We start from the raw sequence: 288,358 nt of genomic DNA on the forward strand, positions 1-288,358 counted from the left end.
CAACCACAACCACAACCACAACCATCTTCCTTTGCGCTAGGTATGACACCAACCAGCGGAGAGTTTTCCCCCTGATTCCCATTGACCTCAGTTTTGCTAGGGCTCCTTGAAGCCATACTCAGTCAAATGCTGCCTTGATGTCGAGGGCGGTCACTCTCACCTCACCTCTTGAGTTTAGCTCTTTTGTCCATGGTTGAACCAAGGCTGTAATGAGTTCAGGAGCTGAGTGGCCCTGGTGGAACCCAAACTGAGCGTCACTGAGCAGGTTACTGCGAAGCAAGTGCTGCTTGATGGCACTTGATGACACCTTCCATCACTTTACTGATGATTGAGAGTAGACTGATGGGGCGGTAATTGGCCAGGTTGGACTTGTCCTGCTTTTTGTGTACAGGACATACCTGGGCATTTTTCCACATTGCCGGGTAGATGCCAGTGTTGTAGCTGTACTGGAACAGCTTGGCTAGGGGCGCGGCAAATTCTGGAGCGTAGGTCTTCAGTACTATTGCCGGAATAATGTCAGGTCCCATAGCCTTTGCAGTACCCAGTGCCTTCAGTCGTTTCTTGATATCACGCGGAGTGAATCAAATTGGCTGAAGTCTGGCATTTGTGATGCTGGTGACTTCAGGAGGGGGCCGAGATTGATCATCAAATCGGCACTTCTGGCTGAAGATTATTGCAAATGCTTCTGCCTTTCGCACTGATATGCTGGACTCCCCCATCATTGAGGATGGGAATATTTGTGGAGCCACCTCCTCCTGTTAGTTGTTTAATTGTTCACCACCATTCACGGCTGGATGTGGTAGGACTGCAGAGCTTAGATCTGATCCATTGTTTATGGGATCGCTTATCTCTGTCTATCGCATGCTGCTTATGCAGTTTGGCACACAAGTAGTCCTGGGTTGTAGCTTCACCAGGTTGATACCTCACTTTGAGGTATGCCTGGTGCTGCTCCTGACATGCCCTCCTGCACTGGTCATTGAACCAGGGTTTGTCTCCTGGCTTGATGGTAATGGTAGAGTAGGGGATATGCCGGGCCATGAGGTTACAGATTGTGGCTGAGGACAACTCTGCTGCTGCTGATGGCCCACAGTGCCTCATGGATGCCCAGTTTCACATTACTAGATCTGTTCAAAATCTATCCCATTAGAATTAGAACATTACAGCGCAGTACAGGCCCTTCGGCCCTCGATGTTGCGCCGACCTGTGAAACCATCTGACCTACACTATTCCATTTTCATCCATATGTCTATCCAATGACCACTTAAATGCCCTTAAAGTTGGCGAGTCTACTACTGTTGCAGGCAGGGCGTTCCACGCCCCTACTACTCTCTGAGTAAAGAAACTACCTCGAACATCTGTCCTATATCTATCACCCCTCAACTTAAAGCTATGTCCCCTCGTGTTTGCCATCACCATCCGAGGAAAAAGACTCTCACTATCCACCCTATCTAACCCTCTGATTATCTTATATGTCTCTATTAAGTCACCTCTCCTCCTCCTTCTCTCCAACGAAAACAACCTCAAATCCCTCAGCCTTTCCTCGTAAGACCTTCCCTCTATACCAGGCAATATCCTAGTAAATCTCCTCTGCACCCTTTCCAAAGCTTCCACATCCTTCCTATAATGCGGTGACCAGAACTGCACGCAATACTCCAGGTGCGGTCTCACCAGAGTTTTGTACAGCTGCAGCATGACCTCATGGCTCCGAAACTCGATCCTCCTACTAATAAAAGCTAACACACCATATGCCGCCTTAACAGCCCTATTAACCTGGGTGGCAACTTTCAGGGATTTATGTACCTGGATACCAAGATCTCTCTGCTCATGTACACTACCAAGAATCTTCCCATTACCCAGTACTCTGCATTCCTGTTACTCCTTCCAAAGTGAATCACCTCTCACTTTTCCGCATTAAACTCCATTTGCCATCTCTCAGCCCAGCTCTGCAGCCTATCTATGTCCCTCTGTAACCTACAACATCCTTCGGCACTATCCACAACTCCACTGACCTTCGTGTCATCCGCAAATTTACTAACCCATCCTTCTACACCCTCTTCCAGGTCATTTATAAAAATGACAAACAGCAGTGGCCCCAAAACAGATCCTTGCGGTACACCACTAATACCTAAACTCCAGGATGAACATTTGCCATCAACCACCACCCTCTGTCTTCTTTCAGCTAGCCAATTTCTGATCCAAAGCTCTAAATCACCTTCAACCCCATACTTCCGTATTTTCTGCAATAGCCTACCGTGGGGAACCTTATCAAACGCCTTACTGAAATCCATATACACCACATCCACTGCTTTACCCTCATCCACCTGTTTGGTCACCTTCTCGAAAAACTCAATAAGGTTTGTGAGGCACGACCTACCCTTCACAAAACCGTGCTGACTATCGCTAATGAACTTATTCTTTTCAAGATGATTATAAATCCTGTCTCTTATAACCTTTTCCAACATTTTACCCACAACCGAAGTAAGGCTCACAGGTCTATAATTACCAGGTCTGTCTCTACTCTCCTTCTTGAACAAGGGGACAACATTTGCTATCCTCCAGTCTTCCGGCACTATTCCTGTCGACAATGACGACATAAAGATCAAGGACAAAGGCTCTGCAATCTCCTCCCTGGCTTCCCAGAGAATCCTAGGATAAATCCCATCTGGCCCAGGGGACTTATCTATTTTCACACTTTCCAAAATGGCTAACACCTCCTCCTTGTGAACCTCAATCCCATCTAGCCTAGTAGTCTGAATCTCAGTATTCTCCTCGACAACATTTTCTTTCTGTACTGTAAATACTGACGAAAAATATTCATTTAACGCTTCCCCTATCTCCTCTGATTCCACACACAACTTCCCACTACTATCCTTGATTGGCCCTAATCTAACTCTAGTCATTCTTTTATTCCTGATATACCTATAGAAAGCCTTAGGGTTTTCTTTGATCCTATCCGCCAATGACTTCTCGTGTCCTCTCCTTGCTCTTCTTACCTCTCCCTTTAGATCCTTCCTGGCTAGCTTGTAACTCTCAAGCGCCCTAACTGAGCCTTCACGTCTCATCCTAACATAAGCCGCCTTCTTCTTCTTGACAAGCGCTTCAACTTCTTTAGTAAACCACGGCTCCCTCACTCGACAACTTCCTCCCTGCCTGACAGGTACATACTTATCAAGGACACGCAGTAGCTGCTCCTTGAATAAGCTCCACATTTCGATTGTGCCCATCACCTGCAGTTTCCTTCCCCATCCTACACATCCTAAATCTTGCCTAATCGCATCATAATTTCCTTTCCCCCAGCTATAATTCTTGCCCTGTGGTATATACCTGTCCCTGCCCATGGCTAAGGTAAACCTAACCGAATTGTGATCACTATCACCAAAGTGCTCACCTACATCTAAATCTAACACCTGGCCGGGTTTATTACCCAGTACCAAATCCAATGTGGCATCGCCCCTGGTTGGCCTGTCTACATACTGTGTCAGAAAACCCTCCTGCACACACTGGACAAAAACTGACCCATCTAAAGTACTCGAACTATGGTATTTCCAGTCAATATTTGGAAAGTTAAAGTCCCCCATAACAACTACCCTGTTACTCTCGCCCCTGTCGAGAATCATGTTCACTATCCTTTCCTCTACATCTCTGGAACTATTCGGAGGTCTAAAGAAGACTCCCAACAGGGTGACCTCTCCTCTCCTGTTTCTAACCTCGGCCCATACTACCTCAGTAGATGAGTCCTCAAACGTCCTTTCTGCCGCTGTAATACACTCCTTGATTAACAACGCCACAATAAGCACAGTGGTAGTGCCACACAACACGATGGAGGGTATCCTCAATGTGAAGGCGGGATTTCGTCTCCACAAGGACTGTGCGGTCATTTCTACCAATACTACTGTTATGGACAGATGCATCTGCAACAGGCAGATTGGTGAGGACGAGGTCAAGTATGTTTTTCCCTCTTGTTGGTTCCCTCACCACCTGCCACATACCAGTCTAGCAGCTATGTCCTTTAGGACTCTGCCAGCTCGGTCAGTAGTGGTGCTACCGAGCCACTCTTGGTGATGGACATTGAAGTCCCCCACCCAGAGTAAATTTTGCGCCCTTGCCACTCTCAGTGCTTCCTCCATGTGGTGTTCAACGTGGAGGAGTACTGACTCATCAGCTGAGGGAGGGCGGTAGGTGGTAATCAGTAGGAGGTTTCCTTGTGCCTATTTGACCTGATGCCAGGAGACTTCATGGGGTCCAGAGACGATGTTGAGGACTCCCAGGGCAACTGCCTCCCGACCGTATACCGCTGTGCCGCCACCTCTGCTGGGTCTGTCCTGCCAGTGGGACAGGACATACCCGGGGATGGTGATGACAGTGTCTGGGACATTGAAAGATATGATTCCGTGAATATGACTATATCAGGCTGTTGCTTCACTAGTCTGTGGGACAGCTCTCCCGACTTTGGCACAAGCCCCCAGATGTTAGTAAGGAGGACTTTGTAGGGTCGACAGGGCTGGGTTTGTGGGTAGAACACAGAAACATAGAAAAATAGGAGCATGAGTAGGCCATTCGGCCCTTCGAGCCTGCTCCGCTATTCAATACGATCATGGCTGATCATCCAAACTCAGTACCCAGTTCCCCCTTTCTCCCCATAATCCTTTGATCCTTTTAGCCCTAAGAACTATATCTAACTCTTTCTTGAATATATTTAATGATTTGGCCTCAACTGCTTTCTGTGGTAGAGAAGACCACAGGTTCACCACTCTCTGGGTGAAGAAATCTCTCCTCATCTCAGTCCTAAAAGGCTTACCCTTTATCCTTAGACTGTGACCCCTGGTCCTGGAGTCCCCCGCCATCGGGAACATCCTTCCTGCATCTAGTCTGTCCAGTCCTGTTTGAATTTTGTAGGTTTCTATGAGATCCCCTCTCATTCTTCTAAACCCTAGTGAATACAAGCCGTATCGACACAATCTCTCTTCATGCGTCAGTCCTGCCATCCCAGAAATCAGTCTGGTGAACCTTTGCTGCACTTCCTCTATAGCAAAAACATCCTTCCTTAGATAAGGAGACCAAAGCTCTATGACTCTATGACAATACTCAGGTGTGGTCTCACCAAAGCCTTGTATAATTGCAGCAAGACATCCTTGCTCCTGTACTCGAATCCTCTCACTATGAAGGCCAACATACCATTTGCCTTCTTAACTACCTGCTGCACCTGCATGCTTGCTTTCAGCGACTGGTGCACAAGGGCACCCAGGTCTCGCTGCACCTCCCCCTTTCCCAATCTATCGCCATTCAGATAATCTGCCTTATGTTTTTGCCACCAAAGTGGATAACCTCACATTTATCCACATTATACTGCATCTGCCATGCATTTGCCCACTCATTCAACCTGTTCAAATCACACTGGAGCTTCTCTGCATCTTCCTCACAGCTCATACTCCCACCCAGCTTTGTGTCATCTGCAAACTTGGATCTATTACATTTAATTCATTCATCTATATCAACGTCATAAACTCGTACAGCATAGAAATAGCCCCTTCAGCCCACCGTGTCCGTGCCAACTAATATATAATAATCTATACTAATCCCATCTGCCTGCATTAATTCCATATCCCTCTATGCTTTGCTCATTCATGTACCTGTCCAGATGCCTCTTAAATGTCGCTACTGTTCCTGCCTCCACCACCTCCTCAGGCAGCTCATTCCAGATACCCACTATTCTTTGTGTGAAAAATTTACCCCTTTGATCTCCTTTAAACCTCCTCCCTCTCACCTTAAATCTATGCCCTCTAGTTTTAGTCACCCCTACCCTGGGAAACAGACTCTGGCTATCTACCCTATCTATGCCTCTCATAATTTTATATACCTCTAACATGTCCCCTCTCAGCCTGCTTTGTTCCAGGGAAAACAGACCCAGCCTATCCAATCTCTCTTTATAACTCAAGCCCTCCAAACCAGGCAACATCCTTGTGAATCTTTTCTGCACCCTCTCTCGCTTAATCACATCTTTCCTGTAGTACAGCAACCAGAACTGCACACGGTACTCCAAATGCGGCCTAACCAACGTCATGTACAACTGTAACATGACGTCCCAACTCTTGCACTCAGTGCCTCAGCCGATGAAGGCAAGCATGCCATACGCCTTCTTCACCACCGTGTCTACCTGTGTTTCCACTTTCAGGGAACTATGTACTTGCACCCCAAGATCTCTCTGCTCAACAACACTCCCCAGGGCCCTGCCATTCACTGTATATGTCCTGTCCTGGTTTAACTTCCCAAAATGCATCACTTTGCCTGTGTTAAATTCCATTTTCCACTCCCTTGCCCACTTTCCCAGTTGATCTATATCCTGTTGTAACCTTACGCAACCTTCTTCACTGTCCACTATACCACCAATTTTGGTGTCATCTGCAAACTTACTAATCATGCCCCCCACATTCACATCCAAGTCATTAATATATATGACAAACAACAGAGGGCCCAGCACCAATCCTTGCGGCACACCACTGGTCACCGGCCTCCAATCGGAAAAACAACCCTCCACTACCACCCTCTGCCTCCTATCACCAAGCCAATTTTGTATCCAATTTGCTAGCTCACCCTGGATCCCATGTGTTTGAACCTTCTGGACCAGCCTACCATGCGGGACCTTGTCAAAGGCCTTGCTAAAGTCCATGCAGACAACGTCCATCGCCCTGCCCTCGTCAATCCTTTTGGTCACTTCCTCGAAAAACTAAATCAAATTCATGATACATGATTTCCCAAGCACAAAGCCATGCTGACTATCCCTAATCAGACCATGCCTTTCCAAATGCATATAAATCCTGTCTCTCAGAATCCCTTCCAATAACTTTCCCACCACTGATGAAAGGCTCACCGGCCTCTAGTTCCCTGGCTTATCCCTGCTGCCTTTCTTAAATAAAGGCACAACATTAGCAATCCTCCAGTCTTCCGGTACCTCACCCGTGGCCATCGATGATACAAAAATCTCTGCAAAGGCCCCAGCAATCTCCTCCCTTGCTTCCCATAGCATCCTAGGATAAACCTGATCAGGCCCTGGGGATTTATCCACCTCAATGCACTTCAAAACCTCCAACACCTCCTCCTTTGTAATGTTGATATGCTCCAGGATATAGCTGTTCCCTCCCTTGAACTCACTAGCTTCCATGACCTTCTCCATGGTAAATACAGACGAGAAGTATTCATTTAAGACCTATCCCATTTCCTGTGGCTCCACACATAGATTACCACACTGATCCTTAAGGGGACCTACTCTCTCCCTAGCTACCCTTTTACTCTTAATATACTTAGAGAATTTTTTAGGATTCTCCTTAATCTTATCTGCCAGGGAAATCTCATGGCCCCTTTTCGCCCTCCTAATTTCCTTCTTAAGTGTAGTCCTACATCCCCTATACTCCTCGAGGGACTCGCTTGATCCCAGCTGCATATACCTGACATATGCCTCCTTATTTGTCCTGACCAGACCCTCAATATCCCTTGTCAACCGAGGTTCCTAAACTTGCCAGCCTTGCCCCTCCATCTAACAGGAACAGGAATGACCCTGAACTCTTCCTATCTCACTTTTAAAAGCCTCCCTATGCCAGACGTCCCTTTACCTGTAAACAGCCTCTCCCATTCAACTTTTGAGAGTTCCTGTCTGATACCATCGAAATTAGCCTTCCCCCAATTTAGGACTTCAACCTGAGGACCAGTCCTATCCTTTTCCATAACTACCTTGAAGCTAATAGTGTTATGCTGACTGGTCCCAAAGTTCTCCCCCACTGACACATCAACCACCTCCCCAGCCTCATTTCCTAAGAGGAGGTCGAGTAGGGCCTTCCGGGAGCGGAGCGGAGAGGAGCTCGTCCTCCCCTGCTGTGCAGCAGAGCCCTCCGTGGTGCCACGAGCTTGGCTGTTGCTGCTTTCCCCTGGGAGGTCAACCCCCCCCAACAATATCCAAAGCGGTATATCTGTTTGAGAGGGGGAAAGCCACAGGGGACTCCTGCATTACCTCTAGTAGGGCCATCCACATACTGCATCAGAAAACTATCCTGGACACACTTAACAAATTCTTCCCCATCTGATCCCTTAGCACTAAGGCAGTCCCAGTCAATATTAGGGAAGTTAAAATCACCTACTATTACAACCCTATAATTGTTACACCTATCTGTGATTTCCTTACATATGTGCTCCTCCAATTCCCTCTGACTATTGGGGGGCCTATAGTATAATCCCATCAAAGTGATCACCCCTTTCTTATTTCTAAGTTCTACCCATATGACCTTGCTGGACATTCCCCCCGGGATATCCTCTCTAAGTACTGCTGTGATGTCCTCCCTAATCAATAGTGCAACTCTCCCTTCTCTCTTACCTCCACCTCTGTCACGCCGGAAGGATTGGTACCCCGGAACATTGAGCTGCCAGTCCTACCCATCCCTCAACCACATTTCTGTAATAGCTATAATATCACAATCCCATGTGCCGATTCATGCTCTGAGTTCATCTGCCTTACCTGTAAGGCTTCTTTCATTAAAGTAAATGCAGTTTAGCCTACCAGAGTTCCACACTCCCTGTCCTGCCCCTGCCCAGCCTGCCTACTGGACTTGCCTGCTTTAACCTCTACATTTGCCTCAACAATCTCATCGGAGAGACTACTACTTTGGGTCCCACCCCCCTGCAAGACTAGTACTACCCTCCCAAGTAGTACTAGCAAACCTCCCCGCAAGGATATTGGTCCCCTTCCAGTTTAGATGCAACCCGTCCCTCTTGTACAGGTCACCTCTGCACCAGAAGAGATCCCAATGACCCAAGTAGCTGAAGCCCTCCCGCCTACACCAGCTCTTCAGCCACGCATTCATTTGCCTTATCCTCCTATTCCTACCCTCACTAGCACGTGGCACAGGGAGTAATCCTGAGATTACAACCCTGGAGGTCCTGCTTTTTAACCTTCTGCCTAATTCCCTGCATTCACTTTGCAGGACCTCATCTCTCTTCCTGCCTATGTCATTAGTACCAATATGGACCATGACATCTGGCTGCTCACCCTCCCCTTTCAGAATGTCCTGCAGCCGCCGCGAGACATCCTTGACCCTAGCACCAGGGAGGCAACATACCATCCTGGAGTCTCATTTGCGGCCACAGAAACACCTATCTGCAGCCCTTACGATAGAATCCCCTATCACGAGAGCTCTTCCAACCCTTTTCCTCCCCTGTTGTGCAGCAGAGCCCTTCGTGGTGCCACGAAATTGGCTGTTGCTGCTTTCCCCGGGAGGTCATCCCCCCCAACAGTATCCAAAGTGGTTTGAGAGGGGGATGGCCACAGGGGACTCCTGCACTACCTGCCTGTGCCTACTACTCCGTCTGGTGGTCACCCATCTCTTTTCTGCCTGTGCAGCCATTACCTGCGGTGTGACCACCTCACTAAACTATCTACGACGTCCTCGGCATCGCAGATTCTCCACAGTGAATCCACCCGCAGCTCCAGCTCTGTAATGCGGGTAGTCAGTAGCTGCAGATGGATACACTTCCTGCACACATGGTCGTCAGGGACACTGGAAGCATCCCTGATTTCCCACATAGCGCAGGAGGAGCATATCACGGGGCCGAGCTCTCCTGCCATGACTTACCCTTAGATTAATTAGCTACTCCCTGAATTAAAAATACTAATACACTTGGGGCCTTCTTCTACCCACTCGAATCTAAAGTTCTTAAAGAAAAAGCTTTAGTAGTACTCACCTTTATCACCAGAGGTTTTTTTTCAACAAAAAAAAACTTTCCCCTTATCTTTTTTACGATATTTAAATGCACTCACAGCTGCTACTCACCCAACCAATCACCTTGCAGCTCTCCTCTGACGTCCCTGTTGGCTTTTTTTCATTTTTTTTTCAAAGCCCTGGCACGCTGGAAGAGCTCCTCTCTGTTTCGCTCCCGGAAGGTAAGATAATATAGATTGTGAATAGCTGAGGTGCTAGCACTGATACCTGCGGTACCCCATTAGTCACTGCCTGCCACCGGAAAAAGACCCGTTTATTCCTACTCTTTGTTTCCTGTCTTGGCAACCAGTTCTCTATCCATGTCAGTACCTTACCCCCAGTTCCATGTGCTTTAATTTTGCATGCTAATCTCTTATGTGGGACCTTATCAAAAGCCTTCTGAAAGTCCAAAAACACCACATCCACTGGTTCTCCATTATGTATTCTACTAGTTACTTATCTATTCTGCTAGTTTAGAATCATGTTGTTATGGGAAAAATGGTGAAAGACAGTGTGTCTGCTGTAGCAACAATAGCTGAGGTGGCTTTTGAGACCAAACAGGATGTCTGATGACTGCTCCTCTGCATTTCCATTCAGACAGACTCAGAGTAACAATAACTGATAGACTTGCAGGCCTCATTGGGATGGAAATGTAAATAAACTTATACAGAGGCCATTCATAACTGGAATGTTGATAGGGAATTAAACATTCCCCATTGTGTGACAATTACTTAAGCCATCAAACCATCTATAGAAACAATATATGGAAGGTGAGGTCATACCTGACCAATCAAATCCCTATGGGATCTGGGTGTCCTAGTGCATGAATCGCAAAAGGTTAGAATGCAGGTACACACGTAATGAGGAAAGTTAATAGAATGCTATCATTTATCACGAGGGGAATTGAATATGGTTTCAGCCATACAAGGCATTGGTGAGATCACATCTGAGTACTGTGTGCAGTACTGGTCTCCTTATTTATGGAAGGATGTAAATGTGTTGAAGGCAGTACAGAGAAGGTTTACTAGACTCATACCTGGAATGGGCGGGGTGTTTTATGAGGAAAGGTTGGACAGACTAGGCTTGTATTTGCTGGAATAAAAGCAAAATACTGCGGATGCTGGAAATCTGAAACAAAAACAAGAAATGCTGGAATCACTCAGCAGGTCTGGCAGCATCTGTGGAAAGAGAAGCAGAGTTAACGTTTCGGGTCAGCGACCCTTCTTCGGAACTGACAAATATTAGAAAAGTCACAGATTATAAACAAGTGAGGTGGGGGTTGGGCAAGAGATAACAAAGGAGAAGGTGCAGATTGGACCAGGCCACATAGCTGACCAAAAGGTCACGGAGCAAAGGCAAACAATATGTTAATGGTGTGTTGAAAGACAAAGCATTAGTACAGATTAGGTGTGAATATACTGAATATTGAACAGCAGCAAGTGCAAACCTGAAGAAAAACAACCTGAAAAAAACAGTGGGTAAGCAAACTGAACAAACTAAGATGAAATGAAATAAATGCAAAAAAAGATTGTAAAAAATGTAAAAAGGAATGTAAAAAAAAGGAAGAAAAAATAACTAAAAATGACTAAAAATGAAAGTAAAGTGGGGGGCTGTCATGCTCTGAAATTATTGAACTCAATGTTCAGTCCGGCAGGCTGTAGTGTGCCTAATCGGTAGATGAGATGCTGTTCCTCGAGCTTGCGTTGATGTTCACTGGAACACTGCAGCAATCCCAGGAGAGAGATGTGAGCATGAGAGCAGGGGGGAGTGTTGAAATGCTGCCTTTGCTCCGTGACCTTTTGGTCAGCTATGTGGCCTGGTCCAATCTGCACCTTCTCCTTTGTTATCTCTTGCCCCACCCCCACCTCACTTGTTTATAATCTGTGACTTTTCTAATATTTGTCAGCTCCGAAGAAGGGTCGCTGACCCGAAACGTTAACTCTGCTTCTCTTTCCACAGATGCTGCCAGACCTGCTGAGTGATTCCAGCATTTCTTGTTTTTGTATTTGCCGGAGTTTAGAAGAGTAAGAGGTGACTTGATTGAAACATATAAGATCCTGAGGGTTCTTGACAGGGTGGATGTGGAAAGGAGGTTTCCCCTTGTGGGAGATATAGAACTAGGGGTCACCCATTTAAGACAGAGATGAGGAGAAAGTTTTTCTGTAAGAGGGTCGTGAGTCTTTGGAATTCTCTTCCTCAAAAGGCGGTGGAAGCAGAGTCTTTGAATATTTTTAAGGCAGAGGTAGATAGATTCTTGATAAGCAAGGGGTGGAAGGTTATCGGGGGTGGGTGGAAATGTGGAGTAATCAGTTCAGCCATGAACTTATTGAATGGCGGAGCAGGCTTGAAGGGCCGAGTGGCCTACTCCTCCTAATTCGTATGTTCTTATCAAAAGGGTTAAGTTGAAATCTGTCCTAATATGGAAAGAAGAAACCCATGGAGGGGGATAAACGAAGGGTGCGGAGAGATATCGGCACGCATCATAGAGAGGAAAGAAGATAGACTTCAATCAAGAGACGAGTGCCGCAGTCAATCAGAAGTCGAGGACCTGTTCCACAGTGAAGCGGACTGCTTACCAATGCCTTTTGTTAAGTATCATGTTCCGTACACATTGTGATAAACTTAATAAATTCTGTGAAGCCTGTGAAAACACACTCATACCCAATGTGGTTTGTAGTTAGTTTGAACTGAAATCCCTCTGAGATCAGCTTTCCCAACATAGTCTGTAATTGCAATTAGCCTAAGTCTTACAATTAAATTAAAGCAAACCCCAAATCTTATGATAGCACTGTTGACGACACCTTCCATCACTTTGCTGATGATCAAGAGCAGACCGATGAGGTGGTAACTGGCTGGATTGGATTTGTCCTGATTTTTGTGGATAGAACATACCTGGGCAATTTTGCACATTGTCGGGTAAATGCCAGTGTTGTAGCTGTACAGGAACAGCGTGGCTAGGGGCATGGCAAGTTCTAGACCACAAGTTATCAGAGTGAGTGAGTGAGTGAGAGGGGAGGCAGGAATGAGACTGACTGGATTGCTCTGCAGAGAGACAGCATGGACTCAATAGGTTGAATGGCCTCCTGTGCTGTAATGACTATGATGTGAGTTTAATGAAACTCTAAATCCAGCTCACCCCCTTCACCCCCCACCCCCTCGCACCATCTTCCCCTCGCACCCCCTTCCCCTGCACTCCCTCCCCTACCCCCCCGCAGCCCCCTTCCCAGCTCCCCTCGCACCCCCTTCCCTCCACCCTTCCCCCCACCTCCTCCCACTGGCATCCACCTATCCCTGAGCAGCGGCCCTAACAACCCCACTGCCTTGTGGGCGTCTCAGGAGAGACCAAGGCTAAGGGAGTCAACCCTAACAAATAATCCGGAGTGGAACCCCGTAGGCGGTCATGTGTCACCTTTGGCATGTTTCCGGCTGTTCCTGCAGCCATACCGGTTCCAAACGTTGTGCTCTGCACTCCTTTGGACCCCACCAGGAAGGCTAAGAGGGGGGTTTTGATGCTTGGGCAACTCACAACCTCCATACATCCGCCCAGGCATGCGCCATGGAGAGGTCACTGCATAATCGCCTCACAGCGACCAAAACAACACGGAAGGCAGCAGTTACGGGTTATAAGTCCAGCTCAATTGGCGTCGAGATTGGGCGCCACGGGTTGCCTTTGTCGGTGGGAGAGGTCATCGCATCTCACTGGACAGTTACATCGCGCCTCAAAACGGGCAGCCCCCGGTCAGTAAGGTTCTGTCCCGCCACAGTCCACCTGCTTCAATGGGTGCTTGGAGCTCAGGGTCATTGCCTGAAAAGTTGACTGCAACACCACACCAAACAGCACGACAAAAAAAGAAAAGAAGGTACCAGCCCTTCGTTTTGCAAGCTGGAACGTCAGAGCGGTGTGTCCTGGCCGGTCGGAAGACCTTACACAAATCAATGACTTTCGGAAGACCGCCATCATTAACAACAAGCTCAGTAGACTCAATGTGGACATTGCAGCAGTTCAGGAGACACGCCTCCCTGCGAGCGGAACTCTCAGAGAGCAAGACTACACCTTCTTATGGCAGGGCAGGGATCCTGAAGAACCAAGACAGCATGGAGTGGGCTTCGCCATCAGAAACTCTTTGCTCAGCATGATAGAGCCACCATCAAGTGGCTCGGAACGCATACTGTCCATCCGACTGCTCACCGCCTCTGGTCCAGTACACCTACTCAGCATCTATGCTCCAACGCTCTGCTCCCCACTTGAAGTTAAAGACCAGTTCTACGAGGAACTCCATAATATCATTAGTAGCATCCCCAATACCGAACACCTATTCCTGCTGAGAGACTTTAATGCCAGGGTTGGGGCCGACCATGACTCATGGCCCTCCTACCTTGGGCGCTATGGCATTGGAAGGATGAATGAGAATGGACAGAGACTGCTTGAGTTGTGTACCTATCATAACCTCTGCATCACCAACTCGTTCTTTCATACGAAACCCTGTCACCAGGTTTCATGGAGGCACCTAAGATCACGTCATTGGCACCAGCTGGAACTCATCGTCACAAGGTGAGCCTCTTTAAACAGCATTCAAATCACACGCAGCTTCCGCAGTGCGGACTGCGACACCGACCACTCCCTGGTGTGCAACAAGGTTAAGACACAAACCAAAGAAGTTGCATCATTCCAAGCAGAAGGGCCGCCTGCACATCAACACGAGCAGAATTTCTTATCCACAGCTGTTACATAAGTTTCTAAATTCACTTGAAAAAGCCTTTCAAAATACTCCTACAGGGGATGCTGAGACCAAGTGGGCCCACATCAGAGACGCAATCTGTGACTCAGCAGTGACCACCTACAGCAAACGTGTGAAGCAGAATGCAGACTGCTTTCAATCTCACTTTGAAGAGCTGGAACCTGTCATAGCCGCTAAACGCATTGCACTGTTGAACTACAAGAAAGCCCCCAGCGAGTTAACATCCGTGGCACTTAAAGCAGCCAGAAGCGCTGCACAAAGAACAGCCAGGCGCTGTGCAAATGACTACTGGAAACACCTATGCAGTCATATTCAGCTGGCCTCCGACACCGGAAATATCAGAGGAATGTATGATGGCATTAAGAGAGCTTTTGGGCCAACCATCAAGAAGATCGCCTCCCCCCACCCCTCAAATCTAAATCAGGGGACACAATCACTGACCTGCGCAAGCAAATGGACCACTGGGTGGAGCACTACCTAGAACTATACTCCAGGGAAAATGTTGTCACTGAGACCACCCTCAATGCAGCCCAGTCTCTGCCAGTCATGGATGAGCTGGACGTACAGCCAACAAAATCGGAACTCAGTGATGCCATTGATTCTCTAGCCAGCGGAAAAGCCCCTGGGAAGGACGGCATTACCCCTGAAATAATCAAGAGTGCCAAGCCTGCTATACTTTCAGCTCTGCATGATCTGCTTTGCCTGTGCTGGGATGAGGGAGCAGTACCACAGGACATGCGCGATGCCAATATCATCACCCTCTATAAGAACAAGGGTGACCGCGGTGACTGCAACAACTACCGTGGAATCTCCCTGCTCAGCATAGTGGGGAAAGTCTTCGCTCGAGTCGCTTTAAACAGGCTCCTGAAACTGGCTGAGCGTGTCTACCCTGAGGCACAGTGTGGCTTTCGAGCAGAGAGATCCACCATTGACATGCTGTTCTCCCTTCGCTAGCTACAGGAGAAATGCCGGGAACAACAGATGCCCCTCTACATTGCTTTCATTGATATAACCAAAGCCTTTGACCTCGTCAGCAGACGTGGTCTCTTCAGACTACTGGAAAAGATCGGATGTCCACCAAAGCTACTAAGTATCATCACCTCATTCCATGACGATATGAAAGGCACAATTCAGCATAGCGGCACCTCATCAGACCCCTTTCCTATCCTGGGCTGTGTTCTCGCACCTACACTGTTTGGGATCTTTTTTTTTAGATTAGAACATTACAGCGCAGTACAGGCCCTTTGGCCCTCGATGTTGCGCCGACCTGTGAAACCATCTGACCTACACTATTCCCTTTTCATCCATATGTCTATCCAATGACCACTTAAATGCCCTTAAAGTTGGCGAGTCTACTACTGTTGCAGGCAGGGCGTTCCACGCCCCTACTACTCTCTGAGTAAAGAAACTACCTCTGACATCTGTCCTATATCTATCACCCCTCAACTTAAAGCTATGTCCCCTCGTGTTTGCCATCACCATCCGAGGAAAAAGACTCTCACTATCCACCCTATCTAACCATCTGATTATCTTATATGTCTCTATTAATCTTCTTTTCCCTGCTGCTCTCACATGTGTTCAAGTCTTCAGAAGAAGGAATTTTCCTCCACATAAGATCAGATGGCAGGTTGTTCAACCTTGCCTGTCTAAGAGCGAAGACCAAAGTATGGAAAGTCCTCATCAGGGAACTCCTCTTTGCTGACGATGCTGCATTAACATCCCACACTGAAGAGTGTCTGCAGAGACTCATCGACAGGATTGCGGCTGCCTGCACCGAATTTGGCCTAACCATCAGCCTCAAGAAAATGAACATCATGGGACAGGACGTCAGAAATGCTCCATCCATCAATATCGGCGACCACGCTCTGGAAGTGGTTCAAGAGTTCACCTACCTAGGCTCAACTATCACCAGTAACCTGTCTCTCGATGCAGAAATCAATAAGCACATGGGAAAGGCTTCCACTGCTATGTCCAGACTGGCCAAGAGAGTGTGGGACAACGTATATCAGCCAAGAGCAACGTCTCAATTCATTCCATCTTCGCTGCCTCCGGAGAATCCTTGGCATCAGGTGGCAGGACCGTATCTCCAACACAGAAGTCCTCGAGGCGGCCAACATCCCCAGCATATACACCCTACTGAGCCAGCTTGAGATGGCTTGGCCATGTGACCCGCTTGGAAGATGGCAGGATCCCAAGGACACATTGTACAGCGAGTTCGTCACTGGTATCAGACCCACCGGCCGTCTATGTCTCCGCTTTAAAGATGTCTGCAAATGTGACATGAAGTCCTGTGACATTGATCACAAGTCATGGGAGTCAGTTGTCCGTGATCGCCAGAGCTGGCGAGCAGCCATAAAGGCGGGGCTAAAGTGTGGCGAGTCGAAGAGACTTAGCAGTTGGCAGGAAAAAAGACAGAAGCGCAAGGGGAGAGCCAACTGTGTAACAGCCCCAACAACCAATTTTATCTGCCGAACCTGTGGAAGAGTCTGTCACTCTAGAATTGGCCTTTATAGCCACTCCAGGCGCTGCTTCACAATCCACTGACCACCTCCAGGCGCTTACCCATTGTCTCTCGAGACAAGGAGGCCAAAGAAGAAGAAGAGGTGAAAGAATATAAAGCTTGATATCAATGTTTGCCAACACCACACCAAGTTAGGTGGCAGAGTAAATAATGTAGATGGGAGTAGAAAGTTGCAAAAGAACATTGCTAAATTAAATGAATGGGTAAAACTGTGGCAATTGGAGTTCAACTTGGTGAAGTTTGAGGTAAGGTTGATAGATCAGAGAATTTTCTCAACGGTAAGGTACAGAGGGATCTGGGTGTCCTGGTACATGAATCACAAAAGGTTGGTATGCAGATGCAGCAAGTGATTAGGAAGGCAAATGGAATTTATTTAGAGATACAGCACTGAAACAGGCCCTTCAGCCACCGAGTATGTGCCAACCAACAACCACCCATTCATACTAATCCTACATTACATATTCCCTACCACATCCCCACCATTCTCCTACCACCTACCTACACTAAGGGCAATTTACAATGGCCAATTTATCTATCAACCTGCAAGTCTTTGGCTGTGGGAGGAAATCAGAGCACCTGGCAGAAACCCACACAGTCACAGGGGGAACTTGCAAACTCCGCACAGGCAGTACCCAGAAGTGAACCCAGGTCGCTGGAGCTGTGAGGCTGCAGTGCTAGCCACTGCACCACTGTGCCACCTAAATGTTGTTGTTTATTGTTAGGGGAATGGAATATAAAAGTAGGGATGTTTTGCTACAGTTGTATAGGGTATTGGTGAGACCATATCTGGAATACTATGTACAGTTTTGGGCTCCTTATTTGAGAAAGGATATAAATGCGTTTGAAGCAGTGCAAGAAAGTTCACTCGACTGATACCTGGGAGGGGTGGGGGGTGGGAGCGGTTATCTTATGAGGAAAGGTTGGACAGGTTGGGTCTGTATCCATTGGAGTTTAGAAGAATGAGAGGTGGTCTTATTGTAACATGTAATATCCTGAGGGGACTTGACAAGGTGGATGCTGAAAGGATGTTTCCCCTTGTGGGAGAGACTAGAACTAGGGGCACAGTTTAAAAGTACGGGGTCGCCCATTTAAGATGGAGATGAGGAGAAATTTTTTCTCTGAGGGTTGTGAGTCTGTGGAATTCTCTTCCCCCGAGAGCAGTGGAGGCAGGGTCATTGAATATTTTTAAGACAGAGGGAGATAAATTCTTGACTAACAAGGGAGTCAAAGGGTATTGGGGTAGGCAGGAAAGTGGAGTTGAGGCCACAATCAGATCAGCGGGCCATGAGGTTACAGATTGTGGTTGAGTACAATTCTGCTGCTGCAGATGGCCCACAGCGCCTCATCATAACCCAGTTTTGATCTGTAAGTTTTAAATCTATCCCATTTAGTATAGTGGTAATGACACACAACACAATGGAGGATGCCCTCAGTGTGAAGATGGGACTTCGTCTCCGCAAAGGCCATATGATAGTCACTCCTACCAATACTGTCATGGATAGATGCACCAGTGACAGGTAGATTGGTGAGGACAAGGTCAAGCAGGTTTTTTCTCTGTGATGGTTCTCCCACCACCTGCCGCAGGCCCAGTTATGTTCTTCAGGACTCTGGCAGCAGTGGTGCTACCAAGCCACTCTTGGAGATGAATATTGAAGTTACCCACCCAGAGTATGTTCTGTGCCCTTGCTACCCTCAGTGCTTCTTTCAAGTGGTCTTTAACATGGAGGAGCACTGATTTTTCAGTTCAGGGAGAGCATTAGGTTGGAGTCAACAGGAGGTTTCCTTATCCATGAGTTGCTGCCTTTTTCTTGCCCTATATTGCCTCTGGAGAATCTGTCCTGGCAGTGGAACAGGGATGTTACTGGAGGAGTCTGAAATGTTAGCTGAGAGGTATGATTCTGTGAGTATGGCTATGTCAGGCCAGTGCTTGACTAGTGTGTGGGGCATCTTTCCCAATTTTGTTATGTGAGGAGCACTTTGCAATGCTGACTGGGCTCGATGTGGCTTTGCCTTGTCCGAATCCAATGCCTAGCATTGCTGGGTGTACCATCTTGTTTTGTTCTTACTGTCCTTTTATTTAGCAGTTTGATGCAACTGAGTGGCTTGCCAGGGCATATCAAGGGCCATTTAGCAGTCATGTAGGCCATGTTGCTGTGGGTCTGGAGTGGAAAGCTGTGATCCCTAAAGTGAAGCCGCTGGGTTTTACAGCAATCTGGTTGTTTCTTGGTCACCATTAAGGATACAAGCTTCATTCCAAATTTATTTAATTCATCAAACTGAAATTCCCCAACTGAAGTGATGGAATTTGAACTCACATCTCTGGTTATTAGTCCAAGCCTGTGATTGATTACTAGTGCAGTAACATGTACTCGATACTACCATATTCATTGATGCATTAAATGTTCTGTTTGTGTACCTGGCACATACTTTCAGCTGAGCTCATGTGTTAAGACCTGTAGTGGGGCCAAAACACACAACCTTGTAATCTGAAAGATGAAGCAATACCAACTGAGTCAAGATGCCAACTCATCAAAGAAAAACATCTTATCCCTGGATATCTTCAGAAAGCAGATTCACTCCTGGTGTGTGTGAATATAAAGGCAGCAAACTCTCCAAGTCCGCAATCAGAGCTTTTCTACTCCAACTGTCTGAGCTTGACTCTGAGGAACATTGTGGAAGATGATGAAAGCACTGCTATTGATTCTTGGGGTCCGAGTGCTAGGTCTGCCAATTGTTGCTGCATATAAGATCCTTGGTTCTTTCACAGGTACACGTCTGAAATTTTCTCCAATCTCTCAGCAGCTCATGTTTAGACAGTTTTATTTTTTAAACTATTTTGTTCACTCTTTGATCATCATAGTTTTCTTGGTTGACTGAAGATGATTGTGAGATTGTATGAAAGACTGAAGAATTTAATCTGAACCAGTTCCATGTGTAAATACCTCAATTGTTTCCATTCCTATTTGAGTGGGTAGAGGTAACGGTGGGTGTTGTGTGCTGTTCAAAACAGACCAGCAATAAAATTACAATTTACTAGCTGGTGTGGAGATGATGGTTCTCAGACAGAGCAATGAGCTGGTTTGGAGACTTGAGAATTGGTGTCAGAACCCAGGTACTATAGTGCAAAAAACTCACAGTTGCTGCTTCCAATCACTGTTACCTGGTGCAAAGTGTGAGAGTGCGGGCTGTTGGGAGGACAGAATCAGGAACTCCTTGAGTTCCTTTCCTTCTACACGCATTGTTCAATCTCACAGATGAAGAATGATGAATTGGGAGCAATACTGGAGGTGGCTGTGGAATTGGTCCCCAGTCATGAGACAGTTTTTCATAACAAGAGAGGCATGAATAGGATCAAGAGTGTTTCAAACAGGTTTATTAAATTTGACTAATACTGTAGCCTTCATAGAGATGGGGATGTGGGAGCACTGAGTAACTGGAGGAAGCAAGCGGTACAATGTTCAAATTGTCAGCTGCTGGCTGTCAGTTGGGAGTTGAGTGAACATGTTGCAGGTTGATGCCACTCCAGTACATGCAAGACCAGCAGTGGTGGAGTGCTGCACTGTTGGAGGTATCATGTTTTGATGAAACAGTAAACGGAGACACTGTCTGCATGTTCACAGGGCAGGAAACCTCTGGGTGACATTATTTGAAGAGCTGGGAATTCTCCTGGTTTCTTGGAGCAACATCATTCTCTCAACCAACAGGACCAGAAACTCCCCATCCTGTCAAATCACATTTACTGATTGTGGGGCTTTGCTGTGAGCAAACAAGTTGCCATGTTTCCTATAAAACATTGTCCACACTTCAGAAACAACCCATTTCCTGTGAAATGCTTTGGATCTTTCTGATGACAGAAAAGGTTCCAAATCAATGTCAGCTCTTTCTTGCCTTTGTCTCTAGTCTCAGGAAGCATGTCTGGTGGGTCCCAAACTGAGGACAAAGAGAGAGTCTGTGCATCTTATAGAGTCAGAGAGTCATTACAGCACAGAAAGAGGCCATTTGGCCCATCGAGCCCTTCCCGATCACTCTTTCCCCCACTCTATCCCTGTCGCTCAGCAAGTTTATTTCCCTCAAGTGCCCATCCGATTTCATTTTGAAATCATTGATCATCTCTGCTTCCATCAGCCTTGTAGGTAGCGAGTTCCAGGTCATTACCACTCACTGCGTAAAAATGCTTTTTCTCACATTCTCCCTGCCACTCTTGCCCAAAACCTTAAATCAGTGTTCCATAGTCCTTGTGCCATCAGCTTTTCTTTGTCTACCTTATCTAAGCCTGTCATAATCTTGCATACCTCTATCAGATTTCCTCTCAACCTCTTTTGTTTCAAGAACAACAACCCCAGCTTTTCCAACCTAACAATGTAGCTAAATTCCCTCATCCTTGGAACCATTCTGGAAATCTCCTCTGCATCCTCTTAAGGACCCTCACATTCTTCCGAAAGCTGACCAGAACTGGATGCAGCACTTTAGTTGTTGCCCGCCCTAACAGCCCCACTGCCTTGTGGGCGTCTCGGGAGAGACCAAGGCTAAGGGAGTAAACCCTAACAGATAATCCGGAGTGGAACCCCGTAGGCGGTCATGTGTCACCTTTGGCATGTTTCCGGCAGTTCCTGCAGCCATACCGGTGCCAAACGTCGTGTCCTGCACTCCTTTGGACCCCACCAGAAAGGCCGAGAGGGGGGTTTTGACGATTGGGCAACTCTCAACCTCCATAAATTCACCCAGGCATGTGCCATGGAGAGGTCACTCCATAGTTGCCTCACAGTGACTGAAACAACACGGAAGGCAGCAGTTACGAGTTATAAGTCCAGATAAATTGGCGTAGGAAGAGCCTGTCACTCTAGAATTGGCCTTTATAGCCACTCCAGGTGTTGCTTCACAAACCACTGACCACCTCCAGGCGCTTATCCATTGTCTCTCGAGATAAGGAGGCCAAAGAAGAAGAACCAGAGCTTTATAAAAGTTCAGCATAACTTCCCTGTTATTGTACTCAATACCTCTATTTATGAAGCCCAAGACTCCATATGCTTTGCTAACTACTCTCTATGACCTGCAACCTTTGAATATCTGTGCACATGAACCCTCTGTCCCTGCACACTCTTTAGAACTGTACCATTGAGTCTATATTCCCCCTCCGTAACACTTCTGCCAAAATGCATCACCTCACATTTCTCTATATTAAAATCCATCTGCCACTTGTTTGCCTATTTTGTCAGCCTATCTATGTTGCAGTTGATTGATATCATCCTCACTGTTTGCTACTCCTCCAAGTTTGGTGTCTTTGGCAAATATTGAAATTTTACCCTGTACTCCAATATCCAAGTCATTTATATATATCAAACAAAGCAGAGGTCCTGGCACTGACCCTTGGGGAACACCACTGATTACCATTCTCCAGTCTGAAAAATAGCCATTTACCACGACTTGCTGCTTTATGTCCTTAAGCCAATTTTTATCCAAGCTGACACTGACCATCCTATTCCATGAGCCTCAATTTTGATAACCAGACTTTTATGTGGTACTTTGTCAAACGCTTTTTTAAAATCCATATAGACAACATCCACTGCATTCCCTTCATCAACCTTCTCTGTGACATCATGAAAAATGCTATTAGATTAGTCAAGTGTGATCTGCCTTTTACAAATCTGTGCTGGCTATCCTTAATTAACTCAAACTTCTCCAAGTGCCTGATGATTTTTTCCCCTGATTATTGTTTCTGAATCCTTGTCCGCCACTGATTTTAAATGGACTGACCTGTAGTTACTAGTTACACTCGTTCTTGAACAAGGGTGTCACATTTGCCGGGTCGCAGGGTAGGCAAACAGAGTATAGTTTTATTAAGCACAAAATAGTGATGGTTAATGTTTGGTGCAGAGTTAGTCGCAGTAACACTGACAGACTCAGCTTCATGTCTTCTCCTTGTTCTCCTCCCTCAATCATTCTTCACTTTGGAATTCAGAATTCCTGGACCTCTGCACCTGGCCGGGAATGGTGTGTCGTCAGGGCTACTGTAACCCAGAAGAGGAATATTTCCCACTACACTGCTACCATGGTTTGGAATGCTGCAGACTGAGCACTGGAAAATCCACTAGTGACGGAGTCCCACCAGCCCACACCGCCAACTTTCCCACTCAATGAAACCTTTGTTCACTGGAAACAGGTTTTGCTTGATTGTTAATGTCCGTAACTGCTGACCCTGTATTGCTGCTGTCTGAATAAGGGCTGTACTCAGAAATAAAACTTACTGCATTGATCACAGTTTCATATTAGTGTCTTGTTTCCCTTTAAGATCAGCATGTCTGAGGACAAAGCATATGGGGTGGAATGAGGCAGGAAGACACCTGGGAATCCCAGGAAATGGGAAGAGGAGTTCACTGCAGGGAATCTCTGAAAGTGCAGAAAAATACATTCAGAGAGGGATTGTGGTAAGTCAGGGATCCCAAAATGTCAGGACTCCAACTGTTCTGGGTTCAATCTAAGTCACAAAAGTTTTTGGGCAGACACACCTGAAGATAGCATACTTTACATCAGGCACATTAGATGTTTCATGCAGTGCAGAGGGAAGTTTACTCTGTATCAAACCCATTTTTCTTTTTTTAAAAACTCTGTATCTAACCCCAATTTTTTTTCCTCCAAGGTGGCCTTTTACCCCAGGCCCCATTTATATATTTTATGTCGAGGGGGCCTTTATTCCTCAGGCCCCCTTTACATACATATTTTTAAAATAACTTTATTAAAAACAGATAAGTAAACCAAAAACTCAAATTAAAATGCCATTCTCGGCGTCGACAACGCACACTCCCAGCGGTGCCCACCGGTTGTGGATGGCCTCAAGTGTACCGGCGGACAACGCATGCTCCTTCTCCAGGGACACCCGGGCGCGAATGTAACCGCGGAAGAAGGGCAGGAAATTAGGGAGGACAGACACCCCCAACAACGGCCTGCAGCCTGGGCCTGTGAATTGTCACCTTGAAGATCCTCCTCCTGGCCCACGCCCCTCCGCACCAGGTGCCCAAAGATCAGGAGAGTGGGACTGAAGTGCAGCCAAAACATGAGGAACAGCCCCTTCAAATACTCTAACAGGGGCTGCAACCCCGCACACTCCATATATACATGGAACACGGACTTGTCCAGGCCGCAGAAATTACGGGCGGCTGGGAGTCCGTGAACCTACTTAAAAGTCTATTGCACGGGTCTGCTCTGTGCAACACCCTCCACCCCAGATCCCGATGTAAAGGGGGAGGACTCTTGCGTAGAGAGACCTCCTTCGGGGTTTCCCCTCACCGCCAGATGGCAACGCGGAACGCCAGGGCGTGTCCGGCCGGCTGACGAGGGCGAGGAAGTGAAGAGTGTGCAGGAGCAGCCCGTACAGGAAACCTCTCCACACTGATTGAAATGGCACAGAGGGTACTTCCGAAAGGCGGCTCAGGTTGTGCGGGACCGGCTCCCGAGGAGGGTTTCGGGGCCTGGGTCCGATGAGCAGTTCCGGCCGAGCTGACCTCCGCTCGGCCGGGAGCGGTCTGCTGTCCCGTGCCCCCTCACCACCCGCAGTGAGAGGCGTCCCGGGGGCTTCAGCTACTCCTCCGCCCGCCGGTCTGTCCCTGGAGTCAGCCGCCCAGACAGCCGCGTTTTTTTTCTTGAGGGCAGCACGGACGGACTGGATGATCAGCGCCAGACTCGACCAATGGCCGAGGGCCAGCTGAGCTTTATCGCGGCAACCCCTGCATGCCGCAAGGAAATCCCAGAGTTCCGCCGTGGGGATGAGAGGAGACTCAGTGGGAGGCACGAGGGACTCCACCACCTCACTGGCGATAGAATCAAGATCTTCCTCCGTGCCCCACACTGAGCCCCCATCCTCCTCCGGGTCGTCACCGCCAGCGGCCGACACACCCACCACAAACTGTGGGGCGGACGTCCCGGCCACACCAGCTGGTCACGTCTCCGTCACGATCCCACCCCCAGGATCGATGGCGGAGGAGTCGTCTCTGGGTTCTCGGATGGAACTGGAGCCTGTGGATACCAGCAGTCCAGGACCACCCCCCATCTCCGTCCCCAGACCAATGAGTGGTCCAGGGGAGATGGGAGTGCCTGGCTCCGGAAATCCAGCCAGAGCCAGGACTGGAGGTGGAGAGAGGAGGCCATCTCCAGCTCCGCCAGCACCCACAGACCCAGCAGATGGGACAAAATTTTCAATTGCAACCGGGTCGGGTGTTGCCTGGTTGGTGGTAGACCCTTTGGGGCCTCACCCTCCCCTCCACTCAGGGCATCTGACCCAATGGCAGTGACAGAATGGGCGGCGCCTCCAGGCTCCCCCACCAGAAGCAGGGCCCCACTTACTCCTTCAGGAGGGGCTGCATGTAGAGGGGCCTCCCCTCCATCCTGAGGAATAGGGAGCTCCTGCCAAGACTTTCCAGCCTTAATGATGGTGGCGGTAGGGGAAACCTGGGGACCTGAAACAGGAGACAGCTCCCCTCCAACAGATGGGCCCTGCACCTCAGGGCCCTGTGTTACCTCTGTGGAGGGGTGCCGTCTCATTTTCCCAGTTGGGCGCGGAGGCTCAGAGACCTCCATGCCATCAGAGGCTTCCGCCTCCGCACTTTTTTTTTTAGTCACCCTGGGCCTGAGTCCAGCCCTGGGGCAAGTGGGCTCCCCAAGATCGGGCCTTGGGCTGAGCTCAGGCTCGGGTTGGGTCAATGTGTCCAGGGGACGCGTCTCTTGATGTTTATTTTTCCTCCGCGCCTTCCTTCCACCTGGACGGACAGTCCCCACTCCGCCGGAAGCCGTGAAAATCACAGCCTCCGGAACCGACTGAACGATGTCTGGTGGAGGTGTGTTGCGGGGGGGGGGGGGGGTGGTGGGAGGAGGTGCAGCGGTGCCACCCTGGGCTGCCGAGGTGGAGTTGGCAGTCGGGAGGTTGGGGCAGTTCTTACAAGCATGCCCCACCCCCTTGCAGACATGGCACTGCGCCCCGTCCAAGGTCCAGAAGACGCGGTAGGCCGTCCCCTGGAACTCTACATTGATATAGCCCTCTGTGACCTCCTCCTGCGCCAGCTGCATGAATAGCTGGCGGCAGAAGGAGTATACATGCCGGAGGCTATTCTCCCGAAGACCGAGCAGGACTGGGGTGAGCCCCGTCTTTACTTCCCCTAGATGGTGCAGGTGGGGAAGAGGAGCTCACCAGGAATGAAGGGCGTGACATTAGATAAAATGACCCGGTGCGCAGTGGCCTCCAGGGGGTCCACTGGCAGAAAGGGCGGCACAGTGGCGCAGTGGTTAGCACCGCAGCCTCACAGCTCCAGGGACCCGGGTTCGATTCCGGGTACTGCCTGTGTGGAGTTTGCAAGTTCTCCCTGTGTCTGCGTGGGTTTTCTCCGGGTGCTCCGGTTTCCTCCCACAAGCCAAAAGACTTGCAGGTTGATAGGTAAATTGGCCATTATAAATTGTCACTAGTATAGGTAGGGAAATATAGGGACAGGTGGGGATGTTTGGTAGGAATATGGGATTAGTGTAGGATTAGTATAAATGGGTGGTTGATGTTCGGCACAGACTCGGTGGGCCGAAGGGCCTGTTTCAGTGCTGTATCTCTAATCTAATCTAAAAAAAAGGTCCCGCCCACGGTGAGCCCCTTGTTCAGGGCCAGGGACACCGCCTTCCCGTACATTTTTGAAGCAGCAACAATGGCCGAAGGGTCAACAACCTCGGCCATTGCCTTTACGCATACCTCTATTGACATATTTGGGTGGACGTAGCTCTTGACCCCATGCTTCGATGTTATTAGTGGAAACGGTGACGAGGCAACAGGTGCAGCTACAGCAGCCGCAGCAGCATATGTGCGGGAAGGCCCTCCCACCGGCGAAGAGGGGCTTACCTTGGGGTCGCAGAGCTACGCCCAACCTCAAGAAACAAAGCACATGACAGTTTTCTGTTTAACACAAGCAATATGATGGGGGGGGTGGGGGATGGGGAGGATGGGAGTACAGGAGGACAGGGCTGAAAAGGAGAGGAGAGGATAGGTGGCCGAGTGATGGAAGGGAGAGAAGGGCTGCGAGGATGTTACAGTTCAATTGGTGGTTGGAGCACCTTGCTGCAGAGTCTACAGTTCAGTCTTCCAGTTAGGGGAGGGTTCTTCGCCCGGGTCGGCAGGAGCCTCCCTTTTCTGCTGTTGTATAAAGATTGACAAAGCACATGACAGCCAGACATCTCCAGCCATCCCGAGACACACAGTTGGGGGTGGGGAGGGAGCCCCTTTTGTGCAGGATGTAAGATAAACACAAGAGCAAATACGGGGGCTCCCTATAGAATTTGGCAGCCCCACCCCTGGATCTTCCGGTGCCTCCTCCCTCCCCCAACAATCTAAGCAACAAACAGTTCTTTAGTGCTCCAACACGCACCTCTCCAAAATGACTTCTTAGTCTTAAAAAAGTGCAAAGGTTCCACAGTAAATGCAGCTCTCTCCACAGTGCAGTCACCTCTTTCCAGTTACTCCACTCAGCTGTCTCTTCTCCAGTTACTCCACTCAGCTGTCTCCTCTCCAGTTACTCCACAGTTGTCTCCTCTCCAGTTACTCCACTCAGCTGTCTCCTCTCCAGTTACTCCACAGTTGTCTCCTCTCCAGTTACTACACTCAGCTGTCTCCTCTCCAGTTACTCCACAGTTGTCTCCTCTCCAGTTACTCCACTCAGCTGTCTCCTCTCCAGTTACTCCACGCAGCTGTCTCCTCTCCAGTTACTCCACAGTTGTCTCCTCTCCAGTTACTCCACTCAGCTGTCTCCTCTCCAGTTACTCCACTCAGCTGTCTCCTCTCCAGTTACTCCACAGCTGTCTCCTCTCCAGTTACTCCACTCAGCTGTCTCCTCTCCAGTTACTCCACTCAGCTGTCTCCACTCCAGTTACTCCACGCAGCTGTCTCCTCTCCAGTTACTGCACAGCTGTCTCCTCTCCAGTTACTCCACAGCTGTCTCCTCTCCAGTTACTCCACTCAGCTGTCTCCTCTCCAGTTACTCCACAGTTGTCTCCTCTCCAGTTACTCCACTCAGCTGTCTCATCTCCAGTTACTCCACTCAGCTGTCTCCTCTCCAGTTACTCCACTCAGCTGTCTCCTCTCCAGTTACTGCACAGCTGTCTCCTCTCCAGTTACTCCACTCAGCTGTCTCCTCTCCAGTTACTCCACAGTTGTCTCCTCTCCAGTTACTCCACTCAGCTGTCTCCTCTCCAGTTACTCCACAGCTGTCTCCTCTCCAGTTACTGCACAGCTGTCTCCTCTCCAGTTACTCCACAGCTGTCTCCTCTCCAGTTACTCCACTCAGCTGTCTCCTCTCCAGTTACTCCACTCAGCTGTCTCCTCTCCAGTTACTCCACAGCTGTCTCCACTCCAGTTACTCCACAGCTGTCTCCTCTCCAGTTACTCCACAGCTGTCTCCTCTCCAGTTACTCCACAGCTGTCTCCTCTCCAGTTACTGCACAGCTGTCTCCTCTCCAGTTACTCCACAGCTGTCTCCTCTCCAGTTACTCCACAGCTGTCTCCTCTCCAGTTACTGCACAGCTGTCTCCTCTCCAGTTACTCCACAGCTGTCTCCTCGCCAGTTACTGCACTCAGCTGTCTCCTCTCCAGTTACTCCACAGCTGTCTCCTCTCCAGTTACTCCACAGTTGTCTCCTCTCCAGTTACTGCACTCAGCTGTCTCCTCTCCAGTTACTGCACTCAGCTGTCTCCTCTCCAGTTACTCCACAGCTGTCTCCTCTCCAGTTACTCCACAGTTGTCTCCTCTCCAGTTACTCCACTCAGCTGTCTCCTCTCCAGTTACTCCACTCAGCTGTCTCCTCTCCAGTTACTCCACAGTTGTCTCCTCTCCAGTTACTCCACTCAGCAGTCTCCTCTCCAGTTACTCCACAGTTGTCTCCTCTCCAGTTACTCCACTCAGCTGTCTCCTCTCCAGTTACTCCACTCAGCTGTCTCCTCTCCAGTTACTCCACAGCTGTCTCCTCTCCAGTTACTCCACTCAGCTGTCTCCTCTCCAGTTACTCCACTCAGCTGTCTCCTCTCCAGTTACTCCACTCAGCTGTCTCCACTCCAGTTACTCCACAGCTGTCTCCTCTCCAGTTACTCCACAGCTGTCTCCTCTCCAGTTACTCCACTCAGCTGTCTCCTCTCCAGTTACTCCACAGCTGTCTCCTCTCCAGTTACTCCACTCAGCTGTCTCCTCTTCAGTTACTCCACTCAGCTGTCTCCTCTCCAGTTACTCCACTCAGCTGTCTCCTCTCCAGTTACTCCACTCAGCTGTCTCCTCTCCAGTTACTCCACAACTGTCTCCTCTCCAGTTACTCCACAGTTGTCTCCTCTCCAGTTACTCCACTCAGCTGTCTCCTCTCCAGTTACTCCACAGCTGTCTCCTCTCCAGTTACTCCACAGTTGTCTCCTCTCCAGTTACTCCACTCAGCTGTCTCCTCTCCAGTTACTCCACTCAGCTGTCTCCTCTCCAGTTACTCCACAGTTGTCTCCTCTCCAGTTACTCCACTCAGCTGCCTCCTCTCCAGTTACTCCACTCAGCAGTCTCCTCTCCAGTTACTCCACTCAGCTGTCTCCTCTCCAGTTACTCCACAGCTGTCACCTCTCCAGTTACTCCACTCAGCTGTCTCCTCTCCAGTTACTCCACAGTTGTCTCCTCTCCAGTTACTCCACTCAGCTGTCTCCTGCCAGTTACTCCACAGCTGACTCCTCTCCAGTTACTGCACAGCTGTCTCCTCTCCAGTTACTCCACAGCTGTCTCCTCTCCAGTTACTCCACTCAGCTGTCTCCTCTCCAGTTACTCCACAGTTGTCTCCTCTCCAGTTACTCCACTCAGCTGTCTCCTCTCCAGTTACTCCACTCAGCTGTCTCCTCTCCAGTTACTCCACTCAGCTGTCTCCTCTCCAGTTACTGCACAGCGGTCTCCTCTCCAGTTACTCCACTCAGCTGTCTCCTCTCTAGTTACTCCACAGCTGTCTCCTCTCCAGTTACTGCACAGCTGTCTCCTCTCCAGAGACTCCACAGCTGTCTCCTCTCCAGTTACTGCACTCAGCTGTCTCCTCTCCAGTTACTCCACAGCTGTCTCCTCTCCAGTTACTGCACAGCTGTCTCCTCTCCAGTTACTCCACTCAGCTGTCTCCTCTCCAGTTACTCCACAGTTGTCTCCTCTCCAGTTACTCCACTCAGCTGTCTCCTCTCCAGTTACTCCACAGCTGTCTCCTCTCCAGTTACTGCACAGCTGTCTCCTCTCCAGTTACTGCACAACTGTCTCCTCTCCAGTTACTCCACAGCTGTCTCCTCTCCAGTTACTCCACTCAGCTGTCTCCTCTCCAGTTACTCCACAGCTGTCTCCTCTCCAGTTACTGCACAGCTGTCTCCTCTCCAGTTACTGCACAACTGTCTCCTCTCCAGTTACTCCACAGCTGTCTCCTCTCCAGTTACTCCACTCAGCTGTCTCCTCTCCAGTTACTGCACAGCTGTCTCCTCTCCAGTTACTCCACAGCTGTCTCCTCTCCAGTTACTCCACTCAGCTGTCTCCTCTCCAGTTACTCCACTCAGCTGTCTCCTCTCCAGTTACTCCACAGCTGTCTCCTCTCCAGTTACTCCACAGCTGTCTCCTCTCCAGTTACTCCACAGCTGTCTCCTCTCCAGTTACTGCACAGCTGTCTCCTCTCCAGTTACTCCACAGCTGTCTCCTCTCCAGTTACTGCACAGCTGTCTCCTCTCCAGTTACTCCACAGCTGTCTCCTCTCCAGTTACTGCGCAGCTGTCTCCTCTCCAGTTACTCCACAGCTGTCTCCTCTCCAGTTACTGCACTCAGCTGTCTCCTCTCCAGTTACTCCACAGCTGTCTCCTCTCCAGTTACTGCACTCAGCTGTCTCCTCTCCAGTTACTCCACAGCTGTCTCCTCTCTAGTTACTCCACAGTTGTCTCCTCTCCAGTTACTCCACTCAGCTGTCTCCTCTCCAGTTACTCCACGCAGCTGTCTCCTCTCCAGTTACTCCACTCAGCAGTCTCCTCTCCAGTTACTCCACTCAGCAATCTCCTCTCCAGTTACTCCACTCAGCTGTCTCCTCTCCAGTTACTCCACGCAGCTGTCTCCTCTCCAGTTACTCCACTCAGCAGTCTCCTCTCCAGTTACTCCACTCAGCAATCTCCTCTCCAGTTACTCCACTCAGCTGTCTCCACTCCAGTTACTCCACAGCTGTCTCCTCTCCAGTTACTCCACAGCTGTCTCCTCTCCAGTTACTCCACTCAGCTGTCTCCTCTCCAGTTACTCCACTCAGCTGTCTCCTCTCCAGTTACTCCACAACTGCCTCCTCTCCAGTTACTCCACAGTTGTCTCCTCTCCAGTTACTCCACAGTTGTCTCCTCTCCAGTTACTCCACTCAGCTGTCTCCTCTCCAGTTACTCCACAGCTGTCTCCTCTCCAGTTACTCCACAGTTGTCTCCTCTCCAGTTACTCCACTCAGCTGTCTCCTCTCCAGTTACTCCACTCAGCAGTCTCCTCTCCAGTTACTCCACAGTTGTCTCCTCTCCAGTTACTCCACTCAGCTGTCTCCTCTCCAGTTACTCCACTCAGCTGTCTCCTCTCCAGTTACTCCACGCAGCTGTCTCCTCTCCAGTTACTCCACTCAGCAGTCTCCTCTCCAGTTACTCCACTCAGCAATCTCCTCTCCAGTTACTCCACTCAGCTGTCTCCACTCCAGTTACTCCACAGCTGTCTCCTCTCCAGTTACTCCACAGCTGTCTCCTCTCCAGTTACTCCACTCAGCTGTCTCCTCTTCAGTTACTCCACTCAGCTGTCTCCTCTCCAGTTACTCCACAACTGCCTCCTCTCCAGTTACTCCACAGTTGTCTCCTCTCCAGTTACTCCACAGTTGTCTCCTCTCCAGTTACTCCACTCAGCTGTCTCCTCTCCAGTTACTCCACAGTTGTCTCCTCTCCAGTTACTCCACTCAGCTGTCTCCTCTCCAGTTACTCCACTCAGCAGTCTCCTCTCCAGTTACTCCACAGTTGTCTCCTCTCCAGTTACTCCACTCAGCTGTCTCCTCTCCAGTTACTCCACTCAGCTGTCTCCTCTCCAGTTACTCCACAGCTGTCTCCTCTCCAGTTACTCCACTCAGATGTCTCCTCTCCAGTTACTCCACTCAGCTGTCTCCTCTCCAGTTACTCCACTCAGCTGTCTCCACTCCAGTTACTCCACAGCTGTCTCCTCTCCAGTTACTCCACAGCTGTCTCCTCTCCAGTTACTCCACTCAGCTGTCTCCTCTCCAGTTACTCCACAGCTGTCTCCTCTCCAGTTACTCCACTCAGCTGTCTCCTCTCCAGTTACTCCACTCAGCTGTCTCCTCTCCAGTTACTCCACTCAGCTGTCTCCTCTCCAGTTACTCCACTCAGCTGTCTCCTCTCCAGTTACTCCACAACTGTCTCCTCTCCAGTTACTCCACAGTTGTCTCCTCTCCAGTTACTCCACTCAGCTGTCTCCTCTCCAGTTACTCCACAGCTGTCTCCTCTCCAGTTACTCCACAGTTGTCTCCTCTCCAGTTACTCCACTCAGCTGTCTCCTCTCCAGTTACTCCACTCAGCTGTCTCCTCTCCAGTTACTCCACAGTTGTCTCCTTTCCAGTTACTCCACTCAGCTGCCTCCTCTCCAGTTACTCCACTCAGCTGTCTCCTCTCCAGTTACTCCACTCAGCTGTCTCCTCTCCAGTTACTCCACAGCTGTCACCTCTCCAGTTACTCCACTCAGCTGTCTCCTCTCCAGTTACTCCACAGTTGTCTCCTCTCCAGTTACTCAACTCAGCTGTCTCCTGCCAGTTACTCCACAGCTGACTCCTCTCCAGTTACTGCACAGCTGTCTCCTCTCCAGTTACTCCACAGCTGTCTCCTCTCCAGTTACTCCACTCAGCTGTCTCCTCTCCAGTTACTCCACAGTTGTCTCCTCTCCAGTTACTCCACTCAGCTGTCTCCTCTCCAGTTACTCCACTCAGCTGTCTCCTCTCCAGTTACTCCACTCAGCTGTCTCCTCTCCAGTTACTGCACAGTGGTCTCCTCTCCAGTTACTCCACTCAGCTGTCTCCTCTCCAGTTACTCCACTCAGCTGTCTCCTCTCCAGTTACTCCACAGTTGTCTCCTTTCCAGTTACTCCACTCAGCTGCCTCCTCTCCAGTTACTCCACTCAGCTGTCTCCTCTCCAGTTACTCCACTCAGCTGTCTCCTCTCCAGTTACTCCACAGCTGTCACCTCTCCAGTTACTCCACTCAGCTGTCTCCTCTCCAGTTACTCCACAGTTGTCTCCTCTCCAGTTACTCAACTCAGCTGTCTCCTGCCAGTTACTCCACAGCTGACTCCTCTCCAGTTACTGCACAGCTGTCTCCTCTCCAGTTACTCCACAGCTGTCTCCTCTCCAGTTACTCCACTCAGCTGTCTCCTCTCCAGTTACTCCACAGTTGTCTCCTCTCCAGTTACTCCACTCAGCTGTCTCCTCTCCAGTTACTCCACTCAGCTGTCTCCTCTCCAGTTACTCCACTCAGCTGTCTCCTCTCCAGTTACTGCACAGTGGTCTCCTCTCCAGTTACTCCACTCAGCTGTCTCCTCTCCAGTTACTCCACAGTTGTCTCCTCTCCAGTTACTCCACTCAGCTGTCTCCTCTCTAGTTACTCCACAGCTGTCTCCTCTCCAGTTACTGCACAGCTGTCTCCTCTCCAGTTACTCCACAGCTGTCTCCTCTCCAGTTACTGCACTCAGCTGTCTCCTCTCCAGTTACTCCACAGCTGTCTCCTCTCCAGTTACTGCACAGCTGTCTCCTCTCCAGTTACTCCACTCAGCTGTCTCCTCTCCAGTTACTCCACAGTTGTCTCCTCTCCAGTTACTCCACTCAGCTGTCTCCTCTCCAGTTACTCCACAGCTGTCTCCTCTCCAGTTACTGCACAGCTGTCTCCTCTCCAGTTACTGCACAGCTGTCTCCTCTCCAGTTACTCCACAGCTGTCTCCTCTCCAGTTACTCCACTCAGCTGTCTCCTCTCCAGTTACTGCACAGCTGTCTCCTCTCCAGTTACTCCACAGCTGTCTCCTCTCCAGTTACTCCACTCAGCTGTCTCCTCTCCAGTTACTCCACTCAGCTGTCTCCTCTCCAGTTACTCCACAGCTGTCTCCTCTCCAGTTACTCCACAGCTGTCTCCTCTCCAGTTACTGCACAGCTGTCTCCTCTCCAGTTACTGCACAGCTGTCTCCGCTCCTGTTACTCCACAGCTGTCTCCTCTCCAGTTACTCCACAGCTGTCTCCTCTCCAGTTACAGCGCAGCGGTCTCCTCTCCAGTTACTCCACAGCTGTCTCCTCTCCACTTACTGCACTCAGCTGTCTCCTCTCCAGTTACTCCACAGCTGTCTCCTCTCCAGTTACTGCACTCAGCTGTCTCCTCTCCAGTTACTCCACAGCTGTCTCCTCTCTAGTTACTCCACAGTTGTCTCCTCTCCAGTTACTCCACTCAGCTGTCTCCTCTCCAGTTACTCCACTCAGCTGTCTCCTCTCCAATTACTCCACTCAGCAGTCTCCTCTCCAGTTACTCCACTCAGCAATCTCCTCTCCAGTTACTCCACTCAGCTGTCTCCTCTCCAGTTACTCCACTCAGCTGTCACCTCTCCAGTTACTCCACAGCTGTCTCCTCTCCAGTTACTCCACTCAGCTGTCTCCTCTCCAGTTACTCCACTCAGCTGTCTCCACTCCAGTTACTCCACAGCTGTCTCCTCTCCAGTTACTCCACAGCTATCTCCTCTCCAGTTACTCCACTCAGCTGTCTCCTCTCCAGTTACTCCACAGCTGTCTCCTCTCCAGTTACTCCACAGCTGTCTCCTCTTCAGTTACTCCACTCAGCTGTCTCCTCTCCAGTTACTCCACAACTGCCTCCTCTCCAGTTACTCCACAGTTGTCTCCTCTCCAGTTACTCCACAGTTGTCTCCTCTCCAGTTACTCCACTCAGCTGTCTCCTCTCCAGTTACTCCACAGCTGTCTCCTCTCCAGTTACTCCACAGTTGTCTCCTCTCCAGTTACTCCACTCAGCTGTCTCCTCTCCAGTTACTCCACTCAGCTGTCTCCTCTCCAGTTACTCCACTCAGCTGTCTCCACTCCAGTTACTCCACAGCTGTCTCCTCTCCAGTTACTCCACAGCTGTCTCCTCTCCAGTTACTCCACTCAGCTGTCTCCTCTCCAGTTACACCACAGCTGTCTTCTCTCCAGTTACTCCACTCAGCTGTCTCCTCTCCAGTTACTCCACTCAGCTGTCTCCTCTCCAGTTACTCCACAACTGTCACCTCTCCAGTTACTCCACAGTTGTCTCCTCTCCAGTTACTCCACAGTTGTCTCCTCTCCAGTTACTCCACTCAGCTGTCTCCTCTCCAGTTACTCCACAGCTGTCTCCAGTTACTCCACAGTTGTCTCCTCTCCAGTTACTCCACTCAGCTGTCTCCTCTCCAGTTACTCCACTCAGCTGTCTCCTCTCCAGTTACTCCACAGTTGTCTCCTCTCCAGTTACTCCACTCAGCTGCCTCCTCTCCAGTTACTCCACTCAGCTGTCTCCTCTCCAGTTACTCCACTCAGCTGTCTCCTCTCCAGTTACTCCACTCAGCTGTCTCCTCTCCAGTTACTGCACAGCGGTCTCCTCTCCAGTTACTCCACTCAGCTGTCTCCTCTCCAGTTACTCCACAGTTGTCTCCTCTCCAGTTACTCCACTCAGCTGTCTCCTCTCCAGTTACTCCACAGCTGTCTCCTCTCCAGTTACTGCACAGCTGTCTCCTCTCCAGTTACTCCACAGCTGTCTCCTCTCCAGTTACTGCACTCAGCTGTCTCCTCTCCAGTTACTCCACAGCTGTCTCCTCTCCAGTTACTGCACAGCTGTCTCCTCTCCAGTTACTCCACTCAGCTGTCTCCTCTCCTGTTACTCCACAGTTGTCTCCTCTCCAGTTACTCCACTCAGCTGTCTCCTCTCCAGTTACTCCACAGCTGTCTCCTCTCCAGTTACTGCACAGCTGTCTCCTCTCCAGTTACTGCACAGCTGTCTCCTCTCCAGTTACTCCACAGCTGTCTCCTCTCCAGTTACTCCACTCAGCTGTCTCCTCTCCAGTTACTGCACAGCTGTCTCCTCTCCAGTTACTCCACAGCTGTATCCTCTCCAGTTACTCCACTCAGCTGTCTCCTCTCCAGTTACTCCACTCAGCTGTCTCCTCTCCAGTTACTCCACAGCTGTCTCCTCTCCAGTTACTCCACAGCTGTCTCCTCTCCAGTTACTGCACAGCTGTCTCCTCTCCAGTTACTCCACAGCTGTCTCCTCTCCAGTTACTCCACAGCTGTCTCCTCTCCAGTTACTGCACAGCTGTCTCCTCTCCAGTTACTCCACAGCTGTCTCCTCTCCAGTTACTGCACAGCTGTCTCCTCTCCAGTTACTCCACAGCTGTCTCCTCTCCAGTTACTGCACTCAGCTGTCTCCTCTCCAGTTACTCCACAGCTGTCTCCTCGCCAGTTACTCCACAGTTGTCTCCTCTCCAGTTACTGCACTCAGCTGTCTCCTCTCCAGTTAATGCATTCAGCTGTCTCCTCTCCAGTTACTCCACAGCTGTCTCCTCTCCAGTTACTCCACAGTTGTCTCCTCTCCAGTTACTCCACTCAGCTGTCTCCTCTCCAGTTACTCCACTCAGCTGTCTCCTCTCCAGTTACTCCACAGCTGTCTCCTCTCCAGTTACTGCACAGCTGTCTCCTCTCCAGTTACTGCACAGCTGTCTCCTCTCCAGTTACTCCACTCAGCTGTCTCCTCTCCAGTTACTCCACTCAGCTGTCTCCTCTCCAGTTACTGCACAGCTGTCTCCTCTCCAGTTACTCCACAGCTGTATTCTCTCCAGTTACTCCACTCAGCTGTCTCCTCTCCAGTTACTCCACTCAGCTGTCTCCTCTCCAGTTACTCCACAGCTGTCTCCTCTCCAGTTACTCCACAGCTGTCTCCTCTCCAGTTACTGCACAGCTGTCTCCTCTCCAGTTACTCCACAGCTGTCTCCTCTCCAGTTACTGCACAGCTGTCTCCTCTCCAGTTACTCCACAGCTGTCTCCTCTCCAGTTACTGCACAGCTGTCTCCTCTCCAGTTACTCCACAGCTGTCTCCTCTCCAGTTACTCCACAGTTGTCTCCTCTCCAGTTACTCCACTCAGCTGTCTCCTCTCCAGTTACTCCACTCAGCTGTCTCCTCTCCAGTTACTCCACAGTTGTCTCCTCTCCAGTTACTCCACTCAGCAGTCTCCTCTCCAGTTACTCCACAGTTGTCTCCTCTCCAGTTACTCCACTCAGCTGTCTCCTCTCCAGTTACTCCACTCAGCTGTCTCCTCTCCAGTTACTCCACTCAGCTGTCTCCTCTCCAGTTACACCACTCAGCTGTCTCCTCTCCAGTTACTGCACAGCTGTCTCCTCTCCAGTTACTCCACAGCTGTCTCCTCTCCAGTTACTCCACTCAGCTGTCTCCACTCCAGTTACTCCACAGCTGTCTCCTCTCCAGTTACTCCACTCAGCTGTCTCCTCTTCAGTTACTCCACTCAGCTGTCTCCTCTCCAGTTACTCCACTCAGCTGTCTCCTCTCCAGTTACTCCACTCAGCTGTCTCCTCTCCAGTTACTCCACAACTGTCTCCTCTCCAGTTACTCCACAGTTGTCTCCTCTCCAGTTACTCCACAGTTGTCTCCTCTCCAGTTACTCCACTCAGCTGTCTCCTCTCCAGTTACTCCACAGCTGTCTCCTCTCCAGTTACTCCACAGTTGTCTCCTCTCCAGTTACTCCACTCAGCTGTCTCCTCTCCAGTTACTCCACTCAGCTGTCTCCTCTCCAGTTACTCCACTCAGCTGTCACCTCTCCAGTTACTCCACTCAGCTGTCTCCTCTCCAGTTACTCCACTCAGCTGTCTCCTCTCCAGTTACTCCACAGCTGTCTTCTCTCCAGTTACTCCACTCAGCTGTCTCCTCTCCAGTTACTCCACTCAGCTGTCTCCTCTCCAGTTACTCCACAACTGTCTCCTCTCCAGTTACTCCACAGTTGTCTCCTCTCCAGTTACTCCACTCAGCTGTCTCCTCTCCAGTTACTCCACAGCTGTCTCCTCTCCAGTTACTCCACAGTTGTCTCCTCTCCAGTTACTCCACTCATCTGTCTCCTCTCCAGTTACTCCACAGTTGTCTCCTCTCCAGTTACTCCACAGTTGTCTCCTCTCCAGTTACTCCACTCAGCTGTCTCCTCTCCAGTTACTCCACTCAGCTGTCTCCTCTCCAGTTACTCCACTCAGCTGTCTCCTCTCCAGTTACTGCACAGCGGTCTCCTCTCCAGTTATTCCACTCAGCTGTCTCCTCTCCAGTTACTCCACAGTTGTCTCCTCTCCAGTTACTCCACTCAGCTGTCTCCTCTCCAGTTACTCCACAGCTGTCTCCTCTCCAGTTACTGCACAGCTGTCTCCTCTCCAGTTACTCCACAGCTGTCTCCTCTCCAGTTACTCCACTCAGCTGTCTCCTCTCCAGTTACTCCACAGCTGTCTCCTCTCCAGTTACTGCACAGCTGTCTCCTCTCCAGTTACTCCACTCAGCTGTCTCCTCTCCAGTTACTCCACAGTTGTCTCCTCTCCAGTTACTCCACTCAGCTGTCTCCTCTCCAGTTACTCCACAGCTGTCTCCTCTCCAGTTACTGCACAGCTGTCTCCTCTCCAGTTACTGCACAGCTGTCTCCTCTCCAGTTACTCCACAGCTGTCTCCTCTCCAGTTACTCCACTCAGCTGTCTCCTCTCCAGTTACTGCACAGCTGTCTCCTCTCCAGTTACTCCACAGCTGTCTCCTCTCCAGTTACTCCACTCAGCTGTCTCCTCTCCAGTTACTCCACTCAGCTGTCTCCTCTCCAGTTACTCCACAGCTGTCTCCTCTCCAGTTACTGCACAGCTGTCTCCTCTCCAGTTACTCCACAGCTGTCTCCTCTCCAGTTACTGCACAGCTGTCTCCTCTCCAGTTACTCCACAGCTGTCTCCTCTCCAGTTACTGCACTCAGCTGTCTCCTCTCCAGTTACTCCACAGCTGTCTCCTCTCCAGTTACTCCACAGTTGTCTCCTCTCCAGTTACTCCACTCAGCTGTCTCCTCTCCAGTTACTCCACAGCTGTCTCCTCTCCAGTTACTCCACAGTTCTCTCCTCTTCAGTTACTCCACTCAGCTGTCTCCTCTCCAGTTACTCCACTCAGCTGTCTCCTCTCCAGTTACTCCACAGTTGTCTCCTCTCCAGTTACTCCACTCAGCAGTCTCCTCTCCAGTTACTCCACAGTTGTCTCCTCTCCAGTTACTCCACTCAGCTGTCTCCTCTCCAGTTACTCCACTCAGCTGTCTCCTCTCCAGTTACTCCACTCAGCTGTCTCCTCTCCAGTTACTCCACAGCTGTCTCCTCTCCAGTTACTCCACTCAGCTGTCTCCTCTCCAGTTACTCCACTCAGCTGTCTCCACTCCAGTTACTCCACAGCTTTCTCCTCTCCAGTTACTCCACAGCTGTCTCCTCTCCAGTTACTCCACTCAGCTGTCTCCTCTCCAGTTACTCCACAGCTGTCTCCTCTCCAGTTACTCCACTCAGCTGTCTCCTCTTCAGTTACTCCACTCAGCTGTCTCCTCTCCAGTTACTCCACTCAGCTGTCTCCTCTCCAGTTACTCCACAGTTGTCTCCTCTCCAGTTACTCCACTCAGCAGTCTCCTCTCCAGTTACTCCACAGTTGTCTCCTCTCCAGTTACTCCACTCAGCTGTCTCCTCTCCAGTTACTCCACTCAGCTGTCTCCTCTCCAGTTACTCCACAGTTGTCTCCTCTCCAGTTACTCCACTCAGCTGTCTCCTCTCCAGTTACTCCACAGCTGTCTCCTCTCCAGTTACTCCACAGTTGTCTCCTCTCCAGTTACTCCACTCAGCTGTCTCCTCTCCAGTTACTCCACAGTTGTCTCCTCTCCAGTTACTCCACAGTTGTCTCCTCTCCAGTTACTCCACTCAGCTGCCTCCTCTTCAGTTACTCCACTCAGCTGTCTCCTCTCCAGTTACTCCACTCAGCTGTCTCCTCTCCAGTTACTCCACTCAGCTGTCTCCTCTACAGTTACTCCACAGTTGTCTCCTCTCCAGTTACTCCACTCAGCTGTCTCCTCTCCAGTTACTCCACAGCTGTCTCCTCTCCAGTTACTGCACAGCTGTCTCCTCTCCAGTTACTCCACAGCTGTCTCCTCTCCAGTTATTGCACTCAGATGTCTCCTCTCCAGTTACTCCACAGCTGTCTCCTCTCCAGTTACTGCACAGCTGTCCACTCTCCAGTTACTCCACTCAGCTGTCTCCTCTCCAGTTACTCCACAGCTGTCTCCTGTCCAGTTACTCCACTCAGCTGTCTCCTCTCCAGTTACTCCACAGCTGTCTCCTCTCCAGTTACTGCACAGCTGTCTCCTCTCCAGTTACTGCACAGCTGTCTCCTCTCCAGTTACTCCACAGCTGTCTCCTCTCCAGTTACTCCACTCAGCTGTCTCCTCTCCAGTTACTGCACAGCTGTCTCCTCTCCAGTTACTCCACAGCTGTCTCCTCTCCAGTTACTCCACTCAGCTGTCTCCTCTCCAGTTACTCCACTCAGCTGTCTCCTCTCCAGTTACTCCACAGCTGTCTCCTCTCCAGTTACTGCACAGCTGTCTCCTGTCCAGTTACTCCACAGCTGTCTCCTCTCCAGTTACTGCACAGCTGTTTCCTCTCCAGTTACTCCACAGCTGTCTCCTCTCCAGTTACTGCACTCAGCTGTCTCCTCTCCAGTTACTCCACAGCTGTCTCCTCTCCAGTTACTCCACAGTTGTCTCCTCTCCAGTTACTCCACTCAGCTGTCTCCTCTCCAGTTACTCCACAGCTGTCTCCTCTCCAGTTACTCCACAGTTGTCTCCTCTCCAGTTACTCCACTCAGCTGTCTCCTCTCCAGTTACTCCACTCAGCTGTCTCCTCTCCAGTTACTCCACAGTTGTCTCCTCTCCAGTTACTCCACAGTTGTCTCCTCTCCAGTTACTCCACTCAGCAGTCTCCTCTCCAGTTACTCCACAGTTGTCTCCTCTCCAGTTACTCCACTCAGCTGTCTCCTCTCCAGTTACTCCACAGCTGTCTCCTCTCCAGTTACTACACTCAGCTGTCTCCTCTCCAGTTACTCCACTCAGCTGTCTCCACTCCAGTTACTCCACAGCTGTCTCCTCTCCAGTTACTCCACAGCTGTCTCCTCTCCAGTTACTCCACTCAGCTGTCTCCTCTTCAGTTACTCCACAGCTGTCTCCTCTCCAGTTACTCCACTCAGCTGTCTCCTCTTCAGTTGCTCCACTCAGCTGTCTCCTCTCCAGTTACTCCACTCAGCTGTCTCCTCTCCAGTTACTCCACTCAGCTGTCTCCTCTCCAGTTACTCCACAACTGTCTCCTCTCCAGTTACTCCACAGTTGTCTCCTCTCCAGTTACTCCACAGTTGTCTCCTCTCCAGTTACTCCACTCAGCAGTCTCCTCTCCAGTTACTCCACAGTTGTCTCCTCTCCAGTTACTCCACTCAGCTGTCTCCTCTCCAGTTACTCCACTCAGCTGTCTCCTCTCCAGTTACTCCACTCAGCTGTCTCCTCTCCAGTTACTCCACTCAGCTGTCTCCTCTCCAGTTACTCCACTCAGCTGTCTCCACTCCAGTTACTCCACAGCTGTCTCCTCTCCAGTTACTCCACAGCTGTCTCCTCTCCAGTTACTCCACTCAGCTGTCTCCTCTCCAGTTACTCGACAGCTGTCTTCTCTCCAGTTACTCCACTTAGCTGTCTCCTCTCCAGTTACTCCACTCAGCTGTCTCCTCTCCAGTTACTCCACTCAGCTGTCTCCTCTCCAGTTACTCCACAGCTGTCTCCTCTCCAGTTACTCCACTCAGCTGTCTCCTCTCCAGTTACTCCACTCAGCTGTCTCCACTCCAGTTACTCCACAGCTTTCTCCTCTCCAGTTACTCCACAGCTGTCTCCTCTCCAGTTACTCCACTCAGCTGTCTCCTCTCCAGTTACTCCACAGCTGTCTCCTCTCCAGTTACTCCACTCAGCTGTCTCCTCTTCAGTTACTCCACTCAGCTGTCTCCTCTCCAGTTACTCCACTCAGCTGTCTCCTCTCCAGTTACTCCACAGTTGTCTCCTCTCCAGTTACTCCACTCAGCAGTCTCCTCTCCAGTTACTCCACAGTTGTCTCCTCTCCAGTTACTCCACTCAGCTGTCTCCTCTCCAGTTACTCCACTCAGCTGTCTCCTCTCCAGTTACTCCACAGTTGTCTCCTCTCCAGTTATTCCACTCAGCTGTCTCCTCTCCAGTTACTCCACAGCTGTCTCCTCTCCAGTTACTCCACAGTTGTCTCCTCTCCAGTTACTCCACTCAGCTGTCTCCTCTCCAGTTACTCCACAGTTGTCTCCTCTCCAGTTACTCCACAGTTGTCTCCTCTCCAGTTACTCCACTCAGCTGCCTCCTCTTCAGTTACTCCACTCAGCTGTCTCCTCTCCAGTTACTCCACTCAGCTGTCTCCTCTCCAGTTACTCCACTCAGCTGTCTCCTCTACAGTTACTCCACAGTTGTCTCCTCTACAGTTACTCCACAGTTGTCTCCTCTCCAGTTACTCCACTCAGCTGTCTCCTCTCCAGTTACTCCACAGCTGTCTCCTCTCCAGTTACTGCACAGCTGTCTCCTCTCCAGTTACTCCACAGCTGTCTCCTCTCCAGTTATTGCACTCAGCTGTCTCCTCTCCAGTTACTCCACAGCTGTCTCCTCTCCAGTTACTGCACAGCTGTCCACTCTCCAGTTACTCCACTCAGCTGTCTCCTCTCCAGTTACTCCACAGTTGTCTCCTCTCCAGTTACTCCACTCAGCTGTCTCCTCTCCAGTTACTCCACAGCTGTCTCCTCTCCAGTTACTGCACAGCTGTCTCCTCTCCAGTTACTGCACAGCTGTCTCCTCTCCAGTTACTCCACAGCTGTCTCCTCTCCAGTTACTCCACTCAGCTGTCTCCTCTCCAGTTACTGCACAGCTGTCTCCTCTCCAGTTACTCCACAGCTGTCTCCTCTCCAGTTACTCCACTCAGCTGTCTCCTCTCCAGTTACTCCACTCAGCTGTCTCCTCTCCAGTTACTCCACAGCTGTCTCCTCTCCAGTTACTGCACAGCTGTCTCCTGTCCAGTTACTCCACAGCTGTCTCCTCTCCAGTTACTGCACAGCTGTCTCCTCTCCAGTTACTCCACAGCTGTCTCCTCTCCAGTTACTGCACTCAGCTGTCTCCTCTCCAGTTACTCCACAGCTGTCTCCTCTCCAGTTACTCCACAGTTGTCTCCTCTCCAGTTACTCCACTCAGCTGTCTCCTCTCCAGTTACTCCACAGCTGTCTCCTCTCCAGTTACTCCACAGTTGTCTCCTCTCCAGTTACTCCACTCAGCTGTCTCCTCTCCAGTTACTCCACTCAGCTGTCTCCTCTCCAGTTACTCCACAGTTGTCTCCTCTCCAGTTACTCCACTCAGCAGTCTCCTCTCCAGTTACTCCACAGTTGTCTCCTCTCCAGTTACTCCACTCAGCTGTCTCCTCTCCAGTTACTCCACTCAGCTGTCTCCTCTCCAGTTACTCCACTCAGCTGTCTCCTCTCCAGTTACTCCACAGCTGTCTCCTCTCCAGTTACTACACTCAGCTGTCTCCTCTCCAGTTACTCCACTCAGCTGTCTCCACTCCAGTTACTCCACAGCTGTCTCCTCTCCAGTTACTCCACAGCTGTCTCCTGTCCAGTTACTCCACTCAGCTGTCTCCTCTCCAGTTACTCCACAGCTGTCTCCTCTCCAGTTACTCCACTCAGCTGTCTCCTCTTCAGTTACTCCACTCAGCTGTCTCCTCTCCAGTTACTCCACTCAGCTGTCTCCTCTCCAGTTACTCCACTCAGCTGTCTCCTCTCCAGTTACTCCACAACTGTCTCCTCTCCAGTTACTCCACAGTTGTCTCCTCTCCATTTACTCCACAGTTGTCTCCTCTCCAGTTACTCCACTCAGCTGTCTCCTCTCCAGTTACTCCACTCAGCTGTCTCCTCTCCAGTTACTCCACTCAGCTGTCTCCTCTCCAGTTACTCCACTCAGCTGTCTCCTCTCCAGTTACTCCACTCAGCTGTCTCCTCTCCAGTTACTCCACTCAGCTGTCTCCTCTCCAGTTACTCCACTCAGCTGTCTCCTCTCCAGTTACTCCACAACTGTCTCCTCTCCAGTTACTCCACAGTTGTCTCCTCTCCATTTACTCCACAGTTGTCTCCTCTCCAGTTACTCCACTCAGCTGTCTCCTCTCCAGTTACTCCACTCAGCTGTCTCCTCTCCAGTTACTCCACTCAGCTGTCTCCTCTCCAGTTACTCCACTCAGCTGTCTCCTCTCCAGTTACTCCACTCAGCTGTCTCCTCTCCAGTTACTCCACTCAGCTGTCTCCACTCCAGTTACTCCACAGCTGTCTCCTCTCCAGTTACTCCACAGCTGTCTCCTCTCCAGTTACTCCACTCAGCTGTCTCCTCTCCAGTTACTCCACAGCTGTCTTCTCTCCAGTTACTCCACTTAGCTGTCTCCTCTCCAGTTACTCCACTCAGCTGTCTCCTCTCCAGTTACTCCACTCAGCTGTCTCCTCTCCAGTTACTCCACAACTGTCTCCTCTCCAGTTACTCCACAGTTGTCTCCTCTCCAGTTACTCCACAGTTGTCTCCTCTCCAGTTACTCCACTCAGCTGTCTCCTCTCCAGTTACTCCACAGCTGTCTCCTCTCCAGTTACTCCACAGCTGTCTCCTCTCCAGTTACTCCACAGTTGTCTCCTCTCCAGTTACTCCACTCAGCTGTCTCCTCTCCAGTTACTCCACTCAGCTGTCTCCTCTCCAGTTACTCCACAGTTGTCTCCTCTCCAGTTACTCCACAGTTGTCTCCTCTCCAGTTACTCCACTCAGCTGCCTCCTCTCCAGTTACTCCACTCAGCTGTCTCCTCTCCAGTTACTCCACTCAGCTGTCTCCTCTCCAGTTACTCCACAGCTGTCTCCTCTCCAGTTACTCCACAGCTGTCTCCTCTCCAGTTACTCCACTCAGCTGTCTCCTCTCCAGTTACTCCACAGCTGTCTCCTCTCCAGTTACTCCACTCAGCTGTCTCCTCTTCAGTTACTCCACTCAGCTGTCTCCTCTCCAGTTACTCCACTCAGCTGTCTCCTCTCCAGTTAATCCACAACTGTCTCCTCTCCAGTTACTCCACAGTTGTCACCTCTCAAGTTACTCCACAGTTGTCTCCTCTCCAGTTACTCCACAGTTGTCTCCTCTCCAGTTACTCCACTCAGCTGTCTCCTCTCCAGTTACTCCACTCAGCTGTCTCCTCTCCAGTTACTCCACTCAGCTGTCTCCTCTCCAGTTACTCCACTCAGCTGTCTCCACTCCAGTTACTCCACAGCTGTCTCCTCTCCAGTTACTCCACAGCTGTCTCCTCTCCAGTTACTCCACTCAGCTGTCTCCTCTCCAGTTACTCCACAGCTGTCTTCTCTCCAGTTACTCCACTCAGCTGTCTCCTCTCCAGTTACTCCACTCAGCTGTCTCCTCTCCAGTTACTCCACTCAGCTGTCTCCTCTCCAGTTACTCCACAACTGTCACCTCTCCAGTTACTCCACAGTTGTCTCCTCTCCAGTTACTCCACAGTTGTCTCCTCTCCAGTTACTCCACTCAGCTGTCTCCTCTCCAGTTACTCCACAGCTGTCTCCTCTCCAGTTACTCCACAGTTGTCTCCTCTCCAGTTACTCCACTCAGCTGTCTCCTCACCAGTTACTCCACTCAGCTGTCTCCTCTCCAGTTACTCCACAGTTGTCTCCTCTCCAGTCACTCCACAGTTGTCTCCTCTCCAGTTACTCCACTCAGCTGCCTCCTCTCCAGTTACTCCACTCAGCTGTCTCCTCTCCAGTTACTCCACTCAGCTGTCTCCTCTCCAGTTACTCCACAGTTGTCTCCTCTCCAGTTACTCCACTCAGCTGTCTCCTCTCCAGTTACTCCACAGCTGTCTCCTCTCCAGTTACTGCACAGCTGTCTCCTCTCCAGTTACTGCACAGCTGTCTCCTCTCCAGTTACTGCACTCAGCTGTCTCCTCTCCAGTTACTCCACAGCTGTCTCCTCTCCAGTTACTGCACAGCTGTCTCCTCTCCAGTTACTCCACTCAGCTGTCTCCTGTCCAGTTACTCCACAGTTGTCTCCTCTCCAGTTACTCCACTCAGCTGTCTCCTCTCCAGTTACTCCACAGCTGTCTCCTCTCCAGTTACTGCACAGCTGTCTCCTCTCCAGTTACTCCACTCAGCTGTCTCCTCTCCAGTTACTCCACTCAGCTGTCTCCTCTCCAGTTACTTCACAGCTGTCTCCTCTCCAGTTACTCCACTCAGCTGTCTCCTCTCCAGTTACTGCACAGCTGTCTCCTCTCCAGTTACTCCACAGCTGTATCCTCTCCAGTTACTCCACTCAGCTGTCTCCTCTCCAGTTACTCCACTCAGCTGTCTCCTCTCCAGTTACTCCACAGCTGTCTCCTCTCCAGTTACTCCACAGCTGTCTCCTCTCCAGTTACTGCACAGCTGTCTCCTCTACAGTTACTCCACAGCTGTCTCCTCTCCAGTTACTGCACAGCTGTCTCCTCTCCAGTTACTCCACAGCTGTCTCCTCTCCAGTTACTGCACAGCTGTCTCCTCTCCAGTTACTCCACAGCTGTCTCCTCTCCAGTTACTGCACTCAGCTGTCTCCTCTCCAGTTACTCCACAGCTGTCTCCTCTCCAGTTACTCCACAGTTGTCTCCTCTCCAGTTACTGCACTCAGCTGTCTCCTCTCCAGTTACTGCACTCAGCTGTCTCCTTTCCAGTTACTGCACTCAGCTGTCTCCTCTCCAGTTACTCCACAGCTGTCTCCTCTCCAGTTACTCCACAGTTGTCTCCTCTCCAGTTACTCCACTCAGCTGTCTCCTCTCCAGTTACTCCACTCAGCTGTCTCCTCTCCAGTTACTCCACAGCTGTCTCCTCTCCAGTTACTGCACAGCTGTCTCCTCTCCAGTTACTGCACAGCTGTCTCCTCTCCAGTTACTCCACAGCTGTCTCCTCTCCAGTTACTCCACTCAGCTGTCTCCTCTCCAGTTACTGCACAGCTGTCTCCTCTCCAGTTACTCCACAGCTGTATCCTCTCCAGTTACTCCACTCAGCTGTCTCCTCTCCAGTTACTCCACTCAGCTGTCTCCTCTCCAGTTACTCCACAGCTGTCTCCTCTCCAGTTACTCCACAGCTGTCTCCTCTCCAGTTACTGCACAGCTGTCTCCTCTCCAGTTACTCCACAGCTGTCTCCTCTCCAGTTACTGCACAGCTGTCTCCTCTCCAGTTACTGCACAGCTGTCTCCTCTCCAGTTACTCCACAGCTGTCTCCTCTCCAGTTACTGCACAGCTGTCTCCTCTCCAGTTACTCCACAGCTGTCTCCTCTCCAGTTACTGCACTCAGCTGTCTCCTCTCCAGTTACTCCACAGCTGTCTCCTCTCCAGTTACTGCACAGTTGTCTCCTCTCCAGTTACTGCACTCAGCTGTCTCCTCTCCAGTTACTGCACTCAGCTGTCTCCTCTCCAGTTACTGCACTCAGCTGTCTCCTCTCCAGTTACTCCACAGCTGTCTCCTCTCCAGTTACTCCACAGTTGTCTCCTCTCCAGTTACTCCACTCAGCTGTCTCCTCTCCAGTTACTCCACTCAGCTGTCTCCTCTCCAGTTACTCCACAGCTGTCTCCTCTCCAGTTACTGCACAGCTGTCTCCTCTCCAGTTACTGCACAGCTGTCTCCTCTCCAGTTACTCCACAGCTGTCTCCTCTCCAGTTACTCCACTCAGCTGTCTCCTCTCCAGTTACTGCACAGCTGTCTCCTCTCCAGTTACTCCACAGCTGTATCCTCTCCAGTTACTCCACTCAGCTGTCTCCTCTCCAGTTACTCCACTCAGCTGTCTCCTCTCCAGTTACCCCACAGCTGTCTCCTCTCCAGTTACTCCACAGCTGTCTCCTCTCCTGTTACTGCACAGCTGTCTCCTCTCCAGTTACTCCACAGCTGTCTCCTCTCCAGTTACTGCACAGCTGTCTCCTCTCCAGTTACTGCACAGCTGTCTCCTCTCCAGTTACTCCACAGCTGTCTCCTCTCCAGTTACTGCACAGCTGTCTCCTCTCCAGTTACTCCACAGCTGTCTCCTCACCAGTTACTGCACTCAGCTGTCTCCTCTCCAGTTAATCCACAACTGTCTCCTCTCCAGTTACTCCACAGTTGTCACCTCTCAAGTTACTCCACAGTTGTCTCCTCTCCAGTTACTCCACTCAGCTGTCTCCTCTCCAGTTACTCCACTCAGCTGTCTCCTCTCCAGTTACTCCACTCAGCTGTCTCCTCTCCAGTTACTCCACTCAGCTGTCTCCACTCCAGTTACTCCACAGCTGTCTCCTCTCCAGTTACTCCACAGCTGTCTCCTCTCCAGTTACTCCACTCAGCTGTCTCCTCTCCAGTTACTCCACAGCTGTCTTCTCTCCAGTTACTCCACTCAGCTGTCTCCTCTCCAGTTACTCCACTCAGCTGTCTCCTCTCCAGTTACTCCACTCAGCTGTCTCCTCTCCAGTTACTCCACAACTGTCACCTCTCCAGTTACTCCACAGTTGTCTCCTCTCCAGTTACTCCACAGTTGTCTCCTCTCCAGTTACTCCACTCAGCTGTCTCCTCTCCAGTTACTCCACAGCTGTCTCCTCTCCAGTTACTCCACAGTTGTCTCCTCTCCAGTTACTCCACTCAGCTGTCTCCTCACCAGTTACTCCACTCAGCTGTCTCCTCTCCAGTTACTCCACAGTTGTCTCCTCTCCAGTCACTCCACAGTTGTCTCCTCTCCAGTTACTCCACTCAGCTGCCTCCTCTCCAGTTACTCCACTCAGCTGTCTCCTCTCCAGTTACTCCACTCAGCTGTCTCCTCTCCAGTTACTCCACAGTTGTCTCCTCTCCAGTTACTCCACTCAGCTGTCTCCTCTCCAGTTACTCCACAGCTGTCTCCTCTCCAGTTACTGCACAGCTGTCTCCTCTCCAGTTACTGCACAGCTGTCTCCTCTCCAGTTACTGCACTCAGCTGTCTCCTCTCCAGTTACTCCACAGCTGTCTCCTCTCCAGTTACTGCACAGCTGTCTCCTCTCCAGTTACTCCACTCAGCTGTCTCCTCTCCAGTTACTCCACAGTTGTCTCCTCTCCAGTTACTCCACTCAGCTGTCTCCTCTCCAGTTACTCCACAGCTGTCTCCTCTCCAGTTACTGCACAGCTGTCTCCTCTCCAGTTACTCCACTCAGCTGTCTCCTCTCCAGTTACTCCACTCAGCTGTCTCCTCTCCAGTTACTTCACAGCTGTCTCCTCTCCAGTTACTCCACTCAGCTGTCTCCTCTCCAGTTACTGCACAGCTGTCTCCTCTCCAGTTACTCCACAGCTGTATCCTCTCCAGTTACTCCACTCAGCTGTCTCCTCTCCAGTTACTCCACTCAGCTGTCTCCTCTCCAGTTACTCCACTCAGCTGTCTCCTCTCCAGTTACTCCACAGCTGTCTCCTCTCCAGTTACTGCACAGCTGTCTCCTCTACAGTTACTCCACAGCTGTCTCCTCTCCAGTTACTGCACAGCTGTCTCCTCTCCAGTTACTCCACAGCTGTCTCCTCTCCAGTTACTGCACAGCTGTCTCCTCTCCAGTTACTCCACAGCTGTCTCCTCTCCAGTTACTGCACTCAGCTGTCTCCTCTCCAGTTACTCCACAGCTGTCTCCTCTCCAGTTACTCCAAAGTTGTCTCCTCTCCAGTTACTGCACTCAGCTGTCTCCTCTCCAGTTACTGCACTCAGCTGTCTCCTCTCCAGTTACTGCACTCAGCTGTCTCCTCTCCAGTTACTCCACAGCTGTCTCCTCTCCAGTTACTCCACAGTTGTCTCCTCTCCAGTTACTCCACTCAGATGTCTCCTCTCCAGTTACTCCACTCAGCTGTCTCCTCTCCAGTTACTCCACAGCTGTCTCCTCTCCAGTTACTGCACAGCTGTCTCCTCTCCAGTTACTGCACAGCTGTCTCCTCTCCAGTTACTCCACAGCTGTCTCCTCTCCAGTTACTCCACTCAGCTGTCTCCTCTCCAGTTACTGCACAGCTGTCTCCTCTCCAGTTACTCCACAGCTGTATCCTCTCCAGTTACTCCACTCAGCTGTCTCCTCTCCAGTTACTCCACTCAGCTGTCTCCTCTCCAGTTACTCCACAGCTGTCTCCTCTCCAGTTACTCCACAGCTGTCTCCTCTCCAGTTACTGCACAGCTGTCTCCTCTCCAGTTACTCCACAGCTGTCTCCTCTCCAGTTACTGCACAGCTGTCTCCTCTCCAGTTACTGCACAGCTGTCTCCTCTCCAGTTACTCCACAGCTGTCTCCTCTCCAGTTACTGCACAGCTGTCTCCTCTCCAGTTACTCCACAGCTGTCTCCTCTCCAGTTACTGCACTCAGCTGTCTCCTCTCCAGTTACTCCACAGCTGTCTCCTCTCCAGTTACTGCACAGTTGTCTCCTCTCCAGTTACTGCACTCAGCTGTCTCCTCTCCAGTTACTGCACTCAGCTGTCTCCTCTCCAGTTACTGCACTCAGCTGTCTCCTCTCCAGTTACTCCACAGTTGTCTCCTCTCCAGTTACTCCACTCAGCTGTCTCCTCTCCAGTTACTCCACTCAGCTGTCTCCTCTCCAGTTAGTCCACAGCTGTCTCCTCTCCAGTTACTGCACAGCTGTCTCCTCTCCAGTTACTGCACAGCTGTCTCCTCTCCAGTTACTCCACAGCTGTCTCCTCTCCAGTTACTCCACTCAGCTGTCTCCTCTCCAGTTACTGCACAGCTGTCTCCTCTCCAGTTACTCCACAGCTGTATCCTCTCCAGTTACTCCACTCAGCTGTCTCCTCTCCAGTTACTCCACTCAGCTGTCTCCTCTCCAGTTACCCCACAGCTGTCTCCTCTCCAGTTACTCCACAGCTGTCTCCTCTCCTGTTACTGCACAGCTGTCTCCTCTCCAGTTACTCCACAGCTGTCTCCTCTCCAGTTACTGCACAGCTGTCTCCTCTCCAGTTACTGCACAGCTGTCTCCTCTCCAGTTACTCCACAGCTGTCTCCTCTCCAGTTACTGCACAGCTGTCTCCTCTCCAGTTACTCCACAGCTGTCTCCTCACCAGTTACTGCACTCAGCTGTCTCCTCTCCAGTTAATCCACAACTGTCTCCTCTCCAGTTAATCCACAGTTGTCACCTCTCAAGTTACTCCACAGTTGTCTCCTCTCCAGTTACTCCACTCAGCTGTCTCCTCTCCAGTTACTCCACTCAGCTGTCTCCTCTCCAGTTACTCCACTCAGCTGTCTCCTCTCCAGTTACTCCACTCAGCTGTCTCCACTCCAGTTACTCCACAGCTGTCTCCTCTCCAGTTACTCCACAGCTGTCTCCTCTCCAGTTACTCCACTCAGCTGTCTCCTCTCCAGTTACTCCACAGTTGTCTTCTCTCCAGTTACTCCACTCAGCTGTCTCCTCTCCAGTTACTCCACTCAGCTGTCTCCTCTCCAGTTACTCCACTCAGCTGTCTCCTCTCCAGTTACTCCACAACTGTCACCTCTCCAGTTACTCCACAGTTGTCTCCTCTCCAGTTACTCCACAGTTGTCTCCTCTCCAGTTACTCCACTCAGCTGTCTCCTCTCCAGTTACTCCACAGCTGTCTCCTCTCCAGTTACTCCACAGTTGTCTCCTCTCCAGTTACTCCACTCAGCTGTCTCCTCACCAGTTACTCCACTCAGCTGTCTCCTCTCCAGTTACTCCACAGTTGTCTCCTCTCCAGTCACTCCACAGTTGTCTGCTCTCCAGTTACTCCACTCAGCTGCCTCCTCTCCAGTTACTCCACTCAGCTGTCTCCTCTCCAGTTACTCCACTCAGCTGTCTCCTCTCCAGTTACTCCACAGTTGTCTCCTCTCCAGTTACTCCACTCAGCTGTCTCCTCTCCAGTTACTCCACAGCTGTCTCCTCTCCAGTTACTGCACAGCTGTCTCCTCTCCAGTTACTGCACAGCTGTCTCCTCTCCAGTTACTGCACTCAGCTGTCTCCTCTCCAGTTACTCCACAGCTGTCTCCTCTCCAGTTACTGCACAGCTGTCTCCTCTCCAGTTACTCCACTCAGCTGTCTCCTCTCCAGTTACTCCACAGTTGTCTCCTCTCCAGTTACTCCACTCAGCTGTCTCCTCTCCAGTTACTCCACAGCTGTCTCCTCTCCAGTTACTGCACAGCTGTCTCCTCTCCAGTTACTCCACTCAGCTGTCTCCTCTCCAGTTACTCCACTCAGCTGTCTCCTCTCCAGTTACTTCACAGCTGTCTCCTCTCCAGTTACTCCACTCAGCTGTCTCCTCTCCAGTTACTGCACAGCTGTCTCCTCTCCAGTTACTCCACAGCTGTATCCTCTCCAGTTACTCCACTCAGCTGTCTCCTCTCCAGTTACTCCACTCAGCTGTCTCCTCTCCAGTTACTCAACAGCTGTCTCCTCTCCAGTTACTCCACAGCTGTCTCCTCTCCAGTTACTGCACAGCTGTCTCCTCTCCAGTTACTCCACAGCTGTCTCCTCTCCAGTTACTGCACAGCTGTCTCCTCTCCAGTTACTCCACAGCTGTCTCCTCTCCAGTTACTGCACAGCTGTCTCCTCTCCAGTTACTCCACAGCTGTCTCCTCTCCAGTTACTGCACTCAGCTGTCTCCTCTCCAGTTACTCCACAGCTGTCTCCTCTCCAGTTACTCCACAGTTGTCTCCTCTCCAGTTACTGCACTCAGCTGTCTCCTCTCCAGTTACTGCACTCAGCTGTCTCCTCTCCAGTTACTGCACTCAGCTGTCTCCTCTCCAGTTACTCCACAGCTGTCTCCTCTCCAGTTACTCCACAGTTGTCTCCTCTCCAGTTACTCCACTCAGCTGTCTCCTCTCCAGTTACTCCACTCAGCTGTCTCCTCTCCAGTTACTCCACAGCTGTCTCCTCTCCAGTTACTGCACAGCTGTCTCCTCTCCAGTTACTGCACAGCTGTCTCCTCTCCAGTTACTCCACAGCTGTCTCCTCTCCAGTTACTCCACTCAGCTGTCTCCTCTCCAGTTACTGCACAGCTGTCTCCTCTCCAGTTACTCCACAGCTGTATCCTCTCCAGTTACTCCACTCAGCTGTCTCCTCTCCAGTTACTCCACTCAGCTGTCTCCTCTCCAGTTACTCCACAGCTGTCTCCTCTCCAGTTACTCCACAGCTGTCTCCTCTCCAGTTACTGCACAGCTGTCTCCTCTCCAGTTACTCCACAGCTGTCTCCTCTCGTTACTGCACAGCTGTCTCCTCTCCAGTTACTGCACAGCTGTCTCCTCTCCAGTTACTCCACAGCTGTCTCCTCTCCAGTTACTGCACAGCTGTCTCCTCTCCAGTTACTCCACAGCTGTCTCCTCTCCAGTTACTGCACTCAGCTGTCTCCTCTCCAGTTACTCCACAGCTGTCTCCTCTCCAGTTACTGCACAGTTGTCTCCTCTCCAGTTACTGCACTCAGCTGTCTCCTCTCCAGTTACTGCACTCAGCTGTCTCCTCTCCAGTTACTGCACTCAGCTGTCTCCTCTCCAGTTACTCCACAGCTGTCTCCTCTCCAGTTACTCCACAGTTGTCTCCTCTCCAGTTACTCCACTCAGCTGTCTCCTCTCCAGTTACTCCACTCAGCTGTCTCCTCTCCAGTTACTCCACAGCTGTCTCCTCTCCAGTTACTGCACAGCTGTCTCCTCTCCAGTTACTGCACAGCTGTCTCCTCTCCAGTTACTCCACAGCTGTCTCCTCTCCAGTTACTCCACTCAGCTGTCTCCTCTCCAGTTACTGCACAGCTGTCTCCTCTCCAGTTACTCCACAGCTGTATCCTCTCCAGTTACTCCACTCAGCTGTCTCCTCTCCAGTTACTCCACTCAGCTGTCTCCTCTCCAGTTACTCCACAGCTGTCTCCTCTCCAGTTACTCCACAGCTGTCTCCTCTCCTGTTACTGCACAGCTGTCTCCTCTCCAGTTACTCCACAGCTGTCTCCTCTCCAGTTACTGCACAGCTGTCTCCTCTCCAGTTACTGCACTCAGCTGTCTCCTCTCCAGTTACTCCACAGCTGTCTCCTCTCCAGTTACTGCACTCAGCTGTCTCCTCTCCAGTTACTCCACAGTTGTCTCCTCTCCAGTTACTCCACAGTTGTCTCCTCTCCAGTTACTCCACTCAGCTGTCTCCTCTCCAGTTACTCCACTCAGCTGTCTCCTCTCCAGTTACTGCACTCAGCTGTCTCCTCTCCAGTTACTCCACTCAGCTGTCTCCTCTCCAGTTACTGCACTCAGCTGTCTCCTCTCCAGTTACTGCACTCAGCTGTCTCCTCTCCAGTTACTGCACTCAGCTGTCTCCTCTCCAGTTACTGCACTCAGCTGTCTCCTCTCCAGTTACTCCACAGCTGTCTCCTCTCCAGTTACTCCACAGTTGTCTCCTCTCCAGTTACTCCACTCAGCTGTCTCCTCTCCAGTTACTCCACAGTTGTCTCCTCTCCAGTTACTCCACAGTTGTCTCCTCTCCAGTTACTCCACTCAGCTGCCTCCTCTCCAGTTACTCCACTCAGCTGTCTCCTCTCCAGTTACTCCACTCAGCTGTCTCCTCTCCAGTTACTGCACAGCGGTCTCCTCTCCAGTTACTCCACTCAGCTGTCTCCTCTCCAGTTACTCCACAGTTGTCTCCTCTCCAGTTACTCCACTCAGCTGTCTCCTCTCCAGTTACTCCACAGCTGTCTCCTCTCCAGTTACTGCACAGCTGTCTCCTCTCCAGTTACTCCACAGTTGTCTCCTCTCCAGTTACTGCACTCAGCTGTCTCCTCTCCTGTTACTCCACAGCTGTCTCCTCTCCAGTTACTGCTCAGCTGTCTCCTCTCCAGTTACTCCACTCAGCTGTCTCCTCTCCAGTTACTCCACAGTTGTCTCCTCTCCAGTTACTCCACTCAGCTGTCTCCTCTCCAGTTACTCCACAGCTGTCTCCTCTCCAGTTACTGCACAGCTGTCTCCTCTCCAGTTACTGCACAGCTGTCTCCTCTCCAGTTACTCCACAGCTGTCTCCTCTCCAGTTACTCCACTCAGCTGTCTCCTCTCCAGTTACTCCACTCAGCTGTCTCCTCTCCAGTTACTCAACAGCTGTCTCCTCTCCAGTTACTGCACAGCTGTCTCCTCTCCAGTTACTCCACAGCTGTCTCCTCTCCAGTTACTGCACTCAGCTGTCTCCTCTCCAGTTACTCCACAGCTGTCTCCTCTCCAGTTACTCCACAGTTGTCTCCTCTCCAGTTACTCCACTCAGCTGTCTCCTCTCCAGTTACTCCACAGCTGTCTCCTCTCCAGTTACTCCACAGTTGTCTCCTCTCCAGTTACTCCACTCAGCTGTCTCCTCTCCAGTTACTACACTCAGCTGTCTCCTCTCCAGTTACTCCACAGTTGTCTCCTCTCCAGTTACTCCACTCAGCAGTCTCCTCTCCAGTTACTCCACAGTTGTCTCCTCTCCAGTTACTCCACTCAGCTGTCTCCTCTCCAGTTACTCCACTCAGCTGTCTCCTCTCCAGTTACTCCACTCAGCTGCTCCTCTCCAGTTACTCCACTCAGCTGTCTCCTCTCCAGTTACTCCACTCAGCTGTCTCCACTCCAGTTACTCCACAGCTGTCTCCTCTCCAGTTACTCCACAGCTGTCTCCTCTCCAGTTACTCCACTCAGCTGTCTCCTCTCCAGTTACTCCACTCAGCTGTCTCCTCTCCAGTTACTCCACAACTGTCTCCTCTCCAGTTACTCCACAGTTGTCTCCTCTCCAGTTACTCCACAGTTGTCTCCTCTCCAGTTACTCCACTCAGCTGTCTCCTCTCCAGTTACTCCACTCAGCTGTCTCCTCTCCAGTTACTCCACTCAGCTGTCTCCTCTCCAGTTACTGCACAGCGGTCTCCTCTCCAGTTATTCCACTCAGCTGTCTCCTCTCCAGTTACTCCACAGTTGTCTCCTCTCCAGTTACTCCACTCAGCTGTCTCCTCTCCAGTTACTCCACAGCTGTCTCCTCTCCAGTTACTGCACAGCTGTCTCCTCTCCAGTTACTCCACAGCTGTCTCCTCTCCAGTTACTCCACTCAGCTGTCTCCTCTCCAGTTACTCCACAGCTGTGTCCTCTCCAGTTACTGCACAGCTGTCTCCTCTCCAGTTACTCCACTCAGCTGTCTCCTCTCCAGTTACTCCACAGTTGTCTCCTCTCCAGTTACTCCACTCAGCTGTCTCCTCTCCAGTTACTCCACAGCTGTCTCCTCTCCAGTTACTGCACAGCTGTCTCCTCTCCAGTTACTGCACAGCTGTCTCCTCTCCAGTTACTCCACAGCTGTCTCCTCTCCAGTTACTCCACTCAGCTGTCTCCTCTCCAGTTACTGCACAGCTGTCTCCTCTCCAGTTACTCCACAGCTGTCTCCTCTCCAGTTACTCCACTCAGCTGTCTCCTCTCCAGTTACTCCACTCAGCTGTCTCCTCTCCAGTTACTCCACAGCTGTCTCCTCTCCAGTTACTGCACAGCTGTCTCCTCTCCAGTTACTCCACAGCTGTCTCCTCTCCAGTTACTGCACAGCTGTCTCCTCTCCAGTTACTCCACAGTTGTCTCCTCTCCAGTTACTGCACTCAGCTGTCTCCTCTCCAGTTACTCCACAGCTGTCTCCTCTCCAGTTACTCCACAGTTGTCTCCTCTCCAGTTACTCCACTCAGCTGTCTCCTCTCCAGTTACTCCACAGCTGTCTCCTCTCCAGTTACTCCACAGTTGTCTCCTCTCCAGTTACTCCACTCAGCTGTCTCCTCTCCAGTTACTCCACAGTTGTCTCCTCTCCAGTTACTCCACTCAGCTGTCTCCTCTCCAGTTACTCCACAGCTGTCTCCTCTCCAGTTACTCCACAGTTGTCTCCTCTCCAGTTACTCCACAGCTGTCTCCTCTCCAGTTACTCCACAGTTGTCTCCTCTCCAGTTACTCCACTCAGCTGTCTCCTCTCCAGTTACTCCACAGTTGTCTCCTCTCCAGTTACTCCACTCAGCAGTCTCCTCTCCAGTTACTCCACAGTTGTCTCCTCTCCAGTTACTCCACTCAGCTGTCTCCTCTCCAGTTACTCCACTCAGCTGTCTCCTCTCCAGTTACTCCACTCAGCTGTCTCCTCTCCAGTTACTCCACAGCTGTCTCCTCTCCAGTTACTCCACTCAGCTGTCTCCTCTCCAGTTACTCCACTCAGCTGTCTCCACTCCAGTTACTCCACAGCTTTCTCCTCTCCAGTTACTCCACAGCTGTCTCCTCTCCAGTTACTCCACTCAGCTGTCTCCTCTCCAGTTACTCCACAGCTGTCTCCTCTCCAGTTACTCCACTCAGCTGTCTCCTCTTCAGTTACTCCACTCAGCTGTCTCCTCTCCAGTTACTCCACTCAGCTGTCTCCTCTCCAGTTACTCCACAGTTGTCTCCTCTCCAGTTACTCCACTCAGCAGTCTCCTCTCCAGTTACTCCACAGTTGTCTCCTCTCCAGTTACTCCACTCAGCTGTCTCCTCGCCAGTTACTCCACTAAGCTGTCTCCTCTCCAGTTACTCCACAGTTGTCTCCTCTCCAGTTACTCCACTCAGCTGTCTCCTCTCCAGTTACTCCACAGCTGTCTCCTCTCCAGTTACTCCACAGTTGTCTCCTCTCCAGTTACTCCACTCAGCTGTCTCCTCTCCAGTTACTCCACAGTTGTCTCCTCTCCAGTTACTCCACAGTTGTCTCCTCTCCAGTTACTCCACTCAGCTGCCTCCTCTTCAGTTACTCCACTCAGCTGTCTCCTCTCCAGTTACTCCACTCAGCTGTCTCCTCTCCAGTTACTCCACTCAGCTGTCTCCTCTCCAGTTACTGCACAGCGGTCTCCTCTCCAGTTACTCCACTCAGCTGTCTCCTCTCCAGTTACTCCACAGTTGTCTCCTCTCCAGTTACTGCACAGCTGTCTCCTCTCCAGTTACTCCACTCAGCTGTCTCCTCTCCAGTTACTCCACAGCTGTCTCCTCTCCAGTTATTGCACTCAGCTGTCTCCTCTCCAGTTACTCCACAGCTGTCTCCTCTCCAGTTACTGCACAGCTGTCCACTCTCCAGTTACTCCACTCAGCTGTCTCCTCTCCAGTTACTCCACAGTTGTCTCCTCTCCAGTTACTCCACTCAGCTGTCTCCTCTCCAGTTACTCCACAGCTGTCTCCTCTCCAGTTACTGCACAGCTGTCTCCTCTCCAGTTACTGCACAGCTGTCTCCTCTCCAGTTACTCCACAGCTGTCTCCTCTCCAGTTACTCCACTCAGCTCTCTCCTCTCCAGTTACTGCACAGCTGTCTCCTCTCCAGTTACTCCAGAGCTGTCTCCTCTCCAGTTACTCCACTCAGCTGTCTCCTCTCCAGTTACTCCACTCAGCTGTCTCCTCTCCAGTTACTCCACAGCTGTCTCCTCTCCAGTTACTGCACAGCTGTCTCCTCTCCAGTTACTCCACAGCTGTCTCCTCTCCAGTTACTGCACAGCTGTCCCCTCTCCAGTTACTCCACAGCTGTCTCCTCTCCAGTTACTGCACTCAGCTCTCTCCTCTCCAGTTACTCCACAGCTGTCTCCTCTCCAGTTACTCCACAGTTGTCTCCTCTCCAGTTACTCCACTCAGCTGTCTCCTCTCCAGTTACTCCACAGCTGTCTCCTCTCCAGTTACTCCACAGTTGTCTCCTCTCCAGTTACTCCACTCAGCTGTCTCCTCTCCAGTTACTCCACTCAGCTGTCTCCTCTCCAGTTACTCCACAGTTGTCTCCTCTCCAGTTACTCCACTCAGCAGTCTCCTCTCCAGTTACTCCACAGTTGTCTCCTCTCCAGTTACTCCACTCAGCTGTCTCCTCTCCAGTTACTCCACTCAGCTGTCTCCTCTCCAGTTACTCCACTCAGCTGTCTCCTCTCCAGTTACTCCACAGCTGTCTCCTCTCCAGTTACTACACTCAGCTGTCTCCTCTCCAGTTACTCCACTCAGCTGTCTCCACTCCAGTTACTCCACAGCTGTCTCCTCTCCAGTTAATCCACAGCTGTCTCCTCTCCAGTTACTCCACTCAGCTGTCTCCTCTCCAGTTACTCCACAGCTGTCTCCTCTCCAGTTACTCCACTCAGCTGTCTCCTCTTCAGTTACTCCACTCAGCTGTCTCCTCTCCAGTTACTCCACTCAGCTGTCTCCTCTCCAGTTACTCCACTCAGCTGTCTCCTCTCCAGTTACTCCACAACTGTCTCCTCTCCAGTTACTCCACAGTTGTCTCCTCTCCAGTTACTCCACTCATCTGTCTCCTCTCCAGTTACTCCACTCAGCAGTCTCCTCTCCAGTTACTCCACAGTTGTCTCCTCTCCAGTTACTCCACTCAGCTGTCTCCTCTCCAGTTACTCCACTCAGCTGTCTCCTCTCCAGTTACTCCACTCAGCTGTCTCCTCTCCAGTTACTCCACTCAGCTGTCTCCTCTCCAGTTACTCCACTCAGCTGTCTCCTCTCCAGTTACTCCACTCAGCTGTCTCCACTCCAGTTACTCCACAGCTGTCTCCTCTCCAGTTACTCCACAGCTGTCTCCTCTCCAGTTACTCCACTCAGCTGTCTCCTCTCCAGTTACTCCACAGCTGTCTTCTCTCCAGTTACTCCACTTAGCTGTCTCCTCTCCAGTTACTCCACTCAGCTGTCTCCTCTCCAGTTACTCCACAACTGTCTCCTCTCCAGTTACTCCACAGTTGTCTCCTCTCCAGTTACTCCACAGTTGTCTCCTCTCCAGTTACTCCACTCAGCTGTCTCCTCTCCAGTTACTCCACAGCTGTCTCCTCTCCAGTTACTCCACAGTTGTCTCCTCTCCAGTTACTCCACTCAGCTGTCTCCTCTCCAGTTACTCCACTCAGCTGTCTCCTCTCCAGTTACTCCACAGTTGTCTCCTCTCCAGTTACTCCACAGTTGTCTCCTCTCCAGTTACTCCACTCAGCTGCCTCCTCTCCAGTTACTCCACTCAGCTGTCTCCTCTCCAGTTACTCCACTCAGCTGTCTCCTCTCCAGTTACTCCACAGCTGTCTCCTCTCCAGTTACTCCACAGCTGTCTCCTCTCCAGTTACTCCACTCAGCTGTCTCCTCTCCAGTTACTCCACAGCTGTCTCCTCTCCAGTTACTCCACTCAGCTGTCTCCTCTTCAGTTACTCCACTCAGCTGTCTCCTCTCCAGTTACTCCACTCAGCTGTCTCCTCTCCAGTTAATCCACAACTGTCTCCTCTCCAGTTACTCCACAGTTGTCTCCTCTCCAGTTACTCCACAGTTGTCTCCTCTCCAGTTACTCCACAGTTGTCTCCTCTCCAGTTACTCCACTCAGCTGTCTCCTCTCCAGTTACTCCACTCAGCTGTCTCCTCTCCAGTTACTCCACTCAGCTGTCTCCACTCCAGTTACTCCACAGCTGTCTCCTCTCCAGTTACTCCACAGCTGTCTCCTCTCCAGTTACTCCACTCAGCTGTCTCCTCTCCAGTTACTCCACAGCTGTCTTCTCTCCAGTTACTCCACTCAGCTGTCTCCTCTCCAGTTACTCCACTCAGCTGTCTCCTCTCCAGTTACTCCACTCAGCTGTCTCCTCTCCAGTTACTCCACAACTGTCACCTCTCCAGTTACTCCACAGTTGTCTCCTCTCCAGTTACTCCACAGTTGTCTCCTCTCCAGTTACTCCACTCAGCTGTCTCCTCTCCAGTTACTCCAAAGTTGTCTCCTCTCCAGTCACTCCACAGTTGTCTCCTCTCCAGTTACTCCACTCAGCTGCCTCCTCTCCAGTTACTCCACTCAGCTGTCTCCTCTCCAGTTACTCCACTCAGCTGTCTCCTCTCCAGTTACTCCACTCAGCTGTCTCCTCTCCAGTTACTGCACAGCGGTCTCCTCTCCAGTTACTCCACTCAGCTGTCTCCTCTCCAGTTACTCCACAGTTGTCTCCTCTCCAGTTACTCCACTCAGCTGTCTCCTCTCCAGTTACTCCACAGCTGTCTCCTCTCCAGTTACTGCACAGCTGTCTCCTCTCCAGTTACTGCACAGCTGTCTCCTCTCCAGTTACTGCACTCAGCTGTCTCCTCTCCAGTTACTCCACAGCTGTCTCCTCTCCAGTTACTGCACAGCTGTCTCCTCTCCAGTTACTCCACTCAGCTGTCTCCTCTCCAGTTACTCCACAGTTGTCTCCTCTCCAGTTACTCCACTCAGCTGTCTCCTCTCCAGTTACTCCACAGCTGTCTCCTCTCCAGTTACTGCACAGCTGTCTCCTCTCCAGTTACTGCACAGCTGTCTCCTCTCCAGTTACTCCACTCAGCTGTCTCCTCTCCAGTTACTTCACAGCTGTCTCCTCTCCAGTTACTCCACTCAGCTGTCTCCTCTCCAGTTACTGCACAGCTGTCTCCTCTCCAGTTACTCCACAGCTGTATCCTCTCCAGTTACTCCACTCAGCTGTCTCCTCTCCAGTTACTCCACTCAGCTGTCTCCTCTCCAGTTACTCCACAGCTGTCTCCTCTCCAGTTACTGCACAGCTGTCTCCTCTCCAGTTACTCCACAGCTGTCTCCTCTCCAGTTACTGCACAGCTGTCTCCTCTCCAGTTACTGCACAGCTGTCTCCTCTCCAGTTACTCCACAGCTGTCTCCTCTCCAGTTACTGCACAGCTGTCTCCTCTCCAGTTACTCCACAGCTGTCTCCTCTCCAGTTACTGCACTCAGCTGTCTCCTCTCCAGTTACTCCACAGCTGTCTCCTCTCCAGTTACTCCACAGTTGTCTCCTCTCCAGTTACTGCACTCAGCTGTCTCCTCTCCAGTTACTGCACTCAGCTGTCTCCTCTCCAGTTACTGCACTCAGCTGTCTCCTCTCCAGTTACTCCACAGCTGTCTCCTCTCCAGTTACTCCACAGTTGTCTCCTCTCCAGTTACTCCACTCAGCTGTCTCCTCTCCAGTTACTCCACTCAGCTGTCTCCTCTCCAGTTACTCCACAGCTGTCTCCTCTCCAGTTACTGCACAGCTGTCTCCTCTCCAGTTACTGCACAGCTGTCTCCTCTCCAGTTACTCCACAGCTCTCTCCTCTCCAGTTACTCCACAGCTGTCTCCTCTCCAGTTACTCCACAGCTGTCTCCTCTCCAGTTACTGCACAGCTGTCTCCTCTCCAGTTACTCCACTCAGCTGTCTCCTCTCCAGTTACTCCACTCAGCTGTCTCCTCTCCAGTTACTGCACAGCTGTCTCCTCTCCAGTTACTCCACAGCTGTCTCCTCTCCAGTTACTGCACAGCTGTCTCCTCTCCAGTTACTCCACAGCTGTCTCCTCTCCAGTTACTGCACTCAGCTGTCTCCTCTCCAGTTACTCCACAGCTGTCTCCTCTCCAGTTACTCCACAGTTGTCTCCTCTCCAGTTACTGCACTCAGCTGTCTCCTCTCCAGTTACTGCACTCAGCTGTCTCCTCTCCAGTTACTCCACAGCTGTCTCCTCTCCAGTTACTCCACAGTTGTCTCCTCTCCAGTTACTCCACTCAGCTGTCTCCTCTCCAGTTACTCCACTCAGCTGTCTCCTCTCCAGTTACTCCACAGTTGTCTCCTCTCCAGTTACTCCACAGCTGTCTCCTCTCCAGTTACTCCACAGTTGTCTCCTCTCCAGTTACTCCACTCAGCAGTCTCCTCTCCAGTTACTCCACAGTTGTCTCCTCTCCAGTTACTCCACTCAGCTGTCTCCTCTCCAGTTACTCCACTCAGCTGTCTCCTCTCCAGTTACTCCACTCAGCTGTCTCCTCTCCAGTTACTCCACTCAGCTGTCTCCTCTCCAGTTACTCCACTCAGCTGTCTCCTCTCCAGTTACTCCACTCAGCTGTCTCCTCTCCAGTTACTCCACTCAGCTGTCTCCTCTCCAGTTACTCCACAGCTGTTTCCTCTCCAGTTACTCCACTCAGCTGTCTCCTCTCCAGTTACTCCACAGCTGTCTCCTCTCCAGTTACTCCACTCAGCTGTCTCCTCTTCAGTTACTCCACTCAGCTGTCTCCTCTCCAGTTACTCCACTCAGCTGTCTCCTCTCCAGTTACTCCACTCAGCTGTCTCCTCTCCAGTTACTCCACAACTGTCTCCTCTCCAGTTACTCCACAGTTGTCTCCTCTCCAGTTACTCCACAGTTGTCTCCTCTCCAGTTACTCCACTCAGCTGTCTCCTCTCCAGTTACTCCACAGCTGTCTCCTCTCCAGTTACTCCACAGTTGTCTCCTCTCCAGTTACTCCACTCAGCTGTCTCCTCTCCAGTTACTCCACTCAGCTGTCTCCTCTCCAGTTACTCCACTCAGCTGTCACCTCTCCAGTTACTCCACTCAGCTGTCTCCACTCCAGTTACTCCACAGCTGTCTCCTCTCCAGTTACTCCACTCAGCTGTCTCCTCTCCAGTTACTCCACAGCTGTCTTCTCTCCAGTTACTCCACTCAGCTGTCTCCTCTCCAGTTACTCCACTCAGCTGTCTCCTCTCCAGTTACTCCACTCAGCTGTCTCCTCTCCAGTTACTCCACAACTGTCTCCTCTCCAGTTACTCCACAGTTGTCTCCTCTCCAGTTACTCCACAGTTGTCTCCTCTCCAGTTACACCACTCAGCTGTCTCCTCTCCAGTCACTCCACAGCTGTCTCCTCTCCAGTTACTCCACAGTTGTCTCCTCTCCAGTTACTCCACTCAGCTGTCTCCTCTCCAGTTACTCCACAGTTGTCTCCTCTCCAGTTACTCCACAGTTGTCTCCTCTCCAGTTACTCCACTCAGCTGCCTCCTCTCCATTTACTCCACTCAGCTGTCTCCTCTCCAGTTACTCCACTCAGCTGTCTCCTCTCCAGTTACTCCACTCAGCTGTCTCCTCTCCAGTTACTGCACAGCGGTCTCCTCTCCAGTTACTCCACTCAGCTGTCTCCTCTCCAGTTACTCCACAGTTGTCTCCTCTCCAGTTACTCCACTCAGCTGTCTCCTCTCCGGTTACTCCACAGCTGTCTCCTCTCCAGTTACTGCACAGCTGTCTCCTCTCCAGTTACTCCACAGTTGTCTCCTCTCCAGTTACTGCACTCAGCTGTCTCCTCTCCTGTTACTCCACAGCTGTCTCCTCTCCAGTTACTGCACAGCTGTCTCCTCTCCAGTTACTCCACTCAGCTGTCTCCTCTCCAGTTACTCCACAGTTGTCTCCTCTCCAGTTACTCCACTCAGCTGTCTCCTCTCCAGTTACTCCACAGCTGTCTCCTCTCCAGTTACTGCACAGCTGTCTCCTCTCCAGTTACTGCACAGCTGTCTCCTCTCCAGTTACTCCACAGCTGTCTCCTCTCCAGTTACCCCACTCAGCTGTCTCCTCTCCAGTTACTCCACTCAGCTGTCTCCTCTCCAGTTACTCCACAGCTGTCTCCTCTCCAGTTACTCCACAGTTGTCTCCTCTCCAGTTACTCCACTCAGCTGTCTCCTCACCAGTTACTCCACAGCTGTCTCCTCTCCAGTTACTCCACAGTTGTCTCCTCTCCAGTTACTCCACTCAGCTGTCTCCTCACCAGTTACTCCACTCAGCTGTCTCCTCTCCAGTTACTCCAAAGTTGTCTCCTCTCCAGTCACTCCACAGTTGTCTCCTCTCCAGTTACTCCACTCAGCTGCCTCCTCTCCAGTTACTCCACTCAGCTGTCTCCTCTCCAGTTACTCCACTCAGCTGTCTCCTCTCCAGTTACTCCACTCAGCTGTCTCCTCTCCAGTTACTGCACAGCGGTCTCCTCTCCAGTTACTCCACTCAGCTGTCTCCTCTCCAGTTACTCCACAGTTGTCTCCTCTCCAGTTACTCCACTCAGCTGTCTCCTCTCCAGTTACTCCACAGCTGTCTCCTCTCCAGTTACTGCACAGCTGTCTCCTCTCCAGTTACTGCACAGCTGTCTCCTCTCCAGTTACTGCACAGCTGTCTCCTCTCCAGTTACTGCACTCAGCTGTCTCCTCTCCAGTTACTCCACAGCTGTCTCCTCTCCAGTTACTGCACAGCTGTCTCCTCTCCAGTTACTCCACTCAGCTGTCTCCTCTCCAGTTACTCCACAGTTGTCTCCTCTCCAGTTACTCCACTCAGCTGTCTCCTCTCCAGTTACTCCACAGCTGTCTCCTCTCCAGTTACTGCACAGCTGTCTCCTCTCCAGTTACTGCACAGCTGTCTCCTCTCCAGTTACTCCACTCAGCTGTCTCCTCTCCAGTTACTTCACAGCTGTCTCCTCTCCAGTTACTCCACTCAGCTGTCTCCTCTCCAGTTACTGCACAGCTGTCTCCTCTCCAGTTACTCCACAGCTGTATCCTCTCCAGTTACTCCACTCAGCTGTCTCCTCTCCAGTTACTCCACTCAGCTGTCTCCTCTCCAGTTACTCCACAGCTGTCTCCTCTCCAGTTACTGCACAGCTGTCTCCTCTCCAGTTACTCCACAGCTGTCTCCTCTCCAGTTACTGCACAGCTGTCTCCTCTCCAGTTACTGCACAGCTGTCTCCTCTCCAGTTACTCCACAGCTGTCACCTCTCCAGTTACTGCACAGCTGTCTCCTCTCCAGTTACTCCACAGCTGTCTCCTCTCCAGTTACTGCACTCAGCTGTCTCCTCTCCAGTTACTCCACAGCTGTCTCCTCTCCAGTTACTCCACAGTTGTCTCCTCTCCAGTTACTCCACTCAGCTGTCTCCTCTCCAGTTACTCCACTCAGCTGTCTCCTCTCCAGTTACTCCACAGCTGTCTCCTCTCCAGTTACTGCACAGCTGTCTCCTCTCCAGTTACTGCACAGCTGTCTCCTCTCCAGTTACTCCACAGCTGTCTCCTCTCCAGTTACTCCACAGCTGTCTCCTCTCCAGTTACTCCACAGCTGTCTCCTCTCCAGTTACTGCACAGCTGTCTCCTCTCCAGTTACTCCACAGCTGTCTCCTCTCCAGTTACTGCACAGCTGTCTCCTCTCCAGTTACTCCACAGCTGTCTCCTCTCCAGTTACTGCACAGCTGTCTCCTCTCCAGTTACTCCACAGCTGTCTCCTCTCCAGTTACTGCACTCAGCTGTCTCCTCTCCAGTTACTCCACAGCTGTCTCCTCTCCAGTTACTCCACAGTTGTCTCCTCTCCAGTTACTGCACTCAGCTGTCTCCTCTCCAGTTACTGCACTCAGCTGTCTCCTCTCCAGTTACTCCACAGCTGTCTCCTCTCCAGTTACTCCACAGTTGTCTCCTCTCCAGTTACTCCACTCAGCTGTCTCCTCTCCAGTTACTCCACTCAGCTGTCTCCTCTCCAGTTACTCCACAGTTGTCTCCTCTCCAGTTACTCCACTCAGCAGTCTCCTCTCCAGTTACTCCACAGTTGTCTCCTCTCCAGTTACTCCACTCAGCTGTCTCCTCTCCAGTTACTCCACTCAGCTGTCTCCTCTCCAGTTACTCCACTCAGCTGTCTCCTCTCCAGTTACTCCACTCAGCTGTCTCCTCTCCAGTTACTCCACTCAGCTGTCTCCTCTCCAGTTACTCCACTCAGCTGTCTCCTCTCCAGTTACTCCACAGCTGCCTCCTCTCCAGTTACTCCACAGCTGTTTCCTCTCCAGTTACTCCACTCAGCTGTCTCCTCTCCAGTTACTCCACAGCTGTCTCCTCTCCAGTTACTCCACTCAGCTGTCTCCTCTTCAGTTACTCCACTCAGCTGTCTCCTCTCCAGTTACTCCACTCAGCTGTCTCCTCTCCAGTTACTCCACTCAGCTGTCTCCTCTCCAGTTACTCCACAACTGTCTCCTCTCCAGTTACTCCACAGTTGTCTCCTCTCCAGTTACTCCACAGTTGTCTCCTCTCCAGTTACTCCACTCAGCTGTCTCCTCTCCAGTTACTCCACAGCTGTCTCCTCTCCAGTTACTCCACAGTTGTCTCCTCTCCAGTTACTCCACTCAGCTGTCTCCTCTCCAGTTACTCCACTCAGCTGTCTCCTCTCCAGTTACTCCACTCAGCTGTCACCTCTCCAGTTACTCCACTCAGCTGTCTCCACTCCAGTTACTCCACAGCTGTCTCCTCTCCAGTTACTCCACTCAGCTGTCTCCTCTCCAGTTACTCCACAGCTGTCTTCTCTCCAGTTACTCCACTCAGCTGTCTCCTCTCCAGTTACTCCACTCAGCTGTCTCCTCTCCAGTTACTCCACTCAGCTGTCTCCTCTCCAGTTACTCCACAACTGTCTCCTCTCCAGTTACTCCACAGTTGTCTCCTCTCCAGTTACTCCACAGTTGTCTCCTCTCCAGTTACACCACTCAGCTGTCTCCTCTCCAGTCACTCCACAGCTGTCTCCTCTCCAGTTACTCCACAGTTGTCTCCTCTCCAGTTACTCCACTCAGCTGTCTCCTCTCCAGTTACTCCACAGTTGTCTCCTCTCCAGTTACTCCACAGTTGTCTCCTCTCCAGTTACTCCACTCAGCTGCCTCCTCTCCATTTACTCCACTCAGCTGTCTCCTCTCCAGTTACTCCACTCAGCTGTCTCCTCTTCAGTTACTCCACTCAGCTGTCTCCTCTCCAGTTACTCCACTCAGCTGTCTCCTCTCCAGTTACTCCACTCAGCTGTCTCCTCTCCAGTTACTCCACAACTGTCTCCTCTCCAGTTACTCCACAGTTGTCTCCTCTCCAGTTACTCCACTCATCTGTCTCCTCTCCAGTTACTCCACTCAGCAGTCTCCTCTCCAGTTACTCCACAGTTGTCTCCTCTCCAGTTACTCCACTCAGCTGTCTCCTCTCCAGTTACTCCACTCAGCTGTCTCCTCTCCAGTTACTCCACTCAGCTGTCTCCTCTCCAGTTACTCCACTCAGCTGTCTCCTCTCCAGTTACTCCACTCAGCTGTCTCCTCTCCAGTTACTCCACTCAGCTGTCTCCACTCCAGTTACTCCACAGCTGTCTCCTCTCCAGTTACTCCACAGCTGTCTCCTCTCCAGTTACTCCACTCAGCTGTCTCCTCTCCAGTTACTCCACAGCTGTCTTCTCTCCAGTTACTCCACTTAGCTGTCTCCTCTCCAGTTACTCCACTCAGCTGTCTCCTCTCCAGTTACTCCACAACTGTCTCCTCTCCAGTTACTCCACAGTTGTCTCCTCTCCAGTTACTCCACAGTTGTCTCCTCTCCAGTTACTCCACTCAGCTGTCTCCTCTCCAGTTACTCCACAGCTGTCTCCTCTCCAGTTACTCCACAGTTGTCTCCTCTCCAGTTACTCCACTCAGCTGTCTCCTCTCCAGTTACTCCACTCAGCTGTCTCCTCTCCAGTTACTCCACAGTTGTCTCCTCTCCAGTTACTCCACAGTTGTCTCCTCTCCAGTTACTCCACTCAGCTGCCTCCTCTCCAGTTACTCCACTCAGCTGTCTCCTCTCCAGTTACTCCACTCAGCTGTCTCCTCTCCAGTTACTCCACAGCTGTCTCCTCTCCAGTTACTCCACAGCTGTCTCCTCTCCAGTTACTCCACTCAGCTGTCTCCTCTCCAGTTACTCCACAGCTGTCTCCTCTCCAGTTACTCCACTCAGCTGTCTCCTCTTCAGTTACTCCACTCAGCTGTCTCCTCTCCAGTTACTCCACTCAGCTGTCTCCTCTCCAGTTAATCCACAACTGTCTCCTCTCCAGTTACTCCACAGTTGTCTCCTCTCCAGTTACTCCACAGTTGTCTCCTCTCCAGTTACTCCACAGTTGTCTCCTCTCCAGTTACTCCACTCAGCTGTCTCCTCTCCAGTTACTCCACTCAGCTGTCTCCTCTCCAGTTACTCCACTCAGCTGTCTCCACTCCAGTTACTCCACAGCTGTCTCCTCTCCAGTTACTCCACAGCTGTCTCCTCTCCAGTTACTCCACTCAGCTGTCTCCTCTCCAGTTACTCCACAGCTGTCTTCTCTCCAGTTACTCCACTCAGCTGTCTCCTCTCCAGTTACTCCACTCAGCTGTCTCCTCTCCAGTTACTCCACTCAGCTGTCTCCTCTCCAGTTACTCCACAACTGTCACCTCTCCAGTTACTCCACAGTTGTCTCCTCTCCAGTTACTCCACAGTTGTCTCCTCTCCAGTTACTCCACTCAGCTGTCTCCTCTCCAGTTACTCCACAGCTGTCTCCTCTCCAGTTACTCCACAGTTGTCTCCTCTCCAGTTACTCCACTCAGCTGTCTCCTCACCAGTTACTCCACTCAGCTGTCTCCTCTCCAGTTACTCCAAAGTTGTCTCCTCTCCAGTCACTCCACAGTTGTCTCCTCTCCAGTTACTCCACTCAGCTGCCTCCTCTCCAGTTACTCCACTCAGCTGTCTCCTCTCCAGTTACTCCACTCAGCTGTCTCCTCTCCAGTTACTCCACTCAGCTGTCTCCTCTCCAGTTACTGCACAGCGGTCTCCTCTCCAGTTACTCCACTCAGCTGTCTCCTCTCCAGTTACTCCACAGTTGTCTCCTCTCCAGTTACTCCACTCAGCTGTCTCCTCTCCAGTTACTCCACAGCTGTCTCCTCTCCAGTTACTGCACAGCTGTCTCCTCTCCAGTTACTGCACAGCTGTCTCCTCTCCAGTTACTGCACTCAGCTGTCTCCTCTCCAGTTACTCCACAGCTGTCTCCTCTCCAGTTACTGCACAGCTGTCTCCTCTCCAGTTACTCCACTCAGCTGTCTCCTCTCCAGTTACTCCACAGTTGTCTCCTCTCCAGTTACTCCACTCAGCTGTCTCCTCTCCAGTTACTCCACAGCTGTCTCCTCTCCAGTTACTGCACAGCTGTCTCCTCTCCAGTTACTGCACAGCTGTCTCCTCTCCAGTTACTCCACTCAGCTGTCTCCTCTCCAGTTACTTCACAGCTGTCTCCTCTCCAGTTACTCCACTCAGCTGTCTCCTCTCCAGTTACTGCACAGCTGTCTCCTCTCCAGTTACTCCACAGCTGTATCCTCTCCAGTTACTCCACTCAGCTGTCTCCTCTCCAGTTACTCCACTCAGCTGTCTCCTCTCCAGTTACTCCACAGCTGTCTCCTCTCCAGTTACTGCACAGCTGTCTCCTCTCCAGTTACTCCACAGCTGTCTCCTCTCCAGTTACTGCACAGCTGTCTCCTCTCCAGTTACTGCACAGCTGTCTCCTCTCCAGTTACTCCACAGCTGTCTCCTCTCCAGTTACTGCACAGCTGTCTCCTCTCCAGTTACTCCACAGCTGTCTCCTCTCCAGTTACTGCACTCAGCTGTCTCCTCTCCAGTTACTCCACAGCTGTCTCCTCTCCAGTTACTCCACAGTTGTCTCCTCTCCAGTTACTGCACTCAGCTGTCTCCTCTCCAGTTACTGCACTCAGCTGTCTCCTCTCCAGTTACTGCACTCAGCTGTCTCCTCTCCAGTTACTCCACAGCTGTCTCCTCTCCAGTTACTCCACAGTTGTCTCCTCTCCAGTTACTCCACTCAGCTGTCTCCTCTCCAGTTACTCCACTCAGCTGTCTCCTCTCCAGTTACTCCACAGCTGTCTCCTCTCCAGTTACTGCACAGCTGTCTCCTCTCCAGTTACTGCACAGCTGTCTCCTCTCCAGTTACTCCACAGCTGTCTCCTCTCCAGTTACTCCACAGCTGTCTCCTCTCCAGTTACTCCACAGCTGTCTCCTCTCCAGTTACTGCACAGCTGTCTCCTCTCCAGTTACTCCACTCAGCTGTCTCCTCTCCAGTTACTCCACTCAGCTGTCTCCTCTCCAGTTACTGCACAGCTGTCTCCTCTCCAGTTACTCCACAGCTGTCTCCTCTCCAGTTACTGCACAGCTGTCTCCTCTCCAGTTACTCCACAGCTGTCTCCTCTCCAGTTACTGCACTCAGCTGTCTCCTCTCCAGTTACTCCACAGCTGTCTCCTCTCCAGTTACTCCACAGTTGTCTCCTCTCCAGTTACTGCACTCAGCTGTCTCCTCTCCAGTTACTGCACTCAGCTGTCTCCTCTCCAGTTACTCCACAGCTGTCTCCTCTCCAGTTACTCCACAGTTGTCTCCTCTCCAGTTACTCCACTCAGCTGTCTCCTCTCCAGTTACTCCACTCAGCTGTCTCCTCTCCAGTTACTCCACAGTTGTCTCCTCTCCAGTTACTCCACAGCTGTCTCCTCTCCAGTTACTCCACAGTTGTCTCCTCTCCAGTTACTCCACTCAGCAGTCTCCTCTCCAGTTACTCCACAGTTGTCTCCTCTCCAGTTACTCCACTCAGCTGTCTCCTCTCCAGTTACTCCACTCAGCTGTCTCCTCTCCAGTTACTCCACTCAGCTGTCTCCTCTCCAGTTACTCCACTCAGCTGTCTCCTCTCCAGTTACTCCACTCAGCTGTCTCCTCTCCAGTTACTCCACTCAGCTGTCTCCTCTCCAGTTACTCCACAGCTGTTTCCTCTCCAGTTACTCCACTCAGCTGTCTCCTCTCCAGTTACTCCACAGCTGTCTCCTCTCCAGTTACTCCACTCAGCTGTCTCCTCTTCAGTTACTCCACTCAGCTGTCTCCTCTCCAGTTACTCCACTCAGCTGTCTCCTCTCCAGTTACTCCACTCAGCTGTCTCCTCTCCAGTTACTCCACAACTGTCTCCTCTCCAGTTACTCCACAGTTGTCTCCTCTCCAGTTACTCCACAGTTGTCTCCTCTCCAGTTACTCCACTCAGCTGTCTCCTCTCCAGTTACTCCACAGCTGTCTCCTCTCCAGTTACTCCACAGTTGTCTCCTCTCCAGTTACTCCACTCAGCTGTCTCCTCTCCAGTTACTCCACTCAGCTGTCTCCTCTCCAGTTACTCCACTCAGCTGTCACCTCTCCAGTTACTCCACTCAGCTGTCTCCACTCCAGTTACTCCACAGCTGTCTCCTCTCCAGTTACTCCACTCAGCTGTCTCCTCTCCAGTTACTCCACAGCTGTCTTCTCTCCAGTTACTCCACTCAGCTGTCTCCTCTCCAGTTACTCCACTCAGCTGTCTCCTCTCCAGTTACTCCACTCAGCTGTCTCCTCTCCAGTTACTCCACAACTGTCTCCTCTCCAGTTACTCCACAGTTGTCTCCTCTCCAGTTACTCCACAGTTGTCTCCTCTCCAGTTACACCACTCAGCTGTCTCCTCTCCAGTCACTCCACAGCTGTCTCCTCTCCAGTTACTCCACAGTTGTCTCCTCTCCAGTTACTCCACTCAGCTGTCTCCTCTCCAGTTACTCCACAGTTGTCTCCTCTCCAGTTACTCCACAGTTGTCTCCTCTCCAGTTACTCCACTCAGCTGCCTCCTCTCCATTTACTCCACTCAGCTGTCTCCTCTCCAGTTACTCCACTCAGCTGTCTCCTCTCCAGTTACTCCACTCAGCTGTCTCCTCTCCAGTTACTGCACAGCGGTCTCCTCTCCAGTTACTCCACTCAGCTGTCTCCTCTCCAGTTACTCCACAGTTGTCTCCTCTCCAGTTACTCCACTCAGCTGTCTCCTCTCCAGTTACTCCACAGCTGTCTCCTCTCCAGTTACTGCACAGCTGTCTCCTCTCCAGTTACTCCACAGTTGTCTCCTCTCCAGTTACTGCACTCAGCTGTCTCCTCTCCTGTTACTCCACAGCTGTCTCCTCTCCAGTTACTGCACAGCTGTCTCCTCTCCAGTTACTCCACTCAGCTGTCTCCTCTCCAGTTACTCCACAGTTGTCTCCTCTCCAGTTACTCCACTCAGCTGTCTCCTCTCCAGTTACTCCACAGCTGTCTCCTCTCCAGTTACTGCACAGCTGTCTCCTCTCCAGTTACTGCACAGCTGTCTCCTCTCCAGTTACTCCACAGCTGTCTCCTCTCCAGTTACCCCACTCAGCTGTCTCCTCTCCAGTTACTCCACTCAGCTGTCTCCTCTCCAGTTACTCCACAGCTGTCTCCTCTCCAGTTACTCCACAGTTGTCTCCTCTCCAGTTACTCCACTCAGCTGTCTCCTCACCAGTTACTCCACAGCTGTCTCCTCTCCAGTTACTCCACAGTTGTCTCCTCTCCAGTTACTCCACTCAGCTGTCTCCTCACCAGTTACTCCACTCAGCTGTCTCCTCTCCAGTTACTCCAAAGTTGTCTCCTCTCCAGTCACTCCACAGTTGTCTCCTCTCCAGTTACTCCACTCAGCTGCCTCCTCTCCAGTTACTCCACTCAGCTGTCTCCTCTCCAGTTACTCCACTCAGCTGTCTCCTCTCCAGTTACTCCACTCAGCTGTCTCCTCTCCAGTTACTGCACAGCGGTCTCCTCTCCAGTTACTCCACTCAGCTGTCTCCTCTCCAGTTACTCCACAGTTGTCTCCTCTCCAGTTACTCCACTCAGCTGTCTCCTCTCCAGTTACTCCACAGCTGTCTCCTCTCCAGTTACTGCACAGCTGTCTCCTCTCCAGTTACTGCACAGCTGTCTCCTCTCCAGTTACTGCACAGCTGTCTCCTCTCCAGTTACTGCACTCAGCTGTCTCCTCTCCAGTTACTCCACAGCTGTCTCCTCTCCAGTTACTGCACAGCTGTCTCCTCTCCAGTTACTCCACTCAGCTGTCTCCTCTCCAGTTACTCCACAGTTGTCTCCTCTCCAGTTACTCCACTCAGCTGTCTCCTCTCCAGTTACTCCACAGCTGTCTCCTCTCCAGTTACTGCACAGCTGTCTCCTCTCCAGTTACTGCACAGCTGTCTCCTCTCCAGTTACTCCACTCAGCTGTCTCCTCTCCAGTTACTTCACAGCTGTCTCCTCTCCAGTTACTCCACTCAGCTGTCTCCTCTCCAGTTACTGCACAGCTGTCTCCTCTCCAGTTACTCCACAGCTGTATCCTCTCCAGTTACTCCACTCAGCTGTCTCCTCTCCAGTTACTCCACTCAGCTGTCTCCTCTCCAGTTACTCCACAGCTGTCTCCTCTCCAGTTACTGCACAGCTGTCTCCTCTCCAGTTACTCCACAGCTGTCTCCTCTCCAGTTACTGCACAGCTGTCTCCTCTCCAGTTACTGCACAGCTGTCTCCTCTCCAGTTACTCCACAGCTGTCTCCTCTCCAGTTACTGCACAGCTGTCTCCTCTCCAGTTACTCCACAGCTGTCTCCTCTCCAGTTACTGCACTCAGCTGTCTCCTCTCCAGTTACTCCACAGCTGTCTCCTCTCCAGTTACTCCACAGTTGTCTCCTCTCCAGTTACTCCACTCAGCTGTCTCCTCTCCAGTTACTCCACTCAGCTGTCTCCTCTCCAGTTACTCCACAGCTGTCTCCTCTCCAGTTACTGCACAGCTGTCTCCTCTCCAGTTACTGCACAGCTGTCTCCTCTCCAGTTACTCCACAGCTGTCTCCTCTCCAGTTACTCCACAGCTGTCTCCTCTCCAGTTACTCCACAGCTGTCTCCTCTCCAGTTACTGCACAGCTGTCTCCTCTCCAGTTACTCCACAGCTGTCTCCTCTCCAGTTACTGCACAGCTGTCTCCTCTCCAGTTACTCCACAGCTGTCTCCTCTCCAGTTACTGCACAGCTGTCTCCTCTCCAGTTACTCCACAGCTGTCTCCTCTCCAGTTACTGCACTCAGCTGTCTCCTCTCCAGTTACTCCACAGCTGTCTCCTCTCCAGTTACTCCACAGTTGTCTCCTCTCCAGTTACTGCACTCAGCTGTCTCCTCTCCAGTTACTGCACTCAGCTGTCTCCTCTCCAGTTACTCCACAGCTGTCTCCTCTCCAGTTACTCCACAGTTGTCTCCTCTCCAGTTACTCCACTCAGCTGTCTCCTCTCCAGTTACTCCACTCAGCTGTCTCCTCTCCAGTTACTCCACAGTTGTCTCCTCTCCAGTTACTCCACTCAGCAGTCTCCTCTCCAGTTACTCCACAGTTGTCTCCTCTCCAGTTACTCCACTCAGCTGTCTCCTCTCCAGTTACTCCACTCAGCTGTCTCCTCTCCAGTTACTCCACTCAGCTGTCTCCTCTCCAGTTACTCCACTCAGCTGTCTCCTCTCCAGTTACTCCACTCAGCTGTCTCCTCTCCAGTTACTCCACTCAGCTGTCTCCTCTCCAGTTACTCCACAGCTGCCTCCTCTCCAGTTACTCCACAGCTGTTTCCTCTCCAGTTACTCCACTCAGCTGTCTCCTCTCCAGTTACTCCACAGCTGTCTCCTCTCCAGTTACTCCACTCAGCTGTCTCCTCTTCAGTTACTCCACTCAGCTGTCTCCTCTCCAGTTACTCCACTCAGCTGTCTCCTCTCCAGTTACTCCACTCAGCTGTCTCCTCTCCAGTTACTCCACAACTGTCTCCTCTCCAGTTACTCCACAGTTGTCTCCTCTCCAGTTACTCCACAGTTGTCTCCTCTCCAGTTACTCCACTCAGCTGTCTCCTCTCCAGTTACTCCACAGCTGTCTCCTCTCCAGTTACTCCACAGTTGTCTCCTCTCCAGTTACTCCACTCAGCTGTCTCCTCTCCAGTTACTCCACTCAGCTGTCTCCTCTCCAGTTACTCCACTCAGCTGTCACCTCTCCAGTTACTCCACTCAGCTGTCTCCACTCCAGTTACTCCACAGCTGTCTCCTCTCCAGTTACTCCACTCAGCTGTCTCCTCTCCAGTTACTCCACAGCTGTCTTCTCTCCAGTTACTCCACTCAGCTGTCTCCTCTCCAGTTACTCCACTCAGCTGTCTCCTCTCCAGTTACTCCACTCAGCTGTCTCCTCTCCAGTTACTCCACAACTGTCTCCTCTCCAGTTACTCCACAGTTGTCTCCTCTCCAGTTACTCCACAGTTGTCTCCTCTCCAGTTACACCACTCAGCTGTCTCCTCTCCAGTCACTCCACAGCTGTCTCCTCTCCAGTTACTCCACAGTTGTCTCCTCTCCAGTTACTCCACTCAGCTGTCTCCTCTCCAGTTACTCCACAGTTGTCTCCTCTCCAGTTACTCCACAGTTGTCTCCTCTCCAGTTACTCCACTCAGCTGCCTCCTCTCCATTTACTCCACTCAGCTGTCTCCTCTCCAGTTACTCCACTCAGCTGTCTCCTCTCCAGTTACTCCACTCAGCTGTCTCCTCTCCAGTTACTGCACAGCGGTCTCCTCTCCAGTTACTCCACTCAGCTGTCTCCTCTCCAGTTACTCCACAGTTGTCTCCTCTCCAGTTACTCCACTCAGCTGTCTCCTCTCCAGTTACTCCACAGCTGTCTCCTCTCCAGTTACTGCACAGCTGTCTCCTCTCCAGTTACTCCACTCAGCTGTCTCCTCTCCAGTTACTCCACAGCTGTCTCCTCTCCAGTTACTGCACAGCTGTCTCCTCTCCAGTTACTCCACTCAGCTGTCTCCTCTCCAGTTACTGCACTCAGCTGTCTCCTCTCCTGTTACTCCACAGCTGTCTCCTCTCCAGTTACTGCACAGCTGTCTCCTCTCCAGTTACTCCACTCAGCTGTCTCCTCTCCAGTTACTCCACAGTTGTCTCCTCTCCAGTTACTCCACTCAGCTGTCTCCTCTCCAGTTACTCCACAGCTGTCTCCTCTCCAGTTACTGCACAGCTGTCTCCTCTCCAGTTACTGCACAGCTGTCTCCTCTCCAGTTACTCCACAGCTGTCTCCTCTCCAGTTACCCCACTCAGCTGTCTCCTCTCCAGTTACTCCACTCAGCTGTCTCCTCTCCAGTTACTCCACAGCTGTCTCCTCTCCAGTTACTGCACAGCTGTCTCCTCTCCAGTTACTCCACAGTTGTCTCCTCTCCAGTTACTCCACTCAGCTGTCTCCTCTCCAGTTACTCCACAGTTGTCTCCTCTCCAGTTACTGCACTCAGCTGTCTCCTCTCCAGTTACTCCACAGCTGTCTCCTCTCCAGTTACTCCACAGTTGTCTCCTCTCCAGTTACTCCACTCAGCTGTCTCCTCTCCAGTTACTCCACAGCTGTCTCCTCTCCAGTTACTCCACAGTTGTCTCCTCTCCAGTTACTCCACTCAGCTGTCTCCTCTCCAGTTACTCCACTCAGCTGTCTCCTCTCCAGTTACTCCACAGTTGTCTCCTCTCCAGTTACTCCACTCAGCAGTCTCCTCTCCAGTTACTCCACAGTTGTCTCCTCTCCAGTTACTCCACTCAGCTGTCTCCTCTCCAGTTACTGCACAGCTGTCTCCTCTCCAGTTACTGCACAGCTGTCTCCTCTCCAGTTACTCCACAGCTGTCTCCTCTCCAGTTACTGCACAGCTGTCTCCTCTCCAGTTACTCCACAGCTGTCTCCTCTCCAGTTACTGCACTCAGCTGTCTCCTCTCCAGTTACTCCACAGCTGTCTCCTCTCCAGTTACTCCACAGTTGTCTCCTCTCCAGTTACTCCACTCAGCTGTCTCCTCTCCAGTTACTCCACTCAGCTGTCTCCTCTCCAGTTACTCCACAGCTGTCTCCTCTCCAGTTACTGCACAGCTGTCTCCTCTCCAGTTACTGCACAGCTGTCTCCTCTCCAGTTACTCCACAGCTGTCTCCTCTCCAGTTACTCCACAGCTGTCTCCTCTCCAGTTACTGCACAGCTGTCTCCTCTCCAGTTACTCCACAGCTGTCTCCTCTCCAGTTACTGCACAGCTGTCTCCTCTCCAGTTACTCCACAGCTGTCTCCTCTCCAGTTACTGCACAGCTGTCTCCTCTCCAGTTACTCCACAGCTGTCTCCTCTCCAGTTACTGCACTCAGCTGTCTCCTCTCCAGTTACTCCACAGCTGTCTCCTCTCCAGTTACTCCACAGTTGTCTCCTCTCCAGTTACTGCACTCAGCTGTCTCCTCTCCAGTTACTGCACTCAGCTGTCTCCTCTCCAGTTACTCCACAGCTGTCTCCTCTCCAGTTACTCCACAGTTGTCTCCTCTCCAGTTACTCCACTCAGCTGTCTCCTCTCCAGTTACTCCACTCAGCTGTCTCCTCTCCAGTTACTCCACAGTTGTCTCCTCTCCAGTTACTCCACTCAGCAGTCTCCTCTCCAGTTACTCCACAGTTGTCTCCTCTCCAGTTACTCCACTCAGCTGTCTCCTCTCCAGTTACTCCACTCAGCTGTCTCCTCTCCAGTTACTCCACTCAGCTGTCTCCTCTCCAGTTACTCCACTCAGCTGTCTCCTCTCCAGTTACTCCACTCAGCTGTCTCCTCTCCAGTTACTCCACTCAGCTGTCTCCTCTCCAGTTACTCCACAGCTGCCTCCTCTCCAGTTACTCCACAGCTGTTTCCTCTCCAGTTACTCCACTCAGCTGTCTCCTCTCCAGTTACTCCACAGCTGTCTCCTCTCCAGTTACTCCACTCAGCTGTCTCCTCTTCAGTTACTCCACTCAGCTGTCTCCTCTCCAGTTACTCCACTCAGCTGTCTCCTCTCCAGTTACTCCACTCAGCTGTCTCCTCTCCAGTTACTCCACAACTGTCTCCTCTCCAGTTACTCCACAGTTGTCTCCTCTCCAGTTACTCCACAGTTGTCTCCTCTCCAGTTACTCCACTCAGCTGTCTCCTCTCCAGTTACTCCACAGCTGTCTCCTCTCCAGTTACTCCACAGTTGTCTCCTCTCCAGTTACTCCACTCAGCTGTCTCCTCTCCAGTTACTCCACTCAGCTGTCTCCTCTCCAGTTACTCCACTCAGCTGTCACCTCTCCAGTTACTCCACTCAGCTGTCTCCACTCCAGTTACTCCACAGCTGTCTCCTCTCCAGTTACTCCACTCAGCTGTCTCCTCTCCAGTTACTCCACAGCTGTCTTCTCTCCAGTTACTCCACTCAGCTGTCTCCTCTCCAGTTACTCCACTCAGCTGTCTCCTCTCCAGTTACTCCACTCAGCTGTCTCCTCTCCAGTTACTCCACAACTGTCTCCTCTCCAGTTACTCCACAGTTGTCTCCTCTCCAGTTACTCCACAGTTGTCTCCTCTCCAGTTACACCACTCAGCTGTCTCCTCTCCAGTCACTCCACAGCTGTCTCCTCTCCAGTTACTCCACAGTTGTCTCCTCTCCAGTTACTCCACTCAGCTGTCTCCTCTCCAGTTACTCCACAGTTGTCTCCTCTCCAGTTACTCCACAGTTGTCTCCTCTCCAGTTACTCCACTCAGCTGCCTCCTCTCCATTTACTCCACTCAGCTGTCTCCTCTCCAGTTACTCCACTCAGCTGTCTCCTCTCCAGTTACTCCACTCAGCTGTCTCCTCTCCAGTTACTGCACAGCGGTCTCCTCTCCAGTTACTCCACTCAGCTGTCTCCTCTCCAGTTACTCCACAGTTGTCTCCTCTCCAGTTACTCCACTCAGCTGTCTCCTCTCCAGTTACTCCACAGCTGTCTCCTCTCCAGTTACTGCACAGCTGTCTCCTCTCCAGTTACTCCACTCAGCTGTCTCCTCTCCAGTTACTCCACAGCTGTCTCCTCTCCAGTTACTGCACAGCTGTCTCCTCTCCAGTTACTCCACTCAGCTGTCTCCTCTCCAGTTACTGCACTCAGCTGTCTCCTCTCCTGTTACTCCACAGCTGTCTCCTCTCCAGTTACTGCACAGCTGTCTCCTCTCCAGTTACTCCACTCAGCTGTCTCCTCTCCAGTTACTCCACAGTTGTCTCCTCTCCAGTTACTCCACTCAGCTGTCTCCTCTCCAGTTACTCCACAGCTGTCTCCTCTCCAGTTACTGCACAGCTGTCTCCTCTCCAGTTACTGCACAGCTGTCTCCTCTCCAGTTACTCCACAGCTGTCTCCTCTCCAGTTACCCCACTCAGCTGTCTCCTCTCCAGTTACTCCACTCAGCTGTCTCCTCTCCAGTTACTCCACAGCTGTCTCCTCTCCAGTTACTGCACAGCTGTCTCCTCTCCAGTTACTCCACAGTTGTCTCCTCTCCAGTTACTCCACTCAGCTGTCTCCTCTCCAGTTACTCCACAGTTGTCTCCTCTCCAGTTACTGCACTCAGCTGTCTCCTCTCCAGTTACTCCACAGCTGTCTCCTCTCCAGTTACTCCACAGTTGTCTCCTCTCCAGTTACTCCACTCAGCTGTCTCCTCTCCAGTTACTCCACAGCTGTCTCCTCTCCAGTTACTCCACAGTTGTCTCCTCTCCAGTTACTCCACTCAGCTGTCTCCTCTCCAGTTACTCCACTCAGCTGTCTCCTCTCCAGTTACTCCACAGTTGTCTCCTCTCCAGTTACTCCACTCAGCAGTCTCCTCTCCAGTTACTCCACAGTTGTCTCCTCTCCAGTTACTCCACTCAGCTGTCTCCTCTCCAGTTACTGCACAGCTGTCTCCTCTCCAGTTACTGCACAGCTGTCTCCTCTCCAGTTACTCCACAGCTGTCTCCTCTCCAGTTACTGCACAGCTGTCTCCTCTCCAGTTACTCCACAGCTGTCTCCTCTCCAGTTACTGCACTCAGCTGTCTCCTCTCCAGTTACTCCACAGCTGTCTCCTCTCCAGTTACTCCACAGTTGTCTCCTCTCCAGTTACTCCACTCAGCTGTCTCCTCTCCAGTTACTCCACTCAGCTGTCTCCTCTCCAGTTACTCCACAGCTGTCTCCTCTCCAGTTACTGCACAGCTGTCTCCTCTCCAGTTACTGCACAGCTGTCTCCTCTCCAGTTACTCCACAGCTGTCTCCTCTCCAGTTACTCCACAGCTGTCTCCTCTCCAGTTACTGCACAGCTGTCTCCTCTCCAGTTACTCCACAGCTGTCTCCTCTCCAGTTACTGCACAGCTGTCTCCTCTCCAGTTACTCCACAGCTGTCTCCTCTCCAGTTACTGCACAGCTGTCTCCTCTCCAGTTACTCCACAGCTGTCTCCTCTCCAGTTACTGCACTCAGCTGTCTCCTCTCCAGTTACTCCACAGCTGTCTCCTCTCCAGTTACTCCACAGTTGTCTCCTCTCCAGTTACTGCACTCAGCTGTCTCCTCTCCAGTTACTGCACTCAGCTGTCTCCTCTCCAGTTACTCCACAGCTGTCTCCTCTCCAGTTACTCCACAGTTGTCTCCTCTCCAGTTACTCCACTCAGCTGTCTCCTCTCCAGTTACTCCACTCAGCTGTCTCCTCTCCAGTTACTCCACAGTTGTCTCCTCTCCAGTTACTCCACTCAGCAGTCTCCTCTCCAGTTACTCCACAGTTGTCTCCTCTCCAGTTACTCCACTCAGCTGTCTCCTCTCCAGTTACTCCACTCAGCTGTCTCCTCTCCAGTTACTCCACTCAGCTGTCTCCTCTCCAGTTACTCCACTCAGCTGTCTCCTCTCCAGTTACTCCACTCAGCTGTCTCCTCTCCAGTTACTCCACAGCTGCCTCCTCTCCAGTTACTCCACAGCTGTTTCCTCTCCAGTTACTCCACTCAGCTGTCTCCTCTCCAGTTACTCCACAGCTGTCTCCTCTCCAGTTACTCCACTCAGCTGTCTCCTCTTCAGTTACTCCACTCAGCTGTCTCCTCTCCAGTTACTCCACTCAGCTGTCTCCTCTCCAGTTACTCCACTCAGCTGTCTCCTCTCCAGTTACTCCACAACTGTCTCCTCTCCAGTTACTCCACAGTTGTCTCCTCTCCAGTTACTCCACAGTTGTCTCCTCTCCAGTTACTCCACTCAGCTGTCTCCTCTCCAGTTACTCCACAGCTGTCTCCTCTCCAGTTACTCCACAGTTGTCTCCTCTCCAGTTACTCCACTCAGCTGTCTCCTCTCCAGTTACTCCACTCAGCTGTCTCCTCTCCAGTTACTCCACTCAGCTGTCACCTCTCCAGTTACTCCACTCAGCTGTCTCCACTCCAGTTACTCCACAGCTGTCTCCTCTCCAGTTACTCCACTCAGCTGTCTCCTCTCCAGTTACTCCACAGCTGTCTTCTCTCCAGTTACTCCACTCAGCTGTCTCCTCTCCAGTTACTCCACTCAGCTGTCTCCTCTCCAGTTACTCCACTCAGCTGTCTCCTCTCCAGTTACTCCACAACTGTCTCCTCTCCAGTTACTCCACAGTTGTCTCCTCTCCAGTTACTCCACAGTTGTCTCCTCTCCAGTTACACCACTCAGCTGTCTCCTCTCCAGTCACTCCACAGCTGTCTCCTCTCCAGTTACTCCACAGTTGTCTCCTCTCCAGTTACTCCACTCAGCTGTCTCCTCTCCAGTTACTCCACAGTTGTCTCCTCTCCAGTTACTCCACAGTTGTCTCCTCTCCAGTTACTCCACTCAGCTGCCTCCTCTCCATTTACTCCACTCAGCTGTCTCCTCTCCAGTTACTCCACTCAGCTGTCTCCTCTCCAGTTACTCCACTCAGCTGTCTCCTCTCCAGTTACTGCACAGCGGTCTCCTCTCCAGTTACTCCACTCAGCTGTCTCCTCTCCAGTTACTCCACAGTTGTCTCCTCTCCAGTTACTCCACTCAGCTGTCTCCTCTCCAGTTACTCCACAGCTGTCTCCTCTCCAGTTACTGCACAGCTGTCTCCTCTCCAGTTACTCCACTCAGCTGTCTCCTCTCCAGTTACTCCACAGCTGTCTCCTCTCCAGTTACTGCACAGCTGTCTCCTCTCCAGTTACTCCACTCAGCTGTCTCCTCTCCAGTTACTGCACTCAGCTGTCTCCTCTCCTGTTACTCCACAGCTGTCTCCTCTCCAGTTACTGCACAGCTGTCTCCTCTCCAGTTACTCCACTCAGCTGTCTCCTCTCCAGTTACTCCACAGTTGTCTCCTCTCCAGTTACTCCACTCAGCTGTCTCCTCTCCAGTTACTCCACAGCTGTCTCCTCTCCAGTTACTGCACAGCTGTCTCCTCTCCAGTTACTGCACAGCTGTCTCCTCTCCAGTTACTCCACAGCTGTCTCCTCTCCAGTTACCCCACTCAGCTGTCTCCTCTCCAGTTACTCCACTCAGCTGTCTCCTCTCCAGTTACTCCACAGCTGTCTCCTCTCCAGTTACTGCACAGCTGTCTCCTCTCCAGTTACTCCACAGTTGTCTCCTCTCCAGTTACTCCACTCAGCTGTCTCCTCTCCAGTTACTCCACAGTTGTCTCCTCTCCAGTTACTGCACTCAGCTGTCTCCTCTCCAGTTACTCCACAGCTGTCTCCTCTCCAGTTACTCCACAGTTGTCTCCTCTCCAGTTACTGCACTCAGCTGTCTCCTCTCCAGTTACTCCACAGCTGTCTCCTCTCCAGTTACTCCACAGTTGTCTCCTCTCCAGTTACTCCACTCAGCTGTCTCCTCTCCAGTTACTCCACAGCTGTCTCCTCTCCAGTTACTCCACAGTTGTCTCCTCTCCAGTTACTCCACTCAGCTGTCTCCTCTCCAGTTACTCCACTCAGCTGTCTCCTCTCCAGTTACTCCACAGTTGTCTCCTCTCCAGTTACTCCACTCAGCAGTCTCCTCTCCAGTTACTCCACAGTTGTCTCCTCTCCAGTTACTCCACTCAGCTGTCTCCTCTCCAGTTACTCCACTCAGCTGTCTCCTCTCCAGTTACTCCACTCAGCTGTCTCCTCTCCAGTTACTCCACTCAGCTGTCTCCTCTCCAGTTACTCCACTCAGCTGTCTCCACTCCAGTTACTCCACAGCTGTCTCCTCTCCAGTTACTCCACAGCTGTCTCCTCTTCAGTTACTCCACTCAGCTGTCTCCTCTCCAGTTACTCCACTCAGCTGTCTCCTCTCCAGTTACTCCACTCAGCTGTCTCCTCTCCAGTTACTCCACAACTGTCTCCTCTCCAGTTACTCCACAGTTGTCTCCTCTCCAGTTACTCCACAGTTGTCTCCTCTCCAGTTACTCCACTCAGCTGTCTCCTCTCCAGTTACTCCACTCAGCAGTCTCCTCTCCAGTTACTCCACAGTTGTCTCCTCTCCAGTTACTCCACTCAGCTGTCTCCTCTCCAGTTACTCCACTCAGCTGTCTCCTCTCCAGTTACTCCACTCAGCTGTCTCCTCTCCAGTTACTCCACTCAGCTGTCTCCACTCCAGTTACTCCACAGCTGTCTCCTCTCCAGTTACTCCACAGCTGTCTCCTCTCCAGTTACTCCACAGCTGTCTCCTCTCCAGTTACTCCACTCAGCTGTCTCCTCTCCAGTTACTCCACAGCTGTCTTCTCTCCAGTTACTCCACTTAGCTGTCTCCTCTCCAGTTACTCCACTCAGCTGTCTCCTCTCCAGTTACTCCACTCAGCTGTCTCCTCTCCAGTTACTCCACTCAGCTGTCTCCTCTCCAGTTACTCCACAACTGTCTCCTCTCCAGTTACTCCACAGTTGTCTCCTCTCCAGTTACTCCACAGTTGTCTCCTCTCCAGTTACTCCACTCTGCTGTCTCCTCTCCAGTTACTCCACAGCTGTCTCCTCTCCAGTTACTCCACTCAGCTGTCTCCTCTTCAGTTACTCCACTCAGCTGTCTCCTCTCCAGTTACTCCACTCAGCTGTCTCCTCTCCAGTTACTCCACAGCTGTCTCCTCTCCAGTTACTCCACAGTTGTCTCCTCTCCAGTTACTCCACAGTTGTCTCCTCTCCAGTTACTCCACTCAGCTGTCTCCTCTCCAGTTACTCCACTCAGCTGTCTCCTCTCCAGTTACTCCACAGCTGCCTCCTCTCCATTTACTCCACTCAGCTGTCTCCTCTCCAGTTACTCCACTCAGCTGTCTCCTCTCCAGTTACTCCACTCAGCTGTCTCCTCTCCAGTTACTGCACAGCGGTCTCCTCTCCAGTTACTCCACTCAGCTGTCTCCTCTCCAGTTACTCCACAGTTGTCTCCTCTCCAGTTACTCCACAGCTGTCTCCTCTCCAGTTACTCCACAGCTGTCTCCTCTCCAGTTACTCCACAGTTGTCTCCTCTCCAGTTACTCCACTCAGCTGTCTCCTCTCCAGTTACTCCACTCAGCTGTCTCCTCTCCAGTTACTCCACTCAGCTGCCTCCTCTCCATTTACTCCACTCAGCTGTCTCCTCTCCAGTTACTCCACTCAGCTGTCTCCTCTCCAGTTACTCCACAGTTGTCTCCTCTCCAGTTACTCCACAGTTGTCTCCTCTCCAGTTACTCCACAGTTGTCTCCTCTCCAGTTACTCCACAGCTGTCTCCTCTCCAGTTACCCCACTCAGCTGTCTCCTCTCCAGTTACTCCACTCAGCTGTCTCCTCTCCAGTTACTCCACAGCTGTCTCCTCTCCAGTTACTCCACAGTTGTCTCCTCTCCAGTTACTCCACTCAGCTGTCTCCTCACCAGTTACTCCACAGCTGTCTCCTCTCCAGTTACTCCACAGTTGTCTCCTCTCCAGTTACTCCACTCAGCTGTCTCCTCACCAGTTACTCCACTCAGCTGTCTCCTCTCCAGTTACTCCAAAGTTGTCTCCTCTCCAGTCACTCCACAGTTGTCTCCTCTCCAGTTACTCCACTCAGCTGCCTCCTCTCCAGTTACTCCACTCAGCTGTCTCCTCTCCAGTTACTCCACTCAGCTGTCTCCTCTCCAGTTACTCCACTCAGCTGTCTCCTCTCCAGTTACTGCACAGCGGTCTCCTCTCCAGTTACTCCACTCAGCTGTCTCCTCTCCAGTTACTCCACAGTTGTCTCCTCTCCAGTTACTCCACTCAGCTGTCTCCTCTCCAGTTACTCCACAGCTGTCTCCTCTCCAGTTACTGCACAGCTGTCTCCTCTCCAGTTACTGCACAGCTGTCTCCTCTCCAGTTACTGCACAGCTGTCTCCTCTCCAGTTACTGCACTCAGCTGTCTCCTCTCCAGTTACTCCACAGCTGTCTCCTCTCCAGTTACTGCACAGCTGTCTCCTCTCCAGTTACTCCACTCAGCTGTCTCCTCTCCAGTTACTCCACAGTTGTCTCCTCTCCAGTTACTCCACTCAGCTGTCTCCTCTCCAGTTACTCCACAGCTGTCTCCTCTCCAGTTACTGCACAGCTGTCTCCTCTCCAGTTACTGCACAGCTGTCTCCTCTCCAGTTACTCCACTCAGCTGTCTCCTCTCCAGTTACTTCACAGCTGTCTCCTCTCCAGTTACTCCACTCAGCTGTCTCCTCTCCAGTTACTGCACAGCTGTCTCCTCTCCAGTTACTCCACAGCTGTATCCTCTCCAGTTACTCCACTCAGCTGTCTCCTCTCCAGTTACTCCACTCAGCTGTCTCCTCTCCAGTTACTCCACAGCTGTCTCCTCTCCAGTTACTGCACAGCTGTCTCCTCTCCAGTTACTCCACAGCTGTCTCCTCTCCAGTTACTGCACAGCTGTCTCCTCTCCAGTTACTCCACAGCTGTCTCCTCTCCAGTTACTGCACAGCTGTCTCCTCTCCAGTTACTCCACAGCTGTCTCCTCTCCAGTTACTGCACTCAGCTGTCTCCTCTCCAGTTACTCCACAGCTGTCTCCTCTCCAGTTACTCCACAGTTGTCTCCTCTCCAGTTACTCCACTCAGCTGTCTCCTCTCCAGTTACTCCACTCAGCTGTCTCCTCTCCAGTTACTCCACAGCTGTCTCCTCTCCAGTTACTGCACAGCTGTCTCCTCTCCAGTTACTGCACAGCTGTCTCCTCTCCAGTTACTCCACAGCTGTCTCCTCTCCAGTTACTCCACAGCTGTCTCCTCTCCAGTTACTCCACAGCTGTCTCCTCTCCAGTTACTGCACAGCTGTCTCCTCTCCAGTTACTCCACAGCTGTCTCCTCTCCAGTTACTGCACAGCTGTCTCCTCTCCAGTTACTCCACAGCTGTCTCCTCTCCAGTTACTGCACAGCTGTCTCCTCTCCAGTTACTCCACAGCTGTCTCCTCTCCAGTTACTGCACTCAGCTGTCTCCTCTCCAGTTACTCCACAGCTGTCTCCTCTCTAGTTACTCCACAGTTGTCTCCTCTCCAGTTACTGCACTCAGCTGTCTCCTCTCCAGTTACTGCACTCAGCTGTCTCCTCTCCAGTTACTCCACAGCTGTCTCCTCTCCAGTTACTCCACAGTTGTCTCCTCTCCAGTTACTCCACTCAGCTGTCTCCTCTCCAGTTACTCCACTCAGCTGTCTCCTCTCCAGTTACTCCACAGTTGTCTCCTCTCCAGTTACTCCACTCAGCAGTCTCCTCTCCAGTTACTCCACAGTTGTCTCCTCTCCAGTTACTCCACTCAGCTGTCTCCTCTCCAGTTACTCCACTCAGCTGTCTCCTCTCCAGTTACTCCACTCAGCTGTCTCCTCTCCAGTTACTCCACTCAGCTGTCTCCTCTCCAGTTACTCCACTCAGCTGTCTCCTCTCCAGTTACTCCACTCAGCTGTCTCCTCTCCAGTTACTCCACAGCTGCCTCCTCTCCAGTTACTCCACAGCTGTTTCCTCTCCAGTTACTCCACTCAGCTGTCTCCTCTCCAGTTACTCCACAGCTGTCTCCTCTCCAGTTACTCCACTCAGCTGTCTCCTCTTCAGTTACTCCACTCAGCTGTCTCCTCTCCAGTTACTCCACTCAGCTGTCTCCTCTCCAGTTACTCCACTCAGCTGTCTCCTCTCCAGTTACTCCACAACTGTCTCCTCTCCAGTTACTCCACAGTTGTCTCCTCTCCAGTTACTCCACAGTTGTCTCCTCTCCAGTTACTCCACTCAGCTGTCTCCTCTCCAGTTACTCCACAGCTGTCTCCTCTCCAGTTACTCCACAGTTGTCTCCTCTCCAGTTACTCCACTCAGCTGTCTCCTCTCCAGTTACTCCACTCAGCTGTCTCCTCTCCAGTTACTCCACTCAGCTGTCACCTCTCCAGTTACTCCACTCAGCTGTCTCCACTCCAGTTACTCCACAGCTGTCTCCTCTCCAGTTACTCCACTCAGCTGTCTCCTCTCCAGTTACTCCACAGCTGTCTTCTCTCCAGTTACTCCACTCAGCTGTCTCCTCTCCAGTTACTCCACTCAGCTGTCTCCTCTCCAGTTACTCCACTCAGCTGTCTCCTCTCCAGTTACTCCACAACTGTCTCCTCTCCAGTTACTCCACAGTTGTCTCCTCTCCAGTTACTCCACAGTTGTCTCCTCTCCAGTTACACCACTCAGCTGTCTCCTCTCCAGTCACTCCACAGCTGTCTCCTCTCCAGTTACTCCACAGTTGTCTCCTCTCCAGTTACTCCACTCAGCTGTCTCCTCTCCAGTTACTCCACAGTTGTCTCCTCTCCAGTTACTCCACAGTTGTCTCCTCTCCAGTTACTCCACTCAGCTGCCTCCTCTCCATTTACTCCACTCAGCTGTCTCCTCTCCAGTTACTCCACTCAGCTGTCTCCTCTCCAGTTACTCCACTCAGCTGTCTCCTCTCCAGTTACTGCACAGCGGTCTCCTCTCCAGTTACTCCACTCAGCTGTCTCCTCTCCAGTTACTCCACAGTTGTCTCCTCTCCAGTTACTCCACTCAGCTGTCTCCTCTCCAGTTACTCCACAGCTGTCTCCTCTCCAGTTACTGCACAGCTGTCTCCTCTCCAGTTACTCCACTCAGCTGTCTCCTCTCCAGTTACTCCACAGCTGTCTCCTCTCCAGTTACTGCACAGCTGTCTCCTCTCCAGTTACTCCACTCAGCTGTCTCCTCTCCAGTTACTGCACTCAGCTGTCTCCTCTCCTGTTACTCCACAGCTGTCTCCTCTCCAGTTACTGCACAGCTGTCTCCTCTCCAGTTACTCCACTCAGCTGTCTCCTCTCCAGTTACTCCACAGTTGTCTCCTCTCCAGTTACTCCACTCAGCTGTCTCCTCTCCAGTTACTCCACAGCTGTCTCCTCTCCAGTTACTGCACAGCTGTCTCCTCTCCAGTTACTGCACAGCTGTCTCCTCTCCAGTTACTCCACAGCTGTCTCCTCTCCAGTTACCCCACTCAGCTGTCTCCTCTCCAGTTACTCCACTCAGCTGTCTCCTCTCCAGTTACTCCACAGCTGTCTCCTCTCCAGTTACTGCACAGCTGTCTCCTCTCCAGTTACTCCACAGTTGTCTCCTCTCCAGTTACTCCACTCAGCTGTCTCCTCTCCAGTTACTCCACAGTTGTCTCCTCTCCAGTTACTGCACTCAGCTGTCTCCTCTCCAGTTACTCCACAGCTGTCTCCTCTCCAGTTACTCCACAGTTGTCTCCTCTCCAGTTACTGCACTCAGCTGTCTCCTCTCCAGTTACTCCACAGCTGTCTCCTCTCCAGTTACTCCACAGTTGTCTCCTCTCCAGTTACTCCACTCAGCTGTCTCCTCTCCAGTTACTCCACAGCTGTCTCCTCTCCAGTTACTCCACAGTTGTCTCCTCTCCAGTTACTCCACTCAGCTGTCTCCTCTCCAGTTACTCCACTCAGCTGTCTCCTCTCCAGTTACTCCACAGTTGTCTCCTCTCCAGTTACTCCACTCAGCAGTCTCCTCTCCAGTTACTCCACAGTTGTCTCCTCTCCAGTTACTCCACTCAGCTGTCTCCTCTCCAGTTACTCCACTCAGCTGTCTCCTCTCCAGTTACTCCACTCAGCTGTCTCCTCTCCAGTTACTCCACTCAGCTGTCTCCTCTCCAGTTACTCCACTCAGCTGTCTCCACTCCAGTTACTCCACAGCTGTCTCCTCTCCAGTTACTCCACAGCTGTCTCCTCTTCAGTTACTCCACTCAGCTGTCTCCTCTCCAGTTACTCCACTCAGCTGTCTCCTCTCCAGTTACTCCACTCAGCTGTCTCCTCTCCAGTTACTCCACAACTGTCTCCTCTCCAGTTACTCCACAGTTGTCTCCTCTCCAGTTACTCCACAGTTGTCTCCTCTCCAGTTACTCCACTCAGCTGTCTCCTCTCCAGTTACTCCACTCAGCAGTCTCCTCTCCAGTTACTCCACAGTTGTCTCCTCTCCAGTTACTCCACTCAGCTGTCTCCTCTCCAGTTACTCCACTCAGCTGTCTCCTCTCCAGTTACTCCACTCAGCTGTCTCCTCTCCAGTTACTCCACTCAGCTGTCTCCACTCCAGTTACTCCACAGCTGTCTCCTCTCCAGTTACTCCACAGCTGTCTCCTCTCCAGTTACTCCACAGCTGTCTCCTCTCCAGTTACTCCACTCAGCTGTCTCCTCTCCAGTTACTCCACAGCTGTCTTCTCTCCAGTTACTCCACTTAGCTGTCTCCTCTCCAGTTACTCCACTCAGCTGTCTCCTCTCCAGTTACTCCACTCAGCTGTCTCCTCTCCAGTTACTCCACTCAGCTGTCTCCTCTCCAGTTACTCCACAACTGTCTCCTCTCCAGTTACTCCACAGTTGTCTCCTCTCCAGTTACTCCACAGTTGTCTCCTCTCCAGTTACTCCACTCTGCTGTCTCCTCTCCAGTTACTCCACAGCTGTCTCCTCTCCAGTTACTCCACTCAGCTGTCTCCTCTTCAGTTACTCCACTCAGCTGTCTCCTCTCCAGTTACTCCACTCAGCTGTCTCCTCTCCAGTTACTCCACAGCTGTCTCCTCTCCAGTTACTCCACAGTTGTCTCCTCTCCAGTTACTCCACTCAGCTGTCTCCTCTCCAGTTACTCCACTCAGCTGTCTCCTCTCCAGTTACTCCACAGTTGTCTCCTCTCCAGTTACTCCACAGCTGTCTCCTCTCCAGTTACTCCACTCAGCTGCCTCCTCTCCAGTTACTCCACTCAGCTGCCTCCTCTCCAGTTACTCCACTCAGCTGTCTCCTCTCCAGTTACTCCATTCAGCTGTCTCCTCTCCAGTTACTCCACTCAGCTGTCTCCTCTCCAGTTACTCCATTCAGCTGTCTCCTCTCCAGTTACTCCATTCAGCTGTCTCCTCTCCAGTTACTCCATTCAGTTGTCTCCTCTCCAGTTACTCCACTCAACAGTCTCTTCTCCGGTTGCTCCACTCAGCTGTCTCCTCTCCAGTTACTCCATTCAGCTGTCTCCTCTCCAGTTACTCCACTCAGCAGTCTCCTCTCCAGTTACTCCACTCAGCAGTCTCCTCTCCAGTTACTCCACTCAGCAGTCTCCTCTCCAGTTACTCCACTCAGCCGTCTCCTCTCCAGTTGCTCCACTCAGCAGTCTCCTCTCCAGTTACTCCACTCAGCAGTCTCCTCTCCAGTTGCTCCACTCAGTTGTTTCCTCTCCAGTTACTCCACTCAGTTGTTTCCTCTCCAGTTACTCCACTCAGCTGTCTCCTCTTCAGTTGCTCCACTCAGCTGTCTCCTCTCCAGTTACTCCACTCAGCTGTCTCCTCTTCAGTTGCTCCACTCAGTTGTTTCCTCTCCAGTTACTCCACTCAGCTGTCTCCTCTTCAGTTACTCCACTCAGCTGTCTCCTCTCCAGTTACTCCACTCAGCTGTCTCCTCTCCAGTTACTCCACAGCTGTCTCCTCTTCAGTTACTCCATTCAGCTGTCTCCTCTCCAGTTACTCCATTCAGCTGTCTCCTCTCCAGTTACTCCATTCAGCTGTCTCCTCTCCAGTTACTCCATTCAGCTGTCTCCTCTCCAGTTACTCCATTCAGCTGTCTCATCTCCAGTTACTCCACTCAGCTGTCTCCTCTCCAGTTACTCCACTCAGCTGTCTCCTCTCCAGTTACTCCACAGCTGTCTCCTCTCCAGTTACTCCACAGCTGTCTCCTCTCCAGTTACTCCACAGCTGTCTCCTCTCCAGTTACTCCATTCAGCTGTCTCTCCAGTTTCTCCATTCAGCTGTCTCCTCTCCAGTTACTCCATTCAGCTGTCTCCTCTCCAGTTACTCCACTCAGCTGTCTCCTCTCCAGTTACTCCACAGCTGTCTCCTCTCCAGTTACTCCACAGCTGTCTCCTCTCCAGTTACTCCACAGCTGTCTCCTCTCCAGTTGCTCCATTCAGCTGTCTCTCCAGTTACTCCATTCAGCTGTCTCCTCTCCAGTTACTCCACTCAGCTGTCTACTCTCCACTCCTTTAGCCCCCTCTCGGCTGACTTGCAGCAGGTCCTCCCACAAAACTCTGCGCGCGTCCTCGCTGGACGGATCCGGATAGAACACACAGTAATAAGTACTGACCAGGAGGCCCATTCCCTCCGGATCTGTGATGGAGGATCCGTCGTTGGCCAGCAGCTCGTCGAACTGTTTACATACCCCCCGCCATTTTTCCAGCGAATAGAAGAAGGGTGAGGCGTGGTCCAAATCTTCCAGTATCCGTGACCTCACGTACGCGCCTCGGGACCCTATGAGCTGCAGCTCCCTCAGCACGCCCTTCTCTTTGTACGCCTGCCACAGGGCCGGGTCTGCGATGGCATGACCGAGGCGGGACTCCAAGTCGAGCACCTCCCTCTCTAGGCGCCCGATCTCGGCTTCCCGACTCATGGTCGACCCCTTCACGTACTCCTGACAGAAGACGCGGATGTGAGTCTTGCCCATATCTCATCATAGCCTCAAGGAGGGGAAGGCCCCCTGCTTCTTTCTCCAGTTGGCCCAGAATCGACGGAACGAGTCCCGGAATCGCTCGTCCTCCAGCAGCTGGTTGTTGAAGAGCCAGTACGCGGACCCCGCCAGCGTGCGGTGCGGAGTGAACTCCCCCCACACCAGATGGTGGTCCGAGCATGGCCCCCTGCCGCATGGCGGCCGCCGTGACGCGGGAGACGTACGCCTGCGAAAAGTAGTGGCGGTCGATTCAGGACCCTCCTCCTCCAGACCTCCACATGAAGTTGCTGGAGTCGGGATGGAGATTCCCCCAGACGTCCACCAAGTTGAGGGAGCTGATCAGTCCCCTCAACTTCTCCACCAACGCTTGGCTGCGCTGGGGACCGGAGCGATCCCCCACCTCGTTGGTGCAGTTAAAATCCCCCCCGAGGATGGTGCACTTGCCGCTATTGATGGAGCTCAAGAGAGCGGACACTTCTTCAAAGAAGCACGCTTGCAACGCGCCAGGCCTGGGCGCGTACACGTTCACAAAGTGGAGTGGCACGCTACTCAGGCGAATGGCGAGGTGGAGCAAGCGGCCCAGCACTTGACCCCCAAGATCTCCGGCTGAAAAGTTGGGGCCAACATGATAGCCACCCCACTAGAAATAGGATTGAGGTGACTCTTGTAGACCCCACCCCGCCACTCCAGGAGCCAGGTGGCTTTGTCTCCTGGAACGGTGTGGGTTTCCTGCAGAAAGCTCACCGCATATCTCCCTTCCCTGAGTACTGAGAGATTGTGAAATCTGCGGTGAGACCCACTGCTGCCGTTGATGTTGAGACTGGCTATGGTTATCTTCATGTCAAAGGTACTTAAACAAAAATCGTCTCCGACACCTCACTGTGAGGAGGGAGTGGAAGTACACCTGGCCTTCCATTCCCCCAGCAACCCATTTGTTTGTTTTTACATCGAGGGGGCCTTCATTCCTCAGGCCCCCTTTATATACACATTTACAGTTTTAAAATAACTTTATTAAAACCAGATAAATAAACAAAAAAACTCAAATTAAAATGCCATTCTCGGCGTCAACGATGCACTCCAGTCCCTGCGGTGCCCACCGGTCGCGGAAGGCCTCAAGCGTACCGGCGGACACCGCATGCTCCTTCTCCAGGAACACCCAGGTGCGAACGGAGCCGCGGAAGAGGGGCAGGCAATCGGGGAGGACGGAACCCCCGACGGCCCGCAACCTGGACCTGTGAATTGCCACCTTGGCCAGGCCCAGGAGCAGACCGACGAGGAGATCCTCCTCCCGGCCCAAGCCCCTCCGCACCGGGTGCCCAAAGATCAGGAGCATGGGACTGAAGTGCAACCAGAATTTGTGAAGCAGCCCCTTCAGATACTCAAATAGGGGCTGCAACCTCGCACACTCCGTATAAATGTGGAACACGGACTCGTCCAGGCCGCAGAAAGTACAGGCGGCCTGGGAGTTCGTGAACCTACTTAAAAGACTATTGCACGGGACTGCCCTGTGCAGCACCCTCCATCCCAGGTCCCCGATGTAAAGGGGGAAGGCTCCCGCATAGAGAGACCTCCATCGGGGTTTCCCCTAGCCGCCAGATGGCAACGCGGACCGCCAGGGCGTGTCCGGCCGGCTGACAAGGGCGAGGAAGTGGAAAGTGTGCAGGAGCAGCCCGTACAGGAAACCCCTCCGCACCGATTGGAATGGCACGGAGGGCATTTCCGAGAGGCGGCTCGGGTTGTGCGGGACCGGCTCCCGACGAGGGTTTCGGGGCCTGGGTCCGATGAGCAGTTCCGGCCGAGCGGGGGTCAGGACCGCGGCAGAGACCCAGTGTTTCCTCTTTCCCCAGAAGAAATCGACGAGTTTCTTCTGGATCTTGGTGGCAAATACAGGGGCGGGGCCAAAGTGACCAACCGGTACCACAACATCGAGGCCACCAGTTGGTTTACAACCAACGCTCGGCCCCTGTAGGAAAGCACTCGGAGCAGTCCTGTCCAGTGCCCCAGCCGAGCGGTGACTTTCGCCTCCAACTCCTGCCAGTTTGCCGGCCAGGCTTCCTCAGCGGGGCTAAGGTGGACTCCCAGATAGAGGAGGTGCGTGGTGCTCCACGCAAAAGGTGTCATCTCCTCCGGCAGGGAGTCCACCCGCCACTGACCAACCAGGAGTCCGGAACATTTCTCCCAATTGATCCTCGCGGGGAACGCGGCAGAAAAGGTCTGCTGGCAGTTGCGCATCCTCCGCAAGTCAACTGGATCTGTGATTGCAAGGAGCATGTCGTAGGCGTAAGCCGAGAGGATGACCCGCTCACGCAGAGCCAACCTCCTGCGAAGCAGGCACAGGAAGGGCTCCACGCAGATGGTATACAATTGGCCGGACGTGGGGCATCCCTGACGCACTCCTCTCCCAAAGCGAAGGGGTGCCATCAAGGACCTGTTAACTTTGACTAGACACTCTGCGGCGGCGTATAAAAGTTGGACCCGGGCCACAAAATGCGGCCCGAGTCCGAAAGCGCGCAGAGTCCCGAAAAGGTAGTCGTGATCCACCCTGTCGAACGCCTTCTCCTGATCGAGGGAGAGAAAGGCGACCGACTGACCAGTCCTGTGGGAAAGATGGATCAGGTCCCAGACCAGGTGGATGTTGTCCTGGATGGACCGGCCCGGGACCGTGTAGGACTGGTCGGGGTGGATCATGTGGGCCAGCACGGAGCCCAGGCGGGTAGACATAGCCCGGGCAAAAATCTTATAATCCGTGCTGAGCAGGGAGACCGGATGCCAGTTTTTAAGCAGGCAGAGATCGCCCCTCTTCGGCAGCAGGACGATGACCGCCCTGCGCCACGAGAGGGGCATCTCCCCGGTCGCCAGGCTTTCCCCCAGGACCCGCGCGTAATCGTCTCCCAGGACGTCCCAGAACGCCCTGAGAAACTCCACGGTCAACCCATCCAGCCCTGGGGATTTGCCCCTTGAGAGCTGGTGGAGGGCGCAGGTTAGCTCCGCCAACGTAAGCGGAGCCTCCAATCCTTCGGCGCCCTCCGGACTGACCTGCGGCAGGTCCTCCCTCAAAACTCTGCGCGCATCCTCGCTGGACGGATCCGGAGAGAACAACGCACTGTAATAAGTACGGACCAGGAGGTCCATTCCCTCCGGATCCGTGATGGAGGATCCGTCGTCGGCCAGCAGCTCGACGAGCTGCTTACGGACCCCCCGCCATTTTTCCAGCGAGTAGAAGAAGGGTGAGGCGCGGTCCAAATCTTCCAGGATCTGGATCCGCGACCTCACGTACGCGCCTCGGGACCCTATGAGCTGCAGGTCCCTCAGCGCGCCCTTCTTCTCTTTGTACGCCTGCCACAGGGCCGGGTCCACGACGGCATGACCGAGGCGGGACTCCAAGTCGAGCACCTCCCTCTCAAGGCGCCCGATCTCGGCTTCCCGCCTCTTGGTCGACCCCTTCGCGTACTCCTGACAGAAGACGCGGATGTGAGTCTTGCCCACATCTCACCATAGCCTCAAGGAGGGGAAGCCCCCCAGCTTCCTTCTCCAGTTGGCCCAGAATCGACAGAACGAGTCCCGAAATCGTTCGTCCTCCAGCAGCTGGTTGTTAAAGTGCCAGTACGCGGACCCCGCCCGCGTGCGGAGCGGAGTGAACTCCGCCCACACCAGGCGGTGGTCCGAGCACGGCACCAGCCGCATGGAGGCTGCCGAGACGCGGGAGGCGTACGCCTGCAAAAAGTAGAGGCGGTCGATTCGCGACCCCCCTCCTCCAGACCTCCACGTGAAGGCGCTGGAGTCGGGATGGAGATTCGGCCAGACGTCCACCAAGTTAAGGGAGCTGATCAGTCCCCTCAACTTCTCCACCGACGCTTGGCCGCGCTGGGGACCGGAGCGATCCCCCACCTCGAGGGTGCAGTTAAAATCCCCCCCCGAGGATGATGCACTGGCCGCTATCGATGGAGCTCAAGAGAGCAGACACTTCTTCAAAGAAGCGCACTTGCAACGCGCCGGGCCTGGGCGCGTACACGTTCACAAAGTGGAGCGGCACGCTACCCAGGCAAACGGCGAGGTGGAGCAAGCGGCCCGGCACTAGCTCCTTGACCCACAAGATCTCCGGCTGAAAAGTCGGGGTCAACAAGATAGCCACCCCACTAGAAATAGGGATGAGGTGACTCATGTAGACCCCACCCTGCCACTCCAGGAGCCAGGTGGCTTCGTCTCCCGGAACAGTGTGGGTTTCCTGCAGAAAGCTCACCGCGTATCTCCCTTCCCTAAGGACTGAGAGATTGTGAAATCTGTGGTGAGACCCCCTGCTGCCGTTGATGTTGAGGCTGGCTATGGTTATCTTCATGTCAAAGGTACTTAAAACCCGTCACCAACAGCTGACTGTGAGGAGGGAGTGGAAGTGCACCTGGCCAACTCCCCCAGGAAACCCATTGAGGAACACATTAAAACGGCGGCTCTCAACCAGTTTCACGCCCACGCGCTTGCCTGTTATCTTCAGGGCGGCACGGACGGACTGGATGATCAGCGCCAGATTCGACCAGCGGTCGAGGGCCAGCTGAACTTTATTGCGGCAACCCCTGCAAGCCGCGAGGAAATCCCGGAGTTCCGCCGTAGGGATGAGAGGAGACTCGGTGGGAGGCACGAGGGACTCCACCACCTCAGTGGCGATGGAATCAAGGTCGTCCTCCGTGCCCCACACCGAGTCCCCATCCTCCTCCGGGTCGTCACCGCCAGCGGCTGACAAACCCACCACACACTGTGAGGCGGACATCCCGGCCGCGCCAGGTCGTCCCGCCTCTGTCACGATCCCACCACCAGGATCGATGGCGGAGGAGTCGTCTCTGGGTTCTAAGATGGAACTGGAGCCTGTGGGTACCAGCGGTTCAGGAACCCCCTCCAACTCCGTCCCCAGGCCAATGAGTGGCCCAGGGGAGATGGAAGTGCCCGACTCCGGAAATCCAGCCGGAGCCGGGACCAGAGGCGGAGAGAGGAGGCCATCTCCTGCCCCGCCAGCGTCCAAAGACCAGCAGATAGGGAATTACACAGATTGGCCTCTGGGTTGGGCACATCCCGGGCGGTAGCGTCAGGCTGTTGGGAGGGCGGACCCTCACAGGTCTCTCTCTCACCCAGGACACCCGCTCCATCGGCCAAAAGAATGATTTCTCCAGTGGGGTCCACAGATTCCTCTACCAAGGGTGGGCCCCCCACCTCAGGAGTTTACAAGATCACAGGGACATGTCCCGCACCTCCGTTCTGAGGGGTGGAGGGCTCCTGCCCAGGGCTTGAGGCCCTGATCGTGCTGGTGGCAGGGGGAGCCTTAGGACCTACGCTCGGAGACGAACCCCATGGTTCAAGGCCTTCTTCAGAGGAGGGACGTCTCCTCCTCTTATTTCGGGAGGGGCCCGGAGGCTCAGAGACCCCCATGTCATCAGGGGCCTCTGCCTCCGCACCCACCTTTTTCCTGGTTACCCTGGGCCTGAGCCCAGCCCTTGGGCAGGTGGATTCCCCGGGAGCGGGCCTTGGGCTGAGCCCAGACTCGGGTAGTGTCACGGTGTCCAGGGGACGTGCCTCTCGATGTTTATTTTTCCTCCGCGCCTTCCTTCCACTTGGATGGGCACCCCCCTCCTTGCTGGAGGCCGTAAAAACCGCAGCCTCTGGAACGGTATCTGGTGGAGGTGTAGGCAGGGTGGGAGGAGGTGCAGTGGCGCCACTCTGGGCTGCCGAGGTGGAGTCGGCAGCTGGGAGATTGGGGCAGTTCTTACGAATATGTTCCACCCCCTTGCAGACATGGCACCGCGCCCTGTCCAAGGTTCAGAAGACGCGGTAGGCCATCCCCTGGAACTCCACATCAAAATGGCCCTCTGTGACCTCCTCCCACTGCATAAATAGCTGGCGGCGGAAGGAGTAGATATGTCGGAGGCTGTGTTCCCGAAGACCGAGCAGGGTTGGGGTGATCCCCGACCTCACCTCCCCCAGATGGTGCAGGTGGGGGAGGAGGAGCTCACTGGGAATGAAGGGCGGGACATTTGATAATATTATCCGCTGAGCAGTGGTCCCCAGAGGGTCCACCAGCAGGAAAGCCCCACCCACTGTGAGCCCCGTACTTAGGGCTAGGGACACTGCCCGCTCGGTCTTCAGGAAGAACACAGCCTTCCCGTACATCCTTGAGGCTGCCACAATGGCCAAGGGGCCGACAACCTCATCCATTGCCTTTACACAGGCCTCAATAGTCATGATAGGGTGGGTGTAACTCTTCACCCCATGCTTTGTTGTTAAGATTTTTAAATGGTGATGGGGTCACAGGAGCAGCTGCCACAGCTGCTGCAGCACAGGAGGGCCCCACCACCGGACAGGACTGAGAAGCCATGGGGTAGAAGAGTTACACTCACTGTGTGTTGAGAGCAAAAAAACAAGCAAATACAATAATAAATCAAAAATGCAAACACTTAAAGAATTGTAGCACAGGGGAAGAGGCTGAGGGAGAGGAAGGCCAGGAGGAATCAGTCTTTGTTGGTATTTTAAAAGAAGTCTTTTAGCTGGTCTTCCAGTTGGGAGGGTGGGGAGATGTCTTCACCTGGGTCAGCTGTAAGCTGCCCAGGCGCATGCCTCTTTTGATGTTGAGTTATTTTTTATTTTTAATTTTTATTTAGAGATACAGCACTGAAACAGGCCCTTCGGCCCACCAAGTCTGTGCCGACCAACAACCACCCATTTATGCTAACTCTACAGTAATCCCATATTCCCTACCTACACTAAGGGCAATTTATAACAGCCAATTTACCTATCACCTGCAAGTCTTTGGATGTGGGAGGAAACCGGAGCACCCGGAGAAAACCCACACAGACACAGGGAGAACTTGCAAACTCCGCACAGGCAGTACCCAGAATCGAACCCGGGTCCCTGGAGCTGTGAGGCTGCGGTGCTAACCACTGCGCCACTGTTCCGCCTCCATCTTCTATTTTTAATTTTTAATTTTTTTAATTAGTCTCTTCACCTGGGCAGCTCCAGCTGTCCCAGGCTCAATAGTTGGGGTGAGGAGGGAGTTCCCTATCCAAAGGTGTTAAATACAGGAACTCCCTATTGAACAATACAGCCCCACCCAAGGTCTTCAGCTCTCTTCTTTCCCCACACCCAACAATCAATGAAAAAGACTTCAATATAAAACAAACTCACAAAAGAGCTTCCAGTTCTCTGCCTTCCTTCCTTTGTTGTCAATATGGAAAAACAAACCCTGCATGAAAAACCAGGAGGGGTTTCTGAGCCCAACGATCGTGAAACAGCTTGCACGCACGATGGGTATGCAGGAACATCCCGAAGGACTGGGACTAGCAAGGACAAATGGTATGGGAAGCAACAAATAACTTTTTAAAAATGGGTGTAAGAATTGCTTCCATTAATGTGCGTAGTATTAAATCGACTACGCGATGTGTTTCAACCTTGGATTACCTTGCCAAGGTCAAAGCTGACCTACTGTTTCTGCAGGAGTGTGGAATACCAGACCTCAGCACCTACAGGCAGTGGTCGCGATGGTGGTTCCACGGGCCATCGATCTGGTCGGGGGGTAATGATTGCCGTTCCTCCGGCCTGGGTATTCTGCTGCGGGGAGGTAACTTCACCATCTCCGAAGTTAAGGAGGTGGTGGGCGGTCGCCTCCTCGTAGCAGACGTGATGTACAACAACGCTCTGCTCCGGTTGATCAACGTGTACGCCCTGGTACAACGCAGCGAGCGGCTGACTGTCTTCCAGCAGCTCCCACTGCTGCTGGCGACGTCCAGGCCGGTCATCCTAGGCGGTGACTTCAACTGCATCATCGATGCGGCTGGACGAACCGGCAGAGATGACAGCAAACTGGACGCTACGTCCAGATTCCTAATAGAAACAGTTAAGGATGCCAAACTGCACGACGTCTTCAGCAAACCTGCAGACGGAGCGCAGCGCAGATACACATGGTCAAGATCGGACGGGTCTGCCCGTTCCAGGATTGACTTCCTGTTTGTGTCCCGTCCCGTCACGGTCGGATCCACCGACGTCAAGCCGGTGTTCTTCTCTGACCACTGCCTCTTACTGGCCGACTGTCACTTACAGGAAGACCAGCGGGTTGGCAGGGGGACGTGGAAGCTCAATGCTACACTGCTAACCACAGAGAACGTTGAGGAACTCAAAAGGGATTACAAAGGTTGGAGGGCCGTGAAACCCCTCTTTGAGTCTCCAGTTCACTGGTGGGAAGCGATCAAGGAGAACATCAAGAGGTTCTTCATCCACAAAGGTGTTCAGAGGGCGAGAGAGAGACAGAGGGAAATGTCCTGACTCCAGAAAAGTATGCAAAATCTGCTCCGGCTGGGGGTCGAGGTCAAGGAGGACCTCCAAGAAGTGAAGAGCCAGCAGGCCTCGCTCTTTGCCAAGGAGGCCTCCAAGATCATCTTCCAGTCCAGAGTCCGCTCCATCGAGCAGGATGAGACGTGCTCGTGTTACTTCTTCCAAAAGGTACACAGAGAGAGCTCTGTTATCAGCAGCCTGAAGGAAGAAGATGGCTCGGTAACGTCTTCGCAGTCCGACATACTAAGGATCAGCAAATCCTTTTATGCTGGGCTGTATGACGCGAAGCCCACAGACAGCAGAGCCTCCCAGTCCTTCCTGTCATCTATCACAGGGGTCTTAGATGACAGCACGAGGGACAAGCTGCTAACTCTGGGCGAGCTGACAAAGGCCGTCGAGTCCTTCGAGACGAGTAAAACTCCCGGAAGCGATGGCTTCCCGTTTGAGTTGTACTCGGCCCTGTGGGACTGGGTCGGCCCGGACCTGCTGGAAGTATACGAGAGTATGCTCCTGGCCGGCAGCATGGCAGAATCCATGAGAAAAGGCATCATCACCCTCATCTACAAGCAGAAGGGGGAGAGGGCAGAAATCAGAAATTGACGGCCCATCTCACTGCTTAATGTTGACTACAAGATTCTGTCCAAGGTCATAGCCAGTCGAGTCAAGTCTGCTCTGGAGTTGGTGATTCACCCCGATCAGACCTGTACTGGACCCGGCAGGAAGATCTCTGATAGTCTCGCACTACTCAGGGATACGATAGCCTACGTACGAGACAGGAGGGTGGACACCTGCCTCATCAGCCTGGACCAGGAGAAGGCTTTTGACAGGATATCGCACACCTACATGATGGACGTGCTTTCCAAAATGGGGTTTGGGGAGGGAATCTGCAATTGGATCCAACTGCTCTACACAAACATCAGTCGCACAGTCTCAATCAAAGGGTGGGAATCGGAAAGTTTCCCGATCAAATCTGGAGTCAGACAGGGCTGTCCTCTGTCCCCGGTCTTGTTTGTTTGCTGTATTGAACCCTTTGCTGAGTCTATTAGGAAGGATGTGAGCATAAGAGGGGTGACAATCCCAGGCAGTGGAGGCACCCAGATTAAAACCTCCCTGTACATGGATGACGTCGCCGTCTTCTGCTCGGATCCGCTGTCCGTGCGCAGACTGATGAGCATCTGCGACCAGTTCGAACTGACCTCGGGAGCCAAAGTTAACCACGGCAAGAGTGAGGCCATGTTCTTTGGGAACTGGGCTGACCTATCCTTTGTCCCCTTCACCGTCAGGTCAGACTACCTGAAGGTGCTGGGGATATGGCTCGGAAGGGCCGGGGTGTGCACCAAAACCTGGGAGGAGCGAGTAGCCAAGGTACAACACAAGTTGAGCATGTGGGAGCAGCGATCTCTCTCCATTGTGGGTAAGAACCTGGTCATCAGATGCGAGGCGCTCACGCTGTTGCTGTACGTGGTGCAGGTCTGGCCCATACCCCACTCCTGCACTGTGGTAGTCACCCGAGCCATTTTCCGCTTCATCTGAGGATCCAAAATGGACCGGGTCCGGAGTGACACGATGTTCAAACCTCTGGATAAGGGCGGGAAAAATGTACCCAACGTCGCCCTCATCCTGATGACCATCTTCGTGTGCGGCTGCATCAAGCTGTGTGTAGACCTTCAGTACGCAAACTCCAAGTGTCACTACGTGCTGAGGTTCTATCTGTCCCCGGTGTTGTGAAGGATGGGCCTGGTCACATTGCCGCGGAACGCTCCATCCAGTTGGACCGTGCCGTACCACCTATCCTTCATGGAGCAGTTTCTGCGGAAAAACACCTTTGACCACCGATCCATCAGGCAGTGGTCTGCACGCAATGTCCTCAAGGCCCGACGGGAAAAGGAGACGGTGGATCCTGTCAGATGGTTCCCCGAGCAAACCGCCAAAGTCATTTGGCGGAATGCCTCATCACCAGAACTTTCAAACAAGCACCAAGATGTAGCTTGGCTGGTGGTGAGAAGAGCCCTCCCCGTCAGATCCTTCCTGCATGCCTGAAGTCTCACCCCCTCACGGTGGCTGTGGTGGGTAAGAGACGGTTGCACACCTCCTTCTGGAATGTGTCTTTGCAAAACAGGTGTGGAAAGAGATAGAAAGAACATAGAACAGTACAGCACAGTACAGGCCCTTCGGCCCACGATGTTGTGCTGAACATTTAACCTACTCTAAGATCAAACTAACTACCTACCCTTCATTCTGCTATCATCCATGTACCTATCCAAGAGTCGTTTAAATGCCCCTAATGTATCTGCTTCTACTACCACCGCTGGAAGCGCATTCCACGCACCCACCACTCTCTGTGTAAAGACCCTACCTCTGACATCTCCCCAAAACCTTCCTCCAATCACCTTAAAATGATGCCATTTCCACCCTGGGAAAAAGTCTCTGACTATCCACTCTAGCTATGCCTCTCATCATCTTGTACCCCTCTATCAAGTCACCTCTCATCCTTCTTCGCTCCAATGAAAAAAGCCCTAGCTCCCTCAATCTTTCTTCGTAGGACATGCCCTCCAGTCCAGGCAGCATCCTGGTAAATTTCCTCTGCACCCTCCCTAAAGCTTCCACATCCTTCCGATAATGAGGCGACTAGAACTGAACACAATATTCCAAGTGTGGTCGAACCAGGGCTTTATAGAGCTGCAGCATAACCTCGCGGCTCTTAAACTCAATCCCCCTGTTAATGAAAGCCAACACACCATACGCCTTCTTAACAACCCTATCAACTTGGGTGGCAACTTTGAGCGATCTATGGACATGGACCCCAAGATCCCTCTGTTCCTCCACACTACCAAGAATCCTGTCTTTAAGCCTGTATTCCGCATTCAAATTCGACCTTCCAAAATGAATCACTTCACACTTTTCCAGGTTGAACTCCATCTGCCACTTCTCAGCCCAGCTCTGCATCCTGTCAGTGTCCCGTTGCAACCTACAACAGCCCTCCACACTATCCACAACTCCAGCAACCTTCATGTCATCAGCAAATTTGCTAACACAGCCTTCCACTTCCTCATCCAAGTCATTTATAAAAATCACAAAGAGCAGAGGTCCCAGAACAGATCCCTGCGGAACACCACTGGTCACTGAGCTCCATGCTGAATACTTTCCATCTACTACCACCCTCTGACTTCGATGGGCCAGCCAATTTTGTATCCAGACAGCCAACTTTCCCTGAATCCCATGCCTCCTTACTTTCTGAATGAGCCTACCATGGGGAACCTTATCAAATGCCTTGCTAAAATCCATATACACCACATCCACTGCTCTTCCTTCATCAATGTGTTTTGTCACATCTTCAAAGAATTCAATAAGGCTTGTGAGGCATGACCTGCCCCTCACAAAGCCATGCTGACTGTCTCCAATCAAACCATGCTTTTCCAAATAATCATAAATCCTGTCTCTCAGAATCCTCTCCAATAATTTTCTCACTACTGACGTAAGACTGACTGGTCTATAATTCCCAGGGTTATCCCTATTCCCTTTCTTGACTAAGGGAACAACATTTGCCATCCTCCAATCATCCGGTACTACTCCAGTGAACAGTGAAGACGCAAAGATCATTGCCAAAGGCGCAGCAATCTCTTCCCTCGCTTCCTTGGGTATATCCCGTCTGGCCCCGGGGACTTATCTGTCCTCATATCATTCAAAATTTCCAGCACATCCTCCCTCTTAACCTCAACCTGTTCGAGCATATCAGCCTGTTCCACACTGTCCTCACAAACGACCAGGTCCCTCTCACGAGTGAATACTGAAGCAAAGTATTCATTTAGGACCTCCCCTACCTCCTCCGACTCCAGGCACGAGTTCCCTCCACTATTCCTGATCGGCCCTACCCTCACTCTGGCCATCCTCCTGTTCCTCACATAAGATGCAGTGGTTTTTGTCAAGGTTCATCCCAAGCAGCTCTGTAACACAGGAGTCTGTGCCCTACGGGCAGGGACGCACACCGAGACAAACATCAACTGCTGCTGGAGGACTATCAATTCGGTGAAAGACGCCCTTTGGTCTGCCCAAAACTTGCTGGTCTTCCAGCGCAAAGAGTTGTTCACGACCAAATATGGCAGACTGGCACATTCCAAGGTCCAGGACTACGTGCTGAGGGACGCACTGAAGCTTGGGGCAGCCACAGCAAAGGCTCAATGGGGAAAGACCATTGTGTAAGGTCCCCCTATCAAGCTGAACTGAGGGGCCGGATCCATGGGAAACCCCTCGAACTGTATCGGGAAAATTTTGTCTGCTGTAAAATGTAAAAATGTATATGGCGTGACAAATGAAATGGAAGGGTTGTGAGGCAACTCATGATTGTATTGAAGGAAACTTTGCACTGTTTGTATTTTTTGACTTGGTGCTGTTTGAAACTGTTTGGTAATGTACTTTTTACAGATTTTTATGAATAAAGTATACTTTGGAAATAAAAAAAAACCTTTGTTTCAATCTCAGTCTCTCACTCTTGCAGCAGTCACACGGCCTCCAGCCTCTGCACACAGCAACAGTCAGCTGCACCTCGTTGATGCACTCAGCACCTCCAATTAGCCAACCCCATTTATTTTTTCATGTCGAGGGGGCCTTTATTCCTCAGGCCCCCTTTATATACATATTTACATTTCTAAAATAACTTTATAAAGAACAGATAAATAAACCAAAAACTCAAATTAAAATGCCATTCTCGGCGTCGACAATGCACTCCAGTCCCTGCGGTGCCCACCGGCCGCGGAAGGCATCAAGCGTACCAGTGGACACCGCATGCTCCTTCTCCAGGGACACCCGGGCGCGAACGTAACCGTGGAAGAGGGGCAGACAATCAGGGAGGATGGACCCCCGACGGCCCGCAGTCTGTACCTATGAATTGCCACTTTGGCCACCCAGGAGCAGACCGATGAGGAGATGCTCCTCCCGGCCCACGTCTCTCCGCACCGGGTGCCCAAAGGTCAGGAGCGTGGGACTGAAGTGCAGCCAGAACTTGAGAAGCAGCCCGTTCAAATATTCAAACAGGGGCTGCAACCTCGCACACTCCATATATACGTGAAACACGGACTCGTCCAGGCCGCAGAAAGTACAGGCGGCCTGGGAGTCCGTGAACCTACTTAAAAGTCTATTGCACGTGACTGCTCTGTGCAACACCCTCCACCCCAGGTCCCTGATGTAAAGGGGGAGGACTCCCGCGTAGAGAGACCTCCATCGGGGTTTCCCCTCGCCACCAGATGGCAATGCGTACCGCCAGGGCGTGTCTGGCCGGCTGACGAGGGCGAGGAAGTGAAGAGTGTGCAGGAGCAGCCCGCACAGGAAACCCCTTTGCGCCGATTGGAATGGCACGGAGGGCATTTCCGAGAGGCGGCTCGGGTTGTGCAGGACCAGCTCCCGAGGAGGGTTTTGGGGCCTGGGTCTGATGAGCAGCTCTGGCCAAGCGGGGGTCAGCTCGGCCGGGAGCGCTCCGCTCTCCCGAGCCCCCTCGCCACCCGCAGTGAAGGGCGTCCCGGGGGCTTCGGCTACTCCTCCGCCCGCCGGACCGTCCCCGGAGTCTGCCGCCCGGTCAGCCGGGACGCTCTCCTCCACGGGCGGGGGAGCGCCCTGACTGGAGGTGACCATGTTCCAGACTCGGAATAGATCCTGGTAAAAGACAGGCAACTCCCTCAGAGGGACGCTGCTAACGGTCTCCACCGGGAGCTGCGTGTCGTCTTGAAGTCAGTGACACTGGCGGAAAAAATACGTCGCGGCGCACACCATCTGGGAGGACGCTCGATGTACAGGTATCTTTGCAGAGTCTGAAGGCGGAGAGTCGCAGCCTGGGTGTGGACGCACACCAGCGACTGACCGCCCTCCTCGATCGGGAGACTCAGGACTGCGGCAGAGACCCAGTGTTTCCTCATGCCCCAGAAGAAATCGACGAGTTTCTTCTGGATGTTGGTGGCAAATGCAGGGGGTGGGGCCAAAGTGACCAACCGGTACCACAGTATCGAGGCCACCAGTTGGTTTATGACCAGCGCTCGGCCCCTGTAGGAAAGCACTCGGAGCAGTCCTGTCCAGCGCCCCAGCCGAGTGGTGACTTTCGCCTCCAACTCCTGCCAGCTTGCCGGCCAGGCTTCCTCAGCGGGGCTAAGGTGGACTCCCAGATAGAGGAGGTGCGTGGTACTCCACACAAAAGGTGTCAACTCCTCCAGCAGGGAGTCCACCCGCCACTGACCCACCAGGAGCCCGGAACATTTCTTCCAATTGATCCTCGTGGAGGACGCGGCAGAAAAGGCCTGCTGGCAGTCGCGCATCCTCCGCAAGTCAACTGGATCTGTGACCGCGAGGAGCATGTCGTCGGCATAAGACGAGAGGATGACCCGCATGGCCGGCTCACGCAGAGCCAATCCCGTCAACCTCCTGCGAAGCAGGCACAGGAAGGGCTCCACGGAGATGGTATACAATTGGCCGGACATGGGGCATCCCTGATGCACTCCTCTCCCAAAGCGAAGGGGCGCCGTCAAAGACCCGTTCACCTTGACTAGACACTCTGCAGCGGGCTTTAGAAGTCGGACCCGGGCCACGAAATGCGGCCCGAGTCTGAAAGTGCGCAGAGTCCCGAAAAGGTATTCGTGATCCACCCTGTCGAACGCCTTCTCCTGATCGAGGGAGAGAATGGCAACCGACTGACCAGTCCTCTGGGTAAGATGGATCAGGTCCCAGACCAGGTGGATGTTGTCCGGGATGGACCGGCCGGGTCGGTCGGGGTGGATCATGTGGGCCAGCACGGAGCACAGGCGGGTAGACATAGCCCGGGCAAAGATCTCATAATCCATGCTGAGGAGGGAGACCGAACGGCAGTTTTTAAGCAGGCGGAGATCCCCCCTCTTCGGCAGCAGGACAATGACCGCCCTGCGCCAGGAGAGGGGCATCTCCCCGGTCGCCAGGCTTTCCCCCGGGACCTGCACGTAATCGCCCCCCAGGACGTCCCAGAACGCCCTGAGGAATACCACAGTCAACCCATCCAGCCCTGGGGATTTGCCCCTCAAGAGCTGGTAGAGGGCACCGGTCAGCTCCACCAATGTGAGCGGAGCCTCCAATCCTTCGGCGCCCTCCGGGCTGACCTGCAGCAGGTCCTCCCACAAAACTCTGCGCGCGTCCTTGCTGGACCGATCCGGAGAGAACAACGCACTGTAATAAGTACAGACCAGGAGGCCCACTCCCTCCGGAACGGTGATGGAGGATCCGTCGTTGGCCAGCAGCTCAATGAGCTGCTTACGGACCCCCCACCATTTTTCCAGCAAGTAGAAGAAGGGTGAGGCGTGGTCCAAATCTTCCAGGATCTGGATATGTGACCTAACGTGCTCGCCTCGGGACCCGATGAGCTGCAGCTCCCTCAGCGCGCCCTTCTTCTCTTTGTACGCCTGCCACAGGTCCGAGCATGGCACCAGCCGCATGGAAGCCGCCGAGACGTAAGCCTGCGAAATGTAGAGGCTTTCGATTCGGGACCCTCCTCCTCCAGACCTCCACATGAAGATGCTGGAGTCAGGATGGAGATTCCCCCAGACGTGCACCAAGTTAAGGGAGCTGATCAGTCCCCTCAACTTCTCCACCGACGCTTGGCTGCACTGGGGACCGGAGCGATCCCCCACCTCGTGGATGCAGTTAAAATCCACCCCCCCTCCCCGAGGATGATGCACTCACCGCTATTGATGGAGCTCAAGAGAGTGGACACTTCTTCAAAGAAGCCTGCTTGCAATGCGCCGGGTCTTGGCGCGTACACGTTCACAAAGTGGAGCGGCACGCTACCCAGGCGAACGGCGAGGTGGAGCAAGCGGCCCGGCACTAGCTCCTTAACCCCCAAGATCTCCGGCTGAAAAGTCGGGGCCAACAAGATAGCCACCCCACTAGAAATAGGGGTGAGGTGACTCATGTAGACCCCACCCTGCCACTCCAGAAGCCAGGTGGCTTCGTCTCCCGGAACAGTGTTGGTTTCCTGCAGAAAGCTCACCGCGTATCTCCCTTCCCTGAGGACTGAGAGATTGTGAAATCTGCCATGAGACCCCTTGCTGCTGTTGATGTTGAGGCTGGCTATGGTTATCTTCATGTCAAAGGTACTTAAAACCCGTCACCAACACCTCACTGCGAGGGGGGAGTGGAAGTGCACCTGGACCTCCGCTCCTCCAGCAACCCATTGAGGGACGCATTAACTCGGCGCCGTTCACCAGTTTCATGCCCGCGCCCTTCCCCGCTTTCTTGAGGGCGGCACAGACAGACTGAATGATTAGCGCCAGACTTGACCAACGGCCAAGGGCCAGCTGAACTTTATCGCGGCAACCCCTGCAAGTCGCGAGGAAATCCCGGAGTTCTGCCGTAGGGATGAGAGGAGACTCGGTGGGAGGCACGAGGGATTCCACCACCTCACTGGCGATGGAATATAGGTCGTCCTCCGTGCCCCACACCGAGTCCCCATCCTCCTCTGGGTCGTCACCGCCAGCGGCTGAGATGCCCACCACACACTGTGGGGCGGATGTCCCGGCCGTGCCAGCTGGTCCCGCCTCCGTCACGATCCTGCCCCCAGGATCGATGGGTGAGGAGTCGTCTCTGGGTTCTACTGTGAAACTAGAGCCTGTGGGCACCAGCGGTTCAGGACTCCCCCTCCATCTCCGTCCCCAGGCCAATGAGCGGTCCAGGGGAGACGGAAGTTCCCGACTCCGGAAATCCAGCCGGAGCCGAGACCAGAGGCGGAGAGAGGAGGCCATCTCCCGCTCCGCCAGCACCCACAGGCCCAGCAGATGGGGCAGTATTTTCGGTTATAACCGGGCCAGGTGTCACCTGGTTGTGAGTGGATTCTGGCTGGGAGGGCCGACCCCTCGGGGCTTCCCCCTCCCCTCCACTCAGGGCACCCGACCCAGTGGCAGAATGGAAGGCGTTCCCAGGTTTCCCCACTGCAAGCAGGGCTCCACTGGCTTCCCCCAGAGGGGCCACATGTCCAGGTGCTCTGCGCCTTCCTTCCACCCGGACGGGCACTCCTCCCCGCCGGAGGCTGTGAAAACTACTGAGTTTCCAGAACCGACTGAGCGGTGTCTGTACGATGTGTGGGGGGAGCGGGAGGAGGTGCAGTGGCGTCACCCTGGGTCGCTGAGGTGGAGTTGGCGGCCGGGAGGTCGGGGCAGTTCTTGCGAACATGCCCCACCTCCTTGCAGGCACGGCACCGCGCCCCGTCCGAGGTCCAGAAGACGCGAAAGGCCGTCCCCTAGAACTCGAGATTAAATTGGCCTCCAAGACCTCCTCCCGTGCCAGCTGCATAAATAGCTGGCGGCAGAAGGAGTATTCATGTTGGAGGCTGTGCTCCCGAAGACCAAGCAGGACTGGGGTGATCCCTGACCTCACCTCCCCCAGATGGTGCAGGTGGGGGAGGAAGAGCTCACTGGGAATGAAGGGCGGGACATTTGCTGGCATTATCCGCTGCGCAGTGGCCCCCAGAGGGTCCACCGGCAGGAAGGTCACCCCCACAATGAGCCCTTTACTCAGGGCCAGGGACACTGCACGCTCGGTCTTCAAAAAGAACACAGCCTTCCCATACATCTTTGAGGCCGCAACAATGGCCATGGGGCAGACGACCTCGGCCATTGCCTTTACGCAGGCCTCAATAGACATGTTGGGGTGGGGTTTGCTCTTCACCCCATGGCTGGATGTTATCAATTTAAAGGGTGACAGGGCCACGTGGGCAGCCACAGAGGCTGCAGCTGCATAGGTAGTAGAGGGCCCCGCCACCAGTGATGAAGGGCTTGCCATGGGTCTAAGAGCTAAACCCACCCCAAATTGTGGGCTTGCACACCGAATATCAAAAGATTCACAGAAGATATTGAATATGTATTAAAAAAAAACAAACAACAGGTTGGGGGAGAAGCTGAGGGAATAGAGCAGAGGTAAAGACAGTCGGTAAGGGATGACTTGCTTTCTGGAGGTGGTGCTCACAGCACACTTAAAACAGTCTTTGCACTTGGTCTTCTGGTTGGGGGAGGTGTCTTCACCTGGGACAGCTGAAGCTGACCAGGCAATATCTATCCCCTTCCGTCTGTTTAGCCGGGCAGCTGCAGCTGACCCAGGCTGAGCATTTAGGGTGGGGAAGGAGCTTCCCTGTGTGTTTGTTGCAGCAACACAGATTCCTGCTGAATTGGCAGCCCCACTCCTTGTTGTTCCAGCCACTTGTTCCTTCCCTAACAGTCCAAAGCAAAGAAAATTACTGGTGTTCAGCACCCACCTCCAGACAAAGCCTTGTTTCCAACAAAAAATGTCTCTTCTCTTTAATGGTGATTGTTGTTGAAGCTTTCCCTCTGCTTGGTTGTAACTGCTCTCCCTTGCTCAGTGTAGCTCCTCTCTCCACCTCTGCAACCTCCAACTGCCACCAGCACTCTCAGCTGAGGCTCGTTGCTGCAATCAGCACTCAACACTCCAATTAGACAGCAGCCAACCCCATGCTGTACCTGCCCTGAGAGTGTTTGATGGGGACAGTGTCGAGGGGGATTTATTCCATATCCAGCCTGTGCTGTATATGTTCTTGGAGTGTTTGATGGGACATTGGTGCAGAAAACTTACATGTTCACTTGAGTACTAGTGAAGTCTGTCGATGTTTTAGGTTACAATAATTCCAACCAGTCCGCATCCACCACCACCCTCCTCCGCCTGGCTGAACTTGTTCTCACATTGAACAACTTCTTTGAAGTCCACTCACTTGCTTCAAGTAAAAGGTGTCGCTATGGGTACCCGCATGGGTCCTAGTTATGCCTGTCTTTTTGTGGGATATGTCGAGCATTCTTTGTTCCAGCCCCCTCCCCCAACTCTTTTTCCGGTACATTGATGACTGTATCAATACCGTTTCCTGCTCCCGCCCCGAACTGGAAAACTTTATCAACTTTGCTTCCAATTTCCACCCTTCTCTCACCTTTACATGGTCCATCGCTGACACTTCCCTTCCTCGACTTCTCTGTCTCCATCTCTGGGGATAGGTTGTTTACTAATATCCATTATAAGCCCACCGACTCCCACAGCTACCTCGACTACACTTCTTCACACCCTACCTCCTGTAAGGACTCCATTCCATTCTCCCAGTTTCTCCGTCTCTGACACATCTGCTCTGATGATGCTACCTTCCATGACGGTGCTTCTGATATGACCTCCTTTTTCCTCAACTGAGGAATCCCCCCCACTGTTGTTGACAAGGCCTTCAACCGTGTCCAACCCATTTCCCGCACCTCTACCCTCACCCTTTCCCCTCCCTCCCAGAACCGTGACAGGGTTCCCCTTGTCCTCACTTTCCACCCCATCAGCCTCCATATCCAAAGGATCATCCTCCGCCATTTCCGCCACCTCCAGCGTGATGTCACTACCAAACACATCTTCCCTTCCCTTCCCCTGTCAGCATTCTGAAAGGATCGTTCCCTCCGTGACACCCTGGCCCACTCCTCCATTACCCCCACCTCCTCGTCCCCGTCCCATGGCACCTTGCCTTGCAATCGCGGACGTGTAATACCTGCCCATTTACCTCCTCTCTTCTCAATATCCAAGGCCCCAAATACTCCTTTCAGGTGAAGCAGCGATTTACTTGTACTTCTTTCAATGTAGTATACTGTATTCACTGCTCACAATGTGGTCTCCTCTACATTGGGGAGACCAAACGCAGATTGGGTGACCGCTTTGCAGAACACCTCCGCTCAGTCCGCAAGCAGGACCCTGAGCTTCCGGTTGCTTGCCATTTCAACACTTCCCCCCTCCTCTCATGCTCACATCTCTGTCCTGGGATTGCTGCAGTGTTCCAGTGAACATCAACACAAGCTCGAGGAACAGCATCTCATTTACCAATTAGGCAAAGTACTGAACATTGAGTTCAATCATTTCACAGCATGACGGGCCCCCAATTTTACTTTTAGTTTTAGTTATTTTTTTCTTTTTTTTTCTTTTTAGCATTTTTTACAATCTATTTTTCTTTGTGTTTATTTTATTTCATCTTAGTTTGTTCAGTTTGCCTACTCACTGTTTTTCTTTCATGTTTGTACTTGCTGCTGTTCAATCTTCAGTCCGTTAACACCATATCTGTACGAATGCTTTGTCTTTCAACACACCATGAACATATTGTTTGCCTTTGCTCCATGACCTTTTGGTCAACTATGTGACCTTGTCCAATCTACACCTTCTCCTTTGTTATCTCTTGCCCCACCCCTGCCTCACTTGCTTATAACCTTTGACATTTCTAATATTTGCTAGTTCCGAAGAAGGGTCACTGACCCGAAACGTTAACTCTGCTTCTCTTTCCACAGATGCTGCCAGATCTGCTGAGTGGTTCCAGCATTTCTTGTTTTTATTTCAGATTTCCAGCATCCGCAGTATTTTGCTTTTATTATAATAATTCTATTCCTTACTTCAACATGCCAAGGAATTTATAAGTGGAGTATTGTCAGCAGAGCACAATTAAACGTAGGCGTGCATTCTTCACATTGTACCACTCGAGAAACTAAAAATGCCCCTTCTTATACTCTGCTTTTCCTCAGTCATCACGTGATCACGGCTGCAATTGCAGCTTTCTCTTTTCCTCTTTCAACCTCGCTCTACATTAATAAACATAGCTTCCCCTCAGTGCCCTTGTTATCTCTGCACCTTTATTTATATTCTTGATATCCATGATCGACCACCTCACACGGCACCATCTGTGATCACAGAATCACAGAATAATACAGTGCAGAAGAGGCCCTTCGGCCCATCGAGTCTGCATCGATGCATTAAAGGCACCTGACCTGTCTACCTAATCCCATTTGCCAGCACTTGGTCCATAGCCTTGAATGTTATGACATGCCAAGTGCTCATCCAGGTACTTTTTAAAGGATGTGAGGCAACCCGCCTCTACCACCCTCCCAGGCAGGGTATTCCAGACCGTCACATCCCTCTGGGTAAAAAGATTCTTCCTCAAAACCCCCTTAAACCTCCCGCCCCTCACCTTAAACTTGTGACCCTTCGTAACTGACCCTTCAACTAAGGGGAACAGCTGCTCCCTATCCACCCTGTCCATGCCCCTCATAATCTTGTACACCTCGATCAGGTCATCCCTCAATCTTCTCTGCTCCAGTGAAAACAACCCAAGCCTATCCAACCTCTCTTCATAGCTTAACTGTTCCATCCCAGGCAACATCCTGGTGAATCGCCTCTGCACCCCCTCCAATGCAAACACATCCTTCCTATAATGGCGACCAGAATTGCACACAGTACTCCAGCTGTGGCCTTACCAAAGTTCTATACAACTCCAACATGACCTCCCTGCTTTTGTAATCTATGACTCGATTGATAAAGGCGAGTGTCCCATATGCCTTTTTCACCAGCCTATTAACCTGCCCTTCTGCCTTCAGAGATCTATGGACAAACACGCCAAGGTCCCTCTGTTCCTCGGAACTTCCCAGTGTCAGGCCATTCATTGAATACTTCCGTGTCACATTACTCCTTCCAAAGTGTATCACCTCACACTTTTCAGCGTTAAATTCCATCTGCCACTTTTCTGCCCATTTGACCATCCCGTCTATATCTTCCTGTAACCTTAGACACTCCACCTCACTGTTAACCACTCGGCCAATCTTTGTGTCATCCGCGAACTTACTGATCCTACCCTCCACATAGTCATCTATGTCGTTTATATATATTAAACAATAGGGGACCCAGCACAGATCCCTGTGGTACACCACTGGACACTGGCTTCCAGTCACTAAAACAGCCGTCTGTCATTACTCTCTGTCTCCTACAGCGAAGCCAATTTTGAATCCACCTTATCAAGTTACCTTGTATCCCATGTGCATTTGCTTTCTTGATAAGTCTCCCATGTGGGACCTTGTCAAAGGCTTTGCTGAAATCCATGTAAACTACATCAACTGCACTACCCTCATCTACACACCTGGTCACGTGCTCAAAAAATTCAATCAAATTTGTTTGGCATGACCACCCTCTGACAAAGCCATGCTGACTATTCCTAATCAAATTTTGCCTCTCCAAGTGGAGATAGATTCTCTCCTTCAGAATTTTCTCCAATGGTTTCCCTACCACTGACGTGAGACTCACTGGTCTGTAATTCCCTGGCTTATCTCTGCAACCTTTCTTAAATAGTGGGACCACATTAGCTGTTCTCCAGTTCTCTGGCACCTCCCCCGTGGCCAGATGGAATTAAAAATTAGGATCAGAGCCCCTGCAATCTCCATCCTCGCCTCCCCCAGCATCCTGGGACACAAATCGTCCAGACCTGCAGATTTCTCCACTTTTAAGCCTGCCAAAACCTCCAATACCTTGTCGCTCCCTATGACAATTTGCTCAAGAACCTCACAGTCTCTCTCTCTAAGTTCCATATCTACATCCTCTTTCTCTTGGGTGAAGACAGATGTGAAGTATTTGTTCAACACCCTACCATGTCCTCTGGCTCCACCCACAAATTTCCCCCTTGGTCCCTAATGGGTCCTACTCTTTCCCTGGTTATCCTCTTCCCATTGATATACTTATAGAATATCTTGGGATTTTCCCTACTTTTACCAGCCAGAGCTTTCTCATATCCCCTCTTTGCTCTCCTAATTGCTTTCTTAAGCTCCATCCTACACTTTCTGTACTCCACTAATGCTTCCATTGATTTGAAAATAGAACATAGAACATAGAACAGTACAGCACAGTACAGGCCCTTCGGCCCACGATGTTGTGCCGAACCTTTAACCTACTCTAAGCTCTAAGTAACTACCTACCCTTCATTCTATTATCATCCATGTACCTATCCAAGAGTCGCTTAAATGCCCCTAATGTATCTGCTTCTACTACCACCGCTGGCAGTGTATTCCACGCACCCATCACTCTCTGTGTAAAGAACCTACCTCTGACATCTCCCCGAAACCTTCCTCCAATCACCCTAAAATTATGCCCCCTCGTGATAGCCCTTTCCGCCCTGGGAAAAAAATCTCTGACTATCCACTCTATCTATGCCTCTCATCCTCTTGTACCCCTCTATCAAGTCACCTCTCATCCTTCTTCGCTCCAATGAGAAAAGCCCTAGCTCCCTCAATCTTTCTTCGTAGGACATGCCCTCCAGTCCAGGCAGCATCCTGGTAAATCTCCTCTGCACCCTCTCGAAAGTTTCCACATCCTTCCGATAATGAGGCGACCAGAACTGAACACAATATTCCAAGTGTGGTCGAACCAGGGCCTTATAGAGCTGCAGCATAACCTCGCGGCTCTTAAACTCAATCCCCCTGTTAATGAAAGCCAACACACCATACGCCTTCTTAACAACCCTATCAACTTGGGTGGCAACTTTGAGCGATCTATGGACATGGACCCCAAGATCCCTCTGTTCCTCCACACTACCAAGAATCCTGTCTTTAAGCCTGTATTCCGCATTCAAATTCGACCTTCCAAAATGAATCACCACACTTTTCCAGGTTGAACTCCATCTGCCACTTCTCAGCCCAGCTCTGCATCCTGTCATGTCCCGTTGCAACCTGCAACAGCCTTCCACACTATCCACAACTCCAGCAACCTTCGTGTCATCGGCAAACTTGCTAACCCAGCCTTCCACTTCCTCATCCAAGTCATTTATAAAAATCACAAAGAGCAGAGGTCCCAGAACAGATCCCTGCGGAACACCACTGGTCACTGAGCTCCATGCTGAATACTTTCCATCTACTACCACCCTCTGTCTTCTATGGGCCAGCCAATTTTGTATCCAGACAGCCAACTTTCCCTGTATCCCATGCCTCCTTACTTTCTGAATGAGCCTACCATGGGGAACCTTATCAAATGCCTTGCTAAAATCCATATACACCACATCCACTGCTCTTCCTTCATCAATGTGTTTTGTCACATCTTCAAAGAATTCAATAAGGCTTGTGAGGCATGACTGCCTCTCACAAAGCCATGCTGACTGTCTCTAATCAAATCTAATGTTCTCCTTGTATTTGCTAAAAGCCTCTCTTTTCCTTCTCATCGTACCCTGAATGTTTCTGGTCATCCATGGTTCTCTGGGCTTGTCGCTCCTACCTATTACCCTCGAGGGAACATGTTGGGCCTGTACCCTCCCCATTTCCTTTTTAAATGCCCCCCACTGCTCTTCTGTAGATTTCCCGACAAATAACTCTTTCCAGTCTACCTTGGCCAGATCTTGCCTTATTTTACTAAAATTTGCTCTCCCCCAATCCAAAACCTTTCTTTGCAACTTGTCTATTTCTTTCTCCATAACAAGCTTAAATTGTACTATGTTGTGGTCGCTATCACCAAAATGCGCCCCCACCAATACATCAACAACCTGTAGAGCTTCATTCCACAGAATTAGATCCAGCACTGCACCCTCCCTTGTTGGATCCTCTACATATTGAGCTAGAACAGATGTGAAGTATTCGTTCAACACCCTACCAATGTCCTCTGTCTCCACCCACCATTTTCCCCTTGGTCCCTAATGGGTCCTACTCTTTCCCTGGTTATCCTCTTCCCATTGATATACTTATAGAATATCTTGGGATTTTCCCTACTTTTACCAGCCAGAGCTTTCTCATATCCCCTCTTTGCTCTCCTAATTGCTTTCTTAAGCTCCATCCTACATTTTCTGTACTCCACTAATACTTCCATTGAAGCATTCTCTTGTATACATTTTAAGAACTCCACTCCATCTCAGCCCTTAACACGATGACAATCCCAATTAATCCCAATTACTCCTCAATTTCCCGCTGACTATCTGGCGGTCTATAATAAACTCCTAGCAATGTGGCTGTCCCTTTTTTATTCCTAAACTCTACCCATAAAGCTTCATTTGATGCCCCCTCCAAGATATCATCTCTCCTTACTGCAGTAACTGACTCCTTAACTAATATTGCAATGCCCCCTCCTCTTTTACCCCCTCCTCTGTCTCGCCTGAAGATTCTAGATCCCGGGATATTGAGCTGCCAATCCTGCCCCTCCCTCAACCATGTCTCTGTGATGGCTACTATATCACAATTCCACATGTCAGTCATTGCCCTTAACTCATCCGTAAGGGCGGCACAGTGGCACAGTGGTTAGCACCGCAGCCTCACAGCTCCAGTGACCCGGTTCAATTCTGGGTACTGCCTGTGGAGTTTGCAAGTTCTCCCTGTGTCTGCGTGGGTTTTCTCCGGGTGCTCCGGTTTCCTCCCACATGCCAAAGACTTGCTGGTTGATAGGTAAATTGGCCATTATAAATTGCCTCTAGTATAGGTAGGTGGCAGGGAAATATAGGGACAAGTGGGGATGTGGTAGGAATATGGAATTAGTGCAGGATTAGTATAAATGGGCGATTGATGGTCAGCAGAGACTCAGTGGGCCGAAGGGCCTGTTTCAGTGCTGTATCTCTAAACTAAACTAAACATTACCTGCAACCTTCTTCTTCTTTGGCCTCCTTGTCTCGAGAGACAGTGGATAAGCGCCTGGAGGTGGTCAGTGATGTGTGGAGCAGCGCCTGGAGTGGCTATAAAGGCCAATTCTAGAGTGACAGGCTCTTCCACAAGTGCTGCAGAAAAATTTGTTTGTCGGGGCTGTTACACAGTTGGCTCTCCCCTTTTTTCCTGCCAACTGCTAAGTCTCTTTGACTCGCCACACTTTAGCCCCGCCTTTATGGCTGCCCGCCAGCTCTGGCGATCGCTGGCAACTGACTCCCACGACTTGTGATCAAAGTCACAGGACTTCTGTGTTGAAGATATGGTCCTGCCACCTGATGCCAACTATTCTCCGGAGGCAGCGAAGATGGAATGAATTGAGACGTCGCTCTTGGCTGACATATGTTGTCCAGGCCTCGCTGCTATCGAGCAAGGTACTGATACACTTGGACTTTTGTGTTCCGTGTCAGTGCGCCATTTTCCCACACTCTCTTGGCCAGTCTGAACATAGCAGTGGAAGCCTTTCCCATGCGCTTGTTGATTTCTGCATCGAGAGACAGGTTACTGCTGATAGTTGAGCCTCTTGAACTCTTGAACCACTTCCAGAGCGTGGTCGCCGATATTGATTGATGGAGCATTTCTGACTTCCTGTTCCATGATGTTCATTTTCTTGAGGCTGATGGTTAGGCCATATTCGTTGCAGGCAGCCACAAACCTGTCGATGAGACTCTGCAGGCACTCTTCAGTGTGAGATGTTAAAGCAGCATAGTCAGCAAAGAGAGTTCCCTGATGAGGACTTTCCATACTTTGGTCTTCGCTCTTAGATGGGCAAGGTTGAACAACCTTGATGGATGAGCTGGACGTACAGCCAACAAAATCAGAACTCAGTGATGCCACTGATTCTCTAGCCAGCGGAAAAGCCCCTGGGAAGGACAGCATTACCCCTGAAATAATCAAGAGTGCCAAGCCTGCTATATTCTCAGCATGACATGAACTGCTATGCCTGTGCTGGGATGAGGGAGCAGTACCTCAGGACATGCGCGATGCCAATATCACCACCCTCTTAAAACAAAGGTGACCGCGGTGACTGCAACAACTACCGTGGAATCAGCACAGTGGGGAAAGTCTTTGCTCCAGTCATTTTAAACAGGCTCCAGAAGCTGGACGAGCGCGTCTACCCTGAGGCACAGTGTGGCTTTCGTGCAGAGAGATCCACCATTGACATGCTGTTCTCCCTTCGCCAGATACAGGAGAAATGCCGGGAACAACAGATGCCCCTCTACATTGCTTTCATTGATCTTCCCAAAGCCTTTGACCTCGTCAGCAGACGTGGTCTCTTCAGACTACTAGAAAAGATCGGATGTCCACCAAAGCTACTCATTATCATCACCTCATTCTATGACAATATGTAAGGCACAATTCAGCATAGCGGCACCTCATCAGATCCCTTTCCTATCCCGAGTGGCGTGAAAAAGGGCTGTGTTCTCACATCCACACTGTTTGGGATTTTCTTCTACTTGTAATACTCCTGGCATTAAAGTAGAGGCCATCCATCCTGGTCTTAATCCCTTGAAACTTACTTCCGCTGTATTCCCTCTGACTTGTTCGCTTTCCTGTGTTTAGCTGTGTCCCTATTCTGCTAAGACTCTGCGCCCCTCCCCCTGCCAAATTAGTTTAAACTCCTCCCAACAGCACTAGCAACCGCGCCAGCAAGGATGTTAGTCCCCCTCTGGTTCAGATGTAGACCGTCCCACTTGTACAGGTCCCACCTTCCCCAGAAACAGTCCCAGTGGTCCAGGAATCTAAAACCCTCCCTCCTGCATCAACTCTTAAGCCACGCATTCATCTGTGCTATTCTCCTATTTCTATACTCGCTAGCACGTGGCACTGGGAGTAATCCAGAGATTACAACCCGAGAGGTCCTGCTTTTTAGTCTACTGCCTAACTCCCTGAATTCTTGATGCAAGACCTCATCCCTCTTTCTATGTATGTCATTGGTACCAACATGTACCATGACCTCTGCCTTATCACCCTCCCCCTTCAGGATGCCCTGCAGCCATTCAGTGACCTCCCAGACCCTGGCACCAGGGAGGCAACACACCATCCTGGAGTCATGCTGACGGCCACAGTAGCGCCTATCTGTTCCCCTGACTATAGAATCCCCTATTACTATTGCTCTTCCTCTCTTTCCCCCTTCCTGTGCAGACAGGCTGCTTGCAGTGCCAGAAGCTTGGCTCTGTCCGCACTCCCTGGAGGAACCAGCCTCATCAGCCTCCAAAACGGAATACCGGTTTGCAAGCGGGACCCCAGGGGACTCCTGAACTACCTGCCTGATTGTCTTGGACTGCCTGGTGGTCACCCATTCCCTTCCTTCCTCAAGTCCCTTCAGCTGCGGTGTGACCACCTCTCTATACGTGCTATCCACGATGCTCTCAGACTCGCGGATGCTCCACAGTGTTTCCAGCCGCCGTTCCAGCTCTGAAACCCGAGCTTCCAGGAGCTACAGCTGGACACACTTCCTGCACACATGCTGGTCCCGGGGACTGGAAATGTTCCCAGATTCCCACATGCAGCAACCGGAGCAAACCACGGCTTCAAGCTCTCCTGCCATGACTAAACCCTTTAAATTTAAATTTAAAACTTTCGAAGATTATAATTTTTAAAAAAATCCAAATTACTAATGCTGCTACTTGTACCACTATCAATCCCAGCCAAAATAATCTGTCACATGAATGTAAGTCCACACTCGTAGCTATTTCCCACCAGTCATAATTCCCTAATTGCCTTCTCAATTGAGATCTTGAATCTAACAACCTTACTCAAGTCTTCAAATATTTCCCTCTTTACTAATTTAATGAGTGCTATGAGCACAATCTTGTCTATCAAAGCTATGAGATTACATTTAGTTGACCAAGGCCAAGTATTATATTATATGATATAAACTCGGATTGTTTTCACTGGAACGACGGAGGTGGAGGGGCGACATGATAGAGGTTTACAAAGTTATGAGTGGCATGGACAGAGTAGATATTCAGAAGCTTTTTCCCAGGGTGCAAGAGTCAGTTACTAGGGGACATAGGTTTAAGGTGCAAGGGGCAAAGTTTAGAGGGGATGTCTGAGGCAAGTTCTTTACACAGAGGGTGGTGAGTGCCTGGAACCTGTTGCCAGGGGAGGTGGTGGAAGCAGATACGATAGCGACGTTTAAGAGGCATCTTGACAAATACATGAATAGGATGGGAATAGAGGGATACGGTCCCCAGAAGTGCAGAAGGTTTTAGGTTAGATAGGCATTAAGATCGGAGCAGTCTTGGAGGGCCGAATGGCCTGTTCCTGTGCTGTACTGTTCTTTGTTCTTATTATAAACTTACCAAAATTGTTGTAGATTGGACAAATGAATAAACAATACAAAAACAAGAAATGCTGGATTCACTCAGCAGGTCTGGCAGCAACTGTGGAAAGAGAAGCAGAGTTAACGTTTCGGGTCAGTGACCCTTCTTCGGTTAAGTTCCCTAGCAAATTGTTTTAAGAAACACATCATCATTCAGACAAAGGAAATCATTATAGATTGTGTAGAAAGCCACAATGTATCGCATAATGAAGAAATCATGGACCTAAAAGATTCTCCAGTTCTCCCTTTATACTCGACTTATGGATATTTGCTAAATATTTTTTCTTCCTAGCCCTCAGTTGTCCCAATGCAAATTGTATGTCTCTCCTTACTTTAATTTCAATCCCCTAACAGGTACCAGTGTGTTTAATTCCACCGTGTTTCATTTAAAAAATTCATTTCGCTTTGCAACACATGTCCGTTCCTTGATTTAAAGTTTCCGTGCACTTCTGGACCACAGTAGCCATTTCATGTTGTGCTATTGTTGAGTAACTGAACATGACTGAGTCCAGTTCATCAGTGCATCTTCATTATTCACTTCTGCATGTTGCAGAACATATCACACTTGCACACACTCAATATCATGCCATGCTTGACATTAGACACAGGCCATTCCTGGGTTTTTAACTTTCATAGATTCATAGAGTTTTACAGCACAGAAACAGGCCCTTCGGCCCAACGCGCCTGCGCCGACCATCAAGCACCCATCCTAAGAAATCCCATTTCCCCGCACTTGGCCCGTAGCCTTGTATGTTATGGTGTTTCAAGTGCTCATCTAAATACTTCTTGAATGTCGTGAGTGTTCCTGCCTCTACCACCCCTTCAGGCAGTGTGTTCCAGATTCCAACCACCCTCTGGATGAAAAAATTCTTCCTCAACTCTCCTCTAAACCTCCTGCCCATTACCTTAAATCTATGCCCCTTAGTTATTGACCTCTCCACTAATGCAAAAAGTTTCTTCCTATCTGTCCTATCAATGCCCCCCATAATTTAGTATACCTCAATCAGGTCCCCCCTCAGCCTTCTCCGCTCCAAGGAAAACAACCCCAGCCTACAACTTAACAAGAGATTTTTTCCTGTCTCTCTCTGCCAGGCTATCAAATCCTTTATCTCATTGTATTCCATCTGCCAAAGTTTTGCCCAGTCGCTTAGCCTCTCCAATTCCCCTTGAAGCGTCTTTGCATCCTCCTCACAACTCACACTTGTGTCATCTGCAAACTTGGAAATATTACATTTAATCCCCACAACCAAATCATTGATATAGATTGTAAATAGCTGTGGCCAAGCATTGATTCTTGCGGTATCCCACTATTCACAGCCTGCCAATCTGAAAATGACCCATTTATTCCTACTCACAGCTTTCTGTCCATTAACCAGTTTTCAACCCATGCTAGTATATTCTCCCCAATCCCATGTGCTTTAATTTTGTTTACTAACCTCCTTTGTGGGACCTTATCAAAAGCTTTCTGAAATTCTAAATACACCACCTTCACCGATTCCCCCTTATCTATTCTGCTAGTTCATCCTCAAAAAACTCCAACAGATTTGTTAAACATGATTTCCCTTTCGTAAATCCATGTTGACTCTGCCCAATCCTACCATTATTTTCTATGTGTCCTGTTATCACATCCTTTATTATAGATTCTAGCATTTTCCCTATGACTGATGGTCTGTAGTTCCCTGCTTTCTCTCTCCCTCCTTTTCTAAATAGTGGGGTTACAATTTCCACTTTCCAATCTGCAGGAACCATTCCAGAGTCTATAGAGTTTTAAAAGATAACCATCTATTATCTCTACAACCACCTCTTTCAACACTCTGGGATGTAGATCATCAGGTCCAGGAGATTTATCTACATTAAGTCCCATTAATTCCTCTCGTACTTGTTTTTACTAATATTAATATCTTGCATTTCCTTGTTTACACTGGTTCCTTTATTCTCCATTATTTCTGGGAGATTTTTAGTATTTTCCTCTGTGAAGACAGACACAAAGATATTTCCTTATTCCTCATTATTAATTCTCCTGACTCTGCTTGTAATGGATCCACATTTGTTTTTGCTAATCTTTTCCTTTTTACATACCTATAGAAATTTTAACAGTCTGTTTTTATGTTACACGTTAGTTTACTCTCATATTCTATTTTCCCTTTCTTAATCTATTTCCTGATGTTCCTTTGCAGAATTCTGAAATGCTCCCAATCCTCAGGCTTATCTTTTTTTGGTAACTTCATACACCACTTTCTTTGATCTAATACAATCTTTGATTTCTTTTGTTAGCCATGGTTGGAACACTTTCCTTGCTGGGTTTTTGTGCATTTAAGGAATATATTTTTGTTGTAAACTATGTATTAGTTCTTTAAATGTTAGCCATTGCCTGTCTACCATCATACCTTTTAACATAGTTTCCCAATCCACCATAATCAATTTGCCCTTCATACCTTCATAGTTTCCTTTGCTTAGATTTAAGACCCTAGTTTCTGATTGAACTTCATCACTTTCAAACTTAATGTAAAATTCTATCATATTATGGTCACGCTTTTGTAAAAGCTCCTTTACAACAAGATTATTAATTAGCTGTTTTCTCATTGCACAATACTAGTTCCCTAGGTGGTTCCTCAACATATTGCTCTAGAAAACCATCTTTCATATATTCCAAGAATTCGTCCTCCACAAATTAGTACTAATTAGGTTTACCCAATCTATATGCAGATTGAAATCCCCCATGATTACTATATTACCCTTGTGACATGCACCTCTAATTTCCTGATTTATACTGTGATTTACATTACCACTGCTGTTTGGTGGCCTACAAACAACTCCCACCAGTGTTTTCTGGCCCGTGCTGTTTCTTAGTTCCAGCCAAACTAATTCTACATCTTTATCTTTAGCACTAAGGTCCTCTCTCACTCCAGTACTAATGCCTTCTTTAACTAACAGAGCTACCCCACCACCTTTTCCAGCTTCCTGTCCTTCCTGAATGCCACATACCCTTGGATATTCAGGTCCCAGTTTTGGTCTCCTTGTAGCCACATCTCTGTAATATCAGGTCATACATATGAATTTCTATTTGAGCTGACAGTTCATCTGTTTTATTGCGAATGCTGTGGGCCTTCAAATACAGAGCCTTTAATTCCATTTCCTTTTACTGTTTTGGTAAACTCTGGTCCTATCTACTGGCACACTCTTAAGTTTGCAATCACTGTCCCTTCCTACCATACTCTGATTATCATTACCTTTATTGCTACCTTGCTTCTCGTGTCTTGGATAACCAGGACTCACCTTCCGGAAGAGCTGTGGCGAGGAGTGGACCTGCGGGAGGAACACAGAGCGGGGACCCGATAAATAGAGCCTGAGGATCGCGGCCTAAGAGCACTTACCTTCCAGGAGAGTAGAGGAGAGGAGTCCAGGCACACAGAGTTTGAAAACAAAGTGAACAGTGACGTCACAGGAAAGCTGCAAGGTGATTGGTTGGTAAGTAACTGCTATTAGAAAATAACTCTAAATAGCTGGATTAGTACACTACTGTTAGGCTGTGTGTGTAAATAGCTTAATAATAAGGAACAAGTGAGTAGCTGTTTTTTTTTCAAGTAAGCTTTATTTTAACTAGTGAACTGTATTGATTTTTAGTAGGATTTATCAGTACCGGTAAGGTTTTATTGATTCTAAGCTGTTGTAGTATTGGTCAATTTTTTTTAGCAGTAGCAAAAGGTCAATTAATAAATAAAGGAATAGCAGGGTTGCTTCAACCATGAGCGTGCACCTCATGTGCTATGTGGGAGATCCAGGATGTTTCAGGTATCCTGGAGAACTATTTGTGCAGGAAGTATCGTCAATTGAAGCAGCTGGAGCTCTGGGTTTTGGAACTTGAGCGGCAGCTGGCGACACTCCAGTGTATTCATGAGGGTGAGGGCTATGTAGATAGCATGTTTATGGATGTGGTCACCTCACAGCTTAAGAGTATGCAGGGAGAGAGGGGATGGGTGACCACCAGACGGTCAAAAAGAATCAGGCAGGTAGTGCAGGAGACCCCTGAGTGCATCGCACTCTCCAACAGGTATTCAGTTCTGAATACTGAGAAAAGTGATGCTTCACCTGGGGAGTGCAGCCAGAGCCAATTCCATGGCACTAAGGGTGGCTCAGCTGCACAGGGGGGCTACAGGGAAGACTGGAAGAGCTATAGTGATAGGTGATTCAATAGTTAGGGAAACAGACAGGCGTTTCTGTGGCAGCAGACACAGAGGGCGGAACAGTGGTGCAGTGGTTAGCACCGCAGCCTCACAGCTCCAGGGACCCGGGTTCGATTCCGGGTACTGCCTGTGTGGAGTTTGCAAGTTCTCCCTGTGTCTGCTTGGGTTTTCTCCGGGTGCTCCGGTTTCCTCCCACAAACCAAAAGACTTGCAGGTTGATAGGTAAATTGGCCATTATAAATTGTCACTAGTATAGGTAGGGAAATATAGGGACAGGTGGGGATGTTTGGTAGGAATATGGGATTAGTGTAGGATTAGTATAAATGGGTGGTTGATGTTTGGCACAGACTCGGTGGGCCGAAGGGCCTGTTTCAGTGCTGTATCTCTGATCTAATCTAATCTAAAATCCAGGATATTGTGTTGCCTCCCTGGTGCCAGGGTCAAGGATGTCACTGAGCGGCTGCAGAGCATCCTGAAGGGGGAGGGTGAACAGCCAGCAGTCGTGGTCCACATCGGAACCAACGACATAGGTAGAAAGAGGGATGTGGTCCTGCAGTCAGAATTTAGGGAGCTAGGTAAGAAATTAGCAAGCAGGACCTCAAAAGTAGTGCCACATGCAGGTGAGTATAGAAATAGAAGGATAAGACAGATGAATGCGTGGCTGGAAAGATGGTGCAGGAGGGAGGGCTTCATATTCCTGGGACATTGGGACCGGGTCTGGGGGAGAGGGGACCTGTATGGGCCAGATGGGTTGCACCTGGACAGAGCCGGGACTGAGTTCCTTGTGGGATGTTTTGCTAGTGCTGTTGGGGAGGGTTTAAACTAGTTTGGCAGGGGGATGGAGATCTGAGGTTAGACTCAGCTGGGACAAAATCAGAAATAAAAATGGAAGTCGGAAAATTAATGGATGAGTCTGGAAGACAGAGGAAACAAGGGTTAGAAAATAAAACAAAGAATTTGGCAGTGCTCAAGGGTATCTATTACAATGCAAGAAGTATAGCAAATAAAGCAGATGAGTTGAGGGCACAGATAGACACGTGACAGTATGATATCATAGCTATGACAGAAACATGGCTTAAGTTGGGACAGGAATGGCAGCTCAATGTTCCAGGTTAAGGGTTTTCAGACAGATTAGGGAGGGGAATAAGAAAGGAGGGGGAGTGGCAATTTTGGTCAAGGAAACTATGACAGCAGTGAGGAGGGATGATGTGTTGGAAGGTTTATCAAATGAGGCCATATGGATTGAGCTAAGGAACAAAAATGGGACAATCACACTGCTGGGAGTGTACTATAGACCCCCAAACAGTCAGAGGGAGATAGAAGAGCAGATATGTAGGCAAATCTCTGAGAAGTGCAAGAACAATAGGGCAGTAATAGGAGGGGATTTTAATTACTAGTTTTAGTGTGAAAGGAATTGAGGGAGCAGTATTCTTCAGGTGCATTCAGGAGAACCTTTTTGGCCAGTGTATAGCAAGTCCATCAAGAGATGGCGCAGTTTTAGACTTAGTTTTAGGAAATGAAGATGGGCAGGTGGAAGGAGTGGCTGTGGGAGAGCATTTTGGTGATAGTGATCATAATTCAGTCAGTTTTAACATAATTATGGAAAAGGACAAGGATAGAACAGGAGTTAGAGATCTCAATTGAGGCAAGGCCAATTTTACTAAACTGAGGAGTGATTTAGCGAAAGTGGACTGGAAACAACTACTTGAAGGTCAGAACAGTGGGACGCATTCAAATGGGAGATTCAAGGGGTTCAGGGTAAACATGTTTCCACAAAGAAAAAGGGAGAGGTGGCCAAATCTAGAGTCCCATGGATGTCAAGGAGCCTACAGGGGGGCAGAAAAGAAAAGCTTATGTCCGACACTGAGACTCAATACTACAGAAAGCTGAGAGAAGTATAGAAAGTGGAGGGGTGAAATCAAAAAGGAAATTAGCAAAGCAAATGAAAGAATATTGGGAAGCAAAATCAAGATGAACCCAAAGATGTTTTATCAATACATTAAGAGTAAGAGGATAACTAAGGAGAGAGTAGGGCCCATAAAAGACCAAAAAGGTAACCTATGTGCAGGAGCGCAAGATATTGGTATGGTTCTTAATGAATACTTTGCGTCTGTCTTCATGAAAGAGGGGGATGATGCAGATATTTTAGTTAAGGAGGAAGAGTGTGAAGTATTGGATGTGATAAACATAGGGAGAGAGGAAGTATTAATGGGATTAGCATCCTTGTAAGTTGATAAATCACCAGGGCCAGATGAAATGTATCCTAGGCTGTTAAAAGAAGCAAGTGAGGAAATAGCAGAGGGTCTGACCATCATTTTTCCATCCTCACTGGATGCAAGTGTAGTGCCGGAGGATTGGAGAATTGCTAATGTTGTCCTCTGATTAAAAAGGGAGAAAAGGATAGATCAAAAAATTACAGGCCAGTCAGTCTAACCTCACTTATAATCCTCCATTACCCCCACCACCTCCTCCCCTTCCCATGGCACCTTCCCCTGTAATCACAGGAGGTGTAATACCTGCCCATTTACCTCCTCTCTCCTCACTATCCCAGGCCCCAAACACTCCTTTCAGGTGAAGCAGCGATTTACTTGTTATTCTTTCAACGTAGTATACTGTATTCGCTGCTCACAAAGTGGTCTCCTCTACATTGAGGAGACCAAACGATGACTGGGTGACCGCTTTGCGGAACACCTCCGCTCAGTCTGCAAGCAGGACCCTGAGCTTCCGGTTGCTTGCCATTTCACCACTTCCCCCTGCTCTCATGCTGATACCTCTATCCTGCTTGCTGCAGTGTTCCAGTGAACATCAATGCAAGCTCGAGGAACAGCATCTCATTTACCGATTAGGCACACTACAGCCTGCCGGACTGAACATTGAGTTCAATAATTTCAGAGCATGACGGGCCCCCCATTTTACTTTTATTTTTAGTTATTTTTTTCCTTTTACCTTTAAAAAATTTTTTTTTGTGTTTATTTTATTTCGTTTCATCTTAGTTTGTTCAGTTTGCTTACCACACTGTTTTTTTCATGTTTGTACTTGTGGATGTTCAATTTCAGTCCGTTAACACCCTTTCTGTACTAATGCTTCATCTTTCAACACGCCATTAACATATCTTTGCTCCATGACCTTCTGGTCAGCTATTCTGTGACCTTGTCCTATCTACACCTTCTCCTTTGTTATCTCTTGCCCCACTCCCCACTTTACTTGCTTATAACTTTTAACATTTCTAATATTTGCCAGTTCTGAAGAAGGGTCACTGACCTGAAACGTTAACTCTGCTTCTCTCTCCACAGATGCTGCCAGAACTGCTGAGTGTTTCCAGCATTTCTTGTTTTTATTATAGTCTAACCTCAGAAGTGGGCAAATTATTGGAATCTATTTGGAGAGACAGGATAAACTGTCACGTAGAAAGGCACAGGTTAATCAAGGATCGTCAGCATGGATTTGTTAAGGGAAGATCTTGTTTGACCAACTTGATCGAATTTTTTGAAGAAGTAACAAGGAAGATAGATGAGGGTAGTGCAGTTCATGTGGTCCACATGGATTTTAGCAAGAGTTTTGACAAGGTCCCACATGGCAGACTGGTTAAAAAAATAAAATCCCATGGGATCCAGGGAAATGCAGCACGGTGGATACAAAATTGGCTCAGTGGCAGGAAACAAAGGGTAATTGTTGACGGCTGTTTTAGCGACTGGAGGGTTGTTTCCAGTGGCATTCCGCAGGGCTCAGTACTGGGTGCCCTGCTTTTTGTGGTATATATTAACGATTTGGACATAAATGTAGGGGGCATGATCAAGAAGTTTGCGGACGACACAAAGATTGGCCGTGTGGTAGATAGCGAGGAGGATAGCTGTAGGCTACAGGAAGATATTGATGGTCTGGTCAGATGGGCAGAAAAGTGGCAAATGGAACTCAACTTGGAGAATTGTGAGGTGATACATTTGGGGAGGTCAAACAAGGCAAAGGAATACACGATTAATGGGAAAATACTAAGAAATGTAGAGGAAGTGAGGGACCTTGGAGTGAATGTCCACAGATCCCTGAAGGTAGCAGGACAGGTAGATAAGGTGGTTAAGAAGGCATATGGAATCCTTTCCTTTATTAGCTGAGGTATAGAATATAAGAACAGGGAGGTTATGCTGGAACTGTATAACTCATTTGTTAGACCAGAACTTGAGTACTGTGTGCAGTTCTGGTCACCTCATTACAGAAAGAATGTAATTGCACTAGAGAGGGTACAGAGGAGATTTATGAGGATGTTGCCAGGGCTGTTGTTTGTCATATACATTAATGATTTGAATGTGAATGTAAGTTTGCAGATGACACCAAAATTGGTGGTACAGTGGACAGTGAAGAAGGTTGTCTAAGGTTACAACAGGATATAGATCAACTGGGAAAGTGGGCAAGGGAGTGGCAAATGGAATTTAATGCAGACAAGTGTGAAGTGATGCATTTTGGGAAGTTAAACCAGGGCAGGACATATACAGTGAATGGCAGGGCCCTGGGGAGTGTTGTTGAGCAGAGAGACCTTGGTGTGCAAGTACATAGCTCCCTGAAAGTGGAAACACAGGTAGACAGGGTGGTGAAGAAGGTGTATGGCATGCTTGCCTTCATCAGCTGAGGCACTGAGTACAAGAGTTGGGACGTAATGTTACAGTTGTACATAACGGTGGTTAGGCCGCATTTGGAGTACCGTGTGCAGTTCTGGTCGCCACACGACAGGAAAGATGTGATTAAGCTAGAGAGGGTGCAGAAAAGATTCACAAGGATGTTGCCTGGTTTGGAGGGCTTGAGTTATAAAGAGAGATTGGATAGGCTGGGTCTGTTTTCCCTGGAGCGAAGGAGGCTGAGAGGGGACATGATAGAAGTATATAAAATTATGAGAGGCATAGATAGGGTAGATAGCCAGAGTCTGTTTCCCATGGTAGGGGTGACTAAAAGTAGAGGGCATAGATTTAAGGTGAGAGGGAGGAGGTTTAAAGGGGATCAAAGGGGTAAATTTTTCACACAAAGAATAATGGGAATCTGGAATGAGCTGCCAGAGGAGGTGGTGGAGACAGGAACAGTAGCGACATTTAAGAGGCATCTGGACAGATACTTGAATGAACAAGGCATAGAGTGATATGGAATTAATGCAGGCAGGTGGGATTAGTATAGATAGGCATAATGGCCAGCATGGACGCGGTGGGCCGAAGGGCCTGTTTCTATGCTGTACGACTCTCTGCCTCTATGACTGGAAAAATGCAGCTATGAGGAAAGTTTGGATAGGCTGGGGTTGTTCTCCTTGGAACATAGAAGGCTGAGGGAAGATCTGATCGAAATGTACAAAATTTTGAGGGGTTTGGATAGAGTGAAGGTGAAGGGTCTATTCACCTTAGTAGAGAAATCAGTGACGAGGGGCATAGGGGAGGGGAGATGAGGAAAAACCTTTTCACCCAGTAGGTGGTGATGGGTTGGAACTCACTGCCTGAAAGGGTCGTTGAGGCAGAGACCCTCAACTCATTCAAAAGAAGTCTGGATATGCACCTCAGGTGCTGTAAGCTGCAGGGCTACGGACCAAATGCAGGAAGGTGGGATTAGAATAGGTGGATCGTATTTTGGCCGGCACTGACACGATGGGCCGAGTGGCCTCTTTCTGTACCTTAAACTTTCTATGATTTCGATGAAGTATTGTCAGTTGTAGCAGCTTGAGCTCCAGCTTTCAGAATGTAAGCAGCAGCTGACATCACTGTGGTGCATACATGAGATTGAGAGCTTCATGGAGCTCATTTATCGATGACGTCACCCTGCAGTTTAAGAGTAAGCAGGAAGGGAGGGAATGGGTGACTGTCAGGCAGTGAAAGAGGAACAGGCAAGTAGTGCAGGAGTCCCCTGAGTGCATCTCACTCTCCAACCAGTATTCAGTTCTGAATACTGAGGAAAATGATGGTTCATCTGAGGAGTGCAGCCAGAGCCAAAGCCAGGGAACCACGGGCGGATCATCTGTACAAGGGGGTACATGGAACACAGGAAGAATGATAGTGATAGGAGATTCGATCGTCAGGGAACAGACAGACATTTCTGTGGCTGCAGACATGAATTCAGGATGGTGTGTTGCTTCCCTGGTACCAGTGTCAAAGATGTCACTGAACAGCTCCAGAACATCCTATGGGGGGAGGGTGAACAGCCTGCAGTCATGGTCCACATTGGTACCAACGACATAGGTAGAAAGAGGGATGTGGTCCTGCAGTCAGAATTGAGGGAGCTATGTAAGAAATTAGCAAGCAAGACCCCAAAAGTAGCAATCACTGGATTACACCCAGTGCCACATGCAAGTGAGTATAGATATAGGAGGAGAGTGCAGATGAATGCGTGGTTGGAAAGATGGTGCAAGAAGGATGGCTTTAGATTCCTGGGACACTGGGGCCAGTTGTGGAGAAGGTGGAACCTGTACAGAATGCACTGGTGGCACTTAAACAGAGCTGGGACAAATTTCCTTGCAGGGCAATTTGCTAGTGCTATTGGGGAGGGTTTAAACTAACTTGCGAACCAAGAGATAATACAAGAGAGAAACAGCAAGGTACACAGAATTGGAAGAGACAGATAGAATGGCCTACTCCTGCTCCTATTTTCTATGTTTCTATAACACTAAAGTAGGGAATATCGACGTGTTAGTTGGGGTCAGAGTGACATTTGAACTGCTATGAACTGAGGCCACGGCACTGCCAGATAATTTAATGTCACTCAAGAACCAGCTGAGCCCAGTCTTAATGTACAGCTATGAGAGTGGGATTTCTGCACCGTTAGGACAGGGAACAGGAGTGCGGGAGGGAAATTGTCAATATCTGTTGTGAAGGAAACCATACCTGCCACAATGAGACATATTAATTTTGTCATATGGAACATTATTTTTGAACTGTTACTGGACATTGAACAAACTTGTTTTAAAAAGACCATAGAACAGTGGCTGAAAACATGGCTATACATTTGCATTCTAAAAGACAGCTGCACGGAGAGAAAATGGGAGTACTCCCTGATCCAATTAGCCAGATGGGTTTTATCAAGAGTGATGATCAAAAGACATTGAGGGTCATTGAATGTGTAAGAGCCAGTATTCCACCCCCCACTGAGAGTGTCTGGTAAGCTGTGCAGAATCAACAAATCTCACAGGCGTGGCGGTCTCAAGCAAAAAGCTAATGTGCTGGCCAACCTGGAGTTAATTGAATTGTGCTCACAGAACAGTCTTTGGAAGAGACTGCAATTGAACTTCAAGAAGAGAGCACTCCCTCTCTCTGTCGCTCTGTCTCATGCAAAGTTACAGGGACCCATGGGAGTAACTCAAGCCTCAAGACAGAAGACTCCTGCAGCCTTCTGGTACCAATTAAACAAGTTTTAAAGTGTACACCTGGCCCCAATGAGAACTGCAAGACTTAACTTCAATCAAAGACTTTATATCCAACCTAGAACCAGTAACTGAATTCCATCTATTACTTAAAACCTTTCTCCCTTAATTCTTTCTCTCCCTCTGGCTCTACTTGTATGTCTGTTTATCACACACATGGTTGCATTGCGTATTCTTAGTAGTTTTAACTGAGTTAGAGTTTTAAGGTTAATAAACTTACACATCTCTTGTTTAAATCTGAGAAAACCTGTCTGGTTGATTTTTTTGCAATTGCAATTAGAGAGCAGGAGACAGCAGACTCACTGAGGGGAAGCTAAAAATACTGTATAAGTTTAGAGAGTACTGATTAGTATAAATAAAGAACAAATATACTGGGACTGGATTAGAATTGTCTCGGACACACAGACAAGAACTCCATTTCTTGCTCTGTCTCTCTCTCTCTCACACACAGACACAGAGGGCTAGATTTTGTGGAGAAGGTGGGACTCCCGCCGTGGGCTGAAAAAGTCTGGGGCAGTCCCACCTTGCCCTTTTCCTGCCGCCGCCCCAACACTCCCAGAGTGACTCTCCGGTGTTTTGATGCCTGTGTCCCGCTCCAGGATCTCCATCCCTTTAAAGATAGGGATCCCACCTCAAAGAGCTGCTAACCAATCAAGAGGGCTGGCAGCTCAGCAGCATCAGCGGTGCCACCAGAAGCGGTGGCCACTGTCAGTACTGCAGAGGCCTTGGACCTAGGCTCAGTGCTGGAACCCCGGATTTCAGGTAATGAGGCGGGGTCGCCAGGGCAAGTCCAGAAAGCCCCAGTGAGGGAGGGTGGGAGGTTGGGCATGAATTTCAAGAATAGGGGGATCCAGGAAGTTGTCGGTTTTGTTAGTGGGAGTCCTCATTAGGCCACAGATTGCTCACGGAGGTGGGATAACCCCCCACCAAGCCCGCGGGGAGTGCACTTCATTTTACAAGGCGTCCTCCCCGTGTGGCAGGGGCACCCCCTGCTGCTGGTTAAATCCCAGTGGCAGCAGGAAAAGACCCTTAAGTGACCATTTGGACGCGACTTAAGGGCCTCAATTGTCCTCTGGGCAGGAAGGCAGTCGTCGGCCAACCCACCCCAAACCAAATCACTCTGCCGTTGCCCCCTCCCCCCCCTCCCCACCCCCACCACATGCCGCAATTCTATGCCTCCAATCCATCTCAGGGGAGGCCATAGAATCCAGCTCACAATTTGTCTCTCTCTCATCAACTCTGTCTCACACTCTCTGTCTGTTTCCCAGGAGAAACCTTCCACTAAGTTTAGAGATAAATGGCACCTGTGATTCCCTGAGTGTCAGGGGAAAAGCTACAGCTTTACCAATGCATGTGCCACAGGAACCAGCACAGAGCACTGGTAAACTTTCCCGTTCCTTATCAGGACAAGATCACCCCTTCACATTCGGCACTGCAGGATTACTGGAGTGCAATGGGGGAAATAGCCAATAGTTGTCATTCACAGCTGAACCTTTTGGAAACAGTGAACATTGGAGCAGAAGGAGGAATGGAGAATCATTGTTGGTTCAGGAGAGAGAAAACAAAGGAATGAACTGATAATGCAAATTCAGAGACCCTAACTCAGCAGGAATTGCTGCAGTGTTCCAGTGAACATCAACGCAAGCTCGAGGAACAGCATCTCATCTACCGATTAGGCACACTACAGCCTGCCGGACTGAACATTGAGTTTAATAATTTCAGAGCATGACAGCCCCCCACTTTACTTTCATTTTTAGTCATTTTTAGTTATATTTTCTTCCTTTTTTTTACATTCCTTTTTACATTTTTTACAATCTTTTTTTGCATTTATTTCATTTCATCTTAGTTTGTTCAGTTTGCTTACCCACTGTTTTTTTCAGGTTGTTTTTCTTCAGGTTTGCACTTGCTGCTGTTCAATATTCAGTATATTCACACCTAATCTTTCAACACACCATTAACATATTGTTTGCCTTTGCTCCGTGACCTTTTGGTCAGCTATGTGGCTTGGTCCAATCTGCACCTTCTCCTTTGTTATCTCTTGCCCAACCCCCACCTCACTTGTTTATAATCTGTGACTTTTCTAATATTTGTCAGTTCCGAAGAAGGGTCGCTGACCCGAAACGTTAACTCTGCTTCTCTTTCCACAGATGCTGCCAGACCTGCTGAGTGATTCCAGCATTTCTTGTTTTTGTTTCAGATTTCCAGCATCCGCAGGATCTTGCTATTATTTTAATTAAGATGGATACAGAAGACAGAGGGTAGCAGTGGAAGGGTGCTTTTCTGAATGGAGGGATGTGACTAGTGGTGTTCCGCAAGGATCAGTGCTGGGACCTTTGCTGTTTGTAGTATATATAAATGATTTGGAGGAAAATGTAGCTGGTCTGATTAGTAAGTTTGCGGATGACACAAAGCTTGGTGGAGTTGTGGACAGTGATGAGGATTGTCAGAGGATACAGCAGGATATAGATCGGTTGGAGACTTGGGCAGAGAAATGGCAGATGGAGTTCAATTTGGACAAATGTGAGGTAATGCATTTTGGAAGATCTAATACAGGTAGAAAGTATACAGTAAATGGCAGAACCCTTAGGAGTATTGACAGGCAGAGAGATCTGGGCGTACAGGTCCACAGATCACTGAAAATGGCAACGCAGGTGGATAAGGTAGTCAAGAAGACATACGGCATGCTTGCCTTCATCGGTTGGGGCATAGAGTATAAAAATTGGCAAGCCATGCTGCAGCTGTACAGAATCTTAGTTAGGCCACACTTGGAATATTGCGTGCAATTCTGGTCGCCACACTACCAGAAGGACGTGGAGGCTTTGGAGAGGGTACAGAAGAAGTTTACCAGGATTTTGTCTGGTCTGGAGGGTATTAGCTCTGAGGAGAGGTTGGATAAACTCGGATTGTTTTCACTGGAACGACGGAGGTGGAGAGGCGACATGATAGAGGTTTACAAAGTTATGAGCGGCATGGACAGAGTGGATAGTCAGAAGCTTTTTCCCAGGGTGGAAGAGTCAGTTACTAGGGGACATAGGTTTAAGGTGCGAGGGGCAAAGTTTAGAGGGGATGTGCGAGGCATTTTCCTTACACAGAGGGTGGCGACTGCCTGGAACTTGCTGCCGGGGGAGGTGGTGGAAGCAGGTACGATAGCGACGTTAAAGAGGCATCTTGACAAATACATGAAATGGGTGGGAATAGAGGGATACGGTCCCCGGAAGTGCAGAAGGTTTTAGTTTAGACAGGCATCAAGATCGGCGCAGGCTTGAAGTGACGAATGGCCTGTTCCTGTACTGTACTGTTCTTTGTTCTTTGTCCATGGGGATATCAGACTAGTTTTTGCAATCTGTCCTCATAATGTTAGTCGGATATCACTCTGGTGAAACTGTTCTGTGCCCATTCCAAGGCCAATCTATTCTTCCTGGGGTGTGTTGCCCAGCATTGATCTAAATGGGGTCTAAACCGAGCTTTTTATAACTATTATCAGTTTACTCATTTGTGTTCAAGACCTTCTGAGATAAAAGCCAACATTTCATTCGCCTTTTACATTATTTTCTCTACCTGTCTCTCTGCTCCTCCACACGTTCTAGCACCAATCACACCAATTTAAAAATAATCCTGATTTATCTTGCTTACATATAATTAGATAAATCCTCACTTTCAACTCCACCTGCCAAAGTATTGCTCACTGACTTAATATATCAAAAAGACTTGAAAAAAATGTATTTCCAGAGGATAATGTTCTGTTTCTGCTCCCTCGCCATTTCCTTTTCTTTCTCTCGGTGTAAATCCACCTGAAGCTAAAGACCAGTTCTATGAACAACTCCATAACATCATTAGCAGCATCCCCAACACCGAACCCCTATTCCTGCTGGGGGACTTTAATGCCAGGGTTGGGGCCGACCATGACTCATGGCCCTCCTGCCTTGGGCGCTATGGCATTGGAAGGATGAATGAGAACGGGCAGAGACTGCTTGAGTTGTGTACCTATCATAACCTCTGCATCACCAACTCGTTCTTTCACACTAAACCCTGTCACCAGGTTTCATGGAGGCACCCAAGATCGGGTCGTTGGCACCAGCTAGACCTCATTGTCACAAGGCGAGCCTCCTTAAACAGTGTTCAAATCACACGCAGCTTCCACAGTGCAGACTGCGACACCGACCACTCCCTGGTGTGCAGCAAAGTTAGACTCAGACCAAAGAAGTTGCATCATTCCAAGCAGAAGGGCCACCCGCGCATCAACACGAGCAGAATTTCTCACCCACAGCTGTTACAAAAATTTCTAAATTCACTTGTAACAGCCCTTCAAAACACTCCCACAGGGGATGCTGAGACCAAGTGGGCCCACATCAGAGATGCCATCTATGAGTCAGCTTTGACCACCTACGGCAAAAGTGCGAAGAGAAATGCAGACTGGTTTCAATCTCATAATGAAGAGCTGGAACCTGTCATAGCCGCTAAGCGCATTGCACTGTTGAACTACAAGAAAGCCCCCAGCGATTTAACATCCGCAGCACTTAAAGCAGCCAGAAGTACTGCACAAAGAACAGCTAGGCGTTGCGCAAACGACTACTGGCAACACCTATGCAGTCATATTCAGCTGGCCTCAGACACCGGAAATATCAGAGGAATGTATGATGGCATGAAGAGAGCTCTTGGGCCAACCATCAAGAAGATCGCCCCCCTCAAATCTAAATCGGGGGACATAATCACTGACCAACGCAAACAAATGGACCGCTGGGTTGAGCACTACCTAGATCTGGACTCCAGGGAGAATGCTGTCACTGAGACTGCCCTCAATGCAGCCCAGCCTCTACCAGTCATGGATGAGCTGGACATACAGCCAACCAAATCGGAACTCAGTGATGCCATTGATTCTCTAGCCAGCGGAAAAGCCCCTGGGAAGGACAGCATTACCCCTGAAATAATCAAGAGTGCCAAGCCTGCTATACTCTCAGCACTACATGAACTGCTATGCCTGTGCTGGGACGAGGGAGCAGTACCCCAGGACATGCGCGATGCCAATATCATCACCCTCTATAAAAACAAAGGTGACCGCGGTGACTGCAACAACTACCGTGGAATCTCCCTGCTCAGCATAGTGGGAAAGTCTTTGCTCGAGTCGCTCTGAACAGGCTCCAGAAGCTGGCCGAGCGCGTCTACCCTGAGGCACAGTGTGGCTTTCGTGCAGAGAGATCGACCATTGACATGCTGTTCTCCCTTCGTCAGATACAGGAGAAATGCCGTGAACAACAGATGCCCCTCTACATTGCTTTCATTGATCTCACCAAAGCCTTTGACCTCGTCAGCAGACGTGGTCTCTTCAGACTACTAGAAAAGATCGGATGTCTACCAAAGCTACTAAGTATCATCACCTCATTCCATGACAATATGAAAGGCACAATTCAACATGGTGGCTCCTCATCAGAGCCCTTTCCTATCTCGAGTGGTGTGAAACAGGGCTGTGTTCTCGCACCCACACTTTTTGCGATTTTCTTCTCCCTGCTGCTTTCACATGCGTTCAAATCCTCTGAAGAAGGAATTTTCCTCCACACAAGATCAGGGGGCAGGTTGTTCAACCTTGCCCGTCTAAGAGCGAAGTCCAAAGTACGGAAAGTCCTCATCAGAGAACTCCTCTTTGCTGACGATGCTGCTTTAACATCTCACACTGAAGAGTGCCTGCAGAGTCTCATCGACAGGTTTGCGGCTGCCTGCAATGAATTTGGCCTAACCATCAGCCTCAAGAAAATGAACATCATGGGGCAGGACGTCAGAAATGCTCCATCCATCAATATTGGCGACCACACTCTGGAAGTGGTTCAAGAGTTCACCTACCTAGGCTTAACTATCACCAGTAACCTGTCTCTAGATGCAGAAATCAACAAGCGCATGGGTAAGGCTTCCACTGCTATGTCCAGACTGGCCAAGAGAGTGTGGGAAAATGGCGCACTGACACGGAACACAAAAGTCCGAGTGTATCAGGCCTGTGTCCTCAGTACCTTGCTCTATGGCAGCGAGGCCTGGACAACGTATGCCAGCCAAGAGCGACGTCTCAATTCATTCCATCTTCGCTGCCTCCGGAGAATACTTGGCATCAGGTTGCAGGACTATATCTCCAACACAGAAGTCCTTGAAGCGGCCAACATCCCCAGCTTATACACACTACTGAGTCAGCGGCGCTTGAGATGGCTTGGCCATGTGAGCCACATGGAAGATGGCAGGATCCCCAAAGACACATTGGACAGCGAGCTCGCCACTGGTAGCAGACCCACCGGCCGTCCATGTCTCCGCTATAAAGACGTCTGCAAACGCGACATGAAATCGTGTGACATTGCTCACAAGTCGTGGGAGTCAGTTGCCAGCATTCGCCAGAGCTGGCGGGCAGCCATAAAGACAGGGCTAAATTGTGGCGAGTCGAAGAGACTTAGTAGTTGGTAGGAAAAAAGACAGAGGCGCAAGGGGAGAGCCAACTGTGCAACAGCCCCGACAAACACATTTCTCTGCAGCACCTGTGGAAGAGCCTGTCACTCTAGAATTGGCCTTTATAGCCACTCCAGGCGCTGCTTCACAAACCACTGACCACCTCCAGGCGCATATCCATTGTCTCTCGAGATAAGGAGGCCCAAAAGAAGAAGAAATCCAGAGGAAGTAAAAAAGGAAGGAAGGGAGGGATCCCTATTTAATCTTCATCCAGTAAAATTTGGGTGAAGAATTTCAATTGTCCATCTCAAGTTTAATAAAGTATAAATAATTCTGGAACCTGCAGTGAGATAGAATAGAATTTCAGCCTTCATTTCTGTGAAAAGGTGTTTACATACAAAGAAGCAATGTGCTAAATATTTCAGAAACTAATGACAAGGATGGTCTTAAAACTTACACATGTGGAGCACATCAAATTATCAGTTCATCACCTTGAACTCCAGGCCACTTTATATTCGCAAATTGTCTCATGTCCTTTTTGCATTCATGTAAAGTTGGGTAAGAAAGTCACCTTTAGCACTGTTAGAATTCAGGGTAAAAAAATCAATCACCCCTTTAATTCTCAAGTTCTGAAATGATTTGAAGTGATAACCTTATTGGTGACAGTGGTTATATTTTATTCAGTATAAGTAAGACTTGACATATTACCTCTCCAATCTCTGTGCTCAGGGAATCCCTTCTTGCACTTTCTTTACACAGTAAAGCCTATGGAGACCAATTTAACCCAGTCATTACTTTGCTATTATTTAATGGCCCAATTACAAAAGATGGCATGTATCCATCTGTCTGCCCAAGCTAGGTCAGAGTCTCAGGATTTCTGACTTCCCATGCTCGGCCTCCTATCAGCTTGTAAACATTCCAATGCCAAGCAAGTGGAACAAGGTGGCCTTGGTCTTGTCCAAGATTGAAGGCACTTTTGATTTCTCTGTCCTGTATCTGGGCTGCTGGAACTCTGTGATGGTGTTTATCTTTTGGTTCTCACAAAGCAGGCTGTCTGTTTTTACGCTCTGCTGAAGTTTACCGTTTTACCATTTGGTCAATGAAGGCCCAAAATTGCAGTTTCCCACCAAGTCACCTCTCAGCCATTTTTACCCGGGACCTATTATAAGCAGTATTTTTTTTACATTCCGTATAAGATTCAGTATAACAATGAAATTAAAACAGTGTTCAGTTTTCATTAATTAGCAAGACAACCCAGCACAAGGATTTCCTCGGATTCTTACAGTCCCTACCTTTGAGGGGGAGAGCAATCTCTGATCCCTCACTCAATTTCATCCCCTGATTTTCCTGTTCCGTTTTGGCCCCACCTGGGTAACATCTACTCAATCTTTTCTTCTCCTTCTGCAGGATGGCTGTTCATTCTAAATGATTAGCACGCCAATTAAGTACATACATTTCAAGGCACAGATAATGATACAGACAAGGAAAATCATAATGCATTGTGCAGAAAGCTACAGTTTACCATATCACCAATAAAGCACAAACTTAAAAGATTCTCCAGCTCTCCCTTTGCCCCTTTCCTTCTTGTGGATAGTACTTACTATATATAATTTCTTCCCAGCCCTCAATTGATTTAAGACGTTGTCTCACTCAACTGGCCGCATTAATCATTTCATGTCATGCTGTTTGTCAAGTAACTGAACAGGTCTGAGACCCGTCCTACAGTGCAAGTGCACCACGCATTTCTGCATGTTAATTGCTTCACGCATAACAAATCACATTTGCATATTCACACCAGTTTCCCAATATCATGCCATCTGATTAAAGCCATTCTTGGACTTTCAGGTCATCTGATCAAAAGGTCAGTGGGTGTCTGTATTGAGATCTTTGCTTATCTCCCCTGCAGGTCCCCGATGTCTCGGGTAGTGGCCAGAATATTAAATGCAGTTCTTTTTAAAGGATACAAATATTTCCAATAGAAAATTATCAATTTCTCATTCTACACTTTCCTGGCTTTCACTAGAATGCACATTGAAACCAGATTGATATGTTCCATTGAATTACACCAGTGTGATTTTTCTAATTCCCATTTGGTATGGTGATTTTTCTGTCTCTTTCTTCGATCCTAAGTGAAGCATCCCATTAATTATCATACTATTTCATTCATGAGCCCTGAAGGAACTTCACTGTCCAATATAATATTCCCATACAATCTTTAAAACAGAAATCAAATATTCCTAAGAATATTTCCCCTTAAGCCCCCACCTCAATGAATTTCACGCTCGGCATGACATTGAGTTCTTGCGTCGCCTCCGCCTCCGGGCTCACTTCTTTGACCAGGATTCCTCCCCCCAATCAGTCGACTCATTCACCTGCCTCCAGCATTCTCCCTCCAACTGGACCTCTCCATCTGGTCCATTACCCACTCTTGATCTTTTCATTGAAAACTGTTGGCGAGACATCGGCCGTCTCAATTTCTCTGCCCCTCTCTCACTCACTCTAAGCTGTCTCCCTCTGAACTTGCTGCACTCCGTTCTCTCAGGTCTAACCCCGACATGGTCATCAAACCTGCAGACAAGGGTGGTGCTGTTGTCTGGTGTACCGACCTCTACCTTGCAGAGGTTCAGCGCCAAATCTCAGACTCTTCTTCCTACCTCCCTCTGGACCATGATCCCACCACTGAACATCAAACTACTGTCCACAGGACTGTCACTGACCTCATCTCCTCTGGTGATCTTCCGCCTACAGCTTCCAACCTCATAGTCCCACAACCCCGGACAGCCCGCTTCTACCTCCTTCCCAAAATCCACAAACAGGACTGTCCTGGCAGACCCATTGTGTCAGCCTGCTCCTGCTCCACTGAACTTATTTCTTCCTATTTTGACTCCATCTTTTCTCTCTTGGTCCAGTCTCTTCCCACCTACATCAGTGGCTCTTCTGACGCCCTACGTCCTTTTGACCATTTCCAGTTTCCTGACCCCAACCACCTCCTCTTCACTATGGACGTCCATGGACTATGGACTACGTCCATTCACCATGGACTATGGGCGGCACAGTGGCGCAGTGGTTAGCACTGCAGCCTCACAGCTCCAGGGACCCGGGTTCGATTCTGGGCACTGCCTGTGTGGAGTTTGCAAGTTCTCCCTGTGTCTGCGTGGGTTTTCTCCGGGTGCTCCGGTTTCCTCCCACAAGCCAAAAGACTTGCAGGTTGGTAGGTAAATTGGCCATTATAAATTGTCACTAGTATAGGTAGGTGGTAGGAAAATATAGGGACAGATGGGGATGTTTGGTAGGAATATGGGATTAGTGTAGGATTAGTATAAATGGGTGGTTGATGGTCGGCACAGACTCGGTGGGCCGAAGGGCCTGTTTCAGTGCTGTATCTCTAATCTAATCTAATCTAATCTAATCTCTCTACACCTCCATCCCTCACCAGGACAGTTTGAGGGCTCTCCATTTCTTCCTTGAACAGAGGCCCAACCAGTCCCCATCCAGCACCACCCTCCTCCGCCGGGCTGAACTTGTTCTCACATTGAACAACTTCTCCTTCAACGCCACTCATTTCCTTCCAGTAAAAGGTGTTGCTATGGGTACCCACAAAGGTCCTAGTTATGCCTGTCTTTTTGTGGGATATGTCAAACATTCCTTGTTCCAGTCCTACTCAGGCCCCCTCCCCCAACTCTTTTTCCGGTACATTGATGACTGTATCGGTGCCGTTTTCTGCACCCGCCCCGAACTGGAAAACTTTATCAACTTTGCTTCTAATTTCCACCCTTCTCTCACCTTTACATGTTCCATCTCCGACATTTCCCTTCCCTTCCTCGACTTCTCTGTCTCCATCTCTGGGGATAGGCTATTTACTAATATCCATTATAAGCCCACCGACTCCTACAGCTATCTCGAATACACTTCTTCACACCCTGCATCCTGTAAGGACTCCATTCCATTCTCCCAGTTTCTCTGTCTCCAATGCATCAGTTCTGATGATGCAACCTTCCACAACAGTGCTTCTAATATGTTTTCCCTTTTCCTCAACCCAGGATTCCCCCCCACTATGGTTGACATGGCCCTCAACCATTTCCCACACCTCTACCCTCAACCATTTCCCTCCCTCCCAGAACCGCAACAGGATTCCCCTTGTCCTCACTTTCCACCCACCAGCCTCCATATCCAAAGGATCATCCTCCGCCATTTCCGCCACCTCCAGCATGATGCCACTACCAGTTGCATCTTCCCCTCCCTTCCCCTGTCAGCATTCCGAAGGGATCGTTCCCTCCGCGACACCCTGGTCCACTCCTCCATTATCCCCACCACCTCGTCCCCTTCCCATGGCACCTTCCCATGCAATCACAGGAGATGTAATACCTGCCCATTTACCTCCTCTCTCCTCACTATCCCAGGCCCCAAACACTCCTTTCAGGTGAAGCAGTGATTTACTTGTACTTATTTCAATTTAGTATATTGTTTTCGCTGCTCACAATGTGGTCTCCTCTACATTGGGGAGACCAAAAGCAGATTGGGTGATCACTTTGCGGAACACCTCCGCTCAGTCCGAAAGCATGACCCCAAGCTTCTGGTTGCTTGCCATTTCAACACACACCCCTGCTTTCAAGCCCACATCTCTGTCCTGGGATTTCTGCAGTGTTCCAGTGAAAATCAATATCAGCTCGTGGAACAGCATCTCATTTAACAATTAGGCACGTTACAGCCTGCTGGATTGAACATTGAGTTTAATAATTTCAGAGCATGACAGGCTCCCCTTTTGATTTAAATTTTTCGTTATTTTTTTCTTTTTCTTTTTTCTTTGTTTATTTTATTTTAGTTTGTTTCGACAGTGCCTACCCACTGTATTTTTTCATGTTTGTACTTTGGGCCAGGTCTGTTTATTTTTCAGTCAATTAACACCTTCTCTGCATTAACGCTTTGTCTCTCAGCACTCCATTAACATATCGTTTGCCTTTGCTCCATGAACTTCTGGTCAGTTATTCTCTGTGACCTAGTCATAGAGTCATACAGTCATACAGTTATACAGCACAGAAACAGGTCTTTCGGCCCATCGTGTCTGTGCCGGCCATCCAGCACCCAACTATTCTAATCCCATATTCCTGCACTTGGCCAGTAGCCTTGTATGCTATGGCGTTTCAAGTGCTCATCTAAATACTTCTTTAATGTTGTGAGGGTTCCCTCTCCACCACCTCTTCAGGCAGTGCGTTCCAGATTCCAACCACCCTCTGGGTGAAATTTTTTTTCCTCAAATCCCTCCTAAACTTCCTGCCCCTTACCCTAAATCTATGCCCCCTGGTTATTGACCCCTCCGCTAAGGGAAAAAGTTTCTTCCTATCTAACCTATCAATGTCTTTCATAATTTTGTATACCTCAATTATGTCCCCCCTCAGCCTTCTCTGCTCTAAGGAAAACAACCCTAGCCTTTCAGTCTCTCTTCATAGCTGAAATGCTCCAGCCCAGGCAACATCCTGGTGAATCTCCTCTGCACCCTCTCCAGTGCAATCACATCCTTCCTATAGTGTGGTGCCCAGAACTGTACACAGTACTCCAGCTGTGGCCTAACTAGCATTTTATACAGCTCCATCATAACTGCCCTGCTCTTATATTCTATGCCTCGGCTAATAAAATAAATATCCCATATGCCTTCCTAACCACCTTATCTACCTGTGCTGCTGCCTTCAGTGATCTATGAACAAGTACACCAAGGTCCCTCTGACCTTCTCTACTTCCTAGGGTCCTACCATCCATCGTATATTCCCTTGCCTTGTTAGTCCTCCCAAAATGCATCACCTCACACTTTTCAGGATTAAATTCCATTTGCCACTGCTCTGCCCATTTTACCAGCCCATCTATATCCCCCTGTAATCTAAGGCTTTCCTCCTCACTATTTACAACACCACCAATATTCGTGTCATCTACGAACTTACTGATCATACCTCCTATATTCATGTCTAAATCATTAATGTACACTACAAACAGCAAGGGTCCCAGCACTGATCCCTGTGGTATACCACTGGTCACAGGCTTCCACTCACAAAAACAACCTTCGACTATCACCCTCTACCTCCTGCCACTAAGCCAATTTTGGATCCAATTTGCCAAATTGCCCTGGATCCCATGGGCTCTTATCTTCTTAACCAATCTCCCATGCGGGACCTCATCAAAAGCCTTACTGAAGTCCATGTAGACTACATCAACTGCTTTATCCTCATCTACACATCTAGTCACTTCCTCGAAAAATTCAATCAGGTTTGTTAGACACGATCTCCCCCTGACAAAGCCATGATGACTATCCCTGATTAATCCCTGCCTCTCCAAGTGGAGATTAATCCTGTCCCTCAGAACTTTTTCCAATATTTTCCCAACCACTGATGTTAGACTCACCGGCCTGTAATTACCTGGTTTATCTCTGCTACCCTTCTTGAATAATGGTACCACATTCGCTGTCCTCCAGTCCTCTAGTCCTATCAATACATTCTCTTTTGTTATCTCTTGCCCCATCCCCGCTTTATTTGCTTAAAACCTGTTACATTTCTAATATTTGCCAGTTCTAATGAAGGGTCACTGACCTGAAATGTTAACTCTGCTGCTCTCTCCACAGATGCTGCCAGACCAGGTGCACCTGGTCTGCTCTCCGTTCCTGGAAGGCAAATGATTGGATTCGATCCTCGCACTCTATTTATCCGCTTCTCTTAGAACAAAGAACAAAGAAAATTACAGCACAGGAACAGGTCCTTCGGCCCTCCAAGCCTGCGCCGATCCAGATCCTAAATCTAAACCTGTCGCCTATTTTCTAAGGGTCTGTATCTCTTTACTTCCTGCCCATTCATGTATCTGTCTAGATACATCTTAAAAGACGCTATCGTGCCCGCATCTACCACCTCCGCTGGCAACGCATTCCAGGCACCCACCACCCTCTGCGTAAAGAACATTCCACGCATATCCCCCCTAAATTTTTCCCCTCTCACTTTGAACTCGTGACCCCTAGTAATTGAATCCCCCACTCTGGGAAAAAGCTTCTTGCTATCCACCCTGTCTATACCTCTCATGATTTTGTACACCTCAATCAGGTCCCCCCTCAACCTCCGTCTTTCTAATGAAAATAATCCTAATCTACTCAACCTCTATTCATAGCTAGCGCCCTCCATACCAGGCAACATCCTGGTGAACCTCCTCTGCACCCTCTCCAAAGCATCTACATCCTTTTGGTAATGTGGCGACCAGAACTGCACGCAGTATTCCAAATCTGGCCGAACCAAAGTCTTATACAACTGTAACATGACCTGCCAACTCTTGTACTCAATACCCCGTCCGATGAAGGAAAGCATGCCGTATGCCTTCTTGACCACTCTATTGACCTGCGTTGCCACCTTCAGGGAACAATGGACCTGAACACCCAAATCTCTCTGGACATCAATTTTCCCCAGAACTTTTCCATTTACTGAATAGTTCACTCTTGAATTGGATCTTCCAAAATGCATCACCTCGCATTTGTCCTGATTGAACTCCATCTGCCATTTCTCTGCCCAACTCTCCAATCTCTCTATATTCTGCTGTATTCTCTGACAGTCCCCTTCACTATCTGCTACTCCACCAATCTTAGTGTCGTCTGCAAACTTGCTAATCAGACCACCTATACTTTCCTCCAAATCATTTATGTATATCACAAACAGCAGTGGTCCCAGCACGGATCCCTGTGGAACACCACTGGTCACACGTCTCCATTTTGAGAAACTCCCTTCTACTGCTACTCTCTGTCTCCTGTTGCCCAGCCAGTTCTTTATCCATCTAGCTAGTACACCCTGGACCCCTTGCTCGGTGTTCTCCCCGCATGTCTGGTCCTGGAAGCTAAGTGTCTAGTCCATGATCCTCGGGCTCAATTTATCCTCTTCTCTTGCTTGGTGTTCTCCCCACAGGTCCACTCCTCTCCGCTCCTGGAAGGTCAGTGTCTCAGTTAACAATCAGATTATTACCTTTGAGGTACTGCATTTTAATTTGGACCCTAAAGTATAAACAAATATTTCACCCCATTCTTCAGCCCCTCTCTGAATTTCCCCTGTGTCAGTCCAGCGATGCAAGTGTTTGTGCAGGAACTGAGAAGCTGCAACTGCACTGTGGCGCAGTGGTTAGCACCACAGCCTCAAGCTCCAGTGACCCGGGTTTGGTTCTTGGTATTGCCTGTGTGGAGTTTGCAAGTTCTTCCTGTGACCACGTGGGTTTCTTCCGGGTGCTCTGGTTTCCTCCCACAGCCAAAGACTTGTGGGTTGATAGGTAAATTGGCCGTTGTAAAAATTGCCCCTAGTGTAGGTAGGTGGTAGGAGAATTGAGGGAAAGTGGGATTAATGTAGGATTAGTATAAATGGGTGGTTGATGGTTGGCATGGACTCAGTGGGCCTGTTTTGGTGCTGTATCTCTCTATGAAGCTAACTTGTTGTGTAATATATATCGGGTTATGGAGATATTTGTCGGTGTATCTAAAATTTGTCAGTCTAGCGAATGGACAACATTTGTCATCCACAATACTATGAAATTGGAAGACACATTGAGAAGCAAAATCATGGATTTCCTCTGATTCTTCACCTCTGGATCATCTTGATTCTCACTGTTGTTCCGGAGTCCCCTGCGGTCTCTATTTGCCAGTATAATGTGCCTAACGATCAAAGCATTGAACAACAGAATTAAAAGAATTGGTGATAGAGGGGTTATGAGGATTCACGTGCATGTCCTCCACAAGGGGGAGGTGAGATAATCAGCTGCAGGAACACAATACCAAGACACGCTGTCAATTATAAATTCAGGTTAAACTGAATAATAAAAGGAAAAACACTTGAGACAGCTCACCACACACACAGTGGCAATAACCACTGTTGCTATTTTCTCCGTGTTATTTTTTGATCCTAGCTTCCGACAGCAAATTGTTACAAAGTGATCAAAAGTGAAGGTGACAGTAAACCAGACAGAACAGTCTACAGCTACAATGTACACAACGAGGTTTATCATAGACATAGGAGTTATAAACAGGAAGCTAACTGGAAAGTACATGATGTTAATCCGCTGTAATATCACATGGATGATAACCAGCATTAGATACGCCACTGCCATGGCCACCAGGTAACGAGTGATACATTTGGAGAGACCGCACTTCCCTCGTGACAAAATCACAATCGTCGCCAAGTTAACTGTAAGAAACAGAAAACATGAAATTTACCTCGAGACTGTTCCAAAACATTTTTTTAAAGGATACCTTCCGGGAACGGAGCAGAGAAGAGCGGAGTGGACCTGTGGGGAAAACGCCGAGAGCGAAGTCTATAAATCCATCCTGAGGATTGAGGCCCAGTCTCTTACCTTCCGGGAGCGGAGCGGAGAGGAGCTCTTCCAGTGCACCGGAGTTTTGAAAAAACAACAAAAATAAAGCCAACAGTGACATCAGAGGAGAGCTGCTAGGTGATTGGTTGGTGAGTCACTGCTGTTAGTGCATTTAAATATCCTCAAAAAAAAGGGGAAAGTTTTTTTTGTTGAAAAAAAACCCTCTGGTGATAAGATGAGTACTACTAAAGTGTTTTTATTAATTCAGTGTAGCTTATTAAGGACTTTAGATTGGAGTGGGTAGAACAAGGCCCCTAGTGTAATTAGTATTTTTTAATTAAGGGAGTAACTAATTAACCTAAGCCTAAGTCATGGCAGGAGACCTCAGCCCCGTGATCTGCTCCTCCTGCACTATGTGGGAAATCAGGGACGCTCCAGTGTCCCTGACGACCATGTGTGCAGGAAGTGTATCCATCTGCTACTGACTACCCGCATTACGGAGCTGGAGCTGCGGGTGGATTCACTGTGGAGCATCCGCGATGCTGAGGACGTCGTGGATAGCACGTTTAGTGAGGTGGTCACACCGTAGGTAATGGCTGCACAGGCAGAAAAGGGATGGGTGACCACCAAACGGAATAGTAGGCGCAGGCAGGTAGTGCAGGAGTCCCCTATGGCCATCCCCCTCTCAAACAGATATACCGCTTTGGATACTGTTGGAGGAATGACCTCTGTAAACCGTGGAGTGGAGTCAACTCCCCTTTGACCCCTTTATTCCCTGCACCCACTTGATCCTGGCCGTCACATGGGACTAAGTCCTCTTAATTCAGGCTCAGGCTGGGTGTTTGGGATATCAGGTTACAGGAGAGCCACCCTCCACTTAATCCACAGGCTACAGTTAATGGCTTAGTACAAAGAGGAGGAAACTCAGTCCTTTCTTTAACTATCAATTTACTTTATTCACGTTGTTGTACAATGAGAATAAGGCTTATACACTTAGTTAGACAAAAGCATGCATTCAAACTGAGTTATACAGTTAATAACAAAGCTAGCTAGAATAGATAAGCACACCCACTAGGTTCCTCTGACCTTTCCCTGACCTAGTCACAGAAAACAAAGGATAATACCCAAAAAAGGGGAGAGTTAACGCTGGCCAGGCATTCTGTTCTCTTCTCTCTTTTACGTTGTTGCCGCGTTGCGAACGTAGGGTCTTCCACTTCCACGATGGTTGATCTCCGGAGTTTATCGCTGGTTCTATGCCCAAAAAGCTCTATTCTTATTCTCCTTCTCTATCTCTCCAAAACTGAGCTGTCTCTTTCCGGTTGGTTTAAGCCTGCTCACCTCGTTCGCATCTTCTCCTAATTAGCCCAGGCCCAAAGACCCCGGTATCACACCGTGTCCAAATAAGGCTCTTTTCCTGTGATCGCTCCTTTGTCTTGTCACATAAATTAGTTAGTTCAAACTGGTTTTTACCAGCACAGGCCAGTATCTGAGCTCCAGGTTACTACAGGTCACAAACAATCCAGCAGTTTGTCAACTGATTCTGTATTCCTTGCAGCCCCTGGCCAACATCTCCCTTCAAGTTTCCCTTCTCTGTGGACCATTCCTGAGAACGTCATTGTCCCCCAATGGGTGTGCAACACTGTTACATATAAAAAGATCCGTTTATAAAACATAGTATATACAGTTGCTTTTTTTTACAGTTTTTGTTTACATTGATAACCGTTCCTTCTGTTTCATTATAGCCCCATCATCCAATCTTTGCAAAATTGTATTTTTCCACCTTCTAAGCTGATATACTTTGAGTACAACAATTATTAACGCACATAGAATCACTATGACAGCAATATGTGATATGATTCTGACCCATGGATGTATTTGAACATTAGATCCCCAATTCCAAAACTCCCCTGGCCAACACCTCCCAGGGGAAAGCAGCAAGAGCCAAGTTTGTGGCACAACGGAGGGCTCTGGTGCACAGCAGGGGAGGAAAAGGAGTGGAAGAGCTATAGTGATAGGGGATTCTATCGTAAGGGGTACAGATAGGCGTTACTGTGACTGCAAATGAGACTCCAGGATGGTATGTTGCCTCCCTGGTGCGAGGGTCAAGGATGTCTCGGAGCAGCTGCAGGACATTCTGAAAGGGGAGGGTGAGCAGCCAGAGGTCGTGGTCCATATTGGTACTAACGACATAGGCAGGAAGAGAGATGAGGTCCTGCAAAGTGAATATAGGGAGTTAGGCAGAAGGTTAAAAAGCAGGACCTCTCGGGTTGTAATCTCAGGATTACTCCCTGTGCCACGTGCTAGTGAGGGTAGGAATAGGAGGATAAGGCAAATGAATGCGTGGCTGAAGAGCTGGTGTAGGCAGGAGGGCTTCAGCTACTTGGCTCATTGGGATCTCTTCTGGTGCAGAGATGACCTGTACAAGAAGGACGGGTTGCATCTAAACTGGAAGGGGACCAATATCCTTGCAGGGAGGTTTGCTAGCACTACCCGGGAGGGTTTAAACTAGTCTGGCCGTTGGGGAGGGGGGGTGGGTGGGGTGATGCGGTGGGACCCAAAGTAGTTGTCTCTCCGATGAGATAGTTGATGCAAACATAGAGGTTAAAGCAAGCAGGTCCAGTAGGCAGACCGGGCCGGGGCAGGACAGGGAGCGTGGAAGGTCTGGTAGGCTAAACTGCATTTACTTTAATGCAAGAAGCCTTACAGGTAAGGCAGAACATGGATCGGTACATGGGATTGTGATATTATAGCTAATACGGAAACGTGGTTGAGGGATGGGCAGGACTGGCAACTCAATGTTCCGGGGTACCGATGCTTCCGGCGTGACAGAGGTGGAGGTAAGAGAGGAGGGGGAGTTGCACTATTTATTAGGGAGAACATCACGGCAGTACTTAGAGGGGATATCCCGGGGGGAATGTCCAGCGAGGCCATATGGGTAGAACTTAGAAATAAGAAAGGGGTGATCACTTTGATGGGATTATACTATAGGCCCCCCAATAGTCAGAGGGAAGTGGAGGAGCAGATATGTAGGGAAATCACAGATAGGTGTAACAATTATAGGGTTGTAATAGTAGGTGATTTTAACTTGCCTAATATTGACTGGGACTGCCTTAGTGCTAAGGGATCAGATGGGGAAGAATTTGTTAAGTGTGTCCAGGATAGTTTTCTGAAGCAGTATGTGGATAGCCCTACTAGAGAAGAGGCTGCACTCAACCTCCTCTTAGGAAATGAGGCTGGGCAGGTGGTTGATGTGTCAGTGGAGGAGCACTTTAGGACCAGTGACCATAACTCTATTAGCTTCAAGATAGTTATGGAAAAGGATAGGACTGGTCCTCAGGTTGAAGTCCTAAATTGGGGGAAGGATAATTTCGATGGCATCAGACAAGAACTCTCAAAAGTTGAATGGGAGAGGCTGTTTACAGGTAAAGGGATGTCTGGCAAGTGGGAGGCTTTTAAAAGTGAGATAGGAAGAGTTCAGGGCCAGAATGTTCCTGTTAGATGGAAGGGCAAGGCTGGCAAGTTTATGGAACCTTGGTTGACAAGGGATATTGAGGGTCTGGTCAGGACAAAGAAGGAGGAATATGTCAGGTATAGGCAGCTAGGATCGAGCGAGTCCCTCAAGGAGTATAGGGGATGTAGGACTACACTTAAGAAGGAAATTAGGAGGGCGAAAAGGGGCCATGAGATTTCCCTGGCAGATAAGATAAAGGAGAATCCTAAAAGATTCTCTAAGTATATTAAGAGTAAAAGGGTAGCTAGGGAGAGAGTAGGTGCCCTTAAGGATCAGTGTGGTAATCTATGTGTGGAGCCACAGGAAATGGGCAAGGCCTTAAATGAATACTTCTCATCTGTATTTACCGTGGAGAAGGTCATAGAAGCTAGTGAGTTCAAGGGAGGGACCAGCGATATCCTGGAGTATATCAACATTACAAAGGAGGTGGTGTTGGAGGTTTTGAAGCACATTAAGGTGGATAAATCCCCAGGACCTGACCAGGTGTATCCTAGGATGCTATGGGAAGCAAGGGAGGAGATTGCTGGGGCCTTTGCAGAGATTTTTGTATCATCGTTGCCACGGGTGAGGTACCGGAAGACTGGAGGATAGCTAATGTTGTGCCTTTATTTAAGAAGGGCAGCAGGGATAAGCCAGGGAACGAGACGCCGGTGAGCCTTACATCAGTGGTGGGAAAGTTATTGGAAGGGATTCTGAGAGACAGGATTTAATGCATCTGGAAAGGCATGGCCTGATTAGAGAGAGTCAGCATGGCTTTGTGCCTGGGAAATCATGTATCATGAATTTGATTGAGTTTTTTGAGGAGGTGACCAAAAGGATTGACGAGGGCAGGGCGATGGACGTTGTCTGCATGGACTTTAGCAAGGCCTTTGACAAGATCCCGCATGGTAGGCTGGTCCAGAAGGTTCGAACACATGGGATCCAGGGTGAGCTAGCAAATTGGATACAATATTGGCTTGGTGATAGGAGGCAGAGGGTGGTAGTGGAGGGTTGTTTTTCCGATTGGAGGCCGGTGACCAATGGTGTGCCGCAGGGATCGGTGCTGGGCCCTCTGTTGTTTGTCACATATATTAATGACTTGGATGCGAATGTAGGGGGCATGATTTGTAAGTTTGCAGAAGACACCAAAATTGGTGGGAAAGTGGACAGTGAAGAAGGTTGTCTAAGGTTACAACAGGATATAGATCAACTGGGAAAGTGGGCAAGGGAGTGGCAAATGGAATTTAATGCAAGCAAGTGCAAAGTGATGCATTTTGGGAAGTTAAACCATGGCAGGACATACACAGTGAATGGCAGGGCCCTGGGGAGTGTTGTTAAGCAGAGAGACCTTGGGGTGCAAGTACATAGTTCCCTGAAAGTGGAAACACAGGCAGACAGGGTGGTGAAGAAGGCGTATGGCATGCTTGCCTTCATCGGCCGAGGCACTGAGTGCAAGAGTTGGGACGTCATATTACAGTTGTACATGACGTTGGTTAGGCCGCATTTGGAGTACTGTGTGCAGTTCTGGTTGCCGCACTACAGGAAAGATGTGATTAAGCGAGAGAGGGTGCAGAAAAGATTCACAAGGACGTTGCCTGGTTTAGAGGGCTTGAGTTGTAAAGAGAGATTGGATAGGCTGAGAGGGGACATGATAGAAGCATATAAAATTATGAGAGGCATAGATAGGGTAGATAGTCAGAGTCTGTTTCCCATGGTAGGGGTGACTAAAACTAGAGGGCATAGATTTAAGGTGAGAGGGAAGAGATTTAAAGGGGATCAAAGGGGTAAATTTTTTACACAAAGAATAGTGGGTATCTGGAATGAGCTGCCTGAGGAGGTGGTGGAGGCAGGAACAGTAGCAACATTTAAGAGGCATCTGGACAGGTACTTGAATGAGCAAGGCATAGAGGAATATGGAATTAACGCAGGCAGGTGGGATTAGTATAGATAGGCATTATGGACGGCATGGATGCGGTGGGCCGAAGGGCCTGTATCTTTGCTGTATGACTCTATGACTCGATGATATTTCAGAGTCGAAGAAGACAGTTTAGAAATGTCAGATCTCCAGTTCTAAATTACATGGAACTGTTAATTTAAAGAACTTTTTATTGGCACCAGGGCAATCTATGGCAAAAGAAGGCATGGAAAAGAAAAAAATGCAAAAATTGTTGTTAAGTGGAAAAGATGCTGAGGTTAAAAAAAAGTAATGACACTTTTCAGGAGAATTCTGGTATCCAAAACACCACTGTCTGCAAAAGTACATAACTGCAGATCAGCTCTGCCCTGTCAGATTATAAACTGTTCAACATAAAGAGTGCACAATTATCCTTTTGGGTTAAACGCTGTACAGCATAGGAGTGCACTCTCGCCCTGTTATGTCTGTCCAACATAGAGAGTGCACTCTCGCCCTGTTATGTCTGTCCAACATAGAGAGCGCACTCTCACCCTATTATGTCTGTCCAACACAGAGAGCGCAATCTCAGATACAGGAGAAATGCCGTGAACAACAGATGCCCCTCTACATTGCTTTCATTGATCTCACCAAAGCCCTTGACCTCGTCAGCAGACGTGGTCTCTTCAGACTACTAGAAAAGAACGGATGTCCACCAAAGCTACTAAGTATCATCACCTCATTCCATGACAATATGAAAGGCACAATTCAACATGGTGGCTCCTCATCAGAGCCCTTTCCTATCCTGAGTGGTGTGAAACAGGGCTGTGTTCTCGCACCCACACTTTTTGGGATTTTCTTCTCCATGCTGCTTTCACATGCGTTCAAATCCTCTGAAGAAGGAATTTTCCTCCACACAAGATCAGGGGGCAGGTCCAACATAAAGAGTGCACTCTCACCCTGTTGTGTTATGTCTGGACAACATAAAGAGTGCATTCTCACCCTGTTATGTTATGTTCAACATCAAGAGTGCACTCTCACCCTGTAATGTTATGTCCAACATAGAGAGTGCACACTCACCCTGTTATGTTATGTCCAACATTGAGAGTGCACTCTCACCCTGTTATGTTATGTCCAACATAGAGAGTGCACTCTCACCCTGTTATGTTATGTCCAACGTAGAGAGTGCACTCTCACCCTGTTATGTTATGTCCAACATAGAGAGTGCACTCTCACCCTGTTATGTTATGTCCAACATAGAGAGTGCACTCTCACCCTGTTATGTTATGTCCAACATAGAGAGTGCACTCTCACCCTGTTATGTTATGTCCAACATAGAGAGTGCACTCTAACCCTGTTATGTTATGTCCAACATAGAGAGTGCACTCTCACCCTGTTATGTTATGTCCAACGTAGAGAGTGCACACTCACCCTGTTATGTTATGTCCAACATTGAGAGTGCACTCTCACCCTGTTATGTTATGTCCAACATAGAGAGTGCACTCTCACCCTGTTATGTTATGTCCAACGTAGAGAGTGCACTCTCACCCTGTTATGTTATGTCCAACATTGAGAGTGCACTCTCACCCTGTTATGTTAGGTCTGGACAACATAAAGAGTGCATTCTCACCCTGTTATGTTATGTACAACATAAAGAGTGCACTCTCACCCTGCTTTGTTATGTCCAACATAAAGAGTGCACTCTCACCCTGTTATGTTATGTACAACATAAAGAGTGCACTCTAACCCTGTTATGTTATGTCCAACATAGAGAGTGCACTCTCACCCTGTTATGTTATGTCCAACATAGAGAGTGCACTCTCACCCTGTTATGTTATGTCCAACATAGAGAGTGCACTCTCACCCTGTTATGTTATGTCCAACATAGAGAGTGCACTCTCACCCTGTTATGTTATGTCTGTACAACATAAAGAGTGCATTCTCACCCTGTTATGTCTGTACAACATAAAGAGTGCATTCTCACCCTGTTATGTTATGTCCAACATCAAGAGTGCACTCTCACCCTGCTATGTTATGTCCAACATAGACAGCGCACTCTCACCCTGTTATGTTATGTCCAACATGGAGAGTGCACTCTCACCCTGTTATGTTATGACCAACATAGACAGCGCATTCTCACCCTGTTATGTTATGTCCAACATAGAGAGTGCACTCTCACCCTGTTATGTTATGTCCAACATAGAGAGTGCACTCTCACCCTGTTATGTTATGTCCAACATAGAGAGTGCACTCTCACCCTGTTATGTTATGTCCAACATAGAGAGTGCACTCTCACCCTGTTATGTTATGTCCAACATAGAGAGTGCACTCTCACCCAGCTATGTTATGTCCAACATAAAGAGTGCACTCTCACCCTGTTATGTTATGTCCAACATAGAGAGTGCACTCTCACCCAGCTATGTTATGTCCAACATAGAGAGTGCACTCTCACCCTGTTAAGTTATGTCCAACATAGAGAGTGCACTCTCACCCTGTTATGTTATGTCCAACATAGAGAGTGCACTCTCACCCTGTTAAGTTATGTCCAACATAGAGAGTGCACTCTCACCCTGTTATGTTATGTCCAACATAGAGAGTGCACTCTCACCCTGTTATGTTATGTCCAACATAGAGAGTGCACTCTCACCCTGTTAAGTTATGTCCAACATAGAGAGTGCACTCTCACCCTGTTATGTTATGTCCAACATAGAGAGTGCACTCTCACCCTGTTATGTTATGTCCAACATAGAGAGTGCACTCTCACCCTGTTAAGTTATGTCCAACATAGAGAGTGCACTCTCACCCTGTTATGTTATGTCCAACATAGAGAGTGCACTCTCACCCTGTTATGTTATGTCCAACATAGAGAGTGCACTCTCACCCTGTTAAGTTATGTCCAACATAGAGAGTGCACTCTCACCCTGTTATGTTATGTCCAACATAGAGAGTGCACTCTCACCCTGTTAAGTTATGTCCAACATAGAGAGTGCACTCTCACCCTGTTATGTTATGTCCAACATAGAGAGTGCACTCTCACCCTGTTATGTTATGTCCAACATAGAGAGTGCACTCTCACCCTGTTAAGTTATGTCCAACATAGAGAGTGCACTCTCACCCAGCTATGTTATGTCCAACATAGAGAGTGCACTCTCACCCTGTTAAGTTATGTCCAACATAGAGAGTGCACTCTCACCCTGTTATGTTATGTCCAACATAGAGAGTGCACTCTCACCCTGTTAAGTTATGTCCAACATAGAGAGTGCACTCTCACCCTGTTATGTTATGTCCAACATAGAGAGTGCACTCTCACCCTGTTATGTTATGTCCAACATAGAGAGTGCACTCTCACCCTGTTATGTTATGTCCGACATAGAGAGTGCACTCTCACCCAGCTATGTTATGTCCAACATAGAGAGTGCACTCTCACCCTGTTATGTTATGTCCAACATAGAGAGTGCACTCTCACCCTGTTATGTTATGTCCAACATAGAGAGTGCACTCTCACCCTGTTATGTTATGTCCAACAAAGAGAGTGCACTCTCACCCTGTTATATTATGTCCAACATAGAGAGTGCACTCTCACCCTGTTATGTTATGTCCAACATAGAGAGTGCACTCTCACCCTGTTATGTTATGTCCAACAAAGAGAGTGCACTCTCACCCTGTTATGTTATGTCCAACATAGAGAGTGCACTCTCACCCTGTTATGTTATGTCCAACATAGAGAGTGCACTCTCACCCAGCTATGTTATGTCCAACATAGAGAGTGCACTCTCACCCTGTTATGTTATGTCCAACATAGAGAGTGCACTCTCACCCTGTTATGTTATGTCCAACATAGAGAGTGCACTCTCACCCTGTTATGTTATGTCCGACATAGAGAGTGCACTCTCACCCTGTTATGTTATGTCCGACACAGAGAGTGCACTCTCACCCTGTTATGTTATGTCCAACATAGAGAGTGCACTCTCACCCTGTTATGTTATGTCCAACATAGAGAGTGCACTCTCACCCTGTTATGTTATGTCCGACATAGAGAGTGCACACTCACCCAGCTATGTTATGTCCAACATAGAGAGTGCACTCTCACCCTGTTATGTTATGTCCAACATAGAGAGTGCACTCTCACCCTGTTATGTTATGTCCGACATAGAGAGTGCACTCTCACCCTGTTATGTTATGTCCAACATAGACAGCGCACTCTCATCCTGTTATGTTATGTCCAACATAGAGAGTGCACTCTCACCCTGTTATGTTATGTCCAACATAGAGAGCGCACTCTCACCCTGTTATGTATTGTCCAACATAGTGAGTGCACTCTCATCCTGTTATGTTATGTCCAACATAGAGAGTGCACTCTCACCCTGTTATGTATTGTCCAACATAGAGAGTGCACTCTCACCCTGTTATGTTATGTCCAACATGGAGAGTGCACTCTAACCCTGTTATGTTATGTCCAACATAAAGAGTGCACTCTCACCCTGTTATGTTATGTCCAACATAGAGAGTGCACTCTCACCCTGTTATGTTATGTCTGTACAACATAAAGAGTGCATTCTCACCCTGTTATGTTATGTCCAACATAAAGAGTGCACTCTCACCCTGTTATGTATTGTCCAAAATAGAGAGTGAACTCTCACCCTGTAATGTTATGTCCAACATAGAGAGTGCACACTCACCCTGTTATGTTATGTCCAACATGGAGAGTGCACTCTCACCCTGTTATGTTATGTCCAACATAGAGAGTGCACTCTCACCCTGTTATGTTATGTCCAACATAGAGAGTGCACTCTAACCCTGTTATGTTATGTCCAACATAGAGAGTGCACACTCACCCTGTTATGTTATGTCCAACATGGAGAGTGCACTCTCACCCTGTTATGTTATGTCCAACATGGAGAGTGCACTCTCACCCTGTTATGTTATGTCCAACATGGAGAGTGCACTCTCACCCTGTTATGTTATGTCGAACATAGAGAGTGCACTCTCACCCTGTTATGTTATGTCCAACATAGACAGCGCACTCTAACCCTGTTATGTTATGTCCAACATAGAGAGTGCACACTCACCCTGTTATGTTATGTCCAACATGGAGAGTGCACTCTCACCCTGTTATGTTATGTCCAACATAGAGAGTGCACACTCACCCTGTTATGTTATGTCCAACATAGAGAGTGCACTCTCACCCTGTTATGTTATGTCCAACATGGAGAGTGCACTCTCACCCTGTTATGTTATGTCCAACATAGAGAGTGCACTCTCACCCTGTTATGTTATGTCCAACATAGAGAGTGCACTCTAACCCTGTTATGTTATGTCCAACATAGAGAGTGCACACTCACCCTGTTAAGTTATGTCCAACATGGAGAGTGCACTCTCACCCTGTTATGTTATGTCCAACATGGAGAGTGCACTCTCACCCTGTTATGTTATGTCCAACATGGAGAGTGCACTCTCACCCTGTTATGTTATGTCGAACATAGAGAGTGCACTCTCACCCTGTTATGTTATGTCCAACATAGACAGCGCACTCTAACCCTGTTATGTTATGTCCAACATAGAGAGTGCACACTCACCCTGTTATGTTATGTCCAACATGGAGAGTGCACTCTCACCCTGTTATGTTATGTCCAACATAGAGAGCGCACACTCAGCCTGTTATGTTATGTCCAACATAGAGAGTGCACTCTCACCCTGTTATGTTATGTCCAACATAGACAGCGCACTCTAACCCTGTTATGTTATGTCCAACATAGAGAGTGCACACTCACCCTGTTATGTTATGTCCAACACAGAGAGTGCACACTCACCCTGTTATGTTATGTCCAACATGGAGAGTGCACTCTCACCCTGTTATGTTATGTCCAACATAGAGAGTGCACACTCACCCTGTTATGTTATGTCCAACATGGAGAGTGCACTCTCACCCTGTTATGTTATGTCCAACATAGAGAGTGCACTCTCACCCTGTTATGTTATGTCCAATGTAGACAGCGCACTCTAACCCTGTTATGTTATGTCCAACATAGAGAGTGCACACTCACCCTGTTATGTTATGTCCAACATGGAGAGTGCACTCTCACCCTGTTATGTTATGTCCAACATAGAGAGTGCACTCTCACCCTGTTATGTTATGTCCAGCATAGAGAGTGCACACTCACCCTGTTATGTTATGTCCAACATGGAGAGTTCACTCTCACCCTGTTATGGTATGTCCAACATAGACAGCGCACTCTAACCCTGTTATGTTATGTCCAACATAGAGAGTGCACACTGACCCTGTTATGTTATGTCCAACATGGAGAGTGCACTCTCACCCTGTTATGTTATGTCCAACATAGAGAGTGCACTCTCACCCTGTTATGTTATGTCCAACATAGACAGCGCACTTTCACCCTGTTATGTTATGTCCAACAAAGAGAGCGCACTCTCAGGCTGTTCTGTTATGTCCAACAAAGAGAGCGCACTCTCACCCTGTTATGTTATGTCCAACATAGAGAGTGCACTCTCATCCTGTTATGTTATGTCCAACATAGAGAGTGCACTCTCACCCTGTTATGGTATGTCCAACATAAAGAGTGCACTCTCACCCTGCTTTGTTATGTCCAACATAAAGAGTGCACTCTCACCCTGTTGTGTTATGTCTGTACAACATAAAGAGTGCATTCTCACCCTGTTATGTTATGTCCAACATCAAGAGTGCACTCTCACCCTGCTATGTTATGTCCAACATAGAGAGTGCACTCTCACCCTGTTATGTTATGTCCAACATGGAGAGTGCACTCTCACCCTGTTATGTTATGTCCAACATAGAGAGTGCACTCTCACCCTGTTATGTTATGTCCAACATAGAGAGTGCACTCTAACCCTGTTATGTTATGTCCAACATAGAGAGTGCACACTCACCCTGTTATGTTATGTCCAACATGGAGAGTGCACTCTCACCCTGTTATGTCATGTCCAACATGGAGAGTGCACTCTCACCCTGTTATGTTATGTCCAACATAGACAGCGCACTCTAACCCTGTTATGTTATGTCCAACATAGAGAGTGCACTCTCACCCTGTTATGTTATGTCCGACATAGAGAGTGCACTCTCACCCTGTTATGTTATGTCCAACATAGACAGCGCACTCTCATCCTGTTATGTTATGTCCAACATAGAGAGTGCACTCTCACCCTGTTATGTTATGTCCAACATAGAGAGCGCACTCTCACCCTGTTATGTATTGTCCAACATAGTGAGTGCACTCTCATCCTGTTATGTTATGTCCAACATAGAGAGTGCACTCTCACCCTGTTATGTATTGTCCAACATAGAGAGTGCACTCTCACCCTGTTATGTTATGTCCAACATGGAGAGTGCACTCTAACCCTGTTATGTTATGTCCAACATAAAGAGTGCACTCTCACCCTGTTATGTTATGTCCAACATAGAGAGTGCACTCTCACCCTGTTATGTTATGTCTGTACAACATAAAGAGTGCATTCTCACCCTGTTATGTTATGTCCAACATAAAGAGTGCACTCTCACCCTGTTATGTATTGTCCAAAATAGAGAGTGAACTCTCACCCTGTAATGTTATGTCCAACATAGAGAGTGCACACTCACCCTGTTATGTTATGTCCAACATGGAGAGTGCACTCTCACCCTGTTATGTTATGTCCAACATAGAGAGTGCACTCTCACCCTGTTATGTTATGTCCAACATAGAGAGTGCACTCTAACCCTGTTATGTTATGTCCAACATAGAGAGTGCACACTCACCCTGTTATGTTATGTCCAACATGGAGAGTGCACTCTCACCCTGTTATGTTATGTCCAACATGGAGAGTGCACTCTCACCCTGTTATGTTATGTCCAACATGGAGAGTGCACTCTCACCCTGTTATGTTATGTCGAACATAGAGAGTGCACTCTCACCCTGTTATGTTATGTCCAACATAGACAGCGCACTCTAACCCTGTTATGTTATGTCCAACATAGAGAGTGCACACTCACCCTGTTATGTTATGTCCAACATGGAGAGTGCACTCTCACCCTGTTATGTTATGTCCAACATAGAGAGTGCACACTCACCCTGTTATGTTATGTCCAACATAGAGAGTGCACTCTCACCCTGTTATGTTATGTCCAACATGGAGAGTGCACTCTCACCCTGTTATGTTATGTCCAACATAGAGAGTGCACTCTCACCCTGTTATGTTATGTCCAACATAGAGAGTGCACTCTAACCCTGTTATGTTATGTCCAACATAGAGAGTGCACACTCACCCTGTTAAGTTATGTCCAACATGGAGAGTGCACTCTCACCCTGTTATGTTATGTCCAACATGGAGAGTGCACTCTCACCCTGTTATGTTATGTCCAACATGGAGAGTGCACTCTCACCCTGTTATGTTATGTCGAACATAGAGAGTGCACTCTCACCCTGTTATGTTATGTCCAACATAGACAGCGCACTCTAACCCTGTTATGTTATGTCCAACATAGAGAGTGCACACTCACCCTGTTATGTTATGTCCAACATGGAGAGTGCACTCTCACCCTGTTATGTTATGTCCAACATAGAGAGCGCACACTCAGCCTGTTATGTTATGTCCAACATAGAGAGTGCACTCTCACCCTGTTATGTTATGTCCAACATAGACAGCGCACTCTAACCCTGTTATGTTATGTCCAACATAGAGAGTGCACACTCACCCTGTTATGTTATGTCCAACACAGAGAGTGCACACTCACCCTGTTATGTTATGTCCAACATGGAGAGTGCACTCTCACCCTGTTATGTTATGTCCAACATAGAGAGTGCACACTCACCCTGTTATGTTATGTCCAACATGGAGAGTGCACTCTCACCCTGTTATGTTATGTCCAACATAGAGAGTGCACTCTCACCCTGTTATGTTATGTCCAATGTAGACAGCGCACTCTAACCCTGTTATGTTATGTCCAACATAGAGAGTGCACACTCACCCTGTTATGTTATGTCCAACATGGAGAGTGCACTCTCACCCTGTTATGTTATGTCCAACATAGAGAGTGCACTCTCACCCTGTTATGTTATGTCCAGCATAGAGAGTGCACACTCACCCTGTTATGTTATGTCCAACATGGAGAGTTCACTCTCACCCTGTTATGGTATGTCCAACATAGACAGCGCACTCTAACCCTGTTATGTTATGTCCAACATAGAGAGTGCACACTGACCCTGTTATGTTATGTCCAACATGGAGAGTGCACTCTCACCCTGTTATGTTATGTCCAACATAGAGAGTGCACTCTCACCCTGTTATGTTATGTCCAACATAGACAGCGCACTTTCACCCTGTTATGTTATGTCCAACAAAGAGAGCGCACTCTCAGGCTGTTCTGTTATGTCCAACAAAGAGAGCGCACTCTCACCCTGTTATGTTATGTCCAACATAGAGAGTGCACTCTCATCCTGTTATGTTATGTCCAACATAGAGAGTGCACTCTCACCCTGTTATGGTATGTCCAACATAAAGAGTGCACTCTCACCCTGCTTTGTTATGTCCAACATAAAGAGTGCACTCTCACCCTGTTGTGTTATGTCTGTACAACATAAAGAGTGCATTCTCACCCTGTTATGTTATGTCCAACATCAAGAGTGCACTCTCACCCTGCTATGTTATGTCCAACATAGAGAGTGCACTCTCACCCTGTTATGTTATGTCCAACATGGAGAGTGCACTCTCACCCTGTTATGTTATGTCCAACATAGAGAGTGCACTCTCACCCTGTTATGTTATGTCCAACATAGAGAGTGCACTCTAACCCTGTTATGTTATGTCCAACATAGAGAGTGCACACTCACCCTGTTATGTTATGTCCAACATGGAGAGTGCACTCTCACCCTGTTATGTCATGTCCAACATGGAGAGTGCACTCTCACCCTGTTATGTTATGTCCAACATGGAGAGTGCACTCTCACCCTGTTATGTTATGTCGAACATAGAGAGTGCACTCTCACCCTGTTATGTTATGTCCAACATAGACAGCGCACTCTAACCCTGTTATGTTATGTCCAACATAGAGAGTGCACACTCACCCTGTTATGTTATGTCCAACATGGAGAGTGCACTCTCACCCTGTTAGGTTATGTCCAACATAGAGAGTGCACACTCACCCTGTTATGTTATGTCCAACATAGAGAGTGCACTCTCACCCTGTTATGTTATGTCCAACATAGACAGCGCACTCTAACCCTGCTATGTTATGTCCAACATAGAGAGTGCACTCTCACCCTGTTGTGTTATGTCTGTACAACATATAGAGTGCACTCTCACCCTGCTATGTTATGTCCAACATAAAGAGTGCACTCTCACCCTGTTGTGTTATGTCTGTACAACATAAAGAATTCATTCTCACCCTGTTATGTTATGTCCAACATCAAGAGTGCACTCTCACCCTGCTATGTTATGTCCAACATAGACAGCGCACTCTCACCCTGTTATGTTATGTCCAACATGGAGAGTGCACTCTCACCCTGTTATGTTATGTCCAACATAGAGAATGCACTCTCACCCTGTTATGTTATGTCCAACATAGACAGCGCACTCTCACCCTGTTATGTTATGTCCAACATAGAGAGTGCACTCTCACCCTGTTATGTTATGTCCAACATAGAGAGTGCACTCTCACCCTGTTATGTTATGTCCAACATAGAGAGTGCACTCTCACCCTGTTATGTTATGTCCAACATAGAGAGTGCACTCTCACCCTGTTATGTTATGTCCAACATAGAGAGTGCACTCTCACCCAGCTATGTTATGTCCAACATAGAGAGTGCACTCTCACCCTGTTATGTTATGTCCAACATAGAGAGTGCACTCTCACCCAGCTATGTTATGTCCAACATAGAGAGTGCACTCTCACCCTGTTATGTTATGTCCAATATAGAGAGTGCACTCTCACCCTGTTATGTTATGTCCAACATAGAGAGTGCACTCTCACCCTGTTATGTTATGTCCAACATAGAGAGTGCACTCTCACCCTGTTATGTTATGTCCGACATAGAGAGTGCACTCTCACCCAGCTATGTTATGTCCAACATAGAGAGTGCACTCTCACCCTGTTATGTTATGTCCAACATAGTGAGTGCACTCTCACCCTGTTATGTTATGTCCAACATAGAGAGTGCACTCTCACCCTGTTATGTTATGTCCAACATAGAGAGTGCACTCTCACCCTGTTATGTTATGTCCAACATAGAGAGTGCACTCTCACCCTGTTATGTTATGTCCAACATAGAGAGTGCACTCTCACCGAGCTATGTTATGTCCAACATAGAGAGTGCACTCTCACACTGTTATGTTATGTCCAACATAGAGAGTGCACTCTCACCCTGTTATATTATGTCCAACATAGAGAGTGCACTCTCACCCTGTTATGTTATGTCCAACATAGAGAGTGCACTCTCACCCTGTTATGTTATGTCCAACATAGAGAGTGCACTCTCACCCAGCTATGTTATGTCCAACATAGAGAGTGCACTCTCACACTGTTATGTTATGTCCAACATAGAGAGTGCACTCTCACCCTGTTATGTTATGTCCAACATAGAGAGTGCACTCTCACCCTGTTATGTTATGTCCAACATAGAGAGTGCACTCTCACCCTGTTATGTTATGTCCAACATAGAGAGTGCACTCTCACCCTGTTATGTTATGTCCAACATAGAGAGTGCACTCTCACCCTGTTATGTTATGTCCAACATAGAGAGTGCACTCTCACCCTGTTATGTTATGTCCAACATAGAGAGTGCACTCTCACCCTGTTATGTTATGTCCAACATAGAGAGTGCACTCTCACCCTGTTATGTTATGTCCAACATAGAGAGTGCACTCTCACCCTGTTATGTTATGTCCGACATAGAGAGTGCACTCTCACCCAGCTATGTTATGTCCAACATAGAGAGTGCACTCTCACCCTGTTATGTTATGTCCAACATAGACAGCGCACTCTCATCCTGTTATGTTATGTCCAACATAGAGAGTGCACTCTCACCCTGTTATGTTATGTCCAACATAGAGAGCGCACTCTCACCCTGTTATGTATTGTCCAACATAGTGAGTGCACTCTCATCCTGTTATGTTATGTCCAACATAGAGAGTGCACTCTCACCCTGTTATGTATTGTCCAACATAGAGAGTGCACTCTCACCCTGTTATGTTATGTCCAACATGGAGAGTGCACTCTCACCCTGTTATGTTATGTCCAACATAAAGAGTGCACTCTCACCCTGTTATGTTATGTCCAACATAGAGAGTGCACTCTCACCCTGTTATGTTATGTCTGTACAACATAAAGAGTGCATTCTCACCCTGTTATGTTATGTCCAACATAAAGAGTGCACTCTCACCCTGTTATGTATTGTCCAACATAGAGAGTGAACTCTCACCCTGTAATGTTATGTCCAACATAGAGAGTGCACACTCACCCTGTTATGTTATGTCCAACATGGAGAGTGCACTCTCACCCTGTTATGTAATGTCCAACATAGAGAGTGCACTCTCACCCTGTTATGTTATGTCCAACATAGAGAGTGCACTCTAACCCTGTGATGTTATGTCCAACATAGAGAGTGCACACTCACCCTGTTATGTTATGTCCAACATGGAGAGTGCACTCTCACCCTGTTATGTTATGTACAACATGGAGAGTGCACTCTCACCCTGTTATGTTATGTCCAACATGGAGAGTGCACTCTCACCCTGTTATGTTATGTCCAACATAGAGAGTGCACTCTCACCCTGTTATGTTATGTCCAACATAGACAGCGCACTCTAACCCTGTTATGTTATGTCCAACATAGAGAGTGCACACTCACCCTGTTATGTTATGTCCAACATGGAGAGTGCACTCTCACCCTGTTATGTTATGTCCAACATAGAGAGTGCACACTCACCCTGTTATGTTATGTCCAACATAGAGAGTGCACTCTCACCCTGTTATGTTATGTCCAACATAGACAGCGCACTCTAACCCTGTTATGTTATGTCCAACATAGAGAGTGCACACTCACCCTGTTATGTTATGTCCAACATGGAGAGTGCACTCTCACCCTGTTATGTTATGTCCAACATAGAGAGTGCACTCTCACCCTATTATGTTATGTCCAATGTAGACAGCGCACTCTAACCCTGTTATGTTATGTCCAACATAGAGAGTGCACACTCACCCTGTTATGTTATGTCCAACATGGAGAGTGCACTCTCACCCTGTTATGTTATGTCCAACATAGAGAGTGCACACTCACCCTGTTATGTTATGTCCAACATAGAGAGTGCACTCTCACCCTGTTATGTTATGTCCAACATAGACAGCGCACTCTAACCCTGTTATGTTATGTCCAACATAGAGAGTGCACACTCACCCTGTTATGTTATGTCCAACATGGAGAGTGCACTCTCACCCTGTTATGTTATGTCCAACATAGAGAGTGCACACTCACCCTGTTATGTTATGTCCAACATGGAGAGTGCACTCTCACCCTGTTATGTTATGTCCAACATAGACAGCGCACTCTAACCCTGTTATGTTATGTCCAACATAGAGAGTGCACACTCACCCTGTTATGTTATGTCCAACATGGAGAGTGCACTCTCACCCTGTTATGTTCTGTCCAACATAGAGAGTGCACTCTCACCCTGTTATGTTATGTCCAACATAGACAGCGCACTTTCACCCTGTTATGTTATGTCCAACAAAGAGAGCGCACTCTCACCCTGTTCTGTTATGTCCAACAAAGAGAGCGCACTCTCATCCTGTTATGTTATGTCCAACATAGAGAGTGCACTCTCACCCTGTTATGTTATGTCCAACATAAAGAGTGCACTCTCACCCTGTTATGTTATGTCCAACATAAAGAGTGCACTCTCACCCTGCTATGTTATGTCCAACATAGAGAGTGCACTCTCACCCTGTTGTGTTATGTCTGTACAACATAAAGAGTGCACTCTCACCCTGCTATGTTATGTCCAACATAAAGAGTGCACTGTCACCCTGTTGTGTTATGTCTGTACAACATAAAGAGTGCATTCTCACCCTGTTATGTTATGTCCAACATAGAGAGTGCACTCTCACCCTGCTATGTTATGTCCAACATAGACAGCGCACTCTCACCCTGTTATGTTATGTCCAACATGGAGAGTGCACTCTCACCCTGTTATGTTATGTCCAACATAGACAGCGCACTCTCACCCTGTTATGTTATGTCCAACATAGAGAGTGCACTCTCACCCTGTTATGTTATGTCCAACATGGAGAGTGCACTCTCACCCTGTTATGTTATGTCCAACATAGACAGCGCACTCTCACCCTGTTATGTTATGTCCAACATAGAGAGTGCACTCTCACCCTGTTATGTTATGTCCAACATAGAGAGTGCACTCTCACCCTGTTATGTTATGTCCAACATAGAGAGTGCACTCTCACCCAGCTATGTTATGTCCAACATAGAGAGTGCACTCTCACCCTGTTATGTTATGTCCGACATAGAGAGTGCACTCTCACCCAGCTATGTTATGTCCAACATAGAGAGTGTACTCTCACCCTGTTATGTTATGTCCAACATAGACAGCGCACTCTCACCCTGTTATGTATTGTCCAACATAGAGAGTGCACTCTCACCCTGTTATGTTATGTCCAACATAGAGAGTGCACTCTCATCCTGTTATGTTATGTCCAACATAGAGAGTGCACTCTCACCCTGTTATGTTATGTCCAACATAGAGAGTGCACTCTCACCCTGTTATGTTATGTCCAACATGGAGAGTGCACTCTCACCCTGTTATGTTATGTCCAACATAGACAGCGCACTCTAACCCTGTTATGTTATGTCCAACATAGAGAGTGACACTCACCCTGTTATGTTATGTCCAACATGGAGAGTGCACTCTCACCCTGTTATGTTCTGTCCAACATAGAGAGTGCACTCTCACCCTGTTATGTTATGTCCAACATAGACAGCGCACTTTCACCCTGTTATGTTATGTCCAACAAAGAGAGCGCACTCTCACCCTGTTCTGTTATGTCCAACAAAGAGAGCGCACTCTCATCCTGTTATGTTATGTCCAACATAGAGAGTGCACTCTCACCCTGTTATGTTATGTCCAACATAAAGAGTGCACTCTCACCCTGTTATGTTATGTCCAACATAAAGAGTGCACTCTCACCCTGCTATGTTATGTCCAACATAGAGAGTGCACTCTCACCCTGTTGTGTTATGTCTGTACAACATAAAGAGTGCACTCTCACCCTGCTATGTTATGTCCAACATAAAGAGTGCACTGTCACCCTGTTGTGTTATGTCTGTACAACATAAAGAGTGCATTCTCACCCTGTTATGTTATGTCCAACATAGAGAGTGCACTCTCACCCTGCTATGTTATGTCCAACATAGACAGCGCACTCTCACCCTGTTATGTTATGTCCAACATGGAGAGTGCACTCTCACCCTGTTATGTTATGTCCAACATAGACAGCGCACTCTCACCCTGTTATGTTATGTCCAACATAGAGAGTGCACTCTCACCCTGTTATGTTATGTCCAACATGGAGAGTGCACTCTCACCCTGTTATGTTATGTCCAACATAGACAGCGCACTCTCACCCTGTTATGTTATGTCCAACATAGAGAGTGCACTCTCACCCTGTTATGTTATGTCCAACATAGAGAGTGCACTCTCACCCTGTTATGTTATGTCCAACATAGAGAGTGCACTCTCACCCAGCTATGTTATGTCCAACATAGAGAGTGCACTCTCACCCTGTTATGTTATGTCCGACATAGAGAGTGCACTCTCACCCAGCTATGTTATGTCCAACATAGAGAGTGTACTCTCACCCTGTTATGTTATGTCCAACATAGACAGCGCACTCTCACCCTGTTATGTATTGTCCAACATAGAGAGTGCACTCTCACCCTGTTATGTTATGTCCAACATAGAGAGTGCACTCTCATCCTGTTATGTTATGTCCAACATAGAGAGTGCACTCTCACCCTGTTATGTTATGTCCAACATAGAGAGTGCACTCTCACCCTGTTATGTTATGTCCAACATAGAGAGTGCACTCTCACCCTGTTATGTTATGTCCAACATAGAGAGTGCACTCTCACCCTGTTATGTTATGTCCAACATAGAGAGTGCACTCTCACCCTGTTATGTTATGTCCAACATAGAGAGTGCACTCTCACCCTGTTATGTTATGTCCAACATAGAGAGTGCACTCTCACCCAGCTATGTTATGTCCAACATAGAGAGTGCACTCTCACCCTGTTATGTTATGTCCAACATAGAGAGTGCACTCTCACCCTGTTATGTTATGTCCAACATAGAGAGTGCACTCTCACCCTGTTATGTTATGTCCAACATAGAGAGTGCACTCTCACCCAGCTATGTTATGTCCAACATAGAGAGTGTACTCTCACCCTGTTATGTTATGTCCAACATAGAGAGTGCACTCTCACCCTGTTATGTTATGTCCAACATAGAGAGTGCACTCTCACCCTGTTATGTTATGTCCAACATAGAGAGTGCACTCTCACCCTGTTATGTTATGTCCGACATAGAGAGTGCACTCTCACCCAGCTATGTTATGTCCAACATAGAGAGTGCACTCTCACCCTGTTATGTTATGTCCAACATAGAGAGTGCACTCTCACCCTGTTATGTTATGTCCGACATAGAGAGTGCACTCTCACCCAGCTATGTTATGTCCAACATAGAGAGTGCACTCTCACCCTGTTATGTTATGTCCAACATAGACAGCGCACTCTCACCCTGTTATGTATTGTCCAACATAGAGAGTGCACTCTCACCCTGTTATGTATTGTCCAACATAGAGAGTGCACTCTCATCCTGTTATGTTATGTCCAACATAGAGAGTGCACTCTCACCCTGTTATGTTATGTCCAACATAGAGAGTGCACTCTCACCCTGTTATGTTATGTCCAACATGGAGAGTGCACTCTCACCCTGTTATGTTATGTCCAACATGAAGAGTGCACTCTCACCCTGTTATGTTATGTCCAACATGAAGAGTGCACTCTCACTCTGTTATGTTATGTCCAACATAGAGAGTGCACTCTCACCCTGTTATGTTATGTCCAACATAGAGAGTGCACTCTCACTCTGTTATGTTATGTCCAACATAGAGAGTGCACTCTCAGCCTGTTATGTTATGTCCAACATAGAGAGTGCACTCTCACCCTGTTGTGTTATTTCTGTACAACATAAAGAGTGCATTCTCACCCTGCTATGTTATGTCCAACCTCAAGAGTGCACTCTCACCCTGTAATGTTATGTCCAACATAGAGAGTGCACACTCACCCTGTTGTGTTATTTCTGTACAACATAAAGAGTGCATTCTCACCCTGCTATGTTATGTCCAACCTCAAGAGTGCACTCTCACCCTGCTATGTTATGTCCAACATAGAGAGTGCACTCTCACCCTGTTGTGTTATTTCTGTACAACATAAAGAGTGCATTCTCACCCTGCTATGTTATGTCCAACCTCAAGAGTGCACTCTCACCCTGTAATGTTATGTCCAACATAGAGAGTGCACTCTCACCCTGTTGTGTTATTTCTGTACAACATAAAGAGTGCATTCTCACCCTGCTATGTTATGTCCAACCTCAAGAGTGCACTCTCACCCTGCTATGTTATGTCCAACATAGAGAGTGCACTCTCACCCTGTTGTGTTATTTCTGTACAACATAAAGAGTGCATTCTCACCCTGCTATGTTATGTCCAACCTCAAGAGTGCACTCTCACCCTGTAATGTTATGTCCAACATAGAGAGTGCACACTCACCCTGTTATGTTATGTCCAACATAGAGAGTGCACTCTCACCCTGTTATGTTATGTCCAACATAGAGAGTGCACTCTCACCCTGTTATGTTATGTCCAACATAGAGAGTGCACTCTCACCCTGTTATGTTATGTCCAACATAGAGAGTGCACTCTCACCCTGTTATGTTATGTCCGACATAGAGAGTGCACTCTCACCCAGCTATGTTATGTCCAACATAGAGAGTGCACTCTCACCCTGTTATGTTATGTCCAACATAGAGAGTGCACTCTCACCCTGTTATGTTATGTCCGACATAGAGAGTGCACTCTCACCCAGCTATGTTATGTCCAACATAGAGAGTGCACTCTCACCCTGTTATGTTATGTCCAACATAGACAGCGCACTCTCACCCTGTTATGTATTGTCCAACATAGAGAGTGCACTCTCACCCTGTTATGTATTGTCCAACATAGAGAGTGCACTCTCATCCTGTTATGTTATGTCCAACATAGAGAGTGCACTCTCACCCTGTTATGTTATGTCCAACATGGAGAGTGCACTCTCACCCTGTTATGTTATGTCCAACATGAAGAGTGCACTCTCACCCTGTTATGTTATGTCCAACATGAAGAGTGCACTCTCACTCTGTTATGTTATGTCCAACATAGAGAGTGCACTCTCACCCTGTTATGTTATGTCCAACATAGAGAGTGCACTCTCACTCTGTTATGTTATGTCCAACATAGAGAGTGCACTCTCAGCCTGTTATGTTATGTCCAACATAGAGAGTGCACTCTCACCCTGTTGTGTTATTTCTGTACAACATAAAGAGTGCATTCTCACCCTGCTATGTTATGTCCAACCTCAAGAGTGCACTCTCACCCTGTAATGTTATGTCCAACATAGAGAGTGCACTCTCACCCTGTTGTGTTATTTCTGTACAACATAAAGAGTGCATTCTCACCCTGCTATGTTATGTCCAACCTCAAGAGTGCACTCTCACCCTGCTATGTTATGTCCAACATAGAGAGTGCACTCTCACCCTGTTGTGTTATTTCTGTACAACATAAAGAGTGCATTCTCACCCTGCTATGTTATGTCCAACCTCAAGAGTGCACTCTCACCCTGTAATGTTATGTCCAACATAGAGAGTGCACACTCACCCTGTTATGTTATGTCCAACATAGAGAGTGCACTCTCACCCTGTTATGTTATGTCCAACATAGACAGCGCACTCTCACCCTGTTATGTTATGTCCAACATAGAGAGTGCACTCTCACCCTGTTATGTTATGTCCAACATAGAGAGTGCACTCTCACCCTGTTATGTTATGTCCAACATAGAGAGTGCACTCTCACCCTGTTATGTTATGTCCAACATAGAGAGCGCACTCTCACCCTGTTATGTTATGTCCAACATAGAGAGTGCACTCTCATCCTGTTATGTTATGTCCAACATAGAGAGTGCACTCTCACCCTGTTATGTTATGTCCAAAATAGACAGCGCACTTTCACCCTGTTATGTTATGTCTGTACAACATAAAGAGTGCATTCTCACCCTGTTATGTTCTGTCCAACATAGAGAGTGCACTCTCATCCTGTTATGTTATGTCCAACATAGAGAGTGCACTCTCACCCTGTTATGTTATGTCCAACATAGACAGCGCACTTTCACCCTGTTATGTTATGTCTGTACAACATAAAGAGTGCATTCTCACCCTGTTATGTTCTGTCCAACATCAAGAGTGCACTCTCACCCTGCTTTGTTATGTCCAACATAAAGAGTGCATTCTCACCCTGTTATGTTATGTCCAACATAAAGAGTGCACTCTCACCCTGCTTTGTTATGTCCAACATAAAGGGTGCACTCTCACCCTGTTATGTTATGTCCAACATAGAGAGTGCACTCTCACCCTGCTATGTTATGTCTGTAAAACATAAAGAGTGCACTCTCGCCCTGTTACGTTATGTCCAACATAGACAGCGCACTCTCACCCTGTTATGTTATGTCCAACATAAAGAGTGCACTCTCACCCTGCTATGTTATGTCCAACATAGAGAGTGCACTCTCACCTTGTTATGATATGTCCAACATAGAGAGTGCACTCTAACCCTGTTATGTTATGTCCAACATAGAGAGTGCACTCTCACCCTGTTATGTTATGTCCAACATAGAGAGTGCACTCTCACCCTGTTATGTTATGTCCAACATAGAGAGTGCACTCTCACCCAGCTATGTTATGTCCAACATAGAGTGTGCACTCTCACCCTGTTATGTTATGTCCAACATAGAGAGTGCACTCTCACCCTGTTATGTTATGTCCAACATAGAGAGTGCACTCTCACCCTGTTATGTTATGTCCAACATAGAGAGTGCACTCTCACCCAGCTATGTTATGTCCAACATAGAGAGTGCACTCTCACCCTGTTATGTTATGTCCAACATAGAGAGTGCACTCTCACCCTGTTATGTTATGTCCAACATAGAGAGTGCACTCTCACCCTGTTATGTTATGTCCAACATAGAGAGTGCACTCTCACCCTGTTATGTTATGTCCGACATAGAGAGTGCACTCTCACCCAGCTATGTTATGTCCAACATAGAGAGTGCACTCTCACCCTGTTATGTTATGTCCAACATAGACAGCGCACTCTCACCCTGTTATGTATTGTCCAACATAGAGAGTGCACTCTCACCCTGTTATGTATTGTCCAACATAGAGAGTGCACTCTCATCCTGTTATGTTATGTCCAACATAGAGAGTGCACTCTCACCCTGTTATGTTATGTCCAACATGAAGAGTGCACTCTCACCCTGTTATGTTATGTCCAACATGAAGAGTGCACTCTCACTCTGTTATGTTATGTCCAACATAGAGAGTGCACTCTCACCCTGTTATGTTATGTCCAACATAGAGAGTGCACTCTCACTCTGTTATGTTATGTCCAACATAGAGAGTGCACTCTCAGCCTGTTATGTTATGTCCAACATAGAGAGTGCACTCTCACCCTGCTTTGTTATGTCCAACATAAAGAGTGCACTCTCACCCTGCTATGTTATGTCCAACATAGAGAGTGCACTCTCACCCTGTTGTGTTATTTCTGTACAACATAAAGAGTGCATTCTCACCCTGCTATGTTATGTCCAACCTCAAGAGTGCACTCTCACCCTGTAATGTTATGTCCAACATAGAGAGTGCACACTCACCCTGTTATGTTATGTCCAACATAGAGAGTGCACTCTCACCCTGTTATGTTATGTCCAACATAGACAGCGCACTCTCACCCTGTTATGTTAAGTCCAACAGAGAGAGTGTACACTCACCCTGTTATGTTATGTCCAACATGGAGAGTGCACTCTCACCCTGTTATGTTATGTCCAACATAGACAGCGCACTCTCACCCTGTTATGTTATGTCCAACATAGAGAGTGCACTCTCACCCTGTTATGTTATGTCCAACATAGAGAGTGCACTCTCACCCTGTTATGTTATGTCCAACATAGAGAGTGCACTCTCACCCTGTTATGTTATGTCCAACATAGAGAGCGCACTCTCACCCTGTTATGTTATGTCCAACATAGAGAGTGCACTCTCATCCTGTTATGTTATGTCCAACATAGAGAGTGCACTCTCACCCTGTTATGTTATGTCCAAAATAGACAGCGCACTTTCACCCTGTTATGTTATGTCTGTACAACATAAAGAGTGCATTCTCACCCTGTTATGTTCTGTCCAACATAGAGAGTGCACTCTCATCCTGTTATGTTATGTCCAACATAGAGAGTGCACTCTCACCCTGTTATGTTATGTCCAACATAGACAGCGCACTTTCACCCTGTTATGTTATGTCTGTACAACATAAAGAGTGCATTCTCACCCTGTTATGTTCTGTCCAACATCAAGAGTGCACTCTCACCCTGCTTTGTTATGTCCAACATAAAGAGTGCATTCTCACCCTGTTATGTTATGTCCAACATAAAGAGTGCACTCTCACCCTGCTTTGTTATGTCCAACATAAAGGGTGCACTCTCACCCTGTTATGTTATGTCCAACATAGAGAGTGCACTCTCACCCTGCTATGTTATGTCTGTAAAACATAAAGAGTGCACTCTCACCCTGTTACGTTATGTCCAACATAGACAGCGCACTCTCACCCTGTTATGTTATGTCCAACATAAAGAGTGCACTCTCACCCTGCTATGTTATGTCCAACATAGAGAGTGCACTCTCACCTTGTTATGATATGTCCAACATAGAGAGTGCACTCTAACCCTGTTATGTTATGTCCAACATAGAGAGTGCACTCTCACCCTGTTATGTTATGTCCAACATAGAGAGTGCACTCTCACCCTGTTATGTTATGTCCAACATAGAGAGTGCACTCTCACCCTGTTATGTTATGTCCAACATAAAGAGTGCACTCTCACCCTGCTATGTTATGTCCAACATAGAGAGTGCACTCTCACCTTGTTATGATATGTCCAACATAGAGAGTGCACTCTAACCCTGTTATGTTATGTCCAACATAGAGAGTGCACTCTCACCCTGTTATGTTATGTCCAACATAGAGAGTGCACTCTCACCCTGTTATGTTATGTACAACATAGAGAGTGCACTCTCACCCTGTTATGTTATGTCCAACATAGAGAGTGCACTCTCACCCTGTTATGTTATGTCCAACATAGAGAGTGCACTCTCACCCTGTTATGTTATGTCCAACATAGAGAGTGCACTCTCAGCCAGCTATGTTATGTCCAACATAGAGAGTGCACTCTCACCCAGCTATGTTATGTCCAACATAGAGAGTGCACTCTCACCCAGCTATGTTATGTCCAACATAGAGAGTGCACTCTCACCCTGTTATGTTATGTCCAACATAGAGAGTGCACTCTGACAATGTTATGTTATGTCCAACATAGAGAGTGCACTCTCACCCTGTTATGTTATGTCCAACATAGAGAGTGCACTCTCACCCTGTTATGTTATGTCCAACATAGAGAGTGCACTCTCACCCAGCTATGTTATGTCCAACATAGAGAGTGCACTCTCACCTTGTCATGTTATGTCCAACATAGAGAGTGCACTCTCACCCTTTTATTTTATGTTCAACATAGAGAGTGCACACTCACCCTTTTATGTTATGTATAACATGGAGAGTGCACTCTCACCCTGTTCTCTTATGTCCAACATAGAGAGTGCACTCTCACCCTGTTATGTTATGTCCAACATAGAGAGTGCACTCTCACCCTGTTATGTTATGTACAACATAGAGAGTGCACTCTCACCCTGTTATGTTATGTCCAACATAGAGAGTGCACTCTCACCCTGTTATGTTATGTCCAACATAGAGAGTGCACTCTCACCCTGTTATGTTATGTCCAACATGGAGAGTGCACTCTCACCCTGTTATGTATTGTCCAACATAGAGAGTGAACTCTCACCCTGTAATGTTATGTCCAACATATAGAGTGCACACTCACCCTGTTATGTTATGTCCAACATGGAGAGTGCACTCTCACCCTGTTTTGTTATGTCCAACATAGAGAGTGCACTCTCACCCTGTTATGTTATGTCCAACATAGAGAGTGCACTCTCACCCTGTTATGTTATGTCCAACATAGAGAGTGCACTCTCACCTTGTTATGATATGTCCAACATAGAGAGTGCACTCTAACCCTGTTATGTTATGTCCAACATAGAGAGTGCACTCTCACCCTGTTATGTTATGTCCAACATAGAGAGTGCACTCTCACCCTGTTATGTTATGTCCAACATAGAGAGTGCACTCTCACCCTGTTATGTTATGTCCAACATAAAGAGTGCACTCTCACCCTGCTATGTTATGTCCAACATAGAGAGTGCACTCTCACCTTGTTATGATATGTCCAACATAGAGAGTGCACTCTAACCCTGTTATGTTATGTCCAACATAGAGAGTGCACTCTCACCCTGTTATGTTATGTCCAACATAGAGAGTGCACTCTCACCCTGTTATGTTATGTACAACATAGAGAGTGCACTCTCACCCTGTTATGTTATGTCCAACATAGAGAGTGCACTCTCACCCTGTTATGTTATGTCCAACAGAGAGAGTGCACTCTCACCCTGTTATGTTATGTCCAACATAGAGAGTGCACTCTCAGCCAGCTATGTTATGTCCAACATAGAGAGTGCACTCTCACCCAGCTATGTTATGTCCAACATAGAGAGTGCACTCTCACCCAGCTATGTTATGTCCAACATAGAGAGTGCACTCTCACCCTGTTATGTTATGTCCAACATAGAGAGTGCACTCTGACAATGTTATGTTATGTCCAACATAGAGAGTGCACTCTCACCCTGTTATGTTATGTCCAACATAGAGAGTGCACTCTCACCCTGTTATGTTATGTCCAACATAGAGAGTGCACTCTCACCCAGCTATGTTATGTCCAACATAGAGAGTGCACTCTCACCTTGTCATGTTATGTCCAACATAGAGAGTGCACTCTCACCCTTTTATTTTATGTTCAACATAGAGAGTGCACACTCACCCTTTTATGTTATGTATAACATGGAGAGTGCACTCTCACCCTGTTCTCTTATGTCCAACATAGAGAGTGCACTCTCACCCTGTTATGTTATGTCCAACATAGAGAGTGCACTCTCACCCTGTTATGTTATGTACAACATAGAGAGTGCACTCTCACCCTGTTATGTTATGTCCAACATAGAGAGTGCACTCTCACCCTGTTATGTTATGTCCAACATAGAGAGTGCACTCTCACCCTGTTATGTTATGTCCAACATGGAGAGTGCACTCTCACCCTGTTATGTATTGTCCAACATAGAGAGTGAACTCTCACCCTGTAATGTTATGTCCAACATAGAGAGTGCACACTCACCCTGTTATGTTATGTCCAACATGGAGAGTGCACTCTCACCCTGTTTTGTTATGTCCAACATAGAGAGTGCACTCTCACCCTGTTATGTTATGTCCAACATAGAGAGTGCACTCTAACCCTGTTATGTTATGTCCAACATAGAGAGTGCACACTCACCCTGTTATGTTATGTCCAACATGGAGAGTGCACTCTCACCCTGTTATGTTATGTCCAAAATGGAGAGTGCACTCTCACCCTGTTATGTTATGTCCAACATGGAGAGTGCACTCACACCTTGTTATGTTATGTCCAACATAGAGAGTGCACTCTCACCCTGTTATGTTATGTCCAACATAGACAGCGCACTCTAACCCTGTTATGTTATGTCCAACATAGAGAGTGCACACTCACCCTGTTATGTTCTGTCCAACATGGAGAGTGCACTCTCACCCTGTTATGTTATGTCCAACATAGAGAGTGCACACTCACCCTGTTATGTTATGTCCAACATAGAGAGTGCACTCTCACCCTGTTATGTTATGTCCAACATAGACAGCGCACTCTAACCCTGTTATGTTATGTCCAACATAGAGAGTGCACACTCACCCTGTTATGTTATGTCCAACATGGAGAGTGCACTCTCACCCTGTTATGTTATGTCCAACATAGAGAGTGCACACTCACCCTGTTATGTTATGTCCAACATGGAGAGTGCACTCTCACCCTGTTATGTTATGTCCAACATAGACAGCGCACTCTAACCCTGTTATGTTATGTCCAACATAGAGAGTGCACACTCACCCTGTTATGTTATGTCCAACATGGAGAGTGCACTCTCACCCTGTTATGTTATGTCCAACATAGAGAGTGCACTCTCACCCTGTTATGTTATGTCCAACATAGACAGCGCACTTTCACCCTGTTATGTTATGTCCAACAAAGAGAGCGCACTCTCACCCTGTTCTGTTATGTCCAACAAAGAGAGCGCACTCTCACCCTGTTATGTTATGTCCAACATAGAGAGTGCACTCTCATCCTGTTATGTTATGTCCAACATAGAGAGCGCACTCTCACCCTGTTATGTTATGTCCAACATAGACAGCGCACTCTCACCCTGTTATGTTATGTCCAACATAAAGAGTGCACTCTCACCCTGCTTTGTTATGTCCAACATAAAGAGTGCACTCTCACCCTGTTGTGTTATGTCTGTACAACATAAAGAGTGCATTCTCACCCTGTTATGTTATGTCCAACATCAAGAGTGCACTCTCACCCTGCTATGTTATGTCCAACATAGAGAGTGCACTCTCACCCTGTTATGTTATGTCCAACATAGACAGCGCACTTTCACCCTGTTATGTTATGTCCAACAAAGAGAGCGCACTCTCACCCTGTTCTGTTATGTCCAACAAAGAGAGCGCACTCTCACCCTGTTATGTTATGTCCAACATAGAGAGTGCACTCTCACCCTGTTATGTTATGTCCAACATAAAGAGTGCACTCTCACCCTGTTATGTTATGTCCAACATAAAGAGTGCACTCTCACCCTGTTGTGTTATGTCCAACATAGAGAGTGCACTCTCACCCTGCTATGTTATGTCCAACATAGAGAGTGCACTCTCACCCTGTTGTGTTATGTCTGTACAACATAAAGAGTGCACTCTCACCCTGCTATGTTATGTCCAACATAAAGAGTGCACTCTCACCCTGTTATGTTATGTCCAACATAAAGAGTGCACTCTCACCCTGTTGTGTTATGTCCAACATAGAGAGTGCACTCTCACCCTGCTATGTTATGTCCAACATAGAGAGTGCACTCTCACCCTGTTGTGTTATGTCTGTACAACATAAAGAGTGCATTCTCACCCTGTTATGTTATGTCCAACATCAAGAGTGCACTCTCACCCTGCTATGTTATGTCCAACATAGACAGCGCACTCTCACCCTGTTGTGTTATGTCTGTACAACATAAAGAGTGCACTCTCACCCTGCTATGTTATGTCCAACATAAAGAGTGCACTGTCACCCTGTTGTGTTATGTCTGTACAACATAAAGAGTGCATTCTCACCCTGTTATGTTATGTCCAACATCAAGAGTGCACTCTCACCCTGTTATGTTATGTCCAACATGGAGAGTGCACTCTCACCCTGTTATGTTATGTCCAACATAGACAGCGCAGTCTCACCCTGTTATGTTATGTCCAACATAGAGAGTGCACTCTCACCCTGTTATGTTATGTCCAACATGGAGAGTGCACTCTCACCCTGTTATGTTATGTCCAACATAGACAGCGCACTCTCACCCTGTTATGTTATGTCCAACATAGAGAGTGCACTCTCACCCTGTTATGTTATGTCCAACATGGAGAGTGCACTCTCACCCTGTTATGTTATGTCCAACATAGACAGCGCACTCTCACCCTGTTATGTTATGTCCAACATAGAGAGTGCACTCTCACCCAGCTATGTTATGTCCAACATAGACAGCGCACTCTCACCCTGTTATGTTATGTCCAACATAGAGAGTGCACTCTCACCCAGCTATGTTATGTCCAACATAGAGAGTGCACTCTCACCCTGTTATGTTATGTCCAACATAGAGAGTGCACTCTCACCCTGTTATGTTATGTCCAACATAGAGAGTGCACTCTCACCCAGCTATGTTATGTCCAACATAGAGAGTGCACTCTCACCCTGTTATGTTATGTCCGACATAGTGAGTGCACTCTCACCCAGCTATGTTATGTCCAACATAGAGAGTGCACTCTCACCCTGTTATGTTATGTCCAACATCGACAGCGCACTCTCACCCTGTTATGTATTGTCCAACATAGAGAGTGCACTCTCACCCTGTTATGTTATGTCCAACATAGAGAGTGCACTCTCATCCTGTTTTGTTATGTCCAACATAGAGAGTGCACTCTCACCCTGTTATGTTATGTCCAACATAGAGAGTGCACTCTCACCCTGTTATGTTATGTCCAACATAGAGAGTGCACTCTCACCCTGTTATGTTATGTCCAACATAGAGAGTGCACTCTCACCCTGTTATGTTATGTCCAACATAGAGACTGCACTCTCACCCTGTTATGTTATGTCCAACATAGAGAGTGCATTCTCACCCTGTTATGTTATGTCCAACATAGAGAGTGCACTCTCACCCTGTTATGTTATGTCCAACATAGAGAGTGCACTCTCACCCAGCTATGTTATGTCCAACATAGAGAGTGCACTCTCACCCTATTATGTTATGTCCAACATAGAGAGTGCACTCTCACCCTGTTATGTTATGTCCAACATAGAGAGTGCACTCTCACCCTGTTATGTTATGTCCAACATAGAGAGTGCACTCTCACCCAGCTATGTTATGTCCAACATAGAGAGCGCACTCTCACCCTGTTATGTTATGTCCAACATAGAGAGTGCACTCTCACCCAGCTATGTTATGTCCAACATAGAGAGTGCACTCTCACCCTGTTATGTTATGTCCAACATAGAGAGTGCACTCTCACCCTGTTATGTTATGTCCAACATAGAGAGTGCACTCTCACCCAGCTATGTTATGTCCAACATAGAGAGTGCACTCTCACCCTGTTATGTTATGTCCGACATAGTGAGTGCACTCTCACCCAGCTATGTTATGTCCAACATAGAGAGTGCACTCTCACCCTGTTATGTTATGTCCAACATCGACAGCGCACTCTCACCCTGTTATGTATTGTCCAACATAGAGAGTGCACTCTCACCCTGTTATGTTATGTCCAACATAGAGAGTGCACTCTCATCCTGTTATGTTATGTCCAACATAGAGAGTGCACTCTCACCCTGTTATGTTATGTCCAACATAGAGAGTGCACTCTCACCCTGTTATGTTATGTCCAACATAGAGAGTGCACTCTCACCCTGTTATGTTATGTCCAACATAGAGAGTGCACTCTCACCCTGTTATGTTATGTCCAACATAGAGACTGCACTCTCACCCTGTTATGTTATGTCCAACATAGAGAGTGCATTCTCACCCTGTTATGTTATGTCCAACATAGAGAGTGCACTCTCACCCTGTTATGTTATGTCCAACATAGAGAGTGCACTCTCACCCAGCTATGTTATGTCCAACATAGAGAGTGCACTCTCACCCTATTATGTTATGTCCAACATAGAGAGTGCACTCTCACCCTGTTATGTTATGTCCAACATAGAGAGTGCACTCTCACCCTGTTATGTTATGTCCAACATAGAGAGTGCACTCTCACCCAGCTATGTTATGTCCAACATAGAGAGTGCACTCTCACCCTGTTATGTTATGTCCAACATAGAGAGTGCACTCTCACCCTGTTATGTTATGTCCAACATAGAGAGTGCACTCTCACCCTGTTAGGTTATGTCCAACATAGAGAGTGCACTCTCACCCTGTTATGTTATGTCCAACATAGAGAGTGCACTCTCACCCTGTTATGTTATGTCCAACATAGAGACTGCACTCTCACCCTGTTATGTTATGTCCAACATAGAGAGTGCACTCTCACCCTGTTATGTTATGTCCAACATAGAGAGTGCACTCTCACCCTATTATGTTATGTCCAACATAGAGAGTGCACTCTCACCCTGTTATGTTATGTCCAACATAGAGAGTGCACTCTCACCCTGTTATGTTATGTCCAACATAGAGAGTGCACTCTCACCCAGCTATGTTATGTCCAACATAGAGAGTGCACTCTCACCCTGTTATGTTATGTCCAACATAGACAGCGCACTCTAACCCTGTTATGTTATGTCCAACATAGAGAGTGCACACTCACCCTGTTATGTTATGTCCAACATGGAGAGTGCACTCTCACCCTGTTATGTTATGTCCAACATAGAGAGTGCACACTCACCCTGTTATGTTATGTCCAACATAGAGAGTGCACTCTCACCCTGTTATGTTATGTCCAACATAGACAGCGCACTCTAACCCTGTTATGTTATGTCCAACATAGAGAGTGCACACTCACCCTGTTATGTTATGTCCAACATAGAGAGTGCACACTCACCCTGTTATGTTATGTCCAACTTGGAGAGTGCACTCTCACCCTGTTATGTTATGTCCAACATAGAGAGTGCACACTCACCCTGTTATGTTATGTCCAACATGGAGAGTGCACTCTCACCCTGTTATGTTATGTCCAACATAGAGAGTGCACTCTCACCCTGTTATGTTATGTCCAATGTAGACAGCGCACTCTAACCCTGTTATGTTATGTCCAACATAGAGAGTGCACACTCACCCTGTTATGTTATGTCCAACATGGAGAGTGCACTCTCACCCTGTTATGTTATGTCCAACATAGAGAGTGCACACTCACCCTGTTATGTTATGTCCAACATAGAGAGTGTACTCTCACCCTGTTATGTTATGTCCAACCTAGACAGCGCACTCTAACCCTGTTATGTTATGTCCAACATAGAGAGTGCACACTCACCCTGTTATGTTATGTCCAACATGGAGAGTGCACTCTCACCCTGTTATGTTATGTCCAACATAGAGAGTGCACACTCACCCTGTTATGTTATGTCCAACATGGAGAGTGCACTCTCACCCTGTTATGTTATGTCCAACATAGACAGCGCACTCTAACCCTGTTATGTTATGTCCAACATAGAGAGTGCACACTCACCCTGTTATGTTATGTCCAACATGGAGAGTGCACTCTCACCCTGTTATGTTATGTCCAACATAGAGAGTGCACTCTCACCCTGTTATGTTATGTCCAACATAGACAGCGCACTTTCACCCTGTTATGTTATGTCCAACAAAGAGAGCGCACTCTCACCCTGTTCTGTTATGTCCAACAAAGAGAGCGCACTCTCACCCTGTTATGTTATGTCCAACATAGAGAGTGCACTCTCATCCTGTTATGTTATGTCCAACATAGAGAGCGCACTCTCACCCTGTTATGTTATGTCCAACATAGACAGCGCACTCTCACCCTGTTATGTTATGTCCAACATAAAGAGTGCACTCTCACCCTGCTTTGTTATGTCCAACATAAAGAGTGCACTCTCACCCTGTTGTGTTATGTCTGTACAACATAAAGAGTGCATTCTCACCCTGTTATGTTATGTCCAACATCAAGAGTGCACTCTCACCCTGCTATGTTATGTCCAACATAGAGAGTGCACTCTCACCCTGTTATGTTATGTCCAACATAGACAGCGCACTTTCACCCTGTTATGTTATGTCCAACAAAGAGAGCGCACTCTCACCCTGTTCTGTTATGTCCAACAAAGAGAGCGCACTCTCACCCTGTTATGTTATGTCCAACATAGAGAGTGCACTCTCACCCTGTTATGTTATGTCCAACATAAAGAGTGCACTCTCACCCTGTTATGTTATGTCCAACATAAAGAGTGCACTCTCACCCTGTTGTGTTATGTCCAACATAGAGAGTGCACTCTCACCCTGCTATGTTATGTCCAACATAGAGAGTGCACTCTCACCCTGTTGTGTTATGTCTGTACAACATAAAGAGTGCACTCTCACCCTGCTATGTTATGTCCAACATAAAGAGTGCACTGTCACCCTGTTGTGTTATGTCTGTACAACATAAAGAGTGCATTCTCACCCTGTTATGTTATGTCCAACATCAAGAGTGCACTCTCACCCTGCTATGTTATGTCCAACATAGACAGCGCACTCTCACCCTGTTGTGTTATGTCTGTACAACATAAAGAGTGCACTCTCACCCTGCTATGTTATGTCCAACATAAAGAGTGCACTGTCACCCTGTTGTGTTATGTCTGTACAACATAAAGAGTGCATTCTCACCCTGTTATGTTATGTCCAACATCAAGAGTGCACTCTCACCCTGTTATGTTATGTCCAACATGGAGAGTGCACTCTCACCCTGTTATGTTATGTCCAACATAGACAGCGCAGTCTCACCCTGTTATGTTATGTCCAACATAGAGAGTGCACTCTCACCCTGTTATGTTATGTCCAACATGGAGAGTGCACTCTCACCCTGTTATGTTATGTCCAACATAGACAGCGCACTCTCACCCTGTTATGTTATGTCCAACATAGAGAGTGCACTCTCACCCTGTTATGTTATGTCCAACATAGAGAGTGCACTCTCACCCTGTTATGTTATGTCCAACATAGAGAGTGCACTCTCACCCAGCTATGTTATGTCCAACATAGAGAGTGCACTCTCACCCTGTTATGTTATGTCCGACATAGTGAGTGCACTCTCACCCAGCTATGTTATGTCCAACATAGAGAGTGCACTCTCACCCTGTTATGTTATGTCCAACATCGACAGCGCACTCTCACCCTGTTATGTATTGTCCAACATAGAGAGTGCACTCTCACCCTGTTATGTTATGTCCAACATAGAGAGTGCACTCTCATCCTGTTATGTTATGTCCAACATAGAGAGTGCACTCTCACCCTGTTATGTTATGTCCAACATAGAGAGTGCACTCTCACCCTGTTATGTTATGTCCAACATAGAGAGTGCACTCTCACCCTGTTATGTTATGTCCAACATAGAGAGTGCACTCTCACCCTGTTATGTTATGTCCAACATAGAGACTGCACTCTCACCCTGTTATGTTATGTCCAACATAGAGAGTGCACTCTCACCCTGTTATGTTATGTCCAACATAGAGAGTGCACTCTCACCCTGTTATGTTATGTCCAACATAGAGAGTGCACTCTCACCCAGCTATGTTATGTCCAACATAGAGAGTGCACTCTCACCCTATTATGTTATGTCCAACATAGAGAGTGCACTCTCACCCTGTTATGTTATGTCCAACATAGAGAGTGCACTCTCACCCTGTTATGTTATGTCCAACATAGAGAGTGCACTCTCACCCAGCTATGTTATGTCCAACATAGAGAGTGCACTCTCACCCTGTTATGTTATGTCCAACATAGAGAGTGCACTCTCACCCTGTTATGTTATGTCCAACATAGAGAGTGCACTCTCACCCTGTTATGTTATGTCCAACATAGAGAGTGCACTCTCACCCTGTTATGTTATGTCCAACATAGAGAGTGCACTCTCACCCTGTTATGTTATGTCCAACATAGAGAGTGCACTCTCACCCTGTTATGTTATGTCCAACATAGAGAGTGCACTCTCACCCTGTTATGTTATGTCCAACATAGAGAGTGCACTCTCACCCTATTATGTTATGTCCAACATAGAGAGTGCACTCTCACCCTGTTATGTTATGTCCAACATAGAGAGTGCACTCTCACCCTGTTATGTTATGTCCAACATAGAGAGTGCACTCTCACCCAGCTATGTTATGTCCAACATAGAGAGTGCACTCTCACCCTGTTATGTTATGTCCAACATAGAGAGTGCACTCTCACCCTGTTATGTTATGTCGAACATAGAGAGTGCACTCTCACCCTGTTATGTTATGTCCAACATAGAGAGTGCACTCTCACCCTGTTATGTTATGTCCGACATAGAGAGTGCACTCTCACCCAGCTATGTTATGTCCAACATAGAGAGTGCACTCTCACCCTGTTATGTTATGTCCAACATAGAGAGTGCACTCTCACCCTGTTATGTTATGTCCGACATAGAGAGTGCACTCTCACCCAGCTATGTTATGTCCAACATAGAGAGTGCACTCTCACCCTGTTATGTTATGTCCAACATAGACAGCGCACTCTCACCCTGTTATGTATTGTCCAACATAGAGAGTGCACTCTCACCCTGTTATGTATTGTCCAACATAGAGAGTGCACTCTCATCCTGTTATGTTATGTCCAACATAGAGAGTGCACTCTCACCCTGTTATGTTATGTCCAACATAGAGAGCGCACTCTCACCCTGTTATGTTATGTCCAACATGGAGAGTGCACTCTCACCCTGTTATGTTATGTCCAACATGAAGAGTGCACTCTCACCCTGTTATGTTATGTCCAACATGAAGAGTGCACTCTCACTCTGTTATGTTATGTCCAACATAGAGAGTGCACTCTCACCCTGTTATGTTATGTCCAACATAGAGAGTGCACTCTCACTCTGTTATGTTATGTCCAACATAGAGAGTGCACTCTCAGCCTGTTATGTTATGTCCAACATAGAGAGTGCACTCGCACCCTGCTTTGTTATGTCCAACATAAAGAGTGCACTCTCACCCTGTTATGTTATGTCCAACATAGAGAGTGCACTCTCACCCTGTTGTGTTATTTCTGTACAACATAAAGAGTGCATTCTCACCCTGCTATGTTATGTCCAACCTAAAGAGTGCACTCTCACCCTGTAATGTTATGTCCAACATAGAGAGTGCACTCTCACCCTGTTATGTTATGTCCAACATGGAGAGTGCACTCTCACCCTGTTATGTTATGTCCAACATAGACAGCGCACTCTCACCCTGTTATGTTATGTCCAACATAGAGAGTGCACTCTCACCCTGTTATGTTATGTCCAACATAGAGAGTGCACTCTCACCCTGTTATGTTATGTCCAACATAGAGAGTGCACTCTCACCCAGCTATGTTATGTCCAACATAGAGAGTGCACTCTCACCCTGTTATGTTATGTCCGACATAGAGAGTGCACTCTCACCCAGCTATGTTATGTCCAACATAGAGAGTGCACTCTCACCCTGTTATGTTATGTCCAACATAGACAGCGCACTCTCACCCTGTTATGTATTGTCCAACATAGAGAGTGCACTCTCACCCTGTTATGTTATGTCCAACATAGAGAGTGCACTCTCATCCTGTTATGTTATGTCCAACATAGAGAGTGCACTCTCACCCTGTTATGTTATGTCCAACATAGAGAGTGCACTCTCACCCTGTTATGTTATGTCCAACATAGAGAGTGCACTCTCACCCTGTTATGTTATGTCCAACATAGAGAGTGCACTCTCACCCTGTTATGTTATGTCCAACATAGAGACTGCACTCTCACCCTGTTATGTTATGTCCAACATAGAGAGTGCACTCTCACCCTGTTATGTTATGTCCAACATAGAGAGTGCACTCTCACCCTGTTATGTTATGTCCAACATAGAGAGTGCACTCTCACCCAGCTATGTTATGTCCAACATAGAGAGTGCACTCTCACCCTGTTATGTTATGTCCAACATAGAGAGTGCACTCTCACCCTGTTATGTTATGTCCAACATAGAGAGTGCACTCTCACCCTGTTATGTTATGTCCAACATAGAGAGTGCACTCTCACCCAGCTATGTTATGTCCAACATAGAGAGTGCACTCTCACCCTGTTATGTTATGTCCAACATAGAGAGTGCACTCTCACCCTGTTATGTTATGTCCAACATCGAGAGTGCACTCTCACCCTGTTATGTTATGTCCAACATAGAGAGTGCACTCTCACCCTGTTATGTTATGTCCGACATAGAGAGTGCACTCTCACCCACCTATGTTATGTCCAACATAGAGAGTGCACTCTCACCCTGTTATGTTATGTCCAACATAGAGAGTGCACTCTCACCCTGTTATGTTATGTCCGACATAGAGAGTGCACTCTCACCCAGCTATGTTATGTCCATCATAGAGAGTGCACTCTCACCCTGTTATGTTATGTCCAACATAGACAGCGCACTCTCACCCTGTTATGTATTGTCCAACATAGAGAGTGCACTCTCACCCTGTTATGTATTGTCCAACATAGAGAGTGCACTCTCATCCTGTTATGTTATGTCCAACATAGAGAGTGCACTCTCACCCTGTTATGTTATGTCCAACATAGAGAGCGCACTCTCACCCTGTTATGTTATGTCCAACATGGAGAGTGCACTCTCACCCTGTTATGTTATGTCCAACATGAAGAGTGCACTCTCACCCTGTTATGTTATGTCCAACATGAAGAGTGCACTCTCACTCTGTTATGTTATGTCCAACATAGAGAGTGCACTCTCACCCTGTTATGTTATGTCCAACATAGAGAGTGCACTCTCACTCTGTTATGTTATGTCCAACATAGAGAGTGCACTCTCAGCCTGTTATGTTATGTCCAACATAGAGAGTGTACTCTCACCCTGCTTTGTTATGTCCAACATAAAGAGTGCACTCTCACCCTGTTATGTTATGTCCAACATAGAGAGTGCACTCTCACCCTGTTGTGTTATTTCTGTACAACATAAAGAGTGCATTCTCACCCTGCTATGTTATGTCCAACCTAAAGAGTGCACTCTCACCCTGTAATGTTATGTCCAACATAGAGAGTGCACACTCACCCTGTTATGTTATGTCCAATATAGAGAGTGCACTCTCACCCTGTTATGTTATGTCCAACATAGACAGCGCACTCTCACCCTGTTATGTTAAGTCCAACAGAGAGAGTGTACACTCACCCTGTTATGTTATGTCCAACATGGAGAGTGCACTCTCACCCTGTTATGTTATGTCCAACATAGACAGCGCACTCTCACCCTGTTATGTTATGTCCAACATAGAGAGTGCACTCTCACCCTGTTATGTTATGTCCAACATAGAGAGTGCACTCTCACCCTGTTATGTTATGTCCAACATAGAGAGTGCACTCTCACCCTGTTATGTTATGTCCAACATAGAGAGTGCACTCTCACCCTGTTATGTTGTGTCCAACATAGAGAGTGCACTCTCATCCTGTTATGTTATGTCCAACATAGAGAGTGCACTCTCACCCTGTTATGTTATGTCCAAAATAGACAGCGCACTTTCACCCTGTTATGTTATGTCTGTACAACATAAAGAGTGCATTCTCACCCTGTTATGTTCTGTCCAACATCGAGAGTGCACTCTCATCCTGTTATGTTATGTCCAACATAGAGAGTGCACTCTCACCCTGTTATGTTATGTCCAACATAGACAGCGCACTTTCACCCTGTTATGTTATGTCTGTACAACATAAAGAGTGCATTCTCACCCTGTTATGTTCTGTCCAACATCAGGAGTGCACTCTCACCCTGCTTTGTTATGTCCAACATAAAGAGTGCATTCTCACCCTGTTATGTTATGTCCAACATAAAGAGTGCACTCTCACCCTGCTTTGTTATGTCCAACATAAAGGGTGCACTCTCACCCTGTTATGTTATGTCCAACATAGAGAGTGCACTCTCACCCTGCTATGTTATGTCTGTAAAACATAAAGAGTGCACTCTCACCCTGTTACGTTATGTCCAACATAGACAGCGCACTCTCACCCTGTTATGTTATGTCCAACATAAAGAGTGCACTCTCACCCTGCTATGTTATGTCCAACATAGAGAGTGCACTCTCACCTTGTTATGATATGTCCAACATAGAGAGTGCACTCTCACCCTGTTATGTTATGTCCAACATAGAGAGTGCACTCTCACCCTGTTATGTTATGTCCAACATAGAGAGTGCACTCTCACCCTGTTATGTTATGTCCAACATAGAGAGTGCACTCTCACCCTGTTATGTTATGTCCAACATAAAGAGTGCACTCTCACCCTGCTATGTTATGTCGAACATAGAGAGTGCACTCTCACCTTGTTATGATATGTCCAACATAGAGAGTGCACTCTAACCCTGTTATGTTATGTCCAACATAGAGAGTGCACTCTCACCCTGTTATGTTATGTCCAACATAGAGAGTGCACTCTCACCCTGTTATGTTATGTACAACATAGAGAGTGCACTCTCACCCTGTTATGTTATGTCCAACATAGAGAGTGCACTCTCACCCTGTTATGTTATGTCAACATAGAGAGTGCACTCTCACCCTGTTATGTTATGTCCAACATAGAGAGTGCACTCTCAGCCAGCTATGTTATGTCCAACATAGAGAGTGCACTCTCACCCAGCTATGTTATGTCCAACATAGAGAGTGCACTCTCACCCAGCTATGTTATGTCCAACATAGAGAGTGCACTCTCACCCTGTTATGTTATGTCCAACATAGAGAGTGCACTCTGACAATGTTATGTTATGTCCAACATAGAGAGTGCACTCTCACCCTGTTATGTTATGTCCAACATAGAGAGTGCACTCTCACCCTGTTATGTTATGTCCAACATAGAGAGTGCACTCTCACCCAGCTATGTTATGTCCAACATAGAGAGTGCACTCTCATCCTGTTATGTTATGTCCAACATAGAGAGTGCACTCTCACCCTGTTATGTTATGTCCAACATAGAGAGTGCACTCTCACCTTGTCATGTTATGTCCAACATAGAGAGTGCACTCTCACCCTTTTATGTTATGTTCAACATAGAGAGTGCACACTCACCCTTTTATGTTATGTATAACATGGAGAGTGCACTCTCACCCTGTTATCTTATGTCCAACATAGAGAGTGCACTCTCACCCTGTTATGTTATGTCCAACATAGAGAGTGCACTCTCACCCTGTTATGTTATGTACAACATAGAGAGTGCACTCTCACCCTGTTATGTTATGTCCAACATAGAGAGTGCACTCTCACCCTGTTATGTTATGTCCAACATAGAGAGTGCACTCTCACCCTGTTATGTTATGTCCAACATGGAGAGTGCACTCTCACCCTGTTATGTATTGTCCAACATAGAGAGTGAACTCTCACCCTGTAATGTTATGTCCAACATAGAGAGTGCACACTCACCCTGTTATGTTATGTCCAACATGGAGAGTGCACTCTCACCCTGTTATGTTATGTCCAACATAGAGAGTGCACTCTCACCCTGTTATGTTATGTCCAACATAGAGAGTGCACTCTAACCCTGTTATGTTATGTCCAACATAGAGAGAGCACACTCACCCTGTTATGTTATGTCCAACATGGAGAGTGCACTCTCACCCTGTTATGTTATGTCCAAAATGGAGAGTGCACTCTCACCCTGTTATGTTATGTCCAACATAGACAGCGCACTCTAACCCTGTTATGTTATGTCCAACATAGAGAGTGCACACTCACCCTGTTATGTTATGTCCAACATGGAGAGTGCACACTCACCCTGTTATGTTATGTCCAACATAGAGAGTGCACTCTCACCCTGTTATGTTATGTCCAACATAGACAGCGCACTCTAACCCTGTTATGTTATGTCCAACATAGAGAGTGCACACTCACCCTGTTATGTTATGTCCAACATCGAGAGTGCACACTCACCCTGTTATGTTATGTCCAACATGGAGAGTGCACTCTCACCCTGTTATGTTATGTCCAACATAGAGAGTGCACACTCACCCTGTTATGTTATGTCCAACATGGAGAGTGCACTCTCACCCTGTTATGTTATGTCCAACATAGAGAGTGCACTCTCACCCTGTTATGTTATGTCCAATGTAGACAGCGCACTCTAACCCTGTTATGTTATGTCCAACATAGAGAGTGCACACTCACCCTGTTATGTTATGTCCAACATGGAGAGTGCACTCTCACCCTGTTATGTTATGTCCAACATAGAGAGTGCACAGTCACCCTGTTATGTTATGTCCAACATAGAGAGTGCACTCTCACCCTTTTATGTTATGTCCAACATAGACAGCGCACTCTAACCCTGTTATGTTATGTCCAACATAGAGAGTGCACACTCACCCTTTTATGTTATGTCCAACATGGAGAGTGCACTCTCACCCTGTTATGTTATGTCCAACATAGAGAGTGCACACTCACCCTGTTATGTTATGTCCAACATGGAGAGTGCACTCTCACCCTGTTATGTTATGTCCAACATAGACAGCGCACTCTAACCCTGTTATGTTATGTCCAACATAGAGAGTGCACACTCACCCTGTTATGTTATGTCCAACATAGACAGCGCACTCTAACCCTGTTATGTTATGTCCAACATAGAGAGTGCACTCTCACTCTGTTATGTTATGTCCAACTTAGAGAGTGCACTCTCAGCCTGTTATGTTATGTCCAACATAGAGAGTGCACTCTCACCCTGCTTTGTTATGTCCAACATAAAGAGTGCACTCTCACCCTGTTATGTTATGTCCAACATAGAGAGTGCACTCTCACCCTGTTGTGTTATTTCTGTACAACATAAAGAGTGCATTCTCACCCTGCTATGTTATGTCCAACCTAAAGAGTGCACTCTCACCCTGTAATGTTATGTCCAACATAGAGAGTGCACACTCACCCTGTTATGTTATGTCCAACATAGAGAGTGCACTCTCACCCTGTTATGTTATGTCCAACATAGACAGCGCACTCTCACCCTGTTATGTTAAGTCCAACAGAGAGAGTGTACACTCACCCTGTTATGTTATGTCCAACATGGAGAGTGCACTCTCACCCTGTTATGTTATGTCCAACATAGACAGCGCACTCTCACCCTGTTATGTTATGTCCAACATAGAGAGTGCACTCTCACACTGTTATGTTATGTCCAACATAGAGAGTGCACTCTCACCCTGTTATGTTATGACCAACATAGAGAGTGCACTCTCATCCTGTTATGTTATGTCCAACATAGGGAGTGCACTCTCACCCTGTTATGTTATGTCCAAAATAGACAGCGCACTTTCACCCTGTTATGTTATGTCTGTACAACATAAAGAGTGCATTCTCACCCTGTTATGTTCTGTCCAACATAGAGAGTGCACTCTCATCCTGTTATGTTATGTCCAACATAGAGAGTGCACTCTCACCCTGTTATGTTATGTCCAACATAGACAGCGCACTTTCACCCTGTTATGTTATGTCTGTACAACATAAAGAGTGCATTCTCACCCTGTTATGTTCTGTCCAACATCAAGAGTGCACTCTCACCCTGCTTTGTTATGTCCAACATAAAGAGTGCATTCTCACGCTGTTATGTTATGTCCAACATAAAGAGTGCACTCTCACCCTGCTTTGTTATGTCCAACATAAAGGGTGCACTCTCACCCTGTTATGTTATATCCAACATAGAGAGTGCACTCTCACCCTGCTATGTTATGTCTGTAAAACATAAAGAGTGCACTCTCACCCTGTTACGTTATGTCCAACATAGACAGCGCACTCTCACCCTGTTATGTTATGTCCAACATAAAGAGTGCACTCTCACCCTGCTATGTTATGTCCAACCTAGAGAGTGCACTCTCACCTTGTTATGATATGTCCAACATAGAGAGTGCACTCTCACCCTGTTATGTTATGTCCAACATAAAGAGTGCACTCTCACCCTGCTATGTTATGTCCAACATAGAGAGTGCACTCTCACCCTGTTATGTTATGTACAACATAGAGAGTGCACTCTCACCCTGTTATGTTATGTCCAACATAGAGAGTGCACTCTCACCCTGTTATGTTATGTCCAACATAAAGAGTGCACTCTCACCCTGCTATGTTATGTCCAACATAGAGAGTGCACTCTCACCCTGTTATGTTATGTACAACATAGAGAGTGCACTCTCACCCTGTTATGTTATGTCCAACATAGAGAGTGCACTCTCACCCTGTTATGTTATGTCCAACATAGAGAGTGCACTCTCACCCTGTTATGTTATGTCCAACATAGAGAGTGCACTCTCACCCTGTTATGTTATGTCCAACATAGAGAGTGCACTCTCACCCAGCTATGTTATGTCCAACATAGAGAGTGCACTCTCACCCAGCTATGTTATGTCCAACATAGAGAGTGCACTCTCACCCTGTTATGTTATGTCCAACATAGAGAGTGCACTCTGACAATGTTATGTTATGTCCAACATAGAGAGTGCACTCTCACCCTGTTATGTTATGTCCAACATAGAGAGTGCACTCTCACCCTGTTATGTTATGTCCAACATAGAGAGTGCACTCTCACCCAGCTATGTTATGTCCAACATAGAGAGTGCACTCTCATCCTGTTATGTTATGTCCAACATAGAGAGTGCACTCTCACCCTGTTATGTTATGTCCAACATAGAGAGTGCACTCTCACCTTGTCATGTTATGTCCAACATAGAGAGTGCACTCTCACCCTTTTATGTTATGTTCAACATAGAGAGTGCACACTCACCCTTTTATGTTATGTATAACATGGAGAGTGCACTCTCACCCTGTTATCTTATGTCCAACATAGAGAGTGCACTCTCACCCTGTTATGTTATGTCCAACATAGAGAGTGCAGTCTCACCCTGTTATGTTATGTACAACATAGAGAGTGCACTCTCACCCTGTTATGTTATGTCCAACATAGAGAGTGCACTCTCACCCTGTTATGTTATGTCCAACATAGAGAGTGCACTCTCACCCTGTTATGTTATGTCCAACATGGAGAGTGCACTCTCACCCTGTTATGTATTGTCCAACATAGAGAGTGCACTCTCACCCTGTTATGTTATGTCCAACATAGAGAGTGCACTCTCACCCTGTTATGTTATGTCCAACATAGAGAGTGCACTCTAACCCTGTTATGTTATGTCCAACATAGAGAGAGCACACTCACCCTGTTATGTTATGTCCAACATGGAGAGTGCACTCTCACCCTGTTATGTTATGTCCAAAATGGAGAGTGCACTCTCACCCTGTTATGTTATGTCCAACATGGAGAGTGCACTCACACCTTGTTATGTTATGTCCAACATAGAGAGTGCACTCTCACCCTGTTATGTTATGTCCAACATAGACAGCGCACTCTAACCCTGTTATGTTATGTCCAACATAGAGAGTGCACACTCACCCTGTTATGTTATGTCCAACATGGAGAGTGCACTCTCACCCTGTTATGTTATGTCCAACATAGAGAGTGCACACTCACCCTGTTATGTTATGTCCAACATAGAGAGTGCACTCTCACCCTGTTATGTTATGTCCAACATAGACAGCGCACTCTAACCCTGTTATGTTATGTCCAACATAGAGAGTGCACACTCACCCTGTTATGTTATGTCCAACATCGAGAGTGCACACTCACCCTGTTATGTTATGTCCAACATGGAGAGTGCACTCTCACCCTGTTATGTTATGTCCAACATAGAGAGTGCACTCTCACCCTGTTATGTTATGTCCAATGTAGACAGCGCACTCTAACCCTGTTATGTTATGTCCAACATAGAGAGTGCACACTCACCCTGTTATGTTATGTCCAACATGGAGAGTGCACTCTCACCCTGTTATGTTATGTCCAACATAGAGAGTGCACACTCACCCTGTTATGTTATGTCCAACATAGAGAGTGCACTCTCACCCTGTTATGTTATGTCCAACATAGACAGCGCACTCTAACCCTGTTATGTTATGTCCAACATAGAGAGTGCACACTCACCCTGTTATGTTATGTCCAACATGGAGAGTGCACTCTCACCCTGTTATGTTATGTCCAACATAGAGAGTGCACACTCACCCTGTTATGTTATGTCCAACATGGAGAGTGCACTCTCACCCTGTTATGTTATGTCCAACATAGACAGCGCACTCTAACCCTGTTATGTTATGTCCAACATAGAGAGTGCACACTCACCCTGTTATGTTATGTCCAACATAGACAGCGCACTCTAACCCTGTTATGTTATGTCCAACATAGAGAGTGCACTCTCACTCTGTTATGTTATGTCCAACATAGAGAGTGCACTCTCAGCCTGTTATGTTATGTCCAACATAGAGAGTGCACTCTCACCCTGCTTTGTTATGTCCAACATAAAGAGTGCATTCTCACCCTGTTATGTTATGTCCAACATAAAGAGTGCACTCTCACCCTGCTTTGTTATGTCCAACATAAAGGGTGCACTCTCACCCTGTTATGTTATGTCCAACATAGAGAGTGCACTCTCACCCTGCTATGTTATGTCTGTAAAACATAAAGAGTGCACTCTCACCCTGTTACGTTATGTCCAACATAGACAGCGCACTCTCACCCTGTTATGTTATGTCCAACATAAAGAGTGCACTCTCACCCTGCTATGTTATGTCCAACATAGAGAGTGCACTCTCACCTTGTTATGATATGTCCAACATAGAGAGTGCACTCTAACCCTGTTATGTTATGTCCAACATAGAGAGTGCACTCTCACCCTGTTATGTTATGTCCAACATAGAGAGTGCACTCTCACCCTGTTATGTTATGTCCAACATAGAGAGTGCACTCTCACCCTGTTATGTTATGTCCAACATGGAGAGTGCACTCTCACCCTGCTATGTTATGTCCAACATAGAGAGTGCACTCTCACCCTGTTATGTTATGTACAACATAGAGAGTGCACTCTCACCCTGTTATGTTATGTCCAACATAGAGAGTGCACTCTCACCCTGTTATGTTATGTCCAACATAGAGAGTGCACTCTCACCCTGTTATGTTATGTCCAACATAGAGAGTGCACTCTCAGCCAGCTATGTTATGTCCAACATAGAGAGTGCACTCTCACCCAGCTATGTTATGTCCAACATAGAGAGTGCACACTCACCCTGTTATGTTATGTCCAACATAGAGAGTGCACTCTCACCCTGTTATGTTATGTCCAACATAGAGAGTGCACTCTGACAATGTTATGTTATGTCCAACATAGAGAGTGCACTCTCACCCTGTTATGTTATGTCCAACATAGAGAGTGCACTCTCACCCTGTTATGTTATGTCCAACATAGAGAGTGCACTCTCACCCAGCCATGTTATGTCCAACATAGAGAGTGCACTCTCATCCTGTTATGTTATGTCCAACATAGAGAGTGCACTCTCACCCTGTTATGTTATGTCCAACATAGAGAGTGCACTCTCACCATGTCATGTTATGTCCAACATAGAGAGTGCACTCTCACCCTTTTATGTTATGTTCAACATAGAGAGTGCACACTCACCCTTTTATGTTATGTATAACATGGAGAGTGCACTCTCACCCTGTTATCTTATGTCCAACATAGAGAGTGCACTCTCACCCTGTTATGTTATGTCCAACATAGAGAGTGCACTCTCACCCTGTTATGTTATGTACAACATAGAGAGTGCACTCTCACCCTGTTATGTTATGTCCAACATAGAGAGTGCACTCTCACCCTGTTATGTTATGTCCAACATAGAGAGTGCACTCTCACCCTGTTATGTTATGTCCAACATGGAGAGTGCACTCTCACCCTGTTATGTATTGTCCAACATGGAGAGTGAACTCTCACCCTGTAATGTTATGTCCAACATAGAGAGTGCACACTCACCCTGTTATGTTATGTCCAACATGGAGAGTGCACTCTCACCCTGTTATGTTATGTCCAACATAGAGAGTGCACTCTCACCCTGTTATGTTATGTCCAACATAGAGAGTGCACTCTAACCCTGTTATGTTATGTCCAACATAGAGAGTGCACACACACCCTGTTATGTTATGTCCAACATGGAGAGTGCACTCTCACCCTGTTATGTTATGTCCAAAATGGAGAGTGCACTCTCACCCTGTTATGTTATGTCCAACATGGAGAGTGCACTCACACCTTGTTATGTTATGTCCAACATAGAGAGTGCACTCTCACCCTGTTATGTTATGTCCAACATAGACAGCGCACTCTAACCCTGTTATGTTATGTCCAACATAGAGAGTGCACACTCACCCTGTTATGTTATGTCCAACATGGAGAGTGCACTCTCACCCTGTTATGTTATGTCCAACATAGAGAGTGCACACTCACCCTGTTATGTTATGTCCAACATAGAGAGTGCACTCTCACCCTGTTATGTTATGTCCAACATAGACAGCGCACTCTAACCCTGTTATGTTATGTCCAACATAGAGAGTGCACACTCACCCTGTTATGTTATGTCCAACATAGAGAGTGCACACTCACCCTATTATGTTATGTCCAACATGGAGAGTGCACTCTCACCCTGTTATGTTATGTCCAACATAGAGAGTGCACACTCACCCTGTTATGTTATGTCCAACATGGAGAGTGCACTCTCACCCTGTTATGTTATGTCCAACATAGAGAGTGCACTCTCACCCTGTTATGTTATGTCCAATGTAGACAGCGCACTCTAACCCTGTTATGTTATGTCCAACATAGGGAGTGCACACTCACCCAGTTATGTTATGTCCAACATGGAGAGTGCACTCTCACCCTGTTATGTTATGTCCAACATAGAGAGTGCACACTCACCCTGTTATGTTATGTCCAACATAGAGAGTGCACTCTCACCCTGTTATGTTATGTCCAACATAGACAGCGCACTCTAACCCTGTTATGTTATGTCCAACATAGAGAGTGCACACTCACCCTGTTATGTTATGTCCAACATGGAGAGTGCACTCTCACCCTGTTATGTTATGTCCAACATAGAGATTGCACACTCACCCTGTTATGTTATGTCCAACATGGAGAGTGCACTCTCACCCTGTTATGTTATGTCCAACATAGACAGCGCACTCTAACCCTGTTATGTTATGTCCAACATAGAGAGTGCACACTCACCCTGTTATGTTATGTCCAACATGGAGAGTGCACTCTCACCCTGTTATGTTATGTCCAACATAGAGAGTGCACTCTCACCCTGTTATGTTATGTCCAACATAGACAGCGCACTTTCACCCTGTTATGTTATGTCCAACAAAGAGAGCGCACTCTCACCCTGTTCTGTTATGTCCAACAAAGAGAGCGCACTCTCACCCTGTTATGTTATGTCCAACATAGAGAGTGCACTCTCATCCTGTTATGTTATGTCCAACATAGGGAGTGCACTCTCACCCTGTTATGTTATGTCCAACATAAAGAGTGCACTCTCACCCTGCTATGTTATGTCCAACATAGAGAGTGCACTCTCACCCTGTTGTGTTATGTCTGTACAACATAAAGAGTGCCCTCTCACCCTGCTATGTTCTGTCCAACATAAAGAGTGCACTCTCACCCTGTTGTGTTATGTCTGTACAACATAAAGAGTGCATTCTCACCCTGTTATGTTATGTCCAACATCAAGAGTGCACTCTCACCCTGCTATGTTATGTCCAACATAGACAGCGCACTCTCTCCCTGTTATGTTATGTCCAACATGGAGAGTGCACTCTCACCCTGTTATGTTATGTCCAACATAGACAGCGCACTCTCACCCTGTTATGTTATGTCCAACATAGAGAGTGCACTCTCACCCTGTTATGTTATGTCCAACATAGAGAGTGCACTCTCACCCTGTTATGTTATGTCCGACATAGAGAGTGCACTCTCACCCAGCTATGTTATGTCCAACATAGAGAGTGCACTCTCACCCTGTTATGTTATGTCCAACATAGAGAGTGCACTCTCACCCTGTTATGTTGTGTCCAACATAGAGAGTGCACTCTCACCCTGTTATGTTATGTCCAACATAGAGAGTGCACTCTCACCCTGTTATGTTATGTACAACATAGAGAGTGCACTCTCACCCTGTTAGGTTATGTCCGACATAGAGAGTGCACTCTCACCCAGCTATGTTATGTCCAACATAGAGAGTGCACTCTCACCCTGTCATGTTATGTCCAACATAGAGAGTGCACTCTCACCCTGCTATGTTATGTCCAACATAGAGAGTGCACTCTCACCCTGTTATGTTATGTCCAACATAGAGAGTGCACTCTCACCCAGCTATGTTATGTCCAACATAGAGAGTGCACTCTCACCCTGTTATGTTATGTCCAACATAGAGAGTGCACTCTCACCCAGCTATGTCATGTCCAACATAGAGAGTGCACTTTCACCCAGCTATGTTATGTCCAACATAGAGAGTGCACTCTCACCCAGCTATGTTATGTACAACATAGAGAGTGCACTCTCACCCTGTTATGTTATGTCCAACATAGAGAGTGCACTCTCACCCTGTTATGTTATGTCCAACAAAGAGAGTGCACTCTCACCCTGTTATGTTATGTCCAACATAGAGAGTGCACTCTCACCCAGCTATGTTATGTCCAACATAGAGAGTGCACTCTCACCCTGTCATGTTATGTCCAACATAGAGAGTGCACTCTCACCCAGCTATGTTATGTCCAACATAGAGAGTGTACTCTCACCCTGTTATGTTATGTCCAACATAGAGAGTGCACTCTCACCCTGTTATGTTATGTACAACATAGAGAGTGCACTCTCACCCTGTTATGTTATGTCCAACATAGAGAGTGCACTCTCACCCAGCTATGTTCTGTCCAACATAGAGAGTGCACACTCACCCTGTTATGTTATGTCCAACATGGAGAGTGCACTCTCACCCTGTTATGTTATGTCCAACATAGAGAGTGCACTCTCACCCTGTTATGTTATGTCCAATGTAGACAGCGCACTCTAACCCTGTTATGTTATGTCCAACATAGAGAGTGCACACTCACCCTGTTATGTTATGTCCAACATAGAGAGTGCACACTCACCCTGTTATGTTATGTCCAACATAGAGAGTGCACTCTCACCCTGTTATGTTATGTCCAACATAGACAGCGCACTCTAACCCTGTTATGTTATGTCCAACATAGAGAGTGCACACTCACCCTGTTATGTTATGTCCAACATGGAGAGTGCACTCTCACCCTGTTATGTTATGTCCAACATAGAGAGTGCACACTCACCCTGTTATGTTATGTCCAACATGGAGAGTGCACTCTCACCCTGTTATGTTATGTCCAACATAGACAGCGCACTCTAACCCTGTTATGTTATGTCCAACATAGAGAGTGCACACTCACCCTGTTATGTTATGTCCAACATGGAGAGTGCACTCTCACCCTGTTATGTTATGTCCAACATAGAGAGTGCACTCTCACCCTGTTATGTTATGTCCAACATAGACAGCGCACTTTCACCCTGTTATGTTATGTCCAACAAAGAGAGCGCACTCTCACCCTGTTCTGTTATGTCCAACAAAGAGAGCGCACTCTCACCCTGTTATGTTATGTCCAACATAGAGAGTGCACTCTCATCCTGTTATGTTATGTCCAACATAGGGAGTGCACTCTCACCCTGTTATGTTATGTCCAACATAAAGAGTGCACTCTCACCCTGCTTTGTTATGTCCAACATAAAGAGTGCACTCTCACCCTGTTGTGTTATGTCTGTACAACATAAAGAGTGCACTCTCACCCTGCTATGTTCTGTCCAACATAAAGAGTGCACTCTCACCCTGTTGTGTTATGTCTGTACAACATAAAGAGTGCATTCTCACCCTGTTATGTTATGTCCAACATCAAGAGTGCACTCTCACCCTGCTATGTTATGTCCAACATAGACAGCGCACTCTCACCCTGTTATGTTATGTCCAACATGGAGAGTGCACTCTCACCCTGTTATGTTATGTCCAACATAGACAGCGCACTCTCACCCTGTTATGTTATGTCCAACATAGAGAGTGCACTCTCACCCTGTTATGTTATGTCCAACATAGAGAGTGCACTCTCACCCTGTTATGTTATGTCCGACATAGAGAGTGCACTCTCACCCTGTTATGTTATGTCCAACATAGAGAGTGCACTCTCACCCTGTCATGTTATGTCCAACATAGAGAGTGCACTCTCACCCTGCTATGTTATGTCCAACATAGAGAGTGCACTCTCACCCTGTTATGTTATGTCCAACATAGAGAGTGCACTCTCACCCAGCTATGTTATGTCCAACATAGAGAGTGCACTCTCACCCTGTTATGTTATGTCCAACATAGAGAGTGCACTCTCACCCAGCTATGTCATGTCCAACATAGAGAGTGCACTCTCACCCAGATATGTTATGTCCAACATAGAGAGTGCACTCTCACCCAGCTATGTTATGTACAACATAGAGAGTGCACTCTCACCCTGTTATGTTATGTCCAACATAGAGAGTGCACTCTCACCCTGTTATGTTATGTCCAACAAAGAGAGTGCACTCTCACCCTGTTATGTTATGTCCAACATAGAGAGTGCACTCTCACCCAGCTATGTTATGTCCAACATAGAGAGTGCACTCTCACCCTGTCATGTTATGTCCAACATAGAGAGTGCACTCTCACCCAGCTATGTTATGTCCAACATAGAGAGTGTACTCTCACCCTGTTATGTTATGTCCAACATAGAGAGTGCACTCTCACCCTGTTATGTTATGTACAACATAGAGAGTGCACTCTCACCCTGTTATGTTATGTCCAACATAGAGAGTGCACTCTCACCCAGCTATGTTCTGTCCAACATAGAGAGTGCACTCTCACCCTGTCATGTTATGTCCAACATAGAGAGTGCACTCTCTCCCAGCTATGTTGTGTCCAACATAGAGAGTGCACTCTCACCCTGTTATGTTATGTCCAACATAGAGAGTGCACTCTCATCCTGTTATGTTATGTCCAACATAGAGAGTGCACTCTCACCCTGTTATGTTTTGTCCAACATAGAGAGTGCACTCTCACCTTGTCATGTTATGTCCAACATAGAGAGTGCACTCTCACCCTGTTATGTTATGTTCAACATAGAGAGTGCACACTCACCCTGTTATGTTATGTCCAACATGGAGAGTGCTCTCTCACCCTGTTATGTTATGTCCAACATAGAGAGTGCACTCTCACCCTGTTATGTTATGTCCAACATAGACAGCGCACTCTCACCCTGTTATGTTATGTCCAACCTAAAGAGTGCACTCTCACCCTCTAATGTTATGTCCAACATAGAGAGTGCACACTCACCCTGTTATGTTATGTCCAACATGGAGAGTGCACTGTCACCCTGTTATGTTAAGTCCAACATAGAGAGTGCACACTCACCCTGTTATGTTATGTCCAACATGGAGAGTGCACTCTCACCCTGTTATGTTATGTCCAACATAGACAGCGCACTCTAACCCTGTTATGTTATGTCCACCATAGAGAGCGCACTCTCACCCTGTTATGTTATGTCCAACATAGAGAGTGCACTCTCACCCTGTCATGTTATGTCCAACATAGAGAGTGCACTCTCACCCAGCTATGTTATGTCCAACATAGAGAGTGCACTCTCACCCTGTTATGTTATGTCCAACATAGAGAGTGCACTCTCACCCAGCTATGTTATGTCCAACATAGAGAGTGCACTCTCACCCTGTTATGTTATGTCCAACATAGAGAGTGCACTCTCATCCTGTTATGTTATGTCCAACATAGAGAGTGCACTCTCACCCTGTTATGTTATGTCCAACATAGAGAGTGCACTCTCACCTTGTCATGTTATGTCCAACATAGAGAGTGCACTCTCATCCTGTTATGTTATGTCCAACATAGAGATTGCACTCTCACCCTGTTATGTTATGTCTGTACAACATAAAGAGTGCATTCTCACCCTGTTATGTTATGTCCAACATAAAGGGTGCACTCTCACCCTGTTATGTTATGTCCAACATAGAGAGTGCACTCTCACCCTGTTATGTTATGTCTGTAAAACATAAAGAGTGCACTCTCACCCTGTTATGTTATGTCCAACATAGACAGCGCACTCTCACCCTGTTATGTTATGTCCAACATAAAGAGTGCACTCTCACCCTGCTATGTTATGTCCAACATAGAGAGTGCACTCTCACCCTGTTATGTTATGTCCGACATAGAGAGTGCACTCTCACCCAGCTATGTTATGTCCAACATAGAGAGTGCACTCTCACCCTGTTATGTTATGTCCAACATAGAGAGTGCACTCTCACCCTGTTATGTTGTGTCCAACATAGAGAGTGCACTCTCACCCTGTTATGTTATGTCCAACATAGAGAGTGCACTCTCACCCTGTTATGTTATGTACAACATAGAGAGTGCACTCTCACCCTGTTAGGTTATGTCCGACATAGAGAGCGCACTCTCACCCTGTTCTGTTATGTCCAACAAAGAGAGCGCACTCTCACCCTGTTATGTTATGTCCAACATAGAGAGTGCACTCTCACCCTGTTATGTTGTGTCCAACATAGAGAGTGCACTCTCACCCTGTTATGTTATGTCCAACATAGAGAGTGCACTCTCACCCTGTTATGTTATGTCCAACATAGACAGCGCACTTTCACCCTGTTATGTTATGTCCAACAAAGAGAGCGCACTCTCACCCTGTTCTGTTATGTCCAACAAAGAGAGCGCACTCTCACCCTGTTATGTTATGTCCAACATAGAGAGTGCACTCTCATCCTGTTATGTTATGTCCAACATAGGGAGTGCACTCTCACCCTGTTATGTTATGTCCAACATAAAGAGTGCACTCTCACCCTGCTTTGTTATGTCCAACATAAAGAGTGCACTCTCACCCTGTTGTGTTATGTCTGTACAACATAAAGAGTGCACTCTCACCCTGCTATGTTCTGTCCAACATAAAGAGTGCACTCTCACCCTGTTGTGTTATGTCTGTACAACATAAAGAGTGCATTCTCACCCTGTTATGTTATGTCCAACATCAAGAGTGCACTCTCACCCTGCTATGTTATGTCCAACATAGACAGCGCACTCTCACCCTGTTATGTTATGTCCAACATGGAGAGTGCACTCTCACCCTGTTATGTTATGTCCAACATAGACAGCGCACTCTCACCCTGTTATGTTATGTCCAACATAGAGAGTGCACTCTCACCCTGTTATGTTATGTCCAACATAGAGAGTGCACTCTCACCCTGTTATGTTATGTCCGACATAGAGAGTGCACTCTCACCCAGCTATGTTATGTCCAACATAGAGAGTGCACTCTCACCCTGTTATGTTATGTCCAACATAGAGAGTGCACTCTCACCCTGTTATGTTGTGTCCAACATAGAGAGTGCACTCTCACCCTGTTATGTTATGTCCAACATAGAGAGTGCACTCTCACCCTGTTATGTTATGTACAACATAGAGAGTGCACTCTCACCCTGTTAGGTTATGTCCGACATAGAGAGTGCACTCTCACCCAGCTATGTTATGTCCAACATAGAGAGTGCACTCTCACCCTGTCATGTTATGTCCAACATAGAGAGTGCACTCTCACCCTGCTATGTTATGTCCAACATAGAGAGTGCACTCTCACCCTGTTATGTTATGTCCAACATAGAGAGTGCACTCTCACCCAGCTATGTTATGTCCAACATAGAGAGTGCACTCTCACCCTGTTATGTTATGTCCAACATAGAGAGTGCACTCTCACCCAGCTATGTCATGTCCAACATAGAGAGTGCACTCTCACCCAGATATGTTATGTCCAACATAGAGAGTGCACTCTCACCCAGCTATGTTATGTACAACATAGAGAGTGCACTCTCACCCTGTTATGTTATGTCCAACATAGAGAGTGCACTCTCACCCTGTTATGTTATGTCCAACAAAGAGAGTGCACTCTCACCCTGTTATGTTATGTCCAACATAGAGAGTGCACTCTCACCCAGCTATGTTATGTCCAACATAGAGAGTGCACTCTCACCCTGTCATGTTATGTCCAACATAGAGAGTGCACTCTCACCCAGCTATGTTATGTCCAACATAGAGAGTGTACTCTCACCCTGTTATGTTATGTCCAACATAGAGAGTGCACTCTCACCCTGTTATGTTATGTACAACATAGAGAGTGCACTCTCACCCTGTTATGTTATGTCCAACATAGAGAGTGCACTCTCACCCAGCTATGTTCTGTCCAACATAGAGAGTGCACTCTCACCCTGTCATGTTATGTCCAACATAGAGAGTGCACTCTCTCCCAGCTATGTTGTGTCCAACATAGAGAGTGCACTCTCACCCTGTTATGTTATGTCCAACATAGAGAGTGCACTCTCATCCTGTTATGTTATGTCCAACATAGAGAGTGCACTCTCACCCTGTTATGTTTTGTCCAACATAGAGAGTGCACTCTCACCTTGTCATGTTATGTCCAACATAGAGAGTGCACTCTCACCCTGTTATGTTATGTTCAACATAGAGAGTGCACACTCACCCTGTTATGTTATGTCCAACATGGAGAGTGCTCTCTCACCCTGTTATGTTATGTCCAACATAGAGAGTGCACTCTCACCCTGTTATGTTATGTCCAACATAGACAGCGCACTCTCACCCTGTTATGTTATGTCCAACCTAAAGAGTGCACTCTCACCCTCTAATGTTATGTCCAACATAGAGAGTGCACACTCACCCTGTTATGTTATGTCCAACATGGAGAGTGCACTCTCACCCTGTTATGTTAAGTCCAACATAGAGAGTGCACACTCACCCTGTTATGTTATGTCCAACATGGAGAGTGCACTCTCACCCTGTTATGTTATGTCCAACATAGACAGCGCACTCTAACCCTGTTATGTTATGTCCACCATAGAGAGCGCACTCTCACCCTGTTATGTTATGTCCAACATAGAGAGTGCACTCTCACCCTGTCATGTTATGTCCAACATAGAGAGTGCACTCTCACCCAGCTATGTTATGTCCAACATAGAGAGTGCACTCTCACCCTGTTATGTTATGTCCAACATAGAGAGTGCACTCTCACCCAGCTATGTTATGTCCAACATAGAGAGTGCACTCTCACCCTGTTATGTTATGTCCAACATAGAGAGTGCACTCTCATCCTGTTATGTTATGTCCAACATAGAGAGTGCACTCTCACCCTGTTATGTTATGTCCAACATAGAGAGTGCACTCTCACCTTGTCATGTTATGTCCAACATAGAGAGTGCACTCTCATCCTGTTATGTTATGTCCAACATAGAGATTGCACTCTCACCCTGTTATGTTATGTCCAACATCAAGAGTGCACTCTCACCCTGCTTTGTTATGTCCAACATAGACAGCGCACTTTCACCCTGTTATGTTATGTCTGTACAACATAAAGAGTGCATTCTCACCCTGTTATGTTATGTCCAACATAAAGGGTGCACTCTCACCCTGTTATGTTATGTCCAACATAGAGAGTGCACTCTCACCCTGTTATGTTATGTCTGTAAAACATAAAGAGTGCACTCTCACCCTGTTATGTTATGTCCAACATAGACAGCGCACTCTCACCCTGTTATGTTATGTCCAACATAAAGAGTGCACTCTCACCCTGCTATGTTATGTCCAACATAGAGAGTGCACTCTCACCCTGTTATGTTATGTCCGACATAGAGAGTGCACTCTCACCCAGCTATGTTATGTCCAACATAGAGAGTGCACTCTCACCCTGTTATGTTATGTCCAACATAGAGAGTGCACTCTCACCCTGTTATGTTGTGTCCAACATAGAGAGTGCACTCTCACCCTGTTATGTTATGTCCAACATAGAGAGTGCACTCTCACCCTGTTATGTTATGTACAACATAGAGAGTGCACTCTCACCCTGTTAGGTTATGTCCGACATAGAGAGTGCACTCTCACCCAGCTATGTTATGTCCAACATAGAGAGTGCACTCTCACCCTGTCATGTTATGTCCAACATAGAGAGTGCACTCTCACCCTGCTATGTTATGTCCAACATAGAGAGTGCACTCTCACCCTGTTATGTTATGTCCAACATAGAGAGTGCACTCTCACCCAGCTATGTTATGTCCAACATAGAGAGTGCACTCTCACCCTGTTATGTTATGTCCAACATAGAGAGTGCACTCTCACCCAGCTATGTCATGTCCAACATAGAGAGTGCACTCTCACCCAGATATGTTATGTCCAACATAGAGAGTGCACTCTCACCCAGCTATGTTATGTACAACATAGAGAGTGCACTCTCACCCTGTTATGTTATGTCCAACATAGAGAGTGCACTCTCACCCTGTTATGTTATGTCCAACAAAGAGAGTGCACTCTCACCCTGTTATGTTATGTCCAACATAGAGAGTGCACTCTCACCCAGCTATGTTATGTCCAACATAGAGAGTGCACTCTCACCCTGTCATGTTATGTCCAACATAGAGAGTGCACTCTCACCCAGCTATGTTATGTCCAACATAGAGAGTGTACTCTCACCCTGTTATGTTATGTCCAACATAGAGAGTGCACTCTCACCCTGTTATGTTATGTACAACATAGAGAGTGCACTCTCACCCTGTTATGTTATGTCCAACATAGAGAGTGCACTCTCACCCAGCTATGTTCTGTCCAACATAGAGAGTGCACTCTCACCCTGTCATGTTATGTCCAACATAGAGAGTGCACTCTCTCCCAGCTATGTTATGTCCAACATAGAGAGTGCGCTCTCACCCTGTTATGTTATGTCCAACATAGAGAGTGCACTCTCATCCTGTTATGTTATGTCCAACATAGAGAGTGCACTCTCACCCTGTTATGTTTTGTCCAACATAGAGAGTGCACTCTCACCTTGTCATGTTATGTCCAACATAGAGAGTGCACTCTCACCCTGTTATGTTATGTTCAACATAGAGAGTGCACACTCACCCTGTTATGTTATGTCCAACATGGAGAGTGCACTCTCACCCTGTTATGTTATGTCCAACATAGAGAGTGCACTCTCACCCTGTTATGTTATGTCCAACATAGACAGCGCACTCTCACCCTGTTATGTTATGTCCAACCTAAAGAGTGCACTCTCACCCTGTAATGTTATGTCCAACATAGAGAGTGCACACTCACCCTGTTATGTTATGTCCAACATGGAGAGTGCACTCTCACCCTGTTATGTTAAGTCCAACATAGAGAGTGCACACTCACCCTGTTATGTTATGTCCAACATGGAGAGTGCACTCTCACCCTGTTATGTTATGTCCAACATAGACAGCGCACTCTAACCCTGTTATGTTATGTCCACCATAGAGAGCGCACTCTCACCCTGTTATGTTATGTCCAACATAGAGAGTGCACTCTCACCCTGTCATGTTATGTCCAACATAGAGAGTGCACTCTCACCCAGCTATGTTATGTCCAACATAGAGAGTGCACTCTCACCCTGTTATGTTATGTCCAACATAGAGAGTGCACTCTCACCCAGCTATGTTATGTCCAACATAGAGAGTGCACTCTCACCCTGTTATGTTATGTCCAACATAGAGAGTGCACTCTCATCCTGTTATGTTATGTCCAACATAGAGAGTGCACTCTCACCCTGTTATGTTATGTCCAACATAGAGAGTGCACTCTCACCTTGTCATGTTATGTCCAACATAGAGAGTGCACTCTCATCCTGTTATGTTATGTCCAACATAGAGAGTGCACTCTCACCCTGTTATGTTATGTCCAACATCAAGAGTGCACTCTCACCCTGCTTTGTTATGTCCAACATAGACAGCGCACTTTCACCCTGTTATGTTATGTCTGTACAACATAAAGAGTGCACTCTCACCCTGTTATGTTATGTCCAACATAGAGAGTGCACTCTCACCCTGTTATGTTATGTCTGTAAAACATAAAGAGTGCACTCTCACCCTGTTATGTTATGTCCAACATAGACAGCGCACTCTCACCCTGTTATGTTATGTCCAACATAAAGAGTGCACTCTCACCCTGCTATGTTATGTCCAACATAGAGAGTGCACTCTCACCCTGTTATGTTATGTCCAACATAAAGAGTGCACTCTCACCCTGCTATGTTATGTCCAACATAGAGAGTGCACTCTCACCCTGTTATGTTATGTCCAACATAGAGAGTGCACTTTCACCCTGTTATGTTATGTCCAACATAGACAGTGCACTCTCACCTTGTTATGATATGTCCAACATAGAGAGTGCACTCTAACCCTGTTATGTTATGTCCAACATAGAGAGTGCACTCTCACCCTGTTATGTTATGTCCAACATAGAGAGTGCACTCTCACCCTGTTATGTTATGTACAACATAGAGAGTGCACTCTCACCCTGTTATGTTATGTCCAACATAGAGAGTGCACTCTCACCCTGTTATGTTATGTCCAAGATAGAGAGTGCACTCTCACCCTGTTATGTTATGTCCAACATAGAGAGTGCACTCTCACCCTGTTATGTTATGTCCAACATAGAGAGTGCACTCTCACCCTGTTATGTTATGTACAACATAGAGAGTGCACTCTCACCCTGTTAGGTTATGTCCAACATAGAGAGTGCACTCTCACCCAGCTATGTTATGTCCAACATAGAGAGTGCACTCTCACCCTGTCATGTTATGTCCAACATAGAGAGTGCACTCTCACCCAGCTATGTTATGTCCAACATAGAGAGTGCACTCTCACCCTGTTATCTTATGTCCAACATAGAGAGTGCACTCTCACCCAGCTATGTTATGTCCAACATAGAGAGTGCACTCTCACCCTGTTATGTTATGTCCAACATAGACAGCGCACTCTCACCTTGTTATGATATGTCCAACATAGAGAGTGCACTCTAACCCTGTTATGTTATGTCCAACATAGAGAGTGCACTCTCACCCTGTTATGTTATGTCCAACATAGAGAGTGCACTCTCACCCAGCTATGTTATGTCCAACATAGAGAGTGCACTCTCACCCAGCTATGTTATGTCCAACATAGAGAGTGCACTCTCACCCAGCTATGTTATGTACAACATAGAGAGTGCACTCTCACCCTGTTATGTTATGTCCAACATAGAGAGTGCACTCTCACCCTGTTATGTTATGTCCAACATAGAGAGTGCACTCTCACCCTGTTATGTTATGTCCAACATAGAGAGTGCACTCTCACCCTGTTATGTTATGTCCAACATAGAGAGTGCACTCTCACCCAGCTATGTTATGTCCAACATAGAGAGTGCACTCTCACCCTGTCATGTTATGTCCAACATAGAGAGTGCACTCTCACCCAGCTATGTTATGTCCAACATAGAGAGTGCACTCTCACCCTGTTATGTTATGTCCAACATAGAGAGTGCACTCTCACCCTGTTATGTTATGTACAACATAGAGAGTGCACTCTCACCCTGTTATGTTATGTCCAACATAGAGAGTGCACTCTCACCCAGCTATGTTATGTCCAACATAGAGAGTGCACTCTCACCCTGTCATGTTATGTCCAACATAGAGAGTGCACTCTCACCCAGCTATGTTATGTCCAACATAGAGAGTGCACTCTCACCCTGTTATGTTATGTCCAACATAGAGAGTGCACTCTCATCCTGTTATGTTATGTCCAACATAGAGAGTGCACTCTCACCCTGTTATGTTATGTCCAACATAGAGAGTGCAGTCTCACCTTGTCATGTTATGTCCAACATAGAGAGTGCACTCTCACCCTGTTATGTTATGTTCAACATAGAGAGTGCACACTCACCCTGTTATGTTATGTCCAACATGGAGAGTGCACTCTCACCCTGTTATGTTATGTCCAACATAGACAGCGCACTCTCACCCTGTTATGTTATGTCCAACCTAAAGAGTGCACTCTCACCCTGTAATGTTATGTCCAACATAGAGAGTGCACACTCACCCTGTTATGTTATGTCCAACATGGAGAGTGCACTCTCACCCTGTTATGTTAAGTCCAACATAGAGAGTGCACACTCACCCTGTTATGTTATGTCCAACATGGAGAGTGCACTCTCACCCTGTTATGTTATGTCCAACATAGACAGCGCACTCTAACCCTGTTATGTTATGTCCACCATAGACAGCGCACTCTCACCCTGTTATGTTATGTCCAACATAGAGAGTGCACTCTCACCCTGTTATGTTATGTCCAACATAGAGAGCGCACTCTCACCCTGTTATGTTATGTCCAACATAGAGAGTGCACTCTCACCCTGTTATGTTATGTCCAACATGGAGAGTGCACTCTCATCCTGTTATGTTATGTCCAACATAGAGAGTGCACTCTCACCCTGTTATGTTATGTCCAACATAGAGAGCGCACTCTCACCCTGTTATGTTATGTCCAACATAGAGAGTGCACTCTCACCCTGTTATGTTATGTCCAACATCAAGAGTGCACTCTCACCCTGCTTTGTTATGTCCAACATAGAGAGTGCACTCTCACCCTGTTATGTTATGTCCAACATAGAGAGTGCACTCTCATCCTGTTATGTTATGTCCAACATAGAGAGTGCACTCTCACCCTGTTATGTTATGTCCAACATCAAGAGTGCACTCTCACCCTGCTTTGTTATGTCCAACATAGACAGCGTACTTTCACCCTGTTATGTTATGTCTGTACAACATAAAGAGTGCATTCTCACCCTGTTATGTTATGTCCAACATAAAGGGTGCACTCTCACCCTGTTATGTTATGTCCAACATAGAGAGTGCACTCTCACCCTGTTATGTTATGTCTGTAAAACATAAAGAGTGCACTCTCACCCTGTTATGTTATGTCCAACATAGACAGCGCACTCTCACCGTTATGTTATGTCCAACATAAAGAGTGCACTCTCACCCTGCTATGTTATGTCCAACATAGAGAGTGCACTCTCACCCTGTTATGTTATGTCCAACATAAAGAGTGCACTCTCACCCTGCTATGTTATGTCCAACATAGAGAGTGCACTCTCACCCTGTTATGTTATGTCCAACATAGAGAGTGCACTTTCACCCTGTTATGTTATGTCCAACATAGACAGTGCACTCTCACCTTGTTATGATATGTCCAACATAGAGAGTGCACTCTAACCCTGTTATGTTATGTCCAACATAGAGAGTGCACTCTCACCCTGTTATGTTATGTCCAACATAGAGAGTGCACTCTCACCCTGTTATGTTATGTACAACATAGAGAGTGCACTCTCAGCCTGTTATGTTATGTCCAACATAGAGAGTGCACTCTCACCCTGTTATGTTATGTCCAACATAGAGAGTGCACTCTCACCCTGTTATGTTATGTCCAACATAGAGAGTGCACTCTCACCCTGTTATGTTATGTCCAACATAGAGAGTGCACTCTCACCCTGTAATGTTATGTACAACATAGAGAGTGCACTCTCACCCTGTTAGGTTATGTCCAACATAGTGAGTGCACTCTCACCCAGCTATGTTATGTCCAACATAGAGAGTGCACTCTCACTCTGTCATGTTATGTCCAACATAGAGAGTGCACTCTCACCCAGCTATGTTATGTCCAACATAGAGAGTGCACTCTCACCCTGTTATCTTATGTCCAACATAGAGAGTGCACTCTCACCCAGCTATGTTATGTCCAACATAGAGAGTGCACTCTCACCCTGTTATGTTATGTCCAACATAGACAGCGCACTCTCACCTTGTTATGATATGTCCAACATAGAGAGTGCACTCTAACCCTGTTATGTTATGTCCAACATAGAGAGTGCACTCTCACCCTGTTATGTTATGTCCAACATAGAGAGTGCACTCTCACCCTGTTATGTTATGTCCAACATAGAGAGTGCACTCTCACCCTGTTATGTTATGTCCAACATAGAGAGTGCACTCTCACCCTGTTATGTTATGTCCAACATAGGGAGTGCACTCTCACCCAGCTATGTTATGTCCAACATAGAGAGTGCACTCTCACCCTGTCATGTTATGTCCAACATAGAGAGTGCACTCTCACCCAGCTATGTTATGTCCAACATAGAGAGTGCACTCTCACCCTGTTATGTTGTGTCCAACATAGAGAGTGCACTCTCACCCTGTTATGTTATGTCCAACATAGAGAGTGCACTCTCACCCTGTTCGGTTATGTCCAACATAGAGAGTGCACTCTCACCCTGTTATGTTATGTACAACATAGAGAGTGCACTCTCACCCTGTTATGTTATGTCCAACATAGAGAGTGCAGTCTCACCCAGCTATGTTATGTCCAACATAGAGAGTGCACTCTCACCCTGTCATGTTATGTCCAACATAGAGAGTGCACTCTCACCCAGCTATGTTATGTCCAACATAGAGAGTGCACTCTCACCCTGTTATGTTATGAACAACATAGAGAGTTCACTCTCACCCTGTTATGTTATGTCCAACATAGAGAGTGCACTCTCACCCTGTTATGTTATGTCCAACATAGAGAGTGCACTCTCACCCTGTTAGGTTATGTCCATCATAGAGAGTGCACTCTCACCCTGTTATGTTATGTACAACATAGAGAGTGCACTCTCACCCTGTTATGTTATGTCCAACATAGAGAGTGCACTCTCACCCAGCTATGTTATGTCCAACATAGAGAGTGCACTCTCACCCTGTTATGTTATGTCCAACATAGAGAGTGCACTTTCACCCTGTTATGTTATGTCCAACATAGACAGTGCACTCTCACCTTGTTATGATATGTCCAACATAGAGAGTGCACTCTAACCCTGTTATGTTATGTCCAACATAGAGAGTGCACTCTCACCCTGTTATGTTATGTCCAACATAGAGAGTGCACTCTCACCCTGTTATGTTATGTACAACATAGAGAGTGCACTCTCAGCCTGTTATGTTATGTCCAACATAGAGAGTGCACTCTCACCCTGTTATGTTATGTCCAACATAGAGAGTGCACTCTCACCCTGTTATGTTATGTCCAACATAGAGAGTGCACTCTCACCCTGTTCGGTTATGTCCAACATAGAGAGTGCACTCTCACCCTGTTATGTTATGTACAACATAGAGAGTGCACTCTCACCCTGTTATGTTATGTCCAACATAGAGAGTGCAGTCTCTCCCAGCTATGTTATGTCCAACATAGAGAGTGCACTCTCACCCTGTCATGTTATGTCCAACATAGAGAGTGCACTCTCACCCAGCTATGTTATGTCCAACATAGAGAGTGCACTCTCACCCTGTTATGTTATGAACAACATAGAGAGTTCACTCTCACCCTGTTATGTTATGTCCAACATAGAGAGTGCACTCTCACCCTGTTATGTTATGTCCAACATAGAGAGTGCACTCTCACCCTGTTAGGTTATGTCCATCATAGAGAGTGCACTCTCACCCTGTTATGTTATGTCCAACATAGAGAGTGCACTCTCACCCAGCTATGTTATGTCCAACATAGAGAGTGCACTCTCACCCTGTTATGTTATGTCCAACATAGAGAGTGCACTTTCACCCTGTTATGTTATGTCCAACATAGACAGTGCACTCTCACCTTGTTATGATATGTCCAACATAGAGAGTGCACTCTAACCCTGTTATGTTATGTCCAACATAGAGAGTGCACTCTCACCCTGTTATGTTATGTCCAACATAGAGAGTGCACTCTCACCCTGTTATGTTATGTACAACATAGAGAGTGCACTCTCAGCCTGTTATGTTATGTCCAACATAGAGAGTGCACTCTCACCCTGTTATGTTATTTCCAACATAGAGAGTGCACTCTCACCCTGTTATGTTATGTCCAACATAGAGAGTGCACTCTCACCCTGTTATGTTATGTCCAACATAGAGAGTGCACTCTCACCCTGTTATGTTATGTACAACATAGAGAGTGCACTCTCACCCTGTAAGGTTATGTCCAACATAGTGAGTGCACTCTCACCCAGCTATGTTATGTCCAACATAGAGAGTGCACTCTCACTCTGTCATGTTATGTCCAACATAGAGAGTGCACTCTCACCCAGCTATGTTATGTCCAACATAGAGAGTGCACTCTCACCCTGTTATCTTATGTCCAACATAGAGAGTGCACTCTCACCCAGCTATGTTATGTCCAACATAGAGAGTGCACTCTCACCCTGTTATGTTATGTCCAACATAGACAGCGCACTCTCACCTTGTTATGATATGTCCAACATAGAGAGTGCACTCTAACCCTGTTATGTTATGTCCAACATAGAGAGTGCACTCTCACCCTGTTATGTTATGTCCAACATAGAGAGTGCACTCTCACCCTGTTATGTTATGTCCAACATAGAGAGTGCACTCTCACCCTGTTATGTTATGTCCAACATAGAGAGTGCACTCTCACCCTGTTATGTTATGTCCAACATAGAGAGTGCACTCTCACCCTGTTATGTTATGTCCAACATAGGGAGTGCACTCTCACCCAGCTATGTTATGTCCAACATAGAGAGTGCACTCTCACCCTGTCATGTTATGTCCAACATAGAGAGTGCACTCTCACCCAGCTATGTTATGTCCAACATAGAGAGTGCACTCTCACCCTGTTATGTTATGTCCAACATAGAGAGTGCACTCTCACCCTGTTATGTTATGTCCAACATAGAGAGTGCACTCTCACCCTGTTCGGTTATGTCCAACATAGAGAGTGCACTCTCACCCTGTTATGTTATGTACAACATAGAGAGTGCACTCTCACCCTGTTATGTTATGTCCAACATAGAGAGTGCAGTCTCACCCAGCTATGTTATGTCCAACATAGAGAGTGCACTCTCACCCTGTCATGTTATGTCCAACATAGAGAGTGCACTCTCACCCAGCTATGTTATGTCCAACATAGAGAGTGCACTCTCACCCTGTTATGTTATGAACAACATAGAGAGTTCACTCTCACCCTGTTATGTTATGTCCAACATAGAGAGTGCACTCTCACCCTGTTATGTTATGTCCAACATAGAGAATGCACTCTCACCCTGTTAGGTTATGTCCAACATAGAGAGTGCACTCTCACCCTGTTATGTTATGTACAACATAGAGAGTGCACTCTCACCCTGTTATGTTATGTCCAACATAGAGAGTGCACTCTCACCCAGCTATGTTATGTCCAACATAGAGAGTGCACTCTCACCCTGTCATGTTATGTCCAACATAGAGAGTGCACTCTCACCCAGCTATGTTATGTCCAACATAGGGAGTGCACTCTCACCCGGTTATGTTATGTACAACATTGAGAGTGCACTCTCACCCTGTTATGTTATGTCCAACATAGAGAGTGCACTCTCACCCTGTTATGTTATGTACAACATAGAGAGTGCACTCTCACCCTGTTAGGTTATGTCCAACATAGAGAGTGCACTCTCACCCTGTCATGTTATGTCCAACATAGAGAGCGCACTCTCACCCTGTTAGGTTATGTCCAACATAGAGAGTGCACTCTCACCCTGTTATGTTATGTACAACATAGAGAGTGCACTCTCACCCTGTTATGTTATGTACAACATAGAGAGTGCACTCTCACCCTGTCATGTTATGTCCAACATAGAGAGTGCACTCTCATCCTGTTATGTTATGTCCAACATAGAGAGTGCACTCTCACCCTGTTATGTTATGTCCAACATAGAGAGTGCACTCTCACCCTGTTATGTTATGTCCAACATAGAGAGCGCACTCTCACCCTGTTATGTTATGTCCAACATAGAGAGCGCACTCTCACCCTGTTATGTTATGTCCAACATAGAGAGTGCACTCTCACCGTGTTATGTTATGTCCAACATAGAGAGCGCACTCTCACCCTGTTATGTTATGTCCAACATAGAGAGCGCACTCTCACCCTGTTAGGTTATGTCCAACATAGAGAGTGCACTCTCACCCTGTCATGTTATGTCCAACATAGAGAGCGCACTCTCACCCTGTTAGGTTATGTCCAACATAGAGAGTGCACTCTCACCCTGTTATGTTATGTACAACATAGAGAGTGCACTCTCACCCTGTCATGTTATGTCCAACATAGAGAGTGCACTCTCATCCTGTTATGTTATGTCCAACATAGAGAGTGCACTCTCACCCTGTTATGTTATTTCCAACATAGAGAGTGCACTCTCACCCTGTTATGTTATGTCCAACATAGACAGCGCACTCTCACCCTGTTATGTTATGTCCAACATAGAGAGTGCACTCTCACCCTGTTATGTTATGTCCAACATAGAGAGTGCACTCTCACCCTGTTATGTTATGTCCAACATAGAGAGTGCACTCTCACCCTGTTATGTTATGTCCAACATGGAGAGTGCACTCTGACCCTGCTTTGTTATATCCAACATAGACAGCGCACTCTCACCCTGTTATGTTATGTCCAACATAGAGAGTGCACTCTCACCCTGTTATGTTATGTCCAACATAGAGAGTGCATTCTCACCCTGTTATGTTATGTCCAACATAGAGAGCGCACTCTCACCCTGTTATGTTATGTCCAACATAGAGAGTGCATTCTCACCCTGTTATGTTATGTCCAACATAGAGAGTGCACTCTCACCCTGTTATGTTATTTCCAACATAGAGAGTGCACTCTCACCCTGTTATGTTATGTCCAACATAGACAGCGCACTCTCACCCTGTTATGTTATGTCCAACATAGAGAGTGCACTCTCACCCTGTTATGTTATGTCCAACATAGAGAGTGCACTCTCACCCTGTTATGTTATGTCCAACATAGAGAGTGCACTCTCACCCTGTTATGTTATGTCCAACATGGAGAGTGCACTCTGACCCTGCTTTGTTATATCCAACATAGACAGCGCACTCTCACCCTGTTATGTTATGTCCAACATAGAGAGTGCACTCTCACCCTGTTATGTTATGTCCAACATAGAGAGTGCATTCTCACCCTGTTATGTTATGTCCAACATAGAGAGCGCACTCTCACCCTGTTATGTTATGTCCAACATAGAGAGTGCATTCTCACCCTGTTATGTTATGTCCAACATGGAGAGTGCACTCTCACCCTGTTATGTTATGTCCAACATAGAGAGTGCATTCTCACCCTGTTATGTTATGTCCAACATAGAGAGCGCACTCTCACCCTGTTATGTTATGTCCAACATAGAGAGCGCACTCTCACCCTGTTATGTTATGTCCAACATAGAGAGCGCACTCTCACCCTATTATGTTATGTCCAACATAGACAGCGCACTCTCACCCTGCTTTGTTATATCCAACATAAAGAGTGCACTCTCACCCTGTTATGTTATGTCCAACATAGAGAGTGCACTCTCACCCTGTTATGTTATGTCCAACATGGAGAGTGCACTCTCACCCTGCTTTGTTATATGCAACATAAAGAGTGCACTCTCACCCTGTTATGTTATGTCCAACATAGAGAGTGCACTCTCACCCTGTTATGTTATGTCTTTACAACAACAAGAGTGCACACTCACCCTGTTATGTTATGTCCAACATAGAGAGTGCACTCTCACCCTGTTATGTTATGTCCAACATGGAGAGTGCACTCTCACCCTGCTTTGTTATATCCAACATAAAGAGTGCACTCTCACCCTGTTATGTTATGTCCAACATAGAGAGTGCACTCTCACCCTGTTATGTTATGTCCAACATCAAGAGTGCACTCTCACCCTGCTTTGTTATGTCCAACATAGAGAGTGCACTCTCACCCTGTTATGTTATGTCCAACATAGAGAGTGCACTCTCATCCTGTTATGTTATGTCCAACATAGAGAGTGCACTCTCACCCTGTTATGTTATGTCCAACATCAAGAGTGCACTCTCACCCTGCTTTGTTATGTCCAACATAGACAGCGTACTTTCACCCTGTTATGTTATGTCTGTACAACATAAAGAGTGCATTCTCACCCTGTTATGTTATGTCCAACATAAAGGGTGCACTCTCACCCTGTTATGTTATGTCCAACATAGAGAGTGCACTCTCACCCTGTTATGTTATGTCTGTAAAACATAAAGAGTGCACTCTCACCCTGTTATGTTATGTCCAACATAGACAGCGCACTCTCACCGTTATGTTATGTCCAACATAAAGAGTGCACTCTCACCCTGCTATGTTATGTCCAACATAGAGAGTGCACTCTCACCCTGTTATGTTATGTCCAACATAAAGAGTGCACTCTCACCCTGCTATGTTATGTCCAACATAGAGAGTGCACTCTCACCCTGTTATGTTATGTCCAACATAGAGAGTGCACTTTCACCCTGTTATGTTATGTCCAACATAGACAGTGCACTCTCACCTTGTTATGATATGTCCAACATAGAGAGTGCACTCTAACCCTGTTATGTTATGTCCAACATAGAGAGTGCACTCTCACCCTGTTATGTTATGTCCAACATAGAGAGTGCACTCTCACCCTGTTATGTTATGTACAACATAGAGAGTGCACTCTCAGCCTGTTATGTTATGTCCAACATAGAGAGTGCACTCTCACCCTGTTATGTTATGTCCAACATAGAGAGTGCACTCTCACCCTGTTATGTTATGTCCAACATAGAGAGTGCACTCTCACCCTGTTATGTTATGTCCAACATAGAGAGTGCACTCTCACCCTGTTATGTTATGTACAACATAGAGAGTGCACTCTCACCCTGTTAGGTTATGTCCAACATAGTGAGTGCACTCTCACCCAGCTATGTTATGTCCAACATAGAGAGTGCACTCTCACTCTGTCATGTTATGTCCAACATAGAGAGTGCACTCTCACCCAGCTATGTTATGTCCAACATAGAGAGTGCACTCTCACCCTGTTATCTTATGTCCAACATAGAGAGTGCACTCTCACCCAGCTATGTTATGTCCAACATAGAGAGTGCACTCTCACCCTGTTATGTTATGTCCAACATAGAGAGTGCACTCTCACCCTGTTATGTTATGTCCAACATAGAGAGTGCACTCTCACCCTGTTATGTTATGTCCAACATAGAGAGCGCACTCTCACCCTGTTATGTTATGTCCAACATAGAGAGCGCACTCTCACCCTGTTATGTTATGTCCAACATAGAGAGTGCACTCTCACCGTGTTATGTTATGTCCAACATAGAGAGCGCACTCTCACCCTGTTATGTTATGTCCAACATAGAGAGCGCACTCTCACCCTGTTAGGTTATGTCCAACATAGAGAGTGCACTCTCACCCTGTCATGTTATGTCCAACATAGAGAGCGCACTCTCACCCTGTCATGTTATGTCCAACATAGAGAGTGCACTCTCATCCTGTTATGTTATGTCCAACATAGAGAGTGCACTCTCACCCTGTTATGTTATTTCCAACATAGAGAGTGCACTCTCACCCTGTTATGTTATGTCCAACATAGACAGCGCACTCTCACCCTGTTATGTTATGTCCAACATAGAGAGTGCACTCTCACCCTGTTATGTTATGTCCAACATAGAGAGTGCACTCTCACCCTGTTATGTTATGTCCAACATAGAGAGTGCACTCTCACCCTGTTATGTTATGTCCAACATGGAGAGTGCACTCTGACCTTGCTTTGTTATATCCAACATAGACAGCGCACTCTCACCCTGTTATGTTATGTCCAACATAGAGAGTGCACTCTCACCCTGTTATGTTATGTCCAACATAGAGAGTGCACTCTCACCCTGTTATGTTATGTCCAACATGGAGAGTGCACTCTGACCCTGCTTTGTTATATCCAACATAGACAGCGCACTCTCACCCTGTTATGTTATGTCCAACATAGAGAGTGCACTCTGACCCTGCTTTGTTATATCCAACATAGAGAGTGCACTCTCACCCTGTTATGTTATGTCCAACATGGAGAGTGCACTCTGACCCTGCTTTGTTATATCCAACATAGACAGCGCACTCTCACCCTGTTATGTTATGTCCAACATGGAGAGTGCACTCTCACCCTGTTATGTTATGTCCAACATAGAGAGTGCACTCTCACCCTGTTATGTTATGTCCAACATGGAGAGTGCACTCTCACCCTGTTATGTTATGTCCAACATAGAGAGTGCATTCTCACCCTGTTATGTTATGTCCAACATGGAGAGTGCACTCTCACCCTGTTATGTTATGTCCAACATAGAGAGTGCATTCTCACCCTGTTATGTTATGTCCAACATGGAGAGTGCACTCTCACCCTGTTATGTTATGTCCAACATAGAGAGTGCATTCTCACCCTGTTATGTTATGTCCAACATAGAGAGCGCACTCTCACCCTGTTATGTTATGTCCAACATAGAGAGCGCACTCTCACCCTGTTATGTTATGTCCAACATAGAGAGCGCACTCTCACCCTATTATGTTATGTCCAACATAGACAGCGCACTCTCACCCTGCTTTGTTATATCCAACATAAAGAGTGCACTCTCACCCTGTTATGTTATGTCCAACATAGAGAGTGCACTCTCACCCTGTTATGTTATGTCCAACATGGAGAGTGCACTCTCACCCTGCTTTGTTATATGCAACATAAAGAGTGCACTCTCACCCTGTTATGTTATGTCCAACATAGAGAGTGCACTCTCACCCTGTTATGTTATGTCTTTACAACAACAAGAGTGCACACTCACCCTGTTATGTTATGTCCAACATAGAGAGTGCACTCTCACCCTGTTATGTTATGTCCAACATGGAGAGTGCACTCTCACCCTGCTTTGTTATATCCAACATAAAGAGTGCACTCTCACCCTGTTATGTTATGTCCAACATAGAGAGTGCACTCTCACCCTGTTATGTTATGTCCAACATCAAGAGTGCACTCTCACCCTGCTTTGTTATGTCCAACATAGAGAGTGCACTCTCACCCTGTTATGTTATGTCCAACATAGAGAGTGCACTCTCATCCTGTTATGTTATGTCCAACATAGAGAGTGCACTCTCACCCTGTTATGTTATGTCCAACATCAAGAGTGCACTCTCACCCTGCTTTGTTATGTCCAACATAGACAGCGTACTTTCACCCTGTTATGTTATGTCTGTACAACATAAAGAGTGCATTCTCACCCTGTTATGTTATGTCCAACATAAAGGGTGCACTCTCACCCTGTTATGTTATGTCCAACATAGAGAGTGCACTCTCACCCTGTTATGTTATGTCTGTAAAACATAAAGAGTGCACTCTCACCCTGTTATGTTATGTCCAACATAGACAGCGCACTCTCACCGTTATGTTATGTCCAACATAAAGAGTGCACTCTCACCCTGCTATGTTATGTCCAACATAGAGAGTGCACTCTCACCCTGTTATGTTATGTCCAACATAAAGAGTGCACTCTCACCCTGCTATGTTATGTCCAACATAGAGAGTGCACTCTCACCCTGTTATGTTATGTCCAACATAGAGAGTGCACTTTCACCCTGTTATGTTATGTCCAACATAGACAGTGCACTCTCACCTTGTTATGATATGTCCAACATAGAGAGTGCACTCTAACCCTGTTATGTTATGTCCAACATAGAGAGTGCACTCTCACCCTGTTATGTTATGTCCAACATAGAGAGTGCACTCTCACCCTGTTATGTTATGTACAACATAGAGAGTGCACTCTCAGCCTGTTATGTTATGTCCAACATAGAGAGTGCACTCTCACCCTGTTATGTTATGTCCAACATAGAGAGTGCACTCTCACCCTGTTATGTTATGTCCAACATAGAGAGTGCACTCTCACCCTGTTATGTTATGTCCAACATAGAGAGTGCACTCTCACCCTGTTATGTTATGTACAACATAGAGAGTGCACTCTCACCCTGTTAGGTTATGTCCAACATAGTGAGTGCACTCTCACCCAGCTATGTTATGTCCAACATAGAGAGTGCACTCTCACTCTGTCATGTTATGTCCAACATAGAGAGTGCACTCTCACCCAGCTATGTTATGTCCAACATAGAGAGTGCACTCTCACCCTGTTATCTTATGTCCAACATAGAGAGTGCACTCTCACCCAGCTATGTTATGTCCAACATAGAGAGTGCACTCTCACCCTGTTATGTTATGTCCAACATAGACAGCGCACTCTCACCTTGTTATGATATGTCCAACATAGAGAGTGCACTCTAACCCTGTTATGTTATGTCCAACATAGAGAGTGCACTCTCACCCTGTTATGTTATGTCCAACATAGAGAGTGCACTCTCACCCTGTTATGTTATGTCCAACATAGAGAGTGCACTCTCACCCTGTTATGTTATGTCCAACATAGAGAGTGCACTCTCACCCTGTTATGTTATGTCCAACATAGAGAGTGCACTCTCACCCTGTTATGTTATGTCCAACATAGGGAGTGCACTCTCACCCAGCTATGTTATGTCCAACATAGAGAGTGCACTCTCACCCTGTCATGTTATGTCCAACATAGAGAGTGCACTCTCACCCAGCTATGTTATGTCCAACATAGAGAGTGCACTCTCACCCTGTTATGTTATGTCCAACATAGAGAGTGCACTCTCACCCTGTTATGTTATGTCCAACATAGAGAGTGCACTCTCACCCTGTTCGGTTATGTCCAACATAGAGAGTGCACTCTCACCCTGTTATGTTATGTACAACATAGAGAGTGCACTCTCACCCTGTTATGTTATGTCCAACATAGAGAGTGCAGTCTCACCCAGCTATGTTATGTCCAACATAGAGAGTGCACTCTCACCCTGTCATGTTATGTCCAACATAGAGAGTGCACTCTCACCCAGCTATGTTATGTCCAACATAGAGAGTGCACTCTCACCCTGTTATGTTATGAACAACATAGAGAGTTCACTCTCACCCTGTTATGTTATGTCCAACATAGAGAGTGCACTCTCACCCTGTTATGTTATGTCCAACATAGAGAGTGCACTCTCACCCTGTTAGGTTATGTCCAACATAGAGAGTGCACTCTCACCCTGTTATGTTATGTACAACATAGAGAGTGCACTCTCACCCTGTTATGTTATGTCCAACATAGAGAGTGCACTCTCACCCAGCTATGTTATGTCCAACATAGAGAGTGCACTCTCACCCTGTCATGTTATGTCCAACATAGAGAGTGCACTCTCACCCTGTTATGTTATGTACAACATAGAGAGTGCACTCTCACCCTGTTAGGTTATGTCCAACATAGAGAGTGCACTCTCACCCTCTCATGTTATGTCCAACATAGAGAGTGCACTCTCACCCTGTTATGTTATGTACATCATAGAGAGTGCACTCTCACCCTGTCATGTTATGTCCAACATAGAGAGTGCACTCTCACCCTGTCATGTTATGTCCAACATAGAGAGCGCACTCTCATCCTGTTATGTTATGTCCAACATAGAGAGTGCACTCTCACCCTGTTATGTTATGTCAAACATAGAGAGTGCACTCTCACCCTGTTATGTTATGTCCAACATAGAGAGCGCACTCTCACCCTGTTATGTTATGTCCAACATAGAGAGCGCACTCTCACCCTGTTATGTTATGTCCAACATAGACAGCGCACTCTCACCCTGTTATGTTATGTCCAACATAGAGAGTGCATTCTCACCCTGTTATGTTATGTCCAACATAAAGAGTGCACTCTCACCCTGTTATGTTATGTCCAACATAGAGAGTGCACTCTCACCCTGTTATGTTATGTCCAACATAGAGAGTGCACTCTCACCCTGTTATGTTATGTCCAACATGGAGAGTGCACTCTGACCCTGCTTTGTTATATCCAACATAGACAGCGCACTCTCACCCTGTTATGTTATGTCCAACATAGAGAGTGCACTCTCACCCTGTTATGTTATGTCCAACATGGAGAGTGCACTCTCACCCTGCTTTGTTATATCCAACATAAAGAGTGCACTCTCACTCTGTTATGTTATGTCCAACATAGAGAGCGCACTCTCACCCTGTTATGTTATGTCCAACATGGAGAGTGCACTCTCACCCTGTTATGTTATGTCCAACATAGAGAGTGCACTCTCACCCTGTTATGTTATGTCCAACATAGAGAGTGCACTCTCACCCTGTTATGTTATGTACAACATAGAGAGTGCACTCTCAGCCTGTTATGTTATGTCCAACATAGAGAGTGCACTCTCACCCTGTTATGTTATGTCCAACATAGAGAGTGCACTCTCACCCTGTTATGTTATGTCCAACATAGAGAGTGCACTCTCACCCTGTTATGTTATGTCCAACATAGAGAGTGCACTCTCACCCTGTCATGTTATGTACAACATAGAGAGTGCACTCTCACCCTGTAAGGTTATGTCCAACATAGTGAGTGCACTCTCACCCAGCTATGTTATGTCCAACATAGAGAGTGCACTCTCACTCTGTCATGTTATGTCCAACATAGAGAGTGCACTCTCACCCAGCTATGTTATGTCCAACATAGAGAGTGCACTCTCACCCTGTTATCTTATGTCCAACATAGAGAGTGCACTCTCACCCAGCTATGTTATGTCCAACATAGAGAGTGCACTCTCACCCTGTTATGTTATGTCCAACATAGACAGCGCACTCTCACCTTGTTATGATATGTCCAACATAGAGAGTGCACTCTAACCCTGTTATGTTATGTCCAACATAGAGAGTGCACTCTCACCCTGTTATGTTATGTCCAACATAGAGAGTGCACTCTCACCCTGTTATGTTATGTCCAACATAGAGAGTGCACTCTCACCCTGTTATGTTATGTCCAACATAGAGAGTGCACTCTCACCCTGTTATGTTATGTCCAACATAGAGAGTGCACTCTCACCCTGTCATGTTATGTCCAACATAGAGAGTGCACTCTCACCCAGCTATGTTATGTCCAACATAGAGAGTGCACTCTCACCCTGTTATCTTATGTCCAACATAGAGAGTGCACTCTCACCCAGCTATGTTATGTCCAACATAGAGAGTGCACTCTCACCCTGTTATGTTATGTCCAACATAGACAGCGCACTCTCACCTTGTTATGATATGTCCAACATAGAGAGTGCACTCTAACCCTGTTATGTTATGTCCAACATAGAGAGTGCACTCTCACCCTGTTATGTTATGTCCAACATAGAGAGTGCACTCTCACCCTGTTATGTTATGTCCAACATAGAGAGTGCACTCTCACCCTGTTATGTTATGTCCAACATAGAGAGTGCACTCTCACCCTGTTATGTTATGTCCAACATAGAGAGTGCACTCTCACCCTGTTATGTTATGTCCAACATAGGGAGTGCACTCTCACCCAGCTATGTTATGTCCAACATAGAGAGTGCACTCTCACCCTGTCATGTTATGTCCAACATAGAGAGTGCACTCTCACCCAGCTATGTTATGTCCAACATAGAGAGTGCACTCTCACCCTGTTATGTTATGTCCAACATAGAGAGTGCACTCTCACCCTGTTATGTTATGTCCAACATAGAGAGTGCACTCTCACCCTGTTCGGTTATGTCCAACATAGAGAGTGCACTCTCACCCTGTTATGTTATGTACAACATAGAGAGTGCACTCTCACCCTGTTATGTTATGTCCAACATAGAGAGTGCAGTCTCACCCAGCTATGTTATGTCCAACATAGAGAGTGCACTCTCACCCTGTCATGTTATGTCCAACATAGAGAGTGCACTCTCACCCAGCTATGTTATGTCCAACATAGAGAGTGCACTCTCACCCTGTTATGTTATGAACAACATAGAGAGTTCACTCTCACCCTGTTATGTTATGTCCAACATAGAGAGTGCACTCTCACCCTGTTATGTTATGTCCAACATAGAGAGTGCACTCTCACCCTGTTAGGTTATGTCCAACATAGAGAGTGCACTCTCACCCTGTTATGTTATGTACAACATAGAGAGTGCACTCTCACCCTGTTATGTTATGTCCAACATAGAGAGTGCACTCTCACCCAGCTATGTTATGTCCAACATAGAGAGTGCACTCTCACCCTGTCATGTTATGTCCAACATAGAGAGTGCACTCTCACCCTGTTATGTTATGTACAACATAGAGAGTGCACTCTCACCCTGTTAGGTTATGTCCAACATAGAGAGTGCACTCTCACCCTCTCATGTTATGTCCAACATAGAGAGTGCACTCTCACCCTGTTATGTTATGTACATCATAGAGAGTGCACTCTCACCCTGTCATGTTATGTCCAACATAGAGAGTGCACTCTCACCCTGTCATGTTATGTCCAACATAGAGAGCGCACTCTCATCCTGTTATGTTATGTCCAACATAGAGAGTGCACTCTCACCCTGTTATGTTATGTCAAACATAGAGAGTGCACTCTCACCCTGTTATGTTATGTCCAACATAGAGAGCGCACTCTCACCCTGTTATGTTATGTCCAACATAGAGAGCGCACTCTCACCCTGTTATGTTATGTCCAACATAGACAGCGCACTCTCACCCTGTTATGTTATGTCCAACATAGAGAGTGCATTCTCACCCTGTTATGTTATGTCCAACATAAAGAGTGCACTCTCACCCTGTTATGTTATGTCCAACATAGAGAGTGCACTCTCACCCTGTTATGTTATGTCCAACATAGAGAGTGCACTCTCACCCTGTTATGTTATGTCCAACATGGAGAGTGCACTCTGACCCTGCTTTGTTATATCCAACATAGACAGCGCACTCTCACCCTGTTATGTTATGTCCAACATAGAGAGTGCACTCTCACCCTGTTATGTTATGTCCAACATGGAGAGTGCACTCTCACCCTGCTTTGTTATATCCAACATAAAGAGTGCACTCTCACTCTGTTATGTTATGTCCAACATAGAGAGCGCACTCTCACCCTGTTATGTTATGTCCAACATGGAGAGTGCACTCTCACCCTGTTATGTTATGTCCAACATAGAGAGTGCACTCTCACCCTGTTATGTTATGTCCAACATAGAGAGTGCACTCTCACCCTGTTATGTTATGTACAACATAGAGAGTGCACTCTCAGCCTGTTATGTTATGTCCAACATAGAGAGTGCACTCTCACCCTGTTATGTTATGTCCAACATAGAGAGTGCACTCTCACCCTGTTATGTTATGTCCAACATAGAGAGTGCACTCTCACCCTGTTATGTTATGTCCAACATAGAGAGTGCACTCTCACCCTGTCATGTTATGTACAACATAGAGAGTGCACTCTCACCCTGTAAGGTTATGTCCAACATAGTGAGTGCACTCTCACCCAGCTATGTTATGTCCAACATAGAGAGTGCACTCTCACTCTGTCATGTTATGTCCAACATAGAGAGTGCACTCTCACCCAGCTATGTTATGTCCAACATAGAGAGTGCACTCTCACCCTGTTATCTTATGTCCAACATAGAGAGTGCACTCTCACCCAGCTATGTTATGTCCAACATAGAGAGTGCACTCTCACCCTGTTATGTTATGTCCAACATAGACAGCGCACTCTCACCTTGTTATGATATGTCCAACATAGAGAGTGCACTCTAACCCTGTTATGTTATGTCCAACATAGAGAGTGCACTCTCACCCTGTTATGTTATGTCCAACATAGAGAGTGCACTCTCACCCTGTTATGTTATGTCCAACATAGAGAGTGCACTCTCACCCTGTTATGTTATGTCCAACATAGAGAGTGCACTCTCACCCTGTTATGTTATGTCCAACATAGGGAGTGCACTCTCACCCAGCTATGTTATGTCCAACATAGAGAGTGCACTCTCACCCTGTCATGTTATGTCCAACATAGAGAGTGCACTCTCACCCAGCTATGTTATGTCCAACATAGAGAGTGCACTCTCACCCTGTTATGTTATGTCCAACATAGAGAGTGCACTCTCACCCTGTTATGTTATGTCCAACATAGAGAGTGCACTCTCACCCTGTTCGGTTATGTCCAACATAGAGAGTGCACTCTCACCCTGTTATGTTATGTACAACATAGAGAGTGCACTCTCACCCTGTTATGTTATGTCCAACATAGAGAGTGCAGTCTCACCCAGCTATGTTATGTCCAACATAGAGAGTGCACTCTCACCCTGTCATGTTATGTCCAACATAGAGAGTGCACTCTCACCCAGCTATGTTATGTCCAACATAGAGAGTGCACTCTCACCCTGTTATGTTATGAACAACATAGAGAGTGCACTCTCACCCTGTTATGTTATGTACAACATAGAGAGTGCACTCTCACCCTGTTATGTTATGTCCAACATAGAGAGTGCACTCTCACCCAGCTATGTTATGTCCAACATAGAGAGTGCACTCTCACCCTGTCATGTTATGTCCAACATAGAGAGTGCACTCTCACCCAGCTATGTTATGTCCAACATAGGGAGTGCACTCTCACCCGGTTATGTTATGTACAACATTGAGAGTGCACTCTCACCCTGTTATGTTATGTCCAACATAGAGAGTGCACTCTCACCCTGTTATGTTATGTACAACATAGAGAGTGCACTCTCACCCTGTTAGGTTATGTCCAACATAGAGAGTGCACTCTCACCCTGTCATGTTATGTCCAACATAGAGAGCGCACTCTCACCCTGTTAGGTTATGTCCAACATAGAGAGTGCACTCTCACCCTGTTATGTTATGTACAACATAGAGAGTGCACTCTCACCCTGTTATGTTATGTACAACATAGAGAGTGCACTCTCACCCTGTCATGTTATGTCCAACATAGAGAGTGCACTCTCATCCTGTTATGTTATGTCCAACATAGAGAGTGCACTCTCACCCTGTTATGTTATGTCCAACATAGAGAGTGCACTCTCACCCTGTTATGTTATGTCCAACATAGAGAGCGCACTCTCACCCTGTTATGTTATGTCCAACATAGAGAGCGCACTCTCACCCTGTTATGTTATGTCCAACATAGAGAGTGCACTCTCACCGTGTTATGTTATGTCCAACATAGAGAGCGCACTCTCACCCTGTTATGTTATGTCCAACATAGAGAGCGCACTCTCACCCTGTTAGGTTATGTCCAACATAGAGAGTGCACTCTCACCCTGTCATGTTATGTCCAACATAGAGAGCGCACTCTCACCCTGTTAGGTTATGTCCAACATAGAGAGTGCACTCTCACCCTGTTATGTTATGTACAACATAGAGAGTGCACTCTCACCCTGTTATGTTATGTACAACATAGAGAGTGCACTCTCACCCTGTCATGTTATGTCCAACATAGAGAGTGCACTCTCATCCTGTTATGTTATGTCCAACATAGAGAGTGCACTCTCACCCTGTTATGTTATTTCCAACATAGAGAGTGCACTCTCACCCTGTTATGTTATGTCCAACATAGACAGCGCACTCTCACCCTGTTATGTTATGTCCAACATAGAGAGTGCACTCTCACCCTGTTATGTTATGTCCAACATAGAGAGTGCACTCTCACCCTGTTATGTTATGTCCAACATAGAGAGTGCACTCTCACCCTGTTATGTTATGTCCAACATGGAGAGTGCACTCTGACCCTGCTTTGTTATATCCAACATAGACAGCGCACTCTCACCCTGTTATGTTATGTCCAACATAGAGAGTGCACTCTCACCCTGTTATGTTATGTCCAACATAGAGAGTGCATTCTCACCCTGTTATGTTATGTCCAACATAGAGAGCGCACTCTCACCCTGTTATGTTATGTCCAACATGGAGAGTGCACTCTCACCCTGTTATGTTATGTCCAACATAGAGAGTGCATTCTCACCCTGTTATGTTATGTCCAACATGGAGAGTGCACTCTCACCCTGTTATGTTATGTCCAACATAGAGAGTGCATTCTCACCCTGTTATGTTATGTCCAACATAGAGAGCGCACTCTCACCCTGTTATGTTATGTCCAACATAGAGAGCGCACTCTCACCCTGTTATGTTATGTCCAACATAGAGAGCGCACTCTCACCCTATTATGTTATGTCCAACATAGACAGCGCACTCTCACCCTGCTTTGTTATATCCAACATAAAGAGTGCACTCTCACCCTGTTATGTTATGTCCAACATAGAGAGTGCACTCTCACCCTGTTATGTTATGTCCAACATGGAGAGTGCACTCTCACCCTGCTTTGTTATATGCAACATAAAGAGTGCACTCTCACCCTGTTATGTTATGTCCAACATAGAGAGTGCACTCTCACCCTGTTATGTTATGTCTTTACAACAACAAGAGTGCACACTCACCCTGTTATGTTATGTCCAACATAGAGAGTGCACTCTCACCCTGTTATGTTATGTCCAACATGGAGAGTGCACTCTCACCCTGCTTTGTTATATCCAACATAAAGAGTGCACTCTCACCCTGTTATGTTATGTCCAACATAGAGAGTGCACTCTCACCCTGTTATGTTATGTCCAACATCAAGAGTGCACTCTCACCCTGCTTTGTTATGTCCAACATAGAGAGTGCACTCTCACCCTGTTATGTTATGTCCAACATAGAGAGTGCACTCTCATCCTGTTATGTTATGTCCAACATAGAGAGTGCACTCTCACCCTGTTATGTTATGTCCAACATCAAGAGTGCACTCTCACCCTGCTTTGTTATGTCCAACATAGACAGCGTACTTTCACCCTGTTATGTTATGTCTGTACAACATAAAGAGTGCATTCTCACCCTGTTATGTTATGTCCAACATAAAGGGTGCACTCTCACCCTGTTATGTTATGTCCAACATAGAGAGTGCACTCTCACCCTGTTATGTTATGTCTGTAAAACATAAAGAGTGCACTCTCACCCTGTTATGTTATGTCCAACATAGACAGCGCACTCTCACCGTTATGTTATGTCCAACATAAAGAGTGCACTCTCACCCTGCTATGTTATGTCCAACATAGAGAGTGCACTCTCACCCTGTTATGTTATGTCCAACATAAAGAGTGCACTCTCACCCTGCTATGTTATGTCCAACATAGAGAGTGCACTCTCACCCTGTTATGTTATGTCCAACATAGAGAGTGCACTTTCACCCTGTTATGTTATGTCCAACATAGACAGTGCACTCTCACCTTGTTATGATATGTCCAACATAGAGAGTGCACTCTAACCCTGTTATGTTATGTCCAACATAGAGAGTGCACTCTCACCCTGTTATGTTATGTCCAACATAGAGAGTGCACTCTCACCCTGTTATGTTATGTACATCATAGAGAGTGCACTCTCAGCCTGTTATGTTATGTCCAACATAGAGAGTGCACTCTCACCCTGTTATGTTATGTCCAACATAGAGAGTGCACTCTCACCCTGTTATGTTATGTCCAACATAGAGAGTGCACTCTCACCCTGTTATGTTATGTCCAACATAGAGAGTGCACTCTCACCCTGTTATGTTATGTACAACATAGAGAGTGCACTCTCACCCTGTTAGGTTATGTCCAACATAGTGAGTGCACTCTCACCCAGCTATGTTATGTCCAACATAGAGAGTGCACTCTCACTCTGTCATGTTATGTCCAACATAGAGAGTGCACTCTCACCCAGCTATGTTATGTCCAACATAGAGAGTGCACTCTCACCCTGTTATCTTATGTCCAACATAGAGAGTGCACTCTCACCCAGCTATGTTATGTCCAACATAGAGAGTGCACTCTCACCCTGTTATGTTATGTCCAACATAGAGAGTGCACTCTCACCCTGTTATGTTATGTCCAACATAGAGAGTGCACTCTCACCCTGTTATGTTATGTCCAACATAGAGAGCGCACTCTCACCCTGTTATGTTATGTCCAACATAGAGAGCGCACTCTCACCCTGTTATGTTATGTCCAACATAGAGAGTGCACTCTCACCGTGTTATGTTATGTCCAACATAGAGAGCGCACTCTCACCCTGTTATGTTATGTCCAACATAGAGAGTGCACTCTCATCCTGTTATGTTATGTCCAACATAGAGAGTGCACTCTCACCCTGTTATGTTATTTCCAACATAGAGAGTGCACTCTCACCCTGTTATGTTATGTCCAACATAGACAGCGCACTCTCACCCTGTTATGTTATGTCCAACATAGAGAGTGCACTCTCACCCTGTTATGTTATGTCCAACATAGAGAGTGCACTCTCACCCTGTTATGTTATGTCCAACATAGAGAGTGCACTCTCACCCTGTTATGTTATGTCCAACATGGAGAGTGCACTCTGACCCTGCTTTGTTATATCCAACATAGACAGCGCACTCTCACCCTGTTATGTTATGTCCAACATAGAGAGTGCACTCTCACCCTGTTATGTTATGTCCAACATAGAGAGTGCATTCTCACCCTGTTATGTTATGTCCAACATAGAGAGCGCACTCTCACCCTGTTATGTTATGTCCAACATGGAGAGTGCACTCTCACCCTGTTATGTTATGTCCAACATAGAGAGTGCATTCTCACCCTGTTATGTTATGTCCAACATGGAGAGTGCACTCTCACCCTGTTCTGTTATGTCCAACATAGAGAGTGCATTCTCACCCTGTTATGTTATGTCCAACATAGAGAGCGCACTCTCACCCTGTTATGTTATGTCCAACATAGAGAGCGCACTCTCACCCTGTTATGTTATGTCCAACATAGAGAGTGCACTCTCACCCTGTTATGTTATGTCCAACATGGAGAGTGCACTCTCACCCTGTTATGTTATGTCCAACATAGAGAGTGCACTCTCACCCTATTATGTTATGTCCAACATAGACAGCGCACTCTCACCCTGCTTTGTTATATCCAACATAAAGAGTGCACTCTCACCCTGTTATGTTATGTCCAACATAGAGAGCGCACTCTCACCCTGTTATGTTATGTCCAACATAGAGAGCGCACTCTCACCCTATTATGTTATGTCCAACATAGACAGCGCACTCTCACCCTGCTTTGTTATATCCAACATAGACAGCGCACTCTCACCCTGTTATGTTATGTCCAACATAGAGAGTGCATTCTCACCCTGTTATGTTATGTCCAACATAGAGAGCGCACTCTCACCCTGTTATGTTATGTCCAACATGGAGAGTGCACTCTCACCCTGTTATGTTATGTCCAACATAGAGAGTGCATTCTCACCCTGTTATGTTATGTCCAACATGGAGAGTGCACTCTCACCCTGTTATGTTATGTCCAACATAGAGAGTGCATTCTCACCCTGTTATGTTATGTCCAACATAGAGAGCGCACTCTCACCCTGTTATGTTATGTCCAACATAGAGAGCGCACTCTCACCCTATTATGTTATGTCCAACATAGACAGCGCACTCTCACCCTGCTTTGTTATATCCAACATAGAGAGCGCACTCTCACCCTGTTATGTTATGTCCAACATAGAGAGCGCACTCTCACCCTGTTATGTTATGTCCAACATAGAGAGCGCACTCTCACCCTATTATGTTATGTCCAACATAGACAGCGCACTCTCACCCTGCTTTGTTATATCCAACATAAAGAGTGCACTCTCACCCTGTTATGTTATGTCCAACATAGAGAGTGCACTCTCACCCTGTTATGTTATGTCCAACATAAAGAGTGCACTCTCACCCTGTTATGTTATGTCCAACATAGAGAGTGCACTCTCACCCTGTTATGTTATGTCCAACATAGAGAGTGCATTCTCACCCTGTTATGTTATGTCCAACATGGAGAGTGCACTCTCACCCTGTTATGTTATGTCCAACATAGAGAGTGCATTCTCACCCTGTTATGTTATGTCCAACATAGAGAGCGCACTCTCACCCTGTTATGTTATGTCCAACATAGAGAGCGCACTCTCACCCTGTTATGTTATGTCCAACATAGAGAGCGCACTCTCACCCTATTATGTTATGTCCAACATAGACAGCGCACTCTCACCCTGCTTTGTTATATGCAACATAAAGAGTGCACTCTCACCCTGTTATGTTATGTCCAACATAGAGAGTGCACTCTCACCCTGTTATGTTATGTCTTTACAACAACAAGAGTGCACACTCACCCTGTTATGTTATGTCCAACATAGAGAGTGCACTCTCACCCTGTTATGTTATGTCCAACATGGAGAGTGCACTCTCACCCTGCTTTGTTATATCCAACATAAAGAGTGCACTCTCACCCTGTTATGTTATGTCCAACATAGAGAGTGCACTCTCACCCTGTTATGTTATGTCCAACATCAAGAGTGCACTCTCACCCTGCTTTGTTATGTCCAACATAGAGAGTGCACTCTCACCCTGTTATGTTATGTCCAACATAGAGAGTGCACTCTCATCCTGTTATGTTATGTCCAACATAGAGAGTGCACTCTCACCCTGTTATGTTATGTCCAACATCAAGAGTGCACTCTCACCCTGCTTTGTTATGTCCAACATAGACAGCGTACTTTCACCCTGTTATGTTATGTCTGTACAACATAAAGAGTGCATTCTCACCCTGTTATGTTATGTCCAACATAAAGGGTGCACTCTCACCCTGTTATGTTATGTCCAACATAGAGAGTGCACTCTCACCCTGTTATGTTATGTCTGTAAAACATAAAGAGTGCACTCTCACCCTGTTATGTTATGTCCAACATAGACAGCGCACTCTCACCGTTATGTTATGTCCAACATAAAGAGTGCACTCTCACCCTGCTATGTTATGTCCAACATAGAGAGTGCACTCTCACCCTGTTATGTTATGTCCAACATAAAGAGTGCACTCTCACCCTGCTATGTTATGTCCAACATAGAGAGTGCACTCTCACCCTGTTATGTTATGTCCAACATAGAGAGTGCACTTTCACCCTGTTATGTTATGTCCAACATAGACAGTGCACTCTCACCTTGTTATGATATGTCCAACATAGAGAGTGCACTCTAACCCTGTTATGTTATGTCCAACATAGAGAGTGCACTCTCACCCTGTTATGTTATGTCCAACATAGAGAGTGCACTCTCACCCTGTTATGTTATGTACAACATAGAGAGTGCACTCTCAGCCTGTTATGTTATGTCCAACATAGAGAGTGCACTCTCACCCTGTTATGTTATGTCCAACATAGAGAGTGCACTCTCACCCTGTTATGTTATGTCCAACATAGAGAGTGCACTCTCACCCTGTTATGTTATGTCCAACATAGAGAGTGCACTCTCACCCTGTTATGTTATGTACAACATAGAGAGTGCACTCTCACCCTGTTAGGTTATGTCCAACATAGTGAGTGCACTCTCACCCAGCTATGTTATGTCCAACATAGAGAGTGCACTCTCACTCTGTCATGTTATGTCCAACATAGAGAGTGCACTCTCACCCAGCTATGTTATGTACAACATAGAGAGTGCACTCTCACCCTGTTATGTTATGTCCAACATAGAGAGTGCACTCTCACCCAGCTATGTTATGTCCAACATAGAGAGTGCACTCTCACCCTGTCATGTTATGTCCAACATAGAGAGTGCACTCTCACCCAGCTATGTTATGTCCAACATAGGGAGTGCACTCTCACCCGGTTATGTTATGTACAACATTGAGAGTGCACTCTCACCCTGTTATGTTATGTCCAACATAGAGAGTGCACTCTCACCCTGTTATGTTATGTACAACATAGAGAGTGCACTCTCACCCTGTTAGGTTATGTCCAACATAGAGAGTGCACTCTCACCCTGTCATGTTATGTCCAACATAGAGAGCGCACTCTCACCCTGTTAGGTTATGTCCAACATAGAGAGTGCACTCTCACCCTGTTATGTTATGTACAACATAGAGAGTGCACTCTCACCCTGTTATGTTATGTACAACATAGAGAGTGCACTCTCACCCTGTCATGTTATGTCCAACATAGAGAGTGCACTCTCATCCTGTTATGTTATGTCCAACATAGAGAGTGCACTCTCACCCTGTTATGTTATGTCCAACATAGAGAGTGCACTCTCACCCTGTTATGTTATGTCCAACATAGAGAGCGCACTCTCACCCTGTTATGTTATGTCCAACATAGAGAGCGCACTCTCACCCTGTTATGTTATGTCCAACATAGAGAGTGCACTCTCACCGTGTTATGTTATGTCCAACATAGAGAGCGCACTCTCACCCTGTTATGTTATGTCCAACATAGAGAGCGCACTCTCACCCTGTTAGGTTATGTCCAACATAGAGAGTGCACTCTCACCCTGTCATGTTATGTCCAACATAGAGAGCGCACTCTCACCCTGTTAGGTTATGTCCAACATAGAGAGTGCACTCTCACCCTGTTATGTTATGTACAACATAGAGAGTGCACTCTCACCCTGTTATGTTATGTACAACATAGAGAGTGCACTCTCACCCTGTCATGTTATGTCCAACATAGAGAGTGCACTCTCATCCTGTTATGTTATGTCCAACATAGAGAGTGCACTCTCACCCTGTTATGTTATTTCCAACATAGAGAGTGCACTCTCACCCTGTTATGTTATGTCCAACATAGACAGCGCACTCTCACCCTGTTATGTTATGTCCAACATAGAGAGTGCACTCTCACCCTGTTATGTTATGTCCAACATAGAGAGTGCACTCTCACCCTGTTATGTTATGTCCAACATAGAGAGTGCACTCTCACCCTGTTATGTTATGTCCAACATGGAGAGTGCACTCTGACCCTGCTTTGTTATATCCAACATAGACAGCGCACTCTCACCCTGTTATGTTATGTCCAACATAGAGAGTGCACTCTCACCCTGTTATGTTATGTCCAACATAGAGAGTGCATTCTCACCCTGTTATGTTATGTCCAACATAGAGAGCGCCCTCTCACCCTGTTATGTTATGTCCAACATGGAGAGTGCACTCTCACCCTGTTATGTTATGTCCAACATAGAGAGTGCATTCTCACCCTGTTATGTTATGTCCAACATGGAGAGTGCACTCTCACCCTGTTATGTTATGTCCAACATAGAGAGTGCATTCTCACCCTGTTATGTTATGTCCAACATAGAGAGCGCACTCTCACCCTGTTATGTTATGTCCAACATAGAGAGCGCACTCTCACCCTGTTATGTTATGTCCAACATAGAGAGCGCACTCTCACCCTATTATGTTATGTCCAACATAGACAGCGCACTCTCACCCTGCTTTGTTATATCCAACATAAAGAGTGCACTCTCACCCTGTTATGTTATGTCCAACATAGAGAGTGCACTCTCACCCTGTTATGTTATGTCCAACATGGAGAGTGCACTCTCACCCTGCTTTGTTATATGCAACATAAAGAGTGCACTCTCACCCTGTTATGTTATGTCCAACATAGAGAGTGCACTCTCACCCTGTTATGTTATGTCTTTACAACAACAAGAGTGCACACTCACCCTGTTATGTTATGTCCAACATAGAGAGTGCACTCTCACCCTGTTATGTTATGTCCAACATGGAGAGTGCACTCTCACCCTGCTTTGTTATATCCAACATAAAGAGTGCACTCTCACCCTGTTATGTTATGTCCAACATAGAGAGTGCACTCTCACCCTGTTATGTTATGTCCAACATCAAGAGTGCACTCTCACCCTGCTTTGTTATGTCCAACATAGAGAGTGCACTCTCACCCTGTTATGTTATGTCCAACATAGAGAGTGCACTCTCATCCTGTTATGTTATGTCCAACATAGAGAGTGCACTCTCACCCTGTTATGTTATGTCCAACATCAAGAGTGCACTCTCACCCTGCTTTGTTATGTCCAACATAGACAGCGTACTTTCACCCTGTTATGTTATGTCTGTACAACATAAAGAGTGCATTCTCACCCTGTTATGTTATGTCCAACATAAAGGGTGCACTCTCACCCTGTTATGTTAAGTCCAACATAGAGAGTGCACTCTCACCCTGTTATGTTATGTCTGTAAAACATAAAGAGTGCACTCTCACCCTGTTATGTTATGTCCCACATAGACAGCGCACTCTCACCGTTATGTTATGTCCAACATAAAGAGTGCACTCTCACCCTGCTATGTTATGTCCAACATAGAGAGTGCACTCTCACCCTGTTATGTTATGTCCAACATAAAGAGTGCACTCTCACCCTGCTATGTTATGTCCAACATAGAGAGTGCACTCTCACCCTGTTATGTTATGTCCAACATAGAGAGTGCACTTTCACCCTGTTATGTTATGTCCAACATAGACAGTGCACTCTCACCTTGTTATGATATGTCCAACATAGAGAGTGCACTCTAACCCTGTTATGTTATGTCCAACATAGAGAGTGCACTCTCACCCTGTTATGTTATGTCCAACATAGAGAGTGCACTCTCACCCTGTTATGTTATGTACAACATAGAGAGTGCACTCTCAGCCTGTTATGTTATGTCCAACATAGAGAGTGCACTCTCACCCTGTTATGTTATGTCCAACATAGAGAGTGCACTCTCACCCTGTTATGTTATGTCCAACATAGAGAGTGCACTCTCACCCTGTTATGTTATGTCCAACATAGAGAGTGCACTCTCACCCTGTTATGTTATGTACAACATAGAGAGTGCACTCTCACCCTGTTAGGTTATGTCCAACATAGTGAGTGCACTCTCACCCAGCTATGTTATGTCCAACATAGAGAGTGCACTCTCACTCTGTCATGTTATGTCCAACATAGAGAGTGCACTCTCACCCAGCTATGTTATGTCCAACATAGAGAGTGCACTCTCACCCTGTTATCTTATGTCCAACATAGAGAGTGCACTCTCACCCAGCTATGTTATGTCCAACATAGAGAGTGCACTCTCACCCTGTTATGTTATGTCCAACATAGACAGCGCACTCTCACCTTGTTATGATATGTCCAACATAGAGAGTGCACTCTAACCCTGTTATGTTATGTCCAACATAGAGAGTGCACTCTCACCCTGTTATGTTATGTCCAACATAGAGAGTGCACTCTCACCCTGTTATGTTATGTCCAACATAGAGAGTGCACTCTCACCCTGTTATGTTATGTCCAACATAGAGAGTGCACTCTCACCCTGTTATGTTATGTCCAACATAGAGAGTGCACTCTCACCCTGTTATGTTATGTCCAACATAGGGAGTGCACTCTCACCCAGCTATGTTATGTCCAACATAGAGAGTGCACTCTCACCCTGTCATGTTATGTCCAACATAGAGAGTGCACTCTCACCCAGCTATGTTATGTCCAACATAGAGAGTGCACTCTCACCCTGTTATGTTATGTCCAACATAGAGAGTGCACTCTCACCCTGTTATGTTATGTCCAACATAGAGAGTGCACTCTCACCCTGTTCGGTTATGTCCAACATAGAGAGTGCACTCTCACCCTGTTATGTTATGTACAACATAGAGAGTGCACTCTCACCCTGTTATGTTATGTCCAACATAGAGAGTGCAGTCTCACCCAGCTATGTTATGTCCAACATAGAGAGTGCACTCTCACCCTGTCATGTTATGTCCAACATAGAGAGTGCACTCTCACCCAGCTATGTTATGTCCAACATAGAGAGTGCACTCTCACCCTGTTATGTTATGAACAACATAGAGAGTTCACTCTCACCCTGTTATGTTATGTCCAACATAGAGAGTGCACTCTCACCCTGTTATGTTATGTCCAACATAGAGAGTGCACTCTCACCCTGTTAGGTTATGTCCAACATAGAGAGTGCACTCTCACCCTGTTATGTTATGTACAACATAGAGAGTGCACTCTCACCCTGTTATGTTATGTCCAACATAGAGAGTGCACTCTCACCCAGCTATGTTATGTCCAACATAGAGAGTGCACTCTCACCCTGTCATGTTATGTCCTACATAGAGAGTGCACTCTCACCCTGTTATGTTATGTACAACATAGAGAGTGCACTCTCACCCTGTTAGGTTATGTCCAACATAGAGAGTGCACTCTCACCCTCTCATGTTATGTCCAACATAGAGAGTGCACTCTCACCCTGTTATGTTATGTACATCATAGAGAGTGCACTCTCACCCTGTCATGTTATGTCCAACATAGAGAGTGCACTCTCACCCTGTCATGTTATGTCCAACATGGAGAGCGCACTCTCATCCTGTTATGTTATGTCCAACATAGAGAGTGCACTCTCACCCTGTTATGTTATGTCAAACATAGAGAGTGCACTCTCACCCTGTTATGTTATGTCCAACATAGAGAGCGCACTCTCACCCTGTTATGTTATGTCCAACATAGAGAGCGCACTCTCACCCTGTTATGTTATGTCCAACATAGACAGCGCACTCTCACCCTGTTATGTTATGTCCAACATAGAGAGTGCATTCTCACCCTGTTATGTTATGTCCAACATAAAGAGTGCACTCTCACCCTGTTATGTTATGTCCAACATAGAGAGTGCACTCTCACCCTGTTATGTTATGTCCAACATAGAGAGTGCACTCTCACCCTGTTATGTTATGTCCAACATGGAGAGTGCACTCTGACCCTGCTTTGTTATATCCAACATAGACAGCGCACTCTCACCCTGTTATGTTATGTCCAACATAGAGAGTGCACTCTCACCCTGTTATGTTATGTCCAACATGGAGAGTGCACTCTCACCCTGCTTTGTTATATCCAACATAAAGAGTGCACTCTCACTCTGTTATGTTATGTCCAACATAGAGAGCGCACTCTCACCCTGTTATGTTATGTCCAACATGGAGAGTGCACTCTCACCCTGTTATGTTATGTCCAACATAGAGAGTGCACTCTCACCCTGTTATGTTATGTCCAACATAGAGAGTGCATTCTCACCCTGTTATGTTATGTCCAACATAGAGAGTGCACTCTCACCCTGTTATGTTATGTCCAACATGGAGAGTGCACTCACACCCTGCTTTGTTATATCCAACATAAAGAGTGCACTCTCACCCTGTTATGTTATGTCCAACATAGAGAGCGCACTCTCACCCTGTTATGTTATGTCCAACATGGAGAGTGCACTCTCACCCTGTTATGTTATGTCCAACATAGAGAGTGCATTCTCACCCTGTTATGTTATGTCCAACATGGAGAGTGCACTCTCACCCTGTTATGTTATGTCCAACATAGAGAGTGCATTCTCACCCTGTTATGTTATGTCCAACATAGAGAGCGCACTCTCACCCTGTTATGTTATGTCCAACATAGAGAGCGCACTCTCACCCTGTTATGTTATGTCCAACATAGAGAGCGCACTCTCACCCTATTATGTTATGTCCAACATAGACAGCGCACTCTCACCCTGTTATGTTATGTCCAACATAGAGAGTGCACTCTCACCCTGTTATGTTATGTCCAACATGGAGAGTGCACTCTCACCCTGCTTTGTTATATCCAACATAAAGAGTGCACTCTCACCCTGTTGTGTTATGTCCAACATAGAGAGTGCACTCTCACCCTGTTATGTTATGTCCAACATGGAGAGTGCACTCTCACCCTGCTTTGTTATATCCAACATAAAGAGTGCACTCTCACCCTGTTATGTTATGTCCAACATAGAGAGTGCACTCTCACCCTGTTATGTTATGTCTGTACAACAACAAGAGTGCACACTCACCCTGTTATGTTATGTCCAACATAGAGAGTGCACTCTCACCCTGTTATGTTATGTCCAACATGGAGAGTGCACTCTCACCCTGCTTTGTTATATCCAACATAAAGAGTGCACTCTCACCCTGTTATGTTATGTCCAACATAGAGAGTGCACTCTCATCCTGTTATGTTATGTCCAACATAGAGAGTGCACTCTCACCCTGTTATGTTATGTCCAACATAGAGAGTGCACTCTCACCCTGTTATGTTATGTCCAACATGGAGAGTGCACTCTCACCCTGCTTTGTTATATCCAACATAAAGAGTGCACTCTCACCCTGTTATGTTATGTCCAACATAGAGAGTGCACTCTCACCCTGTTATGTTATGTCTGTACAACATCAAGAGTGCACACTCACCCTGTTATGTTATGTCCAACATAGAGAGTGCACTCTCACCCTGTTATGTTATGTCCAACATGGAGAGTGCACTCTCACCCTGTTATGTTATGTCCAACATGGAGAGTGCACTCTCACCCTGCTTTGTTATATCCAACATAAAGAGTGCACTCTCACCCTGTTATGTTATGTCCAACATGGAGAGTGCATTCTCACCCTGTTATGTTATGTCCAACAAAAAGAGTGCATTCTCACGCTGTTATGTTATGTTCAACATCAAGAGTGCACTCTCACCCTGCTATGTTATGTCCAACCTAAAGAGTGCACTCTCACCCTGTTATGTTATGTCCAACATAGAGAGTGCACTCTAACCCTGTTATGTTATGTCCAACATAGAGAGTGCACTCTCACCCTGTTATGTTATGTCCATCATGGAGAGTGCACTCTCACCCTGTTATGTTATGTCCAACATAGAGAGTGCACTCTCACCCTGTTAGGTTATGTCCAACATAGAGAGTGCACTCTCACCCTGTTATGTTATGTACAACATAGAGAGTGCACTCTCACCCTGTTATGTTATGTCCAACATAGAGAGTGCACTCTCACCCAGCTATGTTATGTCCAACATAGAGAGTGCACTCTCACCCTGTTATGTTATGTCCAACATAGAGAGTGCACTCTCATCCTGTTATGTTATGTCCAACATAGAGAGTGCACTCTCACCCTGTTATGTTATGTCCAACATAGACAGCGCACTCTCACCCTGTTATGTTATGTCCAACATAGAGAGTGCACTCTCACCCTGTTATGTTATGTCCAACATAGAGAGTGCACTCTCACCCTGTTATGTTATGTCTGCACAACATAAAGAGTGCATTCTCACCCTGTTATGTTATGTCCAACATAGAGAGTGCACTCTCACCCTGTTATGTTATGTCTGCACAACATCAAGAGTGCATTCTCACCCTGTTATGTTATGTCCAACAAAAAGAATGCACTCTCACCCTGCTTTGTTATATCCAACATAAAGAGTGCACTCTCACCCTGTTATGTTATGTCCAACATAGAGAGTGCACTCTCACCCTGTTATGTTATGTCTGCACAACATCAAGAGTGCATTCTCACCCTGTTATGTTATGTCCAACAAAAAGAGTGCACTCTCACCCTGCTTTGTTATATCCAACATAAAGAGTGCACTCTCACCCTGTTATGTTATGTCCAACATAGAGAGTGCACTCTCATCCTGTTATGTTATGTCCAACATAGAGAGTGCACTCTCACCCTGTTATGTTATGTCCAACATAGAGAGTGCACTCTCACCCTGTTATGTTATGTCCAACATGGAGAGTGCACTCTCACCCTGCTTTGTTATATCCAACATAAAGAGTGCACTCTCACCCTGTTATGTTATGTCCAACATAGAGAGTGCACTCTCACCCTGTTATGTTATGTCTGTACAACATCAAGAGTGCACACTCACCCTGTTATGTTATGTCCAACATAGAGAGTGCACTCTCACCCTGTTATGTTATGTCCAACATGGAGAGTGCACTCTCACCCTGTTATGTTATGTCCAACATGGAGAGTGCACTCTCACCCTGCTTTGTTATATCCAACATAAAGAGTGCACTCTCACCCTGTTATGTTATGTCCAACATGGAGAGTGCATTCTCACCCTGTTATGTTATGTCCAACAAAAAAAGTGCATTCTCACGCTGTTATGTTATGTTCAACATCAAGAGTGCACTCTCACCCTGCTATGTTATGTCCAACCTAAAGAGTGCACTCTCACCCTGTTATGTTATGTCCAACATAGAGAGTGCACTCTAACCCTGTTATGTTATGTCCAACATAGAGAGTGCACTCTCACCCTGTTATGTTATGTCCATCATGGAGAGTGCACTCTCACCCTGTTAGGTTATGTCCAACATAGAGAGTGCACTCTCACCCTGTTATGTTATGTACAACATAGAGAGTGCACTCTCACCCTGTTATGTTATGTCCAACATAGAGAGTGCACTCTCACCCAGCTATGTTATGTCCAACATAGAGAGTGCACTCTCACCCTGTTATGTTATGTCCAACATAGAGAGTGCACTCTCATCCTGTTATGTTATGTCCAACATAGAGAGTGCACTCTTACCCTGTTATGTTATGTCCAACATAGACAGCGCACTCTCACCCTGTTATGTTATGTCCAACATAGAGAGTGCACTCTCACCCTGTTATGTCCAACATAGAGAGTGCACTCTCACCCTGTTATGTTATGTCTGCACAACATAAAGAGTGCATTCTCACCCTGTTATGTTATGTCCAACATAGAGAGTGCACTCTCACCCTGTTATGTTATGTCTGCACAACATCAAGAGTGCATTCTCACCCTGTTATGTTATGTCCAACAAAAAGAATGCACTCTCACCCTGCTTTGTTATATCCAACATAAAGAGTGCACTCTCACCCTGTTATGTTATGTCCAACATAGAGAGTGCACTCTCACCCTGTTATGTTATGTCTGCACAACATCAAGAGTGCATTCTCACCCTGTTATGTTATGTCCAACAAAAAGAGTGCACTCTCACCCTGCTTTGTTATATCCAACATAAAGAGTGCACTCTCACCCTGTTATGTTATGTCCATCATAGAGAGTGCACTCTCACCCTGCTATGTTATGTCCAACCTAAAGAGTGCACTCTCACCCTGTTATGTTATGTTCTGTCCAACATAGAGTGTGCACACTCACCCTGTTATGTTATGTCCAACATAGAGAGTGCACACTCACCCTGTTATGTTATGTCCAACATATAGAGTGCACTCTCACCCTGTTATGTTATGTCTAACATGGAGAGTGCACTCTCACCCTGTTATGTTATGTCCAACATAGAGAGTGCACTCTAACCCTGTTATGTTATGTCCAACATAGAGAGTGCACTCTCACCCTGTTAGGTTATGTCCAACATAGAGAGTGCACTTTCACCCTGTTATGTTATGTACAACATAGAGAGTGCACTCTCACCCTGTTATGTTATGTCCAACATAGAGAGTGCACTCTCACCCAGCTATGTTATGTCCAACATAGAGAGTGCACTCTCACCCTGTTATGTTATGTCCAACATAGAGAGTGCACTCTCATCCTGTTATGTTATGTCCAACATAGAGAGTGCACTCTCACCCTGTTATGTTATGTCCAACATAGAGAGTGCACTCTCACCCTGTTATGTTATGTCCAACATCGAGAGCGCACTCTCACCCTGTTATGTTATGTCCAACACAGAGAGCGCACTGTCACCCTGTTATGTTATGTCCAACATAGACAGCGCACTCTCACCCTGTTATGTTATGTCCAACATAGAGAGTGCACTCTCACCCTGTTATGTTATGTCCAACATAGAGAGTGCACTCTCACCCTGTTATGTTATGTCTGTACAACATCAAGAGTGCATTCTCACCCTGTTATGTTATGTCCAACAAAAAGAGTGCATTCTCACCCTGTTATGTTATGTCCAACAAAAAGAGTGCACTCTCCCCCTGCTATGTTATGTCCAACCTAAAGAGTGCACTCTCAGCCTGTTATGTTATGTCCAACATAGAGAGTGCACTCTCACCCTGTTATGTTATGTGCAACATAGAGAGGGCACTCTCACCCTGTTATGTTATGTCCAACATAGAGAGTGCACTCTCACCCTGTTATGTTATGTCCAACATAGAGAGTGCACTCTCACCCTGTTATGTTATGTCCAACATAGAGAGTGCACTCTCACCCTGTTATGTTATGTCCAACATAGAGAGTGCACTCTCACCCTGTTATGTTATGTCCAACATAGAGAGTGCACTCTCACCCTGTTATGTTATGTCCAACATAGAGAGTGCACTCTCACCCTGTTATGTTATGTCCAACATAGAGAGTGCACTCTCACCCTGTTGTGTTATGTCCAACATAGAGAGTGCACTCTCACCCTGTTATGTTATGTCCAACATAGAGAGTGCACTCTGACCCTGTTATGTTATGTCCAACATAAAGAGTGCACTCTCACCCTGTTATGTTATGTCCAACATAGAGAGTGCACTCTCACCCTGTTATGTTATGTCCAACATAGAGAGTGCACTCTCATCCTGTTATGTTATGTCCAACATAGAGAGTGCACTCTCACCCTGTTATGTTATGTCCAACATAGACAGCGCACTCTCACCCTGTTATGTTATGTCCAACATAGAGAGTGCACTCTCACCCTGTTATGTTATGTCCAACATAGAGAGTGCACTCTCACCCTGTTATGTTATGTCTGCACAACATAAAGAGTGCATTCTCACCCTGTTATGTTATGTCCAACATAGAGAGTGCACTCTCACCCTGTTATGTTATGTCTGCACAACATCAAGAGTGCATTCTCACCCTGTTATGTTATGTCCAACAAAAAGAATGCACTCTCACCCTGCTTTGTTATATCCAACATAAAGAGTGCACTCTCACCCTGTTATGTTATGTCCAACATAGAGAGTGCCCTCTCACCCTGTTATGTTATGTCTGCACAACATCAAGAGTGCATTCTCACCCTGTTATGTTATGTCCAACAAAAAGAGTGCACTCTCACCCTGCTTTGTTATATCCAACATAAAGAGTGCACTCTCACCCTGTTATGTTATGTCCAACATAGAGAGTGCACTCTCACCCTGCTATGTTATGTCCAACCCAAAGGGTGCACTCTCACCCTGTTATGTTATGTTCTGTCCAACATAGAGAGTGCACACTCACCCTGTTATGTTATGTCCAACATAGAGAGTGCACACTCACCCTGTTATGTTATGTCCAACATATAGAGTGCACTCTCACCCTGTTATGTTATGTCTAACATGGAGAGTGCACTCTCACCCTGTTATGTTATGTCCAACATAGAGAGTGCACTCTAACCCTGTTATGTTATGTCCAACATAGAGAGTGCACTCTCACCCTGTTAGGTTATGTCCAACATAGAGAGTGCACTTTCACCCTGTTATGTTATGTACAACATAGAGAGTGCACTCTCACCCTGTTATGTTATGTGCAACATAGAGAGTGCACTCTCACCCAGCTATGTTATGTCCAACATAGAGAGTGCACTCTCACCCTGTCATGTTATGTCCAACATAGAGAGTGCACTCTCACCCTGTTATGTTATGTCCAACATAGAGAGTGCACTCTCATCCTGTTATGTTATGTCCAACATAGAGAGTGCACTCTCACCCTGTTATGTTATGTCCAACATAGAGAGTGCACTCTCACCCTGTTGTGTTATGTCCAACATAGAGAGTGCACTCTCACCCTGTTATGTTATGTCCAACATAGAGAGTGCACTCTCACCCTGTTATGTTATGTCCAACATAAAGAGTGCACTCTCACCCTGTTATGTTATGTCCAACATAGAGAGTGCACTCTCACCCTGTTATGTTATGTCCAACATAGAGAGTGCACTCTCATCCTGTTATGTTATGTCCAACATAGAGAGTGCACTCTCACCCTGTTATGTTATGTCCAACATAGACAGCGCACTCTCACACTGTTATGTTATGTCCAACATAGAGAGTGCACTCTCACCCTGTTATGTTATGTCCAACATAGAGAGTGCACTCTCACCCTGTTATGTTATGTCTGCACAACATAAAGAGTGCATTCTCACCCTGTTATGTTATGTCCAACATAGAGAGTGCACTCTCACCCTGTTATGTTATGTCTGCACAACATCAAGAGTGCATTCTCACCCTGTTATGTTATGTCCAACAAAAAGAATGCACTCTCACCCTGCTTTGTTATATCCAACATAAAGAGTGCACTCTCACCCTGTTATGTTATGTCCAACATAGAGAGTGCACTCTCAACCTGTTATGTTATGTCTGCACAACATCAAGAGTGCATTCTCACCCTGTTATGTTATGTCCAACAAAAAGAGTGCACTCTCACCCTGCTTTGTTATATCCAACATAAAGAGTGCACTCTCACCCTGTTATGTTATGTCCAACATAGAGAGTGCACTCTCACCCAGCTATGTTATGTCCAACATAGAGAGTGCACTCTCACCCTGTTATGTTATGTCCAACATAGAGAGTGCACTCTCACCCTGTTATGTTATGTCCAACATAGAGAGTGCACTCTCACCCTGTTATGTTATGTCCGACATAGAGAGTGCACTCTCACCCAGCTATGTTATGTCCAACATAGAGAGTGCACTCTCATCCTGTTATGTTATGTCCAACATAGAGAGTGCACTCTCACCCTGTTATGTTATGTCCAACATAGACAGAGTACTCTCACCCTGTTATGTTATGTCCAACATAGAGAGTGCATTTTCACCCTGTTATGTTATGTCCAACCTAAAGAGTGCACTCTCACCCTGTAATGTTATGTCCAACATAGAGAGTGCACTCTCACCCTGTTATGTTATGTCCAACATAGAGAGTGCGCTCTCACCCTGTTATGTTATGTCCAACATAGAGAGTGCACTCTCACCCTGTTATGTTATGTCTGTACAACATAAAGAGTGCATTCTCACCCTGTTATGTTATGTCCAACAAAAAGAGTGCACTCTCACCCTGTTATGTTATGTCCAACATAGAGAGTGCACTCTCACCCTGTTATGTTATGTCCAACATAGAGAGTGCGCTCTCACCCTGTTATGTTATGTCCAACATAGAGAGTGCACTCTCACCCTGTTATGTTATGTCTGTACAACATAAAGAGTGCATTCTCACCCTGCTATGTTATGTCCATCCTAAAGAGTGCACTCTCACCCTGTAATGTTATGTCCAACATAGAGAGCGCACTCTAACCCTGTTATGTTATGTCCAACATAGAGAGTGCACACTCACCCTGTTATGTTATGCCCAACATAGAGAGTGCACTCTCACCCTGTTATGTTATGTCCAACATAGAGAGTGCACTCTAACCCTGTTATGTTATGTCCAACATAGACAGCGCACTCTCACCCTGTTATGTTATGTCCAACATAGAGAGTGCACTCTCACCCTGTTATGTTCTGTCCAACATAGAGAGTGCACTCTCACCCTGTTATGTTATGTCCAACATAAAGAGTGCACTCTCACCCTGTTATGTTATGTCCAACAGAGACAGCGCACTTTCACCCTGTTATGTTATGTCCAACATAGACAGCGCACTCTCACCTTGTTATGTTATGTCCAACATAGAGAGTGCACTCTCACCCTGTAATGTTATGTCCAACATAGAGAGTGCACTCTAACCCTGTTATGTTATGTCCAACATAGAGAGTGCACTCTCACCCTGTTATGTTATGTCCAACATAGAGAGTGCACTCTCACCCTGTTATGTTATGTCCAACATGGAGAGTGCACTCTCACCCTGTTATGTTATGTCCAACATAGAGAGTGCACTCTCACCCTGTTATGTTATGTCCAACACAGAGATTGCACTCTCACCCTGTTATGTTATGTCCAACATAGAGAGTGCACTCTCACCCTGTTATGTTATGTCCAACATGGAGAGTGCACTCTCACCCTGTTATGTTATGTCCAACATGGAGAGTGCACTCTCACCCTGTTATGTTATGTCCAACATAGAGAGTGCACTCTCACCCTGTTATGTTATGTCCAACATAGAGAGTGCACTCTCACCCTGTTATGTTATGTCCAACATGGAGAGTGCACTCTCACCCTGTTATGTTATGTCCAACATAGAGAGTGCACTCTCACCCTGTTATGTTATGTCCAACACAGAGATTGCACTCTCACCCTGTTATGTTATGTCCAACATAGAGAGTGCACTCTCACCCTGTTATATTATGTCCAACATAGACAGCGCACTCTCACCCTGTTATGTTATGTCCAACATAGAGAGTGCACTCTCACCCTGTTATGTTATGTCCAACATAGAGAGTGCACTCTCACCCTGTTATGTTATGTCCAACATAGAGAGTGCACTCTCACCCTGTTATGTTATGTCCAACATAGAGAGCGCACTCTCACCCTGTTATGTTATGTCCAACTTAGAGAGTGCACTCTCACCCTGTTATGTTATGTCCAACATAGGCAGCGCACTCTCACCCTGTTATGTTATGTCCAACATAGAGAGTGCACTCTCACCCTGTTATGTTATGTCCAACATAGACAGCGCACTCTCACCCTGTTATGTTATGTCCAACATAGGCAGCGCACTCTCACCCTGTTATGTTATGTCCAACATAGTGAGTGCACTCTAACCCTGTTATGTTATGTCCAACATAGAGAGTGCACTCTCACCCTTTTATGTTATGTCCAACATAGAGAGTGCACTCTCACCCTGTTATGTTATGTCCAACATAGGCAGCGCACTCTCACCCTGTTATGTTATGTCCAACATAGAGAGTGCACTCTCACCCTGTTATGTTATGTCCAACATAGAGAGTGCACTCTCACCCTGTTATGTTATGTCCAACATAGTGAGTGCACTCTCACCCTGTTATGTTATGTCCAACATAGAGAGTGCACTCTCACCCTGTTATGTTATGTCCAACATAGAGAGTGCACTCTCACCCTGTTATGTTATGTCCAAAATGGACAGCGCTCTCTCACCCTGTTATGTTATGTCCAACATAGAGAGTGCACTCTCACCCTGTTATGTTATGTCCAACATAGAGAGTGCACTCTCACCCTGTTATGTTATGTCCAAAATGGACAGCGCACTCTCACCCTGTTATTTTATGTCCAACATAGAGAGTGCATTCTCACCCTGTTATGTTATGTCCAAAATGGACAGCGCTCTCTCACCCTGTTATGTTATGTCCAACATAGAGAGTGCACTCTCACCCTGTTATGTTATGTCCAACATAGAGAGTGCACTCTCACCCTGTTATGTTATGTCCAAAATGGACAGCGCTCTCTCACCCTGTTATGTTATGTCCAACATAGAGAGTGCACTCTCACCCTGTTATGTTATGTCCAACATAGTGAGTGCACTCTAACCCTTTTATGTTATGTCCAACATAGAGAGTGCACTCTCACCCTGTTATGTTATGTCCAACATAGTGATTGCACTCTCACCCTGTTATGTTATGTCCAACATAGACAGCGCACTCTCACCCTGTTATGTTATGTCCAAAATGGACAGCGCTCTCTCACCCTGTTATGTTATGTCCAACATAGAGAGTGCACTCTCACCCTGTTATGTTATGTCCAACATAGAGAGTGCACTCTCACCCTGTTATGTTATGTCCTACATAGAGAGCGCACTCTCACCCTGTTATGTTATGTCCAACATAGAGAGTGCACTTTCACCCTGTTATGTTATGTCTGTACAACATAAAGAGTGCATTCTCACCCTGTTATGTTATGTCCAACATAAAGAGTGCACTCTCACCCTTTTATGTTATGTCCAACATAGAGAGTGCACTCTCACCCTGTTATGTTATGTCCAACATAGAGAGTGCACTCTCACCCTGTTATGTTATGTCCAACATAGAGAGTGCACTCTCACCCTGTTATGTTATGTCCAACATAGAGAGTGCACTCTCACCCTGTTATGTTATGTCCAACATAGAGAGTGCACTCTCACCCTGTTATGTTATGTCCAACATAGAGAGTGCACTCTCACCCTGTTATGTTATGTCCAACATAGAGAGTGCACTCTCACCCTTTTATGTTATGTCCAACATAGAGAGTGCACTCTCACCCTGTTATGTTCTGTCCAACATAGAGAGTGCACTCTCACCCTGTTATGTTATGTCCAACATAAAGAGTGCACTCTCACCCTGTTATGTTATGTCCAAAATAGACAGCGCACTCTCACCCTGTTATGTTGTGTCCAACATAGAGAGTGCACTCTCACCCTGTTATGTTATGTCCAACATAGAGAGTGCACTCTCACCCTGTTATGTTATGTCCAACATAGAGAGTGCACTCTCACCCTGTTATGTTATGTCCAAAATAGACAGCGCACTCTCACCCTGTTATGTTGTGTCCAACATAGAGAGTGCACTCTCACCCTGTTATGTTATGTCCAACATAGAGAGTGCACTCTCACCTTGTTATGTTATGTCCAACATAGAGAGTGCACTCTCAGCCTGTTATGTTATGTCCTACATAGAGAGCGCACTCTCACCCTGTTATGTTATGTCCAACATAGAGAGTGCACTTTCACCCTGTTATGTTATGTCTGTACAACATAAAGAGTGCATTCTCACCCTGTTATGTTATGTCCAACATTAAGAGTGCACTCTCACCCTGTTATGTTATGTCCAACATAGAGAGTGCACTCTCACCCTGTTGTGTTATGTCTGCACAACATAAAGAGTGCATTCTCACCCTGTTATGTTATGTCCAACATCAAGAGTACACTTTCACCCTGTTATGTTATGTCTGGACAACATACAGAGTGCACTCGCACCCTGTTATGTTATGTCCATCATTGAGATTGCACTCTCACCCTGTTATGTTATGTCTGTAAAACATAGACAGCGCACTCTCACCCTGTTATGTTATGTCCAACATAGAGAGTGCATTCTCACCCTGTTATGTTATGTCCAACATAAAGAGTGCACTCTCACCCTGTTATGTTATGTCCAACATAGAGAGTGCACTCTCACCCTGTTATGTTATGTCCAACATAGAGAGTGCACTCTCACCCTGTTATGTTATGTCCAACATGGAGAGTGCACTCTGACCCTGCTTTGTTATATCCAACATAGACAGCGCACTCTCACCCTGTTATGTTATGTCCAACATAGAGAGTGCACTCTCACCCTGTTATGTTATGTCCAACATGGAGAGTGCACTCTCACCCTGCTTTGTTATATCCAACATAAAGAGTGCACTCTCACTCTGTTATGTTATGTCCAACATAGAGAGCGCACTCTCACCCTGTTATGTTATGTCCAACATGGAGAGTGCACTCTCACCCTGTTATGTTATGTCCAACATAGAGAGTGCACTCTCACCCTGTTATGTTATGTCCAACATAGAGAGTGCATTCTCACCCTGTTATGTTATGTCCAACATAGAGAGTGCACTCTCACCCTGTTATGTTATGTCCAACATGGAGAGTGCACTCACACCCTGCTTTGTTATATCCAACATAAAGAGTGCACTCTCACCCTGTTATGTTATGTCCAACATAGAGAGCGCACTCTCACCCTGTTATGTTATGTCCAACATGGAGAGTGCACTCTCACCCTGTTATGTTATGTCCAACATAGAGAGTGCATTCTCACCCTGTTATGTTATGTCCAACATGGAGAGTGCACTCTCACCCTGTTATGTTATGTCCAACATAGAGAGTGCATTCTCACCCTGTTATGTTATGTCCAACATAGAGAGCGCACTCTCACCCTGTTATGTTATGTCCAACATAGAGAGCGCACTCTCACCCTGTTATGTTATGTCCAACATAGAGAGCGCACTCTCACCCTATTATGTTATGTCCAACATAGACAGCGCACTCTCACCCTGTTATGTTATGTCCAACATAGAGAGTGCACTCTCACCCTGTTATGTTATGTCCAACATGGAGAGTGCACTCTCACCCTGCTTTGTTATATCCAACATAAAGAGTGCACTCTCACCCTGTTGTGTTATGTCCAACATAGAGAGTGCACTCTCACCCTGTTATGTTATGTCCAACATGGAGAGTGCACTCTCACCCTGCTTTGTTATATCCAACATAAAGAGTGCACTCTCACCCTGTTATGTTATGTCCAACATAGAGAGTGCACTCTCACCCTGTTATGTTATGTCTGTACAACAACAAGAGTGCACACTCACCCTGTTATGTTATGTCCAACATAGAGAGTGCACTCTCACCCTGTTATGTTATGTCCAACATGGAGAGTGCACTCTCACCCTGCTTTGTTATATCCAACATAAAGAGTGCACTCTCACCCTGTTATGTTATGTCCAACATAGAGAGTGCACTCTCATCCTGTTATGTTATGTCCAACATAGAGAGTGCACTCTCACCCTGTTATGTTATGTCCAACATAGAGAGTGCACTCTCACCCTGTTATGTTATGTCCAACATGGAGAGTGCACTCTCACCCTGCTTTGTTATATCCAACATAAAGAGTGCACTCTCACCCTGTTATGTTATGTCCAACATAGAGAGTGCACTCTCACCCTGTTATGTTATGTCTGTACAACATCAAGAGTGCACACTCACCCTGTTATGTTATGTCCAACATAGAGAGTGCACTCTCACCCTGTTATGTTATGTCCAACATGGAGAGTGCACTCTCACCCTGTTATGTTATGTCCAACATGGAGAGTGCACTCTCACCCTGCTTTGTTATATCCAACATAAAGAGTGCACTCTCACCCTGTTATGTTATGTCCAACATGGAGAGTGCATTCTCACCCTGTTATGTTATGTCCAACAAAAAGAGTGCATTCTCACGCTGTTATGTTATGTTCAACATCAAGAGTGCACTCTCACCCTGCTATGTTATGTCCAACCTAAAGAGTGCACTCTCACCCTGTTATGTTATGTCCAACATAGAGAGTGCACTCTAACCCTGTTATGTTATGTCCAACATAGAGAGTGCACTCTCACCCTGTTATGTTATGTCCATCATGGAGAGTGCACTCTCACCCTGTTATGTTATGTCCAACATAGAGAGTGCACTCTCACCCTGTTAGGTTATGTCCAACATAGAGAGTGCACTCTCACCCTGTTATGTTATGTACAACATAGAGAGTGCACTCTCACCCTGTTATGTTATGTCCAACATAGAGAGTGCACTCTCACCCAGCTATGTTATGTCCAACATAGAGAGTGCACTCTCACCCTGTTATGTTATGTCCAACATAGAGAGTGCACTCTCATCCTGTTATGTTATGTCCAACATAGAGAGTGCACTCTCACCCTGTTATGTTATGTCCAACATAGACAGCGCACTCTCACCCTGTTATGTTATGTCCAACATAGAGAGTGCACTCTCACCCTGTTATGTTATGTCCAACATAGAGAGTGCACTCTCACCCTGTTATGTTATGTCTGCACAACATAAAGAGTGCATTCTCACCCTGTTATGTTATGTCCAACATAGAGAGTGCACTCTCACCCTGTTATGTTATGTCTGCACAACATCAAGAGTGCATTCTCACCCTGTTATGTTATGTCCAACAAAAAGAATGCACTCTCACCCTGCTTTGTTATATCCAACATAAAGAGTGCACTCTCACCCTGTTATGTTATGTCCAACATAGAGAGTGCACTCTCACCCTGTTATGTTATGTCTGCACAACATCAAGAGTGCATTCTCACCCTGTTATGTTATGTCCAACAAAAAGAGTGCACTCTCACCCTGCTTTGTTATATCCAACATAAAGAGTGCACTCTCACCCTGTTATGTTATGTCCAACATAGAGAGTGCACTCTCATCCTGTTATGTTATGTCCAACATAGAGAGTGCACTCTCACCCTGTTATGTTATGTCCAACATAGAGAGTGCACTCTCACCCTGTTATGTTATGTCCAACATGGAGAGTGCACTCTCACCCTGCTTTGTTATATCCAACATAAAGAGTGCACTCTCACCCTGTTATGTTATGTCCAACATAGAGAGTGCACTCTCACCCTGTTATGTTATGTCTGTACAACATCAAGAGTGCACACTCACCCTGTTATGTTATGTCCAACATAGAGAGTGCACTCTCACCCTGTTATGTTATGTCCAACATGGAGAGTGCACTCTCACCCTGTTATGTTATGTCCAACATGGAGAGTGCACTCTCACCCTGCTTTGTTATATCCAACATAAAGAGTGCACTCTCACCCTGTTATGTTATGTCCAACATGGAGAGTGCATTCTCACCCTGTTATGTTATGTCCAACAAAAAAAGTGCATTCTCACGCTGTTATGTTATGTTCAACATCAAGAGTGCACTCTCACCCTGCTATGTTATGTCCAACCTAAAGAGTGCACTCTCACCCTGTTATGTTATGTCCAACATAGAGAGTGCACTCTAACCCTGTTATGTTATGTCCAACATAGAGAGTGCACTCTCACCCTGTTATGTTATGTCCATCATGGAGAGTGCACTCTCACCCTGTTAGGTTATGTCCAACATAGAGAGTGCACTCTCACCCTGTTATGTTATGTACAACATAGAGAGTGCACTCTCACCCTGTTATGTTATGTCCAACATAGAGAGTGCACTCTCACCCAGCTATGTTATGTCCAACATAGAGAGTGCACTCTCACCCTGTTATGTTATGTCCAACATAGAGAGTGCACTCTCATCCTGTTATGTTATGTCCAACATAGAGAGTGCACTCTTACCCTGTTATGTTATGTCCAACATAGACAGCGCACTCTCACCCTGTTATGTTATGTCCAACATAGAGAGTGCACTCTCACCCTGTTATGTCCAACATAGAGAGTGCACTCTCACCCTGTTATGTTATGTCTGCACAACATAAAGAGTGCATTCTCACCCTGTTATGTTATGTCCAACATAGAGAGTGCACTCTCACCCTGTTATGTTATGTCTGCACAACATCAAGAGTGCATTCTCACCCTGTTATGTTATGTCCAACAAAAAGAATGCACTCTCACCCTGCTTTGTTATATCCAACATAAAGAGTGCACTCTCACCCTGTTATGTTATGTCCAACATAGAGAGTGCACTCTCACCCTGTTATGTTATGTCTGCACAACATCAAGAGTGCATTCTCACCCTGTTATGTTATGTCCAACAAAAAGAGTGCACTCTCACCCTGCTTTGTTATATCCAACATAAAGAGTGCACTCTCACCCTGTTATGTTATGTCCATCATAGAGAGTGCACTCTCACCCTGCTATGTTATGTCCAACCTAAAGAGTGCACTCTCACCCTGTTATGTTATGTTCTGTCCAACATAGAGTGTGCACACTCACCCTGTTATGTTATGTCCAACATAGAGAGTGCACACTCACCCTGTTATGTTATGTCCAACATATAGAGTGCACTCTCACCCTGTTATGTTATGTCTAACATGGAGAGTGCACTCTCACCCTGTTATGTTATGTCCAACATAGAGAGTGCACTCTAACCCTGTTATGTTATGTCCAACATAGAGAGTGCACTCTCACCCTGTTAGGTTATGTCCAACATAGAGAGTGCACTTTCACCCTGTTATGTTATGTACAACATAGAGAGTGCACTCTCACCCTGTTATGTTATGTCCAACATAGAGAGTGCACTCTCACCCAGCTATGTTATGTCCAACATAGAGAGTGCACTCTCACCCTGTTATGTTATGTCCAACATAGAGAGTGCACTCTCATCCTGTTATGTTATGTCCAACATAGAGAGTGCACTCTCACCCTGTTATGTTATGTCCAACATAGAGAGTGCACTCTCACCCTGTTATGTTATGTCCAACATCGAGAGCGCACTCTCACCCTGTTATGTTATGTCCAACACAGAGAGCGCACTGTCACCCTGTTATGTTATGTCCAACATAGACAGCGCACTCTCACCCTGTTATGTTATGTCCAACATAGAGAGTGCACTCTCACCCTGTTATGTTATGTCCAACATAGAGAGTGCACTCTCACCCTGTTATGTTATGTCTGTACAACATCAAGAGTGCATTCTCACCCTGTTATGTTATGTCCAACAAAAAGAGTGCATTCTCACCCTGTTATGTTATGTCCAACAAAAAGAGTGCACTCTCCCCCTGCTATGTTATGTCCAACCTAAAGAGTGCACTCTCAGCCTGTTATGTTATGTCCAACATAGAGAGTGCACTCTCACCCTGTTATGTTATGTGCAACATAGAGAGGGCACTCTCACCCTGTTATGTTATGTCCAACATAGAGAGTGCACTCTCACCCTGTTATGTTATGTCCAACATAGAGAGTGCACTCTCACCCTGTTATGTTATGTCCAACATAGAGAGTGCACTCTCACCCTGTTATGTTATGTCCAACATAGAGAGTGCACTCTCACCCTGTTATGTTATGTCCAACATAGAGAGTGCACTCTCACCCTGTTATGTTATGTCCAACATAGAGAGTGCACTCTCACCCTGTTATGTTATGTCCAACATAGAGAGTGCACTCTCACCCTGTTGTGTTATGTCCAACATAGAGAGTGCACTCTCACCCTGTTATGTTATGTCCAACATAGAGAGTGCACTCTGACCCTGTTATGTTATGTCCAACATAAAGAGTGCACTCTCACCCTGTTATGTTATGTCCAACATAGAGAGTGCACTCTCACCCTGTTATGTTATGTCCAACATAGAGAGTGCACTCTCATCCTGTTATGTTATGTCCAACATAGAGAGTGCACTCTCACCCTGTTATGTTATGTCCAACATAGACAGCGCACTCTCACCCTGTTATGTTATGTCCAACATAGAGAGTGCACTCTCACCCTGTTATGTTATGTCCAACATAGAGAGTGCACTCTCACCCTGTTATGTTATGTCTGCACAACATAAAGAGTGCATTCTCACCCTGTTATGTTATGTCCAACATAGAGAGTGCACTCTCACCCTGTTATGTTATGTCTGCACAACATCAAGAGTGCATTCTCACCCTGTTATGTTATGTCCAACAAAAAGAATGCACTCTCACCCTGCTTTGTTATATCCAACATAAAGAGTGCACTCTCACCCTGTTATGTTATGTCCAACATAGAGAGTGCCCTCTCACCCTGTTATGTTATGTCTGCACAACATCAAGAGTGCATTCTCACCCTGTTATGTTATGTCCAACAAAAAGAGTGCACTCTCACCCTGCTTTGTTATATCCAACATAAAGAGTGCACTCTCACCCTGTTATGTTATGTCCAACATAGAGAGTGCACTCTCACCCTGCTATGTTATGTCCAACCCAAAGGGTGCACTCTCACCCTGTTATGTTATGTTCTGTCCAACATAGAGAGTGCACACTCACCCTGTTATGTTATGTCCAACATAGAGAGTGCACACTCACCCTGTTATGTTATGTCCAACATATAGAGTGCACTCTCACCCTGTTATGTTATGTCTAACATGGAGAGTGCACTCTCACCCTGTTATGTTATGTCCAACATAGAGAGTGCACTCTAACCCTGTTATGTTATGTCCAACATAGAGAGTGCACTCTCACCCTGTTAGGTTATGTCCAACATAGAGAGTGCACTTTCACCCTGTTATGTTATGTACAACATAGAGAGTGCACTCTCACCCTGTTATGTTATGTGCAACATAGAGAGTGCACTCTCACCCAGCTATGTTATGTCCAACATAGAGAGTGCACTCTCACCCTGTCATGTTATGTCCAACATAGAGAGTGCACTCTCACCCTGTTATGTTATGTCCAACATAGAGAGTGCACTCTCATCCTGTTATGTTATGTCCAACATAGAGAGTGCACTCTCACCCTGTTATGTTATGTCCAACATAGAGAGTGCACTCTCACCCTGTTGTGTTATGTCCAACATAGAGAGTGCACTCTCACCCTGTTATGTTATGTCCAACATAGAGAGTGCACTCTCACCCTGTTATGTTATGTCCAACATAAAGAGTGCACTCTCACCCTGTTATGTTATGTCCAACATAGAGAGTGCACTCTCACCCTGTTATGTTATGTCCAACATAGAGAGTGCACTCTCATCCTGTTATGTTATGTCCAACATAGAGAGTGCACTCTCACCCTGTTATGTTATGTCCAACATAGACAGCGCACTCTCACACTGTTATGTTATGTCCAACATAGAGAGTGCACTCTCACCCTGTTATGTTATGTCCAACATAGAGAGTGCACTCTCACCCTGTTATGTTATGTCTGCACAACATAAAGAGTGCATTCTCACCCTGTTATGTTATGTCCAACATAGAGAGTGCACTCTCACCCTGTTATGTTATGTCTGCACAACATCAAGAGTGCATTCTCACCCTGTTATGTTATGTCCAACAAAAAGAATGCACTCTCACCCTGCTTTGTTATATCCAACATAAAGAGTGCACTCTCACCCTGTTATGTTATGTCCAACATAGAGAGTGCACTCTCAACCTGTTATGTTATGTCTGCACAACATCAAGAGTGCATTCTCACCCTGTTATGTTATGTCCAACAAAAAGAGTGCACTCTCACCCTGCTTTGTTATATCCAACATAAAGAGTGCACTCTCACCCTGTTATGTTATGTCCAACATAGAGAGTGCACTCTCACCCAGCTATGTTATGTCCAACATAGAGAGTGCACTCTCACCCTGTTATGTTATGTCCAACATAGAGAGTGCACTCTCACCCTGTTATGTTATGTCCAACATAGAGAGTGCACTCTCACCCTGTTATGTTATGTCCGACATAGAGAGTGCACTCTCACCCAGCTATGTTATGTCCAACATAGAGAGTGCACTCTCATCCTGTTATGTTATGTCCAACATAGAGAGTGCACTCTCACCCTGTTATGTTATGTCCAACATAGACAGAGTACTCTCACCCTGTTATGTTATGTCCAACATAGAGAGTGCATTTTCACCCTGTTATGTTATGTCCAACCTAAAGAGTGCACTCTCACCCTGTAATGTTATGTCCAACATAGAGAGTGCACTCTCACCCTGTTATGTTATGTCCAACATAGAGAGTGCGCTCTCACCCTGTTATGTTATGTCCAACATAGAGAGTGCACTCTCACCCTGTTATGTTATGTCTGTACAACATAAAGAGTGCATTCTCACCCTGTTATGTTATGTCCAACAAAAAGAGTGCACTCTCACCCTGTTATGTTATGTCCAACATAGAGAGTGCACTCTCACCCTGTTATGTTATGTCCAACATAGAGAGTGCGCTCTCACCCTGTTATGTTATGTCCAACATAGAGAGTGCACTCTCACCCTGTTATGTTATGTCTGTACAACATAAAGAGTGCATTCTCACCCTGCTATGTTATGTCCATCCTAAAGAGTGCACTCTCACCCTGTAATGTTATGTCCAACATAGAGAGCGCACTCTAACCCTGTTATGTTATGTCCAACATAGAGAGTGCACACTCACCCTGTTATGTTATGCCCAACATAGAGAGTGCACTCTCACCCTGTTATGTTATGTCCAACATAGAGAGTGCACTCTAACCCTGTTATGTTATGTCCAACATAGACAGCGCACTCTCACCCTGTTATGTTATGTCCAACATAGAGAGTGCACTCTCACCCTGTTATGTTCTGTCCAACATAGAGAGTGCACTCTCACCCTGTTATGTTATGTCCAACATAAAGAGTGCACTCTCACCCTGTTATGTTATGTCCAACAGAGACAGCGCACTTTCACCCTGTTATGTTATGTCCAACATAGACAGCGCACTCTCACCTTGTTATGTTATGTCCAACATAGAGAGTGCACTCTCACCCTGTAATGTTATGTCCAACATAGAGAGTGCACTCTAACCCTGTTATGTTATGTCCAACATAGAGAGTGCACTCTCACCCTGTTATGTTATGTCCAACATAGAGAGTGCACTCTCACCCTGTTATGTTATGTCCAACATGGAGAGTGCACTCTCACCCTGTTATGTTATGTCCAACATAGAGAGTGCACTCTCACCCTGTTATGTTATGTCCAACACAGAGATTGCACTCTCACCCTGTTATGTTATGTCCAACATAGAGAGTGCACTCTCACCCTGTTATGTTATGTCCAACATGGAGAGTGCACTCTCACCCTGTTATGTTATGTCCAACATGGAGAGTGCACTCTCACCCTGTTATGTTATGTCCAACATAGAGAGTGCACTCTCACCCTGTTATGTTATGTCCAACATAGAGAGTGCACTCTCACCCTGTTATGTTATGTCCAACATGGAGAGTGCACTCTCACCCTGTTATGTTATGTCCAACATAGAGAGTGCACTCTCACCCTGTTATGTTATGTCCAACACAGAGATTGCACTCTCACCCTGTTATGTTATGTCCAACATAGAGAGTGCACTCTCACCCTGTTATATTATGTCCAACATAGACAGCGCACTCTCACCCTGTTATGTTATGTCCAACATAGAGAGTGCACTCTCACCCTGTTATGTTATGTCCAACATAGAGAGTGCACTCTCACCCTGTTATGTTATGTCCAACATAGAGAGTGCACTCTCACCCTGTTATGTTATGTCCAACATAGAGAGCGCACTCTCACCCTGTTATGTTATGTCCAACTTAGAGAGTGCACTCTCACCCTGTTATGTTATGTCCAACATAGGCAGCGCACTCTCACCCTGTTATGTTATGTCCAACATAGAGAGTGCACTCTCACCCTGTTATGTTATGTCCAACATAGACAGCGCACTCTCACCCTGTTATGTTATGTCCAACATAGGCAGCGCACTCTCACCCTGTTATGTTATGTCCAACATAGTGAGTGCACTCTAACCCTGTTATGTTATGTCCAACATAGAGAGTGCACTCTCACCCTTTTATGTTATGTCCAACATAGAGAGTGCACTCTCACCCTGTTATGTTATGTCCAACATAGGCAGCGCACTCTCACCCTGTTATGTTATGTCCAACATAGAGAGTGCACTCTCACCCTGTTATGTTATGTCCAACATAGAGAGTGCACTCTCACCCTGTTATGTTATGTCCAACATAATGAGTGCACTCTCACCCTGTTATGTTATGTCCAACATAGAGAGTGCACTCTCACCCTGTTATGTTATGTCCAACATAGAGAGTGCACTCTCACCCTGTTATGTTATGTCCAAAATGGACAGCGCTCTCTCACCCTGTTATGTTATGTCCAACATAGAGAGTGCACTCTCACCCTGTTATGTTATGTCCAACATAGAGAGTGCACTCTCACCCTGTTATGTTATGTCCAAAATGGACAGCGCACTCTCACCCTGTTATTTTATGTCCAACATAGAGAGTGCATTCTCACCCTGTTATGTTATGTCCAAAATGGACAGCGCTCTCTCACCCTGTTATGTTATGTCCAACATAGAGAGTGCACTCTCACCCTGTTATGTTATGTCCAACATAGAGAGTGCACTCTCACCCTGTTATGTTATGTCCAAAATGGACAGCGCTCTCTCACCCTGTTATGTTATGTCCAACATAGAGAGTGCACTCTCACCCTGTTATGTTATGTCCAACATAGTGAGTGCACTCTAACCCTTTTATGTTATGTCCAACATAGAGAGTGCACTCTCACCCTGTTATGTTATGTCCAACATAGTGATTGCACTCTCACCCTGTTATGTTATGTCCAACATAGACAGCGCACTCTCACCCTGTTATGTTATGTCCAAAATGGACAGCGCTCTCTCACCCTGTTATGTTATGTCCAACATAGAGAGTGCACTCTCACCCTGTTATGTTATGTCCAACATAGAGAGTGCACTCTCACCCTGTTATGTTATGTCCTACATAGAGAGCGCACTCTCACCCTGTTATGTTATGTCCAACATAGAGAGTGCACTTTCACCCTGTTATGTTATGTCTGTACAACATAAAGAGTGCATTCTCACCCTGTTATGTTATGTCCAACATAAAGAGTGCACTCTCACCCTTTTATGTTATGTCCAACATAGAGAGTGCACTCTCACCCTGTTATGTTATGTCCAACATAGAGAGTGCACTCTCACCCTGTTATGTTATGTCCAACATAGAGAGTGCACTCTCACCCTGTTATGTTATGTCCAACATAGAGAGTGCACTCTCACCCTGTTATGTTATGTCCAACATAGAGAGTGCACTCTCACCCTGTTATGTTATGTCCAACATAGAGAGTGCACTCTCACCCTGTTATGTTATGTCCAACATAGAGAGTGCACTCTCACCCTTTTATGTTATGTCCAACATAGAGAGTGCACTCTCACCCTGTTATGTTCTGTCCAACATAGAGAGTGCACTCTCACCCTGTTATGTTATGTCCAACATAAAGAGTGCACTCTCACCCTGTTATGTTATGTCCAAAATAGACAGCGCACTCTCACCCTGTTATGTTGTGTCCAACATAGAGAGTGCACTCTCACCCTGTTATGTTATGTCCAACATAGAGAGTGCACTCTCACCCTGTTATGTTATGTCCAACATAGAGAGTGCACTCTCACCCTGTTATGTTATGTCCAAAATAGACAGCGCACTCTCACCCTGTTATGTTGTGTCCAACATAGAGAGTGCACTCTCACCCTGTTATGTTATGTCCAACATAGAGAGTGCACTCTCACCTTGTTATGTTATGTCCAACATAGAGAGTGCACTCTCAGCCTGTTATGTTATGTCCTACATAGAGAGCGCACTCTCACCCTGTTATGTTATGTCCAACATAGAGAGTGCACTTTCACCCTGTTATGTTATGTCTGTACAACATAAAGAGTGCATTCTCACCCTGTTATGTTATGTCCAACATTAAGAGTGCACTCTCACCCTGTTATGTTATGTCCAACATAGAGAGTGCACTCTCACCCTGTTGTGTTATGTCTGCACAACATAAAGAGTGCATTCTCACCCTGTTATGTTATGTCCAACATCAAGAGTACACTTTCACCCTGTTATGTTATGTCTGGACAACATACAGAGTGCACTCGCACCCTGTTATGTTATGTCCATCATTGAGATTGCACTCTCACCCTGTTATGTTATGTCTGTAAAACATAAAGAGTGCACTCTCACCCTGTTATGTTATGTCCAACACAGAGAGTGCAATCTCACCCTGTTATGTTATGTCCAACACAGAGAGTGCCCTCTCACCCTGTTATGTTATGTCCATCATAGAGAGTGCACTCTCACCCTCCTAGGTTATGTCTGAACAACATAGAGAGTGCACTCTCACCCTGTTATGTTAAGTCCAACATAAAGAGTGCACTATCACCCTGTTATGTTATGTCCAACATAGAGAGTGCACTCTTACCCTGTTATGTTATGTCCAACATAGAGAGTGCGCTCTCACCCTGTTATGTTATGTCCAACATAGAGAGTGCACTCTCACCCTGTTATGTTATGTCTGTACAACATAAAGAGTGCATTCTCACCCTGTTATGTTATGTCCATCCTAAAGAGTGCACTCTCACCCTGTAATGTTATGTCCAACATAGAGAGCGCACTCTAACCCTGTTATGTTATGTCCAACATAGAGAGTGCACACTCACCCTGTTATGTTATGCCCAACATAGAGAGTGCACTCTCACCCTGTTATGTTATGTCCAACATATAGAGTGCACTCTAACCCTGTTATGTTATGTCCAACATAGACAGCGCACTCTCACCCTGTTATGTTATGTCCAACATAGAGAGTGCACTCTCACCCTGTTATGTTCTGTCCAACATAGAGAGTGCACTCTCACCCTGTTATGTTATGTCCAACATAAAGAGTGCACTCTCACCCTGTTATGTTATGTCCAACAGAGACAGCGCACTTTCACCCTGTTATGTTATGTCCAACATAGACAGCGCAATCTCACCTTGTTATGTTATGTCCAACATAGAGAGTGCACTCTCACCCTGTAATGTTATGTCCAACATAGAGAGTGCACTCTAACCCTGTTATGTTATGTCCAACATAGAGAGTGCACTCTCACCCTGTTATGTTATGTCCAACATGGAGAGTGCACTCTCACCCTGTTATGTTATGTCCAACATAGAGAGTGCACTCTCACCCTGTTATGTTATGTCCAACATGGAGAGTGCACTCTCACCCTGTTATGTTATGTCCAACATAGAGAGTGCACTCTCACCCTGTTATGTTATGTCCAACACAGAGATTGCACTCTCACCCTGTTATGTTATGTCCAACATAGAGAGTGCACTCTCACCCTGTTATGTTATGTCCAACATAGACAGCGCACTCTCACCCTGTTATGTTATGTCCAACATAGAGAGTGCACTCTCACCCTGTTATGTTATGTCCAACATAGAGAGTGCACTCTCACCCTGTTATGTTATGTCCAACTTAGAGAGTGCACTCTCACCCTGTTATGTTATGTCCAACATAGACAGCGCACTCTCACCCTGTTATGTTATGTCCAACATAGAGAGTGCACTCTCACCCTGTTATGTTATGTCCCACATAGAGAGTGCACTCTCACCCTGTTATGTTATGTCCAACATAGGCAGCGCACTCTCACCCTGTTATGTTATGTCCAACATAGAGAGTGCACTCTCACCCTGTTATGTTATATCCAACATAGACAGCGCACTCTCACCCTGTTATGTTATGTCCAACATAGTGAGTGCACTCTCACCCTGTTATGTTATGTCCAACATGGAGAGTGCACTCTCACCCTGTTATGTTATGTCCAACATAGAGAGTGCACTCTAACCCTGTTATGTTATGTCCAAAATAGACAGCGCACTCTCACCCTGTTATGTTATGTCCAACATAGAGAGTGCACTCTCACCCTGTTATGTTATGTCCAACATAGAGAGTGCACTCTCACCCTGTTATGTTATGTCCAAAATAGACAGCGCACTCTCACCCTGTTATGTTATGTCCAACATAGTGAGTGCACTCTCACCCTGTTATGTTATGTCCAACATGGAGAGTGCACTCTCACCCTGTTATGTTATGTCCAACATAGAGAGTGCACTCTAACCCTGTTATGTTATGTCCAAAATAGACAGCGCACTCTCACCCTGTTATGTTATGTCCAACATAGAGAGTGCACTCTCACCCTGTTATGTTATGTCCAAAATAGACAGCGCACTCTCACCCTGTTATGTTATGTCCAACATAGAGAGTGCACTCTCACCCTGTTATGTTATGTCCAACATAGAGAGTGCACTCTCACCCTGTTATGTTATGTCCAAAATAGACAGCGCACTCTCACCCTGTTATGTTATGTCCAACATAGAGAGTGCACTTTCACCCTGTTATGTTATGTCTGTACAACATAAAGAGTGCATTCTCACCCTGTTATGTTATGTCCAACATAGAGAGTGCACTCTCACCCTGTTATGTTATGTCCTACATAGAGAGTGCACTCTCACCCTGTTATGTTATGTCCAACATAGAGAGTGCACTCTCACCCTGTTATGTTATGTCCTACATAGAGAGCGCACCCTCACCCTGTTATGTTATGTCCAACACAGAGAGTGCACTTTCACCCTGTTATGTTATGTCTGTACAACATAAAGAGTGCACTCTCACCCTTTTATGTTATGTCCAACATAGAGAGTGCACTCTCACCCTCTTATGTTATGTCCAACATAGAGAGTGCACTCTCACCCTGTTATGTTATGTCCAACATAGAGAGTGCACTCTCACCCTGTTATGTTATGTCAAAAATAGACAGCGCACTCTCACCCTGTTATGTTATGTCCAACACAGAGAGTGCACTTTCACCCTGTTATGTTATGTCTGTACAACATAAAGAGTGCATTCTCACCCTGTTATGTTATGTCCAACATAGAGAGTGCACTCTCACCCTTTTATGTTATGTCCAACATAGAGAGTGCACTCTCACCCTCTTATGTTATGTCCAACATAGAGAGTGCACTCTCACCCTGTTATGTTATGTCCAACATAGAGAGTGCACTCTCACCCTGTTATGTTATGTCCAAAATAGACAGCGCACTCTCACCCTGTTATGTTATGTCCTACATAGAGAGCGCACTCTCACCCTGTTATGTTATGTCCAACATAGAGAGTGCACTTTCACCCTGTTATGTTATGTCTGTACAACATAAAGAGTGCATTCTCACCCTGTTATGTTATGTCCAACATAGAGAGTGCACTCTCACCCTGTTATGTTATGTCCAACATAGAGAGTGCACTCTCACCCTGTTATGTTATGTCCAACATAGAGAGTGCACTCTCACCTTGTTATGTTATGTCCAACATAGAGAGTGCACTCTCACCCTGTTATGTTATGTCCTACATAGAGAGCGCACTCTCACCCTGTTATGTTATGTCCAACATAGAGAGTGCACTTTCACCCTGTTATGTTATGTCTGTACAACATAAAGAGTGCATTCTCACCCTGTTATGTTATGTCCAACATAGAGAGTGCACTCTCACCCTCTTATGTTATGTCCAACATAGAGAGTGCACTCTCACCCTGTTATGTTATGTCCAACATAGAGAGTGCACTCTCACCCTGTTATGTTATGTCCAACATAGAGAGTGCACTCTCACCCTGTTATGTTATGTCCAACATAGAGAGTGCACTCTCACCCTTTTATGTTATGTCCAACATAGAGAGTGCACTCTCACCCTGTTATGTTATGTCCAAAATAGACAGCGCACTCTCACCCTGTTATGTTGTGTCCAACATAGAGAGTGCACTCTCACCCTGTTATGTTATGTCCAACATAGAGAGTGCACTCTCACCTTGTTATGTTATGTCCAACATAGAGAGTGCACTCTCAGCCTGTTATGTTATGTCCTACATAGAGAGCGCACTCTCACCCTGTTATGTTATGTCCAACATAGAGAGTGCACTTTCACCCCGTTATGTTATGTCTGTACAACATAAAGAGTGCATTCTCACCCTGTTATGTTATGTCCAACATTAAGAGTGCACTCTCACCCTGTTATGTTATGTCCAACATAGAGAGTGCACTCTCACCCTGTTGTGTTATGTCTGCACAACATAAAGAGTGCATTCTCACCCTGTTATGTTATGTCCAACATCAAGAGTACACTTTCACCCTGTTATGTTATGTCTGGACAACATACAGAGTGCACTCGCACCCTGTTATGTTATGTCCATCATTGAGATTGCACTCTCACCCATTTATGTTATGTCTGTAAAACATAAAGAGTGCACTGTCACCCTGTTATGTTATGTCCAACACAGAGAGTGCAATCTCACCCTGTTATGTTATGTCCAACACAGAGAGTGCCCTCTCACCGTGTTATGTTATGTCCATCATAGAGAGCGCACTCTCACCCTCCTAGGTTATGTCTGAACAACATAGAGAGTGCACTCTCACCCTGTTATGTTAAGTCCAACATAAAGAGTGCACTATCACCCTGTTATGTTATGTCCAACATAGAGAGTGCACTCTCACCCTGTTATGTTATGTCTGTACAACATAAAGAGTGCATTCTCACCCTGTTATGTTATGTCCATCCTAAAGAGTGCACTCTCACCCTGTAATGTTATGTCCAACATAGAGAGCGCACTCTAACCCTGTTATGTTATGTCCAACATAGAGAGTGCACACTCACCCTGTTATGTTATGCCCAACATAGAGAGTGCACTCTCACCCTGTTATGTTATGTCCAACATAGAGAGTGCACTCTAACCCTGTTATGTTATGTCCAACATAGACAGCGCACTCTCACCCTGTTATGTTATGTCCAACATAGAGAGTGCACTCTCACCCTGTTATGTTCTGTCCAACATAGAGAGTGCACTCTCACCCTGTTATGTTATGTCCAACATAAAGAGTGCACTCTCACCCTGTTATGTTATGTCCAACAGAGACAGCGCACTTTCACCCTGTTATGTTATGTCCAACATAGACAGCGCACTCTCACCTTGTTATGTTATGTCCAACATAGAGAGTGCACTCTCACCCTGTAATGTTATGTCCAACATAGAGAGTGCACACTAACCCTGTTATGTTATGTCCAACATAGAGAGTGCACTCTCACCCTGTTATGTTATGTCCAACATGGAGAGTGCACTCTCACCCTGTTATGTTATGTCCAACATAGAGAGTGCACTCTCACCCTGTTATGTTATGTCCAACATGGAGAGTGCACTCTCACCCTGTTATGTTATGTCCAACATAGAGAGTGCACTCTCACCCTGTTATGTTATGTCCAACACAGAGATTGCACTCTCACCCTGTTATGTTATGTCCAACATAGAGAGTGCACTCTCACCCTGTTATGTTATGTCCAACATAGACAGCGCACTCTCACCCTGTTATGTTATGTCCAACATAGAGAGTGCACTCTCACCCTGTTATGTTATGTCCAACATAGAGAGTGCACTCTCACCCTGTTATGTTATGTCCAACTTAGAGAGTGCACTCTCACCCTGTTATGTTATGTCCAACATAGGCAGCGCACTCTCACCCTGTTATGTTATGTCCAACATAGAGAGTGCACTCTCACCCTGTTATGTTATGTCCAACATAGACAGCGCACTCTCACCCTGTTATGTTATGTCCAACATAGAGAGTGCACTCTCACCCTGTTATGTTATGTCCAACATAGAGAGTGCACTCTCACCCTGTTATGTTATGTCCAACATAGAGAGTGCACTCTCACCCTTTTATGTTATGTCCAACATAGAGAGTGCACTCTCACCCTGTTATGTTATGTCCAACATAGAGAGTGCACTCTCACCCTGTTATGTTATGTCCAAAATAGACAGCGCACTCTCACCCTGTTATGTTATGTCCAACATGGAGAGTGCACTCTCACCCTGTTATGTTATGTCCAACATAGAGAGTGCACTTTCACCCTGTTATGTTATGTCTGTACAACATAGAGAGTGCACTCTCACCCTGTTATGTTATGTCCAACATAAAGAGTGCACTCTCACCCTTTTATGTTATGTCCAACATAGAGAGTGCACTCTCACCCTGTTATGTTATGTCCAACATAGAGAGTGCACTCTCACCCTGTTATGTTATGTCCAACATAGAGAGTGCACTCTCACCCTGTTATTGTTATGTCCAACATAGAGAGTGCACTCTCACCCTTTTATGTTATGTCCAACATAGAGAGTGCACTCTCACCCTGTTATGTTCTGTCCAACATAGAGAGTGCACTCTCACCCTGTTATGTTATGTCCAACATAAAGAGTGCACTCTCACCCTGTTATGTTATGTCCAAAATAGACAGCGCACTCTCACCCTGTTATGTTGTGTCCAACATAGAGAGTGCACTCTCACCCTGTTATGTTATGTCCAACATAGAGAGTGCACTCTCACCCTGTTATGTTATGTCCAACATAGAGAGTGCACTCTCACCCTGTTATGTTATGTCCAAAATAGACAGCGCACTCTCACCCTGTTATGTTGTGTCCAACATAGAGAGTGCACTCTCACCCTGTTATGTTATGTCCAACATAGAGAGTGCACTCTCACCTTGTTATGTTATGTCCAACATAGAGAGTGCACTCTCAGCCTGTTATGTTATGTCCTACATAGAGAGCGCACTCTCACCCTGTTATGTTATGTCCAACATAGAGAGTGCACTTTCACCCTGTTATGTTATGTCTGTACAACATAAAGAGTGCATTCTCACCCTGTTATGTTATGTCCAACATTAAGAGTGCACTCTCACCCTGTTATGTTATGTCCAACATAGAGAGTGCACTCTCACCCTGTTGTGTTATGTCTGCACAACATAAAGAGTGCATTCTCACCCTGTTATGTTATGTCCAACATCAAGAGTACACTTTCACCCTGTTATGTTATGTCAGGACAACATACAGAGTGCACTCGCACCCTGTTATGTTATGTCCATCATTGAGATTGCACTCTCACCCTGTTATGTTATGTCTGTCAAACATAAAGAGTGCACTCTCACCCTGTTATGTTATGTCCAACACAGAGAGTGCAATCTCACCCTGTTATGTTATGTCCAACACAGAGAGTGCCCTCTCACCCTGTTATGTTATGTCCATCATAGAGAGTGCACTCTCACCCTCCTAGGTTATGTCTGAACAACATAGAGAGTGCACTCTCACCCTGTTATGTTAAGTCCAACATAAAGAGTGCACTATCACCCTGTTATGTTATGTCCAACATAGAGAGTGCACTCTCACCCTGTTATGTTATGTCCAACATAGAGAGTGCGCTCTCACCCTGTTATGTTATGTCCAACATAGAGAGTGCACTCTCACCCTGTTATGTTATGTCTGTACAACATAAAGAGTGCATTCTCACCCTGTTATGTTATGTCCATCCTAAAGAGTGCACTCTCACCCTGTAATGTTATGTCCAACATAGAGAGCGCACTCTAACCCTGTTATGTTATGTCCAACATAGAGAGTGCACACTCACCCTGTTATGTTATGCCCAACATAGAGAGTGCACTCTCACCCTGTTATGTTATGTCCAACATATAGAGTGCACTCTAACCCTGTTATGTTATGTCCAACATAGACAGCGCACTCTCACCCTGTTATGTTATGTCCAACATAGAGAGTGCACTCTCACCCTGTTATGTTCTGTCCAACATAGAGAGTGCACTCTCACCCTGTTATGTTATGTCCAACATAAAGAGTGCACTCTCACCCTGTTATGTTATGTCCAACAGAGACAGCGCACTTTCACCCTGTTATGTTATGTCCAACATAGACAGCGCACTCTCACCTTGTTATGTTATGTCCAACATAGAGAGTGCACTCTCACCCTGTAATGTTATGTCCAACATAGAGAGTGCACTCTAACCCTGTTATGTTATGTCCAACATAGAGAGTGCACTCTCACCCTGTTATGTTATGTCCAACATGGAGAGTGCAGTCTCACCCTGTTATGTTATGTCCAACATAGAGAGTGCACTCTCACCCTGTTATGTTATGTCCAACATGGAGAGTGCACTCTCACCCTGTTATGTTATGTCCAACATAGAGAGTGCACTCTCACCCTGTTATGTTATGTCCAACACAGAGATTGCACTCTCACCCTGTTATGTTATGTCCAACATAGAGAGTGCACTCTCACCCTGTTATGTTATGTCCAACATAGACAGTGCACTCTCACCCTGTTATGTTATGTCCAACATAGAGAGTGCACTCTCACCCTGTTATGTTATGTCCAACATGGAGAGTGCACTCTCACCCTGTTATGTTATGTCCAACATAGAGAGTGCACTCTCACCCTGTTATGTTATGTCCAAAATAGACAGCGCACTCTCACCCTGTTATGTTATGTCCAACATGGAGAGTGCACTCTCACCCTGTTATGTTATGTCCAACATAGACAGTGCACTCTCACCCTGTTATGTTATGTCCAAAATAGACAGCGCACTCTCACCCTGTTATGTTATGTCCAACATAGAGAGTGCACTCTCACCCTGTTATGTTATGTCCAACATAGAGAGTGCACTCTCACCCTGTTATGTTATGTCCAAAATAGACAGCGCACTCTCACCCTGTTAATGTATGTCCAACATAGACAGCGCACTCTCACCCTGTTATGTTATGTCCAACATAGACATCGCACTCTCACCCTGTTATGTTATGTCCAACATAGACAGCGCACTCTCACCCTGTTATGTTATGTCCAACATAGAGAGCGCACTCTCACCCTGTTATGTTATGTCCAACATAGAGAGTGCACTTTCACCCTGTTATGTTATGTCTGTACAACATAAAGAGTGCATTCTCACCCTGTTATGTTATTTCCAACATTAAGAGTGCACTCTCACCCTGTTATGTTATGTCCAACATAGAGAGTGCACTCTCACCCTGTTGTGTTATGTCTGCACAACATAAAGAGTGCATTCTCACCCTGTTATGTTATGTCCAACATCAAGAGTACACTTTCACCCTGTTATGTTATGTCTGGACAACATACAGAGTGCACTCGCACCCTGTTATGTTATGTCCATCATTGAGATTGCACTCTCACCCTGTTATGTTATGTCTGTAAAACATAAAGAGTGCACTGTCACCCTGTTATGTTATGTCCAACACAGAGAGTGCAATCTCACCCTGTTATGTTATGTCCAACACAGAGAGTGCCCTCTCACCCTGTTATGTTATGTCCATCATAGAGAGTGCACTCTCACCCTCCTAGGTTATGTCTGAACAACATAGAGAGTGCACTCTCACCCTGTTATGTTAAGTCCAACATAAAGAGTGCACTATCACCCTGTTATGTTATGTCCAACATAGAGAGTGCACTCTCACCCTGTTATGTTATGTCCAACATAGAGAGTGCGCTCTCACCCTGTTATGTTATGTCCAACATAGAGAGTGCACTCTCACCCTGTTATGTTATGTCTGTACAACATAAAGAGTGCATTCTCACCCTGTTATGTTATGTCCATCCTAAAGAGTGCACTCTCACCCTGTAATGTTATGTCCAACATAGAGAGCGCACTCTAACCCTGTTATGTTATGTCCAACATAGAGAGTGCACACTCACCCTGTTATGTTATGCCCAACATAGAGAGTGCACTCTCACCCTGTTATGTTATGTCCAACATAGAGAGTGCACTCTAACCCTGTTATGTTATGTCCAACATAGACAGCGCACTCTCACCCTGTTATGTTATGTCCAACATAGAGAGTGCACTCTCACCCTGTTATGTTCTGTCCAACATAGAGAGTGCACTCTCACCCTGTTATGTTATGTCCAACATAAAGAGTGCACTCTCACCCTGTTATGTTATGTCCAACAGAGACAGCGCACTTTCACCCTGTTATGTTATGTCCAACATAGACAGCGCACTCTCACATTGTTATGTTATGTCCAACATAGAGAGTGCACTCTCACCCTGTAATGTTATGTCCAACATAGAGAGTGCACACTAACCCTGTTATGTTATGTCCAACATAGAGAGTGCACTCTCACCCTGTTATGTTATGTCCAACATGGAGAGTGCACTCTCACCCTGTTATGTTATGTCCAACATAGAGAGTGCACTCTCACCCTGTTATGTTATGTCCAACATGGAGAGTGCACTCTCACCCTGTTATGTTATGTCCAACATAGAGAGTGCACTCTCACCCTGTTATGTTATGTCCAACACAGAGATTGCACTCTCACCCTGTTATGTTATGTCCAACATAGAGAGTGCACTCTCACCCTGTTATGTTATGTCCAACATAGAGAGTGCACTCTCACCCTGTTATGTTATGTCCAACATAGAGAGTGCACTCTCACCCTGTTATGTTATGTCCAACATAGAGAGTGCACTCTCACCCTGTTATGTTATGTCCAACATGGAGAGTGCACTCTCACCCTGTTATGTTATGTCCAACATAGAGAGTGCACTCTCACCCTGTTATGTTATGTCCAACACAGAGATTGCACTCTCACCCTGTTATGTTATGTCCAACATAGACAGCGCACTCTCACCCTGTTATGTTATGTCCAACTTAGAGAGTGCACTCTCACCCTGTTATGTTATGTCCAACATAGGCAGCGCACTCTCACCCTGTTATGTTATGTCCAACATAGAGAGTGCACTCTCACCCTGTTATGTTATGTCCAACATAGACAGCGCACTCTCACCCTGTTATGTTATGTCCAACATAGAGAGTGCACTCTCACCCTGTTATGTTATGTCCAACATAGAGAGTGCACTCTCACCCTGTTATGTTATATCCAACATAGAGAGTGCACTCTCACCCTGTTATGTTATGTCCAACATAGAGAGTGCACTCTAACCCTGTTATGTTATGTCCAACATAGAGAGTGCCCTCTCACCCTTTTATGTTATGTCCAACATAGAGAGTGCACTCTCACCCTGTTATGTTATGTCCAACATAGAGAGTGCCCTCTCACCCTTTTATGTTATGTCCAACATAGTGAGTGCACTCTCACCCTGTTATGTTATGTCCAACATACGCAGCGCACTCTCACCCTGTTATGTTATGTCCAACATAGAGAGTGCACTCTCACCCTGTTATGTTATATCCAACATAGACAGCGCACTCTCACCCTGTTATGTTATGTCCAACATAGTGAGTGCACTCTCACCCTGTTATGTTATGTCCAACATAGACAGCGCACTCTCACCCTGTTATGTTATGTCCAACATAGAGAGTGCACTCTAACCCTGTTATGTTATGTCCAACATAGAGAGTGCCCTCTCACCCTTTTATGTTATGTCCAACATAGAGAGTGCACTCTCACCCTGTTATGTTATGTCCAACATAGAGAGTGCCCTCTCACCCTTTTATGTTATGTCCAACATAGAGAGTGCACTCTCACCCTGTTATGTTATGTCCAACATAGAGAGTGCACTCTCACCCTGTTATGTTATGTCCAACATAGAGAGTGCCCTCTCACCCTTTTATGTTATGTCCAACATAGAGAGTGCCCTCTCACCCTTTTATGTTATGTCCAACATAGAGAGTGCACTCTCACCCTGTTATGTTATGTCCAACATAGTGAGTGCACTCTCACCCTGTTATGTTATGTCCAACATGGAGAGTGCACTCTCACCCTGTTATGTTATGTCCAACATAGTGAGTGCACTCTCACCCTGTTATGTTATGTCCAACATAGACAGCGCACTCTCACCCTGTTATGTTCTTTCCAACATAGAGAGTGCACTCTCACCCTGTTATGTTATGTCCAACATGGAGAGTGCACTCTCACCCTGTTATGTTATGTCCAACATAAAGAGTGCACTCTCACCCTGTTATGTTATGTCCAAAATAGACAGCGCACTCTCACCCTGTTATGTTATGTCCAACCTAGAGAGTGCACTCTCACCCTGTTATGTTATGTCCAACATAAAGAGTGCACGCTCACCCTGTTATGTTATGTCCAAAATAGACAGCGCACTCTCACCCTGTTATGTTGTGTCCAACATAGAGAGTGCACTCTCACCCTGTTATTTTATGTCCAACATAAAGAGTGCACTCTCACCCTGTTATGTTATGTCCAAAATAGACAGCGCACTCTCACCCTGTTATGTTGTGTCCAACATAGAGAGTGCACTCTCACCCTGTTATGTTATGTCCAAAATAGACAGCGCACTCTCACCCTGTTATGTTTTGTCCAACATAGAGAGTGCATTCTCACCCTGTTATGTTATGTCCAACATAAAGAGTGCACTCTCACCCTGTTATGTTATGTCCAAAATAGACAGCGCACTCTCACCCTGTTATGTTGTGTCCAACATAGAGAGTGCACTCTCACCCTGTTATGTTATGTCCAAAATAGACAGCGCACTCTCACCCTGTTATGTTTTGTCCAACATAGAGAGTGCACTCTCACCCTGTTATGTTATGTCCAACATAAAGAGTGCACTATCACCCTGTTATGTTATGTCCAAAATAGACAGCGCACTCTCACCCTGTTATGTTGTGTCCAACATAGAGAGTGCACTCTCACCCTGTTATGTTATGTCCAAAATAGACAGCGCACTCTCACCCTGTTATGTTGTGTCCAACATAGAGAGTGCACTCTCACCCTGTTATGTTGTGTCCAACATAGAGAGTGCACTCTCACCCTGTTATGTTATGTCCAACATAAAGAGTGCACTATCACCCTGTTATGTTATGTCCAACCTAGAGAGTGCACTCTCACCCTGTTATGTTATGTCCAACATAAAGAGTGCACTCTCACCCTGTTATGTTATGTCCAACATAGAGAGTGCACTCTCACCCTTTTATGTTATGTCCAACATAGAGAGTGCACTCTCACCCTGTTATGTTCTTTCCAACATAGAGAGTGCACTCTCACCCTGTTATGTTATGTCCAACATAAAGAGTGCACTCTCACCCTGTTATGTTATGTCCAAAATAGACAGCGCACTCTCACCCTGTTATGTTGTGTCCAACATAGAGAGTGCACTCTCACCCTGTTATGTTATGTCCAACATAGAGAGTGCACTCTCACCCTGTTATGTTATGTCCAACATAGAGAGTGCACTCTCACCCTGTTATGTTGTGTCCAACATAGAGAGTGCACTCTCACCCTGTTATGTTATGTCCAACATAGAGAGTGCACTCTCACCCTGTTATGTTATGTCCAACATAGAGAGTGCACTATCACCCTGTTATGTTATGTCCAACCTAGAGAGTGCACTCTCACCCTGTTATGTTATGTCCAAAATAGACAGCGCACTCTCACCCTGTTATGTTGTGTCCAACATAGAGAGTGCACTCTCACCCTGTTATGTTATGTCCAACATAAAGAGTGCACTATCACCCTGTTATGTTATGTCCAAAATAGACAGCGCACTCTCACCCTGTTATGTTGTGTCCAACATAGAGAGTGCACTCTCACCCTGTTATGTTATGTCCAAAATAGACAGCGCACTCTCACCCTGTTATGTTGTGTCCAACATAGAGAGTGCACTCTCACCCTGTTATGTTATGTCCAACATAAAGAGTGCACTATCACCCTGTTATGTTATGTCCAACCTAGAGAGTGCACTCTCACCCTGTTATGTTATGTCCAACATAAAGAGTGCACTCTCACCCTGTTATGTTATGTCCAACATAGAGAGTGCACTCTCACCCTTTTATGTTATGTCCAACATAGAGAGTGCACTCTCACCCTGTTATGTTCTTTCCAACATAGAGAGTGCACTCTCACCCTGTTATGTTATGTCCAACATAAAGAGTGCACTCTCACCCTGTTATGTTATGTCCAAAATAGACAGCGCACTCTCACCCTGTTATGTTGTGTCCAACATAGAGAGTGCACTCTCACCCTGTTATGTTATGTCCAACATAGAGAGTGCACTCTCACCCTGTTATGTTATGTCCAACATAGAGAGTGCACTCTCACCCTGTTATGTTATGTCCAAAATAGACAGCGCACTCTCACCCTGTTATGTTGTGTCCAACATAGAGAGTGCACTCTCACCCTGTTATGTTATGTCCAACATAGAGAGTGCACTCTCACCTTGTTATGTTATGTCCAACATAGAGAGTGCACTCTCAGCCTGTTATGTTATGTCCTACATAGAGAGCGCACTCTCACCCTGTTATGTTATGTCCAACATAGAGAGTGCACTTTCACCCTGTTATGTTATGTCTGTACAACATAAAGAGTGCATTCTCACCCTGTTATGTTATGTCCAACATTAAGAGTGCACTCTCACCCTGTTATGTTATGTCCAACATAGAGAGTGCACTCTCACCCTGTTGTGTTATGTCTGCACAACATAAAGAGTGCATTCTCACCCTGTTATGTTATGTCCAACATCAAGAGTACACTTTCACCCTGTTATGTTATGTCTGGACAACATACAGAGTGCACTCGCACCCTGTTATGTTATGTCCATCATTGAGATTGCACTCTCACCCTGTTATGTTATGTCTGTAAAACATAAAGAGTGCACTCTCACCCTGTTATGTTATGTCCAACACAGAGAGTGCAATCTCACCCTGTTATGTTATGTCCAACACAGAGAGTGCCCTCTCACCCTGTTATGTTATGTCCATCATAGAGAGTGCACTCTCACCCTCCTAGGTTATGTCTGAACAACATAGAGAGTGCACTCTCACCCTGTTATGTTAAGTCCAACATAAAGAGTGCACTATCACCCTGTTATGTTATGTCCAACCTAGAGAGTGCACTCTCACCCTGTTATGTTATGTCCAACATAAAGAGTGCACGCTCACCCTGTTATGTTATGTCCAACATAGAGAGTGCACTCTCACCCTGTTATGTGATGTCCAACATAGAGAGTGCACCCTCACCCTGTTATCTTATGTCCACATAGAGAGTGCACTCTCACCCTGTTATGTTCTGACCAACATAAAGAATGCACTCTCACCCTGCAATGTTATGTCCAACATAGAATGTGCACTCTCACCCTGTTATGTTATGTCTGTACAACATAAAAGTGCACTCTCACCCTGCTATGTTATGTCCAACATAGAGAGTGCACTCTCACCCTGTTATGTTATTTCTGAACAACGTAAAGAGTGCACTCTCACCCTGTTATGTTATGTCCAACATAGAGAGTGCACTCTCACCCTGTTCACCCTGTTATGTTATTTCTGTACAACGTAAAGAGTGCACTCTCACCCTGTTCTGTTATGTCCAACATAGAGAGTGCACTCTCACCCTGTTATGTTATGTCTGCACAACATAAAGAGGGCACTCTCACCCTGCTATGTTATGTCCAACATAGAGAGTGCACTCTCACCCTTTTATGTTTTATCCTACATAGAGAGTGCACTCTCACCCTGTTATGTTCTCTCTGTACAACAGAAAGAGTGCACTCTCACCCTGCTATGTTATGTCCAACATAGAGAGTGCACTCTCACCCTTTTATGTTTTATCCAACATAGAGAGTGCACTCTCACCCTGTTATGTTTTATCCAACATAGAGAGTGCACTCTCACCCTGTTATGTTATGTCTGTACAACATAAAGAGGGCACTCTCACCCTGCTATGTTATGTCCAACATAGAGAGTGCACTCTCACCCTTTTATGTTTTATCCAACATAGAGAGTGCACTCTCACCCTGTTATGTTTTATCCAACATAGAGAGTGCACTCTCACCCTGTATTGTTATGTCTGTACAACATAAAGAGTGCACTCTCACCCTGCTATGTTATGTCCAACATAAAGAGTGCACTCTCACCCTGCTATGTTATGTCCAACATAAAGAGTGAACTCTCACCCTTTTATTTTATGTCCAACATAAAGAGTGCACTCTCACCCTGTTATGTTATGTCCAACATAAAGAGTGCACTCTCACCCTGTTATGTTATGTCCAACATAAAGAGTGAACTCTCACCCTGTTGTCCTATGTCCAACATAGAGAGTGCACTCTCACCCTGTTATGTTATGTCCAACATAAAGAGTGCACTCTCACCCTGTTATGTTATGTCCAACATAGAGAGTGCACACTCACCCTGTTATGTCATGTCTGTAAAACATAAACAGTGCACTCTCACCCTGCTATGTTATGTCTGTAAAACATAAAGAGTGCACTCTGACCCTATTATGTTTTGTCCAACATAGAGAGTGCACTCTCACCCTGTTATGTTATGTCTGTAAAACATAAAGAGTGTACTCTCACCCTGTTATGTTATGTCCAACATAGAGAGTGCACTCTCACCCTGTTATGTTATGTCCAACATAGAGAGTGCACTCTCACGCTCCTAGGTTATGTCTGAACAACATAGAGAGCCCACTCTCACCCTGTTATGTTATGTCTGTAAAACATAAAGAGTGCACTCTCACCCTGTTATGTTATGTCCAACATAAAGAGTGCACTCTCACCCTGTGACGTTATGTCCAACATAAAGAGTGCACTCTCACCCTGTTATGTTATGTCTGTAAAACATCAAGAGTGCACTCTCACCCTGTTATGTTATGTCCAACATAGAGAGTGCACTCTCACCCTGTTATGTTATGTCCAACATCGAGAGGGCACTCTGACCCTGTGTTGTTATGTCCAACATGGAGAGTGCACTCTCACCCTGTTATGTGATGTCCAACATAGAGAGTGCACTCTCACCCTGTTATGTGATGTCCAACATAGACAGCGCACTCTCACCCTGTTATGTTATGTCCAACATAGAGAGTGCAGTCTCACCCTGTTATGTTATGTGCAACATAGAGAGCGCACCCTCACCCTGTTATGTTATGTCCAACATAGAGAGCGCACCCTCACCCTGTTATGTTATGTCTGTACAACATAAACAGTGCACTCTCACCCTGCTATGTTATGTCCAGCGTAGAGAGTGCACTCTCACCCTGTTATTTTATGTCTGTACAACATAAAGAGTGCATTCTCACCCTGTTATGTTATGTCCAACATGGAGAGTGCACTCTCACCGTGTTATTTTATGTCCAACATAGAGAGTGCACCCTCACCCTGTTTTGTTATGAGTGTGCAACATGCAGATCTCACTCTCACCATGTTATGTTCCGTCTGTACAACATAAAGAGTGCACTCTCACCCTGCTATGTTATGTCCAACATGGAGAGTGCACTCTCACCGTGTTATGTTATGTCCAACATAGAGAGTGCACCCTCACCCTGTTATGTTATGTCTGTACAACATAAACAGTGCACTCTCACCCTGCTATGTTATGTCCAGCGTAGAGAGTGCACTCTCACCCTGTTATTTTATGTCTGTACAACATAAAGAGTGCACTCTCACCCTGTTTTGTTATGTCCAACATAGAGAGCGCACTCTCACCCTGTTATGTTATGTCCAACATAGAGAGTGCACTCACACCCTGTTACGTTGTGTCCAACACAGAGGGAGCACTCTCACCCTGTTAAGTTATGTGCAACATAGAGAGTGCATTCTCACCCTGTTATGTTATGTCCAACATAGATTGTGCACTCTCACATTGTTATGTTATGTCCAACATGGAGAGTGCACTCTAACCCTTGTATGTTATGTCCAACATAGAGAGTGCACTCTCACCCTGTTATGTTATGTCCAACATAGAGAGTGCACTCTAACCCTGTTATGTTATGTCCAACATAGAGAGTGCACTCTCACCCTGTTATGTTATGTCCAACATAGAGAGTGCACTCTCACCCTGTTATGTTAAGTCCAACACAGAGAGTGCACTCTCACCCTGTTATGTTATGTCCAACATAGATTGTGCACTCTCACATTGTTATGTTATGTCCAACATAGAGAGTGCACTCTAACCCTTGTATGTTATGTCCAACATAGAGAGTGCACTCTCACCCTGTTATGTTATGTCCAACATAGAGAGTGCACTCTCACCCTTTTATTTTTTATCCAACATAGAGAGTGCACTCTCACCCTGTTATGTTTTATCCAACATAGAGAGTGCACTCTCACCCTGTATTGTTATGTCTGTGCAACATAAAGAGTGCACTCTCACCCTGCTATGTTATGTCCAACATAAAGAGTGCACCTTCACCCTGCTATGTTATGTCCAACATAAAGAGTGAACTCTCACCCTTTTATTTTATGTCCAACATAAAGAGTGCACTCTCACCCTGTTATGTTATGTCCAACATAAAGAGTGCACTCTCACCCTGTTATGTTATGTCCAACATAAAGAGTGAACTCTCACCCTGTTGTCCTATGTCCAACATAGAGAGTGCACTCTCACCCTGTCATGTTATGTCCAACATAAAGAGTGCACTCTCACCCTGTTATGTTATGTCCAACATAGAGAGTGCACACTCACCCTGTTATGTCATGTCTGTAAAACATAAACAGTGCACTCTCACCCTGCTATGTTATGTCTGTAAAACTTAAAGAGTGCACTCTCACCCTATTATGTTATGTCCAACATAGAGAGTGCACTCTCACCCTGTCATGTTATGTCTGTAAAACATAAAGAGTGTACTCTCACCCTGTTAGGTTATGTCCAACATAGAGAGTGCACTCTCACCCTGTTATGTTATGTCCAACATAGAGAGTGCACTCTCACCCTGTTATGTTATGTCCAACATAGAGAGTGCACTCTCACGCTCCTAGGTTATGTCTGAACAACATAGAGAGCGCACTCTCACCCTGTTATGTTATGTCTGTAAAACATAAAGAGTGCACTCTCACCCTGTTATGTTATGTCCAACATCGAGAGGGCACTCTGACCCTGTTTTGTTATGTCCAACATGGAGAGTACACTCTCACCCTGTTATGTTATGTCCAACATCGAGAGGGCACTCTGACCCTGTTTTGTTATGTCCAACATCGAGAGTGCACTCTCACCCTGTTATGTGATGTCCAACATAGAGAGTGCACTCTCACCCTGTTATGTGATGTCCAACATAGACAGCGCACTCTCACCCTGTTATGTTATGTCCAACATAGAGAGTGCAGTCTCACCCTGGTATGTTATGTGCAACATAGAGAGCGCACCCTCACCCTGTTATGTTATGTCCAACATAGAGAGCGCACCCTCACCCTGTTATGTTATGTCTGTACAACATAAACAGTGCACTCTCACCCTGCTATGTTATGTCCAGCGTAGAGAGTGCACTCTCACCCTGTTATTTTATGTCTGTACAACATAAAGAGTGCACTCTCACCCTGTTATGTTATGTCCAACATGGAGAGTGCACTCTCACCCTGTTATGTTATGAGTGTGCAACATGCAGATCTCACTCTCACCATGTTATGTTCTGTCTGTACAACATAAAGAGTGCACTCTCACCCTGCTATGTTATGTCCAACATGGAGAGTGCACTCTCACCGTGTTATGTTATGTCCAACATAGAGAGTGCATCCTCACCCTGTTATGTTATGTCTGTACAACATAAACAGTACACTCTCACCCTGCTATGTTATGTCCAGCGTAGAGAGTGCACTCTCACCCTGTTATTTTATGTCTGTACAACATAAAGAGTGCACTCTCACCCTGTTATGTTATGTCCAACATAGAGAGCGCACTCTCACCCTGTTATGTTATGTCCAACATAGAGAGGGCACTCTCACCCTTTTATGTTATGTCCAACATAGAGAGTGCACTCACACCCTGTTACGTTGTGTCCAACACAGAGGGAGCACTCTCACCCTGTTAAGTTATGTGCAACATAGAGAGTGCATTCTCACCCAGTTATGTTATGTCCAACATAGATTGTGCACTCTCACATTGTTATGTTATGTCCAACATAGAGAGTGCACTCTAACCCTTGTATGTTATGTCCAACATAGAGAGTGCACTCTCACCCTGTTATGTTATATCCAACATAGAGAGTGCACTCTAACCCTGTTATGTTATGTCCAACATAGAGAGTGCACTCTCACCCTGTTATGTTATGTCCAACATAGAGAGTGCACTCTCACCCTGTTATGTTAAGTCCAACACAGAGAGTGCACTCTCACCCTGTTATGTTATGTCCAACATAGATTGTGCACTCTCACATTGTTATGTTATGTCCAACATAGAGAGTGCACTCTAACCCTTGTATGTTATGTCCAACATAGAGAGTGCACTCTCACCCTGTTATGTTATGTCCAACATAGAGAGTGCACTCTCACCCTGTTATGTTATGTCCAACATAGAGAGTGCACTCTAACCCTGTTATGTTATGTCCAACATAGAGAGTGCACTCTCACCCTGTTATGTTATGTCCAACATAGAGAGGGCACTCTCACCCTGTTATGTTATGTCCAACATAGAGAGTGCACTCTCACCCTGTTATGTTATGTCCAACATAGAGAGTGCACTCTCACCCTGTTATGTTATGTCCAACATAGAGAGTGCACTCTCACCCTGTTATGTTATGTCCAACATAGAGAGTGCACTCTCACTCTGTTATGTTATGTCCAACATAGAGAGTGCACTCTCACCCTGTTATGTTATGTCCAACATAGAGAGCGCACTCTCACCCTGTTATGTTATGTCCAACATAGAGGGTGCACTCTCAACCTGTTATGTTATGTCCAACATAGAGAGTGCACTCTCACCCTGTTATGTTATGTCCAACATAGAGAGTGCACTCTCACCCTGTTATGTTATGTCCAACATAGAGAGTGCACTCTGACCCTGTTATGTTATGTCCAACATAGAGAGTGCACTCTCACCCTGTTATGTTATGTCCAACATAGAGAGTGCACTCTCACCCTGTTATGTTATGTCCAACATAGAGAGTGCACTCTCACCCTGTTATGTTATGTCCAACATAGAGAGTGCACTCTAACCCTGTTATGTTATGTCCAACATAGAGAGTGCACTCTCACCCTGTTATGCTATGTCCAACATAGAGAGTGCACTCTCACCCTGTTATGTTGTGTCCAACATAGAGAGTGCACTCTCACCCTGTTATGTTATGTCCAACATCGAGAGTGCACTCTCACCCTGTTTTGTTGTGTCCAACATAGAGAGTGCACTCTCACCCTGTTATGTTATGTCCAACATAGAGAGTGCACTCTGACCCTGTTATGTTATGTCCAACATAGTGAATACACTCTCACCCTGTTATATTATGTCCAACATAAAGAGTGCACTCTCACCCTGGTATGTTATGTCCAACATAGAGAGTGCACTCTCACCCTGTTATGTTATGTCCAACATAGAGAGTGCACTCTCACCCTGTTGTGTTTTGTCTGTACAACATAAAGAGTGCACTCGCACCCTGTTATGTTATGTCCATCATTGAGATTGCACTCTCACCCTGTTATGTTATGTCTGTAAAACATAAAGAATGCACTCTCACCCTGTTTTGTTATGTCCAACACAGAGAGTGCAATCTCACCCTGTTATGTTATGTCTGTACAACATAGAGAGTGCAATCTCACCCTGTTATGTTATGTCTGTAAAACATAAAGAGTGCACTCTCACCCTGTTATGTTATGTCCAACACAGAGAGTGCAATCTCACCATGTTATGTTATGTCTGTACAACATGGAGAGTGCACTCTCACCCTGTTATGTTA

Source organism: Heterodontus francisci, chromosome 23 (assembly GCF_036365525.1).
Source record: "Heterodontus francisci isolate sHetFra1 chromosome 23, sHetFra1.hap1, whole genome shotgun sequence".
NCBI lineage: Eukaryota > Metazoa > Chordata > Chondrichthyes > Heterodontiformes > Heterodontidae > Heterodontus > Heterodontus francisci.